The 250,599-nt window shown below is 37.2% G+C and overlaps 5 protein-coding genes across 21 annotated transcripts; all 5 read left to right on the forward strand.

Annotated features, from left to right (window-relative positions):
• Positions 1-1,238: 1,238 nt before the first annotated feature.
• On the forward strand, positions 1,239-3,707 carry rpl29 (ribosomal protein L29). Its single transcript, XM_008408520.2, has 4 exons — positions 1,239-1,345; positions 1,746-1,798; positions 1,890-1,954; positions 3,391-3,707. Exons 2-4 carry the CDS (start codon positions 1,762-1,764, stop codon positions 3,481-3,483), a joined length of 195 nt encoding a protein of 64 aa, XP_008406742.1. The 5' UTR covers positions 1,239-1,345; positions 1,746-1,761; the 3' UTR covers positions 3,484-3,707.
• Positions 3,708-5,288: 1,581 nt separating this feature from the next.
• On the forward strand, positions 5,289-56,432 carry iars1 (isoleucyl-tRNA synthetase 1). The gene is made up of 34 exons (XM_008408523.3): positions 5,289-5,430; positions 7,934-8,057; positions 8,629-8,785; positions 8,875-8,994; positions 9,086-9,168; positions 10,017-10,134; positions 10,985-11,132; positions 14,672-14,759; positions 15,016-15,076; positions 16,140-16,235; positions 17,370-17,492; positions 25,172-25,263; positions 26,081-26,179; positions 30,160-30,286; positions 32,580-32,653; positions 33,277-33,471; positions 33,615-33,701; positions 34,673-34,756; positions 36,566-36,710; positions 37,944-38,064; positions 38,188-38,279; positions 38,573-38,650; positions 39,176-39,297; positions 41,977-42,079; positions 42,598-42,681; positions 44,964-45,138; positions 47,397-47,509; positions 49,595-49,690; positions 51,081-51,257; positions 51,515-51,635; positions 51,799-51,924; positions 53,063-53,209; positions 53,963-54,115; positions 55,375-56,432. The coding sequence occupies exons 2-34, from the start codon at positions 7,939-7,941 to the stop codon at positions 55,455-55,457; spliced, it is 3,807 nt and encodes a 1,268-aa protein (XP_008406745.2). The 5' UTR covers positions 5,289-5,430; positions 7,934-7,938; the 3' UTR covers positions 55,458-56,432.
• On the forward strand, positions 20,387-22,452 carry vimr1 (vimentin-related 1). Its single transcript, XM_008408522.2, has one exon. It carries the CDS (start codon positions 20,595-20,597, stop codon positions 21,729-21,731), a length of 1,137 nt encoding a protein of 378 aa, XP_008406744.2. The 5' UTR covers positions 20,387-20,594; the 3' UTR covers positions 21,732-22,452.
• Positions 56,433-63,487: 7,055 nt separating the features above from the next.
• Positions 63,488-184,794, forward strand: atp2b2 (ATPase plasma membrane Ca2+ transporting 2). 17 transcript variants are annotated; one of them, XM_008408538.3, is made up of 25 exons: positions 95,391-95,597; positions 114,161-114,877; positions 138,718-138,918; positions 140,916-141,173; positions 141,448-141,573; positions 145,700-145,825; positions 146,184-146,216; positions 147,693-147,785; positions 151,345-151,386; positions 156,336-156,500; positions 158,872-159,086; positions 159,533-159,775; positions 167,481-167,722; positions 168,527-168,761; positions 172,619-172,798; positions 172,933-173,020; positions 173,187-173,293; positions 174,660-174,851; positions 175,143-175,356; positions 175,432-175,643; positions 175,785-175,892; positions 176,001-176,183; positions 177,697-177,789; positions 178,181-178,230; positions 181,012-181,143. In XM_008408538.3, exons 2-24 carry the CDS (start codon positions 114,679-114,681, stop codon positions 178,220-178,222), a joined length of 3,597 nt encoding a protein of 1,198 aa, XP_008406760.1. In that variant the 5' UTR covers positions 95,391-95,597; positions 114,161-114,678; the 3' UTR covers positions 178,223-178,230; positions 181,012-181,143. The 17 variants fall into 17 exon arrangements, with proteins under 17 accessions (XP_008406748.1, XP_008406749.1, XP_008406751.1 ...); XM_008408535.3 differs by having other exon boundaries at positions 177,697-177,886; positions 181,012-181,078; XM_081607015.1 differs by lacking the exon at positions 181,012-181,143 and adding an exon at positions 180,414-180,545.
• Positions 184,795-193,990: 9,196 nt separating this feature from the next.
• slc6a11b (solute carrier family 6 member 11b) lies at positions 193,991-226,007 on the forward strand. The gene is made up of 15 exons (XM_081607018.1): positions 193,991-194,122; positions 198,778-199,005; positions 200,456-200,590; positions 200,702-200,842; positions 200,972-201,053; positions 204,288-204,420; positions 208,120-208,254; positions 216,520-216,623; positions 216,737-216,861; positions 218,187-218,299; positions 219,013-219,150; positions 220,995-221,097; positions 221,700-221,800; positions 222,315-222,485; positions 223,883-226,007. Exons 1-15 carry the CDS (start codon positions 194,119-194,121, stop codon positions 224,024-224,026), a joined length of 1,857 nt encoding a protein of 618 aa, XP_081463144.1. The 5' UTR covers positions 193,991-194,118; the 3' UTR covers positions 224,027-226,007.
• The last annotated feature ends 24,592 nt before the right edge of the window (positions 226,008-250,599 follow it).

The following is a 250,599-nucleotide window of genomic DNA, read 5'->3' on the forward strand; positions in this document are numbered from 1 at the left end:
AAGTGAAACAAACGTTTCACTCCCTACCAGTGGCCTCAGAACATTGGAGAGCTTTGGTTAGGAGGGTGTCGGCTTTCTGCATCTCAGTGCCATACGTTGGCCGCAGCAGGGCAGAGGATGTTGAAGGAAGCTGGAAGAGAAGTGTCTCTGCAGTTTACAGGATCTCCATCACAGTTCCTGCAGGAACAGGCTCTGAAACATAAGCAGAGATTCCTCACACTCTCTCCATGAACTTTTAAACTTCTGCCATTATGCAAATAACATCACAACATCAAAAGCAGAACCAAGAGGCAGCTAACACTCCTTTCTGCCTCAAGATGTTAAATGTTGTGCGCTCTGTATGGCTGCAATTATAGTCTGTGTTTTTTTTTTCCTAACTTGTCTATCCATCCATTGATTGATACCTGCTTATTTTCGCTGGTGTCTGTCTCCAGCAGTCATTGGATGAGAGGTTGGTTCATAACAGGGCAACACAGAGACACGCAGAACTAACAACTGCATATGCACACAACTACACACGGACAATTTGGAAACTCATTAAGCTAATACGTAGTCATGTTAGCTCAACAGCATGCTCAGGGAGAACATGAAGCAAGACCTCAGGCCAGGATTCAAACACAGGGGTTCTTTACTACAATGCAACAGCAACAGTGCCACTGCTCTACTGTACAGCTCTAGTTCATATTTAATCAATTAAATGTAATTATTTACACCAATCTGTTGCGTTACCATTAGAAAATGAATTATCTGTTTGCTGTTTGCTAACAGTTAAATTACAATAACATAAAGGCCAACATCTAATCTTTAAGTAAATAAAAGTGCACAAGCACAATCTGCTAATAATACTGAATTTATTATCTTTATTTTGAATTAAAAATGTTTATGTGATCCGAAAGAAATGGTTAACAACAATTACTATGTTGTTCAGTGGACCAACGCTAATGTCATATACTGTAATTTAATGCAATTTAATCTTTCTGTTATTATTCTAATTATGAAACAAAAGGGGTATGTAGAGAAACAGCTTAGTCAGACTTTACTCACGAATCGCACATTAATGACATCTAAATAGGAAATAAAGAGGAAAAGAACATTGTGATCTTTCAGGCAAACGGAGCCACGCTTTGCTTAACATAAAGTTGATGTGGCTCTATTTTTTTTATTGTGGATTGGAGCGACACCAGGCGGTCCTGTGTGAGCTCTTTGTTATACTTTAACCCACCAACAGGTGGCAGTGTGCAAAAACATGCGACTCTTTTCCACACAGCTCCGCTCTTGACTCAAGTCTTCTGTTTGCCGCAGCGAACTTTCTTTCTCTTCCGGTTGTCGTCTGTTCGTGTGGCAGGTATTTATTTATCCCGGTGCTTTGAGCTTATTATAATCTTCATCCATCTGCTTTTGCTTTATATACTGTTGACCAAACATCCGCAGACATTGATAAAGTTTCTATTTAGTAATGTAGTCTTCACAGTATGGGTAGGATTCGACCCTTAAAAAGAGACAAATAAAACGTCTGAATAGTGCTAACATATGTGTAGCTACCGATATAATACCAACTAGTTCGTGATTTAGTTGACTATATTTTCCTCCTGCGTTTAGTCTATTTATGCAGTTTTTTAGAATAAAACATATTTATTGGTGGCTAACAAGACGAACTAAATGAACGCTTAATAGCAACGAACGCTAGCGTCGCTTTTCGTGGCTAATGATGCGCTGGTTCTGTTTTTCTTTTGTCCGTTCTACAGATTTACCAGCGTTGAAATGGCAAAGTCGAAGAACCACACAACTCACAACCAGTGTAAGTGATTGCATCTGAATTTACTCGTTGATATTCCTCTAGCTTTGTGCAAAGAGCGTTGTTAAAACGAATGACTGACATGTTTCAACAGCTCGCAAATGGCACAGAAATGGCATCAAGAAGCCCAGATCCAATCGCTATGAGTCCTTGAAGGGGGTATGTATGTTAACCAACTCTGCTCTGTGTTACAGTGGTGTTTAGAGAAATGCAGTGTTCTTGCACAAACTTTTAATAGCTAAATAATTGTACTGTCAGTCTTTGTGCATTATCCCTTTGGTTTGGAAGTTGCTTCCACATATCCAAGACCTCAAATTTGTCTCTGTCATGTCTGTTGTTGTTGTTGGTGTTAAAAAATTGGAAACAAAGTTTCACCTGGAAGAAGATTAATTTTTTGAATGATACCAAATTAGTGTCTCTGGGTTGACATTTATTTATACACAAACAATTCAATTGGCTACATACATTACAGATTTATTCCAGCTTTTGAACATTACAGTCAAGTTCAATTTATTGTTCTAATAAGCAGGGGGAAAAAATTCTAAGCAAATCACATTGAGTCACTGACTTAGTTGAGAATCACTTGCATTGTGTTGTTGACTTTGCAGCAATCCCTCACATTGAACATGCATGTAGTGACAGTGGAGAGGAAAACTCCTAACAAAAAGAAACCTTAAGCAGAACCTGGTTCATTACAAGCAGCCATCTACCGTACTTCTGTGGCTTCATCTAGGAGAGAGAAACGTAACAGATGAACTCTGAGCTTTTTTAAACGGCTACAGGATGAAAAAGTTGCAGCAAAAATCTCAGCCAACAGCTGTGTCTAGGAGACAGAGAGACATGGTCAAGTGCATCATCTAGAAGGAGAAATGGTTCAAACTGGTTCAAATTTTATAAGTAAACCCAGCATATTGCACTGATGCAGCATTCCCTCTTGAACAAGCATGTTGTGATAATAGACCATCGCTTTGATTTAAAATGTTGAAAGATTTAAAAAAGCTGTTTACAGGATTGTTTTGGATGAGTTTAATACTATTTCATCTGATGCCTACAACTATTCAAAATATATATATTTTTAACTGAGAATCTCTATATGATAAAGTTGACTTCTTGATTATGACATTGTTTATTTTGTAAGTAGCAGTTATATTGCAATACATTTTCTAGTATGCTGGTCTAAATGCTTTTAGCTAAATATTTGCACAAATGTTGGAAAAAAATGTTTTCTCATTCGGTTGACTATAAAATGGGTTAATTGCAGCTGCCGGTGGAGTTTTGAAAAACTGCATGAGGAAAATGTGCTGTAGCTTCAAACACTTCCAGTTCTGTAGGTGTGAGGATATTAAATCGCAAAAGATGTTTTTAGATTAATAAACGTTTTGTATTGCATGTTTGTTTTGTGCATTTCTGATGAAGCTGGTGTAGTATTCTGTATTTGTGCGCAGAATTTTTGCACCATATTTTTACTTGAATCTAGACTCCTTTACATGATTTACTTTTATGAGCAAAATCTGTTTCCCCTGGATGTTTTAATGGTTTATGCTGGACTGTTTAGTGCAACAGCTCACTCATTCTGTTAACCTTCCTGTTTGCAGGTGGATCCCAAATTCCTGAGGAATATGCGTTTTGCCAAGAAGCATAACAAGAAGGGCTTGAAGGCGGCACGGAAAGCAGCAGCTCAGAAATAAGCTGTAAGCTTAATTTCTGTGTCCATTATTGTTCCACATACACCAACATAATAAAGTAATGCTTTATTAACAAAACCATTTCGTTTTATATTTTGTATGTGTTGATTACCCAGAAAAGGATTTTTTTTTAAGCCAGCTTTGTGGCTTTTTGCTTCCACACCAAATTTTGCAAAAGTTTGTAAGTTTAAATAAATTAAGAATGAGCTTTCTGTTCTGGAAGTGTTCATACATGGGTCATTTTTTTTGTCCACTGCACTGTTTTCTTTGAACCAGTTGGTAAATAATCGTTATGAGCTGCAACGAAAAAGGAGACAGAGTCTGACTGAAAAACCTCTTACGTAGCACTCTGTAGCATTATTCGTGGAAAAGGCTTTCTACTGGGGTTACATAACCCCCACCCCCCACCAAAAAACAAACTTTAATTGCATCATTCCTCAGTGGCCTAAGAACGTTGATCTCAGCTGTATTTTTCTAAATATACATAAGATCATTTATGTGCTATTTTTGGTGAAAACAAATGTGTCCTGTTGTAATTTATTGAAGGTTTGACAAAAAGCTGTTTCAATTGGAAACTATACTAATGCATGATGGTCACAGCCATTTTCACTTAATGTAAGCAAGTCAGAATTGAGGATCTTGTGAAAAAAGTTGCTTAAATTATGCAAATGAACCTGTAAGTTTCTCAGTTCTCAAATAAATTATTCAAAAGTATAAAGGCATTATGGCATTTAGCCAATAATGTAGCCGTCATGGAATATGTTGTACAACCTGGAGATGCCCAAAGAAACATTGAAAACAGTTGAAATATGGAAGCTTTTAATATAGGGGGTAAATCTTTACTAGTAAAAGTTAAGACTTAAATCTAAGAAGACACAACTTTATCACACTTTGCAACACTGGTTTTAAGCAGATTGCAACAGTAAATATAAACAAATGCTCAATTCTTGCAGAATGATCTTTAGGTTGAACTTGGTACATTTAATGCAGATTCTAGTTATGCAATAATCTTTCTAGTAAAGATTATATGATAAAAAAATGACAAGTACTCTTGTACTAAAAGAAATCTACATTCAGGGAATTCAGCAATGATTTTTTGATATTGACCACTTTACCTGCAGCATACACATTATTTCTCCTGCTTAAATATCGGTTCAAGGATGCAAATGATTCAGGTGAAACCAAATTATCCCGCACAGTGACGCACTCCAGTTCAATCCGGAGGACCCAATGGTGTCAAGAAGAGATCCTCATGAGATGCTCAAACCACCTTCACTGTGACACCCTTTAATGTGTAGGAGCTACAGCTTCTCTTAAAGCTTCCCCTGAATGTTGGAGTTTGTCACACTATCTCTAAAACACAATTGAGCTACCCAATGGAGAAAGCTCACTTGATCTCACAGTTTCACAAACACTGGGGTCTATGTACAGCAGGCCTGGAGTTCTGTAAAGAATTGGGTAAACCTGAATGTGTAAACCAAAGAGAAAATGAAACCGCCATCTTTACATAGTCAGCAATAATGTCACTTAAATTTCACCAAATGTCCGTGTGTTATTCTCACAGTCCTATTAGAAATATGTCTTTCAGTACACTATCCATGTCAGTTTGTACAACTTCACTTATCCCAGATAATCACTAAAATAATTAGTCAGCACATTCTTGTGCTTGCTTTCTAAACCGAGGAAAATATTTTCACCATTTCTTTAAGCTGTATTGCATTTACATTTTGATGGATAACCCAGCAATTAACAAGTTATTTATTCCCAAAAACAGTATTCAAGCGCAAACCGCCTCTGATTGTTTATGTCACTCTTAGTTTGGTGGTGCTACAAACATAAACGGACCTTTTATTTTGAAGCAGCAAATCGGATCTCGTGTCGTCACGTCCGTCCATGCTCTGACTCCAGCTTGCATCATTTCTCGTGTCTCGGCAGCCGGTTGCAGTGCATGTGAGTACCTACTTTTGAAGTAAAACACAGTTTCGTATAATGCTGTATTCAATCATACTTTTAAGGGAAATACGAGCATTTAAGAGCAACATTTAACAAAGTTTGTTGTTACTTTAACAACAAACTGAGCGTCTACTTGCGAGATTAGCCTGCTAGCTGACAACAAGGATGTGTCATTCGTGTGAACCAGCTAACCTAACCTGTTTGGACAGTGGTTTTTGTGATTTATTTATAGACATAAATGTTGATCTTCTTGTTCGAACTTTGAATTTGAGTTCTGTTTAAAAACCTTTTAGCTTGGTATTAACTAAGGGAATCAAAGGTGTAAATCAAAGTTTGTCTGGGCGATTGGTGTAAAATATGGCTAGAATTGCTCGGAAGGTGATACAAGCATTAAACTTTGCACAAAAGTTCTTCATAATGTACCAACAATTTTATTGGTAGAGATAAAGAAAATAATAAAAACATAGAATTTTTACTTATGAAGAAGCAACCTAAGTAGTTATTTCCAATCTTTTATTTGGTTTCAATTTAACACCTTTGTGACCCTCACAACAACTTCTTACAATTATCTATATTTATATGCTGTCTTTCTGCATTCACAAGTAAATACTGATTTGATCATTCTTTTTCAGGCATCATTGTACAGTAGATATTCAGTAAAGTACTAAACATTTCAAACATTACATTTTGCACAGAACTTTATTTGTCCTTGTCAGCACACTTCCTCATTTCTTCTTTATCACAGTGGAGTTTTGTTGTACTTCACTTGTGATTCCGGGACTTAACGCCATTTTGCATTTTGTTTGAGAACAGTGGCTTCATTGTCACCTTCATGGTTTAAGCATGAGGTCTGTTTTCATTGGCAACGCATCAAGCTCATCGGATGATTCACAGATTCCTTTGTGTCTAAAGACATTTTGTCCAGTAAATTTCCATTACCAGTTCTACCAGTTCACCAACAACAACATGCATACAAGATAAACAAGATAAAAAGAGGTAAATTATTATTTGATTTAATTTAGGCTTTCAGTACCGAAGTTTTTAAGTCTTTGGCGCCAAGACTTATTGTATAAAAAAAACACACAAAAAAACGAACAAACTTGATGACAAAATAGATGGCAAAGGTTGGATGAATTTCCATTGAAAACATAGTAGTGACACAGCACAGCTGGAAGGACCTACTTGCAAATGTTGACAGCAATTGCCGATGGTGCTTTCAAAGTAAACTGCAAATGAAATGGAACATCCCACAATAAACAATGCGGTCACTGAAAAAATAAATATTCTTCCTTCTCCCATTTTCTCTGAAAATGAGCGATTGGTGTACAAACATTCCTTTGCTAAATGTATTAGTTCAATATCAATTTAACTTACAATGACTTTTTATTTAAAGTCTTTATATTTTTTGCATGCTTAAACCATGAAGGTGACAATGAAGCCACCGTTCTCAAACAAAATGCAAAATGGCGTTAAGTCCCGCAATCACAAGTGAAGTACAACAAAACTCCACTGTGATAAAGAAGAAATGAGGAAGTGTGCTGACAATGACAAATAAAGTTCTGTGCAAAATGTAATGTTTGAAATGTTTAGTACTTTACTGAATATCTACTGTACAATGATGCCTGAAAAAGAATGATCAAATCAGTATTTAATTGTGAATGCAGAAAGACAGCATATAATTATTGATAATTGTAAGAAGTTGTTGTGAGGGTCACAAAGGTGTTAAATTGAAATCTAATAAAAGATTGGAAATAACTACTTAGGTTGCTTCTTCATAAGTAAAAATTATATGTTTTTATTATTTTCTTTATCTCTACCAATAAAATTGTTGGTACATTATGAAGAACTTTTGTGCAAAGTTTAATGCTTGTATCACCTTCCGAGCAATTCTAGCCATATTTTACACCAATCGCCCAGACAAACTTTGATTTACACCTTTGATTCCCTTAGTTAATACCAAGCTAAAAGGTTTTTAAACGGAACTCAAATTCAAAGTTCTAACAAGAAGATCAACATTTATGTCTATAAATAAATCACAAAAACCACTGTCCAAACAGGTTAGGTTAGCTGGTTCACACGAATGACACATCCTTGTTGTCAGCTAGCAGGCTAATCTCGCAAGTAGACGCTCAGTTTGTTGTTAAAGTAACAACAAACTTTGTTAAATGTTGCTCTTAAATGCTCGTATTTCCCTTAAAATTCCCAGCAAATTTCAGTGTTCTGTTTTCAGCAGTCGGTTACTAAGCAATAGTGGTTACCTAGCAGCGGTTGCTAAGGCAGTTACATTTTCAAATGGCTCCAACTCTGAGCCATTTGAGCATTTGTGAAAAGTTTTTGAGCGATTTTTACACCAAAGACTCTACTGATCATTGCTTGTCAAGAGAAAGACCTTAAACACGTGTGGTTGTATTAACTGAAATGAACTGTAAAACAAAAGTAAAAAAAAAAAAATGTATTTCTAATATATTAATGAACTGTTTTTCTGTTTGTGTGTGAACAGACACGATGGTGGAACCAGTTCCTGAATCCATCAATTTTCCCTCTGAGGAGGAGAAGATTATGCAGTTTTGGCAAGAAAGGGACTGTTTCCAGGAATGCCTCAAACAGTCCAAGAACCGACCCAGGTGGGACTCCTTATGATGGCATGGGTGATTTAATTCAGAATCATTTGACTTATTTTGTCCAAAGATTCCAGATTTAGGATTTACAGTAAGCTCTAATGTATTTTATATATATTTCAGTTTTTGTATGTATCTGAACATACATCAGTTTTTCTCTATAAAAATCCATTGCATGAAAGGATGGTTTGTGCTTTTGAAAGTGAGAAAGCAAGTTAAACATTGACCCAAGAGATTGTTCTTTCAGTGACAAAGGTAAAATTCTAATTTAATTTAGTTATGGTGGCAGTTACTCAGTGACAAATTATTCCAGGTTTTAGGGAGACTACGTGACTCATAGATGATACAGATGAAACCATAGGGACTCATTGATAAAAACATAATTGTTTTAAACCCATGGTTATAAAGTATATTAAAATTCCAAAATGTCTTAGTATTTATGTGAAAACATTGAAAACATGTTCAGCTACAAAGTCTTTCTTATCAACACTCTTCACATTACTATGTGGGACCTCATGTATTCATTTCTTTGTTTTATTGCTAAGTGAAATCCATGATATTACTAATACCTCACCAGGTACACCTTTTACGATGGCCCTCCCTTTGCCACGGGTCTGCCGCATTACGGTCACATCCTAGCTGGCACCATCAAGGACATCGTTACCCGCTTTGCCCACCAGAGTGGCTTTCATGTGGACCGGCGCTTTGGCTGGGACTGTCACGGCCTGCCTGTGGTGAGATTTTGCCCTCCAGTTTCTCAGAATATTAGAAAAGTAATGTTTTATGTGATTTAATTTTTCTAATTGGTCATTCGTCATTATAGGAGTATGAAATTGATAAAACGTTGGGGATCAAAGGACCTGAAGACGTGGCCAAGATGGGCATTGCTGAGTACAACAAGCAGTGCCGAAATATTGTCATGAGATACTCTAATGAGTGGGAGGTGTGTGCAATAAATATTTACATTTTGTCCAGTCTATAATCAATATGCTTACATCTATTACATGGCAAATTATTTAAATTTTTTCCATCAGATCTTAGTGAAAAGAATGGGCCGTTGGATCGACTTCAAGAATGACTACAAGACTCTTTACCCGTGGTTCATGGAGACAGTCTGGTATGGATATCTTAAACTGTTGCATTTTCTTCTGTAGATGGTGTAAATTTAATGAAAAGGACATACAATCTCCAATTACAGTTGTATTGGATTTATTATTTCACCTTAAGTATTTTACCACTTAAAAACAGTATATCTCAGGACTTTATTAGCATGTATTACTTGATTTGAGTTTGATCTTAAAGGCAACATTGTTAGTATTCACATTATAACCCACTGATCTGTGAAAAGCCTCTCAGAGCTCACTCCACTTACATTGGAAACTAATTGTCTAATTACCAGCTTGACTTGAACTTAAAATTTCCTGTCGTCTGCAAATTATAGCCGCACGCTAAAATAATGCAGTTGTAATAGCAATGTTTAATGTTGCTTTAATAATGATAATAAAACTTTATTATCAGCGAGACTCCATAAAAATGTGCGAATATGTTATTGTCAAGTAAAGTCTAAACTCACAAAACTTAGAATATTTTCTTCTACTTGAAAATTATTTGGATATTCAATGCAATACATGAATATCTTGAAAAATTTGACCATGTGAGTAAATAAGCAAAGGAAAAGTTGTAAAAGTCTGTTATAATATACAGTATGTGCCTAATTTGTTATTTTATGTGTTTTTAGCTGGATTAGGAATTTTATTATTTTATATTTGACCTGGTATAAAACATAAAAGCAAATATATTTGAATCAACTAAGCATTTCTTGGATGTATATTATGAAGTGTGAAAATGTATTTTAAACGATGACAAAACCGAATGCTGCGTACTTTGTGTTACAAGTTTTGCTTGTTGTCATTTCATGTTTAAAAACGTTTTTGAAATCATTTTTATTTTGTTTTTTTCCTTCAGGTGGGTGTTTAAGCAGCTGTATGACAAGGGCCTGGTGTATCGGGGATTTAAAGTCATGCCTTTCTCCACTGCCTGCAACACACCCCTCTCCAACTTTGAGTCCCATCAGAACTACAAGGTTCGCTCAAGTCAGGAACTCTTTCAGGCTCCTTCAGCGTGTTTCTTTTCTGAAAGTGATATTTGTTCTGGGATATGGTCTATTTGGCTATAGAAGAAATTTACATGGACAATAAAAACTCACTCATTTTCTGCTTTGCTCTGAATCAAATGTCTTGCAAGCAGAAATGTATAATTCTTTATCTCAGTTAAAGATGCAGTCCATTTAGCTTGGGAAAACAATAACTAGATTAAAAATGTTATGAACTTATATAGCGCTTTACACTAGAGTCACATTCACCCATTCGCACTCACAACTGCTCCCACATTAATACACCGATTCGCAGATCGGTAGGCAAGTTGGGGTTAAGTGCCTTGCCCAAGGACAAATCGACACTTGGCAGGAGGAAGCTGGAATCGAACCTGCAGCCTTCCGATCACAAGACAACTACTCTACCCAGAATTCTATAAAATGTATCACCATTTTATAGAATTTAGCTCATGAGAGCATTTTATAGTTTTTCTGCATTTACACATGAATTTATGAGGTTTTCTTTAATTTCTTTGTCAAAGCAGAAGATGGTCAAGCCTGAACTCAGATATGCACTGATTTGGTGGTGTTTATATTTGTGTTTGCACATGTGTTTTAAGTATCACCATATTTGTTTATTTTAGGTTTATGTTGTATTTCTTACACTGTTTGCGCAGTCTTTGGAGCTGGGTCTCTTTGACTATAATCTCACGGTACACTCACTAATTATACTCTAGACTAGATTTTATGAAAAATATGTCTGACGTAACAGATTATGCACAGTCCCAAACTGAAAATGAGAAGAAAGAACCTACTCATCCTCTTGGGTTTCTGTCTGCAGGATGTCCAGGATCCCTCTGTGTTTGTGAGTTTTCCTCTGGTTGAGAGCGAAAACGTTTCTTTGATTGCTTGGACAACCACACCTTGGACCCTGCCGAGTAACCTGGCGCTCTGTGTCAACCCAGAGTTCTTGTATGTCCAGGTCAAAGGTGAGAGATTGTGTTAAAGAACAAAGACCTACATAATTTCATATTTTTTATCTGTATTTTCTTTTGTAACATTGTAATAAGAGCAGGGACTTACGGCTTTTTGATAATCAACAAATTGAGGTTATAGATTTCTTGAATTATCTGGACAGCTAGTATTTTTGCCTATATTCTTTTGAACAACGATCCTAACTATACAGCCAGAGCTATAAGGGAACAGTTTAAATTGAGGCATATTCACATATTCTTCACTCTTTGAGATGTTTTTGGACATTCCAAAGTCCAGAAGTAAATGAGCTTTACAATTTTTCTTCCCCTTCACAATTAGACACTAGTTTGTTTTGCTCTATAAGACAAAATGTTAGTAAAATGTAAAAAATATTCAACAGCTGTGAATAATTCTTGAACGTGCTGCTGTATGTTCATAAAGTTTGATTTCACAACTTAATTTATTTAAATATCCCTTGGTCCAAATACTTTGGTAATGTTATTCTTATTAATTTATATAGAAAATTCTTTTTTTTTTTTCTACATTTAGTAGTGCTGCAACTTGTTCACTCACCTCTTCTGAATTAGCTCCTGTTCCTTTAAGCCTCCTGCAGAAATACCACTCTTCTCTGATTGGATATCTGATTGGTCTAAAATGGCAGAGTGGAGGCTGTTTATGTATTTTTTTTATTGTTAATGGAGTGTCGGTGTGGCCACTTGGTATGCATCATGTGATGTTTTTATATGGGGGTGTGATCATGTAAAGTGAGACCTCTTATAAAAAATATAAAACTTTAACTCACTACAGAGGAAAGAACGTGTTCTCATCCTCCCATTGCTGAGATGTTACATAATTTCTCTCACTGGAAGAAACATTTTTTAAATGGAACATCATGTACATCATATCATTTGTTTATTTATTTATTTGTGAATGCATAAATAAATAAATAAATAAATAAGCTTTCAACACAAGTGTGTTTAAAAAAAAAACAGCTTCTTGCCTTGCTTTCTGATATGAGACAGAATTGCCAGACCTTTACTCCTTGGACTGATTTTTAGGGTCTGGATCCAGGTCTGTGTACCTATTACCTGGAAATGTGGATGAACCTCAAACGAGGCCACTTAAAAAAAGCATTGTCCTTGTTCAGATACAGAAAAAAAACCCTAGAGATGTAGCTACTGTTTTCTGCTACCCTACTGCTGTATTTTTTTTTCAGTTTCCTGTGAGATAACCGGTAGGTTTTTAAATGGATGACCTAGATTTCTGTCAGCTTGCCTTAACCTGGCAGATCCTGCAGGGGGCACTGTTGACGTGCAGCTTTTAATCCTCTCTGCGCTGGCTGTGCTGCATGAGAGACTGCTTTGGAATACCAATGAATGTTCTCGTTATTCCTTTTCGCTTCTCTGCACTCCTTTGCCATCTTCATCCCAACATTTTCCCAAATTTTCCCTGATTGCTCTTCCCTCACATCCACCTGTTATTGTCTCTTGTTGTTGGCTCCTTGCTTTGCCGCATGTGTTTCTGACTGATTCGAGGGTTGCCAGCTGCGGCAGGTCTGAGCTGCGCTGTCATTTTTCACGCCACTGAGGGGAAGAAACATCTTTTATTGATTCTGCTACGTACTGTCCCCCTTTCTTGTCCCTCTGGCTCAGACCGTTTGGTTTTGCCCGCCACAGAGCTGCTGCACTTGCTGTTCTCACTGCCTCCTCTTTTACATTTCCCCTCTGTCATTTTTTTTCAACAAGCTTTAGTTTCTTAAAATGTCTGTCTCTTATACTGTACCTTGCAAAAGTATTCATACTGCAAACTTCAGTGTAATGTGCTTGAATTTTATGTAATAGGTCAAATCAAAGGCATACACTACTGTGAAGTAGAAAGAAGATGATACATGACCTAATTATTATTATTTTTACCAATAAAAACCTGAAACGGGTGGTGTGCATTTATTATCACCCCCTTATATCAATACATTGTAGAACCACTTTTTGCTGACATTACATCTTCGGCTCTTTTGGGCTTTGTCTCCACCGGCTTTGAACATCTAAATACTGAAATATGTGGCCATTGTTCTTTATAACAGAGCTCAGTCTCAGCCAGACTGTATGAAACAGTCTCCAGGTCTTGCTGCAGCTTCTCAAACAGACTTGATTCAAGGTGTCTGTGCAAACTTAAAAAGTCTTAAATTCATGTAAATAAAGTCCTTCAAATGTTTTAAATTAGTTAAAAAAATTTTATTTGGCCATAAATATGTTAATCGCAGGACTTAAATTTTTGTCGTTGCATGACTATTTATTTTTGTATGTGTAGCTTTTTGTATTCTTGCGGGACTTTTCTGTCTGGCAGAAGTTTGAGTTGCGCTCAACTTTACAGTTGAGGCTGCTGGTAACTAGCTGCCAACATAGCTTTGCTATGCTAACAAACTAGTAACTTTTGTGTCCATCATGGGTAATTGCACATTTATTGCTAGTTGGCTGGACAATGTTTGTTTCACTGGTGTCTCACTTCTGTTGCCAACCCACACGATGCTAGGTGCATTGTGTGCAAAAAAACCCCAAATTTGTTTCTTTTTCAACCTTGGGACTTGTTTCATGCAATACTTCACTACTGCTGAAGAGATCTGAAGAATATTTGATGAGTTGCTGTTTATTGTAAATTAAGTTGATGTTAAAAAGCATTAATCACTCTGAAGAGGGCGTTATGTTGACAGGGGATGAAAAATGACCCGAGCTGTTAGATGAATGAGCAGATAGATGGAAAGACTTATTGGATGCTAGCAATATTGGGTTAGTATATGTCCACCACAGAGATGCTCAAATAAAGTGGGACATTTGATTTATGCATTTTCTCATCTGGATAAATGTGCAAAAAGCTAAATGAGATATAAAAAAAACGCCTGCATTTTAATACATTATGCCATTTATTCATTTTCTGTATGCTTAAGAAAGCCTAAATTGAAGACGTAGATTAGGCACATTTCTTTATATAACACATTAAGTGTTGAGTTTATCATTATTAGGATAATTGACTTTTTTTTTATTATTAATTAAAAAAACATGCATCCTTATATCTGCCTCATTTATTGCCTTATTGTCTGTGGTCTTTGCAGGTTAAACACCGATCACTGTTAAAATACCTACCACAGTCCAATTTAGCCATTTGTAGTTTCTTCTTTAGTAATTCACCAGATTTGACATGTGTCTGTATAAATCCCTGGATGAAGTATTTCAGAACGTCTGATCATTATTTGAAGGGTTGTTTGTTAAAATCTGGCACTTTTAATTGGGATCTGCTGCTCTGCATCAGTCTGTATTTGAATATCGGTTTTCTTTGGCTCTAAATTATTAATAACATCATGTCCATTAAATATTCACTATTGACTTCTAGTTTTTACCATTTCTGGTCTGAAGTATGATATGTCTGTGTTTAATGTTCACTTAAGATTGATAAACGTATTACTAGAGATTATTGCGTAAAGATTGTTCTTCATATAAAACCTTCTATAAAAAGTGGAAACCCATATCTTGCAAATGACATTTTCACATTATTCTTTCAGACAACACCACAGGAAGGACCTACATCATGATGGAAGCCAGACTGGTAGCTCTTTTCAAGACTGAGGGCGAATACACAATTTTGAACAAGTCAGTCAAAACTATATTAAGTTTTTACAAGTTCAAATAAGAATAAGTATAATCTCCGTTGTCTTTGAGGGAACTCTACTGTTAAGCTTGGTTTGTCCCCTAAATTCTACACCCCTAAAAAACTAGGAATGGTAATAAAAATAGTTTAGAATGTTGTATCAAGTCGCCTCTTGATAAGCTTTCTGGTTTTTGAGGATCTAGACTAGTGTTTTTTTTTTTTGTTTTTTTTTTAACCGTCCTCTATTCTTCTTTCTAGATTTCCAGGCAAAGACCTCAAAGGAAAAAAGTACAAACCACTTTTTCACTACTTCAGTAAGGTAGGTAGGGTTTTCTATTTTATTTCAATCAAATTTGCTCGCAGTTTTACATAATCTTTTTATAAAATAAAGAAAACATCTTTTCTGTACCAGGGCACAAATACCACATGCAGCTGACAGCATACATCAAAAATCTTTGTGCTAGTGTAGGAACCATGCAACTGCATGGGACATTCATTTCTAATATAACCAGGCTGACGTGCTGCACTTATTACTCATAGTTAGCATAGCTATTTATGAGTAAATAACTGTTGGTAAGTAGAGTAAATTTACTTCAGTGAACTTCAGAAATTGAGCTCATGCAATTATTATACAGCTCTGACTGATGTTGTGTCCAAGCTCAGCTGGGGTTGAGGAGAGGTAATATAAAATGTGTGAAAGGTGGTAAGGTCGAAGTGAACAGGTTTATTAGATGAAACAACTGAAAATGAGGATAGGAAGTGCAACTCAAATGATGGAAAAAAACCCAAATCTTTCTTAGTAAAGAGGGATAATCTAACTATTGAAAACAAAACAATCAAAATACATATAAACTAAGCTGGGTAACACAAAAATACACGTAGGAGAAGCACTATAACATTTGTACTCATTATAGTGCATTAAAACCCATAACTTGCTGCGCACTCATTGCTACTATGGGATTTTGCAACAAGTCAAATGGACTGGCAGGGTCCATCTTTCAGTGTTGTGGCATATTGTGCTTGCAGAGATTAATAATGTGTGTGAACCTAAGCAACACATGAAAATATGGTTGCAAGTTGTTAGTCACATGTGCGAGCAGCTTGATTTGCACTGTGGTGCCCTGAAAAAGGTGAGACAGAGCTGAAAAACTGCATGAATGCCAGCAGGTATACACACCGCTGTGCTTGACAGAAAATCTGTTTATTAGATACTTTGCAACAGCGTTTTAATAAAATATAATATGATTAAACATGCAAATGCATACTTATGTCAAAGTATGCAAAAATGCTAAACGCCTCTGTTGATCGTGATTGTTTTTCTTCTGTTTCTTCACCTCTCTGTATCTTTTCCACGGTGTGAAATTCTTCCTGTTTGACTCAAGTGTGCGGAGAAGGGAGCGTTCCAGGTGGTGATGGATAACTACGTCAAAGACGACGAGGGCACAGGAGTTGTCCACCAGGCCCCGTATTTTGGAGCTGTGAGTAACACGCTTACATTTATCTCCAGTTGTCAAACAGCAGCAGTGTGTGGCCAAGCGCTTGATTTATCTAAATTACGGCACTTTCATAGCTTCTGTTCCCTGAAGGAGAGAAATTAATAAAAGTATACATATTATGAAATGTGACGAAACTTTCATGCCTTGACTGACACCTATGAGCATTTAGACAAATATTAAATGAGAACACTGATTGTATTCAAATGTCCACCATCCATTTGTAAGGTAGGCATCACAGATTTGGGTCTCATTCCTGTGCTTGAGGGAACAAAGGATAAAACTGAAACTAAGTGAGTTAGTGATTGATGTATCATTAAGTGGGTGTGGGTGGATTTCCATCTATGACAGCTTTTAGGGTGTGAATTTCTTTAACAACTGGAGATGTTCAAAGACAACAAACCAGAGCATGACTGGTGGATCAAAATGTTTTTTAACTAAAGCTCTCTAGCGAACTTCTTCAGCCGTCACAGAGCGACTGAGATTAAATTGCACAGAAAGACTCTTGTAAGTAATTGACCTTAGAATAAAAACGGGAGAGAACAGGATATCTTTTTTACTTCCACGTATTTTGACTACTTTGTGTCATAAAATCTACAATTTGAATGACACTTGACATGTTTTTATGCTTTTCATTTAGACCTTATATTCAGCGGTGAGATTCGCTTGGGCTTATTTGAAGAGTCAAATCTTAAATATGAATGCATTTATTCTAAAGATTTATGGTCGGGGAAAAAGGCACTGCCCAACTGCGTTTTTCAAAATTTATTTTGTTATGACTAGATGTGAAATGACCCAGTGAGTCATCCATCTTGGATCCTGACAGGGTGTTTGAATAGAAATTACATCTAGAGCTGGGCGATGCTCATATCTTTCGTGCAAAGCTGCTACATACCAGCAGAGCTTGTTTCACTGCTGTAAAAGCTGTTCGCCTCAACAAGGAATTTAATGTGCAGTCACATGGTTAAACCAGAAAAATCTTTTTTTTTTTTTTTTTTTTAAAAGAAATAATTATGATTAACTTTGACATTTTGTGTAATGTTTGAAGTTGGAAATTTAAAAACAAAAAAAGTCTAAATGTAATAAGAAAAACTGTAAGTGATGTTACTGTTTCTGCAGGATGATTACAGGGTGTGCACTGAATACAACATCATCCAGCGGGACCAGGCTCCTATCTGCCCTGTGGATGCCTCTGGCTGCTTCACTTCAGAGGTCACTGACTTTGCAGGACAGTATGTCAAAGTGAGTGGCACGTCATGCATTTACATGCAGATTAAATTCAGGGAAGTTTCACATTTTCTGCTCTAGGAACGGCTAATGTAATGTTTAACATAATGGTGTTAACATTTGCTTTAGCTGGTAAAGCTAATTGCAGCTTCGCAGGGTTTGCATCTGATTTTTATCCTGAGTCTCACAGGGCCATTTGATCCTTAAGGCGCATGCTGCAGTTGCAGTGTTGCTGAAATATAAGATAGTATTCACATAATTTAAAGTTGGTGACTTAAGAACTTGATATACTGTAAGGAGCCAGACTTACATTAAATTTTATTTAAAGTGATGTTGATCAGTTGTTCTCCAGGTTTTTAGATGTATCAGAAATTGTTTAAATAAATGAAGAATATCTAAGTGATAAAAGAATTATCAAGCCTGAGAGAAAAAAAACAAAAATTTTATGAACATTATCTAAAAAATGTGCTGTTGCATCTGATTGTGAATCATCTTAGGATCATTTTTCCTGAGCTAAATTTTGATTGACCTGCAGGTGTGCTTGGTGTAGTGTTCAGGCTCCAAGATAGATTTATTTTCTATTGCTTGACTATCTGAACATGCTTATTAACATGCAAAGCATCTTTGATAAAATTTTAGCTTTTATTCTGAGGCTTGGTATCCCTATAATACTCCCAAATAATTCTCTTTGAACATTTTCTTATTAGATGCCAGACCGATTAAATATCTTTCAGCTTTTGTGTAAGATTAATATTTCACATCATTGCAGCTCACCTTGAATATCTCCATGGTGGGGTTTACAGTCTTAAACACCTTATGAATTATTCAGTTCACATATCAACATCTAATCTTTTCATTATTTAGCTGGAAGAAAAACTGACCTAATTTTGGATAGACACCAATAACTAGCTCTGTTTTAACAGGAAATCATCCACCAGTTTCTGACATTTGTCCCGAGCCACCCCACAGCATCTCAGTGAGATTAAGATCTGAGCATGTATTTTATGTATTTTCTATAATATAAAATACAACAGGCAGCGGCAGCTCACAGAAGTTCCAGTGAAGATATTTTTTAAGGTTTCTTTTAGTATCTTGTGATCTGCTGTTGGTCAAACTTGCTTGGGACAGCCACGAGAATGTCGTCCACTTGTTGACTTTTTTCCTGGCTGATAAAATTCTTCAATTGTTGTTGTTCTGAACACCTCAGAATCTAACAGGGCAAGCCTCCTCCAAAATACTGCAGAACGACGTCTAATAACATGCATCTCATGTGATTTGCGTACATGTGATTTTTTATTTTTGTTTGTTAGGATCGGCAACCCAAATCAAGTGCCTCTGTCCTGCAACTCCTGGATGCATCCCTGTTCCAACACAACTTAATAAAATACAGACACATTGGAGCAGGGATGCATCCAGAAGTTGCAAGACAGATGCACTCAAGGACTTGGGTTTCAGACTCTTTTTTTAAAATATATTTTCATCCATTGTTGTCCTAATTTATTCCCCAACAGAGATAATAATTTATTAAATCACAAATACATTTTTGTTATCTTTTTATTCAGTTTTAATTGTTTAGTTTTAAACTGTGTGCATAAACTATTAGAAAAGTGAGTATTTTGACTAGATTAAGCTGGGTAAACTTGGATTCTTAATGGATTTAATCTTAACAGGTGATGTGTAAGGAAGTCAACACCGTTGATCAAGATGTGCTTAATTATTCTTTTAGCAAAAGAAAAGATTTTATAAAAACTCTGAGTGCTAAAATGCCTGAAAGTCTCTCGGAGGGATAAAACACTCTTGAATTTGCTAAAACATTAGGGCGTGACCATGTAGAAATTCTTCTAAGAAAGCCAAAACCTCACTTTTACTTTCTTGAACATTTATGTTTGACGTTTATTTACATTTTGGGATAACCAAGGGCACTAATTTTCCCCAAATGAAGCAAATAAAGAATCGCTGTAGAGTTCACAAAGCTTTTTCACTTTAGGCTATAAAAACAGGTTTAAAAACAACTGTAATCTGCAGCAGAAGAATAATCTTTTCATAGAAATCGTAACAAAATCTACTGTTCTCATCAAATACCGCCTCAACACAAAAAATGGATGATGCAGTGTTTGTGCGATACTGTATCCTGCATATACTGTATCACTTAGGTGGTGAAGAAGTCAGTCAAAGCAGAGTCATACTCTTTGGAAATAAAAACTACAGATATTCAAGTGGTTGATTGTTTTTTATGGCAGCTCAAACCAAACATGACTGAAGACTCTCAGTTTTCCAGATTTTTATATTCAGGAATGTTTAAAACAAATTATTTCTTTCAAACATTAATTTAGAAATGTTAACTATAAACCGGTTGTGCTTTGATGGAAGGACAATTAGTCGTTGCAACTACTACCGTGGGTATCCACTGTTTTTCAGTGAAATTTCTAATTATCACTTACAAATGCGACTATATTGTTGATCACAGCACAAGACGGTGTAACTCTGCTTTGAACTAGGTCACACTTTTTTTTTTTTTTTTAGGTCAAAATATGTGATACAATTAATATACTTTCTGCAGTGTTAACGCGTTAAACTTTTTAGATTAATCGCATTTGTTAATGTTAACAACCCTAATAAAAACAAGGGGTGACTACATTTCAACTCTACAACAGAGAGTAAATGAAATCTTTATGAAAACAGATTGATACATTCTTGAAGAAGATGCTTACAGTTCTTTGTCTACCAGCACATCAACACATTATGTCTTTGCATTTGGTCACACCCAACTTTGTTTGCGTTCTGAGTTGATGATGAGTTAAAAATAACAGCTGTAAATGATGTGGTCACTATTTTACATGTTGGTGCAAAGCTCAGGGAGTGGACATCGTCACTAACAGTACAGCGACAGCTAATAAAGAGCATGGAGCAACAGCTCTCTCTGAAAGTCTGTCATAATCCACTTTTGAGATGTGTTAAAGCCTAGCATAGTTTCATGGCTGTCTGAGACATTCTTTACCGCCGCATAAAAATGAAGAGGTGATCCGGGGGAGCTTCAGTCTCATCCTGGGCGACTCACGAAAGCCAGAGCCTAGTGCATTTTCCAGTTTCAGAAGGAAATCCGGTATCTTTCACAACATGCGGGCTTCATCCTATACCCAGAAGAGCTTGCAGATCAGCAGCTCCGCCAGCAAAGTAAGAGTTCAAAGCCCGTCTCCGTCCCGGTGCCGTGGATCGTCATACGACAGCCGCGGGCGCTCTGGTTACCGTGGCACTGCAGTCGAGGTCGGGACAGAGATACACCAGCACCATGCCAACGAAAAGGAGGAGATGCAGGAGCTCAACGTCAAGTTTGCAGGATACATCTCAAAGGTCCAGGCCCTGGAGCAGAGAAATGCCGCTCTGCAGGCGGAGCTGGCCACTCTGCAGGACCGCTACAAGGGAAGCCCGAGTGGCATCAGCGAAGAATACGAGCTCAAGTTCAAAGAGGTTCGGGATCTGATTGAAGCCCTTACCAACGAGAAGGGAGCAGCTGACATTCAGCGAGGCTACATTGAGGAGGAGGTGGAAGTATGGCGACTAAAGTTGGAGGAGGAGCTGGCGCTCAAAGAAGAAGCAGAGATGATTCTGACGGAGTTTCGTCAGGACGTTGACAGCGCCACACTGCAGAAGGCCGAGCTGGAGAAGCGCATAGAACAACTAGTGGCAGAGATCGAGTTTCTCAAGAAACTCCATGACGAAGAGGTGGCCGACCTCATGAAGCAGATCGAAGACTCAAAGATTACAGCCGAGATGGACGGCGACCGTCCTGACCTCGCTGCTTACCTGCGCAACATGCGCGCAGAAATAGAATCCGTCGCCGCCCGAAATGTCCAAGAAGCCGAGAAGTGGTACAAGAGCAAATTCGACACCCTGAAGGAGCACGCGGGCAAACACGAAGAGCACATGAAAGTCATGAAAGAAGAGATCGCAACCTACCACAACCAGGTGTCAGACCTGCAGAACCAGATCGACAGCCTGCGAGCTCGCAATGCCGCCCTGGAGCAGCAGCTGGAGGAGATGGAGGACTCCCACATGGACAAGGTGGGAGGTCTGGAGAGCATCATCGCTCAGCTGGAGGCGCAGCTCTGTGAGACCAAACTGGAGATGACCAAGTACCTTCAAGACTACCAGGAACTGCTGCACATCAAGCTCAAGCTGGATGCAGAGATCGCCACCTACAGGAAGCTACTGGAAGGAGAAGAGCAGAGGCTGGGAATTGCTAAGGATGCCTAATCCACATGGAGAGCTGTGAAGAGTTGGTGCACAACATGAGCAGAGATCACCTTGTTTTAGAGACTTCAAAGGTCTTAAGCAAAGGACTTGATATTGTTTAACATTTTAATAGCAGTGGTAGACGGCTTTCATTATTTAACTGAACACATAAAAGTCTAACTTACTGTTCCTGGTGGAAATTCAGTAACTGAAAAATAATACAAATACAAATGTAGCAGCAATGTGCATCTATGCATAGTCTCGGATGTATTTTATGTTAAGACAAACAGCTCTTCTCCTGTGTAATTCATGTTTGACTCCATTATGCATTAGTTCGCTGCCATCGCTGCTGTCCTCCATCTTTCCTGAACATTTTCACATTATTTTCACATCTCATTTCATATCTGGGTTTGGCAGGCTTCATCTCTCCCTGCTTGTCTCCCCTCTCCTTTACTCCAGCTCCTGCAGTAGTCCTGCTAAATTTACCTCCCCCTTTTTTCCTGCCAAGTCAGCCCCGCTTGTCGTACCTCTGTCACTTCCCTATGCTTCTGTCTCTCGCTCCGTGTCATCAGTCTGCTGCCTCCTGTCCAACTTTCCTTCACAGTAAAACTCCCGACTTGAAGCGAATGAAGAAGGCCACCCTTATTAATTCTGAATGTTTTGACAAGAAACAACTGTTAACCATTTACAGTAATGCTTACCAGCTTTTACTAAATAAAGACTGAACTGAGTGCATACCAAACCATGCTGTTGTCTCTTTCCTCTAGCTTCCCTCTTAACTCTTTTCTCTGGAAAAAAACTTCTTAGGATATCAGACCTTTCAGTGTAACCAATACTGTTTTAACCTTGTTTAAATACCTTATTCCACATTGTTTGTTCATCCATTTGACATATTTTTGAGTTAGGGTTGGTTTCCATAAAATCTTCTCATTAGGGATACAAACTGATGTGTGGTTTAGATCATCTTATTTTGATGAAAAGCAGAGTATTAACCACTTTGAGATGTATTTATGAGCTTCCTGTGATTTGAACTGCGGTCCTGGTTGCAGGAAGCAGAGTGTGAGACGAGAGCTTCTTGGCTGATTGGATGCATGATCAGAAACTGAATTGCATAACAAAATACACACTTCTTACTTTTACTGACATGTTGAGACTTGATGTCATTTTTATATATAAGGTTACATTTCATTTACATGTAGTTAAGTTAAAAATGCAGAAAGAAAACTCAAAATAAAAACCTGAAATGGTTTTGCTTTGGGTTATGTATCTTATTTAATTAGAGCTTTATTGTTTAAATGTTGTTTACAGTAAACTAGATTATTTCTTTCTTTGAAATGCTTTATTACAAAGCAGGTCATTTCAAATGTCTGATATGCAGATTTTTATTGCACCCCTTGTCAAAATAGACCCATTCAATAAATCAGGAAATTGTAGAAAAAATAATTTATTTCTTTAGCTGAAATCAACATATGGATCACTTACACAATTTTGTTTTTAGCCTTTAGTTATGTTAATTATAATGTTTTTATGCATGCAGCAAATGAAAACAGAACAATTATGTTTAAAGTATTACATCAGACCAATAAAAAACATTTTAGGACAGAAATGTGGGCTTAATGAAAAGTATATTTAATGTTTAAAGGTGATTTTTTTTTTTTTCAAAAGGTAGTTTTAAGCTGATAAATGACCCTCATCAAAACCCCTATTGTAACAGATTGAATATAACTGTTTGTGTATCAAGCTGTAAAATGAACTTTTAATTGCACTAGCACATGCTCTCGTTGAACAATAGAGAAAATTCAAATCATTAATCGAATCACAGCTGCGTCTCAGTGAACAAGTTGATTTATATCAGAAATGTAATTCCAAAAAAACAAACTTATTTAAATTTGCTACAGACAGAGTAATTATTTTAAGTTTTATTCTTGTTGATGGTGGCTTATAGCTAATTAATATCTAAAATGGTTACTCGGCACAATAAAAGAATACGTAAAGCCCATAAAAATTTAATTTGTAATACAGCATTCTTGTAGCCTACACAATCCTGCAAAAGTCTGCAGACTCAATAGTTCTCCAGATTACAGTCATCAATAAATCTAACACACCTGCAAAAGGGAGGATAAAGGGCTCTGCATGGTCCACTCCCATAATCAGTTGTTATTCCTGTGACTGCATGACCAAAATCTCTTTATTTTTGTTCTCAACCTCAAGTTGTCTTCTCCTTCTTGCCACAAGACCTGGTGTCTTTTTACTTCCATGAGCTACTTTTCTGACTATCTGTGCAAAGTAGGACTGATGGTTGTGTAGCACAGATGGACAGAACACCAGTTTTTCAGTCGGAGAGCACATTTTAATTGTTCAAGGCTGTGAGGAAGTATGTACTGATATATTAAACTCCCCCTGCTCAGTTCTGGTCTGATGCAGCTGGTGAACGGCTTACCAACTTTTCCTTTCCTTCCATTTCCTTCTCCCTCACCCCCAAATACCATCAAAAATCAAATTAAATTTTTCAGCCCGTCAATGATTGTTTTCTCTACCTCCGAAGTTGTGAACTGTAATAGTGTTTCATCTCTGCCATGATCTCTGTGTTTACTATGCTGTTGTAAATCACACATGACAAAACATCATGATTGCAGCAGGAGGGGGAACTTGATTTGGAGAGTCTTGGGTACCATGAAGCCCGCACCGACAGAACGACACAAAAACTTCAGAAGAAGACATTAAGTGTAACTTTATTCACCACAAAATGTAAATAAAAATGGAGTAACATCAGATTTTAGCATTTTAGGATTTCCTTTGTTGTCTTTGATAAAAGACCATTAGCCATTTTTCTAATTAGACTCTCTCGTTTGTTTGGATTGTATTTACCCAGAATGCACTGCACCACAGTTTACTTCCTGCTTTTTGAGCGGTCTCTGGTCCTTTTTATATTCACCTATACATTTGAACCGTGCCAGAGTTCACTTCAACGAATCACAGGTTTGTAGGTGGACCAGAGTTTGTTTTGTCGGTCTTCTTTAGAGTTCAATTGCGCCTTCACACCTCGCCAATCAAATCAGACTTTCTAAACAGACAAACTGGAGTTGAATTAAAGTGGAATAAACAGGGTTGGTGTGAACGCACCATAACTTTTCAGCGACATTCTAGATGACTGCAATGTGTAAAGTATGTGGGATTTTATTTTGATCTTTGCATTTGAAACTTTTACTGAAGTCAAACATATCGGTGCAAAAGCCTGTGTGTTTTTCTTGATATATCCATGCAGCCAATAGACTGAATTATACTTAACATGAGATAAAAAAATCTTTTAGTGGCTTGTGTGAGTTTTAACTCTCAGCAAAGATCTGTTCATGTGTCCACCCATCAGACCTTTGCTGTTGCTACACCGCAGATATGTGGCAGCATCCAACACAGTGGGATCTCTAACCTTAAAGGCATTGTTGTGTTTTGTTCTGCTGTAGGATGCTGACAAGAACATCATTAAATTGCTGAAGGAAAAGGGACGGCTGGTCCATGCCAGCACATTCAAACATAACTACCCTTTCTGCTGGAGGTGAGACATCTTGACTGTAAACCTCATTACTGTTCTTTGTGCTCGTCACCCTTTGAAAATGAAAGTTTATTTTTCTTCATTCGGCTGAATCCACCGTTCTAGGAAAGGTCACAAATGATTCCTCCTCCAATACCTACAGAAAATTTCTCTGTTTAATGACATTGAGGTCATTGTTTTGCACAGGAAAGCTTGGTTGCGATGACAGCTGGATAGTTTGGCAGTTAACACGTTACCTGTCTTATGGACTCACCGTTTATGCCTTCTCAGTAAATTCCTCATCATTCATCACATTCTTAAGTGTTAAACTTTTGCCCTTTTCCCCAGATGTAAAGTTTTAACTTTAGAAATCAGATTCTTATCTAGAGCATTTTTAACATCTTTTTCCTTATGTCAGTGACGAGTCCTGATTATAACTTTGTTTAATGTAGCATCATTTCCATCTTGATGTTTGAAATTGTGTTTCAGTTGGATATTTAAGCAACTTAAAACTTGTCTGTTTCAAAATAATTTCTTCAGATGTAATTAAAACCTAAAATCCTTTGTCAACAACCAACCACTGTGAAAACTTCCCACATGCAGAATCAAACACACATTTAAATTGTAACAAAACAAACTTTATCAGGCTGAGGTAGCTAGAAATGTGTGTGGAGAGTGGAAGAAAAATTGAAAGCTAACAATTTCATTAAACTTTTATGAGCAGGGCCATTTTGGGCCCAATGGTAAATCCCGTAACTGAATTTTAAAGGTGCCTCAAGTTTTTAAGTGAGTAGAAAGATATAGTAGTACTAAACTTTATGAAATGACTTGCATTTTTCAGGTCTGACACCCCCCTGATCTACAAAGCTGTCCCCAGCTGGTTTGTGCGAGTGGAGCACATGGTGGACAAACTGCTGGACTGCAACGGGAAATGCTACTGGTAAGCTGCGACCAACCAATATCTGTATTGGAGTTAAGTGACCGTGAGGTGTCAACTATGGGCATTTCACCAAACAATTGGTCTTAAATGCTTTGAGTCAGGGCAAACGGCAGATGCAGTCTCAAAACAATTACATCTGCCGCTCAGCTGTGCTAGTTGATGGTCCATCTCTCCGGCTGCAGAGGTCTTTAAAGCATCCATGATGGATTTAAAATCGAAGTCTTTGCAGTGACTTTTCTGAATTTTCTTATATGAGAATAAAATTCCTCCTCAAGGTGGTTTTTTTTTAATGTAGAGAAAATTAGCATGTGGCTAAATCTGAAGCAGGATAAGCTTCAGCATGATGGCTTTTCTAAGTGGTATTACCCATGGTGCTCCCAGCGCTCTTTTCTGAGCCACAGTAGCTGCCTCTGGTAATGGGACTGTCAAACCAAGATGAATGACTTACCGCAAGGAAGGTGAAGACGCACACACGCAGAGACCGAGCCAAACACACACACACTACAGTCTGTGGTTCTTATCTAAAGGGTGTTGGTACTGCATACACCAAGCTGCCGAATTATTCAGTAACTTTTACTAAACCATACAGGTACATCTTAGAAAACAGAATAAAGCGAAACCCAAATATTATGTAATCATCTACATAGTCGATTATTCCAAGCATTTGTTTCATGTAATTTTGATCCCTGTGTCTAACAAATAAAGAAAACCTAAAATTCACCACTTCAGAGAATTGGAATACTTTGAAAAAGGTCATTTTTGGAAACTCACTTGAAATATTTTACTCTGTGTAATGAATTTATAAAATTATTTGCAAAAAAATGTTGCACTTTTGCACAGTATTCTATTTTTTTTTACTTTTTTTTTAGCTATACCAGTAGACAACCAGAAATCATTTTGGCATTTTGTTTGCTGAATAATTAATGTTGGCAAAATGTTTCAGTTTATTATTACAGATAAGCTACAAGAAATAGTTAATGATTAGGAATGTTTTACTCTCCCTTTGGACATATTTTTGTGTCGTGAATTGCTTTGAATGAATGTTGATGTAAGATGCAATGCATGTTATCTTTTAATATATATTCCTTTTGTTTTTACATTTCCACAAGCATAAATCCTCAGTGCTGCTAAATGTAGCCTACATTAGCTCATGAAAAACCTCTGAACCACGTCAGAAAATTTATTATAAAAGACTAGTTGGGACGCTCTAAAAGGGATTTGTTCCTTTTATCCATTTACTCAGAAGTTTCATTCAATACTCAGGCTGAATCTCTCCAGGTACCTGCCTGTCAGAATAAATTAATGGCTGAATTATTGAGCGCCTAAAGGGAGACGACATTTTCTGAGCCAGAAGGTGAATTAAACACCTTGTTTGTAAAGTGATTTCTCCACATTTATAATACATAAAGTTAACAAAATACATAAAAGTGATAGCTAAGAAAGCATAAAAAATAGTGTTGAGAAAGTGTCTGTCTGGACTGATTTTGTTCATGATTCTTACTGATTTTATATAACTCTATTAAACCATGATCTTTTTTTCAGATACAGTTTCAACCCAGATTTTCTTTTTTTTCTGAATAAAAATGTTTATCTGAAAAATAAATATGTTATCATTATTTCAGGAAAAAGAAAACTTAATGAATCTAGGTAGGAAACACAGACTCTAAAAGAATAAAACTTATTTTTAAATATATTTTTTGTGGTAGTAAAAGTTATTCTATTAGACTTAAGAACAGCCAGCAAGTCCAGCACCTTTATTCCACAGCTGATAAGTTTTCTCAGGTCCTAATAACACTCATCTAAACATAGGAAACCAGTTTATTTTAACATTTTTAACTGAGCACTGATCACTTTTTTTTTTTTACCTATTGCAATTTAGAAATGGGTTTAGCACTTTATTTTCTACTTTTGCTCTGGTTTTGTTTTGTTATTTTTTTCCCCAACATTGTTTCAATTTTTGTGTTTTTGGTCAAGAATTAAGAAAACCTAGTCTTGAAATTCAGTAAATGTATCCCCCTGTTGAACAGATCTGATTTGTTTTCATTATTTTTGATTTATGTCCCCACATATTTGATGTAAGAAATAGGCATAAACCTTCAATATGGAGTCATAGTTTTCATTACATGTTGGAAAATGGGTTTTTAATTGGAGTTATAACTAAAGCAGGAAGTAGATTAAAATGTTAAACAATTTTAGACATTTCACTCTGTTAAAAATGTCCCTTTTTCACAGTAACCAAAACCTTAATTTATTTCACTTATTTACAAGTTAGGTTCTCTTTTAGATATGAATGTCATTCAGACGAGGTGTGATAACTTGTCGGTATTTCTAAGCATCCCTTGGGTTTCTTGGTGTATCTTTAGTATAATTTATCTTAAACTATATTACCTCTGTTGGTTAAAAGATTAGTTACAGCTAATCTTTTAACTAGTTTAATTAGCAGTTAATTAAACTGGCTTTAAAAATAGCTGTTTCTGCTAGGGATGCACAATATTAGATACTAAAACTAATGTCAAATTTATTCATAACATTTGCTCTCTAAGACGATAACAGCACTCAAACAATTCAAATTTGCCGTTGTGCTTTGCTGCAGGCGGGCTGCACAGTGGTGCAGTTGGTAGAGCTGTTGCCTTGCAGCAAGAAGGTTCTGGGTTCGATTCCCAGCCTGGGGTCTTTCTGCATGGAGTTTGCATGTTCTCCCTGTGCATGCGTGGGTTTTCTCCGGGTACTCCGGTTTCCTCCCACAGTCCAAAAACATGACTGTTAGGTTAATTGGCCTCTCCAAATTGCCCCTAGGTATGAGTGTGTGTGTGCATGGTTGTGTGTCCTGTGTGTCTCTGTGTTGCCCTACGACAGACTGGCGACCTGTCCAGGGTGACCCCGCCTCTCGCCCGAAACGTTAGCTGGAGATAGGCACCAGCAACCCTCCCGACCCCATTAAGGGACAAGGGTGCAAGAAAATGGATGGATGGATGGATGCTTTGCTGCAGGCATCATTGTTGCTGTCATATAAAAACAAGACCTTATATATTGATGAGTTATTTTGACTGAATGGCTGATTTCCAATATTACATTTTACAGATAATATTGTCTAATAATATCTTGTGCTAATAATATCTTCTGCAGTTTAGGGTTTTTTGGAACTTGAAACCACCAGTCTGCTCTTGCTTAACAATCATGAATCAAATTTTTACCGACCAGCTTTGCCTCCCTGCTGTGATAAATATTCATGACTGGAGACAGATTCACCTTGCTCCTTTTTAAAAAATGTAGTCATCATAATTTTGTCCAACAAATCACTTTCAGCCTTTTTGAATGATAGAAGCCTCTAGGTCCTCAATAACCCTCCTCGCGGACGGGCCTGCATGTTTTAAGTTCTTGATTTAGCTCAAACTGGGAGGAGGGTAAAGGATGGAGGCACGGTGGTGAACAGCACTGGCAGAAAAAAAAAATCATTAAATTGATATATTATGGGCCTAAATAGAAATGCCTTGTACAAATGGGAATTGATGAACTCTTTGCTTAGCGCGTGGATCCTGGCGACAATTTATACTCCCCACTGCACTGTTCTCGTGAGCAGAACGGCCTGGCACAGCTAGAAAGAAAAGGGCGGCAAAAAAGGAGGGGGTGACGGGGAGATGGTAGATTAAAGCCAGAAATCAGCTCAAGTAAACAGAAAAAAGAAAAAAGAGCAACACACAAAGATGAGGATGCCTTGGAGGAATGTCCACCTTTACTGCTAAAGTTTGCAAAGAAAGCAAATGAAGGACAGTTCGTTGATTTTAGACATAGGATGCTGATGACTTTTTATGTGTTGCAGGTAAGCTACTGAATGCTAACTAAGCCACTGACGTCACATAAATAAAATAAAAAGATTTATCCTTTTAAGCACAACAGTATTTCTTTTGGATTCTGAATAAAATATGTATTTTAATTTTTATTCGTCTTCAGCTGAATACATAATCTCTGTTTTTCTGCAGGGTCCCAGAGTTTGTGGGTGAGAAGCGTTTTGGGAACTGGCTCAAAGATGCACGCGACTGGGCAATTTCAAGAAACCGCTACTGGGGCACGCCAATCCCTCTGTGGGTCAGCGATGACTTCGAGGAGGTCAGGAAAACGCAAAACACCCACAGAAAAATGCACTTTTTGTGCTTTAGTAGACTCTTTATTGCTTCTAATGTCTCTTGGTGCAATTTGTCTGTCTTCACTAAATACCAAGACAGCTTTTCTTTTCAAAGGAAGGCTGATTGTAGTGTTTGCGGCACTCCAAGTTCAATCAAGGTTCAGCTTGAGAGGGCTCAATTGAAAAGTTGAACTTTGCTACTCTGAATTTTATTTATCATCAAGAATGATTTTTGCAGGGGGGGGGATGCACAAGAACCCAGTTGTTTTCATAAATCTGCAATGTAAAAATTGATCCTTCTGACCCGTTTTTAAAAGCTCATGATTTGAGCAGTTCTGGCTCCTTTCCGCTTGCGAATGCCGGTGTAGGAGGAACTTTCTGGCACGGCAGAATGATGGTGACCACGGCGTCGAAACAGAAACATGCAGCGTGACTCTGCTGCAGTCAGTCTCCTCCCTTCAGGCACCATCATGCAGTGCCTCCATAAACTAAACGCATGAATGATTCATTAATGTAAACAGCAAATAAATATGAATCAAAATGTGTTTGGTTTCACTTGAGTTAATGCAGCTTCAAAGGTGTTCAAGACAAACAGCTGTTGGGGGTTTTAATGGCGAGAAGATGGGAGAGGAGGAGGAAGAGGGGGCAGAATAAATTAACCGGTTTAGAAAATGAGGAAAAGTAATGCATGGGGAGAGAAAACGGGGAGGAATGTAAAATGAGAAGGATGCCAAACTTTAATTGTTGCTTCTGTCGTGAATATTTGCTGCTAAACTTGGCTGACTGTGTGAATTAGACTGAACTGAATAGAGATGTCAGAACTGGGTTATTTGAGCATTTGAAAAATGAAGCGGCGGTCCCCTGGCTGAAAGAGGGACAGCAAGCGACCTGCTTGCTGGAAATAGCTTTCTGACTGTTTCCAGAACATTCACACTCCCTGGTGCCACCCTCACACACTCCTCAGCAGCAAACCTCTCGCTTTCATCCCGACCTGCGAGGATCTGCATGTCTGCGTTTTTCTGATTGCTGTTGAATGCTTCCTCCTCTCAGCATCTCCCTTTTTGTCGGATTTCTCTCTGAGCTTTTGGTTTCCGGGTATTTTTTATTTTTTTAACTGTGTCTAATTTTTACATGGTGGGACACCAGGCTGTATGTGGGCCACGTTACCTGGTGCTGTGGTAAAACTAGAGCAGAGCCTACAGGTTACCTCTCTGGAGAGACCAGATAACACACTTTGTCTTACTGTGTAAGGTGAAGTTACTCAGGAGAAGGCCTACTTTAAACTTCTGTGTCTAAACACCAGCACACAATGTCTGCTTTCAGAAATCAAGAAGGTTTTCTACAAGTCCAACTGTGTGCGCTTGATAGTACAACCTGAGTCTCACTGTACGATACGAGAATCAGAGTCTAGAGGATGAAGATAAGAAGTTGAGGAAGAGTTTATAGTTTCTTTATTTCCTCCTTAATTTCCTTACTCAGTGACTGCACCAGAAGTTGTGCTGACGTTTGAGTAGCATTAACTCAAATTTAGTGGTAGAACTCAATAATTATTTTTAGATTTAATTGCAGGTTCTGTAATTAATTACTCAAAATAAACCTAATTTTAATCAAAAACTATATAATGGCAAGATAAGCAGCATTTTCAATTCGAAATCCCTTACTGCTGCTAAATTATTAAATATACAGATGAGCCTAACAACATGAATATTTATTGTTTTTAATCTACTGTTAAGTTATTTAGCCATCAGATTAGTGTGAAGTGCTTTCATACCCTTTAAACTTCAGGTGTTTCCCTGATAATTTATGGACACTTGTGATGAACTAAAGTTAAGTGCATTTTGCTATTTAAGCAGAATATTTTCCGTCTTATAGAAAATGGTAACAAGAACGCCCTTATCGCGAACACTGAAAACATTCAATTTAAAAAGAAACACTTGAAATATTTTATTATTAGCCCCTCAATTAGGAGATTTGCATTGTAAGAGCAGAAAGTGGACAGCACATAAGAGCAGCAGAAATGAAAAACAATGCGATAAAAACAGTACAGCATAAAAGTATACAACCAATGTAGAAATATAAATACAAAGAAACAAATGTATATTTGAAAATATAGACGAGTCTTATCACTAATAAATGGAATCTACTTAAAATGTTTGGAGTTGCAATAAACTACTAAGGTGAATTATGAATGAGCAGCACATAATAATTAAGTTCTGGTTAGTTTTGAATGGTTTTGCACATGCATACATTTATTTAGTGTTTTTCTGGATTTATCAGGTGGTCTGTGTAGGGTCCATGGCTGAACTGGAGGAGCTGACTGGAGGCAAAGTTACAGATTTGCATCGGGAAAAGTAAGTTGCATCTACAACTCATAGATAATCTATTAAGACAGAAGTCTGTGACTCCAGTCCTCCAGTGCTGCTGGCCTGTAACTATAGGTTACATCCGTTCTCTTAACACACCTGAGTCAAATAAATTGTTAATGACTTGGCATTTGCAAAACTTACTGATTTTCCAAGGAGGTAATTCAACCCTTCGACTCAAGTGCGCTGAAGGATTGGAGTTGCAGATCGCAGCACTGTGATATCATTTTAAATGTTAAATGTTAAAATGCTAAAAAACATAAGACGCCGATAAATCATTTCAATGCAATGTTTAACCGGAGGAACAAGAGTAAATTGAAGAATCAGATTTCTTCTCAATGTGAATTCGGGATGATTCAATTTTAACATCCTGTGGCCTAAAACTTGTCAGGTTTTTTTTTTTTTTTCAATTTTCTTTAAAATAACAAACCATATTTTAATGTTCATCCAATTCTTTATGGTAAGACTAATAAAAAAATATCTTAATGAATAGTTTTAAATGTTCTGGTGTTTTTAAGACTGAATAAAAACGGAAGTCAAACTTTTGGAGCTTCAAGCTACTGAACTTTATTATTTTTTTCCTTCCTTCTTTCTTAACTTTCTCCGTCCAGCATTGACAGCCTAACAATCCCGTCACGGTGCGGTAAAGGCATCCTGCGGAGGATTACGGAGGTGTTTGACTGCTGGTTCGAGAGTGGCAGCATGCCGTACGCCCAGGTTCACTACCCATTCGAGAACAGGAAGGAGTTTGAGGACACCTTCCCAGCAGACTTCATCGCCGAGGGCATTGACCAGACCAGAGGATGGTATGCTGAGGATGAATGGAGCTGTTCAGTCGGGTTAGGCTGAGACTGAGAGACAGAGGATAGGAGGAGAGTGAATGATTGACAGGGGAGAAGATAAGAACCAAAGATCTCAGTCATACTGACCTTGTTTTCTGTCTCTGTAGGTTCTACACCCTACTGGTGCTCTCCACAGCGCTGTTTGGGAAACCGCCCTTCAAGAACGTCATTGTTAACGGGCTCGTACTCGCTAGGTCAGTCCGCTGACTCACAACAACTTGAAACAGCCGGCCAATTATCTGTCAAATTATCTGAAAACATTAAAAACAGAGACACTAATTCCTCAGTATCCTGTATTTTGCAGCATATTCCTTGTACTTGTCAAGTTTTTATGATTCTGCCCTAATTTTCCTACATCGCAGAAATCAGTGAGCCCTAATTCTGAGAATGCAAATTAAATTTCAAACATCAAAAATGAAAAGAAATTATAGCTGAAATGACTCATGCAGCAGCACTAATTGGCACAACTTGGCAAAAGGGAATCTTTCCCAAAGTAGTAAGATTTATTATTACTACTAGATGTTGTGTGTGAAAATATTCACAGTATTTCAGGAGGATGAAGGTTCTTTAATATTAACATGTCGAACGAGGAAGATGAAGTGTTGTCTGATGGCATTCAGCATTAAGCTGTTCAGGGTCATTGCCTCTATGTGTTACATAATGACTACACCTCATCATATAATTTGGAACATTTGCTTGGCTATATATGTACTGTTAAAAATTGAATATGGTTTCATGAGCACTTAATGTTAACATTAAAGCCTAATGTCGTGGAAGAGGCTGATATGACTATGAAATGGGTTGTTTTTGGTTGTTCTGTGCTGTTTTGAACCGCTGCCTTTTCTGCTAGTGATCACAGCCTCATCAGCACATTAAGACAACCAAAAGCGTTTTTATTCCCACTTTACTTTGTTTTTGTTCCTTTGTAGAGTTTGTTTATTTATAACGTGGGAGCCGCAGCATCCAGGCTCGAAGCTTCTCTGCATCCTGGCTGCATCGTCTCAGTCTTGAGGTTTACATGTAGCTGTGTGCACACGGGCCCGCTGACCTGGAAGAACTTGATTAATTTGAATACCAACTTCATGGTTTCCAACATGCTCTGTTGTGCATGCATACACGTGTGTGTGTGTATGTGCATTAATGCCTGCCTGTTTTCTTCCTGCAGCGATGGGCAGAAGATGAGCAAGCGTAAGAAGAACTACCCAGACCCAGGACTGATTGTGCAGAACTATGGAGCCGATGCCCTCAGGTCAGCTTGGTGCTTGAATATGAGCGCATGCAAGGTCTGAGGCTACCTTGTGTTATTTGCAATAATGACTTCAGAATGTTAAAATCACTAAAAACACTCTGTTTAAAACTCTTACTTGGATGTCTGCGTCTCCGGGTGGAATATTTGCACACTCATGCATGCTGTAGATGCGAATCCAAACACTTGTCCCCCTTTGTACATCCTCTCATTTGCCCTGAGCAGTAAGAGTGCTATGGCCATATGGTGTTATGAATAAACCACTCTGCAGTTGCACCATATGCTCATATATAGACCATAAATGAGCAAACTACTAAATTAAAGAGAAGAAACCAGCAGTCTGATTCTATTCCAGGCTTCACGTTCTTTTTATTTTTGATGAAAAACTACTTAAAGTACTACGAACCGTCACACTTGAAGCTGGCTCGACATTAAATATATTGACCTTTTTTTAATCTCATTAAATTATATAAAAATATTTGTCATTTATTTTTCGTTTATACATACCGCATTTTCCGCACTATAAGGCGCACCTAAAAACCTTCAATTTCCTCAAAAACCCACAGTGCGCCTTATAATCCGGTGAGCCTTTTATATGGACCAATATTGAGCCACAACAGGTCTAGCAACTACGGTAAGCAGCCGCCGACTTCATTTTCGCCCGTAGAAGAAGAAGGGCACGGTGCATGCTGGGATAGTTGTCAGAGCGCTGGTTTGTTAATAAAGTTTGACAGACCTATCTACCTACCGACTGTCTAGAATCAGGTCGCCTGCAGGTCATTTAGCACCACGTTCTCCACCAACATGCTGTGCGCGAACGGAGAATTGTGACCATCGTCCGGCCGCGTCCCGGCCCATTCGCGGAAGGCTCTCCTCGCCGACCCAAGTTGGACTGATTTGTTGACATTCCAAACAAAACAGTGCAGCAACAGTGCAAAATTTTGTGCAGCGCCATCTAGTGGATGCATAACGTAACTCCAGCCTCTACTGTAGCGTCTATTCTATGCGCCTTATAATGTGGTGCGCCTTATATATGAAAAAAGTTTTAAAATAGGCCATTCATTGAAGGTGCGCCTTATAATCCGGTGCGCCTTTTAGTGCGGAAAATACGGTACCTTTTTAGTTATTCTAAAATAACTAAAAGGTTATTTTAGTTATTTTGGAAAATGGAAGGAAAATTCCTTCCATTTTCTCACCCCTTACTTCCCCAGATGTATTAATTTAATTGTCTCCTATTTTACATTTCTTGTGTTTTTGCATTCTAATTATTCGTCTTTCATAACAGTGAATGACACAGTTTGAGCTAATTTGCTCAAAGTAGTTCTCCACCTCCCCTACATCTGCTTCGGCTACTAGGCAAGCTAATAAACCAAGGCCTGTGTTTGCTGTATGTTACAATTACATTGCCAGTGAAAAGCTAAAAACTGATTTAGTTTTATTACTGAGTGTTTCATAATTATACCTTTACTGCAGGTTTTATCTTCAGGATAAAACATGCTGTATTCCCTAGAATGATTTCTGTTTGTTAAATCGGCTTCAGCTCTGAAACACTTCTTTCCAAATCACTTCCGTGTATTTCATGGATTGTAATCTTCTGCGCATCACATTCAAAGTTACTGAGGAAAAGTAAAGGACTTGGAGACACCACTGCACTATTTGTGGTGGTGGGTCATTCACGTTTTCCTGCGTTATTTGAACAACTCTTAAGATATCACGGGTTATATTTCAGAATAATAACCAGTATGCATTTTTTCCCCTGCTTGCTCCATCAGTCTGAGCCCACAGAATCACTAACGTTCTATCTGTGTGCAGGCTGTACCTCATCAACTCCCCTGTGGTGAGAGCAGAGAACCTGCGATTCAAAGAGGAGGGCGTGCGAGACGTGCTGAAGGATGTCTTCTTGCCGTGGTACAACGCCTATCGCTTCCTGGTGCAAAACGTACAAAGATTACAAAAGGTATGTTATTTTTTTCTCATTTTTCCTTCTCGCATTGTTTTTGATCAATTGTCTCTCTGATTGTGTTGATGCATAATTTTTTAAAAAAGCCATTTTGCATAATTTAATTGTGTTAATTTTCTATTAAAATATGAATTGAAATTGTATTGAGAATCACCACACTGAGAGAAAGCTGAGAAAATTCTGCAGAAGTAAGGAATTTGATTTGGGTGTTTTCTAGGTTGAGACGTAAAAATATTCTGATTCTCTGATTTTATTCTCAGACTTAATTTCTTTTCTGTTGTATAGAAGTTTCATCCATCTTTCCATTCCTCAGTTTTCCAATTTTTCATCCATCCTTTTCCCAATCTTGCACCTGTTTCCCAATCATCCATCCATCTGCTTATTGTTCATTGGTCTATTCTTCCTTCCATCTCTTTGCTTTATTTCTATCCATCTTCAAACTTGTGGCAACTGCAGAAATATCTGTCACATATACATTTTGGGAATCCATCTCTTTGTTCTTTAAATTGAGCTCATGAAGGACTGGAAATGTTTTGACATGAAACGTGTTGCAGCATCACAAAAAATGTAACTGGAACATGATCTTCAGTTAGGTTGCACCATCCTAATTATATCAAAGGTGCTAAGGAATTTCCAAATTCTAACATTGTTCTAGTGATGACAGGTTGATATTTCCAAATGTTTACCTAACCAACCTTTTCAGAGAGTGTCTGTGTGAAAAAAATCAACACTTATTAATCTGATGAAGCCCAGAAACATTCCCTCTATGTGGCACAGCATATTTTGACTAATGGAAAAGTTTCCTCAGACATACTTATTGCCGTTGGAACTCATGAGGTATCCATCCCCCAAATTAATATTTAAATATCTCTGTTGGATTACCTGTAACCTGAATGTCTTTTATTAAACAGCAAACCCTGTCCACTGTAGATTGAATACAACACGTAATGGAGATAGTTACAAAACCATGTGTCCATCTTTTCTTGTTTACTTGTTTACTTGTCTTCTTGTCGAATTTGCATACCTCTTTCTTCACATGTGTCGCATCAACTTCAAGCTGAGAATAAAAGAAATCTCTTTCAGTGCAGATCCACTACCAGCTGGTGGCATAACCGGAAAATGAGAGTTTTTTTGACTTTGTCACTGTACATCTTTCAGAGTACAAACTTCACTCCAACTTGCATTGCTTACTGCAGGTCCCAACTGAAACTATTTGTATTCATGCATTAGGAGGAGGAGATTCAGTTCCTGTACAACGAAAACACAGTGAAGCAGAGTGACAACATCATGGACAAGTGGGTCCAGTCCTTCACGCAGTCTCTCATCCAATTCTTTAAAGCTGAGATGGACGGTAAGTCAGATTTTCCATCTTTATGTCATTATATTCTTGAATAAAAACCTAACTTTTGGGAAGTTGACAACTCGTGGCGTTCCTCTCAAGTGTAAATAAGTAAGCGGTTGCCTCTGGTTGCAGCGTACCGTTTGTACACGGTGGTCCCTCGCCTGGTCAAGTTTGTGGACATGCTCACCAACTGGTACGTCAGGACCAACAGGCGCCGCCTGAAGGTGAGAATCCAGCTCTGAAGTTAAAACACCTCAACTCAAAAACTAACGTTGTGCTTGAAATACTTTGTACCTGATGATTTTGTAATTTAAGGACATCGATATTAACATATTCTGCAGGGCTACAGTAAGAAACATTTGGCCAGTGGAAGAAAATAAACTTAATCCTGTGATTCAAATATCATCGGTTGTGATTAGGGGGCTAATGGTGTTGATTCTTGTGTGATAATCGTCATATTTCTGCTTCTCTAAGGGGGAGGGAAAAAAAATCATTGATGTGTTTGTGAACTTTGTAGGGCGAGAGTGGCACTGAGGACTGCCTGTGGGCGCTGGAAACACTCTTCAGCGTTCTGTTCTCCATGTGCAGGTTGATGGTGAGTCATTTGGCTTCTATATAAAAGCAACTCAGACCAAGAAAGAAAAGAAAGGTGATTGCAGGGAGAAATTTTAATGTTTGAAGGGTTTTCTTTTATGTTGGAAACCAAAAGGAAAATTTGCAATGGATAAAGTGTGTGTGTGGTTATGCATAATGGATGAATATATTTTTTTTTAACACACAAAGTGTTTGCATGTGGGCTATGAGGCAAGCTAAAAGCCAGTCCGCCTAACTCAAATCAATACAGATCAGCTCAGAGCTTACAAATTAATTAGCCGTGGTTTAAATGGAGGAGAATCACATTAGAGGATCGCTCACAATAGCTCAGTTTTGTTTGAACATTTGCTCCAAAGGATTGAAAAAAAAAAAAAAAAAAACGGACTGCAGAAAGAACTTGGTTCAGACTTTCAGACCTTTTATCTCAGCGAGTGTAAATTAACCACAGTGCAGACAATTTAATCATTTCTCCATCTATTCCTCCTCATGCTCGTGTCTGCTTGCTTTCATCCCTCTTCTTCCTCAGGCCCCCTTCACACCCTTCATCACAGAAATGATGTACCAAAATCTGCGTCACCTCATTGACCCTGCCTCTGTTGAAGAAAAGGACTCCAACAGCATCCACTATCTCATGCTGCCACAAGTCAGGTCAGCCAAATTCATTTAGTAAAGCATCAGGCCAGAGTTTTCCCTGCAGCCAAGCTTTTCTTAGAACTATTGGTGAAACAAGATATCGCTGTAAGAAAAGACGTTGATCTTGAGCTGATGTTTCATTCTCCTTAACCCAGTACTGGGAAACGTCTCATGAAGTGAATGCATCATTAAACTCCTACTTTGAATCTATTAAGGAGGACAATCAGTATTTTAGTTAATTTTAATAATTAGAAAAAAATGATAATTTCTTTCTTTAAGCAATAATAGCTTGACAAAAATGTAATTCAAACATCAGAGTTTCTAAGTAACATTACTTTCTACTCTGTGACTTTTTGTACTTTGTATTATAAACATAAAATCTCACTGAATGAAATTTATTTCAGCTACTTTCCACAAAACTGGACACGAATCAATTTTGCTTCCACCTACAACGAGCAGGATCGTAGAATGTAAAATAAATAAATAACAAAGAAACTCACTGTTGGAGAACTGTAGCAAAAAGAGGTCACCAAATCTCTTTATTTCTCACCATCGCAAATGTAAACGTGTAGTTTACTCGTGCTTTACTTGGAGTAATGTGATTTGATTTGATGAGCTTTTTCAGCAATAAAAACTATAGCTGGGTCTGGTTTCTCATGCCCACTGTTAAGTATGTTATAGGATCTGTGATGCTGTGGGCTCATTTCTCCTACACAGGCCTTGGGAAACGTGTTACTTCATGACCTAATTGAAATTCCAGAACATTTTGAAAAGCAGCATTTTGAGAGGCAAAATGAGATGATGATCCAAAACATGAAACAACTCAGAAATAGTTTACCAGACGCAATCGTTTAGTTGCCAGCCATTCAGGGTGATTAAGCGCTGGCTCCCACAAAGCTCCTCCTTTGAGCTTCAGAGCATCCCTCCCCCTCAACCCTTCCACTCAGCTCCTTCAGACTAGCCAGCAGCAATTAGCAAACACCTGGTGGAACTGCGTGTTCGCTGAGCTGATCATACAAATTACTTCTCAGTGTAACGCTCCTAAAAATGATTGTAAATGGCATAATGAGAAGCACTGAAGGCGAAGTGTTGTACAGAGAAGCTTCTTAAAGAGACGGGGGCCAATTTCAGGGCAAAGTCAAACGTCTTAAGTTATGTTTGATATATGCAGCATTTTTTGAACGACTGAATCTAACATAGTTACTTCACTATAAAAAGGCTCTATGTGTCTGGAAAATACATAAATAAAAAGTCCTCCACCACACAGCCCTGTGCAGGAAACACACCACCTTTGTCCTGTTTGTGACCCTGTTCTTAGAGGACATATCCACTGCTTATTTACAGCCCAATCAGGTTCTACCAGAGTCACCAGCCTTGCTTTTCTGTCACTAAATAACTGTTAAATTTGCTGAATTATGGGCTTTTGAACCTTACGATTCTGTTACCCTCCTTATTTCAAGGTTTAAGGTCTGAATCAGTGAAAATAACTTTCTTTTTTTTTTTTGATTGATTGATTGATTGATTGATTGATTGATTGATTGATTGATTTTTGCAACTTTCTTTGATCTGAGTGGTCCTTCATTGCTGCCATCTGTCAGGTCGTCTGTGTTCACCCACAGCAAAGACAGAGAAACACCCGCACTATCCCACACCGACATTGTCCTGATTGTTTGCTCTGCAGAATGGATCTTTCTGATGAAATGTGATTTTGTTACCTTCACTTCATTTACTTTAGTGAAGTGCATGTCTTGGCGGCAGATCCTTTCTGAAATGCCTGGGAGGAATTTCTAATCGCCCAAATTTAATTACATCATCTGGAACTATAAAGAAAAAGTTCTGGCATGATTAAAAATCTATTTGGTTTTGCATAAGGAAAGTAGTTTGTGTAATGGTTCATATAATCTCGTCTGTCACTTGGACAGCCTCTAATGCTGCAGCTCTATTAAGGCCTCTTGTCCTTGGTTATACTAAATGGGTCCATTTTGACCCGCCTCTAAAGGCCCAGCCACCATGGATGCTGTGCAGACAGAAGTATTTTTGCTCTTTTTTACTTTCATGCAGTTGCTATGATGGGTAAATGTTGCAACAAGGTTTTGGTTTTACAGCTGATTAGCATCTCAAAAGCTCACAAAATACATGAAGTCCAACCCAAAAATCCCAGAGGAGTAGAAAAGGAGATTTCATGGGTCCAGGGCAGGACCGAAAAGCAGAGGGAAAACAAGGAAGTTCAAACTATTTCCTCAACTTTCTAGCATTTAAAGACAAAAGTAAATGGGGTGGATTAGCAGTATCCGTCAACTACTGATGGTTTAATTCAGGACATTTTACTGTAAAATATCATCATAAGCTTGACAGTCACGAAACTGTCATCCAACAACAAGCTTGAGTCAGAGGTATAAACCAGAGACGTTGCAAGACTGACTTCTGCTGGATATCCTTTCTGTCCACAGCATCACCATCCTCAACAACTCTGAAAATACTTGAATGATAGCAATTATAATCATAATTAATTTCCCTTTGGGGTAAATAAAGTATTTGTTCTAAAAAAAAAAAAAAAAAAGCATTACATTGTGTGAAATTATTTACGTTATATAATGCAGTCACTCATCGTTATTGCTAAGATTTGGCAGATATTATATTGTTGTTTGTAATATGATGATAATCAGGATTTTCTTTGCCTATCCCTATTTTTAGGGATAATTTGATTGACAAGCGCATTGAGAGCGCCGTCTCTCAGATGCAGTCTGTGATTGAGCTGGGAAGAGTGATTAGAGACAGAAAGACCCTTCCTGTCAAGGTACAGCACCATTCACTTGCATTTTAAACACCACTAATAGAGATGTAGGCAAACTCCTGTAATCAAGCGGTTAAAGATAAAAAACCCAACCTTGATTCATTGTTGACTTATTGATGCAGTATTTCTTTCCTACTGAATCTGAGTAATTCTCCATTGTTGTGTGAGACGAATTGTTACTTGGAGAACAGTGTTGATCCTGAACCTGCCTAAAAGTATAAATAAAATAATCCAGATGTACTGAAAGGATTAAAATATGTAAAACAAAGGTAATTTGGACTTAGAAAGAAAAGAGCTTTTATGCTGACATACAAAATGTACCATCCAATTAGTGGGCCAGTGTTGTGGCAGCATCATGCAACATGCAATGTAAGTATAGATTAAATGTATGTCTAATTCTCCTTCCACTTCATAATTAATTACTGCTTTACATTAGTTTATCACATTAAATCCTAGTAAAATATATTTGGATAAGCTGCTTCATCAGCCATTAACATCTGCTTTTCCTTTGTGCGTTTCAGTATCCACTGAAGGAGGTGGTAGTTATCCACCAGGACCCAGAGGCTCTAAAAGACATCCAGTCTTTGGAGAAATACATCCTTGAAGTGAGTAAACACTGTAAACTTTGAGCACCTCGATGAATTACATCCCTTTCATCAGCGCTCTTAAACATACAGTTTGAAGAAAACATCCTGAGAACCATGTTCACTTTCCAGAAGCGGTGCAGTAATGATGAACATCAGAGGGAGCGTAACTTTACATGCTGCGTCTGCACTCTGCCATCACTGAAATTTGTAGTCTGTTGAGTGGAGAAGGGAGGACAAAGGGGATGTCTTGGAAAATAGTTATTTAAATACTTAGTGCTGACACACACACTGAGTAGTTGTTTATTAAATCATTTGTGGTAATGTGAGTGTTGATGTGTTCACTGTATTCAGCAGCAACACTAACTATCGCATCTTTAGTACTTGTCACACATGCTGGTTGTAGACTCGCTGTGTGTAGACTCTGGAGTAAACTGAATTAATTAAAAGGCTTTTTATTTAGATGTCAGATAAGCTGACTCTAAAAACTGATACTCATCTGTTTTATCAGGATTTTCCAAACCCGCACATCTGCATCACCCTTCAAAATAACTGTGGACACTTTTAAAGCCAAATATTTCTGGTTAAACTTTAAAAATGCTGATAATTAAAACAAAAAGGCACAAGGGCTGCAGCAGCCTCCATGGTCATTATGTTGGTTGTGTTTGTTTATTACTCTACTCTAACTTGTTTGTACCTGTCATCCATAAGTAAACTAAATTGTTTGTGAGAAAATAGTGCAGATTTTTAATAGTTTGGGTCAGAGTTTTTTAAATTGCTTTGTGCTCTTAGAAGACAAACAAACAGCACAGAGCTTCTGGTTGACTTACAGCAAGAAACCATGTTGACTGTAAGTTTCCAGTGGTTTAAATTTTAAAATTTATTGCAAAAAAGCTTTGCTGCAACAAAGCCAACTAGTGTTTTTGTGCTTTTTGCTCTAAGTTTAGATCCTTACCTGTGTGTCCCATGACAGACAGAGGCAGACACGTTAAAAAGGTGCAACAAAGCAACTTTGCTGAACAAAGTTCAGCCACTAGGTTTATCTGATGAAAGTCTTGCTTTTTAATGAACTGTAGATATCCCAAAAAAATGCAAATTTCTTCAAACAATTTTTCTTTATAAATAGATTTGTAATTTAAATTCTTGTTTAATTTTCAAACCTTTCATTGATGCTGAAAGTAGGTATATTTTAATCGTCTTCACTCAGTATTAGTGTCCATACTGAAGAGTGTTGTTGTTGGAGCAACACCATCTGATGTCTCAATGCCTCTTCTTGCTGTATTTTATAGGTTTCTGACACTGCACTCAGTAGATACATTTTGTTTTGAAAACTTTGCACATTTCGTTGGCTGCAAAAGGCAAGACATAGTGTTGCTCTTTTAAATTCTTCATGACAATTATGGCGTTTTCCTTTTATCCTCTGTTCAAAAGCACATTCGTTGCAGTGTGCCAGCTTTGCGAAGGAAGAGGTCAGGCACAAAATGGCACTTGCTGTTCTTGCATCTGATTTTAGCTTGGCTCAGCTTTCCTTCCCTGACATGCCTGTTGGTGTCTCCACTGATGGCTCCAGTCTCCAGTGAGCTGGAGATGCTCTTTCGAATATCAGATGAGTCACCATTTGTGCTGTTAGAAGCCTCGGCTCATTGTGATGCACCAGTATACAGTAAACTGCCACCGTCTAAGTCATCACACACACAAATCCATATTTATTCCCTAAATAAAAATGTGTTATTTTTGTGAAATGGGCACCTGGACTGAGTTCTGCGCAGGTTTTTAAACCCACACTGCCTTTAACGTTTCCACTCAGACAACTGCAGTACTCGCTGTCAGAAAGTTAACAATGCCAGAGCTCAGGCTCAACCCGAACAGGGTGATTGACTGAAAGGAGGAGGGAATGAAGGCCCGTCAGTCTGGTTATATTTAGTATCTCTGTTGCTCCACTGGATACAATTTTATCACAGATTTCTCTTCCTTTTGGCTAAAAGGTAAAATATTGACGGAAGAGGATTGGCTTATTGGAGTTTTATGGCTCATTTACTGTTTGACTTAATAACCTGTCTTGATCAATATTGGCTCGCGTTTTACTTTTGGGCCCAAGGTAAGATAGATTACTGAGATTTTCATCTTCAGTTCAGTTTTCTCGTGTTTTCTGTTAAATGTAGTTGCTTTTATTTGATATAAAAACATTTTTCTCCCGCAGTTTCCCATTTAGTTTTAATTATCTCTGCGGGCATCCCAGGACACAGCGACTGTACATTTTGGGAAGACATAGCCTGTGACTGTTTTTCCTCTTATTCCCGCAGGAGCTTAATGTGCGACAGTTGACACTTTCAACGGACAAGGACAAGTACGCGATCCGCCTGCGAGCCGAGCCTGACCACATGGTGCTGGGCAAGAGATTAAAGGGGGCCTTCAAAGCCGTGACTGCTTCCATCAAGGAGCTAACCAGCGAACAGCTAGAGGCCTTCCAGAAAACAGGTACAACTGGGCAGAAACGCCACCGACTTTTAACGCCATAAATGTCTGAACAGTTTGAATGCATCTCAGTTTTGTCATCCTTTTACACTTCTCTTTCCCAAGCAGAGTGATGAAGATTTGATTGTTTTAAGCTCAAGCTTCCCCAGTTTTTCCAGACCTGTTATGTGAAGAGATTGTCTGTTCACATCGGACTCAAAGCAACAACAACAAAAATAAAGAAAGTCCCCAAAATACAAATCTTGGCTAAAATAAAATAACATAGCTAAAATAATGAAACAAAATGTCCAGGGACTCAGTAGAGTTTACCATCTTTTTGCAAACTACTACTATGTTATGTATATATATATATTTTTAATATAAACATTTCAGTGAAAACTTTAGTCTACATCATGTTGTCATCCATTAATAAAATGAATGGGGGAAAAAAAAAAAAAAAACTAATCGTATTACATGTCCGGTACATTGGTGGTAAAACCTGTTTACCATTTTTATTAATGCAGATAATGAGTTAAAGCGTTTTGATAAAGATAGTTGCCAATGGGGGGTAAAGACCTTATGGCCATTTTGTGGTTTCCAGGGATAACATTCCTCACTTTCACATTCGACTGGCTCTAAAAAGGATTTTTCTTGTTGATATTTTTGGACCAAAAACAGATGGGCAGATGAGAAATTCTTTTCTTAATCAGTTGCTTATCAAATAATGAGCATTTTAAGAGCAATAAAGCAGTCAGTGTAAACAACAAATTCTTGCTATAAGCGTCTGTAACCTGCAGACACACAGAGCCGGTTTATCCCTAGACTGCAATCAGAACCCGAGTTGGGATCAAAGCAGGTCAAGGTATCTTGTCTCTCCAATTATAGAAAGACGAGGAGAGCCCCCAGAGTCTCTGGGGAGCGAAACGGCAGAGGTCAGCTGGGCTGTGGGAACTTCAGATTTCCAATCACTTGCATGTTTGAAGTCAGGCCAACTGGAGGGGAAAAAAGAGGAAGGCAAGGACCTCATACGGCATGGAAGAAAATGTTGGCAAGAGGAAACCTAAAGATGGAAATATTTGTAGTTCCACCAAGTCGAAGCACAAGAAAGATTTTTTTCTTTTTAGCTTTAAAGTTCATGTAGAAAAACTGAATAATGCCTTATGAATAAAAATGCTTTACTTTATTATTTAAAATACCTAAAAGGAAATAAAACTGTTGAAGGTAACTTGCATTCAACTTTTTAAAGAACATTAATTTCACGTTTCATGGCTCTAAAACTTGTTCCAGTCTAGATTTTAGGAGGGCAGCAGTTTCACAAGAATAACCGTCGCTTGGTAGCTATTATTGCCTTACCTGTACTTTTGATCCCATTATGTCTGATAAGATAGAAGAAAAGGGGTCAGTGCAGAAGATTGAAAAGGCAAAGAAGCAGCAAGCGACACGGGAAACCAAAGTGTGGAAATCTCCGATTAGAGAGAAACTGAGAGACTGTTTCATCCAGCCTCCAGGGGTTAACAAGTAAAAAGGACAGAGAATCGTGGCCACGCTTTAACGGGGAGAGCACAGACATTACCAATTGCTGCCATGGGCAAAATGGAGATGTGTTACAGGTAGACAGTGTTCTGCATTGTTTTAAAGCCCAGACTTGTAAGTTAAAAGAATCCTACTGCTTTTTAGTTTCAAAATAAAAACACTGTGAGTTCATAATCTGATGCAAAGAAAAACTGTTGATGTACTTACTGAAATTAATGAGCAGATCTAACATTTTAGGATAGCAGTTTTTATTGGAAAGGAATTTTACCAACATCTGCATTTGTGTTTACTGAAAACGAGCCTTTGGGCCTTTTGGAGAGGCGCGGTTGTTCAAATTACATAATGTGGCACTGCAGATCTCACAGATTCGTCAAGCATAAACCAAACTTAAGGCTGTGAGAGACAATTATATTTTCATGTAGGATCACTTTAGGTTTTATGATTTTCCCTCTTTAAATAAAAAAAAGAAAACTGCATGCTGTATTTACTCAAGTTGTTTTTGTGTGATACGAGAGTTAATTTAATCATTTTACCAATGTGGCCAAACCCCCCTATACCCCCCGCAAAAAACCCCCCAAAAAAACAAAAGACTGAATGAATCTGAAAAAGGGGGAAATGCATCTTACACTTCATGCACGTTTCATTCTGCGTCTAACTAAAGATTTCTTTCAAACCTAATTGATTCAGGATGGTGTTGTGTGTATTATCGGCTTTTGTTCAGAGTTGATTTTGTCTGGTTGAATTTGAAGGGTCGATCGTGGTGGACGGCCATGAGCTCCATGAGGAGGACCTGCGGCTGATGTACACTTTTGATCAGACTTCTGGCTCTGCTGCACAGTATGAAGCCCACTCTGACGCTCAGGTAGGCTTCTGATTAAAACACGGTATTCATTTTCAGAGTTGATCAGAGTGTCATTTTTATACTCTTGCACTCCTGCTGTCGTCTTGTATTGTGACTCATAATGTAACTCGTCTAAAAAGCGATGCTGCTGCTCTGCTGCTGCACCTGTCTGCCGTTTCTGTAAACGGTTTCAAGTCTCTTTGCCGCGTGCGACGTATGAAATCATTTCATGGCTAAATGGAGACATACAGTGCGCCTTTTTCCACAGGGCCTTTCTAATCAGTGCTCCTCCAGCCGTATACACAGCACACAGATGCACCTTAACACCAATGTACTGAACTGACTTTTTAATTCTCCTCTTTATTCACTCATTCACACAATCTATCCTGCTGTCATCTGTCTGTCTCATTTTTCTCTGCTACATTTCTCCTTCCTTCCCACAATAAGGAGTCGACATGACTCATTGAACCATATAAGCTCCTACATTTGCTTTCTTTGCTTTAATTTAGTTTCCATATTGAGACTGCTTGAATAACTCAGATTAATGCTTCCTCTTGTTGTGTCTCCTTTCTAACCTTCTGACATGAAAACCTTTCAATCGCTGAATAAAAAGCAGCCTGGGGAGCTGTTACTAAAATAAACTCAAATCACAAGGTGAATAACAAGTTTTTGCCACTTTTCCGTCTAAAACGGTGAGTTCCTGCAGTTTTGTGCATGAATATAATTAATTCAGAAACTAAAATTTAAATTCCGCCTCTGCACCAATTTCTGCTTGTTACAGAAACAGCAAAAAATTCATAACTCTTAAAGTCAACATTTAAAGGTCAGCCCAGTAGGTTTTGTGTCAGAGTTAAATAACTTTCTCATCCTTTCTTGAATCTCTAGGAGAAATTAGATTGCAACAGATTAAAAAAAGAGTTTAATTGATACGTCATTTGCATAAACATGTGTTATTAAAACATTCTGAGTGCAGAAACTAAATGTTTTCAATCATCATACTCTAGCAGCTAGTGTTGAGTCACCCTGGTTTATGACAACGCAATATTTATCGATCCACGGCCGAGTATCTGACACTTTAAAGGCATTCACCACAATTTAAATTGAATCGATATGTTTATCAAACAAATAAAACAAAGTGGTTTATTCTAAGATAATTTGGGATGATGCAGCAAAAGAATGCTTGACTCATATCAATAAGTCAGGTACACACAATTAGAAAATCACTACTCAGCATTTTAAAGGATATCATTTCTCCTCTATAGAAGCAGTCAGGTTTCGAAGAAGTCTCAAACAAATCTGAAATCTTTTTTTACTTTATGGAAAATGTGAAGATGGAGACCTGGAAGAGGTAGAAGAAGGCTGGTTGGTTTTAATATTGTTTGGGCAGATTGAGTCATTTACTTTTGAGTGAAACAAGATAATCTGCGCTTAAATGTACATTTATAAGTAACTGAATATTTAATCGTGTCTTTCATTTCTTTTACTTGACGCTGTAGTCATTGTTTGTCGTCTAGATCACAGGGAAATAAACTGCACTCTCCCGGTGAAAATGATAAAAAGCCTTTCAGTTTATTTTGGTGCACAAGCAGCAGTCATCTTCCCAAACAGTTAAAGCCAGTATGTTGGAAAATAACTCCACAGCAGAAATGGCAGCAGAAGGTGTTGATTCATAGCTTTGCAGACTTGATGCAACCAGATTTGCTCCAAAAACACTTGCATTTGATCACAGCTGCTGTACGAATGCTGCACTCTCATCGTACTGCTATGTCTGTCAGGAACAAAACGGTTCATTTTCAGGTATCTACTAGGAACCATCATAGTAATGTCTGTATATATAGTAAATATGTTGAATTTTTGTTTTAAGATTTCACTTTCCATCGTAAAATGAAACTTTTAGAAATTTAAACTGACTGATTTTGCAGTAAATCATGTTTTTAGAATGTATTTTTTTGCTAATCAATTTAAAGTCTCTTACAAAAAGAGTGAAAGTGGAACAAAAAAATCATGTATAGTGCTTTTTGTATCCATCATCTCTCTGTCATCAGTTGGGTTTGCTTTGAGGTTTGTGATTGGTTGTGATCGTGTGTTTCTCTTCCTGCCTTTCAGGTGCTCATGCTGTTGGACGTGACCCCAGACCAGTCCATGGTGGACGAGGGCGTCGCCAGAGAGGTCATCAACCGCATTCAGAAGCTACGCAAGAAGGTGGGGCGTTTATTTCAGGAGCAGCACCAGCTCCTCGAACCGGGCTGACACATAACAAACTAGTACTGAATTCTGCGATCCAGTGTTTGATAGCTTGGGTCGCAGTTGGAAGGGTCACTGTGTTACTTTGGAGGCTGAGTAAATCATAGGACTCTGGAGGTTTTTTTCATTTTTTTTTTTCATTAGATCTTAAAATAAAAATATTTATTCAGAACATGACATCGTGTTTTTCCAAAGAACTTGCCATTCTAATCCTTATACCTTCGTTTTATTTAGAGGTTACTCCTGCAGCTATACAGTAATAACATCGCTGAAACATTTTATCTAAGTTTTTCTCCACCTTTAATCACCCCTCCCTTCCTCTTTATGTCCCACTCTATTGTCAGGGCGGTTTGGAAATCTTTCCACTACAGCGTCACAGTTAGAGGTTTCTCCATCATAAGGCAGGCTTAATAGAAGCTTAATTACAGTCTGGCCCCTTTCAGATTCTCACATTGGGGCTTTTGAAGTGGTGTGGGGAGTAAAGACGGATTAGCCAACAGCGCTGCGTTGTCACAAGAAACGAGCAGTTTTTTCCGTCCCGCTATAGTAGCGTTGCGCGCTGGCGCCCGGCCAACCTAAATTCCTCCAGTTATTTCAAACAGAGACCTGTCAGGAATTTTCCACCCTGTGGATGGGAATTAATTTTTTAGCAGTTCTGGTACGTCTTGTAGTTTGTTGGTGCGTTTGGGCTGTGAAACAGGGGTCAACGTTTCCTTGATCTGGCGCACTCCGAGTACAAACTTAATCAGATGGAGGACCTTGTCCAGGGAAAACCTATAAAACTTTTCCCCCATTGATTGACTGCTGCTTTGTATCTTGCTTCTCCTGCCCTTGAGCTGCACACTACAGCAGAGGTGTGTTTCCATGCGCGTGCACTCGCTTCCATCAGTCAGTGTGTACGCCGGCGTGCAGATGTGCACAGCTGCATACTGTAGATTAGAATGGGATCAATGTGTTTGAATATGTCAAGGTTAGCGGGAGCCGGCAGCAAGTGATGCCAAAGCAGATGGGCTTTCATCCAGCAAAAATGCCCCGGTGTTCCTTTCTGTCTTGATTTGTTCCTGCATTGTTTTCTCCTTTGTATTCCCAAACCTTCGTTTATTTATCTTGTTGGCCGTCCATTTCGTTTACCCTTGCCTCCTTTCCTTTCAGGCAAATGTTTTCTGCCTGAAAAATGATTTGTTTTTAGTACGGTTAGTTGAAGTGCTGTTCAGACGGTGCTTTTGTCCTTATAATTGCCTTCCCTCATGTTTCTAAGCTCAGTGGTAACAATACAAAAACAAAACCTATGCTTTATGTTGTGCTCTTACTTACACAGTTTGTAATTTTCCTCACTGTCCTGCATTAGGCACATTTGGTGCCATCAGATGAGATATTGGTGTACTACCGCTGCCAGCCAGAGGGGGAGTACTTGGGATCTGTGATTGAGGCTCACACTGACTTCATTCTGGCTACCACCAAGGCTCCGCTCCTGCCCTTCCCTGCCCCAAAAACTGCCAGTGTCATCATCGAGGAGAAGACGCAGGTATGGATTCATCCTTAAGTAGGCCAACATTTTCCTGTTTAATTGCTGTTTTTTAAATGACTATACTGTTTTTTTGTTTTTTGTTTTTTTTTTTTATGACTGATTTGATTCCTTTGATTCAGGCTCATTTAATTCTTGAATAGATAAAACCATTTATTATGTTGCACATCTTTCAACGTTTTATTGCAATTTTTATATTGGTGATGACATTCTATCTTTTTTGTTGCTTTAGTTAAACATTTATTTGGATTTTGCAGCTGAAGGGCTCTGACTTGGAGTTCACAATAGTAAAAGGATCTTCGCTCTCGCAAACGAAACCAAACGGACCAGTTTGTGCGTACGTTAACCTCAGAGTGAAAGTCGACAACAAAGAACAAGGTAGCATAAAGCAAACAAAACGGCTGACGATTCCAAGCAAATTGAAATTCGCTTTTGAATATTTAACATCCCTCTGATTTTCAGCGGCCTTGCATGTATGGCACAATTTCAGTGTATTGCCTGTGTTTGATAATCCAGCGTGGCTGTGCTTTTTGTTCTTCAGAGGGCGTAGTGTTGCTGGAGAATCCCAGAGGGGATAACAGACTAGACTTGGACAAACTGCGGAAAGTGTGCAGCAGCATCTTTGGAATCGATAACACCCAGCTCAGATTCTTCAGCGATCAAAGCGGTGAGAAATGTTTCAGATACTCAAACACATATATATCCTACCTGCATTTCCCATACCGTACCTCTGTATTTATGAAGCACTTTGAAAAATAACAGGGCTGGCCACAGTGCTGTACAATAAAATTTAACGTGAAATAAACACTGGCCAGAGAATAAAAAGTACACAAACGCACACAAGTTAAAAACCTTGGTTAAAAAAAAAAGTAGTAAAAACAAAAAATACAACTGTAACAAAAAATAAAAACATTATAAATTCAAACCGTTAGAGTTGTGAACAACCATTCTTCCATTACCATCTCCTTTCATTTATCTTTATCTGTTAATCATCGGAATCTATAGTGATCAAAGTCCAAATAAATTTATCACCACATCTAAACCCAGGAATGACACAATTTCAGTGTAGTGTCTGTGTTTGATAATCCAGTCAAACACAGTTATTCGAGCACTGAATAACTTAAAATACTGTAGAAAATGGTACAAAAAATTTCATAAAATGCCTAATGAACACAGTGGTACAATGAATGTTGAGAAAAATGACACATTTCAGAATAGAAACTAAGGCTGGGTTAGGTTAGGTGAGAGGATAATCCAAATTAAACCATTGAGAAAATCAGACCTTTACTCAGCCCTCGATGTTGGCTGTTAGAGGTTTGAGTCCCATCCTGGCTTTGCTACATATCTTCCCCCTTTTCTCACAACCCACTTTCATATATTACAACTGTCAAGTAGAGGCCACTGGAGCCGACAAAACCTCTTTTAAAAAAAACCCTGCAAACATAAGTGTGTTTTTTTGAGATTTTATGTGTTAGACCAACAAAAAATGGCTCCTACTTATTGAACATAGTTTTAAGTTTGGTTGTTCTGTCCCTTTATTTCTATACGGGGAAAATAAAATGAAGTGCATCCAATTGTATTCTGAGCTCAGTATCAGCAAAGCACTTCACAAATCTGTTCTTATTAATGAGGTGGAGATACTTTGTGAGGTACAGCTAATCTTCACAAACTACATTTATATTTATGTGCGTAAACAAACAGGAATGCGTATAAAAGCTGTGGATCGATTCGTCTTTTCCAATTCAGATAAAACCAGTCCCACAGGGACATTCTTTTGTTGATATTTCCTTCTCCGTTTTGTGCAGAATTGACCAGCAGCGCGGACCTCCAGGCCTACAGTGGCAAAACGTTGTTGGTGACTTCAGGCCCCTCCCGTCCCGGCGCTGTGTCCACCGCCGACACCCTGCTGTGTCCCTATGTAAACCTGTTACTGTGCAACGCAGTGCCGGCTGGTGAGAAACACGTTGGGTTTGCTTTTGTTGATGAATGGGGCATGCGTTTTGTAATTATAATCAACAAATCTGTGCGATTATTTGCTAAATGTGTTATTATAATCAGAAGCCATTAGAAGCTTTTATTTATTTATTATATTACATAACTTACGGCTGAATAAGAGCTGATAGTTTCTTCCTGATTCATTTTCCCAGTGACTCAACACTTTAATGTAAGCTCTTATGCTTTTGCAAGGTTGAGATGTTTTATTCAAGGTGCCACATTCATATTTTAAGTCTCCCGACTTTAAAATGATACTTTGACATTTTTTGGTTTTCTGACTTGCTCTGGATCTCAGGAACTTTGGAACATTGACGCTCTTTGATTTCAGTTGCAGAAGCAGCTAAAACAAATCTATATTTTTATCCCTGCACAGTTCTGTCAGAGCTGTTGGCAAAGCAACGTTAGAAAGCTAAAACTGTGTAAATACATCAGTGGCGTCCATGTTTTGATTCATCACCCCAAAATCCTCCAGTTATTCATTTCAGTTTATTAATAAACTGTAACTATGGGCAGGTTTTTACCAAAGGTGTCCAGCTACTATGCAGCTAATAAAATACAGTCTTTGAATGTAAATATGCAAGTTTTCATTCTTTCCTCCACGTTTAGCCCCGTCACTGTTTCTCTTGGTCTTTCTTTACCATTGACTTGGTTGATTACAAATTTGTGACTGTGGTCTGTATTACTCACATAGCTCTTTCTCTCTGGTTTAGAGTGCCAGGCTGGAGATGCTGGAACCCTCTTGCTGGTGAACCCAGTCGGTCGGAATGAGCTCGACCACTCTGGTTTGCTCTCTGAGGCTGCCAAGCTTTTCGGCCTCCGCGGCAGACGCGTCAAACTCTACCTGGACCACCATCTTACCAGTGGTAATGTTCAAAACAAAATTAACAATAACCACAAAACAAAACTCAACTATTTTAGGGAAACAAAGACAACAACATTCAATGGTGACTGCAGCTGTTTTACGTGGCTTTAGTTGTAGCAGCAGTTTCTTGGTGCATTTTCTAGATTGTTAATATTCCTCAGTAGAGGAGCAACACAACTTGTAATGCTTGCACAAAATACTGAAATGCATATCCTGCATTTTGTTTTTCTTAGCTCTGAAATATCTCAAACAGTTGAGCAGCAGAATGCTCGCAGTGCAGTGGGCACAGCCATTTTCAACAGCCTGTACTTTTAAACTTTACATTTTGCTCACATTCTGTTTATGCTGCATTATTTTAGGCTGCAACAACTTTTTTGTCTGTGAGCTTAAACTCCACTTCCAAATTAAAATCAGCAAAAGAAAAGGACCTGCGGCCACACAGGACCACGGAGTCTGAATTGTTATCTAGTGGACTAACGTTCCAACATCTTCTGAATTATTAAAGTTAGATGAATACATTTATTTAAAACATCATAGCAGGAGCTGCACATGTTTTACTAAGTAAATATTGAAGGAAAGCACCTTTATATAATCAACATTTATCTCACTTCAGTCACTAAATGTGACTTTTTAATCTCTTACCTGTCGGAGAGGCTCTGTCCGTCGAGCTGAATGTTACATTGCTAGGAAAAGTGTGTTTTTATGATACTTGGAACATAATAGCGAACAAATATTGTACGTGAAATTGTCATTTAAGGCTTCCTTTCAACAAATGCTGATCATATTTTCCAAACGTATTGTGCAGCACTACATGCTAATGCATAATCTAAAGCTATTTTTCTATTTAAGCTTTGGAAATTGTAAAGCATTTTTAAGAGATGCATCATGTCATGTTACATTGTCTTGAAAGTAGGGCTGAGTGATAAATCGATTTTAATTTAATTTTTAATCAATTAATCCAATTTTCTGCTTGTAAGGTTTACTTTTTTTTAATTATTATTTATTCAAACTTTGAATTCAGGTCATTTGCCAGAAGGAATGACTGAAATAATAAAAAAAAATTTGTGAAAATATTTTATTTGTATTTTTTTTTTTTTAGAACAAAAGGGAATTTTCTTTTTTATTAATATTGAAAATTGGATTTTGTATGGAAAAAAAGATCTGAGATTTTATTTTTGACCCATCTCACCAAATCCTACAAAAACAACCATATTTCCAAGTATGAATGTAATATATGGATATTTGTTCTTTTTTTTCCAGAACTGCCTGCTGAATCATCGGTAAAATCTCTCCACACCAAAACTCTGTTTGTGAGAGTTTTTCCAACCACCGCTGAAGCATAGATCAACCCAACTCACTTAAAAGACATTTGTCTTTGAAGCGATCCCTTTAGCTGAATTTTCTAACCCCCCAATGATGCAAAATAAGTAAATTACAGTTTAAAATGTGTAGATCCTTTTTTCATTGCTTTGAAAAACCCAATTCAAACGAGGTTTATCTGTCAAATTCACTCAGCAGCTTGACTTCAAAAACACGTCCATGTTTTAAAAGATGTTTAAATTAAACGTGTTAAACGGCGTCCCGTAAATGTGTGTTAATGAACCACTCGGGTGTAGATTTTTGTCCTTGACCACAGGACATCTTATTAGACTCTCACATTCATCCGTCAGCCGAGTGACTCACAGATGCTGGATCTGCTTCTGGTGGGCCAACAGTTTACACGCTTCACTTGAGGATCAACCCACCACAAAGTCTGCATGACTGTTCCTGCTTACAGGGGAATAAACTCTGGATAGGTCCTCTGCTGCTGACAGAAGCTGTCATCACCAACTCCAGACTGGAAACAGTTTGGAGCAAAGTGAGAAACTCTGAAATTACAATGTCAAAGGTTCATTCACGGCATATTAGAATTTTTTTTTTTCCTCAGTAACTCATTTGAGGAAAGGTTCCAGGAAATGGTCTAACTCGATTAACTGTCACTGTTACCGATGGCTGATTTTCTTTATTATGGTAATGATGCAGGTTACTTTGCTTCATGGCTTATTTGCAGTGTGCTTAGTCCACAGTAATTATATTTTGGCACATAATTGCGAAAGGAATTTGGGCCATTGTGAATTTAACAGATAAACCTATTGTGCTTGTTACAGAGGGAGTTCTCAGACAATGAAGGAGGTATTTAAAGGGTGAAATGGATTTTGGGGGCTGCTGTACTTCAGGGACATAAAGGGTTCTGTCATTTAAAAAAAAAAAATAAAAGCAACGAATGGATAATGTAATATTTTAAGCGACAAGAAGAATAAATCAAAGGTGACTAAGAATCTACATGTTCTTTTCTTTCTGTTCTCAGACTTCCTAATGGCAGAGGGAGACACAATGTGTGTGGGACTCTGCAGTCTGACTTCATTGCAGTATTATAAAAATGGGCCTCACTTTTATTATTTAGGCTGAGACGTTTTGACCGACTTTGATTTAGTTTAGCAGCAAGGTCAGAGAACAAATACAATAAAGTGGATTATAGAAGCTCACAGCAGTACAGAAAAATATGAATATGAGATTTGGGGAAGTACTTTGCTTTCTTGAATTAAATGGGAAAACGCTCAGATTTATTTCTCAGTAATGAAACTACAGCTTGCAACCACATTGTTTAAAGTGAATAATTCTACTAACCTGGTGACGTATAGAGATACCAAGGCTTTCCAACCATCACAGCATATCTAATACAACTTCTTAGAGTAGCAAGTTAAATTTTTTTTTTTTTTTTTTTTTGTATTTTGTTCAGACTTTTTCTAACATACCAGGGGTGCCCAAATCCAGTCCTCAGGTTCTGCTGACCTGCAACTTTTAGCTGCATCTCTTTTCCAACACCTGAATTAAGGGACTGAATTACCTCATCAGCATAGCATTCAGCTGTGCAGAGGCGTGGTAGCAAGCCATTCCTTTCTTCCAGGTAGTTGGAGAAGAGGATGCATCTAAAAATTGCAGGATACGCCTGGACTGGATTAATTCCTGCAGTAGACAAATGCAGAGTAGTGCACAATTGGGAATGGAAGGCAAATAATGCATGGTGTAACATTATACCGCTACACAGTGGGGGTAGAATGTTGTCCAACTGCATGTTTCTGCAGTTGGACAGCACAAACATACAGAATCTGAAAAGTTTTCCTGATTCAATATTTTGTGAAACTGTTTTTTCAGTGTATCTATCTCTCTACCCTCCTTACAGATCTAGAGGATGACATTTTTGCCCAATTTTCCTCCACCCTCGTTTCAAATCTTTCAACAACTCAGTCCATATTTTCCCTGCACTTACGAAGATGCATCCCCATGGCATGATGCTGCCACTACCATGTATCACAATATGAAATGTCATATGAAAAAGTTTGGGCACCCCTATTAATCTTAATCATTTTTATTTCTAAATATTTGGGTGTTTGCAACAACTATTTCAGTTTGATATATCTAATAACTGATGGACACAGTGATATTTCAGTATTTAAATGAGGTTTATTGGACCAACAGAAAATATGCAATATGCAGGTGCAAAAATGTGGGTACCCTTATCATTTTATTGATTTGAATACTCCCAACTACTTTTCACTGACTTACTGAAGCACAAAATTGGTTTGGTAACTTCATTAAGCTTTGAACTTCATAGCCAGGTGTAGCCAATCATGAGAAAAGGTATTTAATGTGGCCAAATGCAAGTTGTTCTCCTGTTTGAATCTCCTCTGAAGAGCGGCATCATGGGCACCTCAAAGCAGCTCTCAAATGATCTGAAAACAAAGATTGTTCAACATGGTTGTTTAGGGGAAAGATACAAAAAGTTATCTCAGAGATTTAACCTGTTAGTTTCTACTGTGAGGAACATATTAAGGAAATGGAAGACCACAGGGACAGTTCTTGTTAAGCCCAGAAGTGGCAGGCCAAGAAAAATATCAGAGAGGCAGATAAGAAGAATGGTGAGAACAGTCGAGGACAACCCACAGACCACCTCCAAAGACCTGCAGCATCATCTTGCTGCTGATGGTGTCACTGTGCATCGTTCAACAATTCAGCGCACTTTGAACAAGGAGAAGCTGTATGGGAGAGTGATGAGAAAGAAGCCGTTTCTGCAAGCAAGCCACAAGCAGCCGCTTGGGGCTCTTTGTGAAGTCAGCTTCATTTTGGAATAAGGTAACGTGGACTGAAGAAACAAAGATTGAGTTGTTTGGTCATAAAAAAGGCGTTGTGCATGGCAGAAATAAAACACAGCATTCCAAGAAAAACACTTGCTACCCACTGTAAAATTTGGTGGAGGTTCCATCATGCTTTGGGGCTGTGTGGCCAGTGCTGGCACTTGGAATCTTATTAACGTTGAGGGTCTCATGGATTCCACTCGATATCAACAGATTCTTGAGAATAATGTTCAAGAATCAGTTATGAAGTTGAAGTTAACGCCGGGGATGGATATTTCTGCAAGACAATGATCCAAAACACCGCTCCAAATCTACTCAGGTATTCATGCAGAGGAACAATTGCAATGTTCTGGATGGCCATCCAGTCCCCAGACCTGAATATCATTCAACATCTGGGATGATTTGAAGCGGGATGTCCATGCTCGGCAACCATCAAGCTTAACTGAACTGGAATCATTTTGTAAAGAGGAATGGTCAAAAATACCTTCATCCAGGAACTCATTAAAAGTGACTAGAGGCTGTTATTTCTGCAAAAGGAGGATCTACTAAATATTAATGTCATTGTTCTGTTGAGGTGCCCATACTTTTGCACCTGTCAAATTTTGTGTTAATGCGTACTGCACTTTTTTTTAAAGTCCAATAAACCTCATTTCAATACTGAAATATTACTGTGTCCATAAGTTATTGGTTGTATCAAACTGAAATAGCTGTTGCAAATATCCAAGTATTAAGAGATAAAAATAAATAAGATTAATAGGGGTGCCCCAAACTTTTTCATATGACTCTATATGCGCTTAAGGCTTCGTTTCAAAAGTCATTTACATGAGGCTAGTCTTGAGTCATTTAATTGTACAGCATATTTTCACTGGTTTAGACAGAGCAGCGTTTGCACCAACCACTGAATCTATTGTAATTTTCCTAGTAAAATTTTATATTTAATATACTTCTCAATTAAAATTTTAGAAAGCTGTATAGCTTTTCTGTGTGGGATGGTAATTTTGATGTATACTTGTTCCACATCCTACAGGTTGTTTGCTGCTCTGACTTTTTTTCTTTAGTTCACTTCCACCTTATCAAAAAGAAGGGTGTTAATTTCAGACATTATGTTCTACTAAATGGTTCTGCAAAAAAAAAACAACCAAAAAAACCCCAACATGACCAGTAATTGAAAAAAAGAAAACAAATACTTTGATATTCATGTTTGGTTTTTTCACAGAATGCTAAAGTGGTACTAGCTCCCACAGTAAGACCAGTCAGTGTCTTACTGGTGTTTTGCTTATGTAGAGATGCAGCCTCTTTGATTTTGATTAACAAAGAGGTTGAGGTAACTGCTGAGAGCACTGCTGCTTGTAATTATCTGTGCAATGGCTGACAACAAATTGATAATTAATTTACATCCAAATTAAAACTCAGTACAGTATTAATCTTCTATTCTGCTAAATCTCATAGCCATTCATCTCCTGCAGGCTGCATCACCACCAGCATTGCATTGTAAACTGATGCAGCTCATGATGTATCACAGCATCCACAGTTGGACAGCAGAAACATGCATTTTGTGCTTGTCGTCTCTTTCCGACCCCTTAATACAATCGGTATCCCTTAAGCATTCCTTTGCTAAACTTCAGTGAACAGTGACTGCCAAAAAAACAAAGTTTAGCTGTAGCTCACAAAAGCAGCGGTGTTTTCTTAAAGATGTAGGCCAGTAAGGCATGTTTGCGGCTAATCTATGTTGAAGAAATATGTGCTGCGTAATGGAAAACTAAATCAATTTTCAACTCTCTGCATGTTGCCTACTACAATATGACAGCTGAAAATGTACCTTAAAATAGGAGGATAAGCGGATCACAGTAGACGTATAGCAGCAGTAATTTCAGATGCAAATAGTGTGAGCTCAGGGTTAATAAAAGAATGCAAAACTTATTTAAGCCACAAGCAACAGGCTTGCTGGATCATTGAAAACAGAAAAAAAAAAAAGAAACAACCGAAAAACTATTTAATGGGTTAAAACCAGCCAGCATCTTAATATTTTTTGGCTTGTATTTGATGGTTTATGCAGGTTTCCGATGTTGATTTCTGGTACATAAGACCTGTTTCTTTCCTAAATGTTTTGACACCTGGACATGTTTATGATTTTTATATGTGCATGTTGGAACAGATGATTGTGGCGCAGTCAGCCATCAGGAAATTAAACCCAGTATAAGTAAGTTGTGATGAGCTTCACAAGTCTCTCCATAAAATGTTGCTTGTTTTTTTTTTGATTCTGCCATAATGTCGCACAAAGAAAAAGTATGTTTGAGCTGTTGCCTTAAAATACGATCACTTGTTCTTCCATTTAATTCAAATGTTGCCTATCAGAAACTTTACAAAACATTACGTCCTCATTATCTTAATTTTCTAAAATTATTAAAAGGCATAGTAATCTTACGTAAATTGAAAAATGTATTGAAAGTAATGCAAATTTGCTTAAAAATCTCGTAATTTAACAAAAAGTACTTTGTTTTTTCTATCTGACCTAAAACAAAAGTTTAGTGTGAGTTAATAAAATTTTTCTACAAAATAAAATGAGTTTTCCCCACACATTTTATTTTTTATAAATGTATGAATATTTTAAGTTTATTATATAAACTTCTAATATAAACCAGTTATTTTTGAAGTTATTTTTATTATTGGAGTTTCTGCACTTTTCAGCTCCATTGACCTTGGAGACATGACAAATGTGAAAGTTATGCCTCTTGCTGTTGATTTGTTGTTTGAACTCCTTAGTCGTTGGGAGTTTAATGGGTCAAGTTGACAGTTTAAATAATTCATGATGTGCTTCAGCGTAGGAATATAATATTTATGAAATAACTATCTACTTTTAAAAATGAAATCATTTAATTGAGGCACATTTACATTTTTTTACTAATTATTTTCAGTTGTAAAAAAAAATACTGAAGTAATGACACTTAAGTTTTATAAGTTTAATGTAATTTAGCATTCTTCACTCTCCATATTATACAGGGACATATAGCTAGTGAAGTGTCATATTCACTTTGTTCCTCAAAATCCAGGTCAGTATGCGATAAATAAAATGTTTTCAAATAATATTTAGCATTGCAAAATGTATTCGTCTTCTCTGACATGTGATAACTGTTAGGTGCATATCATGTTTATGGTTAGGGGTAGTTCGTTTCAACAAATTCCGACCAGCTCCACTGTTGGCAGCCATCTTTAAAATGTGAGCCACCTGTGAAGTAATTTTTGTCTTTGGATTGTCGGTTAGTTGAACGCGAAAGAAAATGTTTTTTTTCCTCGCAATACTTTTGCGTTCCCTCGCAATAATCTACTGATCAGTTCATGCGGCATAATTGATACTGTAAGCCTTTCTTACGGTGGCCGCCATAAGTAGGAAAGAAATGAAAATACATCTAAACTATTTGGACTATTTCTGAGTTATAATCGCGGGGTAATAAGTCATCTGATTGTGTCTATTGTGTTCGTATGAATGGTTTAAAGGGCTGCTTTCAGTGCCGTTCCATCTTAGCCTTAACAGACATAAACGTGCAGTAAATAAATCGATTTTCAATCAGTTTTTTGCACTAAAGCGTTAATGATAATAAACACGTTTTATTATTATAAAATACAGCAAACTAATGGTGGTAGAGGGCAGCACTGGGTTAACTCGGGGAATATCATCTGTCCGTGTATCAATCAACTCCAAACCTCTTTGTTCTGTCACAATTATCCATCCATCCATTTTCTAACACCCTTGTCCCTCAGTGGGGTCGGGAGTTGCTGGTGCCCATCTCCAGCTAACGTTCCGGGCGAGAGGCGGGGTCACCCTGGACAGGTCGCCAGTCTGTTGCAGGGCAACACACAGGACACACAACCATGCACATTCACACCTAGAGGCAATTTAGACAGACCAATTAACCTAGCAGTCATGTTTTTGGACTGTGGGAGGAAACCGGAGTACCCGGAGAAAACCCACGCATGCACAGGGAGAACATGCAAACTCCATGCAGAAAGACCTGGCCGGGAATCGAACCCAGGACCTTCTTGCTGCAAGGCAACAGCTCTACCAACTGCGCCTGTCACAATTATCGATTTATTTAATTTTGATTATCATGCTCCAAAGTTTGCGAGGACTGACCACCCCGCTCACCCGCTTCCTCATGCACACAGAGCCAGCAGCCAGTAACCTTCCCATTCATACTTCATGACAGTCACGCCCACATCGACACGCCCACCACCAGGTGTCTTAGCCGCCGTAGAGCCTCAGTGAAAACGTGTTTATTATTAACGCTTTGGTGCAAAAAACTGATTGAAAATCGATTTATTTACTGCATGTTTATGTCTGTTAAGGCTAAGATGGAACGGCACTGAAAGCAGCCCTTTAAACCATTCATACGAACACAATAGACACAATCAGATGACTTATTACCTCGCGATAATAACTCAATAGTCCTTGGGAAAACCGTACATAAGCTTGTATTAAAGCAGAAATTACGGCGGCCACCGTAAGAAAGGCTTACAATATTCAATTATGCCGCATGAACTGATCAATAGTTTATTGCGAGGGGACGCAAAAGTTTTGCGACGTAACGCAAAAGCAAAAAAAAAAAAAAAAATCCCCATGTCCCCTGGAGGCCTCCATACACAACAGCTGGCGTCGCGATGATCGTTGTCAAATCCAAACTACCACGATTATTGTGACGAGATTTGGCAGCCATTTTAAAGAGACACTTGTATGGCTTTGGACAGGTTACAAAAAACTATCAGAATAATTTTACTCTATAACTGTAAGGTAATTGATAAGTAAAATTTTTTTTTTTACAGAGAATTTAACGTGCCAAAAATAATTTGTCTTTCCTAAAACCTGGCCAAACCAGTTAAATGCAGCACTGTTTAAAAATCAAACGGGCGAACTGATCAGCCCCCCCAGCCGTAAATAAAAGAAAAACATATTTTGACAGTCCATAGCTGCTGAAACGTAAGTATTTATGTATTCATTTGCAAATGTACATATCTTTCGTGTCTTTAAACTACTAGTCATCTGTACCAACCACGGTTATTTGAGGTTTTGAGTTTATTCACATTAGGAGTTTTAGGAAATGTTTTTTTTTTTCTCGCTAAAACTTAGTAAAGACATAGCGCACATGGTCCAGTAATTTTTTCAACTAGGCTCTAATGATACTGTGCTCGTCTTCCTCATGTAGACGTAGAGAACATTTGTACATTGAAAGGAGCCGTAAAATGGACAGACAGCTCAGGCACCGCGCGTCGTGACTTCACAGGGGAGCTCCAATTCAGCGCTCCGTCTCGATTTCCGCTACGATTCATCCCCCGATCCTCCAAATGCATTCATCATGATCCACCTGCTTCTCTTCCGCTTCCCACACCAGAAAGGTATGAAACGCTTAAGATTTGCAGATCGTCTCTCAAATATAAATGTTCCTTTTTTTGCATATCCATGGCGGGGTTGGTAAGAGAGCTTGGACATATTTGGAGATACCCAGAGATTGGTAGTGAGATGCGGGAGTGACACGCTGTTGCTACCCTCTCCGTCTGCTATGGTTGCCACAGATGCGTGTAATTTGCTGCAGGTATGCAGTGGAGCGGAGGACATGAATTCGACTGTATTAGTTTCCTATTTACACACGTATTCTTGACCTTGTATTCAAAAAGAAGATAAAATTGACTTAAATTATGGAGAAAATAAATAAGGATCTCATTATCTTATGAATACTGGTCAAAGAAATCATTACTAAAAGGGAGACAAGTTGCTCCCCTCCTCACTGTTAATAAATAATAGAGGGGGGGGGAGGGAGCTAAATATATATATATATTAGTGTGGAATAAATTGAGGAAATCCTTATGGATTTAAAAACTTTTTAAATAGTTTGAAATTCATATTGCAACACATTTCTTTACAGATGTTCCTTTTGGAAAATATTCTCAAGTTTCTCTAGAAACGTTAGGGGGAAGCTTACTTTTATCATGCATTATTTATTTATTTATTTTTTGCTTAATCAGATTGCGTAGGATGTGGCTTGGAGTTGTTCTGGTCATATGCTATGTTTTTTCTAGTCACTTCTGAAAGGTGAAAGTTTTCCACTAAGGATCTACTAATCCAAGTACAACACTTAAATGGAAATAATTTGTAATGCCTTATATTTTGGTTAACTTCGTAAAGCTTGAGGGTTATTCGTTCCATTATTTTATTTAATTGCTGCCAAAATACCCAGGATGTGCGAGGTCACAAAGCAGTGTTACAATAAGGCAAACAAAAACTAGTTTAACCTTAAGTCTCACATAATAAGCATAATTTCTGTCAGTAGAATTTGCAAGTGTTATGTGCCAAGTTTATAATACTAAGAACTGAAGACAACTGGTAACCAATCATTTTATTCAGGTAAACTCTAGGAAAACCTAGTTACCTTAGGATTGTTGTATAAAATAGTTAATGTAATTGTGTTTTCTAATGAGCAATTCAGAACCGTTAATTACCACTACACCCTTAACGCTTCCTCTGTCATTCTCATATCGTGGCAGTGTCGGAGTTAATTTCACATGACCAATTCTCACTGCAACAATCAGAAGTGACACCACATGCATTATGCTCCTTACAGATTCCCTTTGCCAGAATGATGAAAAATCATGCAGTAATTACTTCTTGTGTGCTTTCTCTTGTTTTATTTCACTCAGCTTCTTCAATAAATGCATCTTAGGTCTATGGTGGCATAATTATATAGATTTAAAAAAAAAACTGCTATCGCTGTTCTAAGCCTATTTTTAAATCTTTTTAATTTGATCTGAATTTTCATGACAATGAAAAAAATAGAACATAAGACTATAAAAAAGTTTATTTTATGAAAACTCTCTGGTCGTACTAGTTCATGTCCACTATATTGGTTACATCCACACCTGCTGTGATAACTTTCAACATGTAGACTTTTTTTTTTTTTTACATATTTTACATTCCCCTGCTGCCTTTAGCAAGGCTGTGTTAACTCTGCTGATTTATGAATTCTACTGAAAGTGAACTCTTTACACTTGTAGGATAAACGCACATTAATGGGCTTACAGTGAGCTGTTTGTATTTGGAGTATCCAGGTCAAACCTTGTGCTCAACAAAACCTTTGGTAGAACCAAAGGAGCTGTCAACATTATATTTTAGAGGAATTATATTCGGCAGTAATGTAAGTGACAAACCTTTTTGTTTTGTTTTGCACTTTCCTATGAATGTTTATTTAACGAACGTTATCTTTTGTATGTTGGTTGGATTTACTTTCATAGCTTTAGGCTTAAAATTCCTGCCATGTATGAGACACAGCAGGTACTTAGTTCTCTCCTGCTGGCATGCTGTTTTTACCTTTTCTAAGAATTTGTTGTTTTTCTTTTGGGTGTCAGAAGAGTGGGAGGTTTTGTAAGGTTTCATAGTGGAAAGGCCTGTCATGTTTTTGACAGTGAGAGCTTACTGTTTTGTGACACACTTTATTTAATCATGCAAATGTTTACAAAGTGTTTGTGCCTGTAATTGTTCTTAAAAATTATTATCAACTATGTTTGAATTTGAATAAGTGATCAATCAAAGCCAAAATGGATCAAAATCATTTCTTTATAGCTGTAATGAAGCTGTCATTTCTATTAGTCACTATTAGTCATTTTTGAAACTTTATTTTGAGAAAGAACTGTGAATGACTCATGTTTGTTTTGTTTAGAGTAATTAATGATTTCTGTGGGGGTACATTTTTCTTCCTAGGATAGTTGTGCTTAAGGAAACTTTAAAGGTTAGCATATAACAGAATAGAAATGCTACTAATTAGCATCTAGATGCCTGTATCGCCAAGGAATAATTCACAAACAGAGAACAAGTTTGAAGGGAAATATGTTTATGCAATAGCAAGCCACTTAGACTATTAAACTCTTTCATATTGTGTGTGATATAACACAAAACCGTACAAGGATTTTGTTTAGAGTGTAAATACTTTCCAAGGTCATATCACCATTCTTAAATCTATTTATGAATTATCTAGACCTGTTATGATACAACAGGTCTATCATTGTGTCATTTATATGATAAATGATACAACCACCCGTTGTATCATTTTGTGTAGTATTTGAAATGTGAAACTGCTTGGTCATGACCTTTTTGTCTGTTTTGGATCTGTCTTTAAAATGCTTTAAGCTGAAGATGAACATGGGTATTATATAGGAGATGAGAATCTAATCATTTTGGTGGCATTGACTAATTTTTGTAGGTAATAATAATCTACATGGTAAAGGTTTGGTCAGTGATCTACTGCAGAGTCGCAGTAGTTCTGTACACTTAGCGCTAAGTGTGTGTGGAAGTCCAAAGAGACTGGTGTGAGCAGGAAGTGTAGAGCCATCATACTGCAAATTTAGATCACAAAAGCTGCCCATTTTTTTCTCCTAAAGCTAATTAGTAATGGAAATATTTGGATTAAATTGTAGCCATCTCAAAGATTCTGTCTTGAATTTTCTCTTATTGCAATTACTTAATTTATTAAGCATCTTTAAATTCTGTTATCTGTATTTTAATTGCTAGCTAATAATTTTCTTCTAAAACGTTTTCCTACAAAGGTGCTATGGGACAACTGTTAAGAAAAATAAGGAGGATAAGGGGGCAATTAGTTAGAAAGTGGCAGATTAAAAATGTAAGAATAAAACATTTCATTAGGGCACTAGATCTCCTGAAGGCTTCTGCCTTATTTCCGTTGCTCATTTCTGCATAAATAATGAAGCAAGTGTTTTAGCATGCTATTTGGCTACAGGGATTCAACCATATGTCAAAGATTCCCATTTTCTATGTGCACGTGTTTATGCATCTTTCCAAGCTATCTTAATGGTCACAATCTTTTTTAGATTTTTGACAGCGATGTTGAGCTATATAATATATAATAAAACGTAGCATATGAGTGTGTATCCTATTATGCTTTGAAAGCCAAAGGGAAGAAGTGTGTTTTTTTTTTCCATTTCTTTATTGAAAGAGTCAAACTGATGTGCCCCATTTCACTGTGGGAGGAAACAGTTTGAGGACATTGTGGCAGGCTGGAGTAGGCATCTAAGTATAGTGTTGTGTGTGCGCTTGTGTTTACTTATGTTGTGTGGTTGCTTGTGTGTGTGTTTGTAGATTTTGGGGGTATTGTCTATTTACAGCCCAGCCTGTGGGAGACGTCCAAGTCCAACAGAAAGGGCAGGGGGGCATGGGAAGACCTCCACTCTGTCTCATGTGTCATCCTATTCTGTTAAGACTTTAAGCACGGTGTGTGTGTCTGTGCATGTTGCGCATTCGTTAGTGCACACATGCTGTGTTGTGTCAAGGTTTTTAAGAATAGTCTCGGTGCAGAAGTAAAATAATACGAGACTCATGAGTGCGTAGGCACACTTAGATCTGGGGAATTTGTTTAACAAGACTTGAATTTTCCTTGTAGTTCCTGCTTGTTTACAAGGCCAAATACTTTCTCTTCATCTCATGGTGACTCATGGTTGTCGGGGACGGCAAAGGAAAAGAGAAGAAATGGCTAAGATGCAAACTTTTTTTTACTTTTACTAAAGAATAACTGAGAAAGCATGAAAGTGCGCTGCCGTGTGTGCTAAGGAATGATGGTGTGGAAAAAGTATTTGCCCCCCAACAAATTTCTTCTGTTCTTCCTGACTAACTTTATTTATTAAAGAAAAAGTCTCCAAACCAACCAGGCCCTTTATAAAAAAGTGTCCCTCATTAAATCATGATGTAATTATGTAATTGTGATTATTCAGATTTTTGAAAGTAATGTCAAATAGTTTTGTAAAGCACACCAACATGTTTGGTAGCAGCCTAGTCATAGTCAGGACCGATTGAGATGCAGTGACTTTGGGTTAACGAGGCTGTTATGCATGAAAACAGTCAACTGTGGCTGGATTAAAACAACTCTGCAAATATTATCTGAAATACTATTTCATGGCAAAAATATTTTTTTATGTAGCGACTAGTATGTAGCGACACTGCTTTTCCCTTAAAAACAAAATTATCATTTGGAAACTGCATTTACTCAAATTTTCATGTGATATTAAATTTAGTAGCGGATTATAATTTATCCTAGTGCTGTTCCTTACAGTTCAGATATCCAAGGTGTAAATATCGACTGTTGGTAGATTTTTCTGTGCTGTTTTTTATTGAGCAAGTACAGTTTAGTATTGTTTTCAAGTAATGACTGTCTGAGACTGATTTATAAGGATTATCATAGATAGGCCTTTCAAATCACATTGCATCATTTTTGTGTTGTGTTTTGAGCAAAAGTCAAAATATTTCACCAAAAGTGAAGTGTTTTTATTCTGCTATTATTCAGGAGGGGTTTTGGCCTTGGGATTTTCCCACGGCTGCCAATTTTGGCCAGTCCCCTTTTTTTTTTTTTTTTTTTTTTTTTACACCTCTCAGATAATTTGTCACTGTTCTTCTAGAATAGGTCCATCAGGCCAGCTACGCCTCAGAAGGTTTACCACTGTTTTCTACATCTTAAGCATTTAGATACTGCTGAGGTTCACCTGAGTCCCAAAGCTTCAAAAATCTCTAGCCTGATTGATATTATTGATTTTGTCACCCATCTTTTCTGGGACATGATGTATTGCTTTTTAAACTTCATATTGTCAGACAGGCTCTATTTAAGTGATATATTGAGTCTACATGTGTGTCAATAACTAGACCTGAATGTGTCCCATGAATTTGATCTCACTTTTCAAAAAAAATAAATATATATATACACTGCTCAAAAAAATAAAGGGAACACTCAAATAACACATCCTAGATCTGAATAAATGAAATATTCTCATTGAATACTTTGTTCTGTACAAAGTTGAATGTGCTGACAACAAAATCACACAAAAATCATCAATGGAAATCAAATTTATTAACCAATGGAGGCCTGGATTTGGAGCCACACACAAAATTAAAGTGAAAAAACACACTACAGGCTGATCCAACTTTAATGTAATGTCCTTAAAACAAGTCAAAATGAGGCTCAGTATTGTGTATTGTCTCCACGTGCATGGATATCCTCACTACAATGCCTGGGCATGCTCCTGATGAGGTGGCGGATGGTCTCCTGAGGGATCTCCTCCCAGACCTGGACTAAAGCATCCGCCAACTCCTGGACAGTCTGTGATGCAACGTGACGTTGGTGGATGGAGCGAGACATGATGTCCCAGATGTGCTCAATCGAATTCAGGTCTGGGGAACGGGCGGGCCAGTCCATAACTTCAATGCCTTCATCTTGCAGGAACTGCTGACACACTCTAGCCACATGAGGTCTAGCATTGTCCTGCATCAGGAGGAACCCAGGGCCAACCGCACCAGCATATGGTCTCACAAGAGGTCTGAGGATCTCATCTCAGTACCTAATGGCAGTCAGGCTACCTCCTGTGAGCACATGGAGGGCTGTGCGGCCCTCCAAAGAAATGCCACCCCACACCATTACTGACCCACTGCCAAACCAGTCATGCTGAAGGATGTTGCAGGCAGCAGACCGCTCTCCACGCGTCTCCAGACTCTGTCACGTCTGTCACATGTGCTCAGTGTGAACCTCCTTTCATCTGTGAAGAGCACAAAGCGCCAGTGGAGAATTTGCCAATCCTGGTGTTCTCTGGCAAATGCCAAGCGTCCTGCACGGTGTTGGGCTGTGAGCACAACCCCCATCTGTGGACGTCGGGCCCTCATACCATCCTCATGGAGTCGGTTTCTAACCGTTTGTGCAGACACATGCACATTTGTGGCCTGCTGGAGGTCATTTTGCAGGGCTCTGGCAGTGCTCCTCCTATTCCTTCTTGCACAAAGGCGGAGGTAGCGGTCCTGCTGCTGGGTTGTTGCCCTCCTACGGCCTCCTCCTGGTGTACTGGCCTGTCTCCTGGTAGCGCCTCCAGCCTCTGGACATTACGCTGACAGACGCAGCAAACCTTCTTGCCACAGCTCGCATTGATGTGACATCCTGGATGAGCTGCACTACCTGAGCCACTTGTGTGGGTTGTAGAGTCCATCTCATGCTACCTCGAGTGTGAAAGCACCACCAACATTCAAAACTGACCAAAACATCAGTCAGACAGTATAGGTACTGAGAAGTGGTCTGTGGTCCCCACCTGCAGAACCACTCCTTTATTGAGTGTATCTTGCTAATTGCCAATCATTTCCATCTGTTGTCTATTCCAATTGCACAACAGCAGGGGAAATTGATTGTCAATCAGTGTTGCTTCCTAAGTGGACAGTTTGATTTCACAGAAGTTTGATTTACCTTGAGTTGTATTGTGTTGTTTAAGTGTTCCCTTTATTTTTTTGAGCAGTGTGTATATATATATATATATATATATATCAGCAACACTGATTGACAACGGGGACCCTCGTCGGGTCAATCAGTGTTGCTATAAAGGGAAAATAAAGTGTTCCCTTTATTTTTTTGAGCAGTATATATATATATATATATATATATATATGGTCATTCAATTGATTCATGATTTAACAAGGATTAGTGTTTCACTCCGGGCCAAGTCAGTATATGGACATCCCTTAATAAATGAAATTATCATTTGAAAACTGCCTTTTCTATTTACTCATGCTATCACTGTTTGATATTTGTTTAGTATGTGTGACAAAATGCTAAATGTAATCTGACAGGACTTTATTTATTGATGGTTTTGTTCCAGTGATTCAGTTTCTGTATTTATAACCACTTAAGGAATCTTTGTACAAGAACCAATATTTTGTACAAGAACCAGATTTGCTTTGTGAGAAAAAAAATCCTTTTTAGATACACAGAATGTTAAATTCCCACTTTTTGTTATTTTTTCATCATTATTATTATTTTTTTAGATTTATTAGATTTTTTTTTTTACACAGGTCCTGGTTATAACAAGTGAGTCGTAAATGCACAACACCCACTGTCTTCCTCCCTGCTTCTCTCTCTCTCTTTCTCCATCTCTCCCACTCTGCAGTCCTTCCTCCCTCCCTTCATTTGATTTCGAGACAGAGCTCAAATCTATTTTGTACTTTAATGGGCTGTACAACTTTTTAGCCTTTCAGAATGAGTTTGTTTATAGCAATTACAATGGCCATGCCACGTGGAAAAACCTGGTTCAGCCTGCTATGTACGTCTGCTGCAAGCTCCCTTGATTACATTTAGTGTTGGACAGATAAACGTACTGCTGCAACTGCCATCAGCACCAAAAGGGAAACTTTGGAAAATCACAAGTGCCACTGGCTTATTTTTCTTCGTTTTCTCCTTCACTGTAAGTAAATCATTTTAAAATACTGCTGTTGCTTTTCAATTTTGATGATGGATTTTGCCATTGTAGGGAGAATAAAAAGGAAAGACTTCACTTGACAAGTTTACTTTGCTTTTGAGATGTTAAAGTTGAATTTATAGCTCAGTGTATGCCAGTGAAACAGGCTTAGAAGTCTGCACTCCCCACAGAAAGACACTACTCGGGGATAAAAGGACTGGTTGATTTGTGAATTTGTGTTTTCTGCTGCTGTTGCGCTGAAAACAGAATGTCTCCTAAGAGAATATGTGACTATATGTGGAACAATTTTTGGAACCCCTTTTCTTTGTGTGGCATTTTGTTTTAAGTTGAAAAACAAATGTCAACACAATAAATTTGCTGTTTTCGGGGTGGGAGAAAAAAAACTCAGCCAGGTTGGAATTCAGTGGCACTTTTGCCTTTAAGTATTCTTGAAAAAAGAAAAAAAAATTGCAACTTCTTTATGTAGAAAAATGTTGAAATTGGTAACATATAATCGAAATATTCCTTAGTTAAGTGTGAGGATGAGTAACGGTTTGGACAAAAATGAAAATGACAGTTGTCCTCGATTAGAAATCATCACGGTGTTTAGTAGTAGAAATAATTATTTTAATGGCATCAAGCATCTTGACTCAGTTTATTTGAACTGATTGGACACACAAATAGTTTGTATTGAAAAACCTTCATTTCATGGATGGATGTTATGTGGAGGATGGTGCCAGTCTACACATTCTTTCTTGTTGTACTGTGACCTTTAAGGATGAATCATGGATTTTGTGTGTAAATTTGACAATTCAGTGAAATCGTGCAGTTTGACACAAAAATGTTTCTTGATTTTGCTTCAATTTCCTGCTGGTTGCTGAAAGTTAAAATTGCATAAGACATCAGGAGGCTCTGAGTGCAACACTGAGTACTTCTTGGAGAAAGTGGGTGGAGGGTCGAGAGTGGGTGAAGTATGGGGTCTTGGAGCAAAGGAGCACTGCTACCTACTTGTGGACTGACAGGCAAGTTTTTTGACACCAATTATTTGCAGTGGAGTTGGTGTATATGGGTTGACTTCACAATGAGTAGGTAAATGTTGTCCCTTATTGCTGGTGAAAACAGTCCCTGATTGAGCTTTCTCTCTCTCTCATGAATTTTATTTACCTTTTTCTCTCAATTTCCTCTTTAATAACAAGTTCTCCTCATCTCAGAATAATTTTTCCTGAGCCAAAAATGTATTGTGGCAAAAAATAAGTCACAATGTGTTGTTTTTCTTGAACATATCTGCTTGATTTAATTTAATTAAATTTTTAGATTACATTTGATGTGATTTCTGATGTGCAGGGGCCATGTTCTGTGTTCTAATGTTAGCTATAATGCTAATAACAAATTTGAGAAGAACAACATGGGTGAACATGTTGTTCTTCAGTTCTGATACGATACAAGACAGAAATATCTCTCTGTATCCAGTGACAGGAAACCATTAAAAACTGGACCTACAATAGTTCTTTTAAGGTACAGTGAAACGATCTCGATCCCTGCATCACTACAAAGTGAATAGTGGAAAAACCCAGCTTGCCACTTTCTTACACAAGTTTGAAGTAGTGAACGGAAAAATCCCTTATTGGTTAGTGGAAATAGCCCCTGAGAGGAAATAACTTGACAATGCTAATGTCGAGTTCAGCTACAAGTGTACCTCAACCATTAAAGTGCCAGGGGAGAGATACAATCAATGAACCCACGCACTCAGTGCACCACTGCTGGACAGCCTAGTGAGGAGCTACCTAAGTGCTGGTGCTCACACAGGGCTGCTGCACATGCAGTGACATTAAAAGTTCAGCTTTTTTTGTTTTGTTTATTCTTATGTTTTACTTCATTTGGACAAAACAGAAATCATTAACATGAGGTGAATACAACATTGACATTTAAATGGCAATTATTTGATAAACAAAAAAGCTAAGACAAAATGCATAAGCTGGGTGCAGAAAAAGAAAATCTGTCTTGCTTCCATAGCATTTAAATTGTAAATAGCAGCCAATTGGTGCTAATCAAATGCACTTAGTTATGTGTTGTGTGTTCTTCAGTAGCATTCACGTTTTTGAGACTAAACAACTCAATTTTTTGTATGTTTTTTCTTTTCAGTGGGGGCAGGCAAACTTTGGTACTTTTTGTACTTGACAGAAAAGCTCTGCAAGATTTACACTCCTAGACGAGAACTTTGTGACTATTGTCTAGTTACGTGGGCACTGGTGTGGTTCAGGTGTTACAGACACACACACTCACACACACAAGCTGTGATTAGAAGAACCTGATATTCATAATGTGTGCTGTGACCTGCACACATCTACTATATTGCAAATTTTTTCTCTTCTCGCGTTTTTGTGATCAGTCGGTATTCATCCAAGCAAATGTACTTGCAGAGAACACTGGGTGAAAAAAAGTGTTTGTGGGATGTAAACATTATTCTTTATTCACAACGATACATGTGCTTACATCAGTCTTAATCGTGAACCCGTTATGTTACGAGTATGACTCAGCCTTCATAGTTGAATCGTGCCCAGTTCAAATGCAACAACTATAAACTTGTCTTTGCCGTTACTCGTGTATAAAAAAAACCCCTATTTGAAATAAGTAAGTGACGGCTACTCAGCCTTCATAGTTGAATCGTGCCCAGTTCAAATGCAACAACTATAAACTTGTCTTTGGCGTTACTCGTGTATAAAAAAAAACCCTATTTGAAATAAGTAAGTGACGGCTACTCTGGTGGGGGCAGCAAATAAAGCCTGGCGGACCGCCATGGTTATAATACACTGGCGGAAACCCTTCTGAAAAATATAGATTTGAATTAATTTTTTTATGTCGTCTAACAGTTTCTGCCAGTTTTTATTTTTTTTAGTGATTGCAGGTACAGTTAGAACGTAGGTTCCACAGATGGCACGGTACAAGGTTGGGCTGGTGAAGAAAAAGCTGAAGATCTGTTTCCAAAACTAAATTTTGGTTTAAACTGCAGAAAACATCTCGTCAATAAGAGGCCTTGACATTTAGTAAGCTCTTTTTCAGAACCCCTTTCTAAATATCTAACTATCAAAGTGTGTCAGATATCATAAACAGCAGTAAATAAATGCCGCAGTAGAACACATAAAACTACTTTCCTGTTTCTTTGAAGATGTCATCTTCAATCTAGCAAAGTCTGCTTTGAGACCCATCTGTTCCCACTCTAGCCATTAATCAAATGAAAAGTTTTGTCTTGTTTTACAACAGGCAGCAATCCACACGTAAGTCCACACATTCATCAAATTTATGGTTGAAGCAGAAGCCTGGTAAACTTATAAAACAGTAAGGAAATGATTGGTTTTCAGAAGGCAGACCTATAGAACTATACTTCTCTCAATGCACTGTACAATTTCATACAGCAGTGTAAAAGGTACTGTGGATTTTAGTTTTTGAATTGGCAAATCAAATGTGATTTAAAGGTTTTCCTCATACTTTTAAATGAGATGGATTTAGAGATGGAATGATCGAACACCTCAATTGTCTAAATGTGTTGACTGTTCATCTTTAGTGTTGAGAGACAGTTTCTATGCAGGATAGAGAGAAAAGCAAACAGTACAGTTACTGCTGTATACTATTGCCTTCACCCCCTGCATGCATGCTAAGACATGCAGGGGGTGAAGGTGAGGTGCAATGCTCCCAAAATAGAAAATGAATTTAGTACTCTTGAACGTGTAAATACCAAACTAGTCTGGAGGAGTAAAGTATCTTCTTGATGACCTGCTAGGAACAGTCCTAATGAATTAAAAATAACAATTTTCCTAAGGACAGTGTTATGTAACATTGACCTTTTTGACCTTTACATCATGTTATGTTATTCCTGGAGTGTTGCTTTAATTCTTTCACCCATGTTTGAGAAATCCTTTAATCTTCCCTGGCCGACATTCTGGGTGCGGAAACGCGTCGAACGCGGCCTTTTACTCTGAGCTCCTCCTGCAAGTGGAGCTTCCGCTTTGACCATGTTGACTTCATGCTATGATTTCATCCCAGCAGTCTGGTGTAATTTAAGTATTATTACTTGAACATGTAATAATAATTTACACAATATCAGGGAAATATGTAATTGAGTAGCAATCCTTAAAATAGTCAAAGAAATGAACACAATTTTTTTCTGTACCATAAAATCTCCTCACCACTGTCTGCAAGATTTTGTATCTCAGCCACTAATAAAAACACATCAGGTGTGGGCCTTAAAAGCAATTATTGCCCCCAGCTGGCCAAATATATTTTGAACTAATGTATGGGTGGGAATGGTTGACGTGAAATTAAATACCACATTTTGGATCGGTGCTGCCCTTTATGATAGCGATAATTAATATTGTGACGATGGCAGAGGTTTGATGTATTTTTCAATTTAAAAATATGTGTTTGGTGTGTTTTCTCTCCTGCCACGGTAATGATACAAATCTGTTAGTCTTTTCAGACTCAAACAACTTTTAAAAGCTTTGAAATAATGGCTGCAGATGGTGTTGGGGTGGTAGCAAGAGGGAGGCCTTTTGAAAACACTGTTTTTGGAAGTGCAGCTGATTCAATACAATACTGTTTTGTGTGTGCAGCCAAAGGCCTTTTAGAGAACCCGAGTCCATATTCCCACAAGTCTCCTGCAATTAATTGGAACCTGACATGTTTTGAATATTGAACCTGAATTCATTGTGCAGGACTCCTGTGGACGTTTTCTTCTCCAGCAAGGAAAATTTTATATTGACTTTAAAACAAATCAATATTAGGATAGTTTTATTAATTTTTCTTCCGAGTATGGTTCATGCTTTAATTTGCTTCTAAATTTAGTGATATCTAAATATAGAGAGGATTTATGGAATGGGGCATGTTCAGTGCATCACTGTGACATTTTATTACCTCAAAATGCCAACCAGCTGTGGTTACCTTGTGCTTTCCTGCACCTTTATCTCACTGTTCCAATGACGGATAGCTGTCTGCCATTCTACATGATTTTCATGCATTTCTCTAAAAACAGAAAGAGAAACAAATTCTAATGAATTGCATTGCATTATGCCTTTTGGTGCAAACATTTATATGTACCGCTTCCAACTCGTCTAGTTTGAGCACAAGCTCTCAAAGCTTTTTTTTTTTTCTTAGCAAACTTTATTGTCCTTGAGGGCATACATACATTTTATCGTTTATTGTCTTTCACTTTGAAAGTAGTTTTAAATTCTTGGGGGTACTATGACAAAAAAAAAAATAATAATAATAATTATATATATATATATATATATATATATATATATAAGCTGGGTAGCTCTTGAATTGGTACAAAATAAAGCTGTATTTCTCTCAGCCCACTGGCTGTAATGTTCACACCTTGAGATGCCGTGAGACCTAAATCTTGAACATCATGGCATGAAGTGCATCCCAGTTTTTCCTGTCTGGCATATAACCATTCATTTTAGCTTTTAAACTGGTTCTATTGATCCTGTGTCCAGATAGAGAGATAATCAAGTAGCCCAGCATCAGGACCTGTTTGTTCTGAAGATCCCGCAGCTTCCACTTCGTCTTCCTAACATGGCGCCTCCTCACCCTGACTCTCATACTGACATGAGGAACCACAGAGCTCTGTTAGGTTATAAGCTCATCTTCTGAAGTTGGGATATTTTTCCTCCAACAGGATCCAGAGGAATCACCTCAAACCAGATGTTGGACTGGATTTTATTTCAATGTCATTTGTGAATGTTAGAGCCTCATTTTCAATAGTGGAGCTATAAAGGTTGAAAAAGGTTATTATTTTGGAGAAAGTCTCATCAACATCAATATTTCCACTAAATAAGAGGCAAAAAACAAAATTGTTTGATAAAGGAAAAGCCTCTCAGACTCTGAGCCCAACGGCACCAAACTATTTTTTTTATATTAGATATGTCACTTGACATATAGTCACACAGAACGAGGTAAATAGTCCAAGTTTGTATTTATTGAATGTTCAGAAACTACAGCGGCTGTGATTCGCCAAGACAAAGGCAAAACAACCCGAACAGGTGATTAACTCTAAAAACTACTCGCACCTTTTTACTCTCCGTCTCTCTTGTCATTTAAGCACGGCCGTTGCCATGGCAACCTCCTGCGCTCCACAAGCCGACCAGAGATTACGTTAAAAACATTTAGTCCGTTACGATATCAAGTTTTCAGACTTGATATTTATTATGCGATTATTAATAAGCCTCTCTGAACACAGTAGTGGTTGATTAGTTAATTTTAAACTCCTGCTCTGCTGGTTATTTTGGTAATGGAACCGAAACGCACATAATTGCGCAACACCTTGTTGAAACAATAATCACTGAGATTATTATTGTTGTCAGGTCATTAATTTGATCACGTTTTGTTGATTTTTTTTTTTTGCTGTTGTTTTTTAATAAAGTTATGAACGTTTTGATAAGGAGCCAGAGGAGGATGTGCTGCTCTTAGCCTCCTGGCGGCGTTCAGTTTGTCACCTAAAGCAGAGATCAACTCAAAACCTTCCGCGATCGACCTGTTGCAGCCCTGCTCTAGTAAAGCATGAACAGTTCAGAGACCATATGAAATGGGAAAAAAGTTATTTATTAACTGATTAAGTCTGTTTTAGATTGTTCTTGAAAAACTAATCAGTCACGGCTAATTAGTGGGTGTACTCGGGGCTGCACAGTTTAACCCACTGATTTTTTTTTACAGCTGACAGTCGCTCCCCTCTCTTGCAGGTACTGCGTACCCTCTCTAAATCTTTTAGGGGTACGCAGTACCCTGCCATACCCCCTTCCTTTCACCCCTGGTTAAGATCTTATTTCTAAAGGTAGAGATTTAGTATCAGACACAAAGCAGCATACATAAATGAATTTTACTGACACATGATTCAATGCACAAATTTAATCATCACAGTGTTTTCCTTCAAATGATTGGCTTTCCTATTTCAAAAACATTGTTGTACAATTAAAAGCTTTTACAACAGGATTTTACACCACCAAGTGATTTTATGTTTTCCTAGTTTAACTCCTTGTAAGTTAGGGTTGAACAACATCTTTAAGCTTTAACACATTCATTATAAATGCTAAAAAAATGGGGATGCACCAATGTAAAAAAAAAAACAAAAACAATATCTGATATTAATATTGCTGTTATGGCTAAAAATCAATATTATATACTTTATATATATTTTACTACTCTTTTGATGTTTGATATGTAAAGCATTTTTTCCACAAGTGAAGGTTACATAGTTACTTGATGGTGTGATAAAATGACACTATATTAAAGCAAAATTCAAAATTACAAGAAATAAAGGCTTGAAATATTCAACTGTATATGAATCTGTTTTACTTTCTGAAATGAGCAACAAAAAATATTAAACTTTTTAATGGTATTCTATTTTTAAGATGTACCTGTTTGCATTTTTAAGGATTCCTCAGAGACTTTAGTGTCACTTTAATCAAGTGCCATGTTGCTGCATCGTCAGCTTCATCAAAGCTTAAGTCTCGTAAACCACCCTCTTCTTTTTAGTCCTTTATTGTCATCTTTTCCTCTTATTCCAATCTTTCTTCTCTTTTCCTTGTCCTTTTACTCTCATCAGCTTGTCTTCTAATGTCCCCTTCCACCTCCCTTCCTGTTACTTCATTTTCTCCATCTTCCTTCATTTTGCTGCAGTGCATCACTGGCAAGCACATTAACATCTCATCTCCATTACCCAGCAATACCCTGGGTTCTGTGCTCTCTCTTTTTTTTAACCTTTTATTGCCATTTGTATCATCCATCCCTGTATTCTGTTTTTAACAATATCACACTTTTTCATACTTTCCTTGCTTACTTTACATATAAGTTCCCAACATCTCTTTTGATGGGTTATTTTTTCTGTGACTGTGATCGTCGTCATTTAATGGGTGCTCTCTTCTTCTCTCCTCTCCTCTGTGACAAGCTGTACTGTGGCGTTTCAAGAGTGGATGCCCTTGATGTGACCGTGAGGGAGATGGGCTAAAACTCTGCAGTAGCAAGCCAGTGAGCTCTAACAAGTTTCTGTATCTGTGGCGTTTTGTGTGTGGAGGTAATCTTACAGTACACTGGATGTGCATTTGCTCTCGGAATCAGTTGTTAGTATTAGTATTAGTTTTATTTATTTTTACTAGGAAAATTATGGTTGGTTTCCCAACCACTCTCAGTCCTCTGTGTCCCAAATTTAGAAATAAGCCTCATTTGCTCCTGGGTCACTTCCTGCTGGCTTCTCAGTAGCCGGCCAGATGCTCATCAAAATCTTGTATGGCAGGAGACGTGCTGCTTAAATGCCTGCCTAATTGAAACAAACAGAATTAGCCAGTTAGCTAACATAGCACCATGTAGCAACCAATTATGCCATATGAATAAGAATGATTCATTCCATTGGCATTTTTTTAAAATTATTTTTTTAATTTAAAATAACATTTCACCAAAGTTTTTTTTCTGATACGACAGGAGACATACGTTTCTCAAAAGATAATAAAATAATATAATATAAAAGTTTTGTCTTAAAGTTTTTTAAAGTTATCAAATGTCAGTATTATACACCTTTGTCATTAATCAATGGAATAGTCATCACATTGGCGAAACAATAGTCGAACCCTTCATTGAACTCCTGCCCAATGTTTTGCATGTTGCCACTGATCTTTTTTTTGTGTGTTTTGTGTGTTTTTTTGTCTCTGAGGTTGGAAGGGCTCTTTGTCACTTTGCTGTTTTTGAACTAAACTAAATGTTACTACACACTAGCACCAGCTATTAATTTGGTAAATGCGCGTACCTGTATAGATCTGCGACTACATATTGCAGAAAACCTTTTCCAGTCGGAAATAATGAAGATTTAATGGGGAAAGCATTAAAAAAAAAATCCAAATTGTTGAAAGTGACTTTGATTTTCAAGTAACTTTTTTTCCCTCTAGCATTTGGTTGTATCACAGTGGTAACAGAAAAGTGGCAATAGTTTAGCTGATTTTTTTTTTTTCCACTAATGGTTATATTTGTCATCAAATGTGTTTTACGGCCCAACATTTACCTACAGAAGCATAACGGATGCTTTTAGTATTTATAAAAGCCTTATGTGTTAAAAGGGTAGTTAAAAATAAATTTGAATTCTGTGTGCAAGCTGCAATTGACATTGATTTCCATCTCAATGGCTATTTAAAGGTTTTGTTGTTTTATTACCACAGTAAAAATGGATTTTTAGAGCATCCACAAGTGGAGGAAATATGTCAGATATTTTTTATTACCTCTATCCAGGACAGATATACTTGTTGTATTTCCAATATGTTAGAAATAACAAATTATCTACTTGAGGTTCTACATTTAAACAATACAGAAGGGTACACTGCTGTGATGGCGTTACATAGCTGCTGCAGCATAGCACTATCAGGCAACTTTGCTTTATTTTAACTTATTTTGCCTGAGAAAATTAGACTCTCTACACACAATAGCATATCTGTACTATGGACTACACCCACTAAGTGCATTTAACCTGACAAAGAGAGAGATTAAACATTTAGAGAAACCGTCTTTTTTACCAGCAATGAAAGTGTCATCCAATAAGTTTATCTGGAACTATTTAAATTGAAGCAAATAAAAAGGTATTTTATTATTTCATTCAAATTTATATGGTTCCAATAACATTGAGACTGTGAGAAACAGATTGTTATAAAAATATTTCTGAGATGGTAACAGATAAGAGAGAAGGCAAGAAAGCTTAATCTTTAGTGTCAATTTCCAGTCATTTAAACCTGCGCGCATCATTTTCATTTTTACCAGTGGCAGACTTTTTCTTGGTAAGGTAAGTTAAGGTAATTTTATTTATATAGCACATTTTCAGCAACAAGGCAATTCAAAGTGCTTTACATGAGTTAAAAGGAAATACAAACAAAGTAACAAACCAAAGGAACAAAAAAGAGGAAAGAAAACGAATCTAATGTTGTTCTAAAGTATGTAAACTAAGTGCTCCTATTCAGGGTTGCTAAGTACCTAATACCATTTCTAAATAGTGAGTACTCTACAGTTTCTGATAAAAATAAGCGTGACTGATCTAATTCCTTTTCTGGGTTAAAGAGAGTACTCCACAATTCTAAGTTTGTTCTAAATCCTTTTCTGGGTTATAAGTAATATAAACTAAGCAGTGACTGTTTCTGTTAAGCATTTCTGGATTCTAAGTTCGTAGTTATTCTAATTCTGATTCCATTTCTGGGCTGTATAATATTGATCTAAATATTGCATACTCCACAATTTCTGATATTATTAATAAACTAAAATGATCCTTTCCTGGGTTAAATAGGGAGTACTCCACCGTTTCTAAGACAAAAAAGAGGAAAGGACACATTAGGACAGATTGCAACATCCAGACAATGGGCAAAACAAAGACATGAATGAAGGCGGTGATGTCAAAGGGCCATGGAACCATGTTACTGAGCCTCCCGGGAGGTCCGATACAGGTGTTGTTTATCCAGCAATGTCCTTGGGAGCGCTCAGCTTCGCAACTCCATGGATACAGGAGGGGGTGAGGAGGAAAGAGCGTTGTGTTTACATATCTTCAAGGAGATTGGAAATATGCAGCCCTTCCAAGGCCACATGGGGAAAGCCAATTCAGAAACAGAATGTCTTAGGTCGGAAAGATTATAAATTTTAATCTTTCCTAAAGTCTCTTCGATACATCTCAGTTCCCAATCATCCCAATTAGTTTGGTCGTTACACTGAGCCGAAACTAGCAACTTCTCCAAGATCGATTCCAACTCGTTAGTGAGTTTTAGAGTCCTCGTCTCTGCTACGCCAACAGTCCGAGTGTTCGCTAGTTTGGCCAAGTCTGTCACAAATTTGTCAATAATCCAGAAATCCACAAGCTCCAAACAGCAGAAACCCTGTTATCATGAATAAATCCAGGGTGAATCCTGCCGGGTGTGTCCCCGCAGGACAAGAGGGCTCTCCTGTGCCCAGACTTCTTGTCGAAAATTTGATCAATTGCATTGAGAGATCGGTTAACCAGATCCATAATTTGTAGATTTGGATGATGTGCAAAGAAAGGCTCCAAAATATAGAAAACGACAGACAAAAACAGAATGTGAAATGTGAAAGATGACTTAAGTCCACATTAATTTAATGTTAAAATAATTAAACTTGTGGCTGTTTGGGCATCAAGAGGGTGAAAAATATAAATGAGTCTGATTAAGAGGAAAAATATATTTTTATGTTTCTAAATACCTGGCAAATACCTGGTTTTATTGTGTTAATTTGAAGAAAGAACTGTCTATAATAAAATGCACACCTGCCATTCACCTCTCATTCTGTTATTGATTACAGAGCTTGAGTTGTGGTGAGGAGGGGTTTGTGCTCAGATATAGTTAATACTTGTGTATCTGTGGGTCATTTAAACTCAAATTGCACTAAAAAAACACAGCGGGACCTTGTTAATTTTTTTCAATACATAGTATGTTCAAATGAGACATGTTTAAATGCTCATTCTCATTTGGTAATGATTACACTTTATTTTATGTTCACTGTTTTCACCAATTTTGTGTTCACTGACAGCATCACTAAAATGTGCCAATTTAATGCACAAAAGCAGACATTTTTCCTTACTCACTTAATAGCACAAACTTTCTTTAAAAAGAAAAAAGGAAAAATACAGAATGTAGGCTAAGAGCTACTTTGTCTGTGTATGTCTGTGGTTGAGCTCTTTGTAGACCATGTGAGCTAGCATTACTCTCTGTGCAAAGCAGATCAGTTGCATAGCAACAAGAACTTTTTGAGGGCAGGAAATCTTTTACCAGTGGAATGCTTCTAGCACAATAACAAAAAAAAAATGGAAAGAGAGCAACACACAGTTCTTTCCCTAAAGTTCTTATTCCATCTATAGATCATTACGAAACATGAAAGGAATTAATAGAATAAACAGTGTTGAAACACATTTATTAAAGATATCTTACACTTGAAAAGGCCTGTAAAATAAGAGGGTTTTGTTGTAGCAAAAATCTCAAGTCTGAATTATCAAATGCCTGTGTACAGATGAAATGCATTAATACTATTGTTAGACACATTTATCTTTTTTTTTTTATCAATGATAAGTTTTATGAAGCAGCTTTCATCCAAATTAAATCCAAAATTGGGATTTATCAATATCCAACTCAACTGTTCCCTGTAGCATTGTTCTTGTCTTATATTATAAATTTCTCTTCAACACTGTTTCTCTTTTATTGCCATGTCTGCAGCAATGTATTTGACTGATGTAAATTGCAAGACATCAAACTGATGATGAAAAATGCAGATGATTACATGATTATCCACTAAGAGGTTGCTCTAAAGTAATGTTTTATAGTGTAAAGTTGCCAAAGTGGCTGCAGTAGGAAGTGGTATTAATGACCAGAGAAAACCCTTACTCAGCAGAAGTAAGGATGCGTGTTAGTGTGTGTGTGTGTGTGTGCGTGTGTGTGTGTGCGTGTGTAGGTGGGTGTGTGCGTGTGTGTGTGTGCTGAATGATGCCAGAGGTTAAAGCCAAATCCTGTTAAACAACCTTGCTAAGTGCTTACAGGCTCATCACCATCTTTCTTCTGCTCATTTCTGGTGATTATTAGTTATTTGTAGAACTGACAATTTGTATTATAATCTAATATCTGTAATCTATCATGTATATGTAATGAATTCTCAACAATATTTAAGATGAACATTTGAAATGAATGAATAGGTTCGGAAAATAAAACTTGGCATTTTTTCCCCCATACATTTACTAGATAACTTCTTTTTAGGCATGTGAACACATAGCTAATGGCATTTACTCCACCACAGTGCACTCTGGAAGCTAATACATTACTATAGATCAGTGGTGGGCAATTCTTTTCCCAAGGAGCCACTTGAGCAACTGTGACTGTTATTGAGAGCCCAACCAGACATTGCAGATGAATATTAAGAAAAAAGAATCCAAAAGAAACTTTGTGTTAATGATGTAATATTTGGGTATTCCTACACTTCTTCATCTTTGAATATTTCAAATTAGGTATGGGCTAGGGGGCTGCACAGTGGCGCAGTTGGTAGAGCTGTTGCCTTGCAGCAAGAAGGTTCTGGGTTCGATTCCCGGCCCCGGCCTTTCTGCATGGAGTTTGCATGTTCTCCCCATGCATGTGTGGGTTTTCTCCAGATACTCTGGTCTCCTCCCACAGTCCAAAAACATGACTGTTCAAAATCCACATATAAACCAGAAAATACAATATATGAAAAAAAATCTGAATGCTCTCTGGTATTGTTCAGGGGGCCGGACCAAATGTAATTTGGGGACCACTGCCTTAAATATTATGTCTGGAATAGACATAATATGTAGTTGAGTCATCCTTCCCTTTCCTATATTGATGCCCTTCTGCAGCTGAGACTTATTTCTTATTTCTATAGACCATTCATTGGGAAATTATATAGTAGGAACTAAAGGGCACAACATTTCAGTTTTAAATGTCTAAATAATACATTATTATACTGTGAAACCATGGACATTTTTACTGAAGGCTATCATAACATGACAAAAAACATATTGGCATAATTAGTGATGTATCGACTAATTCACAGAATAGTACAGTACAGGGTATTGATCTGTTATGCTTCCCACTCCCAATCATTTTCCTCCAACAGCTTTGTGCCCATCCCCTTTTTCTAAGTCAGTATTGATCAGTTTCACTCTCATATACTTATCATGAATTTAAATTGTTACTATTACATTGTTGTTCTTGCCTATGTCTAGAGATTAGTCATCAAGATTTGTAGCATGAGCTTAAAGGGTTTTCTTCCACCTCAAGAGTTGAAGTTTACAGTAAAGATCAAATAAAGGGAGAAATTGTATTTTGGATTTATGCAATGTTATTCCCAACTTTAATGAAAAAATATTCAAAGCTACGACTTTTCACCTGCTAAACGCCAAAAATCTGAATTCTTGTTTCCAAGACATATGACTATGGCTATGTGATGTTATTGTGAACAAATTATCTGACTGCTTGCGTTTCCATCTCTGACAGTGAAGATTTTGCTACGGAACTAAATATAACCACCGTCCCGCCACACCCATTGAACTGGTGACACAGAGTGAGAATCTGCTGCTCGGACAGAAATCTCTGACGAAGAAAATAACAACAACGTTGTCTTTCACTGAAATGCTGAAAGGATAGGAAATGCAATATGGTTAATAGCTACATGCACAACTATCCCAATTTGTTGGCATCTAGGATGCAATGTCTTAAACAAAACACTGTACTATACTGTTACCACTGCACTTTTGCAGTGGTTCAGTTTCCCCTCTGTGCTTTAAGTCTCTCGTTGTCATATAGATTTATTCATCAGACTCATTGTCCAGGTAGACATAAAAAAGAACAAAGACATGGTACGCTAAAACACGTCAAATTAAAAAACATTTTTATTATGTTGGTGGTTGTGCATTTGGAAAAATGAAGCAGCAGGTGACAGTGTCCCCACTGCATGGAGGGTTGTGTTGTTTGGCCACAATGACGTCACGCGTCGCTCCACATCCTCCAAGAGCGCTGAAGGGAAATTGGGTGGACTTTTATACTACATGTAACATAAACTATCAAATTATACAGTTATTTGAAAAACTAAAGTGGTCTAAATTTGACTTTAAAATAGAAGAGAAAGAATAGCCTAAAACTAGTTTGTGCTCCTTGGTCCAGCAGTGTGCCATTGGCAATCTAAATGTTCTGCCTGTTCTCTATCAAATATTTATCAGTTTTCGACCGAAGCTCTCATAGATATTCCAATAAGAACTTACAGAGATCCACCTGGCTTCCTTCTATAAGCACTTGCTCTTAAAATGGGACAATTTCGCCTGTGATAATGTTGAAAATTTGCATGTAAAGCAACTCAGATCCACTTGACTATTTAATTTGTCTGGTGCATTATTAGAGTCCCGTCAGATCATTTTTATTAGTTGCTTCTGGTTTGTTCGTCATATTTCAGAATGCTGCATCTATTTGTTGCTTTATTAATGAAGATGGATTGTGTCTGCTGGTAATACAGTTCCAGGAGAGAGAGACTCATCTGTAAAGCTTATTGTTGAGATTTTGCCAAGTTGAGTTTACTGTAGTATCTTTTCTTTTTCTTTTTTTTGTTTGATTGATGCACCTATGGAATTTTAGGCTTTTCTTCAATTGCCTTCAATCTTTTACCACTGCAGTCGATGAAAACAGGAACATGTTGTGTGACTGCAGTAGCTGTAGCCTGTGAAACATGTTTATGTGTGTAGGAAAATAGGACTGGAGGGCTCAAGACCGGTCTTGGTCACAGACATCAACCTTTGGGCAAAAAGGACATTGTACTGTAAAAACAGACATTTGTGTCTTGTGGCTGAGGTTCACAGATTCTATGCATTTTGAATTGTATTGTTTTTTTATTATGTCATGCTTCACAGTTTTAATGTCCGATGGAATCTCTTTTTAAAAAAAAGAGTTATGTGTTTGTGTTTTTATTATAGTCTTTTTTTTTTACATAGCTTTTAAACAAGACTCTTTCATGGAGTTTTATGTTTTATGCATATTTTCATTGCAGATGATTTATTTTACACATGGAAGAGAGTCCTCTACATTTAAAGTGTCTGTTACCACACTAGCAGATGATTGGTGTTTAACGTACACATATTCTTCCTTCTAATAAAAATCAGACAAAAATCGGTGAATATAAGTGTCTGACAGTTGTGAACTCTATTTAACAAGATTTAGTTGCATTTTTAATAAAATTAACAATAGTTTTTCCGAAGGCTTTTATGCCATATTTACTCTTACTTCATAATATTCCTGTAGAATTATTACAATTATTACACTGGAAGCAGCAGCGTCAGTGTCCTGTAGTGCTCTGTTAAACTAAAGTCTGTATATTTTTTAGATGCACAATAGTATTTTCAATAACTTTAACCGTATTTTCTTCTGAGCATATTTTGGTAACTAGTAAGCATAAAGAACTGATTCTAGTTTTTGATAATGCCCAATCTCCACAGTTCATCTAAACAAGAGAAACAAAAAACAAACAAACATGCAGGCAGGATATATAGCTATTTAGCAGGGATTGTTTCTCTGGAGGGTGATGAAAGGAAAAAGGGCTGTTAAAAAAGACGAGCGTCTTTGCTAGATTAATAACTAGGTTGGTTGAATTTGTTTCTCAACAAATTCCTTTCAGGCTGAACAAGTTCCAGATACAGTTCTGTTTTGAAGTGTCTGGCAAAGGAATACAAATAAACAAGGCATAAGAATTCTGTAGAAAAAAATATGAACTGAAATCAGGCTTAAAGGACTAAAAATCATCTTTAAAGTTAAGTGATGGTTTTCTGCATAGGTTTATCTCAACTGTAAACAACTTTGGGTTTGTACATAAATGTTTGTCTCATCTGTTTTTATGTTGACTTTACAACCTCTCAAAGACTTGTTTGTGCTCTAATTCTTCGATATTTTGATAGGGATTTGTAATGCAGCCAATGAAAGGGGAAAATTATGAATTTGATTTTGAAATTCATCTTCTGCCGAGTATTTTTGCTAATTATATTTCTCAAGCAACTGTAAAAAGTGTTTGTAAGATCACATTATCCCATGGCTTTTAAATACATAATCCAAATCGTATGGTTTTGTGATATTCGAAGAGATGCTTCATATCCAGAAAATAATGAAAACAACTTAAAGTAATTAACTCTGTACAGAACAATTCCGTTCAGCTATAAAATTCTTTATTAATCTCACAGGAAATTTACATGTTTCTGTAATTCATATACGTTTCATTAAAGAGTTGTCGATGGGGATGGATGTGAGCAGAAAAGATCTCCTGTGGTGACCAGTATTAGAGCGGACCTGTTTAACTCAGGCTAATTAAGGGATGAAGGACTGGCTGCATGCGCAAGATGGGATACTGAGTTTAGGTGTCGCACTTGAACCCACCACCATTGGCATGTAATAATTGTGTATGTTTTTTTTTTTGTATAATTACAAAGTATTACAGTGCATTTATGCGGACTACATTTGATATTTTCTGAATCTCATGCATATTTCATACTTCACTCAAAATAATTAGGCTAATGGGATGCATTAAGCTGGGTGATAAAAATTAAATTATCATTTTTATTGAATGATTTAAATCATCAAAATTAACAGTCACTTTTGCCGCCTAGTCATGGATTTTTTTCCTTTAAAAAAAAACCCCTTAATATTAAAAACTGCATTTTGTGTTTACTGTTGTTGTCTTTGAATAATATTTAATAATGTTTTGAAACACTGAAGTGTTACAAACTTAGGAAATCAGGAAGGGAACAAACTCTTTTCCAGACCACTGTGAATGTATGTTTGCACGTATGTGAAATGTAGTTGAAGTTACTTTTTTTCTGCAATATAGACAAAGCAAAATTGGGCAACCTTTTGTATTTCTCTATATATGCATTCTTAGTTTCATAAAAAAAAAAGCACAGTAGCTGTTTTATGTCCTGTCAATGTCATTATATAATGTCCCACTATCCACTGTGTACCCTTGTCTCTGTGGGTTTGGTATGCAATGAGCTGCACTACAGTTCACCCCAAATGTCGGAGAGTTTCTCCTGGCCTGCTGGCTTTCTGGAAGTATGTGTGTATGTGGAGGTGTCTTGGGCTTTTGCGCAGCTATCAGGCTTGCGCGTGTGTGTGTGTGTGTGTGTGTATGTGCGTGCGTGCGTGCGTGCGTACGTGCGTGCGTGCGTGTGGGTGTGCGTGTGCGCGTGTGTGTGTGTGTTCCCATTAGTCTTTTGCTCATGGCTGTCCTTGGGGAAAGGTATGAAGCTCTCCATCATTCTCAGAACAAGGACTGAGAAGAGAGCAAAGGAAACAGTGTTGGAGAGAGAGGTACAAGAGAGGAAAATAGGACAGAATGATGGTCCCTCATATCATTGCTTGTAATGCTGGTTATGACTGCATGAGTCACAGTATGCTTGTCCAACTAGGGGCTGTTACTCGGCTCACCCATGCATTTTTGGGAAATGGAGTTAAAATATCACAACAGTTGAGCTTATTTTCCCTAAACCAAATTTATAAATTTAATTGCCATATTTATGTACTTTTTCAGGCATTTGATAAACTAAACAACTAATGGATTTGTTGAGAAATAACTGGCAGAATAATCAATCTATTAATCATTCATTACATGCAGAGATGAAATTTATGGCCTGGATCAATATGGTGCTTGCAGCATCTTACAAAAGGTTTCCCCTCTTGAAAAAGTTCTCAATGAATAAGTTTAAAATGTAAAACCCCTTGTTGATTTTATTTTTTGTTCCTCTTTTACAGCTATCGTAACATACATTATATGTGGGCAGAAAGTAGAAAAGGAAGGAGACGGGATTGGTAATCAACGGAACATTCCCAAAGGACAATAGTGACATAACTAAAAGAACACATGCATTTAGTAGCTTCAAGCATCATTCTTTCATTAATTCAGCATAAAACTATGCTTATCTTGATTGCTCAAATTCATTACCTAATAATACATGTATTATCTAATAATAAATATGATAATTTGAGAAAATGTTGGTTAATGACTGAAGAAACAAATATTTTTTGACATTTTGATGGTGCACAGTAACATCTAGCTTGATACAGTGGAAACTGGAATGTTGTTGCTTTGCTTCCAATCCATCCAGTGATTCATCCACCCATACACATGCTGTTACAACACTTACTGCAAAAGTCAACTATGAAAATGACACTAATCTATTTATATAGTATCACCTCATTATACAGTTACCTGACAATGCCTCAATCATATTTGTGTGGTCAGCAAGCCCAGTCCCTAGCTATGAGGGAGCCCCACTTTAACATAACTGGAAGTGGGAGCGCTTTAGGCCTTGGCAAACTCTCACTCGCCCACTTTTGGCCTGATAGTGTAACAGCAACTAGTGATGTTGACCTCATAAAGAGAAAGGTTACATACCTTTGGGAGTGAGCTCATTATCTGCATGCTTCTGTACATGCCCACACACAAGTATGTTGCAGCCTCATTTTACCACCGCACTCAGGCGCTAGGAGGCTTCCGCAGTTAATGAGGCTAATGGTTGTTGGCTGGTGGCTACTGATGAGTTTATGGGATTGACCTGAGGTAACCATGGAATTGTATTGGTTATCAGATTCTCTTTGAAAGGAAATGGAGGTATTGTTGAAGGGATGTGTCCCATAGCTTTATTTTAATTAAGATGAATTACGTAATTCAGCTTAATTAATCTAAATCTAAATAAATGTGTGCTTATTGTAGTGGAAAGGCACCCCTACAGGGCTTCCTTGAAAGACATCCGCCTGAGGTACTTGATTGGGAAGCAAGACGTCCATCACATTAATGAGGCATGTACAAATTATCATTAAAAGGTGTGTGGGACAAGTTCATTGTTACATGATTTCTTACTTACAGACCTTTTATTTTTATATTTAATCACAAGTAAACAATTTGACAAATGAATCCAAACAGGAAATCCAGAGAAGTGACTATGTATGGTGTACTGTGATTTATGAAAATTAGTCACAGGTCATCCTGGAGATGTATGTAAAACTGGTACTTGAGTTCCAGCTGCCTGTGATCCTACTCTGCTCTGTTTCCCAGGTTCCCTGTTTTTGGTGCACTGCAGCCCTGAATTCTCTTAGACATGGTGCATTGATATTCAGGGACTGTTTCTGATCCCCATCACTGCTTCCAGTTTCTCTTCTCCTCTCTCTCCTTACTCCACCATATGCTTCTTGACTAAGCTAAATTACTATAGAGGAACCAAGACCTCAACCGAACTCAACAGTGAGTTACTGAGGCACTGCAATAATGACTTGCAAGTATTCTATTCTATTCTATTCTATTCTATTCTATTCTATTCTATTCTATTCTATTCTATTCTATTCTATTTTTATTCTATCCTATTCTGTGTCTCTTTTGCTGCATTCAGTGAAACTACTGTTGCCATAATACATTTTTTCAACCTGCTTAATTAATAAAAAAATTAGGCAATATTAAATTATACTGTACACTCAATGATTTAAACCCACAATATGCTTGTCACCAAATAAATGTCCACACAGAGACTAAGAAAAAGTACTATTTTAAGAAGTACTATTTCCTAAAAAGTCATATAAATGGCACAAAAATGTATCTTGCTTTGCCCAACTTGATCTTCTGTAGTTCATTCCTCAGCTGAAGTGTTGGACTGAGGGAGGGATGGGTCAAACCAGGTATAGAACTGGTTCAAGTTGCACATCTACCTCAAGGATACATTTACTCCATGCCACTGTCTGTAAACTGCAGGTATTTTATTATGTTAATTGAGGCAAAGTTCCACGTTAAGACTCCAAAGACGCCTTGCATGTCATGCCACGCCACTGTATGGTGCTGTCATTCCGACTCATTCACACATTCACGCTGAGATGATGGCAAGCTACTGGATTGTAGCCACAGCTGCCGTGAGGCAGTCCAACAGAAGCAAGGTTCTTGCATCGTGCCATCGACCTTTCTGACCACCACCAGCAAGACGATGCTATTTACCGTTGTTTTTTTTTATCTGTCCATGCCTTGCCATGCACATAACAAATCTTGTAGCCGTGGATTCTGTGCATGTTCACTTTCACACTTACAGAGCTTTCACTTAAGAGCTGCTCAATGTGTGCAAACACTAAGTCTCCTAATGCCTGGGGATTTGACTTGTGACCTTACCAGGTTGTGATCTGATCCTCCACAGGGAAGAAAATGGTGATGAACTGTATGCCTTCTGTAAGGAGGCTCTAGCCATCAAAGGTGGGACAAAATATGCCAAGAAGATACCTCCAGTACTTTTGCAGCACCAGCAGCCTGGAAAATATATACCAGAGGGCATGGATGTATGCTTTCATGCTGTATATAATAGATATCTCACCGTGCCCTACCATTTGAATGTCACATCCAAATGAAGGTTTTCTCAATCTGTTATTGACTCTCCTTGAACATGTGTAAATTGAGTAAAATTTCAACCTTCCAACAGAGTCCACATCCCCAGCAAGCAATCTTTTTTCAGTAGCTGTGGTTCCAGACCCATTTGGTATGAAGCAAAATGTAGGCTGGTTTTTACTAGGATACTTCACCACACGTAGAAGATTAATAGCACAGAGTTTCTGCCATATGATTCTCTGCTTTGCAATTCATAGCAACTCACAATTAAACAAATGTGTCTAAATAAGTGGCTGGCAATAAGTTCAGTAGATACTGAAGAATCAGCCTACATCCAGTAAATCCCATCAGTAAATTAGATTTCACACGTCATAAGATAATTCACAGTTTTAATTGTTAAGCTAATATTTAATTTCCTTAAATTGTTTCTATCTCATAAAAGTACTGACATAAGATTAGGTAAATTTGTATTATTGAGAATAGAATATTTGCAACTGTTTAAGCTTGCAAATCTAGCATTATAGTTTGGCAGCCATCATAGCAGAATCTATTATTTCTTTGAGAAAGCGTCTGCTTTTCCACCATTCTCTAGTGAAAATATTATGCCGAACAGTACTTTTCTTTTATTTATTTTTTTTATTCAAAACCTGTCATGTATCCAGACAGGCAATTCTTTTTAACAGGAAAGATTGTGCAAGTGCATGACTGACAAACAAATCGGAGAGCTCTGCATTGCTTTGTCCTGTCCTCTGTAGCACAAGCCGCTGTATGCCAGGCTAAGCCCTATTTAACGTGCATTTATCCTAGTGGGAATACCCTGACATGGCAAGAAGGTGTTTGTGATTCTGGTGATGTCCAGCATTTGATATGTACATAATACACAAGAAAAACCAAAGGAGAGAAGAATGAGGGGGTGGAGGGAGGATAAATGAATAATTAGAAAAATGCAGGCACAGTTTAGAAAGGGAGCATTTTGAGGAAGTGAGACTCTCGCTCCTCTCCTCCTATCCTTCTTTTCCTTTAAGTGACGCAATGCAACGTGTGATAGTGACATGATACCAACACATAGGCACTCTGTGCGGAAGGAGGGGTTACATTTTATTCTTAATCTAGGATATTTATTTGGTTGTTATTTTAGGGATTGGATTTTTTAAATTTTTTTTTAGTTTTTTAGGGATGGTTGAGACAATCACATAGGGATTCACAGACATTAGGTTCTGTTGTTAATAAATTTACTAGGTAGTGTAGTATGCTAGTTTAAAAATGTTATTTTGGGAATCCCAAACTGCTTGACACTTGTTTGAGATGCATGTCCTTAAAAGGTGCCTCCTCTCCTTATTACTCTCTACTATGTCTTCACTCCCTGGCTCACTTCCTCTTTATGTCTGTTTTCCTTAGGATTTTACTGCCTCACACTTATTCTTCAATCTCTCTTCTATTCTAACACTTTTAGTTTCCTCTCTTGGTTCTTTCCCCCATCTTTTCCTCACTATTTTTGTAGCAGTGTCTGTTTTGTCTCATCCTCATTTTGTTGTTCCCCCATCTTAAGGTTTACTTGTACCTGCAAGTGACTTCAATGTGCAGTGTGTGTGACATTTGTTTTACTAAAGATCCAGAAGTCTTAAACTAAGATATATATACCTTTCAATAGTTAAATCAAAGAAGTACAAATGATAATGTCAGGGATTCTGATTGGTTAGCTTTCAAAATTCCAGTGAATTGGGGACTAAGCTGGGAATTTAGTTCAAGACAACAACTCAACCCACCTGCCCATTGATTGACATCAAAAGAAAAGAGAAAAAAATCAGGCAAGACATCTGAAAGAGAAATGCAAACCTCTGCAAGTCTGGTTCACCCTTGGACAATTTCCAGATGCCTGACAGAGCTGTACTCATCTTTTCAAACAAATAGTATGTAAGGAGCATGGGAATGTCAGGCCATCCTACTGCACAGAAACAAAACAGGTTCTATGCCACAGGGATGCATGTATCTTGGTGTGAAATATTTACATCCACCCTAAAACTAAAATAAGATACTTTCTAAATAGCTGACTGAATCTAATTAGTGAGATGATTTCTGTGGACCTATAGTCTACTCATCAAAGAACTCAGCAGACAAAATATAAAAAAACAGATTACATTTTGCTAATATGTAATATGTTATCCTTGCAGTCTAATAACCCTTTATTGGGTGTTTTCCATAATAAATATTGTTACATTTGGAGGAACAGTAGGATGTTTGCAAACGGAAAAACAAGTTTTTTCCCTCAACAGGGACTGGTGCACTTCATAAATGACATCATGAGGAAAGAGCATCATGCGAAAATAATAAAATAACATCTAAAGACTTTAATCAGGTAGTTAAAATCATAATTAGGGGACTGTGAAATAAAGGTTTACAAATGCAGCCATATTAGTTCAAAGTACCACCAAAATTCCAACAAACTATTCAAAGAAGCACGTGGAAGGATGCCCAACTGGAGGAACGAAGTGAATAACATTTTTCTAAGGACAAAAAAAATGTCTATGGCTTTTGGCAGACAAAAATTGTTTGTTATTCTGACTGATCTAAAACAGGAAAAGTTCAGTCTGATTTAATATCAGACAGCAAAATTAAAAGGTCTTGTGTCTTTTTCAACAGCTTATGTTAATAGCAGTTTTAAACTCTGGAGAATCGGATTCACATTTGATTGTTTTCCTGTCTTTGCTTCTCTGTGCTGTTGATCCTCCTTTCTTCCACACTAACCAATGCTTCAATCAATGTATCCTTCCATCTGTCAATCTTTATTCCTTTATCCAGTCAGTAAAAAGCTTTGTCACGTAATAAACAGCCTCTCTCTGCTATGCAGTCTTATTCACACACACACATGCACACGCACTTCTACTGATACTCATGCCCACCCCTGCTGGCTGCCGACATGGTACAGGCTGTGCATTGAGACAACCCCAGCTGAGGCAGTAGCAGTGAGAGTGCAGCTTAGCTTGTCTCCACACACACACGCACACCTACACTCATTCACACACACACACTCATACACATAAAGCACGCTGTTGTGGTGGCCGGTGCCCCACCGCATGTGCCATTCCAACATCATTTTAAGGTGGGAGGATTTTCACATCACAGTGCTGGTGGCGGTAACCTTTCAGCTGTGTGAGTATGCCTATTCTTTGTGCAAAATCTCAATCAGCAGCTTGCGTGCGTCTGCTGCTGTCATTTGTTGCTGTTGATTCTGCTGGCATAAATCACCTGGCTGTCGGAAGAATCTGAATTGTACAGATTGTTCCCTCTGTTTGTGTGATGGTAGGTAAAACACGGATAACAGCGTAGTTGGGTAAATGCACCTTATATGGTAGAGGAGCAGGTGATACGTAGCCAACGCAGTGGAGGGATGAGAAATCCTGTTGGGCAACATGTTTGATCTGTGTGCATGACCTGTCTGCATGTGCATGACACAGTGCAGAGCAGGAGCAGATGAGCGTATAACACCTCTTCCTTACATCCTCTCTTGAGGACAAACCTAATTTTTGTTTTCATTGTGAAAAAAATAAAAAATCAAATGCCCTTGTCTCTTCATTCCTCTAGATGGAGATGTTTTATTCAGGCCATCTGTTGGCAGCATGAAGTCTCTGCTCTCTGTCACACTTACTGACTGGTTCTGGCACAGCAGCAGGTTTCACTGCCGTAGCTTATCATGTATGTTCATTGTCTCCTCTGCATTAATCTGGCATGGTGACTGAATCAATTGGGAACATTATCACCTCTCCTTCCTGATGTGCTTGCTGTCCGATTGTCTTGTCTGGCACCCCTTCTCTGTGGCCAATGAACTGGTCATGTCCTTGACTGGTTAGCTGCTTTTGCGCTTGACTGATAGATTTACACATGGTCATAGTACCTAGCTAAGCTTTTTGCTAATTGTCTTATTGATATTTGTGCAGCCTACTGAAGCAAAAATAGACATTTAGAATGTAATAAAGTTTGTCAGACAACTAATCGGTCTTCTGTATCCTCACGAAGTTGCGCCCTCATTCGGACAGTCAAGTGGTCAGTCATCCTGCCACATTTTAGAGAAACTGTCAGAAGAAATGTATTGCCTATTGGGAATAGAGACGTATGACCTCCAACATCAGCTCCTCTGCACCACAATGGTGGGACGGCTCAGAAGTAGTGCTATTTTTTTAGTGAATACATTTTTTTTTTTTTTGCAAAAGTAAGAAAAGATAGCTGTATAAATATTTTACTGTTGTGTGACTGTCCTTGTGAGAACAGAGTTATTCCATTATATGAAATTCTTGTTCAATAAGAATAAACCTCATATATTGACATAAAGTGCAGTTAACTTTATCCTTAACTGAGCGCTTCTTTTATTTTAAATCAAAGCTTCCATTTCTCTTGTGAAGACACAGAAATGGTTTATTGTATTAGTTTCCAATATTATACATTATTTAGGTGCTAAGATGATCAGGTATTAGCGAACACTTACTAGTTGAAGAGAAAATCTGCCATTCTCTGCTCCCTTATACCTTTGTCAAGAGTGGTGCACAGCATACATTTTTGCTGTGTCATCACTGCCTCTGTGCGGCATATTGACAGACAAAGAAGACTTTTATCATAAGGAAGAACTTTTCATGAGGCTACATATGTCAAGGACAAGCACTGGCAGCTTTTTCTGCTTCTTTTCTTCTAGTTTGAAGTGAAAAAACACACAGATTGATGGAGGATGATTGGTGACTTTTACTTTTGCGAGGTAGTGACTCAAGGAGTGCAGGTCATCTATAAATTTGAAACTCGTCAGTCAATCTCTGATATTTTCAGTCGACAGGTCAAGGTACTAAGCTGCACAAATGTCAGAGATTGGTTTAGTGATTTGTGAATGTCTGCTTGACGGAGAAATCTGCTTCACCATGACCAGTTTTTTGAAAATAGCTGAATGACAAACTGTGAGTTGTCTAACCCTTGATTGATGAAGTAACCAGTATTTGTCCTGTCATATCTATTAAAGAAGCATAATGAAATAAAATTGTGTTTCCCTTGTCTGGACTGGTTAAATTAAATTTTAATTTTCCTTATAATGTAGGAGATTAAATAACACTTGGAATAGGAATACCACCTGACAGATCTTTTGATGTACAAGGAGTAGGGAGAGTTTCCTTGGCAGTCAGAGTGACTCTTTGATAAAATATGTCTCCTCAACCACATAAGTCCAAAGTTTTCATGATAAGCTTCGGCTACTAGCTGATGGTGGCATCAGTCACAACAACTTATATTAATGCTTTAGGGGTTTGGCTAAGATAAGCACCACATGTTCATGATGTAGGACTGCAGAATTGTAAACAAATGGGTAAATGTAGTAGTTGAAAATCAATATGACAGTATTGATTGTGAGTAACCCACATTTGTCTTACTATTCTCTTGGTTTTCCATTGTCTCAGTTTCCTAAGATTAAAAATGTCATTGGCCAAAATCCATACCAAATTTATGCGGTGAAAGTTCATCCAACTGGCCAAATATGTTGCTTGCATCAGCTTTATTTCAGGTTCTTTGAAATGTGATAAACTAGGACTGGCCAATATGACTGAAAAACATTTCGTGATATAAGTATTTCATGTCACCATCAATAATTGACTAGTTTTATGTCCTAAATATTTGGGATACTGCCAAACTGGTGACGTGACCTTTCCTGTTTTATCCTCAATTTCCTCTCAAGCTGTTTTCTCCTTTCAACCGATATCATTGTTTTTTTTATTTTTAAGCGGGTATGAGGCATGGTACCAAAATCTGAAATGTGCACGTTTTAGCCATTGAGTGAGTGAGTTCATGCCACCAACCTTGTTTAGTTGGTTGTGAAAAATTGATCAACCAAAGCCTACATTCCCCCAGAATGCTGTGCGGTTCTGAATCAGAGTTCAGTGATATTATGAAGAATTATATCTGACATATTTTTGATTGAATTCCAATTTATGATGCAAATCTACTTCACATCCTAGTAGGAAACAGACTCTTTTAATTTACATCTGTCACATGCAAATTAATTTAAACCTGGCTAGAAGTCATCACATGTATGACTCCGTTAGCATCTTCAGGTACACAAAGTCGTTCTAAAACTTTTTTTTTTTTTGTATTTCTTGTCTGTGGTCTCCCTCTTGAACACTTGACTTGACTGTTGAATTTAATTAGAGCAATAAATCCCTCATGATTTCTCTGGGCTAATCTGGAGCAGGGAGAGGGCCACAGTACTTTTTTATCTACCTTTAACTGACCTTGCAGTATGGGGTGTGTGTGTGTGGCTTAGGACTTTCACATCATTCATCTAATTTATTAATAAATCATTAATCAAATCTATCAATCCATTGATGCATTTACCTTTCTGCAGCACAAGACTGAGATTAGGATAATTCTAGTTTGCAGAACTTAATACAATAAAATATCTCTTGCTTTCATGTTAACATTTCTAAACGCTTATTTTTTTCCATTTGTAAATTTTTAATGAGCTGTGAGCAAGTAAACTAGGCATTTAATATCCATATGAAATTCTCATTAAGCAGGTAGCTTTTATAAAAATGTTTTTTTAATTTTTTAATTTTTTTTATATATATTTGTCAAAAATGTAAATGTGTCCTAAGATTATGAGAGGTAATCTGTGAAAAAATCAAGCTTTTCTGCCTCCTTCTTGTGGTCCTACCGCCATGTGCAGAAATGTACTTCTCCCTGTCGGAAACAACTGATCAGAGCCAGGAGGAATGTTTTGGATCACTTGAGCTGTTGCCTACATTTGTGGCGAATTTAATAACAGTGACCCCATTCAAAATATTTAAACAAAGAAAAACGTTGGTGAGTTTGGTTCTTATTTTACCTTCTGTAGGTGAAAGATGTTTCTGTTTAGTGCATAAAGGGGCTCCCAAAGGGGATTTTCCTACAAAAATCCTCTTCAGGTCATCTTAGAATATTGCCTGTCCTGCAATTTTGGAAAAAAGTCATGAACTTTAATTGATTTCACTTTACATCCAGGGCAAACCTCAAAGGGACTTGAGACTTGAACACACTCGCTTAGGGTGCTCGCCAAAACTTACAACTTATGAGAAAATTCTCATAAGTTGTCAGTTCTGATGATTTTTAACAGCTGCTTCCCATTTTCATTTTTTAATATAAAGCAAGGGAAAAAAATGTATGCCTTCCTTGAGGGGATACGTTGTTGACTCTCTCTTGTAGAAACCACTTTCAGCAGTCTCTGTTCATGGCAGTCACTCATTTTTGAAAAGAGCTGTGCTCAATGTTCCAAGATTAAGCAGCACTCAGTTCATGTTCTTAAATTAAAAAAAACAACCTTGTTCTCTTTAAAGCTTACAAAAAATGTGGAGTCTTTCAAAAGAACTCTTCTACAGCACTGGAAGCTGTCCTAGTATTTTTTTTTTTTTACATAGGGCAAAGTGGTTCCCTGTCCTCACATGGAAGTCTTCTGTATTGTATTTGTGGTCGAGACAGTAAACAGGCCTCTGACATACTAAAATACATGTTTTGAGCTTCAAACACAAAGTTGACTCTGAGAGCTCGACTCTTATCAGCCCAGAATAAAGATAGTAGCCCAGATTGGATACTTGAAGAGTAAAAATTGGTTCTTTCCATTTCTGAATTCCACTTTCACAACCATGTAGAGCACATGTTGTGTGCTCTGCAGATTGTGAGCACATGTGTTTGGCTTGGGGGGCCAATTTCATCCCACCATTGCTGTCACTAGACCCCAAAGCAGTGGCCTCAAACTGCATCTAATAGTTGCATATACTGCAACTTTTAGATGCTTCTCTTGAAATAAATGTTGAATCTGCCTCATTAGTATGGAGTCAAGCTCTACAGAGCAATAGGAGCCAGATGTACTGAAGCGCAGAGACATCCAAAAGTTGCAGGACTGTGGCCTTCCAAGAATGCAGTTTGATACCCTTGTTATAAAGGGACACATAAATGGATCCTTCTAGTTCTGTTTTTTTTCTACTTTTTTTGGGTCCTTTCTTTTATCTATTCGTCTTTCACAGTACTTCCAGTCACCTCTTACTTGTTCTTAATTTGTCGCCAGTTCTTAAAGCTGCAGTATGTAAATTTTACAAAAGTATATTTTTTCGTGACAGTATGTAATGAGACAGTTTGAAAAGATCAAGGTCCGCGACCGCTCAAAAAACCAATCAGAGCATGGAGGAGTGACATAGTACTGTCAACCATGCTTGTCAACCATGCTTGTCTCCACTCAATGTGCTAATGGAAGAGAAACAACTTTCCGTTGCGGGATAACCATTTATCTGCCGTCATCAGTGGCTTTCCTAGCTTCCCTGAGCATTCATGGCAGGCTGCCTGTTGGGAAGGAGCTATAGTGAAGCAGAGAGCAAAGGGTGGCTTGGAAAGCCATAGTAATGCCGCGTTATGAATTAATGCCACAATATGTGATAATGTAATATTCACATATTGTGGTTATTACAATGGTAGTAAAACACCATTGAAACCACATTATGTAATAATGGAAAATATAATAAAATATTTTAACACAATTTGTAATACTTTCGGCTGCCTTATTATTATTATTACATTTTGTGCTGGTTGTTACAAAAATTGGAGGAACTCTTTTTTTTAGAAACGACAATGTAATAATGTGGCACATTATGTAATAAACAATCACAAACCACTGTTTGTGTACATATTATTCATTATACCTTTAATAACTCAGGTTGTCGATCCTATACACATTTAAATCTTTGAAACTTTGGACAATAAATGCCAGCTTGACTCTCCTTGTCCCTGTCGTATATTATAAATTATTTCTCTTTGTAGTTCACTCACATGAAACATCTACAAGTCTTATTTTCATGAAACATGTGAAACGTACAGGCGAGGCTGCGGCTCACGCCTTTGACAAGACATTAACTATTGTAATGGATATTTTGGGGTGCAAGAGAGATACCTTTCGCTAATGCCAGTCTTCATTGATGCCTGCTGTTCATATTCCCCCTGTGTAGCATTCTAATTGTGGGAAAGTTCATATCTGTCATCATAATAGAGAAATTGTTTCAATCTTATTCATAGTGTTGTTGATCAGTTTAATACAGCACAATTTACTTTGTTGAATATAGGATATGTTACTTAAAAACACACTGGAATTATTTCTAAAAGCTACCTCAGCATTTTGCAATAATTGGCTCATATGTAATATTACATAAGGCGTTAAAATATTACAAAATGTGTTGCAGGACTTTATTACATTTTGCTTCAGTTATTACGTAATGTGGTTTTAATACTGTTTTTATTACATTTTGGAGCTCGATTTTATTACATTATTACTTAATTGCGGTGTTACAGTAGGATTTAAAACACTAAGACCCTCCACCTGGCTCTAATTAGTTGAATCAGACAGAGCAGTGTATTTGTTCATATGACAGCTGGACCATAGGAGGAAGGCAGAGGAGATTGATTTTTATTCATAGATTATCTGTCTTATCACATTATGATAATTTCAACAAATATGTAAAAAAACAGCTCTGTTAAAAGTTACACATTGGAGCTTTAAATATTCATTTTGCCTTTCTTCTTTTGTTTGCTGCCAAATTATTTTGATGTATTTGTCCTGACACTTGCTTTCTTCCCTGCCTTATAATTAATGGACTCATGTTGACTTTGATTGTTGACTTCTATGCTGTTCTGCTTAGCGGCACTTTTGCTTAGTGTTTTAATCAGATTAATTCTGCTGTTTGTCCTTTTGATCCAAAAATGCTGCCCCCCCCCCAATTTATTTTACTTTTTTTTTTTTTGTGAAACTATTATAGTGTGCTCATTTATGCAAGAAGCATTTTTTAAATTTAACCTCCAAGAGACAGCTGACTGTAGGCTAACAAAGACAAAATTCTTACTCATTACCTTTCATCCAGAAGTTATTTATATTTATACCATAGTTAAAGGGTAATAATTCAACTATTGTCATTTTTTAATGAAGTGCTCAGTATGTCTGTGTGCTGTCAACATTGTCCAACTTGTGAAATCCAAGAATGCCGTCCAGTGTTTCCTGCAAAGGTTGCTCTGGTCTTCTTGGAATAGGTGTTCTCACTTATCCTTACTGGCTGGACGCCTAAAGAGGGTGTCATGTTTTATTAATTAAAAAGTCAAAAAATATCTTGAAATGGATGTCAGAGCACTCCTCCCTGACATGATTTAAAGTGAGGAGGATGTTGACTGGTGGGAAAGAACATTTTTCAGAGAATTCAAAAGTAAATAGTTTTGTTAGGAGATAATTCTAAAAACCTTATATTTGTGTTACAAAAACATGTAGATTTTCAGAAATTGATGGAAACTCAGACTACAATTCTGTGTTCTGTGACTTGAACTGTGGCTTGTGTGAATGTGCAGTTTTTCTTTTCTGTGACATCAAGTTTTCTCCTTGATAAAACTTGAGGAAAGTTTTCCAAAGAGGTTACTGTTGGTAACCTCTTTGGACAGTAGTGAACTTTTGCAAAAGATGCAAAAGCTATAACTGAATACAACTTTTCTGATTGATCATTGATCTTAAATAAAAATATTTAAAGAGAAAAATTGTTCTTTTTAATTTACAAATGTTGGAACCATTCCATCCTGTCTGACAGTTATTAGTTTATTACCTCAACTTATATTGTAACATAGCATAACATATAGAAAATGTTTTTATATTGACAACGTAGTTATAACATAACTACGTAGTTATAACAACTATGCTTTTATATCTATTTAAAATGTAGGTATATTTTTATTCTTTGAGCAGCAATGTGTGTCTCGTTGTCCTGATTGTAATGTTAAGGCATTTTAAATCAACCAATGAATTATTAACACCCAGAGTCTGCAGCAATATAATCAGCTTTTTTTTAATTTACTGTCATGCAGGTGTTGATATTACATCATATCAACACCTGCATGTTGATGCAGGTGTTGGAAGGACGCTATATGCCTGTATTTGCTCTTCTGGACTTTTTTGTGCTGCTGAACTAAATTCACTTTCTACAAAGAGTCTTTGCATAGCAACTGCCTTTCTTGATATCCATAAACCTAGAGCTTTTGTGTAGCCCGTATTTGATTCCACACATCCTATTCACACTTGCTCTGTCAGGACTAAACAACAACAAAAAACAAACATGTATTTAAAACTTTTCTTTTTATTTTAATCTAAAACATTACACAAACATATGGCAGGTGTTTGGCATATAAGTTGTTTTATGTGTAGAGATATTTTAACTGGACAGTCTTACCATCGTATGCTAATGTAAACATACAATGTAGTAACTCAGAGAAGTGGTGGTATTTATAACATACTTCAAAACTCTTTGCTTTATGACTACCACCCTAACAGCAATGGGATGAGAACGATTGTCTGCTACCACTTCTTATAACAGGATTAAACAAAGTGACTATGAACAAATTTATAGTTGTAACCTAAGTTTTGTTTCCCCTCATTGTCATTTTCCACCAAGGATGAGAATTTTTACCATGCAGCTTAAAATGCATTTCAAAATGTGTTTCTGATCTACTTTGTTCAAAGTCATCAACATTTAAGACATGCTTTGTGTTTTTATTTATATATTTTTGTAAAAGAAAAAGAGTTAGCAGATCCTTAAAGTTGAATAAAGTCAGAGAAATATTATGTACATACATACAAAGTCATAAAGTATTTGACCTCCTACAGACGTGTTTGTTTTTAGTTGTCATAATTAAAAGTTTCCTCTCCTTAAAGTGAAATGCTACTTTTAAACAATAGGATTTTGTTTAAATGCTAGCGAACTTGACCCTGTGCGGAAAAAATATATGCCCCATAATCTAACACCTGTCGCAGAAACAACTTTCATGGTCTCATAATAACTGGAGTCTGTCTTGTACCTCACTGTAGTGAAATTTAGGGCGCCTTATTTGCAAATTTGTTTTAAATTAGCCATATTGGCTGTTTGTGACGTACAGATTTAGGTCCAGACTTTGCTTAGACCCCTTCAGATTTTATTTATAGACCATTGAGAGGTGAACTTAGTGGAATGCTTTAGATCATTTTCCTGCTGCATAAACCAAGGGCATTTGAGATTAAGGTCACAAGCTGATGGCGAGGCATTCTCCTTTATAATTTTATGTCAGACAGCAGAATTTATAGTTCCTTCAGTTATGATAAGACCACTGTTGATATAATTTCCTGAATTGTTGTATGTGTTTATGCCAGATTTTGCCAGCCACCCACTTTTCAAAAAGTTCCAGTTGTGCCTTTCCAGTCCATAAAATAATTATTTGGTTTAGCAAATGGTAAATGATGGGCCTTTGTATTCTTTTTGGTAAGCTGTCCTTTTGGCTTAGGCAGTGGATCCAGTTTTGTTTAGTTTTTTGTTTTTAAATCATAGACACTAACCCAATTTAGGCAAGTGAGGTCTGCAGACCTATGAGCTGAGGACACACTTCACAACTTTCACAGTCTTGACAGACTTTTAAGATTACGAGTTCAAACTACCAGATTGGATTCTGTTTCATGACTGAAAGACTGGGGTTAACACACCTACTAACACTCCAGTTATCACCGCATTTCACATGAACATATTTTTGATGCAAGTCAACCTGCAGTTTGACTGCCAGTAGGGAAACTGGCACAGACTTTCCCTAACTGGATAGGGGGTAAAATTGGGTGTGTCCTTAGTTTTTAGATTTTTTTTTCGTGTTTCTTTTGTGTCTTCCTGAAAAGTTGGCAGTGTACTCTTTTTAAATAAGTTTAGTAGGTCAGCCATTCCTGGGAAGGTAGAAAGTTCAGTTTCCTAAGCTTTAGAAATGCTTTTGTAATCCTTTTCAGCCTATTCTTGATTTTCTTTTAGTTTGTGGCATCATATTTGGCTTTTTGAGCTCTTTTATCTACTTCATGCTATCAGATGGATCTTATTTATTCAATACTGAGAATTGCATCTGTTGAACAATACCTGCTTTATATCACTCAGTGATGTCAACCAACCTGGGTCCTGTGCTTAACTGGTACCGGTACTTGGTAGACATCAGTTCTTTGTGTTTCCACAGAAAAAAACACTCCTTCTACTACAACAAGGTGACTGTCTGTGATCTTCAGCCAAAACATCTTCCAATGTTTTCATCCTCATTTCACCACTTAGTTATTCTCACGGGCACTTATTTGTCAGTGAATCCAAAAACAATATTTCAAACATAGTTCTTTAACACACAGATGGTTTTAATAAATGTTGCTGTGTTTTACAACCGTTTCCTGCTGCTGGTGCAGATGAAACTTCAACCAATTGGTTCACAAGCACCACTGATTGTTTAAAACAGCAGTAATAAAGTAATGCAGGGATGATATTATATCCATTGAAGGTTCACAGGGGTATATATTGTGTTTTTATTTAAACTGTATCCATGCACTATAATCTTTCTCAGAAACAGAATACAACAGGGGAAGCCTCAAACTATAGATGAATGAGACACGTTGAGATTATCAAACAACGTATCCCATTTCTTTCACAGATCCAGTTAAATAAAGGCTATTTAGCACGACTCTGGGTTTAAAAACGCAGGATCTTTGATATAAAAGACCTATTTGCATATCCTGGTGTCTGTCCCCCAATCAGTCAATTAATGAATCATTTAATCAAGCAATCAATCAATCAATCAGAGGGTAATTAAACATTTGTTATATAGTACTGTACAAAAATCAAAGGGTCTTTTCTGTGAAAAAACAATTGGAATACAGAAGTCAAAAACCTTACAAGTCAGAACGTGTTAGCTGGATCAGAGCACCAAAGTGCTACTAAATATTAAAAGCCAATCAGTCACGTATGGCAAATCTTTATCAGATCTCACTTAAGCTTCACAGTCCCCTCTTTTCTCTTACACAGAACGAGCCTTGAAACCGCTTTGTCCAATTTATTAGAAGCCTTTCAAAACACAAGCAGAGGGATAAATGTTTGTGTGAACATTTATCTGACTGACTTCTCCACCTTTCTGTTTCGCAGAGCTGTGGTGTAAAATAAACCTTCTCCTCACCAGTGTCCATGCTACTCTTAGTTAACATGACGGCTTGTTTAAACCCAAATAGATAGCAGCATGGTGACTGAGAGAAGATTCTCCATGTGGTTGTTATGTAACAGCTCACCTCAGTTAACATCGTTCTCTTTTTTTCAGTACTGCACTGCATTGCAGCTGCTATCTAACCTACTATCAGGGAATTCCCTTAATATGGTGCAAGTGTTTCTTTTCCCTTCCACTGTTTTATTTCTTAACACATTTTAATATTTTCCTTTTGATACTGCATGTATAACCCTGATTGTAAAATTCTTATGTAACACTTCCACAGGTCATGGACATTTTTTTTTATTTCTCCTTCACTTAGTTAAAATTAAGATGGTTACATTCTTTAGACACGTACAAATCATGGCCATGAAATAACTGACTTTGAAGTAGTAGACAAGGAGTCACCCTCACAGTACTGATAGCATGTTTTAATATATATTACAGTCCCATATAAAAGCTTGGCAGCATATTATACACTGAACGCTTATAACAGTAAGATGTTGACTTGGTATTTATATGGAATCAGAACTATGGCATCATAAATTGTGCTATTTATGATGTAAAAGATGTTCACTGCTTCTAGATTCACATTGAAATTAAATCTGTCATGTTATACCCTTCACATGTCGGACTGTGAAATCAAAACCATATAAAAAAAAAAAGGTGAGATAAGCAAGCAGCTGTGCAGACAAATCTGCACTGTTCATTGTCACAGGCAGAGGGAGCTGTGTGCCTGTATGCTGTGTTGGTGAAGGCACAGTTTATTCCTGAGCCCCCTCTCACTGTGTTCAAGGACATTAAGAGACAGATACAGTGAGACTGTTAAAGACTACATGAGGCTTATTTAGGACGGCAAACTTGGATTGTACATGAAACACAAGGGAAGCGACGCAGTGACAGTGTTATGATTGCATCATACATCTGTGTTTGGTGTATATGTACATTTAAAAAAAAGGAGAATATTGTAGTGAAGTATAATATTTTGGTTAGTCGTTTCAGAAAGTAAAACCCATATTGTTTCATCATGCAGAGTGAAATATTCCAAGTGTATCTTGTAATTTTGTTGATTATGGCTTACAAATAATGACAACTCCAAATTAATTCTTACAAAAGTAGAATATTGAGTAAAAGTTGAACCCTGGAAACTCATGGTGTAACACCCTAATCAGGTAATTGAGTTGAAACACCTACAAAGGTTTCCTGAGCATTTAAACGGTTTCTCAGTCTGGGTAAGTAGGCTACAAAATCATGGGGAAGACTGCTGACTGGACAGATGTCCAGAAGACAGTCATTGGCACCCTTTAAGAGGAGAGTGAGCCACACAGGGTCAGTGGTTAAAAAAAAAAAAAAATCAGGTTGTTCATTTTGTGTTTTCTAGTCATATTCATAGAAGGTTGAGTGGAAGAAAAAAGTGCAACAACAGGGAGAACTAAAGCCTTGAAAGTCATCAAAATGATGAGGAATAAAGTATTGTTTGTATTAATCCAAGAAGTTTATTAATTCATAAGCAACAAAGGTAAAACCAGGATTGGTACTTATAAAAATCTCCATCTTCGATATTATTTCCATGTATGTACATGTATGGCTCACCTAGTTGAAGGCAGGATAAACAACAGAGAGGTTGAGATCGGTTTATTCCACTACTTTCCTTTTTTGCTTGTCAATCTTGGCTAAAACAGATATACATTTAGACTTGAAATATTCATTTAAACACCTCTAAAATAAAAACTTAAATCAAACGTACCAATTTTAGTTGAGATGTCTGTATTAATTAGATACATTTTCAACCAAAACAAAAATGCTTGCTGGAAAAGCAGTTATTTCTACAAAGAACCAGATTTTTAGTTACAGTTTAACGTATAAAAATTAGTTTACTTGCATAGATAGTTAACATTGTAAAGTTTGCCTCAAAAACTACCAGTGTAACATTAATTCTTTTGGCAGAATAGTAAACTTATTTTCGCTTCAATTAGCAAGATCATCCTTTAAACATTTAAAAAGGCACACATATTATGTGTTGCAGTCATATGGTGTCAACGTCTGGCCACAGAGCTCTTTATTTAATGGGTATCCCATTTGTTGTTTAGTTTGACAAGTCCTAATAAATACAGTATGTATTTTGGCTGAAAAGCTGTTAATGATTTCAAAATGTGTACTTTGAATGCTCTTGAATCCTTGAATGTTTGCTCAGGTGTTGCTTATTACTCACTGTCAAATGATGGGGATGATGCCAACAATTATGGAGATGAACTGGCATGTATGCAGGTAGGCAGACAGAAGGATAGCACAGCATGTGAAATTTTAGTTAGATACTGACAAGAAAGATGGTACAGAGAATGGTTTGCCATCATGTTAACAATATCATGTACAAGATCAAAGGATGGACTTACAGGAAGACCAAAACAGTAGGTTTCTATTGTATCCTATTTTAATTTATAAAATAATCATATTACACTGCAGCACCCTGTTTTTACTAAGGTGACCCTTTGTTGCTACATACATCAATTTATGAATATATAATTAGATGAAGATAATAGACATTATCATATACATGTACATCCCCATTCGCCATTTTAGGAGGCCAAAAATAATAAATTTTTAAACCACTCTAGAGTGGATCAGAACGCCGGCTTCATGTTTCGATGTGTACATATGAGCAACGTCTTTATGTTTTTTTAAACGATGATATCAAAGCTCCATCTGTCTCAATCCCGCCTCACTTTCACAAATAAGAGACAAGGTGCCACCAAGAGGCCCGGCATACCAAGTACATTATTTTCTGTGGCGTGGACAACATTTTTTAAATTATTTACAGAAAATATACGGCCTCTGTTTACACAGGATCTACATTCAGGAACTAACACTGCACCTAGCCTTTGCTTTGGCCTTTTCTAGAGTTCCTTTCTTTTATAATTCTATATCACTCTTTCAATATTTTGTGATTACTCCTTTGTCATGGTTGATGGGGTTGAATTACAGAAACAGTTTGTAGGAGCTACATTGTCAAGAGAAGTTCACTGTGTTGAAATGACTGGGCTTAGAATGATAATGTCAGCCATGCAAATCATTCTTCTCTGCTTTTAAACTTTTGTCACCTTCTCTTCAAATGTCCCCACAGTCAACCATTTCCTTTTTGTGCATTTTTTTCACTATCGTCTCTACAAATCATTGTAATTCAAACAAATGCAGCTATCATTGCTGTTTATCCATCTTCATTTTGATAAAGCAAAGCTCTACTGTAAACAACCATACTTGGATTTTACCGAGCAGATGTCGTGGCATAACCTGCACAGTTCCTTCTACCACATTTCTCTTATATTCAATCTGAAAATAACTCATTCAACAGATTTCTGGAGATTAGTACTAAAATAAAGGCTCTTGTCATCCTTCTGTCCTTTATTTTTTGTGATTTAAGCCTTGTCTGTTTTCAGGTAATCTGTCAATGCAAGCATATTTTTAGCAACCGCACATATGTGAACATATCCTGCATCTACAGAAAGCATGGTACTGTACTTGTTGTTGAGTCAGTTTTTCTAATGGCCTGGAATTATATTCTTGTCATTTGTCACTAATCACCTGTTGGAGATCACAGAAGCTTTGGTTGGCATAAAGTTTGGACTTGTTATCCAGAATTACCCTCTACTTTGACTGAGACTGTTTAGATACAAAAATTCAAGAAAAATCTGAGCAGTACAGTTCTGTACTGGCTTAATTCTCCAAAAATAAATGAATAAGTAATTCCTAACCATTTTGCTCATGCATAATTGTGAATAATAATACATTATTATTCACAATGATTATTTTATTTATGGGAATTGTACTTACTATTTCAAAGATGGCCTGTTTTACTTCACTGTAAATCTTCCATTTAAGATGCCCACAAGTTTTCAGTTTGGTTCAGGTCAGCTGAGGAAAGGGTCAATGTCATAAGTTTTTTTGTCTTTTAACACTTTTACTGATTAGCCATGCAGAGATGCAGTAGTTGGATGAATGTAATGGAGCATTGTCCTGCATAAAAAAATATTGTTTTTATGAAAGATGCAGACATCCTGTATCACTGCTTGACGAAAGCACCTTCAAAAAACTGGCAGTAGGTTTGATTTTAAACCTATTTTCAACCTAAAGAGATCCATCCAGCACCCCTTTGATCATGCCAGTCCATACCAGTACTTCACCTCCCCTTGCTGGCGTCTGACTCCAAGTGGAGGTCTGTGGCCATTATTGATCCAGCCATTGGTCTATCCATCTGGTCTGTTAAGTCACTCTCATTTGAACAGTGCATTAAACCTGTTTTGAGATATTTCTTGGCCCAGTCGTGTCTGGTCCAGACACTTCAGCTTATGTGTCTTGTTTGTTGTAGGTCGGGTTTCAGCCGTCCTTAGCTTAGCGGTAAGGACCGATGTCTCTGAACCCCGAACATCTTGTACTTTTAGATACTCCAGGTAAGTTGGAGAAATTGAATATAACAGGTAGCTTCACGCTTGATTCTTCTCAAATCCTTTGCAGAAAATTAGCATCTTTTTCCCTCAAAATGTCTCTTGTGACCCTGTTGACGTTTTTGCAACAGAATATTTGAAAAGTCAAAAATGACTGATTCAGCACTCATGGACTTGCTAAGATATTAGGGCATGACCACAAGACCATCAGATTCAGCAAAATCTTTTTTGGCCCATCTTGCCTAAAGTAAAGAAGCTACTTACTAATTATCCACATCTCGACATTGGGTCTTTGACCTGCTTAGGCCACACCGTCCCTCATTATACACGTAGACACATGCTGTGCTGAAATTCACAAAACATTCTGCTTTATCTAGCTTGGAGTTAGAACATATGACTAAAATTATGATATGGTGAAAAAGTAATGAGGACGAGTGCAAAACATTAGCTTCCGTCTTTACGAAAAGCTGATTTGGCTTATTATCATTGTCAGTCTTCTCTGACATTTTCACTTCAAAATGGGTCAGACATTAATGGGCAATAATGCGTCTTGTGCATCTGCCTTCGTTCCACAGATGTTTATCCACATGCTGGCAAACTTTGACCATTCTGCTGTGTCAAGGTCATATATTGCTGCAGTTCTGTCTATCTGTTTTATAACATAACCTGGAGATCTTTGAGCTTCTGTCAGAAGTTGAAGATGGTTTCACTGTCATCAGATTACCCTGAGATCTGTAGTGTTTTGTTGGTTTTAAAGGAATGCGGATTCAACATAAAACGGAGAAGTTAAAACGTTTTGAATATTATGTTAATTGTTATGACATAAACTAGTGGGGACTTGGTTGAGACTGGAGTTTAAACTAGAGCAACTTTAAATAGAAATAGAGGTATCCTATATTGTCCCACAATGGGAGGGAAAAACTGCACCAAAACATAAAAAACTGGGGAGCATTAAGATTTCTCATGCAGCTAAGGAGACCTGAAGATGGGCTAAATCAAAGCTTTATCAGCTTACGCCTTTTTCAAGAGCTCTGTGATGCATAGCTCACTCTGGATGTTGCTGAATACTCAACCTGAAACAAAGTCGAGCTGAATGTAAACATCCAGAGGGGATTTCCCAACAGCTGCGCTTTTATATTGTATTCATGTAAAAATGCCTCAACAGAGACTAAGTATGAAAACATTGATTTTTTTTTTTTATTCTCAAATATCAGCACCGTTTTATTGAAAACATGTTAGACTCCACATGAACATTTATAGTTTTGAAATGTTGTATAATTCGTCCTGTCATTCAGCTGGTGGCTGTATCCACTCATCTTTTAATAATAATAATAAAAAAACAAAACAAAAAACAAAAAACAAATCTGCAGTGTGTTCTAGAGTGGTCACTTTTTGTTTCCACTGATATTTCATATTTGCGAGCTCACGCTAGTCGGCCTGTGTTTAGTTTCTCTGCTCTTTTGTCAGATCTGTTATCTAAAAAGGTCAAGTGTATGTTGGTGTTGCAACATTGTGGCTTCTAGAGAACCTCAAAGCAAAGTTATTTACAGATGATGGAGAGACACTCCAGTCACTGCAGGGTTCTGCAGAATACAAAACTGGAAGCTTTGATTCCAGGTCCCCCTCTGTGTGGGTGGGTGGTGATAAAGGGCAACGGTGAGGTAAAGGTTCACTTTGAATAATATTACTAATGATGAACCTTTAAATAATCTGGTGAAGACTTGATTAGCGTGGCAAATGCTGAGTCACTGATGCCATTCTTGCAAACTGTACATAAAAACACACTGATCAGAGTTTTTGTGGTTGATCACAAATTTTGTTAAGCAGTGACCTGCAATACAGATGTTATTCAGTCCTGTTATTTTTAATAGCAATACCTTTAGTAACTATCAACGACTAGTTTAACATGTTGGGCTGAATATGTTGTAATTTTTCTGTTAACATGTACGTTTTCGTTTGTGATACTTAAAAACTCATAAATTTGAAAATTTTATATCTTTGTACAATTTTTGCCATGAGAGATTCAAGGATTTCTCACATGCATGAATCAGAACCACTTCTCCAGGTATGTTTTTGATGAGACGGTGACATTATTAAAGTCCCATTGATATGTAGTTGATGTTGCAAAATACGCCCTCTTAAGCTCTTCTAAAAGATAAATTAAACCAACTTTTCAGTTATCCAATTAGCTTCCAGAATATTTTGACGTCTAATTCCAGTTTTGGAAAACTACCTGAAATTACTTGATAGATGCCTTAGTTTCCTTTGTAGTAGCTTCTATGACCTTTTTGGGTTCCTTTTTTAAAACTCCAGCGATACTAAACATAGCTAGCTTTGAGTCCAAAAATGATCAGATATTTAGCTACATAGCTGATCACAACATGGGTCAGAGAAGCTTAAAGTCCTACAATTATGGTCACAATATAACGTCTTGTTGGATCTCTAGTAATATATTATTGTAGCTTTACTGTTTAATCTACAGATATTTAAAATTATTCTGGTATTAGAGATCTTATATCTCTTGCTTGTTCTATAAATGCATCTAAACTGCTTATGGCTTTGAGCTAGCTAAGTATTTCAGTTAAGTACATTCTGCCTCCTTAGCTTTTCTAATAGCATTGTAGTTGCTGGACAGGATAACTGGTCCAGATTGATTAATGCCAATAATTACTAGACGACAATGTTGGGGAATGTGTCATTGAGAGAGTGACTGCACAGAAGAGGTCAGTCACTGCAGAGTGCAGTAGCAGTTTACTTACTGGTGAGACAGCGGCAGCGGGTTCGTGGCTCAGCCCATCCTCCCTGTGACAGCGCAGCGTTACGTTCTGCATCCCTGCTCTGTCGTCAGAGGAGCCCCAGCCTCCCACCCGCGCACAACTCCGCTCCTCTCTGCACCAGAAAGGAGCAATCTCATCTCTCCTTGTCTTTTATGTCCTCGCTCACTCTCTGTCAGTTAGTGTGTGTACTCAGAATGAGGTTAGCAGCACCAGCAGCAGCAGTAGATAGAGACAGCAGAGGCACAGTTACTGCAGCAGCCAGGAGAGGCTGTCCTTCAGCTGTGCACCATCTACTGCTGCATTCACCCCTGCCCTGAGAACACAACGCTCATTCCTGTGCTCTCTCTCTCTCTCTCTCTCTCTCTCTCTCCCTCTCTCTGTGCTTCTTCCTGCTCCTTCTCTCACCTCTCCGAATTCGTTTCTGGAATTCGACACCCTCTCTTTTCTATCTCTTTTTCTGTAGCAGTGATGGGGAGGACCACCACGTAGAGACCGAGAGGCAACAAAGGCAAAAGCAGAAGAGCAGTAATGGGAAGCCACACATGGAGCGGGTCTGGACTGCAGCCGTGGTGAGCCTGAGAGCTACAGGACCTGAGACCATCATCATTGCCCTCCTCAGGACCTAACCACTTGGGCTGTCCAGCACCTGGATGCTCCCCATTTGTGATTTGCCACCCCCTTTTCCTTCCCCTGTACCGTTGCTCTCTTTCCTGGACTTTAGTTTTCTTTTTTTTTAGTGTCATTTTTCGTCTGTTAAAATTTGTTTAACCTGAAACAGAGGCGTCTTATCCTTGGATTTTTTTTTTCTTTTTGTAATAATCTTTATCCCCAAGAATTACTTGCATTTTCTTCTTTTTTTTAGTCATCATTGCCTGCTTGAAATTATTTTTAGATTTTTTTAATCAGACTGAGCTCTGTTGTGCAATTTTTCTTCAATAAGCAATAACAAACACTAATCCAACTGACTTGAAAGCTGACACCATGGGGGACATGTCCAATAGCGATTTTTATGCCAAGAACCAAAGAAATGAGGGCAACCATGCGGCTGGCTTTGGTTGCTCTGTTATGGAGCTGCGATCGTTGATGGAGCTTCGTGGCACAGAGGCAGTGGTCAAGCTCCAAGAGGACTATGGGGCAGTGGAGGGACTGTGCAAGCGATTGAAAACCTCACCCACTGAAGGTAAATCTATATTTTCTACTCGTGCACATAAAATGAATAGTGGTGGTGGTGTGTTACATCAAACATCTTATGTTTAGAGAGGATACTGTTCGTGCATTACTGTGTAGTATGTGGCTATGCAAATTAACTCCTTACATTAGTATGCACTTGTTTTTTTTTTAAATGCAACCTGTGATAGAGGTACATAGCTGCAGAAGTGTTCCTGAAGCATTTGGAGAATACGTAAGCACAGCATCAGAATAGCACATGAGGTTGGGGGATCCCATTTTAGGTGCATATAAAAAAAAATGTGCTGTGCAGTGAGTGAGAAATCTGTTTAGTATGCACAGAAAGATCTCTGGACAGTTTAGCCCACATCGCTCCCCTCCCCACCAGAAGCATCCCACCATCTCTTGTCATCTTCCTTTTCAGCCAATCAGGTGCAGATTTATTAAAGTAAAGGTACTGCTCCACGTGGGGTGTGCTGCAGGGTTTGCCAGTGTGAATTGAATGTGGCTGGAATCAAACGAGCAAGAAACATATTTTTTTCTTTTTTATTTAATGTTCTGCAAAAAAAATATATATATAATTTATTTTATGTGATGTATAAATGTATTTTGGCACAGGGAGGTTATAATCCCATATGCTTAGTCACCTCTAGCCAAATTCTCTTTACTATTCATGTTCTTATGTAATCACCATAACTGTGTGATATTTGAACTACTCAATTTACTTTGAAGTCTGACTTTCTAACTCCAGTCATGCAACATTTGTCATATAGATACAACTGAGGAGACCAAATATATTCATAAATAATTATTAACTAATTAAAATGTTATGGGTTGAACATTTATTCCCCTTTCAGGTCTCCAGTTTAATTAACTGATCTTTTTTTTTTGTTTTATTAACATTTTTGCACTTCCATTTAGTTTTTGAAATATTCTGCTATGAAATGTCAAAAAAACTTCCAGTTACAAAAGATTCTTTACAGAAATAACCAAAATTTAACTGAAAAGGAAAACATGGCTTTGAATTTCGACTCAGGTAAATGATCAATTGTTAATCTTGAACTTACACAGCAGTCTGGTTTCTTGTAACGGATACCCAGAATATATTTATGGATGGGTTTCTTTGAAGGTAATGCTGATAACAGCACAAGGCCATCTGGCGATTCCTATTAATCATTTAGGGGCTGGATGGGTTGTCGGGCTACTGCTCAGTTTTCTAAGAATGGAGACATTGGGATCCTTGGATAGAAACCTGCTTCTTTTTAGAGACGGGTGAAAACGTTGTTGTTCTGAGCTGTTCTAAAAGGAAACAAAGCTTGTGATCCAATTAAGCTTAAGGATCAAAAGAATGCAGAGAAGTTCGGGGTCATCTTTGCGAAAGTTAAAAAGCAAAGAACCAAAGTATTTTTCATCACAATCTCTGGGGGCACAATCATTGGTGACCAAAAGCCGTTAACAGCAATTTAATTAAAGTAATTTCACAAAAATAGATTGCATAGGAACTTCTAATTAGGTCATACAAACTAGAAACAAATTATCCTTTTGTTTTGACCTTTTGTTTACCTGGAACATATGTATGTAATAGACAGACTCGTTTTTTAGGCCACGAACCATGTGATCTGTTGAGGCATGTCAATGTTCTACCATGGACAGTGATTAATGGTTAGGGTAGTGAAAAATCTCCAAAACACAGCAAAGACTGTGACCTGTTTCTTGCGTGACTCTCCACCATGATCATTTGACAAATATAGATGCCAACCAGGAGTGATGCCAGAAGAGAAGTTTTCAATTACAGTCACACACGTAATTGTGTGACATTCACCATTCTCTACTAGAACTTTAATTGGAACCATGTGCTTTGATCAGATGAAGTAAGATTGAGACGTCTGTAACACAAACACTTCAAATTGGTCTGCTGTGAGGCGAAAGGATGAGTATTTGCTGAAGAGCCTGATACCCAATATTATGTAAGGTGGAGAATCTGTGATGCTTGATAAAGTGCATGGTATTTAAGTTCTTTGAAATACCTTGGAGATTTTTAGAATAGCTTTTACAACAAGGTAATGATACAACACATGTGACCAAATCAACACAAAAATGTTTTGCTTCGATCAAACATAATTCCCCCAATCACAATTCCCAGACCCAAATTATGCCCACTGTATTTTTTGGACTGTAAGTCACACTATTTTTCATAGTTTTGCTGGTTCTAGGACTTGTGGCCTGGCAACTTAGATATGTTTTCTTCTCTTCATGATGCATTTTTTGACTGATTTGTTAAATGTTAATTCAACTGACCTAGACCAAGGAGTGAACATTAGTATCTGCAATCAGGAGGAAAGTTAATCACAGGCTGAAGCAAGATGGTGAAAGATGGAGGAACAAATCCATAGGATAGGATCCTTATTAAATATGCCAACTTAACATTTCATAGCTGAACAGCATGTCAGTATTAAAACCTTTGAACATTTTGAATATCTATGGAAGACTAGGTCAACTTCCTGATCCGTTTTTTGAGATGTTCAACTCAATGTGTTGCGCGTAGACCAAAACAAAGGCAACACATTTTAGTCAGTCTTCAGGAAGTTGAGCTCAACACAAAGGGAACGACAAGCAACAGCAACAAGCGAATGTTTTCCACCATTCTGGGTGAACACAACACACGAGATGGGACGCAAACAGTGACAAAAGTTGAACATATTGGCACATTTACGAGCATTATAGAACCCCCATTGAATGAGCAAACAGAAACAAAGAAGACAATGACGGAAAAGGCAGAACTTCCCCATTCATATTCTGTTATGTATTTAATGGACACACTGACTTTCTCTTCTGTGGTACCTTCTTAATGTCTCTTTCTGAGATCGTACATTATCAAGATGTGATGCACCTTTGCCATGTTTGATTTTTGTCTGAAAACTTCCACTGGTTTCCAATTCAGAACTGTTCTCTGTACCACTTTATACTTTCTCTGTAGAACATATGTTACCCCTGAAATCCGATCATGATGATGCTTTTTGTCATCATGTGTTTGTAATTTGTATCTCAGGAGGCTGCGGTTGACAATATATAAAATGCCCTCACTGAGGTTAATTTATTATCCTATGAGGCACGAAGACATAAAGCATCTGAACTGACAAAAATGGTAAACCTACCATATCTTTGTCACAACAAGAGGTTAAATGTACCTCGAGCTGCTGAAGAGAATGCTTAAATATTTCTTGTACATTTTATGCTTGACTGTTATGAAGAAACCAGACATTCAAGAGCCACAATTCCGGGAAAAAGCAGAACGGACAATGGTTTCTCTGGCTCTGATTCTTTGCTCTTCTTAGTATTCCTCTTCCTTGTACCATACACCTGCAGGCAGGATGCAGTTACGCACGTGTCACCTTGTAGGTAATGGTGAGGTGATGTCTTGGCTTTGCTGTCAGACAGCCAACAGGTTAATGGCATGATTCTGTCGTAGGTTGGAAGCTAAGCTGTCAACCTAGATTTTAGTTTCCAAGAACGTGTTGTGATTGTGATCTGATTCTTTGATAAGAGTGAACTGCTTGGTAATAACAGTACAACTATTTCATCAAGCAAATGTTTAACACAGTAATACACTGGAAGGTTTCTTTGGGTAGGGCACATTAGGTTTGTAATAGATATAAAAGCACTTCTATTTTTGCTGAACCAGGATGAAGAAAAAGCACTTAAGTCATCAATACTATTTGATGTTGTGGTAGAGACTAAGAACATACTCAAGATCTTTGCCAAAAAGGAATAGAAGGAATATGTGTACATGCAACAATCCTTTCTTGAAACAAAAGAAAAAAAAATCTTCATACAAGATAAAAACACCTTTGTCACACAATTTACCACATATTTTTACAAGTTTGTGCCAAATACTTTTATGTGTAGCTTTGCAATTTTTGTTCTGTTTGGGAGCCTTACTCCATTTTGTGAACAGAGTATGGTTTGGATCAAACACTTCCATATACATCTGTCTGTCTGTCTGTCTGTCTGTCTGTCTGTCTGTCTGTCTGTCTGTCTGTCTGTGTCTCTCTCTCTCTCTCCCTCCATCTGGATAAAAACTGTTTTATTCCAATCACAGGATTGGAATAAAACCAACCTTGATATAAATGCAACAAATTTAGATCTGTACCTTAACCTATTGTCTTTCAATATTTTATGTAGCTCTTCTTGCACTGCAAAAACACAAAAGTATTTCTGGTCTAGTTCCTAGGGTTGAAAAGTAATAGTTCTATTGGCAGATTATTTCACTTATAACAAGACTTTATAAGTGAAATAATCTTACTTAAAGACTTAAAACAGAGGTTCTAATTCAGAACATAGTGGTGGTTGAAATGTTTGGCCTGTGATTTACGTCACAGGCCAAATGCATACATAACGTCTGTCTGAGAGCGACACAGTGTAGAGGAGGAACGTAATTGTGAGTTTAATAATGAGCAGCACCAGGAACACATGTCAACACATGCAGTCTTGCAAGCAGCATAGTTCTCTGAAGAACATGCATGCAATGAAGAAGTGAGAAATGGTCCAGCTCCGGTCAACGTTCTGTTGGAACAATGGCTTTGTGCTGTACGGTATAAAAATCCATAACTACATAATATTAGTTTTCTTTGTTTGAAATTTTCTTTTAAATAAAGCTAATGCATGGATATTGGTTTACAACTTTTGACTGCATTACCTAAATTAAAAAAGTTTTAAGGCGAATGTTTAAAAAATAAACTTCTACAATATAGTTATTTTTTAGAAATAGCAAAACAATCAGCTAATTTGAAGTGTTTAATTATGTTTGGGCCAGCAAGGGATTTTCAGAAGACAAATTGAAATATCTGGGTTTATTTGAATCGATTAAAACCACAACCTCAAGGCTCTCCATTGCTGAGTGTCGCTGCTAACATCGTTGGGGAGCTAACCACAACTCCTGCTCACGGCCCACCCACATTACCGCCCATATTCACGTCCATGATAATGAGGAACAGACCATAACGGAAATGCTGCAAACTGAACCAGATATTAACCAGTTAGAGTGAGACTTGACAACGGAGAAGCATCTCTATGGCATAGATTATGTGGGAATTTTGTAGTTGTCAATTCCAATCGCTGGTTTGAAGAAATAAAACATCCTCAAGTTTGTTGTTTTATTGTGACAAATTTCAAACAAGTCTAAGGGATGTGAATATTTTTGTACACTGCTCATCCAAAGCAGAGATTAATATTTACATTGCTGTGCTTACATTAGCTTAATGTAGATTTTGCCGTATTTATCCGTTTCCCTTTCTCTGCTTCAGGAGGCTTGTCTTCCTCTGTTCTTTTGCATCTCTCAACCAGTCAGTCCCATTATAATGGCATCCAATTTGGACACTGAGCTTCTGTGACATTTTGTTGTGGTTGAAATAGGTTCCTCCTCACAATGCAGTGGCTGAAGCATAGTAGTTACTGAAGTACTGAACAGGCATTTAAAGGCTTGTCTGAACAATAGCCATTCTGAACACAAGGACTCCCTGTGTGGGTACTGACAGTGTTATTTCAATATGCTATTTTATCCTTTGTGATGTAATCTGTCAAAATGACAAATTCTTTAGCAAAATATCTCGCAACTCATTTATCTTAGGGATATATAAAGTTCTTTTGGGATTTAGTTGCTTAGAAAGAACTTGTGAATTACTGGAATGGATAAATGAGTTAGAGTACTGAAGATATGTGAAATATAATCTACCACTGTCCCCTGATGGCAATATGTTTTGGTGTCACATTACGACCTAGATTTTCTTTTCTGGATCTGGCAAATCTAGTGTTTTCACTCCAAACAGGTATTTATCAATGCTAACAGTCACAATTGATCATGTCAGATTTTAGACAGGCCAACCAGGACTGGCTTTTAGATCAATTAATACCTGATCCTTCACAATAAGTCACAGTGTGTCTTTTAGAATATCACTAAGAAAAGCAACAATTTTTTCTCTTCATTAGAATATTCTAGTATTAATATCTACTCACCTAAATCCTTTGTACTTCCCAACCTCTCTCTTTGGTTCCCCCAGGCCTTCTCCCCATCAACCTTTTGACTTTCCCTTTATCTGCTTCTATCTCCCATCACTCTACACTTGCGACACCTTACGTCTCTTTCTTTTCCTTTTCTCCTTCGCTCCCATTTCTATTTCCGTGAGCTGGTCGGTCGCTGGTATCCCAATGGGCCAGTGTGCAGTATAGCCTAAATAGACCTGCTCTACATCAATAACCTTCATCGCGTCTCCCTTCTACTCGCACATCTTTCAGAGTTAGTTGCAATGTGAAGAAATGCTGGGAAAGTAGCACATCGAGCTGAAGAAGTAGCACATTGTTTTCATGTGACCTTGACTGTTGACTGATGTTAATCTGTGTTTAGTGAAATAAAGAGTGCACCAAATTTAGATTGAATTTGAAGTATCACTTTGTCATTTATCTAGCAAGTGATAAGAAGGGAATTGCTAATGCCCTGCCTTTTGTGTTAGTAATGACAGTAATCATTGATCCCTAGAATACTTTTGTTAGTTTATAAATCGCTGAATGGCTTAGAACCAAACTACATTAAACTCCTGTTATTGTTGTTGTTGTGTCTACCTTCCAACCCACTCTGGTCTTCTGTTTCTAGTCTGCTCTACATCCCTGGAGCCAGAACCAAACATAGAGAAACAACATTCACCTTTTATTCATCACAAATTTGCAACAAACTTCCAAAAAACCACAAAACAGCTGAAACACTGAGTTCTTTTAATAAATCGAGGCACTAGAATTGCCTTTGATCTTTGATTAGTAGGAAGTTGAACATTTATCAACATATTTGATGTGTATTTGTTTGATTTTGATAATGACATTTGACAAAATGTACTGTTTGCTTGTTTTACATGGTGACCATTTGATGTTTTATGATGTAATGTTCTTTGAATTGCCTCGTGGCTGAAATGTGCAATGCAAATAAACGTGACATGACTAGCATAATACTCAATACCTCTTAAAAAAAACAAAACAAAAAAAAAAAACACTTTTTGATGATTGCTGCGATAACGCTTCAGAAATCTTGTTTGATAACACTTAATTTAACACACCAGAGATGCTCTTATCCAGGGTTTTTAGGTTCCCTGGATATTGAGTTGCTTCTCCATACTGGACCATATGGATATGTTTAAATCAAGAGGATTATTATATTTTCTGTTTTTTGCTATGGTGTTTTATAAGCTAATATGAATAAATGTCTCTGACCAGTTTTATTCACACACTGTCAAATAAACCAATTAAATGGTACATCTTAGATTGTTTATGTCTGTTTTAGTATTATGATATATAGTTGTTAAATATGCATGCAGAGTGCTTAAATGACATTGAGGGTTTTACAACAGACTTCAGAATGTGATGACAGGATTTTAAAGTTGCTACTGGGGGTATTTTGTGACACAGGGGTGGCACAGGCACCATTTAGAGATGCTAGCATTCCTAGGCTACATTTACAGCAGGCAAACAACTCAAATATTTTGTTTTTTGTCCATATCTGACCTATATCTGACTTTTTCATGGGAGTTTGAATGTCCCTATTCAGTTTTTTTTCCCCCCCAACAAAACAAAAACGCCGTTTGTGCCAATTCCATGCGTCATGCTAATTTAGACTGCAGTCTAAATAGTCGTGTTGCATTTTATCTGACTTGTATGCCATTGTCATGGAACATGAATCACGATTCTGCATAATTATGTTTGTAAAAAAATTATGACCCTTTGAGACATTGACATGGATGAATTGGATTTTATCAACTAACATCAAAACTGTATTTCCATAATAGGGATTTATGACCTAATTTCAAGAAGAGTAAAAACAAAACTTGGGATAAGTGTGGCATTTGGTGATCATAAAAAGTCATCCTTTGCATCAAAGCAAAATGAGTTGAAAAGGATCCTCTGTAAAACTTGAGGAAAAACATTTTAAAACAAGCTTGAGGAACAATATTATATGATTCCATCTAGAGACCAAATTAAAACGGCTTATATAAAACGCCACTGTAAACTGAGAACCACTGAGCAAAAGTATCTATAACTCAGAGGGCAAAGCTAATTACAAAGTTCATAACATATTTTTGCAAAGGATCTGTGACCATCAAGAGTCATTGTAATTTTGAGGTTAGATAGCTCTAACTTGTGATGCATGCCACAGAGTCTTCTTACGTCACCGTAACTACGTTTTCTGATGCATGACATGGTTGTGCTAAATGAGGCCAGCAAAAGACAAACATTTAAATGGGCTTTTTAAATGTATCAGAGATTGCTAAGTAAGATTTAGTTTCAGTTGCTGGTGAAGTGAGAGATCTTGGCCTCATCAGCTTATTTTAACAAGGTCAGCTATGTGTTAGTTCAGAATGCATCAATGTCTGATTTATAAATGCATCGTATCTTTCTGTGTGACTGACTCCTACGCCATATGGCCGTGCTGTTTTTTATCTTTATAAAACTTTATTTTCCCTGGCTTCACTTTTCCTATGGGATTAAAATGTTATTGTATTATTTTGGTCACATTCTTGATAAAGATGCTGAGTCTGAAGTGTCACACAAAAGATAGTGATTGGGGGTTTACACTTGTTTTCAGTTGGTTGTATTTTTCCAATGTCATTCCCACAGACTGCAAGCATGTGCAGGTCAGTTTGAGCATTTACAAATAAATTGGATATCAAAGAATAAAAAAGGGTTTTCTTGCAGAGTTGGGAATCAAAAGACGTTTAATAGATTGGACATGCTTTCTGTGGTTGTTTGGTGTTTTTTTTACTTCCATGTTTTGCATCTGAATTGTGTACACAGCTCAAGAGACTATTCGTCCCTTTCCTTTGCCACCCTCTGCCCTTCCTTTATATCTTCACACCCCTCCCTCCTGTCAATGTTTCACACACTTTTAGCTATTCTTTATTGTATTCTGTTTTTTTCCTTGTTCATTCGTATCCATTTTTTATCCCACCTTTCTGTCTTTACCTCTTTTTATCCCCTCTCATCCATCCTCATCCATCCTTCCCCAATGATCATACTAATCGCATCCTCCAGTTGTGGCACCTTACGCATGTTCCCCTCTGACGCAGTCTATTTAATCTCTGTCCCACAAGGGATCTCTCACATGGAACTGCAGTCTCCTTAATAAGGACAATTTCTCCCGCTCTTCAACTCCTCTGCTTCTCCTTTCCTCTCCTCTCCTCTCTCGTGTCTGCCCTTCCCTTTCTTTTTTTCCCCTTGTGACTCTGTAAAGGCGCTGGAAGAAGTCGGAAAAAAAACCCCATAGAGTGAAATAGGATGCAGTGAGAAAAGGAAAACGAAATGACTCTCAGAGGACAATTATAAATGAGACACAGCCATTTTCCTCTGAGCAAAACCACGGTCGGCACAGAGTGTGCGTACACGTATAAATACATCATACAGGTGATCTCTGCAGTGTAAAAGTAATGGCATTGAGGGAGACTTGCAGTATTTTGGCACAGCAGTCAACACTGCAATGCAAAATGTCTCAATGTAAGAAATGAGATGAGATGTCTTAAAGACCCTTTAAAATCAAACTGAATTTCAATGTCTTCCTATGCAGCTATGAAAAACCCAAACATTAAAATGTGGCAATTTCACAATTTTGAGTTTATCATGATGTCCCTGCATAAAATGTAGATTTTAAAGAAAAAAAAAAGAACAATTAATTTGTTCGGTTTTCCAAACATTTCACAAGCACAGCAGACATTTTATAAATGCACAGCAAAGGAATTAAATACATTTTGTCCCAGAGTGTTTTGCCTGTGTTACTTCAGAAGTAAATTATTACAGCTACTTTTAAAGTAATTTTTTATTCAATTACATGTAATTTTGACATGATTTCTGTGTAAAATAGAATCACTGCTAGGAAATGTGAAATTTACTTGCAAAAGTAGTGTTCAACATTCCTGTCATCCAGTAGTATTTTATGGTAGGAATTAAATTGCAATTCCCATCAGTGTGTAGGTGAGCACTACTCACTGTTAATTTGTTAAGCTTTATTTTTGTAATTATAAAACTTAAAGTGTGAAAGCCCAAGCTCTAGCTTAAATCAAGAGAAACAAATGTTTTGGTTTTTATGGGATTTTTTTTAATTACATGCAACAAATAAATCAAGGTTTTCTGAAATGTTTTATTTAATATGTTTTATCATATTAAACAATGCTCATTGCAAATATGCATGAGCTTTAGAAATATTTGATCAGTTAATGCATTTATTACATACTAATAAAATAGCTTAATAATTATTACACAATATTGTGTTGTCAGTTGGTTTAAAAAAATCTGAAATCATTTTGATAAACACTTTGATGTGTGGAGGTTGTACTTACGCAGCGTGAAGTTAAAATGCACAACACACCTGGCTGGGAGCTGATTCTCAATAAATGAATAAACAAATACTTGTGTTTTTGACAGACTATATTCATATGTCGGCTATAAAGAAAAACTCAAATGGTATTTGGTTCTGGCTGAATGTGGTAGGGCCAGCTGGATTAGCCCTTCAGCTTTATTTCATTGGAGCCAGTGATGTTGACGCTCAGCTTGTCTTTTCAAGTGAGGAATCAAGTTCAGCTCTTACATTATCTCTGTTAAAGATTATTGACATAAAACTTTCGCTCACTCCATCTTTCTTTCTCTAGAAAGGACTTCACTGACCACTAGGAGCCCTAGAATATGCTTTGTTTTGGTGCCACTTTAAAAAGAACTTTTTATATGCAACATTCTGCACAAAGTTGGTTTCATTTAATGGTAACAGAGAGGCCTGTGCCAAAGAGTTTAGGTATGAATTCATACCTAAACACTGGATTAAAATAAAGTACTTAAGACTTTATTTTGTAAATATCCATTTTGCTCATTTCCCACATGTGACTAAGAAAAACGTCTAATCCAGTTTGAATATATTTCCTTAATTTTTCAATGGTCCCATAATGGAAAAAGCTGAATGAAGCAGAGAATCACTTGCAACTGCGTGTCTGTCCTTATCTGTTAGGTAGGTCACACTTAGCCTACTGAAGATTGAATGGATTCAAATATGAGTCACATGGCTTGCAGTTTATTTGATATTTATTTTTGTTGTGTATTCACTGTGATGCATTTCAGTAAAATTTAAAACAGGATTCCAGCAAGGTTTCACTTTAGGAAAAATGATCACTTTAATATTGAATAAGTTACTTCATAGCTTACAGCAAATGGGAGAAGAATATTTACAAAGTACATTTGTTGTCTAAAGTCTAGTCAGTGGGATCAGTGGGTGTTTCTAGTTTACTAAGCAAGAATATATTAATAAAGCTGTTGCTGACAGTTGACTATCATTGTCATGCCTTATTTAACAGCGGCAAATATTTTTCCCCAAATGCTGAACACACCCAGTTAAAAAGAAATAATGACTTTCATAATGTTTCCTCTGAGATGTGTGATGATGTGCAATAAATTTGGACTTCCATCTAAGGGTTTGCTGATGATCTCTTGAGAGCTACATTGGGGGCTAGTTTAGCTGACAGTGATTAAGCATAGTGTGAGACAAAGACATTTATTACCCACATATCTACTAAGCATCATGTCTGGTCTAAATCGAGGCAGAATATGCAGACAGACATATTTTTAGAGACAGATTAGTATAAACAGTCACACATAAATGTCAGCCATCAGTGAAGTCAGCTGCCCCATAGATCATTGATGGAGGTAAAGCCAGACTTTACTAGCCTGTTCTCATGGTGCCTGGTCTCTGAATCACAACAGTCTGATTGTACAGTCTTTGTGGCTGTGCAGTTTATTCCTGAATTTATTAAGTATAACAAAAGTTGTGGAAATTGATTACACTGTTTTCCCTCATCAATCTGATCTGAGACTGTGCAAAGCAAAGGAATTAGAAATTAGTAGCATTGCTCACATTTTAGCTGGATTTGCAGATTTGAGAGTGAAGACTATATTTTCTTCTTTTCTCACTCTGTTTTTTTGGACAAAAAATTTTTTCACCTTGTGATGCAGAACAACCAAAATATAGTTTTATCCTAAACAAATGGTCACTATTTCTTAAACAGATGCAGTGTTGCACCAGATGTGGTGCTCATTTGCTTAAGCATAGCAAATACTACTTTGAGTTTGTTGGAAAAAAAAAATCAGTCAAAGGAACAATCAAGTATGCTTTGTGTTATTTGTGTCGTGACGAGTGGAATAATGGCATCTAATACTAAGCGTTTTCATTCTTGCCTGGGAGAAAAGGGTTACTGTGGCAGCGATAACAACACTTGGTCAAAGGCACAGAATCAAAGAGCAAAAATCAAAACATGTCTGATGTACAAAAACACATAATTCTGACTTTTGTCATAATCTATTCTCTCAATTAAAAACAGTTTGGAAGTCCAGGCAGTGTTAAAAGGGGAATTTTCTGCCTCACTCCTTTTCTAACGCTTGCAGTTCATAAAAAGACATTTTACTTTGTAATAATTTGTTATACTGTCTGTTGGCATTAAATATCAGTTCGGTTTATGAAGGAAGAACTGTTTTGTTTGCTATTAGTCAAAGCCCAGTAGTCAAAATATTTGGAAAGAAAAAAAAAACAAAGTTCTACTTAAAAATGTATTCTCACTGCAAAAGTCCCTTGGTTAGCTTTTTTTTTGTTTGACGTAACAACCTACATTTCCTATAGTTGGCCTGTCTGAGGGAAGCAATCTGTTTAAAGCAGACCAATGTGTCACTCATGAATATACCCCAAGTTATTTATTTATTTATTTATTTATTTATTTATTTATTTATTTATTTATTTATTTATTTAGAGTGCAATATTCCCAACCAGTCTTAGAGAGTATGGGATCTGAATTGAGCTATTTCCAGGTCTGTCATCGTGAGGCAGATGCCAAATGATCAAATGGTTGTTTAAGCTGAACTTTCATTGTGGAGACAGAGGAACCACCCAGAGGGTCACACATTTCTAGTGCGTTCAACCAATTTAGCACTTCATATGACTAGGCGATATGGCTTAAAAATAAAATCCCAAATTTTGATTTTAATCTTTTTTTTCTCTCTCTTTCTCTTTTCTTGAATACAAATACAAAATGTAAAAAAAAGAAAAAAAAGAAAACAAATTCTTAAGTCAATTATCCCTTCTGAAAGTTGGCAAAGTCCAACTAGATACAAGTTGTAAAACATGTTTTAAAAACAACGTGGTTGGCCGTGGGCAGGCTGACATCACAAAATCCCAAGGAGTGCTTAGGTTGAAAGAAAAGCAAGTTTTCCCAAAAAATACATTGTTATATGCAATTAATCAATAAAATAGATTTACTGTCAGACGGACATGGCAGTCAGCTTGAATTGAATCAAAATTCTCCTTAGTGATTGTCAGATTAAGAGAACCAAAATTCTCTGATCTGATTAAACCAAATGTAACTCTTTGGTTTGAAATCCAAGTGTCATGTCTAAAAAAAGCTCTGCTCATCACTTGGCCAACGCCATCCCTACTCTGAAGCTTGGTGGTGGCACCATCATGCTGTGGACATTTATTTTATGGCAGAAAATGGGATACTGCCCAGCTAGAGTTCAGACTTCTATCCAATTGAATCTTCCTGGAAAGACTCAAAAATAATCTGTACCAATGTTGCCCAACCAGCCTGACTGAACTTAGATGAGCTGCAGACAAAAGAAGTGAAAAATACCCAGAGGCAGATGTGCTAAGCATGCAGAGATATAGCCAGGAAAACTCGAGATTCTCATTTCTTGAACAATGTACTAGATCATAGGTGTGTACATATATCGTCTTTTATTTTAAAATATCAATATTTTCTTGCAAATTATTGTAATTTTTTTTTTTTACATTTTGTCATTATTGGCTACTTTGTTCAAATTTTTAAAAAAGCAAACAATACTCAGTTCATCTTTAGAATCATTCTGTAGACCTGTAAGTAAGAAAACCTGAAAAAAAAAAATCAAGCCATGTTAATTCCTTCCAGTGACCCTGTTGAGGAATTAACAGTGGTACAGCTAATCTGAATCTGTTAACATTAGGATTGTTTTCTTTCTTTTTTTTAATTTTATTTTGGAAAATGTATTACTCTGAGAATGGAATAGTTATTGTTGTCGTCCATTTTAGATGTTTTTTTTTGTTGTTTTTTTTAGATTTCCTTTTGTCTTCCTTGTTCTCAGGACAACCAAAAACATTTTATTTTTACTACTTCTGCTACACTCCTGGCCACATATATACGGTGTGCATCTCAGAGTGTGTTGATTTCCCTTACCTGTCATGACTATTTCATTACTCTCTCTGGTAGTTTGAATTTTAATAGCTGTCCCTTTTGTGTTGTGCTTATCTGAGCCCCTGGGCGAAACCAGAGACTGACACCCAGATGGGAGACCGCAGATAGACCACTGTCACTCTCCCTTTCAGCCTCTTGGCCTCGGATGCTCTCTCCTTCCACTCCCTGGGGGAAGGCTTGCTGAGATGTGCCAGTGTTTGTATGAAATTTATTTGTGTGCAGATAAAAAATTTGGTTTGTGTTTTCTATGGAAATGGCTGAAACCATGGAGCCAAAATTAGTTGATGTTTGATCACTTTTCAGCACAGTTGTTGTTTTTTTATTATTATTATTTAAAAAAAATTTACAAAAGAAAATAAGCCATTCATGTGTTTGTAGTTTGCTAAAAAAATGTATTTAAAATTACAATTAATCTTGCAACTTTATGCTTTATAAATACTGACGTACTCAGTAATACAGAGCTGTGCAATGCCTGGAGACTTTTTCCGCTCGGACTGAGAATTTAGCGGAATAACATGAATGAATAAATGAGTTATAGATAGTGATAATGGATGGATGAAAACTAAGGCGTGATCCTTGGATAGTCTATGCTGACTACATGGTTGACCAGTCTGGAATTACAGGATGATGTTACTAACCCCGTTACACTTTGTCTTTATCACCAAGCAGTCGTGTCCAAACAAACCCTGACTATCTCTTTTCTTTTCTTTACCACGCACAAACACACCTCTGGTGCCCTCAGACTGCCAGTAAACAGATGTCTCATTAAAGTTTTGTCCACATGTAGGGCAGTCGGTCTGGTTAGAGTTACAGTGTTTGAAGCTCAGATGGTGGAAAAAAAGAAACAAATGACTAATAAAGTCAATAAGCAGGCAGTAAGAAGGATTTTATTACTCTTTGTATTTTGATCGCAGAGGCTTGAGTAAAAACATTTACAGTTGATACCTGCAAATAAACACAAACTGTATTAAAAATACATTACTTTTTTTGTGTGTTGGGCATGAAATCAGGCTAAGCTGAACTTATTGTAGGTCAGTAAAGTTAACCAAAATGATTTCTGCTAAATACCAGAACAATTAACAGACATTCTTTTTCCAAAGATTTTCTTTTTTTTACTTCCTTTAAACTATTAGGAGGAGCTGCAATGATGTTGTCATGCCCTTACATGATTCTCATTGGCTACGTCACAAAATCTGAGGTATTTGGAAGCAACATCTCTCAAACTGCTTCCTTTATCATATCAAGGAAAATTTTAAAGAAATCATGCAAGGTATCAGGAACACCCTATGCACCTCCATAAATCTTGGTATTTTGGTACAAAACATGGTGTTGTAAGGACACTGGGGACTTTCTTGCATCCATTTTGGTGGTGACATGTAAGGGTCAACCTGGTAATAGATGAATAGAGGAAATGGGGGCACCTGCAAGCCTGGCAATACCATAATGCACAAAATGGACACCATCATAAAGAAAGAACATTATGGAAATATTGAAGTAACATTTTAAGACATCAGCCATAAAGTTTAGTCCTTGGCACGGATGGGTCTTTCTAATGGACAGTGAACCTAAGCATAACACAAAATGACTTACAAAGTGGCTTAAAGACAGCAAGTTCAATGTTTTGAAATGGCCTTCACAAGCCCTGATTTCAGTCCTATAACTTTTGCAGGCAGAGATGAAAAGGTGTGTGTGAGCAAGGAGGCCTGCTAACCTGAATTAGTCGCACCTGTTCTGTCCGGAGAAATGGGCCAAAATTGTAACAAACTGAGAAACCGGTGGGAGTACGTCCATTATTAATAATGTGTGATATTGTTAGATGGGAAGCATCTGACTAATTGTAAATTAAAATTTCATTTTCATTGACAAAATGTAATCTTATTAAAACATCTGTCCTGAGTCATACAGTTTAAGGGCAATTCTATTAAATACTAAAAAAAATGTATGTAAACTTTTAGATTTGTAGTAAGCATATTGTCCTTATTATTCTGATATTTTATGAATTGAACTAAGCTTGGCAATCCCCCATAGTTGATGGTAAATCAAATTAAACTTTTCATGTTTTAAATCAGAGTGCAGAAATCTTTTACATCCTTTTAAACAGTCAATATATAAACATCTTCTGACCTTAAACAAAGCCTGTAGATTTTCCCCAGTAAAGCAGATGTGTAATGAATTTCAAAAAAGGACCATATGCACTGACATCTTCATGCTGTCTGAGTGATACTCAACTTGTTTACATTTTTTCTTTCTCTGTGCTGCTCTTGAGTTTTTACTGAAAGGCTTTCCCAAGAAGTGCAAATGACTTCTATCAGCAATCAAATTCCCAGACGTACACAGTATACAGTGAATTAATTACATATGTTGCTGTCTTACAAATAATGTGTAGAACTATGTCGTTTTGATCAGTTAATGACTTTAAAATTAATATGGAGTGAACTATTAATCTTGAGTTGGTTATCACACTATAGGTTTCTCCCAATAATAATGCTCATATACCTGTTAATAAGTATATCTGGTAGCAATGCCTGTATGTGTGTGTGAGAGAGAGATGGCCATATATATGGTCTTTTCAGTCCACTCTTCTATTTCTCACATGAGTCATGCTCTTGGACCACAGTACCTGACAGCAAAACTCACCCACTTGTGCAGCTGCCCCCACAGGCTCAAATACACACACACACAGGCTCACTTTATTTTCTGCATTGCAACATACATTTAATTTGGTTTTTGGAAGACAGATGAAAACTGTCCTTATTTGTGTTCTCTTGCAGAAGAAAGCAAAGAAGGAAAGTTTTATTTAGTCGGTTCAGTATTTGGTTCAAATGTTAAAATGAAGCTGTTAATTGATCTGTTATTCCACATGTAAAAAGTCTTATAGGTCAGTTGGTGATTGTCAGAATGTGTGATTTTAGTTTTTGAGGTTCAGAGCAGTGCATATTTAAAGTGAAACGAACCCCCAAATCAACATTGTCTTATTTAGGGTTTTATTTTGATGTTTCCGTGAAAATCTTGATATTTTCTGACTGTTGGTGAAGGTATGGCGTTAAACGGATGACTGTTTCAGACTGCCTGCAGCACGGAGGAAGTGGGAGAGGCTAAAGGCAACTCTTGCAGCTGAGCTGAAGAGCGTTGTCGCCATAAAGGTTTCCAACAACACAGAAAAAGAGTCTCTAGATTTATGACTAGTTGTTATCAACTTGAGGAATCTGGAATAATCAATAAATATAGCGATAAAGTAGATAAGTTGACAAAAGTACTAATTTTGTCCTGATCATAACCCCACTCACCCTATCCACTCATCCCCACTCTCATTTCTGTTTCTTGGCTAAGCCTTCCTTTCTGAATTTGTTTCTTAATTTGCCGGGGTCGGGGTCGGGGTTTAGTTTTCTGAGGGGTGTTACTTACACTTTCACATCTGTTTGTCCTCTATTAAAATAAATAAATACTATAGCAAAACCTATGTGCTACCACCCACAGTACATTTATAATGTGGCTTTGTATCACAAACCACATTGTCACTTTCCTCTCCATTAATGTTTAAAAAGGGCTGTCCTCTGGCAGAGAAATGATTTATTCACATATGTTGTGTTCATATGAGTTCATATGTCCAAGTGACCCAGTGACTCAACATGAAATCACTTGTTTGTTTCCATACAATGCAGTATATTTGCTTGAATCTTTGGCCTTTGTGACTGTGACCACTCAATGCCCAGCGGTCAAATACCGCCCGAGTTGGTGTGATGACAACAACTGACATCAACTTGTCCCAAAGAGAAATGGCCTTCTACCACATAGTGGGGGATTGTGCAATAAAATTCTTAACATAAATGCCTATGCATGGTCCTCAAAAACAGATAAATTTGTTCTCTTTCTTATATGTTGCCAGAATCTAAGGTTGTCATTTTGTACTAGGATTCCTTGTTTGGGGATTCTTGTAGGTTCTTCCTGACACTCATTCCATATAGAACATTTTTCCTGTGTGGTCCCAACTATTATATACAAATTTTACTGTGACAAGATTTTTCATTGTCACAGCAAATAGTTTGACTATTTTCTCCACTGTTTGTTCAATTAAAGCATCAGTATTCATCTGAAAACACAGTTGCAGTGTGCACTTTAGTGGTCACACATTCAGTGGTCACCAACCGCAACACCACACATTGATGTGTAGGACGATGGACCTTGCAGGCGTTGTGGAGCACCATGCAGGTACCCTCCATGATCTGGTCCTTTTGGGGTCCTGCTGCTGTTCTGGGCTGGTACCTGACTCTTTGTGGGGGGTTTTCCCTGCTTTGTGCTGTGCTGGTTTGTTGCCAGAGGTCCTAGGCCCTTGAAGGGACTGGGTCCTAGGTTTGACCTGCACAGTGGGAGATAGTGGTGTGGCTGCTCTTGGGTTGATACCTTGCCTGTCTGCCAGAGGCTGCTGTTACCAGATTTACCTGTCCTTTGCAGCTTTTGGGTGCTGAGTCTTGCAGGCTTTCCACCGTTCTCACTATCGTGCACCTCCAGGTGATAAACTGGCTCACATACACCCACACAACACAAACACTTATTTTTCACACATACACTCATCCACCCACACATACACACCCATGCACCGACTCACAAATAATCCAAGTGGTTGAAGGTCATACAAGCACATGTTTCTATTACATCAGTCTGGCCTGCTGGATCCATAGTTGATATAATAGTCAACCATGCCATTTGAATTATTTCTTGGAATATCGTGGCGCATCTAGTAAACCAGCTTCTTTAAATGGGATGCCTGAAATTCAGAATACAGTAAATGAAAAAAAAATCATGTTACAGTGAAAAATGACAATTTTATAACAAATATTCATGAAGTAATCAAATCAGAAAAAAATTTTGAATCCAAGGAATAGAGATTTTGACTGCCAATTTTTTGCAGGGAATAGAAATGTGACCAAGAAATTTGCTAAAAACAACAAAGAAATGTGGCTAGAGGAAGAAATAAGACAAGAATAAGCTGAAACGAGAACACAAATAGCCAGGATGAAATTCAATAAATTAATATAATAAGATCAAGACTAATGTAGTATCTTGTTGTAGAGTGCCTGAGCTGATAATTTTTTTTTATGTAACCAACACTAAACTTGACCAAAAATAACAATTAAAAAACAAAGACCATTCCCAAATCTGAACGATCAGAATTAGTTGACAGGGAAGTGAGACATTTTCTGGAGTTAATATTTTGGAGTTAACAAAACATTTCAGAAATATTTATGAGCAGTTTCTAATTTGTATATATTTTTTTCTTTTACAAAATTAAATATTTTGCATAATTTTCCTGATAACCGTGCTGTTGATGGAAATTGAAATATCACCACATCACTTTAGTCTTCTCTGTGGTTTTCTGCATGTGCACATGTGCCCACACATTCCCTTTCACCAAAAATGGACACACAAAACCGGCACTTACTTACATATTCACACATTCTCCAAGGTTCAGAGTCGTGGGTATTTCTGTTCTCTGAGTGGGATGCATAGTGTTTCCATGGAGATCTATTTTTAGCCCCTGACAAAAAAAGGGCAACTGTTAAAATATGCCATCATATTCCCTCTGAATTAAAAAGATCCCATTTTTCCTCACGCAAGCATGAAGGCATAAAGTTTTGTCTGAAAATGGGATACTAGGAAGGCTGCCTTTGTCAAAGCAGATATAGATAACACTCTGCTGGGCTTCCCAGAACAGTTTTGTAGGTAGTCAGAAATCTTACAAGAATGGGGGAGAATAAAGACCAATAAGTGTTTTGTGAGAAAATTATTTAAAGGGTTTTACATGTGCTCTTCTCTGTTACATGATGTTAGGCCATATTTTATGCAACACTGGAACAAAAAATTAATAATGATTAAAATAATTATTGAAAAGAAAATTAATGAAAAGTATTTTAGAAATGCAATATTTGTGATGGAAATCTTTAAGGCATCTTGTTGAAAATCTGTACCAGACAGAATGAAGGCAGTTCTAAAAGTAACTGGGTACTATGTCCTACAAAATGTTACATATTAGTTAGCATCTTGCATTTTAATCACCCCACAAATGTGTTTTGTAGTTACTGTTAGTAGCATTTAAGCATCTAAATTACAGTTGTATTTTCTTTCTTCTAACAGTTTTAGGGGACATAAGTAAATTGTTTTGTAAACTAAGCATTACTCAGAGTCAAACATCACACAGTAATAATTAAAGGAAAAGTAGAAAACTGAATTCAAAATCCAGTTGCTTGTGGACATGGATTTTCTTAAAATGTGCTTAAATCCACATGCCTACAAGTGTATTCAAATATGGAGAAATGTGCATTGCTGATTGAAGAAAGTTACACAAGTACAGCACTTGTTTTTTTATTATTTATTGCTACTGTTTTACAGCAAAATTTTTTGTCTTTGTTCTCTTGTATGTGGTTTGAATATTGGTGAGAAACTCCAAACTGCAACACAGTGAAGCATAATATACGATGAATAATGATTCCAACATAGATTGCTTTATAAAGCGAGAGCATCAACTATGTATTTTAATTCAAATTTACCCTTCAATTGATACCGTTCTTGATTATTAAAGGTTAAAATAGTGATATTTCTATGGATTGTTTTTTTTTTTACCACTGAAGAGTGAATGTTTGTGAGTGTGGCCGAAAAGGAAAGAAATCTTGTATTTGATGTCTTCTAGACAGGACAAAAAAATGGCAGGGCCTTTGAAAAAATTGCACCCTAATATCTGTAATCATTATATGTGCCTGTGCACAAATATTCACAAACATTACTCATCTGTCATCTATGCTTTTCTGTGCAGGCGCTGTGTATGCATGCACTATGTGTGTGTATCTGACTAATGGTAATTGGCAAATATAAGAGCTCAGATGTTATCATGTGATAGTGTAAGCAACCACAGGCATGCTGGCGCAGCTCTCTTACACACAAAACAGCACAAGTAGCTAGTCACGACTCACAGACCCGGCCATACACGCACATGCATTCACACAGAGATGTTTACATGTTATGTAAAGAAGGCTTCTGTGGAGATCAATGGAAGAGCATGCCAGGTCGTCTCATAGAAATAATTAAAAGTGAATAGCTAATGATCCTATTTATAGACTGATCTATTTGTAACCAGCACAACACAGGAGCTAGGAAATATCCTTCCTTCTGTCTACTGTGAGCCATGTTAACATTCCTTCCTTTAATGTTCCTGCTCTTTTCCAACGTCCTTCCCCTCGTTTGATTTGCTGAAGCACCGGTTATTTTCTGCAACAGTACCTAGTCCTCTCACCTGTCGTATGCATTTAGATGTGAGCGTTGTCAAGCAGCAGCGATGTTATCAGGTGCAATCCCGGGCCAATCCTGGGAGACCCTGTGACGCACTATGCATGACATAAGGCAGCCGTAACATGCATTGTTGTGTGGGAGAAGGAGAGAGAAAGAGAGAGAGAGAGCTCCCGTGAATACTTGCCAATGCTTTTGTGTGCTGTCAGCAGCAAGACAATGATTTAGCACTGAAAAGCAACATTAATTATGTTAGCTACAGATAGAGTCCGACTTGGTATTGCGACGTAATACAATATTCAGAGATTTCTTAAAATGTGATGTAAATATAGTTTACAGTGGTAGACTGTACAATATGTTTTAACCTTCAGTCCTTAAATCTTTTTTTACTTCTTCTCTGTAAGGCCAGAATGTCCAATTGTTAAATAAAATACCTCTTATATATGATTATTTATTATGTGTTTTAATAACTAACTGAACAGAGTTGTGGGTCTTTCTGTCATCATTTGGTAATTTTGTCTCAGCCAATATATCCTTTATGCTAGGACAAACTGGGTTTAGCCTTACTTATCTCGTTAACATTCACATGGCACTGATCAGTCATCTGCTCAAACCCCATCTGTCTTATTTGCTTACTGAACAATTTGAACACTTGAGTGTTTTCATGAGGTGTTTGTAGGAGCTGACAGATGTAGTCATCTGCCCAAATATGAGTGAGACAATATACACTGTGTAACAACTGCATTGCTTTTAGTGTTTTAGAACCAATGCAATTGTTTTGATGTGGGTTCTAGTGCAATTACTGTGTTCACACACAGAAATGGACCAGAATTTATTTTAAAAAGACTAATCAACCCAAGTGCGAAAACCATTTTCAAACTATAAAGCCATCAAACTAATGGCATGTGCTGTGAATTGTTTTGTACAATTGACATATTTGAATAGAAATAATTCAAAAGCAATACGCTATGCCCTTATCTAAAGGACTCTAGTGAACCATCAATTAGAGCCTTTATCTAATTAGTAAATTAGATAAAGGCTTTTATCATTTTTTCCAAATGGAGAAAATGTTTTATCATTTTAAACATTTTCTCCATTTGGAGTGTGAGTTCTACACTCCACTCCAGGACTTACTTGCCTCAGTTAAGGCCAGAGTTCATTATTCAACAATACAAAAGATTATATCTTTAGAAAAGTTCCCAGGCAAAAACTACTGATCAAACAAGACACAGCTGTCAGTCTTGTATTTGCCTAAAACCAGCTATATTTTTTCAGATTATTGTTGATTTCCTTCTTGAATGCTGTTGCAGTGGACATTTGTTAGTCTGTTATTGCCAGTTAAAGTTTGTTGGTCAAGGTGTGCACCCTCTGGATTATTTTCCCAGTGTTAAATTTGCGTCACAAATCTACTCCTTTTGCTCAAACTGCTTAGTACAGTCATACAGCCAACACACCAAATCCCTGCTTGCTTTACCAACTATAGTTTATTCAACCACATTTTATTTTACAGGGTAAAGAAATGGATAACATTATTGTACTGTATATAAAGACTGCACTTCAAGGTTTTACAATTAATAACAACTAATTAAAGACATGCTCAACTAGTAACAAAGGACATTCAGAATGAGAATGTCAATTATGTGCACCAATAGATTACTATTATAAAATTACTCCAAATAACTCATAACTGTCCAGATTATATTAAAGGTAGATATAATTTCTCATTAAAACAGTGTTTGATTATATTAACTCGTCCATAAATTTTCAACTAAAAACCAGTCACTAGTCCTGCCAAACTATACTTTTTAATTCAACACTGAGCTCATATGAAAAGAAAATCCCTGAACTGCTTTCTAAAAGTAAATTGTGCCTTAAGCCAGCATGAAGCACTTCACATTAACGTACTAAAGCTATGTATGCACAATAGATCACAGTGTATGAGGAGGTGGATAAGGTCAAAGCATAAAGGCCGTTATCGCTGAATTATATAAGGAATGCAGAAATCTGTGGCCCACCGTGACTCAATCTGGTAATTAGAGTTGCTGTGTTTGTGGCAGGGGAGGGACTATAAAGGGTTAAAAGAGTGCAAAAGAATAATGCCTGGAAATTAAAATCAAGAGAAATGATTGAGAGCACATTTGTCTGGGATCAACATGTTTACCAACAGCAGTGTCAGGAAATTCATTTGCAGCTTAGTATTTAGATATTTATTATGTTTTTTTTGTTGTTGTTTTTTTTCATTAAATGAATGTCCCCACCTATTCTCACAGCCATTGTGTTCCCTTTTCAGGTCTTGCAGGTGTTCAAACGGACCTGGACAAAAGAAAAGAAATATTTGGTAAAAACCTGATACCTCCAAAAAAGCCAAAAACATTTCTACAGCTGGTATGGGAAGCACTGCAGGATGTCACCCTCATCATCCTGGAGATCGCTGCTCTAATCTCCCTGGGCCTCTCCTTCTACCACCCCCCTGGGCAGACCAGTGGAGATGGTGAGTTACCCAGCTGCTGTGGCATCTCCTCCTGTGAAGCTTGCTTCCAGTTGGTTTAAAATTAGAGAAACACGCATCATTAGTTCTGATGCTCTCAGTGTTGAAGGGAATTTAACCGATGACTCACCACCAGTAATCATGACTGATACACTCTCAACCACATTTGTGTAAACTCTCTTTTTAACAGGCGAGGCAGGTCCTAGTTTGTTTGTCACCTGCCTTAAGAGGTCAAGTGACTCATCAAGCACATATCTAATTTTTCTGCCCACAAAGTGTGAGCATTTGTGCACATTATGACTGTATTAAACGCATGTTGGAAAGATACTGGAAAGGTTAATGAAGTTTCGAGTGGAGAAATAACCTTGAGCTCCCAGGACCCATACATCAGCTCTGTGAGCCATGAAACAGGAAATGAAGACAGAGACAGTAAAGAGTTGCTGAGTCAGCTGCATCAGTCATCGCCTCTTTCGTTATCACAGTAATGGACTTCATTTTCCCTGCCCAGGGGTTCAGTCATCATTTTAAGGGATTTACAAGCTTAGATGAAGCTGAAAATGCCAAAGAGAAGATATGTTATTACCTCAGCCTTTGTGGTAGGTCTTAAGTTCATGACAAATATTCCTGTATATTGAATCACTAGTTTGATTAAGAATTTGTATGAAGACTGGACTGGATAAGCCGTTTCCTCTTCCTGCTCCCTTTGGAAACACCTTAATTTACAGAATATTTTGCTGGAAATGTTTTGTTGATGCAAATCTTTTTTCAATCTGTATTTGTTTTGTACACATTTTTTCAAATTATTTGAAATTATTTGAATACATTTTGGTAGGATAATGTTTAGTTTCATTGTAATTGTCAGTATCAAGTAAAAGATGGCAAGATAGCATTTTTAAATCCCATAAAATGCCTAAAAAAAGAAAACTGAAGTAAATATCTTGGTTTAATGTATTGGATTGTGTGTTGCTTCATTGCTCCACAGAGAACTGCTGCAGACAACAACATTTCTAATATTTCTACATTTCTAAGTATTATGTATAGAACATAAAATGTACTTTCAATCGCTTAAAAGAAAAGTAGGTCAATACCAATTAGTTTTTTAATGACATTAATTATATTAACATTTAATTTTTCAAAACTCTAAAGGACACTGAACAAACAAATTAAAAACATAATAAACCAATAAACCATCAACAAATAACAAAAATTGGGCTGATGCCAACAAGTTGCCAGTCCATTACAAGGCAACATAAAGAGACACAGGACAATCAAATGCTTAGTCTCCATGTAAATGGTTTCTTTCTTCTTTGTGTTTCTTTTTACCTATTTTTTTAAAAAACTGTTCAAAATATTTAAAAGAGCTAGTTTTGAGCATTTAATTTTTTTGAAGGCACATAGAGCATCATTAACCAGAAACGCTAATGTCCAAAATGATCTAGAGTATGCTAACTTTTGATGACTATATTCAGGACTGTGCATAAAGATCACACACTGTTCTGCTGACTGTAGTGCAGTGGATCAAGCTAGACAGAATGAACTCATCTAGTTTGAAGAAAAGAAAAAAATGAATTCCAGCAGAGTATTAAGAGATTTATTGTTTTTTTTTTTGTTTCTTTTGGTCCAGAGTGCAATGGCTCCAGGAGTATTACATGAACAAGCACAAAGAGTACTGGGAATAGGCCTTGTTTCATTCCCCAATATACCCTCGTCTACCAGTGTGCAGCCAGTAGAATGCAGAGCCTCATTTGAAGTAGGGCATATGAGGCAATGAGATGATGATTCTCATGGGTCTATTTAAGCCAGAGTTTGTTTTAATTTTTATACTTGCCTTTTGTGTAGCACAGTTCGTAGATGTAGGATTTGCACACGTAGACAGGTAACAGAAATAATCAACATCGACCCTTTCGGCTATAGCAATAACCTGAACAAACAGGTCAGATTGTTGATGAATGCCCAAGATGAATATGTTATTTGTGTCTTGCTTCTTCTTTGTTTTTCAGCATGCGGTGCAGCAGCCGGTGGAGTGGAGGATGAGGGTGAGGCAGACGCAGGCTGGATCGAGGGCGCTGCCATCCTCTTATCCGTAGTGTGTGTGGTTCTGGTGACGGCCTTCAACGACTGGTCGAAGGAGAAGCAGTTCCGTGGACTGCAGAGCCGCATCGAGCAGGAGCAGAAGTTTCAGGTGGTCCGTGGAAGCCAGGTCATACAGCTGCCTGTTGCCGACATTGTAGTTGGGGACATTGCGCAGATTAAATATGGTAAGTGTGAGATGGTCCTCAGCATTAGCCATTTAACACCTTAAATATGTTTGAAAATTATCACATTTTCCCGCCAGTTGACTCTTGTTTTGAAAACTAAAATGGAGAGTAAAATAGAGCTGTTGACAAATTTACAGATTTAGGCTTGAATTGAATAATGACTTAATAGCAGATAGATCTATAGAGAAAGCAAAAATACTACTACTTCATCTCTAGTTCCATTGTACTGTATATAAACAATATTTAATACTTTAAAATTTGTTTTGCTCTGCAGGTGATCTGCTTCCTACTGATGGAGTGTTGATCCAGGGCAATGACTTAAAAATTGATGAGTCATCGCTGACTGGAGAATCCGATCACGTCAAGAAGTCCGCAGACAAGGACCCCATGTTGTTATCTGGTATGTTAGTAACTTATACTAGATGGTATCGGGCAGAACATACACTACACTTGACAAATATTTATTCTGAAAAATGTACAATGGTTTTGTAATTTTCTGTCGGTAGGCCTGTGTAAATTTGCCACTCATCACAGGAGCCAAACATGTACATACAATAGACTTATAGGTTTATAGACTAATCTCACAACACTGACAAATTACCCTCTTAAAAAAAATGAGACATCTTGATCCTTTGAAAGGTGGCTACTTACTTTGTTGGAGGGGTTTTTTAGTACCTCCATGTTTCCAGCTGTCAAAAAGAGTTAATTCAAGGGGAATTGGTCGATAATGTGATGTCATATGAAGTCAGTTACTTCAGTAAATCTAATAGACCGATCAAGAAACCCAGTCCTGTCAGGAAGACGGTCAAGCCTTAATGGAAGGTATAGGCCAAGCTGCTGTGAAATTAGTTTGTGGTTTAATATTACCTTCAAACAAAGCAAAAACAAGACTAAAACAAAAGAAAAGGGTTGTGTTTAAGCATTTTTTTCTGTTTGTAGGAACCCTTTTTATATGTACATCATAAATATATTGGAGGAATAATTATATGACCACCTGTGGATTTTCTTAGCTCCAAGGAAGTGAGCGCTCACAAATATTTCATCCATCCATTTTCTTGACACCCTTGTCCCTTAGTGGGGTCGGGAGGGTTGCTGGTGCCTATCTCCAGCTAACGTTTGGAGGAAAATATATTATATTGCAATGATGATATCCAGTGTGATATATGCCTGCATTCCTCTTTTCTCTTTTCCTAATCTCTTCTTTCATCACTGTGTGAGCTTTAGCATTTTGGGTGATGCCTTTGTGTCTGGCATGAAGATCTGCTGCTGTGAGACTTTGCCAAACTGGCTCAGTACTATTTACATTAGTGTGCAAAATGCAAGTGTCTAATACTTGGAGTACAAACGTACTTTGCGGTATGAATATTGGACATGCTGATGTTGCTAGATGATACAGTCATTGTGCAGCCCTACTGAGTACTATTGTAAAATGTTCCTAGTTGTTGCTCTCTAGGTTTATAAGAATGTTGGTCCTCTCCTCTGAAGGAAATCTCCAGTTATTTTGGTTACCTCGCTATTGCTTGGCAGCTTAAAGCTCCATGTTTATCCAAAGTTATTTATGTATAACAGAACTCTGAAAGCTGTCTAGGTTACCCAGAGACTTTGATTTATTATTCATTCTGGAGTTTTCATTTTGTTGCACTGATGGTGTGTTTTAGGTCAGTGTCATTTTAAAAGACATAAATACGTATGGCTCATCTTCAGTGTACTTTCTGAAAAAATATTTTACATTAAATTGTTTTCTACTCAGCTTATATCATAATGTTTCCACCCCCATACTTTACTCTGTTGATGTTGGTCTAAAGGAAGCACTGCTTTAAATCAATCGGATACTAAAAATGAATCTTAAAACAGACTTGGACATGTGGCTCCTGCAGTGTTTTAAGCTCCTTTGATTTTATGGTTTAAAATCCTATTTTAAACCACAAAACAGGATTTTACATGGAGCTCCATACTGTGGCAAATCATGGTCATTTTAAATTTGTTCTATGGTCTTGAAAAACTACCAAGAGGCGTCACTGTCTCACTAATCTTCTTTCTTAACTCATAGCCCTCTGCAGTCTTGTGGTGATTTGTCTGTCTTGCCTCCAACATCTCTTTACAGCTCTTTGCTCTTTGTCATGGTGGTGGAGAGCCAGAAATAGAAAAAGATACAATCAGTATTTTCTGTGGGAGTCATAATTCTGGCTAGGTTGTAAGCCTTATTTCACTCAAAGACATGCAATCAAATTTGTGATTTTCATATTTTGATAAATGGTTATATTGTGGTTTATGTACAGCCTCACTCCTTCTTAATTAAACTACTATAACATTTGAGACAGTGTTATTTCTTTTTTTGTGAAAGAACTAACAAATCATCAAATGATCAAATAATGATTTCCCCTCTCTAATTATTCAAATATTTATTGGGTTTAAAATGATGCAAGTTTTTTTCTAATGTGAAAGTAAATTTAAATCACCGTCAGGCCTGATCCATAAAGTCTCTTTATCGATTAGTAGGGAATTAATGTTTTTCTTTTTCTTTGTTTGTCCGCTCTAAAATAAAAAAGATTATGGTGGAAGTTGCATACAAAATATTGTTTTGTTATTCTTTACCTCCAATTTAGGATTATAATACTTCAATCACCATAATTCACAGACGTATGTTTCTTTTTACAGCTCATTAGCCTTTATTATCACTGTATAGAAGATGTGCAACGACATTGGTAACTTTCTCATTGGTGCATAAGTATTCTAAATAATAAGAAAATTAGATGAATAATATGAAACCAGGAATATCACGGACAACAAAAATGTGGGCTAATCTGGTATCACGTTAAACTTTTTTCTTTTGGATAATTAGCTGTGTGCCTTTTTGCTGGCTGCTTTAATTAGCCTCAGACTCACCCACATCAACTTCGTCTCACGAAGGTTAATGAATTTGTGTGTGTGTGTGCGTGCGTGTGCGTGTGTGTGTGCGTGCGTGTGTGTGTGTATACAGTGTGTGTAAAGGTGCCAATGTAGTTTGCTGTCGACACATATCTGTATCTCGCACATTTATTCACTCTTGCTTTGAAATATTTAATGTAGATTAGCTTCTTTAATAAGGACATTTAACATTTTTCTGATTCATATCTTTCTGTGAAGCAGAAAGCGTATTTAATGATTTACTGTAACAGCACTGATTAAATATTAGTTTTAAAAAAAACCAAATCTCTAGAAGGTGTTTTTTTTATTTCCAAGAAGCTTTTAAAACACATTCACTTTGTCATGATGTCCAAAAGGCACATTTCAAAACCTTTAAATGTTGACTTATTGGTAGTGCTGAAAACTGTTAGGTTTGGCCTTAAACTGTACGACTTTTACCGATTTATTTTTTTAGTTTGAAGTTTTAAATAAATCCTAAAGTTTAAGAACATGCTGTGAAGAAGTATATGCTCCCTTAAATATTTCCAGTTTTTATTTATGTTTTGTTAAACTTAAGTGTTTTAGATCATCATACAAAGTAGAATTTTGAACAAAACCCTGTTTTTTCAGAACAAAAAGCTATCCAAACCAACTTTTACCTGTGTGGAAAAACATAATTCCCCTTAAACCTAATAACTGGTTGTTCCACCTTTCATGACAACGACTGCCATGAATCATTTGCAATAACTAGAAATTAGTTGTTATGCTGCTGGGATGAATTTCAGTCCCATCTTTTTAGCATAATTATTTGAACTCTGTGACATCAGAGGGTTTTTGAGCATGAAGTTTAAGGTTAAGCAAAAGTATCTCATTCAGATTTAATTTGAACATTAAGTAGGCCACTCCAAATCCTTCATTAACTTTCTTTTTTTCTTTTTATTGCTGGAAATTCTCTTTTAAGATTTTCTGCTAGAGACGAGTAATCATGATGACAATAAAGCAGCCAGAGACCATCGCACTTCCACCGCCCCATATTTCACTGTCTATATGATGTCCTTAAAAAAAAACTGCACTTTGCACCAAGTTTACTTGTATTTGAACAACCAGAAACAACAAACATGAGTAATTTCATACAAAATAATAGGAGTGTGTTTTTGTTGTTCTTGTCCTTCAACAATGTTCTTGTAATCCTTTCCAGACTAGCTGTTTATTTATCAAATTTTTCAATCAAAGCATGATGTAATTTGTTCACCATATGAGGAAGGTTATATCTAAATGATTTCTTAAATCTACAAGTCTGAATAAAATGTTTTTTATATTGGACCTGGGTGTGGTTGGTGAGATAGAATATAATTACACTTTACAATTTAACATCAACAATGCATTACTTCTAGAGCTTTAAATCAGATTAGGTTTAATCATTTTAATATTTTTTAGAAAAAAAAAACTTTCATTTTCTGTTTATTCAGGTTGTCTTTGTTTAAAAAGAAAATTGAGAGATGATTTAAAACACTAAAGTAAGACAAACGTCAGAATGGAAGAATCCTGTAAGGGAGCACATATTTCCCACAGGACTGTAGATAATCACTGAAATATAGATGTATGTGTAATGTTTTATTACCACGCTGTCCTTCTTTCAGGGACCCATGTTATGGAGGGGTCAGGACGTATGGTGGTGACTGCAGTTGGTGTCAACTCGCAGACTGGAATCATCTTTACCCTCCTTGGGGCTGGTGTTGAGGAAGAGGAGAAGAAAGAGAAGAAAGGTAAAATCATTACATCCCTAAACATTAGTCATTCTGAGGCTTTGTTTGTGCTTTTAATTTTTAACAGTGCTACTCTGCAGCATATCCTTCAAATCAGCTTTTGTCATTTCATTACCTTATGTATGGAAAGTCTGTGTAGCTCGTTGTGTTATATAAGTGTTTTTTTTAAGTATCTGATACATTTTAGACACTAAGGTATAACCAGAGGTATTTGTGTGATACACTGCATTGCAGTCAGATGAATATGTACTCGTACTGTATGAGATGAGTATTGGTGGTACTGATGCAGTATCCAGGTTCTGTGGGTTCAGGTGCATCATTGTCCTTACTCTCTTATTGTTCCAAATTTTCCTCGAAGGAGAGGCAGTGGAAGATGGACATCAGAACACAGGTAGAGTATCACCTTTCTCTGACCCCTGGGAGTTGTACCTAGTTAGTCCTACATGTGATTCCCGATAAATCCCACTGATTTATTCACTCCTTTCCTGGAGCCGAGTGCCACTCCTCCAACTTAAAAAGAGATATTTTTTAATCACAACACTGCATCTTTTTAAGTGCTAACAGTTAACATATTTCATAGTGCATAACCCTTTGCTGCTATATAACAAGCTTTGCACTCATCAAACTAACTAGCTCACGTGGGTCCTCTTTGGTGAGTGCTTTGTTATAGAACAATGACATGAGTGTGACAGCCTTGCAGGTGTACAGAACATGTACCGGCAGCAGAAGCAGATTTAAACATTATCGCCTCTATTCTTGTTTAACACAAGCCGTTAAGGCTGTCTGCTTTGAAGCTTTTTTTTAATTTTTTTTTACTGTTACTGCTTTCTCAGACTAAATGTAGTCAGTAAATTTAAAATCTAATATCTCTGGAGATTTTCTCAGATCTGAAAACGAACAGATTCTGTGTCTTTGTTTCACTTGTAGTTTAATTAAAATTAATTGGCAACATTTTATTTTAATTTAGACAGTCTTCTAGCTTTTATTCCTTGTTCAGTTGCTTTAGACTGAAAGATCCCAGTAGCCTTAAAACTGGTGAATTAATTGTTGCCTTTCAATATAAACAAACTGAGACCGAAAAATATTTTAGTTCAGCATTTTTCTGTCAACAGTGCAGAGTTGACATAAGTAGTAGAATGTGTTTAGAAAAGCACAGTTACTTATTAGTTACTGAATCGCCATTATTCCTTTTCTTTTTTCTTTTTTTTTACCAGGAGAAATTATAGTTCATTCTTTATTGCCAAATAAAGCGTTGTCTGTTTATTGGTTGGCTATGCTATTTTTCCTTGCTTTATTTACTTTACATTGAAGATTTTAATTTTTAATCTGGTTATTTGTTGGTTATTCAACAAATGTAATTATGATTTGTGATGCTTATAGACATTACATGAATAACATGGTTTGAAAAAGCTTATCTTATCTAAAACCTAAATAAAAATGACCATGTAATCATTTAAACCTAATTGGACACATTCAGTATAATTATATTATTTACTACATCAACCAGTGTTAACTTTTACAGTTTATATATATATATATTATATATATATATATATATTTTAATCTTAGTATAGTTTTCGACAGATTTAGATCTCATGCTTCATGTCTGTTTACTGTTGCACTGTTTTATTGTATGAGATCATAGCTGTTGGATAAAAAAGATTAAATAATGCATTTACAAATAAATGTTTATGCTTCACACTAATCATTAAGTCTGCATATTATGCTGAACCTCTGTATTCTGCTATAACCATGTTATTTCTGTTCACTGTCTTGTGTGTGCACATGGTTGGGCGTGTTTGTGGGGACGTGTGTGTATCTGTGTGTTTTGGTTCATTCACGTTGAAATTTCATTGTTACTGGCTAGACTGCTCCCATCCCCCAAACCACCCCATTGCAACTATAGCCACGGATGGGGCTGCAGGCATTAATGCCCCTGGCACTGCCAGCCTAATTAATGGTAGGTTGACACAATGTCTGATCTCTGACCTCTCTCTGTTGTGACTTTTGACTTGTCCTCTGTCCTTCTTCATTCTCCGACTGCCTCCTATCATGGATGCCTACCTTCTGCTGATTTCTGCCCTTAGTTATTTGGGACCTTTTTGTGTCCATGCTGTCCATGCATGCCTGATTTAGTTGTAGAAATTAGTGTTGTGTTCTTGTTATTGTCCCCGTGTGCCTTCAGTTTCTATGTATGATACCGGGAACAGATTGCACCATCCATCACTATGTATTTTTTTACAAGTAATGAAAGCATTTTAGGCCTTCAATGCTGACAAATTATAATAATAATGAGATACAAATAAATACGTTAATTTAGATATCAGTATGCAAGGCAATAAGCAGTTTCAAAGTTCTTTGGTAGGGTCATCTCATTTTGTTTGGTGAACTTGGAGGTCATGTAGCCCTGATCCTCTATTTTCACCAGAATAAGATGCAGGAGCATTATTCTCATTTAGTGTTGCGTTGATGTTTCTCCTTTCTGGGTTCTTGGAGTGGTTCTCCAAGATGTTTATGGTAAAGATGGGAGGGGTGACCGTGTCCTGTCCTGGGATGAAATGCAACTTTTTTTTTTGTTTTAAGCTTTATTGTTACTCTAGGAAGCTGGCTTAATGTGCACATTTTGACCAAAATGGGTTCGCCATGGTATACTAGCACTCAGTCCCAGTTGCATTCTCTTCTTCGACATTTGCGTTGAGAAACATTGTAAAATAGATGTAGATAGACCTCTGATTGTCTTCCTATAAAAACATGTAAACATTATAGACTAAAATTAGTTGTCATATCTTTGCATCTTTATTAATTAACCCACAAGTTGGCTGGTTTTTAATTTAACTGTAATTAACTTCCCTTCTGTCGAGAAGACTCCAAAGGCATAATAAACTCGTGTCCCCAAACGTAGCTTCTGAAATGCCCCCAGTTGTTGTTGCATAACTTCATCATGTGGGAGGTTTTTACTTCAGGCTCTTTTTCTCTCTTTGTTGTGTTCACATCTCCAGTTTGCCTTCCTCTGAATGTGATTTGCATGTGTTTTCTGAACTTTCCTTTGCATGCTGTCTGCTGTTTGTATATGGTGTACTGATGTTTGTGCTGTACATCCCCTCACTGTCTTCAGTGCAATGCTCTTTCTACTGGTTGTCGTAAACATCATGTAATATATACACTTTGACTCATATTGTTTATAATGTTTAAAATATTTATATTAAAACTCAGGTTTTTTTTTTTACTATTCCATTTTGCTGCATTTAATATGAAAGTACAGTTCAATAAAATAGAATATCACGCAAAAGAATATTATTTTAGTAATTCAATTAAAAAGGTGAAACACTTATTCTGTAGACCCATAACACAGTTATGTAATTTTAGTATTTTGTCTATTAATTTAAATGAATGTGGCTTAGAGCTGATTAAACCCCAAAGTTTAGGTTCTTAGCGAATTATAATATTGCATTAAAAGGATATTTTACATAAATGTACTATTATAACCCACCACTTGATTCGGAAGTGATTGATACCATCCAAAATAAGAGTAATACAATGTTAGCTTGTTGCTAAAGAAGATGGATGTTGACAGAGTCCTGTGCCCAAACATATTAATGGAAAGTTGAGCGGAAGGAAAAAAGTTATGCAGACTACATAAAGAGCCACGACTTTGATCTTATTGTTACATAAAGTGCATTTATGAGAATTTAGGAAAGATTTACAAGGCGTGCAAGCTTTTCAAAAGGCACCCGTGTAGATGCAGAATGGAAATGTGCTACAAGTGTTGCATTACTTGAGGAAAGAAACTCCTGAACTAGACACATCAGAAACATTTTATGTAGATTAAGAAAAATGACTGGTCTTCTAATCAAAAGTCCAAAGTTCTCTTGCTGATTTAAGTTTTGGATTTTATTTGGACAAATGCACTGAAATCTTGAAGCGATTCATTCGTCTTGGTCGGCCAGAAAACTAATCTTCCTCTTGAGTTTTGTCAAGATGAAGATCACCGTCACCAAACCAAATAACATAGTCCAACAATGTAACTTTAAGTCATAATCATAAAAAAATACCAGCAATTTATGATTAGTGTGGTGTGAAACAGACTTTTTAAAAACTTTGACGTTTAATCAGATTTCTACTTTTACATCAGTTATGATTCCAGAATTATTTTTATTTGCTGAAAGCCAACAAAAGCTAAACAATTTGGCAATCCCCAGGTGACGGTTCTCTGTTTTTGTAAACAAGTTGTAGTTTGTAGTTGCCCTGTTGCTGTGTTCATTTGTGACAATCTGTGATAAAGACACAGATTGTGTTGAAACATTAGTCTCCATGCAGCACAATGAAACTGATAACTGATCAGTGAACTCAAGCCTTTTCTGCTTCATGTAATTTTATGTATTTCAGCCGTAAAGCACCTGATTGAGCCACTGTTAGCTGAAAGACGTGTTGTGCTTCAAAAGTTTTTCTAACAGCTTAATTTGAGGATTTGAGGAACACCTGTAGACGTATGTGAAGGTGTCATCTCAAACACATTGGCTCATTGTGTGATGTGGTGGAAGAATAAAAAAGGAGAGAATTTGCTTAAGGACATGATCCTGACTGTTAAGTACAGTACATGGCAGCATCATTTGGTGTAGTTGTTTAGAAAAGAGAATTAAATGAAAATATTGCCACATCTCCTCAAGACATCAGCCAATAAATTAATACTTGGCTGCAAATAGGTCTTCCTAAAGGACAATGACCCAAAACATACACATACATTTTTAAAAAGGAGGATAAGGACAAAAAGTAATTGTATTAGAATTGCATAGAAAGTTAGTCCGGAAAGGTTTATGATTTTTAAAGTGGTTATTACATCACTCTGTTACACCGGTTCTAGAGGAATGGGTCAGAATTTTAGCAAACTACTGCAAAAAGCACATGCCAAGCATGCCCAAAATGTTTAAGTAAAATACTAAGAAAAAATATTTAGAAAATATATTTAGACATCTGACTCTGGAAAGAGTTAAAAAAAATCTATCTAATTGGAAAAAGGTTTATAATAAAACTGACAGAAAAAATGGGAACAATTAAATCTGGTGTGATGTTAAGAAAATAATTTGATATGTATTCTTATAGTGCATCTGAATATCTGGTTTTAACGTAATGAGTTTCACTTTTTTATTTGAATTACTGAGATAAAAATAAATTCAATAGCATTCTAATAATATTCTAGTATTTTGTGTCCCCCAAATTAGACAAATTGACCCTTTGAGTAGCCAAAGACACTTTTGTTCTTAATTCATTTCTAATTTATTGATAGATAATTTATTCTTACTGGATTTTTTTTTTCTTACTGACCTACTTCTGAGAGGCTGTAGCAAACTGTTACATAACATCACTTATGTATCACAAGCTTTTTTTATGTGACTGTCACAAAGATGTTATTAAAAGTCATTATCCTGTCTCACTGTTTGTTTCATCTCTGTGGTGACGGTTTGTTGACCTGTCTGTCTTGGTTATTTTTGTTGTTGTTGTCCTGTATGTCTTCATCATAGGTAAAATGCAAGATGGCAATATGGAGAGCAACCAGATTAAAGGTAACTAAATCATATGTTTAACCCTCTCCTTCTTCCTTCTACTTCTTTCCACTCATACGTTGTCCTCGTTTACGATGTGTGGTGTAAGCCCTGGGTCAAAGCAGGTGGAAATCCCTGCGTTTCAGTCCTTTATTTATTTTCATCCACGTTCTTAGAAATAGACTGAGGCAGTTCTAATTCAGTATGTAATCTGAAGACATTGGAGTCTATCACTGGTTGTGCCCAGTTTTAGACTCTGAGATGATATCAGAAACATTATTTGACCAAGGTTTATTACCCACAATCACTTTAGGTTACAAAATACCCTTCTTTTAACTCCCTCATTGCCTGTCACTGATGTGTTGTCTGTGGTCTAATGTTCCCTTGTTCTCATTTTGTTGTCAGCTCATCTTGTTCTTTCTGGTAGAATAGCAGCCTGTCGCCTTGCAATTCTGTGTCAAGTTCACTCAAACTACTCTATGGAATAAATACTGCTTTAAATGCTTTATATCTGTTTATGTATAATTTGAAATTGTTTGATTTGGCATTAAGGAAAATTATCCATTTTATTATTTTTTCTTGTAATGTAAGATCAAATTAAAAATAGGTCAATATTTCCCTGAAAGAGAAAAACTCAATATTTTAAATCCTGTAACCAGATGTATGCACATTGATTTAGGGTTTTTTATGCAGTCATCTGGATACAGATTTAAAACTAGCTACCTGCGCTGTGTAGAAACACATTTCTTTTCACTGTCTCTCTGAATCAGATTAAACTTTTCCTGTTTTAGGTCAGCTAGGTTTAGTATTTGCTTAAAAATTAGGATTTTTTTTTACTTGTTTTTTGCTTCATTGTAAGTTGTTGTTGCCTAAAATTATTATGCATTTAGACAATTCTGAAGGCCTACATGATGATGTTGTGGCTTTGTAAGGTTCTTTTGTGGAAGCTCACTGGTGCATGTACTGTAATTTTTGGACTATAAGCTGCACTATTTCACACACTTTGAACACTGCAATGCGGTGAAAATACAGTTTTTTACCTAGTAGTTTTAAAAGGCTGGACTGCTGCATGATGAAGAGGACAGTACAAGCTCAAGAGCAAAAGTGACATTGAGAGCGGCAATGAAAGAATCTGAAAAAGTGTGTGCACCCAGATTTACGCTACTTGCGGCACCACTTTGCTGCAACCCATAGAAGTGCTCAGAGAAGCGTGTGTAGGAAATGCAAGATAAGTCAACTTCAGTGGTTTTAGTGTCCAGGAAGAAAATTAAGATTACGATCAAATAGTTTTATAATCAGCTATTTTATGTTGCAGGTACTGTTTGGGAAAAAAAAATACAGTACATATTTCAATGAAACCTCTTTATGTAGATAACTGGGGTTTATAAACAAGTGTGACCTACAGGAGTTTGATTTATGTATTTATTTTTCTTTTAAAGTTAATTTATGCAGCTTATTTTCGGGTGCTCTCAATAGCCCGGAAATTATGGTATAAAGCAGCATTTCAAATGCACCGCTTCCTTGTGTAACATCATGGAAAAGTAATAATCAGTCAGGTTTATAATTGGGTGAAATTTCCATATACCTGAAGGTATTTCACCTTTTTAAAAAAGGTATTGAACCACTGCCCTAAGCATAAAGCCACGTTAGTTAAAAATTGGTTTAAAACAAATATAGTCCATGTTTAAAACAAAAAAAAAAGAATCAGTCTTCTCCAGTAGCAATAAAAATGTGAGAATCCTTACCTAAAAGGGGAAAAGTTTAGTCTGATTTAATATCATACAGTGTGGAGAAAATGCTGTGCATCCTTTTACACAGTCTCTGCGCATATCTGGTTTCAATTATACAGCATCTTTAAAAAGTACCACTCCAGCACTACTAGTAGCTTCAGTATGTTCAACCTGGAAATACAAGTGTGTTATAGTATATTCTTACAGGTTTAGGCAGTCTGTCATTTGCTTAATCAAAGTTAGACAAAGAGAATCACGTATGCAGAAAAATAAAATGCACAACCACTGACTGAGGCAAATGTGCCACATTAAATTTGTGTTTTTATGACCATCGATGCATGCCTCATTGTGGTAGAAGAATTAAGCTGTAATGATTCTTGGTAATAGAGTGCATTAACAGAGAAGGAGAGGATGTGTGTGTCAGAGGAAAACGGAGATGAAAACAGGGTAACAGCAGAAGTCTGTTACTTCGTCTCCACCTTTTACTATCAGAGCAATATTTTTTTATCATTCATAATTTCTTTTTCACAGAGTACCTCATCCTTGCCACACCATTAAATATTTTATATGGCTTAAAGTTGACAGAAAATCAATTCCTTTTTAGCTGACAGCAGAGGTGATATATTGCGCTTGTAATGCACAGTCATATTCAGTAAATCAGAATAGCAGTTCTATTTTATGATGTTAAGATGAGACCCTTTTGTACCATTTTGAAAATAACTTTTAAACAGGTATGAAACATATGTTTCACTAAGCCCATATTTATGTTTTTAAAAATAGTTTGGGTTTTTTTTTTTTGGTCTGATGTCATATTCCAATTTTAAATGTAATGTTTTTATTACCTGTAAGTGGAAAATCATCAAAGCTAACTAATAAATGCTTTTAAACATCCATCTGTGTGTAGTTAATCTATAGAAGGTTTCTGGTGATAAAGCTCCTAAAGTAAATGGACTTTTCAGGATTATTCTAATTTGTTGAATGGGTTTGTACATGTATCATCATGTGTTTCAGAAGATAGTTTTTGATGCCACGATGGACTGGAAATTTTTTTCTATGGCTATTGGTTTCCAGCATATTCCCTTTTTTAAAAAGCTTCAATTTATTAAAGCAGGTGATGATATTCCTATACTATTTGAAAAGAGAATCTTCTAAACATCTCTACCAACAAGTGCAATTCTGCAAATAGGTCAGTGATGATATTGCTGTGGAAAATGATTTCATTTCTGTAGATGTAATGACCTGATTTGTAAAAGCCATTGTCACATTGAGACATGTGTGTCTTGTGGTCAAAGACCTAAGTCAAAGACATATTTTTTGTATTATTTATATTGAAGTGGTTTCCAACAGAATTAAGTTTCCTTGAACCTTTTCAAATCAAAATCTGCTTTATTGGCCAAGATTGTGTGCACAAACAAGCAATTTGACTTTGGTATTCATACGGTCTCAACGTACAGACATTAAGTATGAATATATATATATATATATATATATATATATATATATATATATATATGAAAAGAGCAGTATTTTTAATATAAAAAGTTTAAAAAGAGGCAGTTTGTCATAGTACACTATGCTTACATCGGGAAAGCTAACTACTGTGGCTGCAAAGTATTCAGTTTATTCATCAGAAAGGCAGCCTGCGGAGAGAAACTATCTCCTTGGTTGCTTGGTTCTCTGTAGCACTCACCTGAAGGTAAAAGTTTAAATAGTTTGTGCCTGGGACATGTGGGGTCTGCAGAGCTGTCAGCTGCCCTTTTCCTGACCTGTGAGTGTCCTGGATGGAGGATAGGTCCAATTATGTCTTCTCTGCAGACATAATTGTTGTTTGCAGTCTGGACTTCCCTGTTCTGTGGATGAGACGAACCAAACGGTGATGATTGTGCACAGGACAGACTGAATATTGGCAGTGTAGAAGATGACCATGTGAATTTTGTCAAGCTACAATAATGTATCAGTATCATATATATATGTGATAGATCAACACATTTGTTCTTTGAAGGTCTCAGAGATTTGTTAGAAAATGTTGGTGGACAAACAGCATTACAAACACCAAGGAATGTGTGGAGAAGTTTAAAGCCTGTTAAGGTTATGGAAATCCAAAACTTTGAAAATCTCACAGATCATTTAGTCAATCATTTAAAAACGGAAAATAGAAGACAGCTGCAAACCTAATGAGGTATTGCTATCCAACAAAACAGACATCCTGGGCAAGGATGGCATTAATTAAAGAAGCAGCCAAGAGCCCCCTGGAGAAGCTGTAAAGATCCACATCTCTGGTAGAAGAAGCTCTTGACAGAATAACAGCCATCAACTACAACAATCTGTCCTGAAGAAAGTGGCAGAAGAAAGCCTGTTTGCTGGATGCCACAAGTCAGCAAAGACATGGAAGAAGGTGCTAAACTACTTGAAAATTCCTCTTCATATTCATTGGCATTCTCCATTCAGTTTGAGCTCGAACTAGTCTGCAAAGAAGAAAAGGCAATAAAATGTAGCTATTCCACAGCTAGCTAAGTTGGAATTGCACCGAAATGTAGATGTAAATATTATAAACTCGTTGTGGTTGAATTCAATTGCACTCCACACATTTGAGAGGTTTATTTGTAATGTTGAAAACCATGTTTAAGTATTTTTCCACTTCTCAGTTGTGCACTATGTTATGTTGGCCTTTTACATAAATAAGACGGACCACTAAAAGACCCCGAAGTGTGTGGGGGGTAATGTTAGAAAATCTGATAAAGTCCTGAGGGCATGAATAGATTTAGTAGCAATCAAAAAAAGAGAAAAAAAAATAATGACTTGCAGAAATGGACACGGCAAGAAGAAAACATAAATAAATACAAGTTCTGTTGCAATTAAAACCATAACCATATTTGTTTTGTTTTTTTTGTTTGTTTTTTTTTCTGAGTGTGTTCCTGTTTAACTTATTATTTTTGGGTTAATTGGCATTTCTGTGTAAAACACATCTTTCTGTGCAAATTATTAATTATGTAAAATATGTACTTTTAAATGATCCTCCTTCACTATTTAACAAGCCTCTAGATGCTGTGTGGATTTTACACTCCTGTCTTGGACTCTTCTATTTTTTGATGGTTTGAATTACAAATTTCATGTCGGTACTGACTGTTCCAGAGAAAGTATCGCACTTAAGTGTAAATCCTTCTAATCGTGTCATTTTTCTTCATTCAGTCACTAACAATGGATTTCTTTTTTTTTTTTTTTTCCTTACGCTGTTTACAGTGAAGAAGCCGGATGGAGCAGCTGCCATGGAAATGCAACCTCTGAAGAGTGCTGAAGGCGGGGAGGCCGACGAGAAGGAGCGGAAAAAGGTGTCAGCTCCAAAGAAAGAGAAGTCTGTGCTCCAGGGGAAGCTGACCAAACTAGCTGTCCAGATCGGCAAAGCAGGTACAGCAAATTGCACCCAGACATACAGACATATCCATCAGTCATTCAGGCAGAAAATCAGTGACAACAAGGTGCAGAACCATCATCCTGTCTGTCAAGCAAATACGTTGTACAAAATGGGTGTAGTTTGCAGTTGCTTGAAGGAATTAAGGCTTTGCAGAAGAAGACTGAAGTGTCTACATTATTGAACTCTGAAAGACGGTTTGATACTTTTTTGAGAGAGCTGCCCTTGAGGGACTTGATTTTTAACAGTGATTGTGACTGTTCTAAGTTTGATATTCATTTATTCTCATCTGTTGTTTTTTTGTGTAATTTAAGCAGTGATGTGGAGATGTTGATGCCAAGTAAAAGTTTACAACTGCGAGTATTCCTAATGTTTCTGACTTGGTGTGGGGATGTCTTTGAAGCAGCAACGCAGTAGGATTATAGCTGAACAATGTCCCAAAAAAATGTCACGATTTATTTAATTTTTTTTAGAGAGTTCCTTAAAGTAGGGCTTGCTTTTAGAATATCTTGTGATATTAGTGTTTGCCTGACTGATAGAATGGGGACATGGTGTCAGCACAATGAAATACCATGAATGGATTAGCATAGAAATTATGCTTTTGCCTCATACAGGGTTTCTACTGAATATCTGGACATATCAGCCTTACCTCACCACTTTGAAGTTATTTTAACCTTTTGTTTTTTGACCGGAAAGTAACATAAAACAAAAAAAACCAGCTTCAGAATGCTGCAAGAATTTATGTAAAGACCTACAAGGAATGATTCAGAGGGTGGTGCTGTTTTCTGGAGACATCAGGACATATATGCCACAAAACCAGTGAGGCTGAGCTGACTGAGCAGCCGATTAAGCAGCTGCCTCCTGATGATTGGTCTTCTGCCATTTACTGTAATTTCTCCTGTCATGTGAGATGAGATGAGCATTTTGTTGATATTTAGGTGAAAAAAACTTTTTTTTGTTTGGTATCTTTATATTTAGAGACTTTATAATAAGTTTAGTCCACTGTATTATTGCCACTCAGTCACCTGGGTCAATAATGTATTTAGAGCAGGATCTTAAACTGTTTTCTTTATGAATACAAATACAGGAGTAGACTGAGAATGATTATTGTCCGTCAGCATTTCTTTGGACTGAATGAAGAGATTGTAAAGAATTCACTCATGTACATGGCTGTTAGCCAGCCAATTAAGAGCACAGCACTGCTTTTCTTCCTTCCACTATTGCTCAGTTAAAACAATTGTGCAAAGAATTGGATAAAATTCCTAAGCAGTGATGTGAAAGACTGATTGTCAATTCGTGCAAACATCTTAAGGTGGTTGTTGCCACCAAATGTTGCGCAACTCAGTTTTTATTATTAGATGGCAATTACCTTTTCCACATGGGTTCAGTCTTGTTTAGATATATTTTTCCCTCTCACTTTGTTTTTCTTAGAGTCATATTTTTCTGGTATTGAAATTGTTTACAATGGTTTTAAGTGTTGAAACAAAACAAAGCATAAGGAAATCGATAAGGGGACAAATACTTTGAATACTTTGTTACTACAGTTACCACACACCAACAATGGGACACATTGTTGTGGCCTGAGCTGCAGAATTACATAAGTCCACGGCTGATTATTTTCTTATCAAAACAGGCTGCAGGGATCTCTTACATTTAAACCAGTGAGAAGATCTAGATTTACTGGAATCACCAAAGTTCTCCTCATTAATTGGTCATTGCAACAAAAAGGATGTAAAAATCTGATGGTACCCAGATGGAATTGGACACCTTATGGTTGTAATTTGGTGCATGTCCAGACCAGCAATAAGAAAATGATTCCTTTTAACATATTTTACCATAAATTATTGGCACAAATGAGAGTTACTCTCCTGCACCTTTTAAGTTCGTCCCTGTTCAAACACAAAAGAATGGATGGTTTAATATCTGGCCTCTTTAGTACTTTGTGACATTGTTAGGAAGTAATTTTATTTAAATTATTGAAAAAGAGGTGGTTGCAGAACAGGATTATCTCAGCAGAGCTGAGCATCCAGAGCTAACATTCAATTAAAACAATCATTGAAGGTTGCCAGACACTAAAGATTTACGTATTAGACTTCATTACTAATGCTCCACAGAAGTTGATAGAGACCTAATCTGGATTTCTTATGATGCAATGTGGCATAATGTGAACAGATGTTACAATGACCCAAGGTTTCAACCAGTGCAAACACAAAGGCATCAACTTCCATAGTTATAAAGAGTTTTCCTTACAATTAATTGCACAGAAACAACCAGCCTCATCACCTGGATTATTAGTCAAGGGGCTTTACAATCTTCTATGTTTTTATTATGCCTTTTCTCACGGGACTCCTTCTTCATGTCTTCCAGGTTTGCTCATGTCAGCCATTACTGTAATCATCTTGGTCCTGTATTTTGCCATCAACAACTTTGTGATGGAGAAGCGTCCTTGGATGACAGAGTGTACTCCCATCTACATCCAGTACTTTGTGAAGTTTTTCATCATCGGTGTGACTGTGTTGGTGGTGGCTGTGCCAGAGGGTCTCCCACTGGCTGTGACCATATCCTTAGCTTACTCAGTCAAGGTAAGGAAAAACAAACACAGAGTACGGCATGCAATTAGTTGATAGTCCTGCTCTTGACTGTAAAAATAATTTGCAGTTCAGACAGTGTGAATTTTTGTTTTTGGTTATACAAATTTTAATTATCTTGTTATAAAGTGTATACATGTCCCATAATTATTTCTATGTGTGGAAATTTCAGCATGTTAATTTTTTTGCGTTCTGATACCGAAACACCAATTTACAGCATCAAAACACTTTAAATATTGTGATGATTTTTTTTTCTTTCTTTTTTTTTTTTTTTACTGTCCAATTACGTGTCTGAATATACATTGAAATGCAGACGTGATCATCTTACAGCTGTCACCAATGAATATCAAGTGGTGCATGTGCCAGATGGGTTATTTTAAGCAACAATTTGGTTTGTGTTTTCAACTGTTTTGAGATGTGTCTATTTATCCTGCCAACAGAAAATGATGAAAGACAACAACCTTGTGCGTCACCTGGATGCTTGTGAAACAATGGGCAATGCAACCGCCATCTGCTCCGACAAGACAGGCACGCTAACCACCAACCGCATGACAGCCGTGCAGTGTTATGTAGGAGATGTGCACTACAAAGAAATTCCAGACCCTGGTGTAATCCCACCCAAATCCCTGGATTTGCTGATCAATGCCATTTCTATCAACAGCGCCTACACCACAAAGATACTGGTAAGCTTATATATTGATAGTTTCTGTTACCCAGTTATCAGGTTGGCCCATAATTTAAATATTTGTTACATGATAACATTGATGTGTAAGAATTGAATGTCCTGGGAAAAGTGCTTGAGTCTCAGCTCTGAGACCTCATAACGAGACCAGGTCTGCAGTGTTCTCATCTTGGAAAAGTATGCAGTCATTGTCCTTGGCTGCTGCTTTAGATTCACCAGGCATTCACTCAACTTGTCACCTTGAGAACAGTTGTGTAATTTTGTCTTATCTGATATTCAGAGCGTAGCAGACTGTAATTGAATCCAATCTGTCTAAGTGCTGGAGATGGTCTCTTGTTTACAGTGAGAGCAGTAGGCAGAGATTTTGTTTAAGCTCACTGGACCTGCATGTAAGAAACAAACTCTGAAGAATAACTCTAAATAATCACAACAATGTTAAACAATTAAGGTGATGATTAAAACTCTTATGTGGTTCAATGTCTACCAAGTACTCAAAACAAAGACTTGGTGAGCAAAGATTTATCAGACAGTCAGACAGCTCTCACAGTTAGCTGAAGGAAAGGCTGTTTTTGCTTTAAGGGATTTGTTCTGTTCAGAATCTGAAATATTTTGACTGTCAAAGCTGAAATAAAGTAGCATAAAAAGAATAAAATAGAAATATCCTTTATTGTCCCACAGTGAGGAAATTCAGGTGTAGCAGCAGCAAAGTTACAGGGCATCGAAGCGCATAGATTCACGCCAAGTACATGAATAAAAAAAAAGCACAAAATCAGTTGAATTGTTCTGTGATCTTATTCTATAATCTTTATATTATGTTTCACATTTAAAATAACAGATTGACAGATCACCAATTGTTTGAGCGCAGAATCATTGAATGAAAAATATTGTCTGTAGTTTGGTATCAACAGTTTGTAGTGAGTCACTTGTAATGAGATGCTGTCAACAAATATTCTTTAAATAAGAAAATGAGAGTCAAATTAAATACTTTGTGTACAGAATAGTTGAAAATACTGAATAATTGTATGATTGTGGTTCCCTTAGACTCATACATGATTCTTTACGAAGCCTTTTCAGCATTACATCAGACCTTTTTCGCTAGATTGCAGCGCTGCACATTTAGATACTGAAAAGGGTTTTATTTTATTCTCTTCATTCTTGAAAAAGCTTACCTTTAACAAAGTAAAGGACAACCTTAGGGTGACCTTAAAACCCATGGAGTTAGCGATGTCCACCTATAGGAAGAGTCTTTGTTACAGACATTATTAATCCAACTTAAACCATAAGCAGTCAAGCTTAGCTTTTATGTGAGTCTGATTTTAGCATTAGTGCCCAGAAGCTGATCAATTAGCTCTTTGTCTGTGAGAGTTAGTGGAATCAACTTGCAAGGCCGTATAATAAATTGCCTGCATATGCAGCTTCTTTAGCTAGCTTCCTTGCCCTCGCCCTCCAGTTCGATCCCTAAACTTTGTCAGGCCTAATCAATTTCATGTCTATCATAGAAGTAGCTCTGATCTGTACACTAAGAGGTCTTTGCTGACATCTATCCTCCCTCAGGCATTACACAGCTACGCATGGAAGTGTGGAGAGGTCCCAGAGCAGAGCGATGCTGTGAAACAGAAATTACCCAAAACGTCTCATATATGAAACATTGAGTTATAATAAACTACCAGGAATGTTATTGCTATTTTGTTACCTGTATTTCATTATTATTATAATCAAAGTGGACAGCCGGTTAAGTTTTGTTACTTTGCTGCTTCGCATTTAGTGGGGGGGGTTTAAGGGTTTTTCCTGCCCTGTACAGAATTACAAAAGTAACAAATATAAATGACTTGTGAGTTAAATCTGAGTCAGACAAATATTTTAAGTCAGTGGTATTGGAGCCCAAAACTGCCTTTATTTCTTCAATCCTATCACAGCAATGTCTGCTAAATTGCCTTTGACGTTGAGGGAGATAATTTTGTTCTAATAATAATTTCATAAAATACTGCCTTTATTCTTTGTATTTCATTAGTTTTGCATTTTCACATTGACATGACAAAGCAACATAAAAAAACAAAAATGGCCTGCATAATTATTTCCAGGAGTATGCTACATCTGTTTGTTTTTGAAGAAATTACTGCCAGGAATTGACAGTAGTAGGCAACTATCACTCTGTCCTTTAGGATTCATCATATTACTTTACTTAAAGTATAGAGAAGCACAGGAACAAAAGAAAAGTATGATGGGGAATGACAGATTAATTAGGGGGCAAACAGACAAAAAGTAAGATTCAGAAGAGAGATTTCTGAGTAATATGCCGGTTGTTCCTCTTTCCCTCCCTCAGCCGCCTCCACTCCCTCAGTGCCACTCCAGCTCTGCAGTATGCTTGCTGGTGTGTTCTTATATAAGAGGCCAGTCCTGTGGGATGCAAGAATGGCTATGGGAGCCTTTGATGGCCACCACATAAAGGCACAAAGGCAAAAGAGGCAGGCTTTGATACCATATCAATGCCTCTAGTGCTCTATGGCATCATAATACAACTCCTCCTATATCACTGTCCCTTCAATCAGCACATGCAGGGTGCAGTAATAACCGGAGAAGGCCTTGTTGTCTGAGGAAAAATTTACACAATAAAAGAGCTTCACAATCACAAAATATTGTAGTCACGGTAACATTTTGTAACGGATAATGTTTATTTTAAAGTTTACCCTTATCTATGCAATTTGAATAGGTGGTCACACTCCACAGTCACTGCAGGAACGCACATTTCCCCACAGTATTTCATTAATTCACAGTACACAAATATGAACAGCTTTCAGTGGAATCAGTTAATTTCACATAGCAGCACATCACAGCCAGTGGTTAGGAACCATTTTATTGACATTAAAATAGTTTGTGGAAAACAGAGTGCATTTTGCAGCGATATGGACCGATCACTCATACACACATCTGTCATATCTCTGCTGTAAGCACTCAGACCACAGGTGTGTGTTCCTGCAGCACAGTGGTATGTTTAGCACGGCTGTGTGAATGTCCTCCGAGCTCAGTTTCACGTAGATTTAACCACCTGCTCGGGTCATTTTTTTGGTGAGAGAGGAGGAAATGCTTCCCATGCATTCCCATTGTGTTGTTTTTATGAAGGAATAGCTTAGTGTTTTGTAAAAAAATAATAATAATATAATAATAATAATAATAATAATAATAAAACGTTGTGCCATGTAGATAGAAGTAGAACTATTATAAAACAAGTGATATGGTCTTTCTTCAAACAGTTAAAGTTTGTAATTAAAATAGGCTCCAGCTTCTTGTTTGGCTATTAGTACTGTAGCATATGTCATTAAAACAAATGTTAAAAGCCCATAAAAAAAAGTAAATAGTACACATTGATATAAAAGATTCAATACTCTCAGTCCTTTTCATATTGGGTTGCAGCATGGTCAGAGTTTTGGTGAAAGCATTGCAAACGCTTGATCACCTCTGTAATGCATCTCAGATCTTGGAGCAGTTAAGAGAAACTGGTTGGTTGACTGCAGTGTAACTTCTAAGTAGGCCACATTAGTATGAGGATGCAAGGCCATGTAAAACTTTAAAGATCAATAATAAAAGCCTAAATTTGACTATAAAATGTAGTGGGAGCCACAGGAGTGAAGCACCTTTCACCCGATGAGGGTGAAAGGTGGGGACAGATTGCTAGTTCATCACAAGGCAACATAGGGAGTCATGGGACAAATAAAGCAAAACAAAAGAAACAGGCAACAATACCATACATACCTAAGGACAATTTAGAGATTAATTATCCTAACTTTGATGTTTCTGACTGTGAGAGGAACCTGGAGAACCCAGAGAGAACATGCGCACTGATAACGCATGACTTTCCTGCAACAATTCTACCATCTGCACCACCGTGAAGCTCCAGTTTCAATAGCAGCATAACTTTAATGGACTTTCTCTCACTTTTTCTACATCTTAATTTTCTTGCTACAATTGATCCACATTCATTGACCTTGGTAACTATCACCAATTAGTCATCACAGAGCAGTGTAAGTATGCAGTGTTAGACTTTGCAACATGATAGCAAAAATTTATCCAATTTCAGCATGAAGGCTGGTAGGTGATTTAGTTAAACGTCTGCAGAATTTCCATTTTGTGGAGTCGTGATGTCATCAAACAAAGGATGTTCAGACAGACTGCAGCATAGTATGAATATTTTCTTTAGTAACTTTAATTTTGTTATTAGTGATAGAGTACAGAGTCAGACATTTGGAAATACTAATGTACTGAGTGTCGATATAGGTTTTTTTTCTTACCAGAAATTGTCGAAGTTTAGTATTTTAGTTGTAGAGTGAGTAATGTTTAGACACATAAAATAAATTGTAATAAATGGATATAGAAATGCCTTGAAAAAGACTAACGTGATGATGCATTGGGAAGCACAATGAGATTTAGATAAAGAAAAACAGTAGAAAAGAGAGAAACTGCAGTCGCATGACAAGCATTCTTATAATAGACTGTTAGGCTTTATTTGTGCTCCCAGCATGCCCAAGGCTTTAGCCTGGTTGGCTGGTCTAACTGTATGGAAAGCTACAGTGTATTCTGGTCCTTCATGCAATACGCAACCAAGATAGAAGTGGAGGAAGGGATTGGGGGACCTTGTAAGACAGGGGAAATTGATACGGTTGAGGATAAAGTCACCCAAAGCAAGAGAAGAGGAATGAGATGTGAAAGAATGAGAAAGAGGAGGAAATGTACGGTAAGGCAGTAAATCGCCTGGTGGTGTGTGAAGAAAATGACAAGAGAGAAGGAAGGAACATGAAGTATGGATTAAGGAGAGCCCTGGGTGGAATAGGAAGTAAAGTTGCCAGCTCTCCCTCTGGCATATGTCCTTGCCTGCAGGATCACCCGAGGACCAGGGAGAGGGCAGCTGGTCCTAAGCCACATCCAGGCCAGGACATGCCAGCAGTAGCTCTGTCATGCCAACGCTTGGCGTTTCCTGCCAGCTATTATCCTCGTGCGTAAAACTAGCATAAAGAAAAAAAAATCTCAACGAGGTCTTTGGAAACCTAAAGCAGTGTTTATTTGTGTCCCGTACTTACTATCGCTATTTGAATATGTTTCTCTTTCCTCAGTCGTCACGCGGCGATGTCTATATCCTCTGTATGTGTATCAACTATATTTCTGTAGCTCGTTTAAAGCTTCAAGATAGACTATGTGGCTATTTGTGGCTTAGTTGTTTAACTGGATGTTTCAGCAGAGAGCTGATTCCTCGAAACCCCACCAGACAATGCTGATGAGGCCATTTATTCCATCCTGTCATTATCCAATGACAGGCAGTGCCTTCGTGATGTAATCACTGGTCATTAGGAAGAGGCATTAATTCTGTTATTTAACACAAACTCAGTATAAAATATTTATTTTCTTGTCTGTGTTTATGACACGTAGCCAAATAAAATAACCAGATACATTAAATTAGTTGACGTGTTTGGTGTTTAGGTTTCAATGATTAATGTGATTTTAGAGGACTTTGCAACTCCTCGGTTGTACATGCAGGTTCTCAGCTGAAGAAATGTAAAAACTGCGGCTGCCTCACTGATGTTTAACTTGCTGTGTTTTCAACGAGGTCTTGCTAAAGTATTCCTACATCTTAAAAAAACTGAGGGTATTTTTGTTGTTTTTTCATAGTTTTACTTAGTGACATAAGCTGAAGGTGGTTTGAAATGTTCACTAAATATGCCACCTACGATTTTAAATAGTAAAAGTAGAAAAATGAATGAAACTGAACTTTTTTTTTTACATTTTTTGCAGTGAAATAAATTAAAATAGAAACATCACAGTGCACACTGCGTTAATAATATAAATAAAAACCATTTAAAATATGAATTCCGTCTAAACTTGCCTACTTATTTGTGTTGACAAGGAACAGTAAGGCTGTGATTTAAATCAGCTTCAGAACGTGTGATTGTGTGTAGAAGTGTTATGAAAAGCGGCAGAGTGAATTGCATGCTCATCAGTGTGTCTTGTGAGGCCAGACGTGTGAGCATCAGTGTCACTAAAGCTCAAGTTTGTCTGAAATATTGATAATACGTTTAGTTTTCTGTCACAGCTGCATTTATTTGGACCCAGACAGATTCCAAATAGAGTAAGGCTCAGGAAATGCTAATAAAGGAATGTTGGGGGGAAAAAAACAAAACATACAGAGCAAAGCAGAAAAGATTGGAGGACATGTGTGAAATGAAATGAGAGAGAATGTTTTAAGAGAATCAGAGCCAGCGAGTAAAAAGAATCCCCAAGTGGTGGAAATCTCAGTCACTCTATTCTCAAGTCTCAACTGCCAAGTGTTCTTTGCCCAGCGTTACCATAGGAACGCTGAGCCTCACACGAGCTGACCACACTCACTCGCTTACACATACAGTGAGCACACAGCAGTCCGCCATGTACTGTAGAACCTCACAGGCCACATGCACACATGATTTGAACTGGTCAGTGAAACGTCATGCGTCTTTTACTGTAAGACTGTGGAGAAAGTCCCCTTCCAGCTTTAGAGCTGACAAAAAAAGCACTACATCATAGCATCGAGTTTCTTCACGTTTCTATATATATATATATATATATATATATATATATATATATATATATATATATATATATATATATATATATATATTTGCACAAATTGAAAGAACCAAAAATCATTAAGAAATAAAGCAAAAATTATAATTTTTTTATGTTAGACCTCCTAATATAAGACAATTTAACTATCATAACATGGAAAATAAACCATATTAAATAAAAGTATTGACAAAAAAAACAACAATGTAAGCTGTTCTACTTGTACTGAAAAACAATTATGAGGTGATTATTAACCGCTTACCTTAGACCCCTTATGCTGCAATAACTTTATTTGCTATATTTCTTCCAAGCAGTTATTGATCTGCGTTTCTTTATTGCAATTACAGTCATTTAAAAATGCATATTACATTGTTGTCCCATAAGCTTGACGTTTACAGCTGATGATGTCTCAACATGTCAGAAAAGACTCTTTTTTTTTTCCTTCTGTGCAAACATACTTACATTGTTACTGTTAATACCAATATTTTACGCTTTTGATCTCACTTTTATTTCTGTTTAGCTCCATTTAAACTCTGCTGGTGGTCTACAAGGCAGTGGCTTTCTTTATTTGTCAAGCAAGTGACCGACTAACAAAGTAAATAAGAAATAGATGTGAGAGAAGTACTTGAGTGAATAAAGTAATTGAAGAAATGTTGTTTTTACCTTGTTTTGTTTATGAAAGCGAATGGTGTTGAATCTAGGATGTTGTACAGCAATAAGCAGAAAAAGCAAAGGAAGAAGAAGATGGCTAAGATGTTGCTTTATTTTGTTGGTTATACGTACATTTGAATGTTTACTGAGCCATATACAGTAATTGCATGTTTCTAAACATGCAATTACATGAAGGGTTGAGCTGCTCGCCTGAAATAAGAACGTCCAAATTTGATTCTATCTGTCTCATGTCTTGCTCTCCCACACACCAACCCTGTCACCTGCTTGCTAGTCAGTTATCACCGGCAGCTATTTCAGGTGTTGCATTGGACATGTCTCATTTCACTGAAGGAAAGAGAATCTCAACAAACAGAATGAAATTGTACAAAGCGGTTCTTATGCCTTGTCTGGGGTTTTGATATAGTTCACTTAAAGAGAGTTGCACGTGTTTTACTTCTGTTTTTCTTCAGCCCCCAGATAAGGAAGGTGGTCTACCCAAGCAAGTTGGAAACAAGACTGAGTGCGGACTCTTGGGATTGGTCCTGGACCTGAAACGGGACTACCAGCCAATAAGAAACCAGATCCCAGAGGAGAAGCTTTATAAAGTCTACACCTTCAACTCTGTCAGAAAATCGATGAGCACTGTAATCAAACTTCCTGAAGGGAGCTTCCGAATGTACAGCAAGGGAGCCTCTGAAATTGTTCTCAAGAAGTGAGTCCAGTATTCTGGGTACTTGGTGCAAAAATTAAGCCTGTTGAAAAGGCCTGTTTGTTTCTCTGTAAATGGTGGACATTTGTAAAGAAAGTTAGTTTTTTTTTCATGAGTGCAGCTCATAAAGTCAACTGCTGCCCAAGCCACGTCACAGTTTAAGGGGAAATAAACATGTAAAATTTCTTTTATAAGGAGCATTGTTACAACAAATGAATTGTTAATTTATTGGATATAGTAAGGTAAAGCTGATATTTTAGTGATGGTGTAGTTGTTTGGTACTGTTTATTTAGACTAACTGAGTTTAAAGAAGACATGCTGCAAAAACTTTAGGTAAAGTTCTTTGACCTTTTGACAGTTTTTTTCTGAGCTTACATGTAATCTCATGTATGCTACATGAGATTACATGATGGAGAGGGGGATATTTGTTCCCTTTAGTAGCTAATTTACACTTAATATTAATAAAAAATAATAGCGATATGATGTGTGATGATATACAAGGTTTAACCCATACAAGGTTTAACCCTGGTACTTTCTCGGGTTGTTTTTACTCTTTATGTTTATACTCTATTGGTTACATTTTTTCGTTACACTGCATCTGTCCCCATTTTGCATTGCTTGTTGGTTAATTTTGGGTATTTTTCTTGTAGCTTTACACTGAATCAAAATACTTTTTTATATGGATGTATGTTTGGATGGATGGTTTGTTTATTGAGGTGCAGTGAAGATCTTTACTCTGCAGTGCTATCATTTTACAAATTAAAGACACTCTTCAGGTTTTTACCAGGCTTTACTGTTTTGTTTCAGATGCAGTCACATTCTGAATGAAGTTGGTGAGCCCAGAGTTTTCCGGCCTAGAGACAAGGATGAGATGGTGAAGAAGGTGATTGAGCCCATGGCCTGTGACGGCCTGAGGACCATCTGTGTGGCGTACCGTGACTTTGCCAGTGATCCTGAGCCCAAATGGGATGATGAGAACAACATCCTCACTGACCTTACAGCCATCTGCGTTGTGGGAATAGAGGATCCTGTCAGACCAGAGGTAGGAAAATGTGTCTATGCAATCAGAAATTAGGAGGTTTATCCCAGATGTGCCACCTTTTATGAGGGTTTAAATTGTTGATGAGAAACAATGGTTAAAGGTAAGGTGTTAGGTGAAAATTGTACTTTTTAATACTTTCTCTAAGCCAGGACTACTTTATTTAAGCACTCTAAAAACAGAGCAATTCACCGAAGGACTTGATAGATATTGTAGAAAAGCATTAAACATAAACACAAGAATATAAATTGTCATAAAACTATTCAAACAAATAAATTTACTTCTTCCATGCTGGTTCAAAAGCCATTGATAAAGACTTGAAGCATTCAGACAGCAAGGTGTATGGCCCAGTCAAAGCCCAGACCTTAATTCCATAGAGAATTTGTGACAGGATTTGAAAAGTGTAATTTATAGCTGATCCCCACAAAAGCTGAGCTTTTAGTGTTTTTCAAGAAAGAATCGAGTAAAACGTTGAGTAAACGCTGATTGCAGCCAAAGGTGCATTTAGTAAATACTGCCTTGAAGGTAGTAAATATTTTTGCAGTCACATATCTTATGTTATGTTGTTTTATTTTCTATTATTTTGTACAAATCAGTTGTCCCTTTGTGATACTAAAAAAGCTTTTCTTTTGTCATTTGTTGTGTCAAAAATTTGGTTCATTATGATTGATTTGTATTTGTATTTGAATGAATACATTTTAATAGGCACAATATGGAAATAATATTTGTTCAGCTACTAATTATATTTTAATCAGTCTGTGAAGCCTATTTTTAAAAAATGAGGGGCATTTTTTCTTGATGGAAAATATGTGATTGGCTTTGGGTTTTCAGCTACAATGTTAGACACTAAGCTAGATAGTCTTTCACTTTCCACACTGCCAGATGGAACTGATCGGTACCTCGGGAAAACTTTAGCCAAAGTGGGGAGTCGCAATTTATTAACCCCTCCAAGCGCTGCAGCGGGTTGGAGGGTTGTCTCTCTCAACAACTGTAGTCTCCTAACCCTAACCCTCTCTGACCGATTGGCAGCACCCACTGGTGCTCGACTCCATGAAGGTGATTGTTGCTCATCACTGTTCAGACTGCTGCTAACTTGTATCTTGCAAGACTTTATGGGAGGACGGACTTTATCGTTTTCCAACTTTTACTGTGTGGAGGGACTTTGAAAATCTCACTGTTAAAGAATTCGGATTATGGTTACCACTAAAATATTTTCTGATAGGCTTTTCTTAAAGAATATGTGTAATGCATTTATTAGAGTGCTGTATTTTTGTGTAATGGCTTAGCTGACGTTCCTTTACACAGCTCCAGTGATAGTACAAACGTAGGATCCTAGCTGACCGCTGCATTATTAAACCCTTTCCTTTTATCTTTTTTTCCACCCTCTCGTCACTCAGAAGCAACGGCTCTTACTCAACCTCGCCCCGCCATGTTTTCTTCTCTCCACCTTCCATTATTTTATGAACAACTTTATGCATCAATCTAGTTGTTTTGCTGGGATTTGTGTATTTGTATATTTGTGTAATTGAAACAGAAAATGCACAGAAAGGAAAACATTTATTGTCAAGAAGGATAATTTCTTGGCTACAATTGTTTTTGTTCTCCCTTTCAGGTTATCAAAGTTATAAATCCTCAACATTTGTACAATTTTACTAGTTTAGAAGTTGTACATTATGTGACTTTTTTTTTTTTTAATTAAGCAGTTCAAAGAAATGCTGCACTACAGTACACTTTTTCTGTCTAGTCTTTTCAAGATTTAACTCTCCTGAATAAAAGGTCAAACAACTTTGTAAACATTGTTATTTCTCTATTAGCAGCAAATCTCTTCCTTCTGAATTTCCTTTTTTTTTATAATCCCTGGCTTCTGTATACGGGTGCTCCTGAGAGGCAGGACTTGGAGAGGAACAGGAATATAAAGAGAAACAGAGACTGAGACAGATAAATAGATTAGAAATAAGATTGATGTAAGAATGATGGAGGTGGGGGGAGATGGGTAAAGAGAAATGGAGGAGAACGAGACGGTAACCAGATCCATATCAGACACTCGAGAGGCTTGTTTTTCCGTATAACATCTAGACTCCTACCTTCCTCCTTTGTCGGGTCAAAATGCGTTTTACTCTTTTCTTTCTCTCCTCTGTCAGATGCCAAGTCAAATAGAGCTGTAGGGAAAAAAAACAAAAACTTCCAAGAGTAATAAAATGACAAACAGCAGCCTAACACCTTGACAACAACTACACATTCATAATATTCAAAAAAAGAAATTCAACTGGAATACCTATGCTGTTTTTATTTGGAAATAATGCACTTGCCACAAACAGAATTCATCCTCATTAATTTGTATTTTAATATAAAAGTACCTATCATCCATTTTGTATTTGATATTTATTAACTCTTCAGATGTCAAGAAAATTTACATTTTCCCTATTATGTAAACTATGATCTACAATGGTTATATTTTCTACCAAATATAAATAATTATATACATATATTTCAAAGCCTCACAAAATCTTTATATATATGTATTTATAATTTTTTTTTATTTTTTATTTTTACACCAGATGATTCTGCAAAAACCCCTGACAAACTTTATTGATCAATAAATCAATATCAACTGTGGTGGACATACATAAAAAAATTGGTGGCTAGTAATCCAAAATTACATCTTATATCAGCAGTTTGATAAATAGATACCAAACATTGTACTTTTAATGGTTTAAAACATACTATGTTTTTGTCCTTTTTAAGGGAATTTGTCTAGTTTTGAAAAGCTTAGTTGCTTTAGGTTGATTCAAGGAACTGGAGCAATAGTTATTTTAAAACTAAATATCCTCTGACAAATTTGAACTAGATTTATTCAATAGAGCCAAAGCTGCTTAAAAATTAGAAAAAGGGTCTTCAATCTTGAGAGAAGATTTTCATGGGTAAGCAGTGATTTGTTTGTGAAAGACGAAATGGACAATGAATGCAGCAGGATCTTCTTCATATTTTCCAATCTTGTAGGTTTTATTATCTAGGATGGGTTTTTTTGCTACATATTAGTCAAAACAGAAATATGTTGTTATTTGGGCAACCTCCTTCTTGTGGATAACCTTCCTCACTCCACTGTGTGTAGTTGCACATTTCTGTGTCCGTGTGTGTGTAGTTGTGCCTAAAACAGAAAAAAAACATAGAAATAGAGTCTTCCATGTTTGTAAAAATCAATGTGGGCTCTCATTACTTTATGTGCACACATTTGTTTATGTGTGGGTTTGGAGAGCAGCACTCTCCCACACTGACCTTTGCCAAGAAGAAGATGTATTTCTGAATTAATACTGTTTTGCAAGCTGTTGATAACACAGATTTTTCTCTGTGCCCTGTGTGCACAATATCTTATAACATTTAACCATTTAGACTCCTGTTTACAGGGAAACAATAAACTTCACTTCACATAGTTATATATGTTTAAACAAAGAATTAAAGAAAATAGTTCTAGTTTGATATAATTGAATATATCAGGTACGCCTACATGCCTTTATTCATACTTAATTTTCAGAAAATAGTTTGTAGTTTCCCTTAGGTCCACATTGTATGTTTTCCTCACCAGCTTGCAGCTTTACTATTTAGCAGTGCGCTCATTTCAGGATTGAAGCTGTAAGACCAACTGTACCCACACCACCAAATGGTTGACAGACAGAGTCAACATATCCTTCTGGCGCTGATGTAAACTGAAAACTACACTATAGCGTGATAAAAAAAACTTATATAAGGTGTCAGAAGCACAACATTTTGTGACTGAAATAAAAAAATTTTGATGCTTTAATAAAATGGCAGTTTTTAACAGTTATTGCGTGCATCACAAGCTGCATATCTCTGCCCTTTAGGTTCCCGATGCTATTCAGAAGTGTCAGCGTGCAGGCATCACTGTACGCATGGTGACAGGTGACAACATAAACACGGCCAGAGCCATAGCCATCAAGTGTGGGATCATCCATCCAGGAGAGGATTTCCTCTGCATTGACGGCAAAGAGTTCAACCGGAGGATCCGTAATGAGAAAGGCGAGGTACAGAGGATGTCGCCAAAATAACCGGGAGGAAAAAACAGAGACAGCCTCGAAAATGATGAAAAAATATCTAAACTGCGACCACTTTCTCTCTCCATTTTCAAATGTTTGTGTGCATCATGAAACTTGTGTAGGTGGAGCAGGAGCGTATTGACAAGGTGTGGCCTAAACTCCGGGTCCTGGCCAGATCATCCCCAACAGATAAACACACACTTGTCAAAGGTAAGTTTGTGGCATCGTCTTTGGGAAATTGAATTGTGGCTGAATTTACTTCAAACTTAGATTTTGAGATGGGTGTGTGCTTTCTCTTTTTATTAAATAAGACCCAATGACTAATAATCTGATTGGCTGTATCATATGAACTGTTCTGCTCTGCGTGTTTTGACAGGAATTATTGACAGCACTATGGCAGATCAGAGGCAGGTGGTTGCTGTAACAGGAGATGGCACCAACGACGGACCTGCCTTAAAGAAAGCTGATGTCGGGTTTGCAATGGTAATAAAACTAACATGGGATTTATGTTTGCTTGAGTGTTTTCTCTTTAATTACATGTATTAATTTGAGCCTGATTTGCAGTGAACATCTCCCTATGTCTTTTCCGCTGCTGCATTATTTAGAATTTTCTCAAGAACTATCCCTTTATATTTGCTGCTTTGGAGCTCCCTCTAGTTGTTGGTTACAGTAACACACAGCTTAGTTTCTTCCATCATATCCTCCAGGTTCATCAAATTAATTAAAAGGTTTTTCTGCAATTCAGTTCAAAAAGAAAAAAAAATATTTATTTTGCACTATTAAACACAGAATAATCTGTTTCAAGAATCTGTTTCACCAAAAATTCAATTCAATTTCTTAGAAAGTTTGAATTTGACATAAAGCTAAAAGGGACTTCTTAAATGGCAATATCAGCCTACTTAAAGTACGTCTATGCACAGGACAGTATATGCACATGGGTTTGGTTGGGGCTTGCTTTGCATAAATTACTGTATCAGTGTGCCATAGCATTGTAGCCAGGTGAGATTGCAGGTGAGTCAGCCATACACAGTGATTCCATGGTCATTAAACAAATACTGAGACTTTTTCCAGTGTAAACCAGAGCCAATGAAATCAGTGTCTCCATAAAACTTTTCGCCAGAGGGAAGCATGAAGGGCTCTAATATTTCCTGTGCTAAATTATGACACGATGAAACAAAGTGGACCAACAAAAGCATATGACATGGCACTTGGATTCTGTGAATCTCCACACTTTTAGCTTCTGCCACAGTTTTTCTTTTCATTAAATTTTCTATCAATATGCTTGGCTAGAGCTCTCTGGGAACAGCCAGCTTCTTCAGCAATTATCATTTGTGGTTTGTGTGTAGTGCATCTTTAGCTTTACTTTTTTTAATTGAAATGCAGAGAATAAAATAATGATTAAAATACATGTGTTTTTGGTTCATTTTTTTGCTGTCCCTTAAACTGAGTATTTTATTTTTTTTACTTTGCTACTTTTAGGGCTTCTGAGGATTCCTCTGTGTCCCATTCATTACTTCTTAATAAGATTTTAGGCTTTTAATAATAATTCTTAAGAACTGTTTTTCATTTTGCCACGCTCAAAGAAACTCAAAGATGACACATGCATTTCTGGATTTTACTACTTACCCTTTTCAATCTTTTAATTATGAAATAAATCCTAAACTTCAAAATAACATTGATTTATTTTTTTTAAATTAGCATTTGTAAAATAAAATAAAAAAATGTCTTTGAACTATTAGCAATTATTTACATATTGTTAATCTTATGTCTTCCAATCCATGTTCCCAGAAAAAGAAAAGAAAAATTAAAAACGGTTTTCTTCATTGTTGGTCATTTTTTGCTCTTTCAGGGTATCGCTGGAACAGACGTGGCTAAAGAAGCTTCAGACATTATTCTTACTGATGATAACTTCAGCAGCATCGTCAAGGCAGTGATGTGGGGCCGGAATGTGTATGACAGCATTTCCAAGTTTCTTCAGTTCCAGCTTACTGTCAATGTCGTGGCCGTCATCGTTGCTTTCACTGGAGCCTGCATCACACAGGTAAGAAGCATTAATTGGGTATCAATCTCCTTTTCTGGCAATAGTGTAGCAGGTGATGGCATTCTCCTGGTTGGGCTAGAATTGTGTTACTGTTTTCTAATCCATAGTTTTAAATATGGTGACTTGAGTAATCAAATGTCCTACAAAATGAGCAAAACGGTATTTTTGTGTTAGAATGATGACACAAAAACGTCATTGTGTTATATATAAAGGTTCAGTTTCCACTGTATGTTTTCAGTTTTATTGGAGTTTTTGTTTTTCTCAGTGGGAGTTTGCGTTTGATTTCCGCAGGACTCTCCACTTAAAGCGGTGCAGATGTTGTGGGTTAACCTGATTATGGATACTTTTGCGTCTCTGGCCTTGGCGACGGAGCCCCCCACAGAGGCCCTGTTGAGGAGAAAACCGTATGGTCGCAATAAGCCTCTTATCTCCAGCACTATGACCAAGAACATCCTGGGACATGCCGTCTATCAGCTCATTCTCATCTTCACGCTCCTGTTTGCTGGTACGCACAGTTCACATACAGCGTGCTACAATACCCGTTCAGAATTAAAGAAGTTATCACTTCTGTTTCCACCAGGTGAGAAAATCTTTGACATCGACAGTGGCCGTAACGCTCCTCTCCATTCTCCGCCGTCCGAGCACTACACCATCATATTCAACACATTTGTAATGATGCAGCTGTTTAATGAGATAAATGCTCGGAAAATACACGGAGAGAGGAACGTGTTTGACGGGATCTTCAGAAACCCAATTTTCTGCTCCATCGTTTTTGGCACCTTTGCTATACAGGTGCAATGTACTTTTTATTCTATTGGTGAATGTGTTTTACTTATCAGCTAAGGATATTTCACGTATCCAAGGATATTTCACATATTGAGGTTTCTGGAAAGTCATTTTTTTATTTTTTGTACTGTGCATTGTTTTGTGCAGATTGTGATTGTGCAGTTTGGAGGAAAGCCATTCAGCTGTCAACCTCTGAGCCTGGAAAAGTGGTTGTGGTGTGTTTTTCTGGGGCTGGGAGAACTGGTCTGGGGACAGGTAACTCAAATGAATTATTGCCTACTGTTCATGCACTGCTTATTCTTTGGCTTTTGCTTCAGCTTTTGGATTTACCTAAAAAGAATGTTCTCCTATTTTGTTGTGTAGGTGATTGCCACCATACCCAACAGCCACCTGCGTTTCCTGCGTCGGGCGGGCCAGTTGACTCACAAAGATGAGCTGCCAGAGGAAGACGTAAACGAAGAGAACGAGGAGATTGACCACGCAGAGAGGGAGTTACGGAGAGGTCAAATACTTTGGTTCAGAGGTTTAAACCGCATCCAGACTCAGGTAAGATTTTTATTTCACTTCAGGATTTCGTGTGACTTGATACCTGAAAAGACGAAACAAATTTGCTTCCTTTTACTTTATTCGTCCTTCCCCTTGGCACTTATTTTCAGAAACAAATGTGCCAATAGTTTTTGTTTATTAAGGGGTTAATAGCAGAATAGCATGATTCTAGATGCTTTATTGGTCAGCGTCAAAGATCCAGTTTCTTCTATATTTCTGCATAATATTTAAGACATAAATGGCACAACATTAAAGTCATTTTGTCTCAAGATAACAAATTTAGGAACATGAAGATCCAACTTTTCCTGGGTGGATGGAAGCACTGTGGACCATCGGAGGAACAGAAAATAATCATTGAACTGTTGTCATTGTGCTGCACTCTAACACCGGTTTCACTGTGATAGTTAACTCTATTCTGCTTCTGTGTTACACTTTCATCTCACTGATGTGTCACTAGTGGTCCTGTGTGAAGCTATGCCATGGCATGTTCACTTGAGGCAAACTTGTTAACACAAAAATCTATAGATCAAATTGCACTTGACTTGTCTAAATTTTATTTGATCAAAAACCAATAGTTCACGCTGTTTTTATGTTGTTCTTTCACAGTTGTTTTAGACTTGACTGCTTTTTCACTTATTTTGTTTGCAGCCTTTGTACGTGTTCATAACCTACAAAGAGGGCAAGTTGAAGACAAAAGACATGTCAGGCTTTTAAAAAGGATCTACAGCTAATGTCCAGTATCTGAAATCTCAAATCTGAATCTGAAATTAAACTAAACATTTGGACACAGGAGCTACAATATGCAATTGATCATCTACTTTAAGTGAAGTTTCTTTCTCATAGCTGTTCTGAAATCACCTTTTAGGTGCAAAAAACAACAACTTTTTATATCATTATATTTCACAACTGAGTTATTTTTTATATCCTTCATAGATTCAGCTAAACAATTGGGAACAAAGTGTGGCATTAGTTCAGCCACTTTTCACAAAGTCCTTTACCTTCCCACCTAAAATCCCATTTTTACTAAATTGACCAAAATGTCGAGACACAACACAAGTTCATAGCTTTGGAGACTTATTCTGCTTCAGTGATTAATAGATCGCTGTTAGGTGAAAGAATAAACAAACTAAAATGTTACAAAGACTGAAAAATGCGTGAAAAAGCAACTTAAGTCTTCAGAAAGCCTGGAGAACTGTTAATCCAGACCATTTTAAAGGTCATAACACAGTCTGGTTCTGGCAGCAGATGTTGGATGAATCACAGCTTCTACAGTCCTGTATGTTCATGACCACCATGACAGGTACATGTTGTTCTATCTGTAAGATGGCCTTTTATTCCTATTCACCACTTGGTTGTGGGGATACTCCACCCTGACCTTTACCTCCCCCCACCCTTATGTGTCATGACTGCGAAGTTGTACTCCCTTTACCCAACCAGCCAGCATGTGTTACCATTCAGTTCGTGTCACTCTGAGCAGCCATTTGTCCTCTCCTGTCCCGCTCTTCTTCCACAGATTGAAGTAGTCAACACCTTCAAGAGCGGCACCTCCTTTCAGGGGGCTGGGGCTCTGAGACGCCAGTCATCCACCACCAGCCAGAACCAGGATGTAACCAATGTTTCTAGTCCTAGTCACGTGTCCTTGTCCAATGCCCTTTCCTCTCCTACAAGCACTACTGCTGCTACTGCTCCTCCCACTACTGGCCGTGAGTCAGAACTCTGTCAGTCTGCTTGTCTGCTCTCTTTGCTTCAGGGGTGCCATCCAGTCCTCATCAAGCTCTTATTTTTAAACTTAAATTACTAGACATTATGCCACCAATGCCTCCATTGTGACGTTGGCATCTCTGAAGATTTGTCCTTTTCTCTCTTGCTGCTTTTTTCATTTTCTCTCTTATTCTGTCTTTTTGATGTTCACACTGGATTTCAAATTCATCTTGATATCTCCTCCCATGGTTGGCTGTACTGTCCTCTCATTGGTCAATGTGTGTTTGTTTCCCCAGAGTGCTAGGAGCACAGGACTAAGAGTGATACCCACGGCGTGACATTTCAGGTTGTGAGTTTGTCTCCCTCTGCTCATCCTCCATACTTCATCACATGTGTCACTCCTCTCGTTTTTATGTCTCGACGGACGTTAATATTAACTAATTCCAATCAACTCTCAAAGGGACTGGGAGAACATTCAAGTATAAGTGGCAATGTTGTTTTATCGGCCACATAAGTGGCAGATAACAACAACTTGAGACAAATCTAAATTTTATTGTGTATTATATATTTTATTAACTCAATAAACGCTGAGGAAGCGGCTGTATGTGTGGTTAAGGATGTCCTTTTTATTGCCTCGAATGCTTTCAGAAAAATGTTTCTTCTTAGCTCAAGATATAAGATCCTAAGATCTGTGATCATCTCTATTTTCAGCTTTGAGCCATGTCTCAGCGTAATTGACACTTTAAAGTGAACCTGATATGCATATATAAATAAAAGAATAGGTTTAACTTAAAATCATCAGAATGAGAAAATATTCCTTATTCCTTATTTGCTGGATAAAACGGAAAGCTGCTTGGAGATTTTGTCTGTAAGCCAGTTTGTTCTTCTCCTTCGGTCGCTTAATAATCCTGCTGTGGTTGATTATCATGTTACCATATTATCAGCATCAAAATAGATAACCCTCCAATTCTCCATTTTTGTCAGATCTTGTCCTGTCAAACTTATTCAAAAAGATCCCTCATGCTATTACTTTTTATTTTAGCTTTTGCATCTTGCACCCACTAAGCTAAAATTGCAGCAGTGTTATTGCATATTACATGTAATAGCTCTAATTTCCTGACTCTCAAACTTTGAGGCAAGAAGTTACTATCACTGTGCGGTAATTTGCAGGTCTAATATGCTAAAATTTCTAAAAGAGAAATTTCACAAACCTGAATTCTCTTTCCAATTTTTTTATTTAAAGGTTGCAACAAATCTGCTACATATCATGTCTTCTGCATTTCATGTTAAAATATAAAAAAAATCCTCAATAAAGTTAGTTTTTCCTGCGGACCACAACTTAAATTCACATAAAGGATCTTGCACTTATTGTTAGCCCTGGCGTACATGTATAGAATCATTTTCTTTTGTCACTTTGAAAAACTCTGAAAACAAAATGACTTGGGTCACACCTACTAGTACAGCTAAGGATTTTTATAATTCACCTTTCAGATGGAACAAAAACTTTGAAAAAATTGAAAATAGAACATGCAGTGTAGGTAGTAACCAGGGAATATGTAAGAAACTTTGTGATATTCAGAGGAACATTTAAAAAGCTTTAAAATAACTGTGAAAGTGCCAAAAAAAAATCTCGACTCCTCCAGAGCTCATCGCAAAAGTGCAGCAAATAGGTTCAACTCAGCCTAGTGGCAACTTGGCACCGTTGGATGATATTCAAGTTTGAGTCTAGCAATCCAGCAAAAAGACTCTCTGCCCTGCCAGCAAACACCTCCATGTTTCTGTTTTATTCTAAATCCTGCTGGGACCTCACCTGCAACCATATGTCAGATCAGCCTAAGATTGACAAAAAGATGAATCGGTATTGGTATTGGTAACCTTTACAGGTGGAAGGGGCTTATAAAATTCAACATAAGAAACTTGTTTAAGTTTGAGAAAATGTAATACTGATCTACGTTTACTTATAAATAATAATTTACAATCAGTTATTCCGTTTGTTTTATACCAAATGTCTGATGTAACTAAGTGAACATGTTCCCTTTTCTGATTCTTCAGACCTCAGTTTCTGTATGGTTTCAAGGTCGCCATGTTGCAAGTTATTTCTCGAAAACAAGAACATGTGATTCACTAAACTCTCGCACACAGCTGGGCTTATACTTGAGTGTTTACTCAGATATGCATGGAGTGAGAAACATGCTTCAACCGTCAGACCTCTGACAATGAAACTTATTTTCATTATTCACCTCCTTTCGTTTGATGTCGGCTTTTCTTGTGCCAGTGTCCAGTTTTGTCACTGTTGCATGTACTTTGTGTTTACATCTTGTGTGTGTGTTCATAATATTTTAACCTACAGTGTTTGCTTGTCGTCTAAATGCCACTATTTTATTTCTGGGATGTGTTTTGTTGGTGTGAGTTTTATTTTAACTGCAATGCTTAGGTTGAGCCAACCTCATGCAGATTTGACTCACTCCATTTGGGACAATGCCTCTGCTACGCTGTGCTATATTTGAGTGTTTTGTGTGTCTCATTCAGAGTCTGTGTGGATATTCAGCCAGACGGCGGTCTGGTGCCCCCTACCCCCCCTACTCCTCAAGAAGTTTTTAAACCGCCTCATTGGATTTCTCTGATATAACCAACTTCTTTCTTACTGACCTCGTCCACCAGATTTCTTCAAAACTGCATGTGGTATTGTCCATCAATTTTTTCTGTAAGCATTCCATTTATTAATGTGGCTTGTTTCTAGGTATACAGCACATTGGACTAAAGCGTATACTTACAACGAGCGTTTGTGTTGCTTTTGTTTTTCTGGAAATGTCTGATTTCCTTGTGTTCTTTATGATTATGTTCCTCACAGTTTTTCTTAGTGCACGCCAAAATTAAGTGACTTGTGACCTGTAGTCATCTTGTGCAAGCAGAAAACAGACTCCAGTTGCCTTCTCTCTTGTTTCTCTTTCACTTTTTTCTCTTCCACCTTATATTCTTAAAAATAAATATTTTTTTTCTTCTTTGTCTGTTCTTTTTTCACCTATTCTCTCATTACGAGGTTCCCTGCAGCTCTCTTTGTTTGATCTGTAGCATCACCGCTTATGGTTTCTTCCCCTTCCTGTTTTTTGATCTTCTCACACAACAGATTCGAGTTGTGAATGCATTCCGTAGCTCCCTCTATGAAGGCCTGGAAAAACCCGACTCCAGATCATCCATACACAACTTCATGACACACCCCGAGTTTAGGATAGACGACTCCACGCCCAGCATCCCCCTCATCGACGACACAGATGATGATTCGGCCCGCAGGAGGACGAAGTACTCCAGCCAGCCTTCATCTCCTAACAAGAACAACAACGCCATTGACAGTGGCATCAACCTTACCATCGACATCAGTAAATCTGCCGCCTCCTCCAGCCCCGCCAGCCCTCTCCACAGCCTGGAGACCAGCCTCTAACCCCCGTCCCGAACGCCGCTCTGACCACTCATGTTATTCCCTCATGGTCCCAGAGCGCCTCGTCCGGCTCTCCCGGACCGTTATTTGTTACTTCTACCACTACTTGACACATGGCCACTCAGTCCTCGCCTTTCCCCTCCACCCAGCGCTCCGTGTTTCACCACCAACACAGATGTGGTCCATCTCCCCCCCCCCCCCCCCCCTTGTAAGCTAAAGCCAATAATGCTCTCGCCTCCGTTCAACATCGGGCGAATCTTTGTGAAATGACAAGAGTAAAAAAAAAAACACAATCCAAAAATCTCCGCAAAGCTACACGACCTACACAGCCATCCTGCTTTTGTGGTTGCATGTGTATGGTGGCAGCCTTGATGGTGTGTATGACACTATGCTTGTACCGGTTAGCATGTACTGTATAAACGTGCAGCTGACTGCACGTTGCGTATGAACTGTGTCCGCAGCGACACCTGGAGGAGGACGAGGAGGAGGGAGACTGCCGAGGAGTGCAGAGTGCAAACAGACTTTATGCTCTCCTTAAGCTCCTTCTCTTCAATAATAACATTGTTAACAGAGATACAGTAATAGTTTAAATTAAATTAAAAACCGTTGTTATTATTCTGAGTCTGATTATTCTTGTTATTATTCTTATTGATCCTGCATGAATGTACATTACCCAAGTTTTATTTAAAAAGGGTTTTAATTTTATTGGAGTTGTTTTGGTTCTGATGGGCTGAGCATCGCAGCGGACTACACATGTAAAGAAAGCTTCTCTGAGTCCTCCCTCCCTCCTCTGTGTGGCATGAACATGTACCGGACTCTTAACATTTTTTCTAAAAAAAAAAAAAAGACATAATCCATAAGCAGAAATGTGTATCGAGGTGGTAGGGCTGAACTTGCACAGTAGTTTTGCACCTGATGAAAAAGAGAAATGCAAAATATCAATAATAATAATGATGATGATAGCATTTATGGGATATATTCTATACATATAAATTCATCAAATCTATTTAGAGAGAGTTTATCTTTGTTTGTTGGCATGTTGCCTTGTTTCCGCTTCAATGGCTTAAATTACTTTGACTTATTTATGTCTTAAACAGAATGTAATTGTTTACAACCTCGTAGAGATGAATTTCCTGGTTTCTTAGAGGAGGTGAGCTCAGAATTTTGTTGCTGTGTTATTACGGGAAAAACCATGTGCTGAAACTTGCCTGCTATATTGTCAAATAATGTAGATATTTTTAGAGGATAAACAACGAGAAGAAACCAAAATATAATGGGATGCATAGTACAGTACATGTGGAATCTTAGTATTACTCTTTATGATTGTTGGGATCAAATAAGAGCGGCTTGCCTTTGGTTTTTCCTAACGAAGGCCTCCTTTTTATGACAGAGGAGGACATTTGATTTGATTAGACTTTTTTTTAATTATTATTATTATGGTTTATTTTTGCTTTGCTTTAACGCTGACCTGGAGTCAGTGCTTATGTAAAAGGTTGATATCAGGACCTTTTTATTTAACTGTCGTCTAGGTAAGCCTGCTTGTTCAAAGGACTTGATGTTTTAAAGATGTATGTGACCATCAAAAGGCTGCAATCCAGTCACTTTTAGAAATTTGTTTCAAACTTGCAATATATTGTGCTGATATTTTCTAATTTATTTTTGATTTTTTTTTTTTTTTTTTAGTTTCTTTTCATCCAGACACAAGCAGCCCCTAAATGCTGTTGGCATTTTTAACATCTAAAGAAAAAGGAAAAGCTGACAAAAAAAAAAACAAAACTAATAACAACAAAAATGGAATGTTGCTTTGACTCTTTTTCTATCTATATACATAAAAAGATTTCCTGCACTATCTGGTTATGAATGAAAACTTCTGTGGTGTAACTCTAGATGTGCTTTTGTGTGTTTTAACCAAGCTTGTCTTCCTGCCGTCACAGAATATACAGTACTCTTAGCATCTCAACTGTACTCACTAGTTGTAAACTATTTATTGTACTTTGACCAATCAGACATTATCAGAAGTCGCATACAGAAGGCACATGTATCCTTTTTTTTTTTGCACTCAGAAGGACAAGGCCACTTAACTAGCCTCTAGTATTATTACTCTACCTAACCGAAGTCAGTGGCAAGCATGATGTCATAAAGTAGGCTCATTATGCAACTTGAAGAATTTTTTGTTTGTTTTGTTTTTAGCATAAATTAAAAACTATTCTGTAGACGATGTAAACAATCATTTCTCTGAGCAGCTTTATCTTTTTTTGTTTGTTTTTGTTTTTGCATCCTCCTTCCTCCTCCTCTGTCATTGTTCAGCCAATCCGTTTATCTGAAGAGGGTGCACAAGCTTTACTGGTCAGCTCAGGCATGTCGAAAAACATCTGAATAAAATCGGTCTTATTTAATTTGAAAGAAAACAGTCTGGGTTCTGATATTTACCTTAGAAGTCCTTAATTTATTTTGCTATTTTTTCTGGCGTTTGCCTCTTTTTTTTTTTCTTTTTCTTTTTTTTTTGTCTGTAAAAATTACAAGCGATAAATGAAACAAACAAATAAAAAAAACACACACACACACACACACACATAGTTATAGAATTTTCCGTATATATAAAAAAAGACTTAAGCCAACATTCTCGAACCATTTTTACATCGAGGAGGACTTTCAGCTTTAAGAAACTGAAGTTAAACTGATTCTTGTAAATAGAGTTATGGGTCCACTGAGGACAGAAATGTTGAAAACATGAACTCCTCCTGATTACATCATGCAACTCAATGAGTCATACTGATGACGCGGCACTTTGGCTGTTTGTAATCAATCACCGCTCCTGTCAGAGACACATCCAAATCATAATGTGTTGTAACGACCTGTCATTATGTTTATGATGACGCCCATCATGATGATGACGATGATATCAATGATACTTTTTTGCAATATACTCACCTGCCTCGATGTACTGTATTTAGCAGCATGCAGTTTGTGGAACAAAGAAAAAGAGAAATGCCAACAGATAGCTTTTTGGCATACTTAGCCATTCATGGGTAAGTGAATTAAGTGTTCATCTTGTTTTTATGATATTTTTTTTATCTATACAATAATTGTAAATAAAGAACTCAATGTCTTTGTTCATTTAATACTATGCAAAAAGTCATGCTTTTCTGATTGTTAATCCCCTCAGTTGTAGAGTGTGTTGCTGGAATGTTTGTGGTTTCAAAAGTCAGTAAAAATAATGTGATGTAAATTATTTTCTAGCCTGACGAAAAGTAAAAATGATGCTGAGAATTCTTAGAATACGGTGAAAAGGATTTTATAGTGGTGATGACTATGATGATGGACTGTGACTCCTGCTGCTTGACTGACCCATTTATCACTCTACTTACAGGAGCACCAGTGAAAACGTAATCATCGTATTGCTAATAACGGTAATAAAAAGGAAAAAAAGAAAAGAAAACTCATTTAATAAATTTCCCAGAGCAGCATGACCAGCATGGTGTGTCCTCGCCCCGTGTCACATGTCCTGTTCTGATTTTGTCGTGCCTCACTTTGACTTTGTTTTTGCTGTTTGTTGGTTTAATTTAAAAGCATCTCAGGTGTTTAACGGTGGCAAGTTAATTATTTGTGAGACTCTAATCACGACGAGGCAGCACAGCAGCATCTGAAGGAACAAAAGAAGTGTCGTCTGAAATCCTACCTGTTCTTCTCGCCTCCCCTGCTTGTTACTTTGCAGATCACACACAGTTTAAGTGCTCAGAATGGGCAAGATTAGAAATGAACACATCAGAGGTGCGTCTGAGGTTGAAATTAGAGAAGTGTGACGAATTTATATCTGTATTAGGTTATATTAGGAGTCCTATACAGTCAGTCATAATATCATATTTTTATCTGAACATTGAATACTTTTCCTTTCCTGGGAGCTGCATACATTTTACTGAGAACAAGGAGGTTTCTGTTTGCTTCTCAACATTTTGAATTTTACATTAGAAGCAAATCTGATGAAACGGTAAGATCAAGATTTGTTTTTTTATTATCAGGCAAACTTATCTGTTCAATACTAACAAAACAAAAACCACATAAATGAAATACTAACATAAACTAATCAAAACATTGTATTGTAATCCACACTATGGATAAAAAAACAACTATAAAACATGTACCTGAAGCAATAATTATAACTAACTGAAAACATGATTACCAAGATCTAATCGCTTTCTGAGAGGCCAACAAAAGGATTGCATGCCTTGATTTAGAATGAAACCTAACTTTGAACACGAGCGGAAAAGTTGGGAATGTAAAAGTCGTCAGTTCTCAAATTACTTTTGTCCCCAGTTAGCTTTGTCAGCAGTAGACGACTGCCACAATCCAGAGAATAACTGAAGGTCCAACTCATTGCAGTTTTTAACTTTTGCAGAAACACTGTTCCCTCTTGGCAGCATATAAGTAGCCACGTATAGATGAGCCATCAGTTCAGCTTTTTGATGCGTTTAATGATCTGAGAGGTAAACTGTTGGTAAAAAATAAATGAATAAAATTCTGATGCTGACAAATGGAATGCATAAAACATCTGAACCTGGTGAAGTGTGCAATCGACTCTTTTCCTGGATCCAGTGAGAGAGCTTTCCTCAGAGTTGTTCACTGACTCCATCTCAGTGGAAGAGTCCATTTCGAGGAAGAACATGTCAGAAATTGGCCAGCCAGTCAAACACAAACTTGGAGTAACACACCAGCTGTGGTTCCATTACAAATGTTACTTTGTCGATATTCCGCTAATAAAATGCTTTATGTGGGTGCTTCATTACAGAAGCAAAACTTAAATTGTTTAAAAAGAACAGTGGATGGATTTATTGAGAGAGAGACGGAAGATAATTGGTTTAAAAAGGAAGCTTCCTGGACAAAGTGAAGGAAATTATTTTGTGTGAACAAGGAGGAAGCTAGGCACAGATTGAACATCCACATGAGCTACAACCATCACATTTATTTATCCACTTTTAAACCAGAAACAACATTAAGGGTGTCTTATCTGGGCTAAGGAGAAAAACAACTACTTATGCCACTCTGTATTAAGACTCAAATTCAGTTAAAATTTATAATTTTTTTTTAACCTTTTGCTTTGCTTTTACTTAGTCTTGTGTTAATGTGACTAAAGAAAATATATTTTCACATATTGTACCAAAGGAATCCCCTCCACATGTAATCCGTTAATGACGCCTATGTCACTATATGTCCACTGGAGGGCAGCACTTCATCAGCCACACAGTCCTACATTACTTGTAATCTTGATTCTTGAAGTTGTTCCACTTTGTGTATTCCTGTCCATTATGGTTGACAGAGATATTGAACTAATCTTAAACTGAACTGATTCCATGCTGTTTACCTTACATGCATATGACCAGTCAGCATTTATCACATTGACAGCAGGATATATTTTTAGTATCTTGAGTTCCTATAAATACACAAGCAGCAAAAAGATAGTCAAGTCCTGAAGAAAAATCAAATCGGCTACAAACTGATCAGCGAAAGATTACAGAACCTTCACAGTGAACCTCAAGCAGTTTTAGTTGTATTCAAAATCAAATTCAACATTCATTTCCATCCTAAAAAAATGACTGCACCACTGAGTAACAGTCCAGTCCTTTTTCTTTGTACTAAAGTAGAGAATGGTTTGATGTAAGAATTGGGACACTTTTAGTCCTTGGCTTGAAACACCTGGGTGTGCTGACTCTATAAGCTCAGACTCCAGCTGCAGTCCACATCTTGTGGATCTCTCCCAAAATCTTGAATGTATTTTGCCTGATAATCTTCCCAAGACTGTAGTTTTTCCCCTTTCAACTGCACCTTTTCAACCACAGTTCTTTCTTCCACTCAACCTTCTGTTTTTATAATTGCATACATTGCTATGTGAACAACCAGCTCTTTTAGCAATCATCTTTTGTGGGTTACTACACCATCGCACATTTCTTTACTAAGAATCCTTTTTTCTCCTGTTGTTTTAATGTAAAATTTTAAATTTAAAGAAACTGAATTTTGTTTCAATTAGCTGTAAACAGAAATTGCAAAAGGAACAGAAATAAATGTTTGAAATGCATCAGTCTGAATGTAAGCTAAACAACTTTTTCTATTGAATCAATTCAATTTTAAATTGAACTTGCACTTGAACTTGTTGACCGCAAGGAATAATTTAAAGAAACCGATCAAAACTTCACCCGGTTGCCTGTATCCAGTCATTAGGATTAAAATTTGTGTTTTTTAAAGTAAATTTTTAAATAAACCTGTTTTCCTTTCTCCTAAAACGTTGAGGGTTTTTGTACCCTGATGTTAACCCTATGTTCATCTGAGCATCAGCTTCACAGTGGGTGTAGCCGCATCAGCATGCGCGGCAGTCTCTGCTGGGGTGGCACAGTCTTTGAATATAGAGTGGGCTCCCACAGCTCAGAAGATTAGCGACACAGTGCATTCAGGTCCATGTGCGAGGGCCGATTTCCAGGAAGAAAAGCCCTTCGTTGGGCCCCCAGTTGAATCCTGCTGCTTCCCTTTGGCCTAATAGAAGGCTGCAGTAACTGACAGTCCTTTACAATCCGCCAACACTGGTGGAGGTTTTGGAGGCTCTCGTTTCTTCTTCTTTCTTCTTTTTTTTCCCTTTTTACTCTGTTTTTCTCCGAAAGGACTGATTTTAAAATTACTCGTGTGCTGCCTGGTGTGTGTACGGGTTGGTATAGTTGTGTGCATTGGTCCATATGTGTGTGGTTTCATGCACACACGCAGGCACCCACAAGGACACACACGTGCACATGTTTGAATGCCAGTGCTGGCAATTGTCTTAATGGGATAAGGGGAGACTATGGTTCCTGTTGAAGGGAACAGTACTGTGGGATTGACATGGGAAAACACACACACGTTGCATTCATCGCACCAGTGGCTATGTTGTCGGTCGATTCACAAAAAAGGTGATATGTGGTGACTTGGTGTCTTCAAAACAGGCCTCAGGACTGCAAATATTCTCAAATCGTTCCAAACATCCAAGCATGACTGAACCTTAAACATCAAAAAATGTAAACAAATTCAACTGTAAGTTGTATTTGTGAACTTATATTGTTTATGATCATTGATTCATATTAACCGAACATAATGTACCATTTGAGGAAACAAAGTTTCGCTGCAAGTTAGTTGAATCTGCAGTGGGTTGCAATAAAGTAATCTTGGCCAGCAGGGGTCGTCTGTGGCAAAATATTGAGCCAACTTTCGTGTCCCCCTGTGAATTGCAAAGCTTCCGTGTCAAACAAGTTGTAGGAACATATTAAGTAAAGCTGTCAGTTGTGATGCAATGGAGAGAGAGAGAGAGAGAGAGAGAGAGAGAGAGAGAGAGAGAGATTAGACTAAGGGGTCTGTAACTCCAGTCTTCCAGTCTCAGTGTCCTGCAACTTTTGGATGCATCCACGCTCCAACACACCTGAATCAAAGGCTGAATTACCTCTTTGGCATGTCAGCAAGTTTTGCAAAAGTCTGGTGATATAATTTTTTTTAATTTGATCAAGGTATATTGGAGAAGGAATACATCCAAAAGTTGTAGGACAGGGGCACTTGACTGCTGGAGTTGCAGACTCTTGGACTAAGATAAAGCTGATCCTAATTAAAGAAAGGTCTTACCACATTCCTAATTAATGTCAGCATGAAGGCAACAGCTAAGATTTAAATAGAAACTTGAATACAGAATTCTGATCATTCATCTTTCTCTGACTCTCTAAACCAGGATCTACTGTAAAAAAAATCCTTTATTTCTGCTAAAGTATATATTTTCAATGCTTATGTTGGTACACTGTGAGCACTTGAAATGAAAGTCAAAATGTAGATTTTATTACATGATCTTACCTTACAAATTTGATTCCGAAGAAACACAGTGTCCAACCTTATGACACTAGAAAGTTGTTTTGAAATCATTCTTTTGTGGATATTTAGATATTATTCCATCTGAAAAATGAGGAAAAACTTCTAAAACATTTGTTTTTAAAATCTTTATTTAAATACATTAATTGTTTTTGGGTTGTTTTTTTTATTGACAAAATTATTAAAACTGTGGAAGGTCCAAAGGTCCACAGGTTGCAGATTCTGCCCTAAGCCACTCTTAGCATGCTAGTAGTTTTTTTATAGTGTTTATAATGTTACTACATTGCTCCATGATCTGATAAATTCAGTCTTCTGACCAGATCACAATACCATAGTTTAATTATTGACCAATGAGTTTGGTTGGAATATGAACCTCCTGGGCTCCAATCACAGACCATTAATGATATTTTGTAAATCACTTTTTGTTATATTTTCAAAGTTTACAGGTCATATTTGTCTATGACACAAGATTCCTGGGCTGGTAATGTTAACACACAAATCCTGACACAACCTGATGACAGACGATGTCATCTTCCTCTCTCTCAGACCCATAATCATACTCAGCTCCTCAATTACAGCAGCTGGACAGGCCTGTGATTACTGCTCCACCTCCAAACCTCACTGGTATAATTACTCCATTCTCCTGCTCATTCTGTCAATACTGAGATGTCAGGTGGCGTTAAGTGAAATGGCAAATTCACACAATGTCGGGGGGAGACTGATCAACATCTCATCTCAACTCATTGTTACCTCATCTTGAGGTAACAATGAGTTGAAGAGGAGGAGGAGGGTGATAGATGAAAGAGAAAACCAGAACAGAAAGAAAGAGACCACCAGCTATTGATTTGATATGTGCAGTTTGTCTTCATTACCCATGGTCCACTGCTGTCAGAGATGCGCTAACGGCTTCATGCATCACATGGTCGCCCGGCAGGTGAGCGGGTAGGCAGACAGAAACAGGAATGGCTGAATATGTAATTGCACATCTGGTTTATTACCATCCATCACACATGAGGAATGTGCAGGATCAGACTGAAATAATTGCCTTGGTACTGATCAGGCTTATTCTGCATTGGAGGAGCTTTACTTGTGCAAAATGTATCAATAAGGCAGGACATACACTACAGAAAAAGACTTTCCCATAAATATGTGTTGTGTAGTGTTAGAGTATCCAACGGGCGTCTGAAGTGAGAGATGAGAGTATCGAACAGAGCGATTGCTATTGTTTTCCCAAGTTGTTTTTGTCAGTATAGCCACAAGTTCTACTTATTCAAGTCAAGATAATTTATGTGTAGATGTAGCACACCTGGTTGGGACTCTAAGAAAAGCTTCTTTGACAAACAAATAGACTCTATCTGCAAAAGTTGGAATAAGCTAGCTGAGAAACCGACCCATACCTTCTCCCTCCTGATTTTTGTTGATTTGATCAAATCACCAACATTGTCTGAATTCACACTACGTGATTTATACCACAATATCACAAACAGCAATTCCCCTTGCACCGAAGAAGATTTAAGTGCGTCCATAGGTCCAGTTGCAACAAGGCAGGCTACATGATAATAGGCCATTTTCTTGCATCGTTGTCTGTTTGTGGAGCCGACCACACAACACCCCATGACCATTTTTACTGTGAAATCAACTAAGAAAAAGCAATTCTAGGCTACCAACTGTATGTTTTTGTGACAAGCTTTACAAAGTTGACGCATACAGTTGTTTTAAGCTCCATCATAGCGATGTGGGCCACTTTCATAAGAGTGTGAAGTCAGCTTCTCTTATTTTGTGAGTTTTGATAGAAAATAGTTCAAAGTAATCTGTTTAAAACTTTTTTATCTCTTGATACCCAAAGCTGGCCCATGTCTGGCAACAAATGGGTTAAAATGGCTTCAGAAAGAAGGCTTGGCTTAGAAATGCACAATACATTTAAGGAATAAAATCGTATCTTCCAAGCTTACAGTGGGCTGTTACTAGAACTTCTTGTTCCACAGCTAAAGCCAGGCAAAGTGGGCGTCTGAAGTTCTTGCTTTGCTTTGTCAGATTCTGTTCTTGTACAAAGTAGGCTGCTTTATTAAACTGCACATGTTGCCAACACTTTTAATATTCAGCATAGTAAAATGATCCCCCTCAGCTCCGTTGGTGTGTGGCCGGCTGTCCTGCTAATAAGACTCGCTCACTACTGGGTGGCCTGGTTGGTCACCGCTCAACACTCTTCTGTTGCCAAGCAAAGACTCTCACAGGGAGGGTCTGCTGATATGTTTATAACTTTTGCTAAATTACGGTTATTGCTTTAAACTCTTCCTGTTGTCCCCCTAATGCTTCTGTGGGACTCATAAGTTTTGCTGCACACCGTCACGTGCAGATGAAAGGGACGGGGAGGTGAATGGTTGCAGTGGATTGGCTGCAGGCAGTTTGTTGAACCTGAGTTTGGGATCTTTTGCAGTGAGCTCTTTGTCTGGTATTTCCCCTCGTTCCTTTTCTCCTCACTTTCCCTCACTGAATCTTTTTGTTCGCTAAAACTCTGCACGAATGCAGTCCAAAGCCTTCTCAGTGAAGTGACCCATGTTGAAATGTTCTGGGGGCGTCCAGTTGAATTGCTCAAACAAATTGCTGTTGATATGAAGATGTGGGGGTGTCTCTGTTGAGACTGAAGTTCATACACTTGGCAGCAGAAGGTTGGCGTCACAGCATGTTAAACGGCTGCGTTTTTGACTTTGTCTTTTATCAGTCAGTTTGTGTTTTTCTGTAGAAGTGACTTCACTTTTAAACAAATACACCAAATGGAAATTTACCAAGCTATTCGGTTCATTGTTGTCCAATAGAATGATGTTCAATGAAAAGAGCATCTGCATGTTGAATCAGACCCTTTTTCTACATTGCTCCAATGTACAGAGCTGACCAGGTCCCGTCAATCTGCTTGTTCTTGCTGTTGTTTCTGTGGTTTTCACCCCAGTGGAATCCATGATCTCAGAGCCATCACTGACCAAGTGTTGGAAGGAAACATAGTGGAGCGCACTGAAGTTATTGTGCACTCCATTGACTGGTGTAAAATGCTATGTACTGATACCAAGATGCTGTCATGCATCACCAAGGGAACAAGGCATTGTTTTTACAACTGGCAGCAGCTGATTTGCACCTCAAAAGCTCAAATACCTGAACCATGTCCCAAAATCCCAGAGGTGTTGAAATGGAGGCTTCATGGATGCAGAGCAGGACGTATCAGGAAGTTCAAACCATCTCTCTGCTCTGCATTCTAACCATACGACTACACAGGGATTTAAAGAGGAGCGGCTAAAGCAAATGAGGAGGACTAGCAGAGCTTTTCAGTAACTGATGGTGTCAACGAGTTGAGCTGTTGGCATGTCATGACAGTCGTAAAGCTATCATACAGCAGCAGCCTTCAGTCAGAGGGCTCCTCAAATTTAAAAGACTGACTGCTATAAGAGATCCATACTACACAACATCACCATTCACAAGGGATCTTCGAAGACATTACAATGATATGGACCCACGCCCCCATCTCCCTGCCTGGAGGCAAAAAGCTGCTCCCCGACATTGGTTTTATCTGTTAAGTTGTCAATAAAACATCTAAATCTTAAATGCACGCAGTACTTTGATACACTGTGACAACTAAATAACAAGGTCAGTAAAAAGTTTTAATTAAGAAATAAAATAGCGTGGGAGAGGGAATGGGAGAGGGAAATAGTTCAGTTATTCTTGCTCGACTTTGGCAACCGTAACATGTAGATGCGATGTAGAATTCGGTTCAGTTACAAAATAAAAAAAAAGGCGACCTACACACCAACTCTGACAGATCATAGAAGTGTTTACACTAATCAACGACAGCTGTGTTAGATTAGCTAGTAGTGGCAGCAGTAGCTAATCTACCGCAACGGCCACTTATTGATAACATCAAAATAAACATCAAGCCTAAAAACTTATCAGACTGAATGTTTTGTTCTTTGTGTGGGAAATGCTTGAGTGTTGATATTGAAATCTGAAACATACAACATGTGAGGTTTTGCCAGTTGCTATGGCGACGAGTCCACGGGGTAGCCCACACAGAGAGCGAGAAAAAATGGTTTTGAGTTGGTCTTTAATGATTTTCTGCGTTACTTTTTTTTGCCTTTGAAGTGGCTACATCCATCTCCAGGTTCCATTTAGTGGCTATGGATGGCATGTAAAAAAATAATAGCCTTTTTGCCCTTGTGGGTTCTGCGCATGCGTGAAATTACCGGATATTGACCTTTTGCTTCATTCGAGACGCTGTAACAGACTTCGGAAGTGAAGGACGGGAGATTTGAACAGAGCAACTGAAATAGTTTTCCAGTTTATTCATGGCTTCTACTTGTTCGAGTGAAGCTAATTTGTCTGTGAGTCTAACACACCTATTTGGGGCTCACAGACGGCGGTAATTACAATAGCTGGAAATAGCTATCTTAGAAACCGACCCACACCTCCTCCCTCCTGATGTGTTAAGTCGCCGACATCGCCTAAAATCATGCCGCATGATGTATGTCACTGTCATAAACGGCGTTTTCTCTTACAAGGCAAGATTTTATTTTGAGGTATCAGAGTAGATACGCACCCCATGTTAGATCGTTCTATCATTGTTCTTCTACTTTTTGTTTATCAGATGAATTCTAATAAAATAAATGTTGTGTTTTGTGGTTGTAGTTCAGTTTTGCTTAGGACTTGCAAGATACAATTATGTTCGCAATCACGTTTTTCACCAAGCAAGTGATTTAATAAACTTTATAACTAGAGAACAGCTTCTTGATTGTGCTTCGTCTCTGGTTTCAGAATGGCATCGGAGGCCGAGAAGAAACTGGATTAAGATCAAGGATTTGAGAGGTTTCAGATGTACCACGGGGGAGCAAAGGTGGGCGTACAGGCAGGTGCAAAGGATTTTGTCCAGAAAGAAGGAACTGCCAAACAATGGGTAAGGTTCCAGGTAACTAACCTCTGTGCCAAGCATGTAGTTGACTTGGCACAGAGGATTTTTCTTTCTGCAGGAGTTCAAGGAGGGACTTGAAGCAGTTTACCTGGGAAAAACAAAGTAGAACATGATGAAATGCAGCACACAAGGGAAACTGGCTTGGAACTGTTACTGCAGGGGAAGGGAGACTGTCTGGTAGACAACGTGATGAGCTCAGGTTCTGCCAGTTGCTGCCTGTTGGAGGTACCTCACTAGATTTTAGTATTTACATACTCTACATGTAAAGTTACAAAGCTTTTTTTTACTCACTGACAAACATTAAATCAGAGTAAACACTTCCTGTTAGAGGTCAGTTAGGATTAATGCAGGTATTCTTGTTATCCAGTTGTCCAATTAGCTTTCCTCAATTTTCTCATGATGGTTTGCTTGGAAATTAATTTATTCCACCTGGCTGAACTAGTTCAGTTGAGTTTGCAGACTGCCTTTTTTCAGTTCTAGGTTTTCTGCGGCACAAAGACCATGCTTTTTGATGACTATTAAACACTGCGTTTATTCTTCTTAAGGCACTTTTTAACTAATTTGGCTGCAAGCTTGGAGTTGTCCATTTAGAAGACCCATTTGTGCCCAGTTTTTAACTTCCTGGCCAAAGACTTAAAGTGTTGCAATATTCCCATATGCTGTTCTTTCATTTTGATGCCATATATTTTGTGAAGTGCACCAGTCCCTCCTGCTGCAAAGCACCGACACAGCATGATGTTGGAATGATGTTCTCAGCTGTGCAAGTTTAATCTGTTTTTCCTCCAGATGTAACGAGAGTCATTTCCACAAAATACTTGAATTTTAGTTTCAGCAGACAACAAGACATCTCTTCAAAAATTTTGAATTTTGTCTCTGAGTGCATTTCCAAACGGCAATGTGTTTTTTAATGTGATTTGCAGATATGAATTCTTTGCTGAGTGGCCTTTCAACCCATTCATGTACAGGATTCTTACCATCTTCAGCCCCAATCTACAACATTTCCTTTTATTCAGGGCTAAAAATGCAGATTTCATTTTAATCTGCATTAAAATGAAATAATGGGACAGATTAATATATTAATCTGTATTTAATTAATACATTAATCTGCACAGATTAATGTATTAATTAAATACAGATTAATGTATTAATTAAATACAGATTAATGTATTAATTAAATACATTAATCTGGGACACAACACTAAACAGTATGGTGACTGGACATTTCCATAATGCTTATTATTGCACATAATTATTTGAACAGATGACATTGAACCTCTGCTTATCTTGAAATTGTACCCAAGGATGAACCAGACATCTGAAGATTCACAGTTTTCTTTTGATTATCCCATTAAATTATTATTATTATTTCAGGAAAATACGGAAGTTATTTTCTGGATTACAGTGTCACAGTTTGCTGTTCAGTGTTGATTTTATTTGAATAATTTCACAAATCAGAACACTACTTCTTGTAGCAGCGTACCTGCACATAGTTAGCTGTCATTCTTAAGAACTCGCCTTCTGATCATGTTGTGAGCTTTGACATTGGTCTGGTTGTTGAAAAGCACAGTGAGTACTTGCCAGCCACTTTGGGTGGCCATACTTTTTATGCAGGGCACTTCCTTAAAGCTTCTAATGACGAGTGACCCTTACGTGAACAAATTCTTAGAGACTAGGTCAGGCTTTTAGATTCAGGGGAGTTCCTACTGCATCCGTCTATCACGCCTGGAAACCGAGCAGTCAACTTGTGTATGAACAAACTCTGTAGCCTTCCATTTTAAGCCCAAAGGGAAGTTATTATTTCCCAACAGCATGGGTTTTTAGGACTTTATGACGGGTGAATCATTCATCACTACCGACTGACGAGAATGTTTTTGCAGAACTCTGTTTAAATTGAGCGTTTGTGTGCAGAGTGACTTCAGGAGAAGACAAAGAGTCCTGAGTTTGTATGCTGGGAGCAAAACCTGAGGAGCAACCAGTCTGACAAAGAAAACCAGACTGTTGACAACAATCCATAAATCAAACAAAGTCAGTGCTTCTTTGAAGATTAGGGGTGACTTTCCACCAGACTTACACCAACAATCACCTCAAATTAAAAAAAGAAAGCTATATATGGGCATACTTTCAGTATTATTTATTGTTTCTGCAATTTCATGTTTTATAAAAACCTGCCGTGTGTTGCCAAAGTGGTCTAGAAAAGTAAAAAAATATATATATATTCTAATTGCATTTATTAGATGAAATGTGTCGATTTCAGGTGTTTAGTAAGCATTAATTAATTTTGTTGGCAGTGAGCTTATAGCAAGAGAGCAACATGCAAATCCGAATTTAACCCAAACATATTCATGATGCAGGCTTGGTATTGGTTTGATTACAGTATAGTTCCTTGTCATACTGTAATATAAAATAAATGGAGCTAATAATGCAAAACAATGTTAACAGGTCATGTGATCAGTCGGAAGAAGATGTAAAAAAAATTCAGATTCATCTAAAATTGAATGTCTACCAACAGTTTTTATCATCCAAGAGAAAAGTGGCATTCATCCATTTTTTATACCTGCGAACTGGTATCTATGGAGCTCAGTGAGTGAGTGATTTTGGGGGGTGCAGGTTGCAACACAGGACCAACACACACAGTAACTCCTAATGGATAACATGCACGTGGTATGCAGAAAGGCTCAGATTCAAACCTAGGATCTTTTTGTTGCAAGGAAACAACAGTGCTATAAACTGTCCAGTCAGTTTAATTCAGTTCAGACTTTACTGAAGATTTCCAGCATTGAAAAAGATAAAAATCAAGCAGTAGGAATTATTTAAATGTCTTATTTTTATTGCTATGAGAAAATAACAGAAACAGACACAGAAAGTGCAGAATTTTCAAACTACATACAGTCCAACATGATCCTAATATTAAAACAATATAGTCAAAATTACTGGATCATTAAATATCAGTTGGTAAAGGGCTAAAATAGCCTGTTTCATTGCATTAAGTGTTTGGCTTTGCAGCAGTCCCTTCTACTGAGGAAGCCTGTGGAGACAGTAAAGAGGAACAACTCCCTCCTAACAGTAGGAAACTTCCAGGAGAAACAGGCTCAGTAAGGATAGCCACCTGCTGCTACCAGCTGGGCCCAGGAGGGAGGAGCAGACACATAAAACACTGAAGGACTGATCAAACAGAGCAGATTCATTCATTTCCATGGTTGTATTTTGTAAGCAGAGAAGGACAGAACACCTCCCGCTGATAAAATAGGACTTATCCTATATATCTAAATTAAGAAACTGAGGAAAACACTTCTCTAAGTATGAAACTTTGCAGACAAAAGGTGCATTTATTTTTTTTAAATGATTGATACTAAAGGCAAGAAGGGCAAAGAGGGTTTCTCACTTAAACCAAAAAAGCCACATTGTGGCCACTGTGTGCCAAATTTTTTTTAACAGATTTTAAAAGACCCAGTTACTAGAACTCAAATTCCCTTCCCTTAAGGGTTGAATGCATTTTAAACAATTGTAACATGCTTATTGGACAACAGACGACACACTCAGACAAAAAAAAAGCAGTTTTTATTAAGTGAGATCCTTATTTTACACAATACTTGTGAAGTTTGGTTATATTTCAGCATTTGTAACAAGTCCCAGATTGTTCCGCACACTCTGTTCCACATTGGATTGGCTGAGAGCTGGTCTGCCTCTCCCAACCTGAGCCCCCTTCATCTTATGCTTTTTATTTTGTAAAATACATGTTGGCATTAATTATTTAATGGCCCTTTCTGTGTTGTAGCCGTCATAAAGAAGATGCCTCTAAACTTTTGTCTCCACGTTCTGTCTGCCTCCTTGCGTCCTGCTCTCCCTGCGCTGTGAGAGCTGGACTCGTTACCAAATGGCTTTTATCCAAGTAGAGGCGCCTGAGAGCGCACAGCCCGCTGAGTGGGAGCGCAGTCGCAGGTTATCCATCGCCTTGTGCAAGTTGTGTACCGTCACTCCGCTGCCTCTGGGATCTTCCTTTATATAGACTTGAGACTTAACAAACCCATCTCATTCAGCTGCGGGTGCAGATTGTTTTCCTTTTTATTCTTTTGTGCCCTCTCTCCACTCTGCACCCCCCTGATTGGGCTTTATTCATCCTGCGTGTTTGTAAAGGCGATTGTTAGTGCGCATCATCGCGGGAGCCAAAAGGTTTGCCACTGTTCCATAAGAGATTGGTGAGTATTTCTTCTCTCGCTGCATGTTTTAATATTTTAACACCTCCAGGCTGCAAAGAATGGAGATACTGAAATGTTTTTAGCTGATTTCTCCAAACCTATAGCTGGTTTTACACACTTTATTCCGTTTTTTTGTGACTAAAAAAGTGCCATAAAAGCAAGAGGGTTAGTACATGGTTGTTTCCTGTTATTTTTCTTTGAAATATGTAAGATTTTAACATTTCTATTATGTGTGATTCTGCAGTGTTTTATATACTCTTAAATTTGTACATTCTGATAAATAGACTGCTATGACTTTGTTCAGACTTTCACCAGAATGTCTCTGCATCATATTTGCAGTTTTGCTCCATACAGACTTTCGAGGAATTTCCCATGTTCTCATTCAAAATCCTGTTAACCGTCTTGCATCATCTTTATTCAGTCCTTGTTGGTTTTACTTCTCAGCGGGCTGCCCGAGCGTCATGACAGCTGAGAAGAGCGGGCCTGTTATAAACGGTAAACCAGAGGATGGCAGAGACCCGGACGGGTCGAGCTCCAGCCTCGACAATGACGAGTACAACGAGAGGGGCATGTGGAACAACAAGATCGAGTTCATCCTGTCTGTGGCTGGAGAGATCATTGGGTTGGGCAACGTTTGGAGGTTCCCTTACCTCTGCTACAAGAACGGAGGAGGCAAGCGATAAAAGCTTAGCTTTATCTCTGTAGCTGTAGGATGAACATGGCTTTTGATTCTCCAAAGTGGTGAAACTGTGAGATACAGTGAGATGCCTTACAAAAGTATTCACGCCTCTTCCAACCTTAAACTTTAATGTGTTTTATCTGGACTTTAAATGACAGACCAACAGAAAGTTGAGCACAAAAAGTGGTTCGCAAAAAGGACAAAAAGTTTTTCAAATATTTTAAAATTCAAAAAGTGTGTGTGCATGTCCTTATATTTAGCTCGCCTGAGTTGATTTAGAACTCTGTTTTTTGCTGCAGTTACATTAAGTCTGCAGAGTATGTCTCTCACAACTCATATAAAGAGTGGGATTTTACCCCCACAGTATGATGCTGTCACCAGGACGATAGTTGGCTGTCTGAAAAAAGCATTTTCTTCTATATGTTTACCGAGTATCATGTTGCAAATGCCAATCCGGACATTTAATGGATTGTCCCTTTTGTAAACGGTAGATTGATGAAGAGTACTACTAATATCTAGCCCGGTTATAGCCTTTCTGTGTAACTCGGCTCGATTGTCATCTCCCCTCATCTCAGTCAGAATTTTCTCCCTTTGAACTTTGTCTCTGGTATATTTTCTACCAGGCCGATCAGCGAACAGAATGAGAAGTTGTGGGAACAATGCTATCGATTTTCTGCGCAGTTTTAGAATTATAGTCTGCCTGTAGTTTTAGGAATAACACAAGAGGAAGTGAACAAAGCTGTTCAGTTCGTGTTGGTCACGCTTACAAATATTGAATTAACATTAACAGCCGCCGTGTTCAGAGCAACTCTTCTCTCTTCGCATTGGGGGATTGTTGTTTACAGCACAGGCAATTTCCAGCAGACTTCTTGGCTTTGAATTGGTTCATTACATACATCACTGGCAAAAGGTAAAATTGAAACTTAGTGCATGCCTTCAGCAAACAGTCGTTTGTCCATAGCTGAGGGTCCAGATCCTTTGTATGAAGCAAAACGTAGAACAAAAGCCATGAAAAGCCACGTCTTGTATTTCCTTCACTTCACAGTTATGTCACATGTTGCTCTTCATAAAGTCTTAATAAAACACATTCAAGTTTTTGGTTGATACTTTGTACGTTAAGTGTCATATTGCTTGAAAAAGATGTCTGACTACTTTTGTAAGGCACTGCAGTTATTTTGCACACATATATCAATAAAAGAGGCAGGTTGCCTCATTAGACTGAACAGCAGGGTGCAACTTCATGTCTGAAAAGGTCACCATGCATTCCAAGCTTGGCATCGTAATGAGTACTTTCATCTCTTTTTATTTGAATAGGAATAGATCTCTGCATTAAACCCTTCACATAATTCAGTACAGGATTTGAGAATTAACCTTTAGACTTATGTTGTATAATACTTTTGCATCTCCTGAAATCGTAAGGTACATTTATTTGTGTGCGTGAAGGTGCCTTCTTTGTGCCATACGTCATCTTCTTCGTGTGCTGCGGTATTCCTGTATTTTTCCTGGAGACGGCCTTGGGTCAGTTCACAAGCGAAGGTGGCATCACATGCTGGAGGAAAGTTTGCCCGTTGTTTGAGGGTAAGAAAATCCTAGATTTATCTGTTTACACTGAGATTTAATTAGCAAAGATAAAGTAGGAGAGAGAGAAAGTGGTTCACCAAGCTTCTTGATTTACTTTTGCTTTTCCAGGTATCGGCTATGCAACACAGGTGATTGAAGCCCATCTCAACGTGTACTACATAGTAATCCTAGCCTGGGCCATTTTCTACCTCTTTAACTGTTTCACGACTGAGCTGCCGTGGGCTGGCTGTGGCCATTACTGGAACACAGGTAGGTGGTTAGGGGAAAACATTTTCTTACAGCAACAAATACATCTCTTCTAAAAGACCTTTGTGTTAAATTCTGCTGTGCATGTACACTTGATGCCATTGAAATGAAAACATGTCACTGTGTTTGCAGAAAACTGTGTTGATTATTATGGGGAAAACGCCACCAACATCACCAACCCCAATGCAACGTCTCCAGTCATTGAGTTTTGGGAGTGAGTAGACTTTATTTTTCATTTTCCTCCCGCATATATGTACAGAACTACAACACAGCATGGATTATGCACAGAGATTTTCACCATTTGTTGAACCAAATGCATCTATCTGGATGAGAAATTCTCACTAGGTCATGTTTTTCTCTGATCTGCTGAGATTCTGACAGCTCCAAGCTGTGTCATTGACCCCCTCCCTTCCTAACCTCACCCCCAATAATTAGTCAGCCTTTTTCATATTTCTGTGCCAGCAGGCTATGGTGGGCCAGCTGTCTCCCTGTTAGAGCCATGTGTGTGGCAGCGGATCAGGGTTTGTTAGTGCATAGATTTGACCACACTTCCTGTACCACTGCTAGTAGCTTTGTACACATGACTAGGTTAATTTGACGCCAAGGCACAAAACCCTTTAAAAATCAATATGTAAAAAAAATATTTGGATGATTGTCACTCAAACAAAAGAAAACTGAGTCTCATAACAATTTTGAAAACATCTAGTAGCTTTAAGTGAATCCTAGAAAAAAGAGGCCACAGAGTAAACCGTCATGTTGGTTTTCTTTCTATCTTGTTGAACTTCTACAACAACCAGCTATCATCATTGAGATAAATAACCATAAAGTCATTAATATACATCCAAGCACCAGCTTTAGCAAATTTACACAAAACTTATCCTGTTGGTTGACCAGAACAGAGGGTGGGGGCTGAGGGTGTTGGATCAGTTTTATGGGTTTCCACCAAGAACATGTCAGGATGATCAATGGCTGGTCAGAAGCCCTGAGGGTGAACTTGGTGGCACAGATTTTGGCAGGGACGTGTGGCTTTGTGGCACAGACTCCTGCTTCTCATCCTCCGTCAGTGCGGTTGCCGGGTTGAGCTTCAGCAAACAGGAAACACACTCTTGACTCACCACTGCAAACAACATGTCGTTGGAGATGGCATGCTCATTTTTTGCACCCACATCATTTGGCATATTTCGACACAAATTTAGTTTTTTTCTCTGTAGTTTATGAAGTTTGGTTCATATTTGTCAGTGACGCCCAGCAGGCCGGATGTTGATAGGAAAAGCATAAAGTGTCAGCCCATGACTGATGCCATGAAGAAGTATCAGTAAAATACTCATGGACTCATAGCCTTGTCCATAGCAGCTATCTGGCTAGTGAGGTGCTGTAAACAGTTATTATGTTTTCTCTTTTTTAATTATTTTTCCCCATTCTCTACTGAAGGCGTGGAAGGTGCTGGCTTCTTGATATACGACATTACGCTTAGTACATGCCCTGCATCAACAAAGATTTGTGCTGCCCTTTAGTCATTTAATTTAGCTGATGTTTACCTGAGACCACTGTCTGGAAACTGATGGTATTTTTGGATGTTGATTGTGGAAAATTGCAAGCTTAATGAGACTGCAAAGACACATTGAATCTGCTGTAGTTGTCATTCCAGGCCACTATTTGGCGCTGTGACCTTAGCATGATGTCAAACATGCATGCGCTTTAGACCTTTAGCTTCCATCTCATAGGAGTAACCCATCTCAGATGAACCAAGTGCTTATGTAACATATTTTTTATCAATAGTTGTGTTAAACTGAACAGGTTAAGCAGCACAATGCACTACATTTACAAGCATCAGAGTGCTTGTTAATAAAAAGCAATCTAAATGGATGTTATTTATTGATTTTTATATCAATATCTGTTGTCAATCTGTTTCACAGAGAAAAGCTACTGATGGTGCAGCCCTTTTACTTCCTTTTCCATGTAAATAGTTGTCTTCTGTTTTGAAAAAAGGCCAATTTAGATGTGACAATGGTTTAAAGGTTCATAAAGGACTATTCGGATGAGCTGCTGTGAGTTTTTTTTAGGATTAAAGTTGTTTACATGGTGAAGTCCATTTTGGTCTTGGCTGCTCTCTGATTATATATTAGCTTCAGTTTTAGGGGTCAAAATAATCTGAATTTGTAATAAATGAAGACATAATAATTAAATACTGCTCAAATGACATTAAAAATCCTGAACTAAATTGATTTTGATTTTGTTTTTCCCTTTGTCTTGTCCCATTCATGTGTTCTTAATCTTCTGCTAAGTGCTAAAGGATGCTGAGCTCAGCATCATCTCCACATTGGAGCTTTTATCAAGAAATATAGGTTTCATAAACTCTGGCAAATATTGTGTTTGTATGTTTATCGACAGATTTTAGTGGTTCTCCTGCATCACAGCCAGGGTGTTTTTTTTTTTTTTTTCTACCAACAGAACCCCCCCTAAAAAAATGTTTGTAGAAACACTCTTTGGGGTGCAGAGGAGCCACAGATAGATTAAGGTGTTTTTTGTTGGAAGAATAGACACTTGTCACCTCTTGATCCTTATCATCAAGTGAAATAGGATACCAATGATGAGGAAAATAGTTCCTGGATTGTCCTGAAATTGCCAAGATTGCAGTGGTAGTAGTACAATTGCAGTCCACTGATGTTTTTACTGGTGTTTCTGTCCTCAGTCTCAGAGCAAAGATAGGGTTTATTTACTGCAGGTAAATCCCTTCAGAGTTGGTCTCTGAATTCTTAACAAGCTTATTCAAGAAATGTTTATTTCATGCACTGTCTCTTAGCGACAGACAGAGATGAGATGTGTTTAGAAGGAGCTGGCAGTGGAAGAACTGTAAAAACCTTTTCAACAATCACACATTTTTTAATTTTGTGTTCAAGATTTGTTTTTTTCTGAGGATAAACAAGTCAGTCCTTCTGGATTTCTCTTCACATTTTCAAACATGAGCCTTGGTGTTGTCGACCTTAGAGCAAAAGTGGTTATAGTTGTTGTTATTATAGATTCACACACTTATGTGCCCAGGGAATGTGGCTGGCCAGCAGAAGAAATGGTTTTGCTATTTTTACTCTGCTGCTGCACGCATTTATTTATTTTTCATCATCTTTCTTCGGAGTTCTTACTTATTTAGCACAGCTAAATGCTTCAAGGCTAATCTCTCTGAAATGTTGTTGGTGACTTTTCTTTCTGGGTTCAGTTCTCACACTGAACCCAGTTCTCACACTTTTTTTGCATAATACAAACAAAATGTCAGAATTTGCATTGCTGTGTGCAAATAATCCAATGTGTGTGTAAAGTGATCATTCTCTAATTCCAATAAATTCAGTGGGCTTCTAAACTGAATGTGTCTTACTAATTTTCATTCCTTACAAATGATAACAAATATTTGTTATAGACTAATAATTTTCTGTGTGTTTTTGGGCCAAATCAGACGGAGAGTCCTGAAGATATCAGATGGTATTGAGCACATGGGAGGGATGCGCTGGGAGCTGGCCATGTGTCTGGCTCTGGCCTGGTTCATCTGCTACTTCTGCATCTGGAAGGGACCCAAGTCAACTGGCAAGGTAGGATTGAGCATTGTATGTTTACTGCTGTGCCTTATTGTGAGAATTGGGAAGCTGGTTGGAAAGGACGTTCCTTCAGTGCATTGCAAACGCATTCATAGCACATGAATTTTGTAACGTTAAGACAAGATGAGATGTAATTTATTGATCACAACATTAGGCAATTTTTGAGCAGTAGCATGACATGCAGAAAACAGTCAATTTACTCAACATAGGAAAGGCGGAAATACATAATAAAGTATAATTTTCCATATGGTAAAATAATGTTATCCAAAAGATCTATATTTTTAATACACACATTTGTGCAGATGAAGCAATGATGAAGCCACCATTAGAACATGTGCAGAAAATATGTCCTGTATTTGTCTGTTTGACAGCAGAACTGTAAAAGTATTTTGGAGAAGGTTGCTCCGCTGTCTGTCCAGTGTGGTGGAGGGGCAGGTCCACCCTGACTGATGTTTCTTCAGTCCTTCCCTTTACCACATTCTCACTCATCTCCAGTCTGAGACCAATTGCAGATCACAGAGCATTATTTATTCTTCTTTGTTCCCCCAGGGAGGATGAAGAGCATTTTCGAATATTATAACAACATATTCTGAGTGGGATTTTTGGTCCAGACTTTGACTAGGTCATTCTACAGAAGGCATACTCATGTTTTAGCTGCGGCTGTAGGCTTGGATAATTGTCCTTCTGAAAAGTCACATGGCTTGTGACAATCTGCTAATGGGACTTCTAGTGGCTCTCTTCTTCCCACTCTTCCATTGAGGCCAGATGTGCAACATGCTGAACTAATAGTTACCGTGGTGACAGATTTCCCCACCTTGAATTGTGAGTCCATGGTAACTCTCCTTCTCAGAGTTACCATGGACCTCTTTACTGCTTCTATGATTGTTTGCATTGAACAAAGTTCTGTTATCCACCCATCCATCCATCCATCCATCCATCCATCCATCCATCCATCCATCCATCCATCCATCCATCCGTCCGTCCGTCCGTCCATCCATTTGTTCATTCATCCATCCATCCATCCATGATGCCTATTTCTAGCAGCCATTGGGGGAGAGACCGGGTACATAGTTGGACTATATTTACTACTTAAGTGACTTCTGAATGGAGTTGTGGTAATTCATTTTATTTGGAGTATCAAAGTAAAGGGGGTTGAAACTATACTTTTGAATTAAAGTAAGTAGCTTTAATCATTTCCATTTCAGTTCGTTTGTTACATGAAATGTTAAAAAAGACAGTTAATATTGTAACTTCTAAAAATAAATTCATCATTCTTATTCTGACGGTGTTGGGAAGATGCAGAGAAAGGTTTTTCTATTTTGTTCTTAAAAACAAGTCTCCGACAGGAGGCCAGATGAGTTTTCTTCTGCAAACGCGAAACAAAAAGGTGTGTGCTAGAGCTACTTCTTTTCCTCCTGTAGCAATTTCTATTTAAATTTCCTTGAGTCTCTTCTGGCAGCCTCGTTGAGGGACAGTAAGGACTCTACACCCTCCTATGAGAGCTTAGCGGCCCTTAATACATCTTCACAGATTCAATGAGCCAGAATGAGGACGAAGATTGAGCCAGACGAAAAGAGGAGAGGTGTGTACAGAAAAATTAATGGGTTCACATGATACATGATAGGGGGTGAAAAAAGACAACTAAGTGGTGACGCCTATAACTCTATAAAGTGTCTTTTGTTGGCTGTGAAGTAAGAGGGGTGAATGCTTCTTCATGGCCGGGCTTTAGCAGCCCGTCCAAGATTGATTCCTGTATTTACTAGAGGAGAAGGGATGTTCATGAGGAGCATGCAGAGTACATCCTCAGCCTCTCTCTATCTCCCTCTCGTGCAATGAGAAATTAACCACAGCTCGCTTGTTGCAGGAGAGAAAGAGAGAGAGAGTCGCTTTCTTTCCTACGGACCCTCCAGCTCATTCACTCAACACTCTGCTAAGCTGTTTGCTTTTGTTGGTCGCATTTGCCAGCCATTCTCACATTTAAGCCCTGCTGTTAGATTTACAGCGAGGTTTGACCAGGAAATTTGTGGTGGCTTAGATGTTTACCCGTGGTGAGCGGGAGAGAGCAAGCAGTGCGTCAAAAGTTCCTGGAGAGACTGAATATTGTCCTTTTCATCGCCAGAGAGATAAAGACAACCAGGGGGAGAAGGTTTAGAATGTGTAATCATTTTATGTGACAAATTAAAGGAAGGTAATGCTGCAAAGGGGGACAAATTTTCCCACATCCTCTCTGCTGGCCTCTCGGATTAATCCTCAAGCCTCTGGTCACTGTTCAAACTGAGCTTTGATCAGGTTTATTTAAAAGGTTTAAACCATTTTTTAGAGTTAAGGATGTCCAGGATATTCAGTGAAGTAGAATGCCTTGTCTTCTGTCTTTCTGAACAAGTGAGTAAATCACAGCCTCATGCTGGTAAAGTGGACTGAACTTCTGTGGAGTTGGTTAAGAGCTTTACTCAATGAATGAAGTCCATTTCCTCCTCCCAGAAGCATAAAAAAAAGGAGTAGTCATTCATGAAAATGCTGCACCCGGTACAGAACAGCGATGTGACCACAGTGTCCAGTAGCTGCTGTGCACATTAGTGCATGTTTGTAGTATGTTCACTCTTCTTCCTTTCCTTTTTTAAATGAATGAATATCCATTTGTGTGTGAGCACTCATGCACTTCTGCGCGAGCTTCAAAGAGCTGCACATTTTCCCACACTGCCAGGATCACTCCTCTGGGCTCCTCCTGTTAAAGAGACGGGGGCCAGAGGAGCCCTCTTTTCTTTCAAGGATCCTGGCCCAGCTCTGCTCTGTCCTGTTCTGTCCTCAATTGGACTTTGACTCGGTGCCAGAAAGCCAGGGGATGTATGTGGCTCGCCTCTGCCTCCCAAGAACCCAGAGTCTTTGTTGGGGAGAGTCTTGAGATGTTGAGCACAACTCTGCAAAACCTGAATGGTTTGATAAAAAACAGAGCTGGGTTTAGGGTGAGCAAGGACTTGCTACGGTATGAATGGTGTCACTAGATGCATGTGTCATTGTTTTTTGAAACCGGGCAGATAGAGAGTGGAGTGAGTTTAAAGACTGATGATGAGAGCACTGTGTATCCAGTCTAAGTTTCACTACTGATTAATGCATATTATATTATAGTATTGTGCATTTGCAGTTATGGTGTATCTAAAAAGTCATATTTTGTAATTTCAAAGATGATCTTGCAGCACTGCAATAATCTCCAGAACATTATTCTGATGTTTTGCATGGAGCAGGCCAATTGTTTTGTTCGGCTTCAGTTTAATTTGAAGTGCGTGTCAGTAAGGGCCCGGAGATATGGCCTAACATAATTCATGGCATGGATTTTTTAAGATGCACTGTACATTTCATGATGTTTCAAATAATTTCATTGACCAGTGATCAGACCCTGCAGACCTTATCATCGATTCTTTATCTGGAGCTGATTAATCCAACTTCTACAACTGAAATCTCAGTCACTTTTGATGGTGAATTAGTTGTAGATAACCATTGCTGCTATAGAGATCTCTACTCAGTTGCATTTTCCACAAAGAATAAGAGATATAGGACATATTGTCAAGCCCTACATGACAATATGTGCAAACCATGTTAAGTTTTGTTGAAAAACTATTACACTGCTCTGTAGTTATTGTTCCTCTTTGTAATCTGACATACCCAGTTAACAGATGTGCATGTGTGTTTCTGCAGGTTGTGTATGTAACAGCTACGTTTCCGTATTTTATGCTGCTGATCCTCCTGATCAGGGGAGTCACACTGCCTGGAGCTTTTGATGGCATCAAGTTCTACCTCTACCCGGACATTTCACGTCTCTCTGACCCTCAGGTAGGCGTCGATTCTCTCCACTCATCTGCTTTCTCAGAAAATAATCCCAGCGAAAGTTTGTACTAGAGCATTTACACCAAGCTGATCCTACTGGAAAAAGATTTATTAAATGTGGTGCGGTGTGTTTCTATTTGATAATTTGATAATTTGCTTTTGTTTTATTTTTAAACTCACAAAAACTTACAAGAATACAACTAAACTACAGTAATTTTCAATAAGTTTGAATGTGTGTTCTGCTGAGGCTCTTTTATGAGATTGAAAGTAGATATCAACATTCTGTACATTAATCCCACAGTTATGTTAAAATGTTATTTTATTGGTCTGATGTTATATACTAATCTTAAATGTTATGTTTTCTTAAGCTTAAAGCAGAAAATTGTCAGAATTTAAAGAAATAAAGGCTTGAAGACATCAGTCTTAGAGTGAACAATATTTCACTTAGTGAACTGAGTTACTGAAATGAATAAAATTTTCAGTAATATTGTAATTTATTGAATATGACTGTACATGTAGGAATTCTTTTTCAAATTTAATATGCTACTATGGTCACTCAGATCTTCATGTTTAGAAGAAGGCAGCCAATCGGTATCAGTCTCTGATCCTCATAGAAACCAGCATTCAAGGCTTTAGATCAATTGGCATCATTGTAAAAGCCTGGAAAAGCAAAATCTCTCAAACTTTGATAGTTTAAATCAACTGTCTTGACTTATAAATGTTAATAACCTTATCCCAAAGGTGAATAGTTAAAAATTTTTAAAGCAGTAACCACAATAATGTTTCCCAATATCTTAGGAAACATTTGTTGATATTTGTGCTACCAGTTTCTGTGAGAGTTGCAGTTTTATGGGATATGTTGGTCTGAAATTTTATGGCGTTGATAACAAATAATAAATGATTCAAAGAGAAACAGAATGATGCACGCAGTCTCAGCTCAGTCTCATTGACCTTGTTTGACAAGGCAGATTGTTTTGTTTCCTTGGCAACAGAGTACTCAGGAACAGGATAGTGAGTCATGACATCAAAAACATAATAGACTCTAGTGGGAAGACAGCAATACAGGGAGATGAATAAGATTGTTGAACTTTTATTGAGTTTTACTTGAATACACCTTTTTGGAGTCTACATTCGGCCAGCTGCTTATCAATAATTTAACTTAAAGACCCATTTAACTAAGAATTACAGTTCCCTGGAGCATTTTTACAACTGTCTGTTTGCAAACTGCATTAATTCTGGTTGATAATGTGAATCTAGACAACTGCAGATTAGAGAAGTAGATCTTAGCATTCCCATCTTACAACCCCTGTCTAATAATTATAACCAACTGCAGTACTTAAAGCTAAAAAACACGCTCAACACAATAATTAGCAATTAAATTAAACATATTTTTAAAATACATTACAGATCCCAAGCAGTTCTATGAATATTAAAGTATTAATTAATGGTAGCTGCTCTAACTTTTTCTATTTTTTATCCTCTTAACATGCCAAACTTTCAAAAACCATTACCTTAAGAATGGGAACTGTCCTTTTAGTTTTCACTGTACGGTTTCACAATCTGTAAAGTTAGTTGTTAATTAATTTTGTCTTATTTGAAGTGTACAAAGATATTTACACTAGGAAGTAGACCAAAAATACTAATATTTTGGGGGGTTTTTGCAGTGAAGAAAACCAAGAAATTACCGTATTTTCCGCACTATAAGGCGCACCTAAAAACCTTCAATTTCCTCAAAAGCCGACAGTGCACCTTATAATCGGGTGTGCCTTATATATGGACCAATATTGAGCCACAACAGGTCTAGCAACTACGGTAAGCAGCCGCCGACTTAATTTTCGCCCGTAGAAGAAGAAGCGCGCGGTGCATGCTGGGATAGTTGTCAGAGCGCTGGTTTGTTAATAAAGTTTGACTGACCTATCTACCTACCGACCTGATAATCAGGTCGTCTGCAGGTCATTTAGCACCATGTTCTCCACGAACATGTTGTGCGCGAACGGAGAAGGGTGACCATCGTCCGGCCACGCCCCGGCCCAGTCGCGGAAGGCTCTCCTCGCCGACCGGAGTCGGACTGTTTTGTTGACATTCCCGTTAGTTCAGCTTCATCTAGTGGATGCATAACGTAACTCCAGCCTCTACTATAGCGTCTATTCTATGCGCCTTATAATGCGGTGCGCCTTATTTATGAAAAAAGTTTTAAAATAGGCCATTTATTGAAGGTGTGCCTTATAATCCGGTGCACCTTATAGTGCGGAAAATACGGTACTTGTACTATGTAAATATTCGCCACGTTTACTTGATTTTTTTATTGATCCAGCTTTTACAGCCTCAAATCTGTGGAAAGTATAACGCCAAAAGCTTAGGTCACCTACCTTTAGGTAGCTTGGCCCGTTCTTCTCCGGATGGGAAACGTCTGTCAGCCATTTTCTGATCTCTCCGAGAAAATTTTGGAACATTTTGAGAAAACAGACACATTTAATAAAAAATGGATTTAGGCTGTAACATAACAAAATATGAATAATTTCTATATGCTCTGTAAAATTAACTTAATCTGTTAACACTAAGATACCCAGGAAAGTGCCATGTCAAAACATGCATAGCAAGGTTTTCCAAGTTTCCTACAATCCAGGCATGTTGGAATAATCATGCAAATCCTGATCATTGTGGGGATATTCCATTAATCTTATTTCTTCTGGGATAAAACTAACATCAGTTGTAATTAAATTAAACAATAAATGTTTGGTAGGTCAATACTTAATTTAGCCAAAGTAAAACAAAAATATTGAACTTTAAGTAAAGTCTGTGGCATTAAAGCGGCTTCATAAAAATCCTCACCATGCCTTCATATGTTGATTTGAGAGTGAGAACAAGTTGACAAATCACAGCCTGGCAGGGAACTTTAAGGCTCTAATTTAGCAATTTCATTTTTAGTTTTCGACTTGATTTCATCCAAGCACTTGTTTTCCACACTCTGGCAGACACATCATGTGGAGAGTTAAATTTATGTGATAATGAGGAAAAGTTTCTGCCTAATAATTACCAGAGTATGCAGTCGATGTGAAAATGTGCTTTCAGATAAAACCATCTGTTCCACCACAACTTCCTGCCAAGAAAAGGTGTTATGAACATTTTCTTTCAAGGTGTAATTCTGGATTTGGATGCTATGCTGCACCGTGTTGTTGTATTTTATAAACATTGAAATATTGTTTGTGTTTATTTATGTTGTGCTAAAACCTAAAACACAACAGAAAGCAAAAGCAAAAATAAAACCCTTTAGATAATTTAAAGCAGTAAAGATATAAATGTATTTAGATCAATTTAACTAAGTCTTTCTGTTTTTTTTGTTTTTTTTGAGGTGTCCAGATTTTGTACTATATGAGGGACATATCTATATATAAAAAGTGATATAGATGAAAGGTGCTGGAGGAAACAGCTATTAACGATAAAATGGACTCCTGTTGGGTGGAGGACATTAGTTTTGACCTTAAATTAGATTAGTTTCCTGTGGGACAATCAGTGCTCTGTTCTGTTTACAAGGCAACATGAAATGTGTGTGTGGATGGGTGTCACTTCCTCTAATCTATTCTATCCAATGTCCCTTCCTTTCAGACATTTAGCATCTTCTCTACACATTTTATACTCTTTGTTTTTTGTCTCGCTCACTTCTGCATCATTTTCCACATCTGATGTGGCAGATACACAACACAACTCAACTTAAAAACAACCAAATTCGTTAGAGAAAATAACTTCTTCACACAGAGCATGTATTCATAACCACTTAACTTTTCCCACATTTTGTTTTGTTACAGTCTTATTCCAAATTGTATTAAATTAATATTGTTCTTCAAAATTCTACTCACAAATACCCCATTATAAAGTCATGATATCTTGGATTCACACCAAAGAGTTCAGTCTTTATCTCATTAGACCAGAAAATCTGTTTTTCATAGTTTGAGAGTCATTCAGGTGAATTTTGGCAAACTCCACTGTTTTTTATTAAGGAGTGGCTTTTGCCTGACTGCTCTACCAGACAGTTATGGGGTTAGGGTACCATCATGTTTTGGCATAAATATCTCTAGATGGAACAAAAGTGTTTGTCAGTGGTTGAAATCATGAACAGTTCAAACCAGAAAGCTAACCTGAAGGGTATTTTACTCTGCACTGTCACTGAGTTTTCATTAAAAAATAACAAAGGACTTTATGAGAAGAAGATTAAAGTTTTCAAATTAAGTTGCCAGAATTTAGTTGCCATAATATTACGGAGGGTGTTGGATAAGAGACGCCCTTGTAATCAAATAGATTTGGAGAACTTTAAGAGATCAAAGTAGGCAAATGTTGCCAATCTGATGTGTGATGCTGAGAGGCTTCTGCAAAAGATTTTATTTAATTCTGAAATGCAAAACAAAAGGAGCTTCTTTAAAGTATTAGGGTCACCAAAGGAGACAGTTAAAAAATAAAATTAGTACTACTGCCAGATCTTGCGAATGTATATATTTTTTCTCTTACATCAACATTAGAGTTAAGTACTTTTACAACCAGGTTATTGATTGTTTTGTCGTTATAAATATGCATAAGTGAAGCTGGCATTTTAGCACTGGTTTGTAATATTTGTATATACATTGTGTAAATATCATACAAGTTATTGTGTGACTGAATGAAATTAGCAATTTATACTATACTTTATACTATTTATATTTATACTATACTTTAAGTTGATTGTCAAAGAACAACCTGATAGTGGAGGTTACTCAGCGGTCAGTAATACTGAGGGACTGATTGCTTAAAAGCAATGAATGCAGAAGAGCATGAAGTGTGAATTTGCTTAACAGAGGGGAGCAGGACGCCATTGGTCCAGATGTTTTGTTCTCAACCAGTTATACGAACATAAAGCTGGATTATCTCAAAATGCATGACTGAGAATCTGAACCAACATTTTGCTTAACTTTAGAAGTGTTTTCTTAGATATACTTTAAGACCTCTCCAGTTCATTCATTGATCATCTTTCTTATATTTCATTCTTTACTATGCACCACTGAACCATCAGGAATAGTTTCCTGGAGCCATAGTCTCAACATAACCAAACACAAGAATGCCAAATTAGGCACAACATCAACAAGTGATCCGCTCTGAGCCTGGGCCTTTAAGGTTTCCCTTCGCTGTGCAGCCATCAGCCGAGGGTGAACTAAAGGGAACATTAATGAACATTAGGAGAGAAAAGCCCGTTCTTCCACAGGAACAGTCCTGTGTTTGTGAGGTCACAGAAGTTACCCTGGTTACTCCCAGGAGGGAGCAAAGACCTTGCGTTTGTTAATTGTTTTTCTGTGGGGAAATGAGATTAGTCGCTGAATGGTGATGTGAGAGAGTTTTCAAAGAGTCATGCTGCATTAAGTTTGAATTTGCTAGCACCCCATGCTATCCTGTGGTTCCTAGGTCCAGCGCTGCTCCGAGAATGAGTTTCACCAACGCAAATGTTTAGATTTACCAAAACTGTTTTACATATGTACATTTCTGTGTTTTTGATAGACCAAATTCAATGTCCACACAAACATTAAAAACAAAATGTAGAAACAATTATTAGCATTATATTAAAGCTTTTAAGATGGGTTGCAATTAATATTTTTATGAATCTGATATTTGAACAATGTGTAACAATTATGTTTGGATGGATGGATGGATGGATGGATGGATGGATGGATGGATGGATGGATGGATGGATGGATGGATGGATGGATGGATGGATGTTCCAGAGGAATCACCTCAAACCAGATGTTGGACTGTATTTAATTTCACTGTCATTTGTGAATATTAGCTTCTCATTTTCAACAGCTGTGCAATAAAGGTTGATAAAGGTTATTATTTTGGAGAAAGTATCATCAACATCAATATTTCCACTAAATAAGAAGCAAAAAAAAATTGATAGAGGAAAAGCCTCTGAGTCTGAGATCAAAGCAAGATCCCAGAGAGCAATAAAACTATTATTTTCGAATTAGACAATTTAATTTCACGTAATTATTGTGGTAGAAGCCATTTGTTTGTTAAATCAAACATATTTACCGTGTTTGATGTTTGTTGTGAATAACGTATAGTAAGAAACGAACGAGGTAATTAGTCCGAATTTGTCGTATGTAGGACGTTCAGAAACTACAGCGACTGTGATGCGCCACAGCTAAGGTAAAACAACCCGAACAGGTGATCAACTCAAAACCACTCGCACCTTTTTACTCTCTCTGTCTCTCTCTTCTCTCTCTCTCTCTTTGTCGTTTAAGTATACCCGTTGCCGTGGCAACCACTCGCTCCTCGAGCCGAGCACAGATTACGTTAAAAACATTTAGCCTGTTACAATATCAGGTTTTCAAGCTTGATATTTATTTTGCGATCATTAATATGCGCTCCCCCGAATACAGCGTGGTTGATTAGTTAATTTTAAACTCCTGCTCTGCTAGTTATTTTGGTAATGGAAACGAAACGCACAGAATTGCACAACACCTTACTGAAACAATAATCACTGAGATTATTATTTTTGTTGGGTCATTAATTTGACAACGTTTTGTTGACTTTTTGTTGTTGTTGTTGTTGTTCTTTGATAAAATTATGAATGTTTTGATAAGGAGTCAGAGGAGGACGTGCTGGTCTCAGCGTCCTGGCGGCATTAAGCTATTTATTAACTGATTAAGTCGTGTTTTAGATTGTTCTTGAGAAACGAATCAGTCACGGCTGATTAGTGGGCGTACTCATGGCTGCACAGTGAACCCACTGATTTTTAGCAGACAGCCGCCCCACTCTCTTGCAGGTACTGCGTACCCCCGCTAAATCTTTTAGGGGTACGCAGTACCCTGCCGTACCCTCTTACTTTCACCCCTGCGTGTATTTTTAGCCACTGAAAGATTTTGACTTCCTTCAGAATCTTAATCCATGATTTATGCAACTGCTCCTTTGTGTCCAGCAAAAAAGAAAAAAAAAAAAAGTATTTCATTATAGTCACTGCTGCAACAAAAAAGGAAGCGTAAAAACGCTTTCTAGAAACTATTTAATTAAAATCTTATCTTAGGGAGTAATGCAGTAAGGTCTCAATTTTGTGCTTCAATAATTTATAAATAAATTATAGAAAGAAACGTGGTCGTCCTTTATGTGCCGAAGGACTTGTAATATTGTTGTCATTAAACTATGCAATAGACTAGTAATATAACAGGCATTGGTTTCTGAAAGTTTAAATCTGTTATGCTGTTTATATTCAGGCAAGACGTGGCAGGTCTGAATTCAGCTCACACCTATTAAAACTGAATTATTCGCTTCATTGTTCAGCGCTCTGAGCTAAATATACTGTTCCAATATAACCTAACTCATATTCATTTTTTAATAAGTAAAAGTTCTCTAAAATAAGTTGTTGGACTACTGTGAATCATAATAAATGTTACTTGAGAATATTGTTTATCATTTCGTGCTATTTGCGTCCTGGTCTTTGACTGCTTATTTACATGTGCTTATTTAGATGTGCTACATTGTTGCTAAATTTACATCAAAGTTCTTCTATAACAAAATCTTGACCTCTGGTATCTGTAGCAAACTGAAATCACATTATATGATATCAATAACATTTCATATATAAAGCTAAGAGAAAAGTTTGCAGTGTCATAAATGTAATGTTCTTTCTTTTGACTGCTGGAGTTAAATGGTTACATTTTGACTCTTTGCATGCCTGGAGGATGCATCTGCTCTACGAGGTGGATGCAGGATCTAGAATGTAAAGTAGGATATCATATGAAGTTTTAATTCTGATGGTTAAAACTTGGATTTCAAAATAAATAGGTTAAGAGCAATAGGAAGTTTGTTATAGAACCAAAAAGATGTGAATAAAGATGTGTGTCAACCCTATTAGCCTCTTCCCTTCATTCTCTCCTAGTAGAATATATAATCTGTGCTTGCAGATTATGTATTGGTCTTGAATTTATCCTCACTGTCTTTCAGTTTGAACCTGTCATTTGGGTAGATTAATGTGCAATATTCAAAGGTCGAGGTTTGATTCAACAATTAATGTTTAGACTCAGCAATAAATTATTAGATTCTTTCTTGTGTACTGCAGTGTACCTAGCCTATTTTCCTATATATTATTTTCCTTAGTTATGTCTAGCATTTTTGCAGAATACCAGGTGGATTTATGTCAGTCTATATTAGGCATCAGATGTTAAGAGGACTATATTTTTACCCGAGTGAAACATTTTTCAATGTGTTCATTTTACATTTATGCTGTTTCTTTACCTTTGATATTACTAACAGGTGTGGGTGGACGCAGGAACCCAAATTTTCTTCTCCTATGCCATCTGCCTGGGCTGTCTCACTGCTCTTGGAAGTTACAATTCCTACAACAACAACTGCTACAGGTAATAATATGTATGTAAACATAGAGTAAAAGGGACCGAGTGGGGAAAAAAAAAGTGTACTTCTTTTGCTAATCGTTTTATCACCTCTTCTGCCTGTCTGCTCTACTCCTCAGGGATTGCATCATGCTGTGTTGTCTGAACAGCGGTACCAGCTTCGTGGCAGGTTTTGCCATCTTCTCTGTTTTGGGATTCATGGCCTATGAACAAAATGTTCCCATCGAGGCTGTGGCTGAATCTGGTGAGAGAACATAAAGTAACATAATACTTCAAAAATAACAACAGCGTAACAAACTTTCAGAAAAAATGATGTGAATCTGTAGATATGGTAAACCTCAAAGTGAGTCTTGATGCTCATATTGTGCTAAACTAGATTAACCCTCCAAGGTTATATAACTCACTACTCCTCACTTAAGTGTTTAAAATGCTGCATTATGGTTTATTCAACTCATCATGAATAATTTAGAGAATGTGACAGAGCAGAGAAGAATTGAGACGTTTGTCTTAAAATACATCTATGATGAACTTAATGCTTCAGATAAGACTTTATTTCCAGAACTGTCAGAAAATAATTCCCAAACAACATAATGTTGATCCTCCTATTTCTGTCGCTGAGCCAATGAATTAGGCTTTTAGAGGAGACACATTATGCACTTCTGACTTAGGGTGCATTTACACCAGGCCTGTTTGTCCGCTTTAATCAAACTCTAGTCCATTTGCCTAGAAAATCTGGTTCATTTTGGGAGGGGTGGATGTGTAAGTGAGCTCTGATGCCATCATATCTTCTGATGCTTTTGTGTCACTAACTTAAGTGGTTCTTGGTGCAGTGCCACAACAGAAGAGAGGGGGAACAAGTTGCTCAAAGGGTTTGGTTCGTTTCACAGCGCAGTGTGAAAGCGAACAGCGCCAGCCGAAAATGTAACTAATGTTGAAACTTTGGTCACTAAAGGAACTGTGTCTACCGGACTTTCAAATGTGAAGACACCCTTAATTTCCTGGGGTCATACAATGTATCAGTTGTGGTTTCTGATATGGGCAACCTGGGCAAAAGCCCAGGGCAGCAACTTGTGGGGGGTGGCATGAGCTCCTCCCCACTCCCGGGTCGTCCAATTGCTGTCACTCTCTCACTCTCAATCAGAGGATTTGAATGTCAACAGTACCTTAATGCAAAATCCCACTAAAAAAGATTCAACTTCCCAGATGTTTCAGCTGATAGCTTGTTTTTGGATTAATTATTAATTAACAATTATCTGAGGGACACTCAGTGAGCATTGACAGTCAATTGAAACTCAAATTTAAAATAAAAAAATAGATGCAGAATAGATAAATGAATGCAGTAAAGACATGGTAAAAGTAATGATTCTCTGCTGACACAGTCAAACATTGAACATTTGTTTAGTAATTAGAAAAAACATTGAATAACATCCAACTCCAATGTCTCAATCAAAAGTGAGAAAAGGCTTTCAAACCTACAAACAAAAGAATCAAAACGTAAGCAAAACTTTCACTGTGTCCTGAAACCAAGTAACAGTGAATCATATTTGGATCTTTTTGTTTTTGTTTCAGGTCCTGGTCTTGCTTTCATTGCATACCCCAAAGCTGTGACTATGATGCCTCTGTCTCCACTTTGGGCTTGTCTCTTCTTCATGATGCTGATCTTCCTTGGCTTGGACAGTCAGGTGAGAATAAATCTTGTGATTGGAGGATTGTACAAACCCAAATAAACCTCACTTTGAACAAATAAGACAATGCATAATAATAATATGGATTATTATAGATTAAAACTTAAACTCTGAGTAAAAACAATGCTGCCACTACTGCCCAACTTTCAGGATAATTTTGACAGCATGTATTTTTTTCAGTGTAATTAGACTTTTAGGGAGAAGCATCAATAACTGGTGCAGTGACTCCATCTGACTGGAGAAAAGCTGAAAGCAAATTGCTTCTCCTTTTTCATTTTAATTTAATTAGTTTATGTCAGATTTAAATGCAAATTATTTTTAATGAAAGAATGTGAAATAACTAGAGTTAAAGGTCATTGTAAAATGTTTACGCATAACTAATTTTAGATAGATTTATTGAAACAAAATGGCCCAGGCCAGTGTAAACTGCCACAATGTTCAACCCTTCAACTTTATAATGGTTTATTTCTTTGAGTCTTCTCAACTTGTTGTTTTACAATTAAAAATTGTATCACATAAGGTTTCAACAATTGCTTTAAATAAGTCATACTGTATTTATTATGTATGTTATCTGTACATTATGTCATGTTTTTATGGTCTTACTTATTAATACCCTTACATCCTCATATACTTAACACAATATATATCATGGCACAAAATAAAGTGCGAGTTGAATCAACTGTGTATTTGTTGATTTGTTTGTTTTTCAGTTTGTGTGTGTGGAGAGTTTAGTGACAGCTGTTGTGGACATGTACCCAGAGACCTTCAGAAAGGGTTACCGCAGAGAGCTGCTGATTCTCTGCATGTCCATAGTCTCTTTCCTCATAGGACTCATTATGTGTACAGAGGTAAGACACCGATATAGTTCTGACTGGTATCTTTAGAGTAGTTATCAGCTTTTTAAACCTTAGAAACTGTCGAGTTTAAAGTTAACCTCAAAAAATAATTTTGCAGTGAGCCGTTGCTTTACATACCTGCCTTTCTTTTCTGTTTCATTTCCTTTTTTATGAAGTTACATCACATGCTGTAAGTTCAGTAGAACTTGTCTGATCCTAAATGTTAAGTTTTTGTTTGGATCTTGTTGCTTTTTGTGTTTTTTATTTGGTTGTGATATTTATTGTAAAATATGTGCACCATCAACATTATAATCATAATCTGTATCATCATCATCATCATCATCATCATCATCATCATCATCATCATCTTCAACATCATCATTTACAGGTAAGATTTGTTAAGATACGTCTTTGTGCAATCTTTATATAGTCAAGCTCAAATTGATTCAGATTTATATTTGAAATTATTTTCATTCAACCAAGTAAACCATGTCAAAACAGATTACCATAGATAGATAGATAGATAGATAGATAGATAGATAGATAGATAGATAGATAGATGTGTATATTCTAAACAATAAAAAAAATAATAACCTAAGGCAATCTCAACATAAGCTTATTTTACAGTTGTTGATCCATTTCAAACAGGAAACTCAGGAATTCAATACAATGTTAAAGTTTAGTATGTTTCCTGTGTTTGTTGTTATGGAGCAGCAGATTTAAGGGGTCTGACCTCTGTATTAACACCTCCGCTCAATTCGTTCTCTGCAGCTTCTATGAAACTATTGTAAGTAAAGTGTTACAAGAAGCCAGTTGTAAAATCTGATAGAGGTCAAAGGGTTTCCAGCTCTATGCGATGGTAGATATAAGTCATAAATCAATGTTTTAATATGTTTCTGTCTCAAAGTCACAGGTTTTCTCACAATTGCTATGATTTACATGCTTTGCAAGAAGATACCAGAGAAAATGCTAGTAGAGCACATTGTTGTTTCTGACTGAAGTGATTATTCTGTTTCTGATGAATTGATTATTGAAATAATCATCAACTAATTTAGTAATTGAGTCATCGTTAATTGGCATATACATACTCAAAAAGAGGCTATTTGTTGAAAAAACAACATATTCAAAGCAATGATTATGATATATATATGTTTTTTTTCATTTAAGATAAAAATGATATTTGTAAACATGTTTTACCCAAAACTCCTCAAGTAGCACATTTTTATCTTTGCCCAGCTCAAATTCACTTAAGAAATGCTGTATGATTACATTTAAAATGTTTATTTCTTATTTAGTAAAAGAATTGAATTATGTACTTATTTGCATCTTTTGATGTACTTCTAAATTTGTATAAAAAGATTCAAGTGATTAGATATAAAAATGTGTAAAATGTTCTATTTTGTGTTGTTTAATCATCAGAATAATAATTGTTTCTGAAAATAATCGTTAGTTGCAGCCCTAGCTGGTTCTCCACCACCGTTTGCTGTGCTCTGCTAGTCAGCAGGCTCAATTTTTTTGCTTAAATCTTGCATAAAAGCATAAAATCACAACTAATAAATGTTATATATGATATTATATACATTTTTATAATTATTAAACAAGTTAGCAGCAGTATGAATAGGCATTCCTTTGTTGTTTTATATAAAAGAAGGTTTGGCTTGAAATTGATCATAATTTTTCTTTTGTAGACTAATTTTAACATCTGTAGATGCCGACCCGTCACACTGTTGTGAAACCAGTATAAAGTATAAACATGTTTAGTCTAAATCTACGTCCTCAGAAGCCTCTAAATCCCTTAATGTGTTTCGCCCAGCTGATGTTCGTGTGAAAAGCTGACACCTGTCTCCTTCCATTAGGGAGGAATGTACGTCTTCCAGCTGTTTGATGCATATGCAGCCAGCGGGATGTGTTTGCTGTTTGTGGCCATATTTGAGTCCATATGTATCGGCTGGGTGTATGGTAAGATGAGATTTTAAAGCTGAAATACTACTAGTTTTTTTTCTTTTTTTTCTGTATTACCACTGACTCATGTTGCCAAGTTTGGGTTTTTTATGGGAGAGACTTGAGCAAAGCAAGTTTCACTCTCCTTACTGCAAGAATGTTGTTTTTCTGCCCTCTGCTGGAGAATACACAGAAACACATGCAGCATTCATTTATTATGACACAATTACGTATAAATCAGGTTATTAGGATGTAAGAAAAATAAAAAAATTATATTGACTTGCTGCTAAAGTTTGTCTTATATAAAGTTATCTAATACTGTATGGACATTATGTAATGACTAAAAAGAAAGTATGCATGTAGAAATTTTTGATACATGAACATTATTGTTGTCATGAATTGCATAATTCATGACAAAAATTCTGCTAAATAAGTCTGCTGTTACACAGAACATCACAAAACGCCTCTGGCTCTCTTGATGTTAACTTTCAAAAAACATTTTGTTCACATCAAGTCAGAAACGTAGCCTTACACAACGTTGAGCTGTCAAGAGGCATCAGTCATGTCGTTATTTTGATGATGCATGCAGAATCTTCTGAGTGAGACTTGTTTTCTTGCAGGAGGCGACAGATTCTACCTAAATATCGAGGACATGATTGGATACAAACCTTTCGTCTTGATCAAATGGTGCTGGATGATCCTGACCCCGGGCATCTGTGCTGTGAGTAAGAGCATGAATAAGAGCAGACGACACATAGATGAGCGCACAAGTGGCAAGCGACAGAATTCAAATGACTTAGATTTGTTTTTTCATAGCTTGGTTCGCATGGAGTATTAGTTTCAAACGGCGTACAGTTATTTTAAAAATAAAAATGTACCAATAAAAAATACACCAGTAGCTTCCAAAAGAATGCTTAAAAATATTTTAACTGTTTGCAATTTGTCTATTATTATCAATAGTCTGATATTTTTACTAATCCCTTAATTAGTGAAGTTATTAAATATATGTAACATTTTAAAATCTACCGTTATGTCTAACTTGGTTTATCCAGTAACTTCTGCGTCCCCTTTTTTCTTCTTGTCTCCTATTAATCTATACCCAAATCCACCAGTGACTAACCAAGAACTACGTGTGCCATTACATTAAAAGTATATAAACCCAGAAGGTAGATCCTTGTTATTTAAAACCATGTTTTCACTATGATTTGCAAACAATGTGTTTCTTGTTGATGCAGGGAATTTTCCTGTTCTTCCTGATTAAATACAAGCCTTTGAAGTACAACAACGTGTACATCTATCCTGACTGGGGCTACGGTATCGGCTGGTTCATGGCTATGTCCTCCATGGTGTGTATCCCACTGGGCATTATCTGGATGATCTGGAAAACTCCTGGGACCTTTTCTGAGGTAAAGAAATCTTAACAAGAAAGGATAATCACCGTTCTCCTTAATTATTATTACATTTGTTGGATTCTTCTGAACAGATGGTTGGCATATAGATGGGGTCTAATTACTCTTTTGGAGACTTGATGATGCTGTTCTCTGACTATGAGCTTTGGTGACTTTTTTTTACCTATCTACTAACATCCTGCTCATTGAGCATAGGCAAAACATACTTGGATTCTCTTCTAGTTTATAGTCAGAAGCTTAGAGTGGATTTTTGTTTCATGTCATATTTACACTATACGAGATGTCCCTGGAAGATCTGTTCAACTTAAAAAAGCTAATAAGTAAAATTCTTCCATCCTGAATAAATGTACTCTAAAAGGGGTTGGATTTTTCTTATTTTTTATGTGGAAAATCTTGCTATTACAATAAAAAAATTATTTATTAAGGCAAATTCATAGATATTTGCCTTATCTACATGGCTTCCAATACATTTACTATATCATAGAAATTTCAAACTTTTTCACAAGATGCTTTTTTTAATAAATATATAAATTGTGTCAGAACAACAGCTATACTTGTTCTTCTATCAAAGTTAAATATGTACTGTGATATATTATAATCAATGCACTTTAAGGGTGTATTCACATTAGTCCGCATTAATCAAACTTTAGTATGTTTGCTATAGAGAGTCTGGTTTGCTTGGGGTGTTGAATGTTTAAATCAATTCATGTGGACCAAAAAGCAAACTCTGGTTCACTTAAAAACCTAGGTCTCAGTTCGGTTGCATATGCATGTCGATGCAGACCTGAGACCCCTCCAAAAGCAGGAAGTGGGACTAGAATGCAGGGAATTCTGGGTAAATGCAACCAAAACAAATGGAAGAATATAATGCAAGAGAGAGAAATGGCTTGTGGTCTTTTACCAAAGACAAATGAGAAGTCCCGCATCCTCTAAAATCTGACACGGCTCCATTTGTGTTTACATTTTGTGAAGAAAGAAGTTATGCCACTGAAGTTTCCTTCAGTGGTTTTTGGTGCAGCGCCACCATCGGCGAAGGGGGAGAACAAGTTTTTCAATTACTCTGGATTGTTTGACACATTCCACATTCCAAACCGCACCAGCTGAAAATGTTACCAAATAAATGTTGTGATACTGGTCCACAATCAAACCAAGTCTACTGAGAGTAATATTTGATTAGCTCAACAGACTTCCACACTTCTGCAGCATCTGTGAGCCAAACATGGGCATCCTTGGAGTAAAGTTCAAAAGCTGCCATGTCGTGTGAAAACTCAAAAAAATACCCTAAAAGCCCAGAGGAACCTCTGTATATTTGTAACTTCAACCAGAGCAACACTTTATGCCGTGATCATCGTGGTGTATAAAATTAACACATCTTTCTTTCTGACTCTTTGCAGAGAATGAAGAAGCTGACCACTCCCAGCCCTGACCTAAAAATGAGAGGCAAACTCGCTGCCCTCAGTCCTTACGCTGCCAATGATGCCAAACTTAAAGCAGATGGCAAAATATCCACCATCTCAGAGAAGGAGACGCATTTCTAATTGACCCGGTGACTGACCGAGCTGCCAGCTGTCTTAAAGGACCAGTCAAACAAAAATGAAAACCGTCACAGCATTACAGGCCATCACACAAGACAAAAAATGGAAACAAACGACTCAGAGTGCTGTTTTTGTTTTGTAAAGAAACGAGTCTAAGAAATGTTGATGCTCATATGTAGTCTGCTTCTGTTTTGCACAGCTTTTAAATAACACAATTATTGTCTTAACTTTCAAGCTTAAGCAGCTGTTTCCTCATTTTTAGGCATTAATATTTAAAGACGTGTTGATTTTGTGTGCTAAATGGTGAAATCCTGTCCTGGTAACTTGTCAGTAATGGTCTCACTTGTGTCTGTGCCTTTAGGACAATAGCAGCGTGTTCTATATGGCTTGCTCTCTACAATCACTGGCAAATTGCGGAGATCCTATTAGGTAAAAGGTACCCTAATGAGACTGAGATGTAGCAGCTGGAGGGGCCGTTCTGAATGCATATTCATGCTCAAGCTACATGAGGGTGGGGGAGAGGGTCCATACCCCTGCAAGTTGTAATTTACCATTGAAATATAAGATCTGAGACTATGAGGATGTTTTTTTAAAAACTTTAGGTGTTGTAGACCAGCATGAAAACAAAGAAGAAACTAAACTTCTACACATATGTCCACCGTTTGGAGCGTTGCAGTATTACAGAAAGACAAAACAATTTCCTTGGTTTAAAAATCTTTTATTTTGAGGTTTACACTACATTTTTTCACATGGCTACAAATAGATGTGTGTGACTCGCTGGCTGAGTCAAAAACACACCTCTTTCTCCTCCAGCCGCCCTCCTTAAAGTCATAGATATCTGTCATTTCACAGTAATTATGCTGAGACTAACGGAGACTGACAGATAGATGTGCCTTCAACCCTGCATTTTTATTTCCTGCTCTGCCTTTAGAGAAGAAGATGGACACGCATCAGATGAGCATTTCAGACCTCATCTGTCCCCTTTATTTTCAGTCTCCTCATCTTTTTTGCTCTTTTTTTTCACTCTTCTCCCTTTTCAGCCCCTGCCTCTTCCTCTCTGCCTCTTTCAGTGTTTTCTTCTTTCATCTACTCAGCTTATTTTTCGCTCCCTTTCATCACATGGCTGGCTTGAATAATTACACCAGTCTCGTATGAATGAAATATAATACTTTGCATTTTATTACACATTTATGCCTCAGCAATATTATTTCTATTGATTCTGTTGCAATTCTCTGACCTTTTGTTTGAAACTGAGAACCTCATGATTTAATTTTTTTTTCTGTCTGAGCCACAGTGAAGGTGAAAGCAATGATCTAGTCTTCTGTGGTGGGAGACAATGAGCTGGTCTCATTGTTTAAATCGGTCAAATATCCTACACGCACTTAAACTTCTCACACTTTCTGTCTTTCTTGTGTTTTCTGATGAAAATGCTACCAGAGGAGAGCATCTGAGGAAATTAAAGCAAATTCTCATAATGTTTAGGGGGAGGCAAAAAAAAAAAAAAAAGTAGGTGAAGAATTCAGGAGTTTGCGAGAGGAGGAAGTTTGTGATCGAGAAGAAGATAAAAGAAGCAGAGGAAGTGTTAAATGCTTGAAGCGCCTCCTCTTATCAGTCACATTCTGTCTAGCAACCAATCAGCCCTTTAGGTGCTGGTGCATTTTAACGTTATCACCTCTTCACTCATGTTTCTGCAAGGTAGTAGTTGTGTGCATCCAAAATCCTAGCGTGCTGCTTAAAACTGATCACACTTCTGTAGTCATTGGTTTACTTCCTGTCTGTTGAAAAGTGTTTAAAATGAATTGCTGTAATAAAAAGACAATAAGACAATATTTCAACTTTTGATATGCTCAAAAGAATCTGTAATAGAGATATATTAAAAAAGGGTTAAATACTGTTCAGCACTGCTCTACACACCTTTTGGTATTCACTGGACACATAAACTGTCTGCTTACTCATTTTTAAAAATAAATATGAAAAAATTTGACTCATGATTGTGGCTTTTTATTTGTCTTCCATTCTTATGACTCATTTTTTTCTGTGTTATCCAAAATCTGTTTTAGATAACTCTAAGACAAAAAAAACAAACAAAAAATGTTTTAATAAAATATGAGTTTTTGTTTGTTTCTGTGAGCCCATGATGACTACTGTTCAGTATTCTGAAATATTTTTACTTAAAATGTTCTCCGGTATTTCAAGGAGTTTAAATTGCCCTGCACTCTGGTAAGGCTCCTGTGGCTTTTGGAAAAAAGCCCACAGCATCATGGATCATCTGCCTTACTGAACAGTGCAGAAGAACTGTTTTTCAATGTTTTTAATTGTCATTATTTACATGGTTTTTGTCTGTTGCCAAAATATTCCAGCAGCACTTAGCATGTTAACATTTGTGTTGGTAGGACATGAGCCACATTTTTTCAATCACGCTTAAGTCCATAACTATTCATACCCCTGGGAGATTTTGATTTAAATGTATTGTTATTCAACCAAGATGTTTATTTTTCAAAGCAAATTAGGTATTTTTCAAAATAAATATAAAAGGATTATCAATTTTAGAAAAAACTAAAATTATTTATATTTTATTGAGAAAAATGGCACATAAAAATTATTTATACTCTTCCCACTGATGCTAGAGGCACTCTCCTTATAATTGCTGAGCAGCTTTTTACATGTTTCCACTGGTATTTTGGCAATTTATCTTTGGGAACAAAGTTTGAAGTTAGAAGTCTTCCTGACTAGCGTTCTAATTTTTTGTTCTTTCTGAACTTTATAACAAGTAGTTTCAGGTAAGTCAAGTAGTTTCAGGTAGTTTAGTTTATGTGGAGATGCCATCTGCAGCTGATTCAACACACAATATGTTGCACATATTTTGTCGTTGTGGTTTTACAACTTCTAAGAACACATTGTGACCTTTCTGGGTGTAACGTCAAAGGAAACTGCATTTAGATAAAAAATATTTTGGAATGTCTCCATATTGCTTTTTAAACTGCAAATCTGTTTCTCTCAAGTGCTGAAAAGACGGGGTCCAATAAGGGGCTCAAACGAATCCCCTCCCCAAAAGATAAGCAGACTGAGAAACGTGATGAAAAGTGCTGCAAGAAAAATCAGTAGCCTTGATTTTTCTCCCTGTTAGTGTAGTGATTAGGAATGCGACGGTGTTCAAAGCTGAGCAAAAATTGTGAAGGGAAGAAGGGATTTAGAAAATAATTACAGTGTTGATCAGCTGTCATTGGCAGAGAAGCTGAAATTGTTATTCTAAGAGAACTTTGTGCCTAGTTAAAAACTGAACTGTCTTGGAAAAGCATTTATATCTTGGATTGTTTCCAACTACAAACAAAAACTTAAATATGTCTTTAATTAGGATTTTATATCATACATTGACAGAAAGCAGCGTTCAATTGTGAAGTGGTACAAAAGCGATGCATGTTTTGATTGTTTTTCTCAACAAACAAAAATCTGAAAAAGAATGATGTCCACTTGTATTCATCTTTTCTTTCTTTTAATGTTACACCACTCAATAAAATCCACTTCAACCAGATCATTTCAAAAACAATTAGTAAACAGAGACCACCTCTGTGTAACTTAATTTCAGTATAAATTTTACTGTTTGGTTAGAAAACATTGATGAGCAAAAAACTTAAAACAAAGAACACGTCCGGCAGGTTAGGGTATAAACCTCTGGAGATCTTTAAAGCATGATTTATTTATACCCCAGACTTTGAACATCCCCTAAACCACAGTTGAACCCATTATCCAAAAAAAGAAAGATTGTACCACAAATGAAAACCTATCAAGAATAATTCACCCACCTACACTGGCAAACACAGAAGCGACCAAAAAGCCTGTGGTAATTTTGGACAGGATAACCATGTGATCTCTGCACATATGGTCTTCATGGAAAAGCAGCAAGAAAAAATCATTGTTTTTAGAAAATCACAAGAAGTCCTAATTCAGTCTCCCACAAGTCATGTAGGGGACAGATGAGGCCAAAGCGGAACTTTCTGCCAAGCAAAAGAAACGATGTGGGGAAATATAAAGCGAAAATTACTGCTGGAAAAAAAAGAAAAATCTCACAATTGATTTTTTCCCCCCATATTTTCCCCAAAAAACATAACGGAAAACTCTGGGGACAACACTCTGCTTACCGGTGAGACAAGAGCGGGAAGGTGTATATTCACTCACATGTAGTATGAAGCTAGCATCCCATTTCAGAAACAAAACATCCCATCTATGTACCAACTTGTTTGTGGTTGCATGACGGTGTAGTTGTTTGGCTGCTTCGAGCCAGGTTGACTTGGCTTGATTGATGGAACCATGCTTTGTAAATCCAGAAGGATAAGGTCTATCAGTTTGTGACCTTTAGCTGTTGCTTACTTATAAAGCATGCCAGCAAGTCCAACTCAGAAAAGAAATCACTTTGGACCACGGCACTCACTTGAAAACATCAACTGGCATCTTGACACAAGGCTTTTTTGCAGTTGCTAATACGCAAAAAAGACGTTTATTTAGGACACAGAACACCTTCTCTTTCTGATGAGTATGATGCCCTAACAATTGCAATATAAACCAGCCTTTTATTGCCTTCTCTAAATTTATTTGCTTTGAGTTTTACAGGATATTTGTCATATTAAACCAGGACTTTGTACAATTTTAAGTCATGTCCTCACATCTGACAGAAAGCAGAATAAGAAGGGAAGTGAGGTTGAGCGCATTTAAGATTTTCTTCATCTACTTTTTATCTCGGTCAGAGTTTTAACTCCACGTCCGGGTCTTTCTCACAGTATTATTGTCCTTTTGCCAGTTAACAGAAAACTTTGCAATCGGTTGCATTCATTATGAGAACAGTTCAATTAAGTTACAAGATACAGGAATAAAACGTAAACAGGTAGACATTGAAAACAAAACACCAAACAGAAAGAAACGTGTCTCTCCAAAGCTTCATATTTAGTGAATCCAAAGGGTCGGTTTCAATGTATAGTCTTCCACAATGAGGCTGATTATGATAGGCTGACACACAAACAGATGCTTTTATGCATGAAGGAGAATGAATAATGTGCTTTAATGACACTTGGGGAGCAAAACAGAAAGAAAGAAGAAAGCAGATATGATGAAAGACAAGTAGACACATTCCATGACATTAACGCAGCAATGACACTATAATAACAGATACAATTCTACAGTCTAGATGGTTGGAGATGTTAGAGATCAGGCAGAAAAGGCCTATAACTAGAGACTGCAGAGACGGAGCTTTCTTGCTCTCATTATTCTTATGCAGAGCAGATTAGTTGAGTCATGCACAGTGTTCTGGGGCAGCGCTTCAGGACAAAGCTGCCACAGAAAAATTCAACATGCAGCGGCCAAAAGTCACTCTTGCCCAAAGATCTTAGCAAGCCCATTCTTCCCCCCGAGTCGTTAAAAACAGAATGAGAAAGAAGAATGAAAGTGCAAAAAAAAAAAAATCCTGTTCCTGTGTGGCATTATTAATAATAAACCACCCCTTTATTAGATCCACAGTGCACTACAATGTGCTATGCTAATTTTATTCATTTTAGATCAATATTATGTTTTAATCAATCCTTTACATGAAGGTTTCAAACATTGGCAATAAAGAACATTTAATATATGCCTTCTTGGCTCATCAGTCAAATTTTTTTTTGCTTCTTTGGTGTAAAAAACCTTCACAAAAAGCCAGTTTAAGCTTCGAAGATGATCTGACACCTGAGGTTATTTTTCAGTAGGGGGCAGCAAATTCCAAACTACCTGCCTGAAGAGGCTTCACCTTCAGGTAAAATTATTGTACATTCTGTCCTTTGCTGAAAGGGTGAAAGACGGCAGTAAAAATAGTGTCTCTGCTCTCTGATCTACCACAAAAATGCATTTTAACATGGGAGAGAAACAATTAATTCAAGTCTCGTGTTTAAATGCTGAATGCAAGAAGTGTCTCTCCTCAAAAACAATCAAACAAAAGAAACAAGAATAAAACAATGTAGCATAAATAACATGTTTTTACTTGTGTACACGATATGTGTTTTTAGTGAATCCTTTTCTGCCACGTTGGAATTACGACCTATCGGGTTTCTGTATCAAAAGTCAGGTCAAAGGATTTTAGGATCAGCAACAAATAAGAAGAGTGGCACAGAAATAGAAATGGGAAGATTGAGGATCTGACTGATTTGGTGACATAAAGCTTTCCTGTTGCTGATGAGGGTAGAGAGGTGAGAGCTGGACAGGAAATTGTTAGGTCAAAAGATACCAATCTTTTATATGAAAGTATCTGTGAAAGTCTGCTTCCCAGGATTGTTAATAATATTAAAAAGTAAGTGTAGCTGACAAACCATAGAAATATTGGTTTTCATTAACAGCTTTCCAAAAGATGTAAGATTTACCAAGCCATTTACCAAACACACTTAGAGCTAGAAGTTCCTGCAAACAAGATTTTTTTTCAACATTAAGTGGAGACACAATACTCAGATAAACACCATCTATGCTCCAACTCAGGCAGACGTTCATTTAGAAATCACCAACAAACCAAACATAAATGTTTGAACAAAACTGTACAAGCAAACTCCAGAGAGACCTGTGCAGACATGATTCAACTGGAGACAAAAGGAATTTTAAAAATATTACATTTTAGACAACTACATGTAAAACCACGTGTAAAACATTTTTGTATTTAAATATATATGAAACTATATAATTTAAATACTTTTTTCTTGTTATTGTATGTATCTTATCGACACCACAAATCATACCATAATTTAGTAATAATTTTAACATGTTTCAGGAAGACTTTGAATACCGACGACTGACTTACAAGTTGCAAAGGAGAGAGTTACAGAAGTACAAAGTTAATGGTTCATAAATGGAGACATCTGGGGACACTCCAGCCATCTGCTTTTCTTTCTGCCATCCTCCCCATCCTCTGCAGTAGCCAGCAAATAAATAGTAATCCAAAACATTGATAAGGGTGCACATTGCTCCAATCTACAGTCATCACCACCAGGATGTTTGTCACACGTGGTAGAAATCAATACTTAGCCAATCTAGTTAAAGCCAGTGTTGTGACAGTTCTATAGGAACCTCTGCTCTAAATATTCAGACAGGGTTTCTTACCTTTATGCTGTTTAGTTAGTGTGAAAATGACCAAGAGAGTAAAAGGTCAAACACAGCTGTTCACCTGAAGCATGACTCAAAGGCTCTGCATGTTCATACCTGCTTAAAGTTAATTTCATTTTACTTTCGAGTGAAAAGTGTACATCAAGAACCAAGGTTGAATCAGTGCAATTTGCTAGGGTGGTTCTCTTCGTTCTTTGATATATCTGTTTTATATTAAATCACACAGCACTGTGTGAAGACCACAAATGAGGACACATACGGGTTGGAACATTTTGCTCTACTCTGTATGTCTCATAATCATGTGTATTCGTGTAGGAACAGTGTACATGCTCGTGCATACGTGCAGCGTTCATGTGGACTTAGCAGACTCACTGGATGGTGTTTGCTCATTGGACAGGCTCTGTGCTCTGGGATTCTGCTATAATGGATTCTGGCAGCTGTGTAATTTCTGCTTATTTCCTCCTGACCTTGGAAAAATCTTCATCTTCAGCGCAGGAGGCTCCGCAACACACACAGACTCACACGGAAAACAGCGATGCCGGGAACAAAGCACGGGAATTTCTCCCAACATTTAAGCTGCACCGCACATTTCAGCATCAACCACACACCATCCATAGACACGTGCATGCACATTGAGTTAGTTAGAGCTGGGTCACATCGCCATTCAAAGACCAGAAAGAAACAGTGCTCCCAATTTCACCACTGAGTAACGTAGTGCAATGGGTCGCTGGTTAGTTAGCACATCAAATCTGAGGTATTAAAAAAAAACACCAAAGAGATCTGAAAAGAGAATCTGTGGAGTAACTATAAGTAGTCAGTATCCAATCATCAGTAGATGGATGTTAGTATTTTCCTTTTTTTTTTTAAAAGTGAAGGACAAGGCATGCAGTAACTTGCCAGGGCCAGAAGTTGAACCAACGACTGCTGCAATGAGGAATGACAGCCAAAGTGCAACTACTGTAATATTTTGCTCAAACATGACCACTTGAAAAACAAATCATTATTTATTTACAATGTATAAAGTGCTAGATTAGTAGAAACATAATCTTGTGTTTATGGTAGAAGTTTTGAATTTCATTTGTCTGTGTGGAAACTTTGTAGTGAAGAGAGCAGTTGTGAATTTCACTGAGATGAATGTTGAAGATGAAAGGAAAGTTTAAGAGGGTATCAGTTGTTGCTTCAATCACAAGGTACAAAAACAATCATCTTAGAACTGTTTTACTGCTATATGGTGGGAGTTGATGGAAAATACAGCATCTACTGTGGTATGTGCAAGTATGACTGTATAAAACTTGGTTGTAAGTCTGGTTAGTCAGACACAGGCCAGGATGTTCCTGTGCCAAGCTGTCTCTCTTCTCACATGCAAAAATAAATTAAAACACTACCTCAAGTAAGACAAGTCACAGCTACCACTTTACGGCATGTAAAATTGATCATGTGAGAGGAAACACATTGTATATGTAAATTTCAGTTTTTAATCATATTTTACGCCAAAAATATTTACACTTTATCGAAAAATTCTAGACACATTTATTAATAAGTGTCTTGTTTAATAAACATAATTTAAAATTTTGTAATATAGAGCAGCAAACTCGTGTTCAGCGGGCTCACTGACAAATTTAAAACGACTTTTTGCTCCTACAAGTTGTCATTCACCAAGCTTTAGGGCAATTTTCTCAGCAGTTCTCAGCAATTTTCTCTTTGTGGTGTTACACAATCAACTCTCAGCTTTGTGGTTTTTCATGTTATTGTTTTTTAATTAGGTTGTTACACATCATTGTTCCCTTAAAGAAATAGAGCAGAAGAAGATTCAGGCCCTTGCTAATCTGTGACCCCGCTACATCTTGTATTTTGCAGTACAGTTATGCTGGAGTGATCTTGTGGGTTTTGGATTTAACTAAAGGTTGTTCAGCTGACCAAGTGAGGATAAAGGCAACATATAAGCACGTTTAAATGTCTTGGTCTCTCTTTTGTTTTGAAAACTAGTTCTAATTTTGAGAGGTGATTTTACCAGCCTGCCTTTGTCATGTTTCTGGGTGGCTTCCTGAGAAATTATGTACGTATGAGAGAGATGCTATCTGAAAAAGAACATCCCTCAGCTTTATAAAATGAAACTCCTAATCACAATGATGACCTCCTTTTCATTTTGAAGAGAGTAGAGTAATTAAGGTTAACAGTCTAATGTGATCTTTGAATCCTCAGTGTTCATTTATTACACTTCCTGTTAAACTGTGGAAATAAGAATACTTAAGAGGAATAGTTTCTTTATCTGTAAACCTAGATAGATCTAAGCACGTCATACCAAGGACAGCAGTGAATGAATGTCATGAGGAGAATTGGAAGAGATCTAGGAATTTATTGAAGCAAAAAGAAACTTCTATGATTTTATAATCTCCAGAGGATTCAAATAAAATATCAGAGTTTAAGGAAACATTTCACAGTCATTAGCCACATCATCCCTGCCATATTTTTTATGACTAAATCTGCTCAGTCTTTGTTTTTTCTTTGATTGCAAAAATACAACAAATAATATTCAGAGGACAGTGGAACTGGAGCCTAAAGCACAGCTGATCCAACAGAACCACATCTGGACTAACATTGGGGCTTGTTCACGCCTTCAAACTCACTAGAAGAAGTAAAAAAAATATCGTGAAATGATTGTGTTACACAAAGTTCAAGCGTCACTCTCACTCGGCGGACACCTTTGGAGTCAAGAGACTTAAAAACTTGCATGCCGATAAGTTTAGCTGCAGGCGGAAACACTTCCCTGTGAGCCACTTCAGTCCCTGCGCTCCACACCATCAGCTGTAAAGGTCACTGTGCAGACGCAGCGATGAAAAAACACAACTGAGTTTTTCCTTCAGTAACATTTGGCCTGAGGTTTGGTATATAAACTTGGTATGTGTTCTTGTGAATAAATGATGCATCGATATCTTGTGTAATCATTGGTTTTCAATAATTGTCCATTGGATTTTGCCCTGAACTGTTTTTATCTAACCAACTCAACATAGCTATGGTTGTATGTTTAGGATCAATGTTAAAGGCTCAATCGCTTTTGAAACAGTAGTGAAATTTTATGATTTTATATTTATGGAAATAATGTTGTTCCCTCATCAAAAACATACATAACATACCATGCTGTTGCTTTGATTTGCCATCCCTTTAAAAGCAGTTTAGGTTATATTTATTTTATAAGATCTGTTAGTGGGCAATACCTGAGACATCCATCTATGCCGACACAAATGGAGAGACTTTACAGTTATAGACAAGTTTCAGTTTTGATTCATGGCAACTGGAATTAGTTTTGCAAACATCAGAGAAGCTAATTTAAAAACTTTCTGCTTCTAAGTGATTGGGTGTTTGCCAAATTAGAATAAAAGATATAAGATGTTATTTAAATCCATCTCAATCTCCTCCGCTTTGACTTTTTCAACTTTAGCAGATTCTGATTAATTTTTTTTCCCCCCACCAATTTTCTAAAGAGACATTTTAGTGCAGTTATGCAGAATGAAGAAAAGGGTCAAAGGTGACATCAATCTCAGCAGTGTACAGAAATGTCTTTGAACCGTCTGCTTCAGAGGACTGATAGCTTCAAAGCAAACATCTTTCTTTGTATTCCTCTATAAGTTCGTTTTACTTTCAGTCCATTTCCTTCTTTCCTCTTTCTTTGCTAGCCTTCTCAGAGTTGATCTATTTTTTTATTTTGCTTTTCCCACCTCTAGTCTTCCTCCTTCAGACTTTCAACCATACTGCTGTTTTCTGTTTTCCTTGATTTTATTTTCTTTAATTACTTGCTTTATTCCAGTAATAAGCTGTAAAAACAAGTCCTATGATCAAACATGTTTCATTATTAGTGTCGTGGGACGTTACAGCCAACTATTATACTTTCCTAGAACGATGAAGCATAATGGTAATTTTGAAAATACATCCAAAACCTTTTGCATAACAAATATTCTCCAACATCAGCCTTTATCATCTCACGTTTAGATGATAAAGGCTGATCATCTAAACGTGATGATCAGCCTTTATCATCACGATTTACAGACTTTTTTTAGTTCATGGGAAAAAAAGTCTGTAAATCCACAAACGATCTCAAAGCATATTAACCAAATTCCCTTTGCCTGATGGCGTGTCATCAAGGACAGGCTATTATCTTTTAATGATGCAGCGTGCAGCAACGAGTGGATTATTTGGTTTACCATTCCATGAGTCGCTGCACAGAAATAACATAAGGGGAGAGAGGGGGAGGCTAATTCAGACCAATAATTCAACGCCCAAGGCGATCTTGTTCGTTTTGTTCTTTGTGCTGTATCTATGAAGTGCCTCTCCTCTATTGTGAGTGCATATGGTGGTAAGCTATTTTAGATTACGTGGACACAGTGTGAGCATCACTTTCTCTCAAATTCACCCAGCTAGTAGAAAAGAGATTGCTTGGCTGTAGCACACACTATTAGCAGTTTAAGCCTTTATTTGTGTTGTGGGATGTCAGATCCTAATTTGTTAAATTCCTGTTTAAATAAAGTGTCTGCAGTACCAGTTCATTCATTTTAGACTAATGACAAAATTTCATCAATTAATTTGTAATTTTGCAGGAGAATCTGTACATTTTTTGTCATTTTAAATTGAGGAGTTTGCATCACACACACCCTGAAACATTATGGAGTATTCTTAATTTGTTTAATAGCTTTTTTGAATATCAAAAGAATTGGTGGTGTGGAGGACAAATGTACTGTTATGTGCTGTGCTTTGTGGGTTTTTAAATATTAGTTTATCTAAATTTCATGGACATTTTAGCGTTAAATTTCTCATAAAATCTAATAGAGTGAAAAATGTTATCATATTTTTCACAATTTTAAAAACTTACAATAAAACACTATGATCCATTTCTAAATGAACAACTTCTTCTATCCAAAGAATAAAACATAGTTGAAGGAAAAATCTAAGCATTTTTTTGAAATCAGTGACGGAATCGTCTCATAATCAGTTTTTTAAATGCATTAAATCACAAATGGCTTTTTCTTGCATAAAATTGATTTTCAGTTTCACATTCTATAATTACTTTAAGATTTATTCATAGTGAAAGTGAAAACACACCCCTCCTCATAATAAGATCAAACATCAGCAATCCAATTTCAATCAACAGAAATACGTAGAAGGGAATTGATAAACTGTCAAAGCAGAGAGCGTAAGATGGGATTTTAGCCTCCTCCTATTTCAGGAGCAAGTAAGAAAAAAATTCATCATCTTATTGCTCCAAGCTCCAATATTGTAATCTAGCTGAAGATTTCAGTGACAAAAGGTCAGGAAATATCTTTCCCTGTGATTATTTTTCATTACATCTCACTGAGAGAAAGGATGTTCCTCTGATCAACCTTTGCGCTGGATATAACCTTATACCACCTTTTTAATAACAACACACATTTCTTTACCAACGCACGTCTAAAAATCACAAATAGGTTGATACAAGAAAAATATCATTTATTAGGTGCATGAAAAATTTCCACCCATCATTTTTCTCATGCCAACAAAGATAATATCAGAATATAAATCTGAGTTTTCAAATCGCAATATCAAGCTATTTCACATCTACAGTCTTTGTATTCAGCAGAAGTACACAATATTTCAGTTTCTATTCAATCTCCAAATCCTTAAACCTTTCAATCAGTTTTAGGTTCATGGTTTATTTTGTTGAACAAACTTTGTAAATGTAGACACAAATCTATCTATAGTGTCCAAATCATCAAATAAACTATTAAAAACAGAATCATAATTCACAATATAGAGGAACAGATGTGTAATTCAAAATATTTACTAATATGTTTATGGTTCCAAGTCCTTTTCAGTGACACATGCTTGTTTTATAAAGTCATTTTACCATCCAGACCAGAGACCGTCTGAAAGACAGACAGTAGTTTGAATCTGGACATAAATAAAGTTTTATCTGAATCTATGTCCGTTTATGTCTTCCTGAAGACTGATCTGGGTGCAGATTTTAAACCAGGAATACTGCAAAGTTAGTTGTTGGACTGAGATCTGGACAATTTGGAAGGTAAGTGAATTCTTCAAACCAGCCCTGAACTCATTATTCAGCCATCTGGGAGTAGCTTTTTTAGATTAGCTGTGTATTCTGGCTTTATTCTCAGAACCAACATGAACGTCATTAATAATTTGAGGTAAAGTCATAGGTTAGACCAGACCACACGGGTCATCCTGCACTCCCGACATGTATCAGTGATCCTGTTTTCTGCTAAAACCTGTTTTGATAAATTGATCTGGGTACGGCCCACAAGGACTGAAGTTTGGAGATGCTCTGACCCAGTTGTTTAGCTTTCACAATTTGTCCATCTCACTCAAATCCTTACACTTCAGTCAGTTGTCAGAGTTAGTTGTTCTGGCATATCTTGCATGCAAGCTGCTGCTACTGAGTGTGTATTTGGTCTCCTTACACTTAGCACACACGCACACACTCCTGATCAAAACCTTAAGACAGGCAAAAAATGAAAAGTGTTTGCATTTTGTGCTGCTGAATCACAACCAGACTAAGTTGAGTTGTAAAACACAAACAAAATGAACAGCAACAACAATCCAAAGTATTAAACCTACGTTTAAAGATGCTAATTAGCAAAGAATAAAGTTATTAACCTTTAGCTTTGAAATCCCAAAAACTTAACATAATGTGTCATTAAAAGGACTTTGACGTTTTCCATAAACTAGCTACAAGTAAGCCACTAGAAATATATAACACTTAAGAATATTGTCTATATTTTTTAAACCCATTGACTGCAGTTGGAGTGTTGATTGACTGTAGCAACTATTATAATTATTTTTGTGTGTGCCTGTGTGTTTAGACCGAGTAAACTATTTATCTATCTTAGTACTTGTTGGATTATGGGTTATGGAGAAATTATCAAAAACAAAACATATTTTTTGTTAACAAGAAGGTTGAATGTCACGTACAGAAATCTGGTTGGAGCTAATTTAGATTAAAATTACCCATCTAGAAATATTGTTCCCACAGGTTACATTCAATGTCAAACTTAAATGTCAAACTTTAAGTATAAAAAGAGGAGGAAAAAAAGCCTCTGCATGCAGACAAGTCTTGTGTGTTTGTAGGATGGTCAAACTGCCATCATTTCCCCCAAAGTTTCCTTGAAGACAGATTTCCCTCCAGGACCAATGATTCAGCATGACGCATTTGTCCGTGCTTATTTAAGGTCTCTCTGCTGTTTCTTACTCTTTGATTTTCTTTTCTTTCTCTAATCTTCCCACTTCAATCCCCTATTCCTGTCTTCCTGCTTTCTTCCCATTGCATCTTTCCACTCTGTCACTTATGTTTTTTTTTTTTGGCCTTTTCAGTCTCTTCATCTTGTCTTCATTGCGTAGATTGTTCCTTATTTTGAGTGCCTCTCTTCTCCTTCTTCATGCAGAGGATGCCAGTTCGAGGCTGGTAGGCAGATCTGTCAGTACTGTTCATGGTAACCTTTCACTGATGAAGGCTGTAATAGTTGAGCCAGCAGCGGTGCCTGGCTCTTGATGATTTTTAAACTGGCTCGTTTCCTTCCAAACCTTAATCCTGCTCTGAGCCAGCTTGTCTTCATCTTTTGTGCCTCATTTCCTTCAACACTTCTCTACTGTCCAGTTCTTCCACATGCCCAACGCTGACATGGTTGTTCCCCTTTGACTCCATTCTGCTTCTATCAGCTGTTCCTTCTTTTCTCTCATCTTCAAAGTCCTTTTGTGGAACAGCAGTGTTGGTTATTTGAACTTTTAGTTATCTTTTAGGATTTTGTATAAATGTATTTTTCAAAAGTCTAAAAACTTTGTATTTTCTTAGCACTCTCAGATGCTTATTGATCATCATTCTGTCTGTTTATATACATATATCGTTTATAATTAGCCCAAACAAGTTTTAGCTGCCCAGTTACCAAATGCATGTTAATAAAAGGTTTTATTACAATAATTTGAAAGCACTTGAAAAGCTTGTACTTTCTCAAGGCAAGGTTATCCCTGCTCCATTTCTGTTGTCCTTCAGCGGGTGGCTCAGCCAAAAAACAGCCGCTGGAACCTTTGCACTTGTCATTGTTGGTCTGCATCACAAGTTAGCCAAATGGATACCCGTCATAATCCATCTGCTCTTCATACTAAATGTCCTTTTAGAAGCTCTGAGATGACGAAATGCCCGCCTGTTCGTCAGGACGGCTCAATGATACTACAGCGAAGGGAAGCAAATTTTACAGCCACTGACAGAGGTCTGTGATCGTGGTTTGGAAGAGATCTTGATGAGGACAGCATCTGTGGCCGTAGGGCTGCAATGAGTCTTAATGTGTGCTGCCATCAATCAGACATCTACAAATGTTCCAGCATTTAAGCAGGCATTATGAACATGCATGTTTCTTGAACCGTTTCCAAATTCAGCAAAAGACGTGATTCAAAAGATTTGAACTTTTAAAATTTTAAACAACCCAGAAAAACATTTGGATGTAAAGCTAAAAGTATGAAAAGTTAAAAGCACCGTAGATATCCATATGTATATTTATAAAAAACAAAAACTACAAGAAGCCTACCAGAATCACCCAAAAGGAAATCTTTAAATTTTACCTCAAGATCCAAACATCAGTTTCTGTTTTATTTTATTTTATTTTCTAACACTAAGCTACTCTGCAGGAAAATTGAGTCTCACCAACACTTTCATGCCATTAAGATCTGACAGAGATGCAGACAAGCAGAAAGGAATGGGTTTGACTTTTATTATTGTTTAGCTTGGTTTTGCATCAACATAATAATATATGAACAAATCAATCAAAAGAATGATATGAAACTCAGTCACTTCAGGAAAAACAAACAAGAATAGATAGTTATGACATATTTCCTGTTTGGTAACTAAGAGGGATATATCAACCTATCAGTTCATGTGGTAGAAGCAACTGGAAAATAAAAAAAAACAAGGTGCACTTGTTCTTGGATGCAATTCCAGGGTCTGGAACATCCCAAAGATTACATCAAAGAAAAATACAAAGAGGGAAACGTCAAAGAAACATTTTCACGCCACTTATCTATTCTTTCTATTTTTGTTTTGGAAAATGACTATATGCTATGTAACTGTAAAGCCTGTGTTTGAGCCATCTATTTCCCTACATGAGGTACATGAGAGAACCTGCAAAATTCATTTACTCCTTTCAGCTCTAAATACTTTCTACGAAGTAAATGGACATATTTCATCATTGATAGCTTATCTTCTAAGCATATCCGAGGAAATAATTCACCTTAAATCTGTTTCTGACTCACTAAACAGACAAACTGCACTTGGATGCAGTTTTGCCTGCATGAATATGCTCTGAGTCAAAGAGCTAAATTGAAACAATGCCACTTTCACCCTTTCGGCTAAAACTATTTGCTAACGGGCTGCACAGTGGAGCAGCTGTTAAGAGTTGTTGGTTCAGTGTTCAAAGTTTGAATAGACAGGAAGGGGAAGACATGCAGATCTGGCCCAAGACCTAGAGTCAAACTCAGGATAACCAAGGCGAGGACGACGCTTGGTGGTGCACCACCTGACCTCCTCTTGTTGTTTAGTTTTTATGAAATCCTGAATGAGGTCACTGCTAGTCCACGGTTTCTCCTTTTGTGAATAACGACTCTCACTGTAGTTCACTGGTGTCCAAAAGGCTTAGAAATGGCTTTTAAGACTGAAAGATGCCAGTGACTATTAGGTTAATCACAATTATATGTAGAGTCAGCATTTTAAATAGGAAATATTTTAGTTGTCATGTGTAGTAAATCCTCACTTTACAGTTTTCAATTAAAATGCCCAATAAAATAGGGATGTTTTTAGATTCCCAGCACCCATTAACCTCTGAACTTATATAAGGAGCATTAACCTCTGAACTAATGAGTATTTTACACACAGAAGATTGATAGTCTTTCACGCCACAAGATATTTAAAAATCCAATCTGATGAAATCTACATAGCTGTTAGGCTTGGTTGAGAATGATTTCCTATATACTTAATATAATTTTTTTAAGAATGCTAAGTTTTCCTCTTTTTTATATAACAGTGATTTTCTGGTTACTTGTTTATAGTTCAGGTTTTGCGCTGCTGATGGATCGTCGAGATTGCATGTTCTGCACTAATGGACATCTTTGCATGGTTATCAGTCCTGGGAGTGTCTCGAGTTTTCACTCTAATTGTCACATATGTTGACAGTTTGCAGTTGTCACAGTAAGGACAGTGATTTTCTCCAGAAATGTAAGTGTAGACCTACAATTCCCTGTTCTTTACACAGAAGTGGCGGTCTTTTATCAGAGGCCAAGAACAGACATATATAAAATATCTGACATAGCATAAACTGGCCAAAAGGTCAATATTAACGAGATTCATTTTGTTATAATTGAATGTTTGAGCTGAGATTAAAAAAAAAATCCAATAATAACCTGGCATCTTTTTGAAACTACTAGCTATCAAAATGCAGGAAATTATTGTATTTGAATAAAAGTTTTAAAAAACGAAGAAAAACTGAGGCAAGAATCCACACAGTAATGTATTTCATAGAAGGCTTTTCTTAGTGTTAATTTACTATTATTTTCTTGAGTGGGTGTCCATTATGGGACCAATGACTGGTGGATTGGCACCAATCATCCATGTGGCAAGCCATTCATTCGTTTCCATAGAAACGGCCTGGGTGAATAGGGGATAAGTGGGAAAGCATGGCGAGATTGCTGACACCTGCTCTCCTTCCTTTCCTATCATTATACATGCATATACTGTGAAATTCCTTACAAACAGTTGTGCATTACGTAAATGTGCACACATAATATCAGAAAGTACACTGGAGATGAAGACGTATAAAACATTAAAAGTCTACTAGACTCTTGACCATTCATTCAGGGTGCAGATGCAACACAGCGGTTCTATAAACTCTGTGGAAAAGTCAACAAATTTACGTCTGTATTCATCTTTTCAAATAAAAGCAGATGAATGACAAGATTACCTTCAAAGGCGATGCAAAAAAGAAAGTAGAGTTATATTTTTTGTACAAAAAAAAAATCCAGGTCTGTTTTAAATTGATCAAAATATTTCAGTTTAAACAAAAGTCAAAGCATGTGTTAGCATGGTCTTTTTACTTTATAACTTGGGTTAAATGTTATATACTTGGGTCATTATGTGTTGATGCTAGAATTAAATCCCACCTGAATCTGAAGATATGAAACAAGTCACAAAATCTTTCAAACTCCTGGGAGATGTCGATTTATTTTTATTCAACAAATTACAGGCAGCAAACTGCACTGATCTGACATAAAACAAAAGACTATTAAAACTTAATGTGATCTCACTCTGTACATTATCTTTTCAGAGGTTCAATGAAGCAGTGCTGTAGAAAAAGAGAGCTCTGAACCTTCACTAGAGGACTGATGTATACAGTGTGTGATTGGATCATTACTTAGCCAATTATGCTGAACTAACCTAAAAGAGAAATGTAAGCAGTAAACCCTCTGACCATGCTAACAAGGCAAGAAAGAGTCAGATGTGTAGGAATGCATAAAAATGTCAAAAGATACAATTATGCTTTATTTTATATTATTTAATTTTGATTAAATATTGTTTGTCACAACATGCAGAGAGACAAACCTTTTATATGTGCTTGAAGCAACATTGAGGCCACTCTGCAGCTAATCATGCATTTCCACCAGCATATTTAAATCCCTTTGATGCATTTTACCATTTTCCCACAGTATTTTAGCAAGTTACATTACATCTGTTATTGATGTAATAACACTGAACAACAAGGTTTGTTTAGATAAGAAGGTTATATGAAAGATACGTTCTTACTCTGCAGCAAAAAAAACCCCACATACGTCTCTCTTTGTGCCTCTTTCTCCATAAGAGAACAGAGTGAAAGATTTTTCTTTAAATGTCAAATATAAATGGCATCCAAAGATGACTGTAGAAATGTGTCTAGAAAAAAAAGCTACCTGTCATTTTAAAATCACCATTTCAAGCATAGTGTTGGATTTAAAAAGAAAGCTATTATAACTGATGTGCATAAATGTCATCCAAGTCCTTCTTACAAGCAGTTCTGAAACAAATTGATGTACCTTCATGTCATAAAACTGAACTGAATGAATCTAAAGAAATTTGTACTTATAAATATACAAACTTATGTCTGATGGTATCTTTTCTGACTGGAACAAAAAAAAAGACTGAACTTTGCTAACCTCTGATTATCTCACTTAATACTGTTTTATGCTGTTTCAATGCTCTCTGAAGCTATCAGGACTTCTGAAAATACAAAACTGAACTCCATTTATATAAATATATGCTGTGTTGTTTTTAAATTGAATCACTCATGTTTTATGTACCAGTTATAAAGAAGTTTGAATGATTGTCAGGCTGTTTGGATAGCATACAGAGCATCGTTACAGCAGAAATCATTAGCTGTGAAAGCCCACAGGCCTTAAGCTGCAAAAAGCCATAAAGCATTTGATGAAAGAAAACCAAATTTAAATTAACTCCCTGGAACCTCAGCTGAAGACTCATAATAGGGATTCTATAAAACTTAATGAGGCTGCTACAATAGCAGCCTGCAGGAGTTAGAAAAGCAAGCAGCAAGACAGACAGACTGAAGCGCTGGCCTCTGGTCCTCCATCTCACCTTCTGAACATAGCCTGGCGTATTGGAGCTATTGCAGAGAATCTGCCTCCATTTTTGCAATCTTTGATGTAAATACTTTATCTGTTTCCTTCAATTTAGCTGCCAAAACTCCTTGTATCAGTTAAATGTTAGTTATTAAGAAAAAGTTACAGTCCCAAGGAAATGCTTTACAGCCACCACCTTAGTTACATGCATCACTTTCCATCCCAAGCAAAAAGGCCTCCGTAATTCTATATTTCTCTATCTAAGCATGGATGTGAAATAGCAAACTTTCATTGGACAGTCTTTGATTAATTTAACCTGAACCTCCAAAAGCTTCTGATGCATCTGACAAATCATAATTACTGAAATTGTTCAGACTTTCCAGAAGAGAGAAAAGCAAAAGGCTGAGGTGATTCTATGGCAGACGCCCTCCTGATGCATTCCTTTATCTCAGCAGCAGTAGCATCAGCCAGCCGTGTGTCGAGGGTGCAGATGGCAGCAGATGCAGATTCTCTAAAAGCCATTAAGTCTAAATATCAGTTCTGAGTCCCGGATGGCTTTCTGTCTGCCTCAATTACCCTGACTAGATGCAACAAAGACAGTTTGGGGAACAGAGTTGAAACCCATAACAAAATGGAAAAGAAAGAGATCATCCTCTATCTCACCGTTGTTATCTCAGTGTGAACTGAGATAACAACGATCCAGGCATCAACATAGAAAGATGGGTAGTTCTTTTAGAAAGAGTTTGTTTTAAATTACATCAATTCAGTTCAAATCGGTTCAGTTGAATTCAGGCATGAGAAAAAATGATAATCACATCTTATTTAGTTTTCTTTTGACATGTATTTATTTAACGTTTTAATACTAATGCAGTGCAACTATATATATATATATATATATATATATATATATATATATATATATATTTTTTTTTTTTTAATAATAAGTTTTATTATTATTTTTTTAAATATACAAAAAAGAAAAACAACAGTCTGGTTGATTCACAGAGACTCAGCAAGTTGTAAGACTCGTAGTTCAGTTCATTTCAGTTCAATTCAGGCTAATTCACTTCAGTTTTATTTAATTTATTATAATCCCCTTCAGTTCTCTTTAATCAGTTCATTTGAGATCAGGTCAACTTAATTCAATTCAATGCTGTTTAGTTACGTTCAATTTAACAAAGTCAAGTTGAATGATGAATTAAAACTCAGTTAAGTTTACTTTAAATCCGTCCAATAAAATGTGGTAAATCATTGCCAAGCGTATTCAGTCCGGCATATTATTTAATATTTCTAAATAATAGGTAAAAATGATCTCAGTTCTGTCATTGAAGCAAAACAGTCCCATTCAAACCAAATGACGGTAAATCAATTTATCTGAGCCACAACTTGGTAATCCTAAGAAAAATTGTGTTGTCTAAATTTCAAGATTATGACTTTTATAATGACTTCATATCAAAACTTGAACCAAGAGAATGTGGTTGTTTTCTGTGGTAACGCAATACGCTCTCAATAAAACCTTACAGAAGTCTCACCTTGTAAAATGCATCATTTATTCTGTGATAAATTATGACGGAAGAGATTTAATTACATGTTCTAATAAACTTCTACTAGATAAATGATCCCATTGATAGATGCTACTGGTTTCAATAAATGCTTGCAGAAAAAAATGTAGTCAATTAAGGTATATTGTAATATGATATAAAAAAAACCTTTTATAATGAGGACTTTTCTAATGCAATGTTATATATTATAATAATGCATTATTTTTTTCACCAAATTAACTTAAATACCTGGAACAATTTGTCTTGCGTTCCTTCTGCAGCTCTCCTCAGCGACTTCTAAATTCAATCCCAGCTACCAATGTAGTGTGGGAGGCAGAGAAGCGGGCCAATATTTGTTTTACTTTGCTGCTGTGCTTTCACCCTCCCTTCTCTAAAAATGCACCCATTGCTCCTTGTGTGTATCGCCGGGCAACAGACACATTACTTTGTCTCCATCTTTTTAGAGCAAGCGGAAACATCACACCGAGGCTCTTCTAGGGAGGCCAAGTGGCATCCTACCTGACTGTCTTACCAATTAAGAGCCAGAGCAGAAAATAGGGCCTGGAGTGTTGCACATAACTGGGCCTGACTACAAGTCCCTCCTTCTCTGCACCTCCCCAAAACAGCTGAGCTTCATCAGGGAATATCGAAAAGTAACAGTGCAGGAATCCTGCTCTGTCTGTCTGCTTTGGAAGTTTGCATTTATCTTTATTTTTAAGTCTGTTCCTCTGCAATGTTTTGAGGAGTTCAGCCCTATAAATAGCTAAATTAAATACCAATATATCTTAATAACAACTTGGAGACAGTTTCTTTAACATTAATGTGGTAAGGTGACCTTTTGATGTAAGAAAAGAAAACACTTCTATCAAAGTCACAGCTTAAATTAGTACCACAAATGATTCATTCTGCTTTATTCTTATGGGATTTGTGAGTAGACACAAGCAATCACTACCTATTTATTTCTGTCTATGTCTATTTCTTTTCCCTGTCTTCCCAGAAACTCTGTCCTGTTTTTTTTATTTTTTATGAAACTGTTACTTTCTAGTTAAACCACTGGTTTCCATTTAGCCAATACCAACCAGTCTGCCAATGCCTGGATCTCCAGTCTCAAACTCAAAAACCAAATCTGAACATTGGCTGTTTTTAGTAACGTAATATTCTTTTTGTTTATTATTCTGAATGTATTTATCCCCCTCATCCTTAGAGGCCCCAAATTTGGTGTCAATAACATTGCTTTCAAGAGACTCTTTATTACATTAATCTCTTTAATGAACATTTAACTTACATTTACATGAATTTAGTTGGGCTCTTAGTTCTGGCCAGAAAATGAAATTACTTAACCTTATGCAAACCTTTCTATGACATCTTAAACTTGCATGTGAGATCTGGATAAAAGGCGCATGATTTACAAAATACCGAATTCTGTGTTTGCACTGTCACAATGAGTATCACCCTTTTGTCTTTTCCGCATGAACAGAAATCTGCTCTATAGCTTCAGAGCATCACTTTTGTCCCCTGTGCCAGAGTAGCGAAATCGACAGGAGGCCAGCTGTCGGCCTGTTTGTTTGCCTCTCCGCTCTACTCTCTATTACTACCACCTCCTTCTGTAATTACAAGCCTCAGTGCACACAAGCTCACCATCAGGTGGGGCCAGGGCCACAAGCGCAGCCCCACCACTTCTCTCTTGAGTGTGGAATTTTCACCCCCCATATGAAAGCTGCAGGCTGGTGGGAGGCTTTTTGCACATCAGAGAGTCTGTAGCTTCAGGGCAAACCAGCAAGATGAGCTTAAAAATACAAAATTTTGCATTCACGTCATTTAAATGTTACCTCACCAATAAGTGGTTCATCAGCTGAGTTTTCTTTCCTTTCCGCTCTGTGATTTGGTTTCTAGTGTCAAAGATGGTAACAGGAGAATATAGGGATGCAAGCAAATGAAACACAAGGAAATAGGTCAATCTCACAATGGACTGTGATATTATTCACTATTTTTATGTATTTAGTCTGGTTGTTTTCTGCATCAAGAGGAGACAAAATGTCATCTGGTATTAGGAAGAAACATGGAGATGTATCTGAAAAATAAATGAAATAAAGCGAAATACCTTTTGAATTTGTACATTTTGTACATTTTTCTTTGTTATAGCCACAAACCTTAACATTGTGTGATAGACAATGCAAAGTTAAAGTTACAATTTTCCACCAACAAAAATCTGAATGGATGAAAGGCATGCATTCATATTCTCCTCTGTCCCTTACACCACCTCTAAATAAAATCCACTGCAAATAATTTCCTCTAGAAGTCCACTAATCGGTAAATAGAGTCCATATGCTTGTAATTTAGTCTTTGTATGAATGCAGCCTTTTTTGCAAAGGCCTCAAATGTTTGCTGGAGAGCTGTGGGGGAAAACAAAATTATGTATGAATACAGGTGGGATAAAGGTTTGGAGAGGCGTAAGAAAAGGGTCAGGTCATAAAACGACCAAAGACAAAGTCATCAATGTAAGCCTATAAAGATATTGCTTAAATGAATGAACCTTTATCCATGAAGCAGCCAACAGACCAGTGGTAACTCTGGAGGAGCTTTGGGGATTCACAGTTTGTATGGGAACATTTGTTGACAGAAAAACAATCAGTCATGAATTTTATGAATAAGTAGCAGGAACAATAAGCCAAGAACAAAAGATATTCATAGACAATCACAATTAAAGTTCACTAAAAAGCTCCATGGGACTCAGTAAACATGCCTAAACTAATGCTCTGGTCAGATGAGTTCAATTTTCTACTTTTAGGACTATGATAAAAATTATATGTGTAACACTTGACACCTGCCTGAACACAACCTCACGTAGGATTGCAGTATTTTTTTTAGCAAAGTCAAGGAAGCTCGTCGGAACTGATTGGGTGATGGATGGAGCGAAATGTAGAGTCTAAATACACAAATGCATAATCTATCACTGTGCGATATTTATAAAGTCATGTTATATGAAAGTAAAGCAGGACCAAACTGCAGACAAGAGCTAGAGCAGAACTGAGGGAAGGAGACTAAATAACAGTGAAAACAGAAAACTGAACCAAATCACACAGAAATTACAAGACGAAAGGAGAGTAACCTAAATGCACAAACAGAAGAAAATAAATATAAATAAATTGTCTAAGAAGACTGAATCTAAACAACACAAATTAACATAGAAACGATCACAACACAAACACAAATAAAAATCAAACATCTATGGCTCCTGAAATAACTGGGCAAACGTTTTGGTCTCAAGATAAAGACAGATTTGCAGCTGTAATAGCAGTAAAATGTGGTTTTGCAAAGTGAATAAAAACACAGTTTACAAATAAAAGTAAAACATAAAAAAAAAGACATTTGTTGTTTTTAGTGTCTAAATTCCCAATAGCAAACACTGAAGTCTAAAATTACATTGTGAAACAAGTGACAAGATTAAGGCGGTTTGCAAATACCAAAATGGGTTCATATGAATAAAATCCCTGGTTGACACCATTAGCAGGGATTTTATTCAAACCCACCACTGTTCACATGTCCAAAGGTTGCTGTACAATCATATTTATAGAGCATTGTTTTAAATAGAAGTTATTCTGAAGATTCAAACTTTAACTCTTAAACCGCGAGAGAGTCTAATCTTCCTCTGAGACCTCGATTTTTTATCTCGATGTAGGAGTTAAAGTCAGCATTAAGTCTTCTCATTTGGGATGTTCCACAAGGGTATTTCGTTTTGGGAGACAGCGGGCTAAGAAGATTATGAACACAGTTTTCAATTTATCTCGCACACCCTGACTCGTTTTTATTGGCTGGGACCCTCTTATCATGTTTTGCCAGGAGCAACATAAGCCACCGGCATCTTCCTCTCAGTGGCTGTAATGGATGCAGCATTATTTTTACCACAAATGTGACCTTTTTAAATCATTTGCTTCTCATAAATGACTTAAAATTTAAATGGGTGGACGTTGAAACACTCGAGAGTGTGGTTTAAATGTTTGCATGGGTGATTACAGGCAATCAAAGCTACACAAAAGCCAGGCTTTTCTGTACAATTTCACTTTAGATATAGTTTGTCATAAATAGAGCAATAATGATAAGTAATGTAAAGTTTTTTACTCATCGCTATCTAGGGTGCACAAGTCAAAACTCTCAGGGATCGTTCGTTCCAAACCAAGTTGGTAAAAAAATTATTTCATGATCGATTTGTTCCAATTAGATGATTTATGAGGCCCAGTGATGTTTCTGTCTGAGCTACTGCATCAGATGCTGCTTCTGCTGAGTGAAATATTCATAATTACCTTAATTTGACCAGTAATTCTCACACGGACCTGCAGTCTAAACCATCTCCATCATTCCAGTCAGTGATGGTTCTTATAAGAATGATGCAGCAGAATAAAGTTAACATCACTGGAACCTAGAATGAATTTTCTATTATTCATCTCCATGTCACTTCACGAGGATGGAGTGTTACATGAGAAACTTAATAATCTCATCATTAAGTTTCTCATGTATAGCTTGTTTGCATTGTTTCTAAACAAACCTGGACAACATTCTATATTTTAAGCAAAAATCTAAACCACTTAGACAAATGAACTGAAGTTTTACACTTGATACACGTAATAGGTATTGTTCAAATCACAATTTAAGATTAAATAAACCACTTTCTCATATGTGAAAGCAGAAAAAGAAAAACTGAATTGTAGAGCTGTTGCCTTGCAGCAAGAAGGTTCTGGGTTCGATTCCCGGCCTGGGGTCTTTCTGCATGGAGTTTGCATGTTCTCCCTGTGCATGCGTGGGTTTTCTCCGGGTACTCCGGTTTCCTCCCACAGTCCAAAAACATGACTGTCAGGTTAATTGGCCTCTCCAAATTGCCCCTAGGTATGAGTGTGTGTGTGCATGGTTGTGTGTCCTGTGTGTCTCTGTGTTGCCCTGCGACAGACTGGCGACCTGTCCAGGGTGTACCCCGCCTCTCGCCCGAAATGTTGGCTGGAGATGGGCACCAGCACCCCTCCCAACCCCACTGAGGGAAAAAGGGTGCAAGAAAATGGATGGATGGATGGTTTTTACATTAGGGCGACAGAATAATAATAATATTAAAAATTATTGTTGTTCAACAAAAATTTCTAGGTACAAAAGTTTGGTAAATGCTACAAGTATCGAAAAACCTATGAAGGTGGAGATTAATAGGTGACTTCTTGTCCAAGACTCCAGTCATCCAAGAACCACCACTGATTACAGTGATAACTTCTTCCCTCTGAGTGGCGCTGCATGTTGTTTGCATGCAGCGCCACT

This window comes from Poecilia reticulata, chromosome 5 (assembly GCF_904066995.2).
Source record: "Poecilia reticulata chromosome 5, P_reticulata-male-v2, whole genome shotgun sequence".
NCBI lineage: Eukaryota > Metazoa > Chordata > Actinopteri > Cyprinodontiformes > Poeciliidae > Poecilia > Poecilia reticulata.

Coding starts and splice junctions, on each gene's coding strand:
- vimr1 (XM_008408522.2), top strand. CDS start 20,595: ATGCGGGCTTCATCCTATACCCAGAAGAGCTTGCAGATCAGCAGCTCC.
- rpl29 (XM_008408520.2), top strand. CDS start 1,762: ATGGCAAAGTCGAAGAACCACACAACTCACAACCAGT. Junction 1,799..1,889: donor CCACACAACTCACAACCAGT/GTAAGTGATTGC, acceptor ATGTTTCAACAG/CTCGCAAATGGCACAGAAAT. Junction 1,955..3,390: donor GCTATGAGTCCTTGAAGGGG/GTATGTATGTTA, acceptor TCCTGTTTGCAG/GTGGATCCCAAATTCCTGAG.
- slc6a11b (XM_081607018.1), top strand. Junction 200,591..200,701: donor AGTTTGCCCGTTGTTTGAGG/GTAAGAAAATCC, acceptor TTGCTTTTCCAG/GTATCGGCTATGCAACACAG. Junction 222,486..223,882: donor CTCCTGGGACCTTTTCTGAG/GTAAAGAAATCT, acceptor GACTCTTTGCAG/AGAATGAAGAAGCTGACCAC.
- iars1 (XM_008408523.3), top strand. CDS start 7,939: ATGGTGGAACCAGTTCCTGAATCCATCAATTTTCCCTCTGAGGAGGAG. Junction 33,702..34,672: donor AACGGGCTCGTACTCGCTAG/GTCAGTCCGCTG, acceptor TTCTTCCTGCAG/CGATGGGCAGAAGATGAGCA. Junction 54,116..55,374: donor GGACCACCATCTTACCAGTG/GTAATGTTCAAA, acceptor TTTTTTTTCCAG/AACTGCCTGCTGAATCATCG.
- atp2b2 (XM_081607017.1), top strand. CDS start 114,679: ATGGGGGACATGTCCAATAGCGATTTTTATGCCAAGAACCAAAGAAAT. Junction 141,574..145,699: donor GGACCCCATGTTGTTATCTG/GTATGTTAGTAA, acceptor TCCTTCTTTCAG/GGACCCATGTTATGGAGGGG. Junction 151,387..156,335: donor GGAGAGCAACCAGATTAAAG/GTAACTAAATCA, acceptor CGCTGTTTACAG/TGAAGAAGCCGGATGGAGCA.